The sequence below is a fragment of the Pseudophryne corroboree genome, chromosome 10, assembly GCF_028390025.1.
Source record: "Pseudophryne corroboree isolate aPseCor3 chromosome 10, aPseCor3.hap2, whole genome shotgun sequence".
NCBI lineage: Eukaryota > Metazoa > Chordata > Amphibia > Anura > Myobatrachidae > Pseudophryne > Pseudophryne corroboree.
Genome location: NC_086453.1, coordinates 184,279,606 through 184,567,963, shown reverse-complemented (window position 1 = coordinate 184,567,963; position 288,358 = coordinate 184,279,606).

Here is a 288,358-nt window from a genome sequence, read left to right as displayed (position 1 = left end):
CCTTCTTTAAATACTGTATTTTGTTTGAATTCATATCATTGTTTGGATGTCATTAGTCCTAGAACACAATGAAATGCATTGGTGTATTAAATATTGTATTATCACCCAAGATTGCATGGCAGAATGCAGTCACATTGTATACCCAAAATAGAAGAGATAAGCAAATACAGTACATTGTGCTCATTTATCAATGAGTACATCGCTGTCTGTGTGTGGGCACCCTCCTCTCCTGTAGCTGTGACTGTCTCTGCTATCAAACTGAGTACTAGAGACTGTGGCACAGTGCCAGAGTATACAGCGCGTGCGTAGGACTTTGAAAAAATAGCGCAGCGGCCATTTTTCACAGTCCTGCGCATGCGCTGTAGACTCTGGCACTCAGAGTGCTAGCAGCAGTGGTGACAGCTACGAGAGAGGAGGGGGCCCAAACATGGAGTCTGCACACGGGTCCCCTCCTCTCTACAGACGCCCATGGTACTACTGTGTAGCATAACGTGAATAATGCCCTGCCTGACAGTACTCAATTCCAGACATCTACAGTATACTGTACTGTACTGTAGGCTGTATCTGAAACGTCAGATTTAGAGAAACACTTTGTTATGTTTGTTAGGCATTGCTGTGACATGTTGCGAACATACGAATCCTACTACTGTACTAACAATTTTTTTATTATCTTCTTCCCACCATGCACTGAACTACTAAGAAAAAGGAGGAAGAACTGCGTCGAAGAAGGTAAGCTTGTGATACTTACTGTGTACAGGTTAATTAACAGTCTTTGGAAACTCTGTCCCTGATATTGGCCCTCATTCTGGGTTGTTCGCTTGCTAGCTGATTTTAGCAGCATTGCACTCGCTAGGCCGCCGCCCTCTGGGAGTGTATCTTAGCATAGCAGAATTGCGTACGAAAGATTAGCAGAATTGCGAATAGAAAATTCTTAGCAGTTTCTGAGTAGCTCGAGACTTACTCCTACACTGCGATCAGCTCAGGCCGTTTCGTTCCTGGTTTGACGTCACAAACACGCCCTGCGTTCGGCCAGCCACTCCACCGTTTCTCCATACATTCCCGCGTTTTTCCCTGACACGCCTGCGTTTTTTAGCCAACGCCAGGAAAACTCTGAGTTGCCACCCAGAAACGCCCCTTTCCAGTCAATCATTTACCGAACACCAGTGCAACTGAAAAGCGCCGCAGACGCTACAGCAAAACAGCTACGTTTTTAGTAAAATAACTAAGCGCATGCGCTCTGCGTACCTTGCTCATGCGCAGTAAGCGACTAATCCCAGTATAGCGAAAATCGGCAACGAGCGAACTACTCGGAATGACCCCCATTGTCTCTCCCCCTGAAACTGTATCTCTCTCCCACCCCACCCCTCTCTCTCTCTTTCTCTCTCTGAAATTTTTGCAGGGCTACGATCTGGCCGGAATTAGCCCCTTAGTCATGAAGTAGTGACAAACATGAAGAAGTGGAGAAGTTACCTATGGCAACCAATAAGATTCTCTGTATTATTTTATACTATAGTATACAATTTATAAATGTTTCCACAATGCTGATTGCTTCACTTCTCCACTGTTTTCACTGCCTAACATGCTGCTACAGTATGTTCTGCATGAAATCCCAGCCCCTGGCATTGTAATGTGGCCATGTCTGCGACTCACGTCTACTGTACAGTATGTACTGTAATTTGACACTCGCCAGACATTTACAATCAGGGGTTAAAGTGGGCCGGAATGGGGCGGAACTGCGTTCCGTCAGTTGTATTGGGAGGTGGAACTAGTTCCGCCACCTCCAGCCCACTTTACCCGGCCATGGGAACTTTATACAGGCTGCGCTGCTCGATTAGCATGTTCCCGCTGTCACAGTCACTGCGCCGTGCCACGCCTCCAACTTTAATAAATGGGGTGGGCGGGCAGCAGCACTAGACAGTGTCTCGCTCCCTAGCCCCCGCCTCTACAGGTACCCGCTGCTCCTGCTGGCCGCGGCGGCTGGAATGAAATCATGCAGTGCTATCACTGCATTCCTGTCTCTCCTGCTGCCTAAAGTGGAGGAGCTGTTGAAGCCCTGACAGGATGACCCACGCACATGAATGAGGTAGAAAGGAGATGTGCGGGGGGGATGATGTCGCTATGCTAAGGATCAACTGTGCTGCGGAAGGGGGGGCTTTTTTGGGACTATATGTGCTGGGGGGCTGTGTGTGGGGGTTATATGTGCTGGATGGGGCTGTGTGTAGGACTATATGTGCTGGGAGGGCTGTGTATGGGACTATAAGTGCTGGGGGGAGCTGTGGATGGGACTATATGTGCTGGGGGGGCTGTGTGTGGGACTATGTTCTGAGGGGGTAGCTCTGTGGAATTATATGTGCTGGGGGTGGGCTGTTTGCAGAATTATATGTGTTGCGGGGGACAGCTGTGTGTGGGACTAGGGTGGTCATTCCGAGTTGTTCGTTCGTTATTTTTTTTCTCGCAACGGTGCTATTAGTCGCTAATGCGCATGCGCAATGTCCGCAGTGCGACTGCGCCAAGTAAATTTGCTATGCAGTTAGGAATTTTACTCACGGCATTACAAGGTTTTTTCTTCGTTCTGGAGATCGGAGTGTGATTGACAGGAAGTGGGTGTTTCTGGGCGGAAACTGGACGTTTTATGGGAGTGTGTGAAAAAACGCTACCGTTTCTGGGAAAAACGCGGGAGTGGCTGGAGAAACGGAGGAGTGTCTGGGCGAACGCTGGGTGTGTTTGTGACGTCAAACCAGGAACGACAAGCACTGAACTGATCGCACTGGCAGAGTAAGTCTCGAGCTACTCAGAAACTGCACAAAGAAGTCTTTTCGCAATTTTGAGAACCTTTCGTTCGCAATTTTGATAAGCTAAGATTCACTCCAAGTAGGCGGCGGTTTAGCGTGTGCAAAGCTGCTAAAAGCAGCTTGCGAGCGAACAACTCTGAATGACCACCTATATGTGCTGGGGGAGCTGTGTGTAGGGTTATATGTGCTGAAAGGGGGGGAGCTGTGTGGGGGATTATACGTGCTGAGGGGGATGGCGTGTGGTATTATACGTGCTGGGGGGAAGCTGTGTGTGGGATTACACGTGCTGGGTGGATGTTGTGTGGTATTATACGTGCTGGGGGGGAGCTGTGTGGTGTTATCGTGCTGGGGGGGAGCTGTGTGTGCGATTATACGTGCTGGGGGGATGTTGTGTGGTGTTATAGTGCTGGGGGGGAGCTGTGTGTGGGATTATACGTGCTGGGGGGATGTTGTGTGGTATTATACGTGCTGGGGGGAGCTGTGTGTGCGATTATACGTGCTGGGGGGATGGTGTGTGGTATTATACGTGCTGGGGGGGAGCTGTGTGTGGGATTATACGTGCTGGGGGGATGTTGTGTGGTATTATACGTGCTGGGGGGAGCTGTGTGTGGGATTATACGTGCTGGGGGGATGTTGTGTGGTATTATACATGCTGGGGGGAGCTGTGTGTGCGATTATATGTGCTGGGGGGATGGTGTGTGGTATTATACGTGCTGGGGGGGCTGTGTGTGGGATTATACGTGCTGGGGGGATGGTGTGTGGGATTATACGTGCTGAGGGGAGAGCTGTGTGTGGGATAAACTGTCAGGGAGGGAGAGCTGTGTCAGGGATAAAATCAGAGGTTAAAGTGAGCCGGAACGGGGCGGAACGCAGTTCAGTCAGTTCCAATTGGATTCCGCCTCCTCCGGCTCACCTAACCCAGAATGTGAGCCGCATGGGGATGCCGGGCGCCCTCTGAGGTTGTGTTACCAGCGGGCACCCGCACCTTTCCCTCAGCGGCAGCCGGTGCTCACTCTGAGCTCCGGTTTCCACTGTGTGTGGCTGTGTGCAGCTGTGCAGTGGCCAGGGCCGGCCCGATGCATACGCATGGTACGCGGCCGCGTAGAGCGCCAGAGTTTAGAGGGCGCTACTGCAGACACTGAGTCACCGCCACTCACTGTCTACAGCCCCGCTGCCGCCTGCCAGACACGGGGATGCCACACACACCCGCATCGAAGGCAGCTCAATTTTTTTTTACTGAGCTAGCGGTACGCTGCGGCGGGTCATAACAAAGCAGGAGGCGGCCCCTCCCCTTCCCTCCTCTCTGATACTGTTTGACTTGCCAGACCTCCGACGCAGGGCCGACTCGAGGGACATTCAATCGCCTGCCAGTGCTGGGACCATGCTATGCTCTCCAGAGCCTTCCACTGTGTCCAGAAATGAACGTCTCTCTTACTGCAGGTCAGAGAAGTTCTCTCTTTCCTCTCCCCTTTCCGTCTCTCACTCCCTCTCTCCTCTCATGTTAACAGCCATTGTTTTTTTTCTGCGTCTCTCCCCGAATACTTTCCCGTCATGTCCCAGTGAGCCCTTTCAACCCAATTTATCCCCTTTACTCCCTCGTACAGACACCTCAGACACCCTCTCCCTGTAACACTCTGCTTGTCACCTTCTCCCCATCACCCTATGCCTCTCCCTGTCCCCATCTCCCAGTCTCCCTCGGCTTGTCGCCCCCTCCCCATCACCTTCTGGCTCTCCCGGTCACCCACTGCTTATCACCCTCTCTTTTTCACACTCTACCTTTCCCTTTCACCCACTCTCCATCACCCTCAGACTCTCCCTATTACCAACTTCTCCCTGTCACCTTCTCCCGGTTACCCTCTCCCTGTCACCCACTGCTTCTCTGTCACACCCTGCATACTACTGTGCTGTGTAATGTGAATAAAGGACGCTACTGTGTGGTGTAATATGACTAACGGACGCTACTGTGCGATGTAATGTGAATTGGTACTATTCTGTGGCCGCGCCTCTTTCCCATGAAACCACACCCCTATATATTCCACTCAGGGGTGCCAAAATATATATTCGCTTACCAAAAATTTTTTGGTTTGGGCTGGCGGTGGCGGTGCTATGGGGGAGATGTCATGACGTCTCTCCCATAGATCCGAGGAGCGGGCAGCCAGGCGGAGGTCAGCGGTCCGGAAGCAGGAGCGGGGCTGGTGAGTATTGTGTGTGGCTTTTATTTTTATGTGTGTGTGAAGTGGCGCTACTTGGGGGCATCTTCTACCGGTGGCATCTGTACTGGGGGCATAACTACATGGGGCATCTGTACTGGGGGAAGCTTCTGCTGGGGGCTTAACTACAGGGGGCAGCTTTTACTGGGGGCATCTGTACTGGGGGCATAACTACAGGGGGGCATCTGCTACTGGGGGCATAACTACAGGGGGCAGCTCTGAACTGGGGACATCTGTACTGGGGGCAGTTCTAAATAAGTTAAATTGGGGATACTATTGGATGACCACGCCCCTTTCTTTTGGGACCACACCCCTTTTTTTGCATGGCGCGCCTACGCCGCGCACAATCTCTTTACAGCTCGGGGGGGGGGGGGGGTGAGTTCCACCACCTCTCCAGGACCACTTTAAGCACTGTTTACAGTACTTCACGAACGAGCTTGCACCCCCTCATACAAAGCTCTGTAGTACTGTAATTGAACCATAATTTGCTACTGTACTGTTACTACTGTACTGTGCATGTACTTGAGTCTTATTATTGTGTATTGTAGAGTGCACTGCATAGTGTGAAGATGGTGAAAACCAAAGCATTCTATCAGAGCTGGCCCTAACCAATATGATGCCCTAGGCAAGATTTTGGCTGGTGCCCGCTAGCACCGCTGCTAGTTCTTCAGGAGATGCCTGGCATGAGTCAGCTGGCAGCTCTACTAACGTCGGCCGCCTTTTGTTTATAAAAATGCATCTTATTTACATTAATATGTGGCTAGGATGGACAAGCAGCTTCTGCTGATTAAAATTATATGCAGCATGCCTATATTCTGTCTGCGACTGCAGCTGTATCTGCGTACAAAATGCTACATTGCATTGATTTCCAGGAATACACTGCAACATAGCATTCCGTATGCAGATACAGCCGCAGTCACACACAGAATACAGGCATGCTGCATATCATTTTAATCATCAGAAGCTGCTGGTGCCCCTATGCATACCAAATGCCCTAGGCATTTGCCTAGTTTGCCTATGCCTAAGGCCGGCTCTGCATTCTATTCTGGAGCACAACCCCGGGGCTGGTGAGAGACCTTCTGGGCAAGGTGACTCACCTTCAAGCGCAAATTGATGGACTGACAGGAAAACTGGATGGACTTTGTGGTGATAACAGCAAGGGGGTGGGGGGATTTTCTAGGCTCGTTACTGATACATTATACAGTGCGCTGTAGACTCTCTCTACTAAGGGGAAAAATAACACAAAACAGAACTGTAAACTAGAAAAAGTTTAATAAAAAAAAAAAACCATGAAAGAAATAAACAAAAATGAAATGTTCTGCAAAATAATTTCAAAGATTCGGTTCACCACCGCCCACAGGATCAGAATCAATTGCCGGACTTGCTCTGTGAAAATAAAAAACAATGTACAGTATTAGAACAGTAACACAGGTTGAGTAATGTACAGTATACTGTACAGCACTTCAAAGTTTATGAACAGTATGCATGTAAAATAACATTATTATTATTACTTTACCCCTCGAAAGATTGTCCGGCCCATAGCCCCTCTGTTCTGGTCCTGGTTGGGTGGTGGTGGTGGTGGAGGTGGAGGTGGGAGCCGGAGGGCGCAGTGGGCCCTGGTCCGCCTGGAGGCCTGTCAATGTGGAAAAATAATAAAACACATTGGACCCTGTACAGTAGTTACTGTATCAAACACATTGGTTACAGCATTAACATTGTCCCCAGCAGTGATCAAACAGAAGCATTCACCCCCACAGGAATAAAGCACATTGGCCCCCCCACAGTAAGCAAACACATTGTTCCCCGTACTAAGCAAAATCAGCAGGGGTAGTAAAGCATAATACAGTATACAGTACTTACCATACCCCTAACCTTTAACCCACATTTTCTGCAACCTAACCCTAAAAACTCCTCCACAGCTTAGCCCTAACCCTCCACGCCATAGAGTAACCTTTACCTACACCAGCAATGCCTACATTTAACTATCCCTGGCGGTGACTTAGGCAAAGCCCTCTTCCCTGCAGCCTATTGACTTAGCTTACATATTGAGGGTCCAGGAATGCCGGATGGAGGGGTGGTGGTGCTGGTGGTGGTGGTGGTGGTGGTGGTGGTGGTGGTGGTGGTCATCAGATGACCTAGTAGGTCCAGGTAAGCCTGGAGGACTCTCACTGTGGGAAAAAAATAAACATCATTGGCCCCTGTGCAGTAGTTACTGTATCAAAGACATTGCCCACAGCAATCAAACACAAGTATTCACCCCCACAGGAATAAAGCACATTGCCCCCGCTACAGTATGCCTCATTTCCCCTGTCAAATACTGCATGTACTGTACTTTTTACTGTATATCCATATCCAGTATACTGTATCCAATTTGTCTTTTTGTTCATTCTCCATAACATGTCCATTGGTGCTCACCCAATACTGTGTTTAAATCAACCTACTGTAAATATTGTTAATACAGTATATGCGATTGTGTTATGTTATCTGTTACCCTTTAGATAATGTACCCTACTGTATATTTACTTTATGTTACACCTACTGTACTGTAGTTTCCTATTGTTTTCATACACCGCAGTGGACCCTCAGAGGGTGAGTCATATAAGGTAACATTGTCTACTCTATGTTTGTTTACTCCCTATTGTCCAAAAGTGAGCTGACCAGACAGGGTGGCTCTCTGGCTGATGTAATTACCTTGATTAGAATATGTATTGTATTCCAATGCTTTAAGATCCTAAGACACAGAGGTCACACACACCCCAGCAATATGAAGCTTTGTGAGGTTCAGTATACAGTAAGTAGAGCTACCCAGAGAGGTGAAGAGAGATTCTTGGATACCAGGCTAAGAAGTAATGTTCTGACAGGGATCGGCTTGGGGACCCATTATATTGGATTTATCTGGGTCTCTGTGTTGCTAGAAGAGACTCTCTGCTCCAAGATTTAGAAGTAATGATGAGTAAGGAGATTGTGGTGGGAAATGTCATGTGGAATTGGATTACGGAAGTGGGCTGAGCTGTGTTATAGCCTATTCTGTCAATAAACCACTGTTGGTTTTTAATCTACCACCGTGCCTGAGTGATTTGGAACACGGTACACTGTACTCAAATTTTTTTTCCCGGCACTAAGCAAAAACAGCAGGCCCAGCAGTAACTTTTGGGGTAGTAAAGCATAACACAGTATACAGTACTTACCATACCCCCTACCTTTGCTACAGCATAATCCTAAAATCCCCTCCACAGTTTAGCACTAATCCTCCCCGCCATAGACTAACCTTAACCTCCACCAGCAATGCCTAAACTTAACCATCCCTGGCGATGACTTAGCCAAAGCCCTCTTCTCTGCAGCCTATTGACTTAGCTTACTCATTGAGGGTTCGGCTACATCTACGTCCACTGGCCGGGTGGTGGTGGTGGTGGAGGCAGCCAGAGGGCGCAGTCGGCTCAGGTGCGACTGGAGGCCTGTCAATGTGGAAAAATAATAAAACACATTGGCCCCTGTACAGTATTTACTGTATCAAACACATTGGTCACAACATTAACATTGTCCCCAGCAGTGATCAAACAGAAGCATTCAACCCCACTGGAATAAAGCACATTGGCCCCCCCACAGTAAGCAAACACACTGTTCCCCGTACTAAGCAAAATCAGCAGGCCCGGCAGTAACTTTTGAGGTAGTAAAGCATAACACAGTATACAGTATTTAGGGGGTAATTCTGAATTGATGGCAGCAGGAATTTTGTTAGCAATTGGGCAAAACCATGTGCACTGCAGGGGAGGCAGATATAACATGTGCAGAGAGAGTTAGATTTGGGTGGTGTGTGTTCAATCTGCAATCTAAATTGCATCGTAAAAATAAAGCAGCCAGTATTTACCCTGCACAGAAACAAAATAACCCACCCAAATCTAACTCTCTCTGCACATGTTGTATCTGCCAACCCTGCAGTGCACATGGTTTTGCCCAATTGCTAACAAAATTCCTGCTGCGATCAACTCAGAATTACCCCCTTAGTACCATACCCCCTACCTTTAACCCACCTTTTCTGCAGCCTAACCCCAAAAACTCCTCCACAGCTTAGCCCTAACCCTTCTTGCCATAGACAATCCTTAACCTCCACCAGCGATGCCTAAACTTAACCATCCCTGAAGGTGACTTAGACAAAGCCCTCTTCCCTGCAGCCTATTGACTTAGCTTACTCATTGAGGGTCCAGCAATGTACGCTGGTCTGGTGGTGATGGTGGTGGTGAAGGTGGGAGCCGGAAGGCGCGGTTGGCCCTGGTCCACCTGGAGTCCTGTCAATGTGGAAAATAAATTAAACACATTGGCTCCTGTACAGTAGTTACTGTATCAAACACATTGGGGGTCATTCTGAGTTGTTCGCTCGCTAGCAGGTTTTATCAGCCATGCAAACGTTAAGCCGCCGCCCATTGGGAGTGTATCTTAGCTTAGCAGAAGTACGAACGAATGCATCGCAGTGCGGCAGCAAAAAAAAAATGGTGCAGTTTCAGAGTACAGTAGCTCCAGAACTACTCAGCGCTTGCGATCACTTCAGACCATTCAGTTCCGGATTTGACGTCACAAACACGCCCTGCGTTCTCCCAGCCACGCCTGCATTTTTCCGAACACTCCCTGAAAATGGTGATTTGACACCCAGAAATGCCCCTTTCCTGTCAATCACTCTGCGGCCGCCATTGCGACTGAAAAGCTTCGCTAGAACCTGTGTTAAACTACATTGCCCGTTGTGAAAGTACTTCGCGTGAGCATTGCGCCGCATATGCATGCCCAGAAGTGCGGTTTTTTAACTTAATCGCTGCACAGCGAACATTTTTAGCTATCGATCAACTCGGAATGACCCCCATTGCCCACAGCATTAACACTGTCCCCAGCAGTGATCAAACATAAACATTCACCCCCACAGGAATAAAGCACAAACAGCAGGCCCGGCAGTAACTTTTGGGGTAGTAAAGCATAACACAGTATACAGTACTTACCATAATCCCTACCATTAACCCACCTTTTCTGCAGCCTAACCCCAAAAACTCCTCCACAGCTTAGCCCTAACCCTCCCTGCCATAGATTATCCTTAACCTCCACCAGCGATGCCTAAACTTAACCAGCCCTGGAGGTGACGTAGCCAAAGCCCTCTTCCCTGCAGCCTATTGACTTAGCTTACATATTGAGGGTCCAGGAATGCTGGAATGTGTAGTGGTGGTGGAGGTGGAGGAGGTGGGAGCCGGAGGGCGCAGTGTTCCCAGGTACACCTGGAGGCCTGTCACTGTGGAAAATTAATAAAAACCATTGGTCCCTGTACAGTAGTTACTGTATCAAAAACATTGCCCACAGCATTAACATTGTCCCCAGCAGTGATCAAACAAAAGCATTCACCCCCACAGGAATAAAGCACATTAGCCCCCCCACAGTAAGCAAACACATTGTTCCCTTTACTTAGCAAAAACAGCAGGCCCGGCAGTAACTTTTGGGGTAGTAAAGCATAACACAGTATACAGTACTTACCATACCCCCTACCTTTAAGCCAACTTTTCTGCAGCCTAACCCCAAAAACTCCTCCACAGCTTAGCCCTAACCCTCCCTGCCATAGATTATCCTTAACCTCCACCTGCGATGCCTAAACTTAACCATCCCTTGCGGTGACTTAGCCAAAGCCCTCTTCCCTGCAGCCTATTGACTTAGCTTTCTTATTGAAGGTCCAGGAATGCTGGAATGTGTAGTGGTGGTGGAGGTGGAGGAGGTGGGAGCCGGAGGGCGCAGTGTTCCCAGGTACGCCTGGAGGCCTGTCACTGTGGAAAATTAATAAAAACCATTGGTCCCTGTACAGTAGTTACTGTATCAAACACATTGCCCACAGCATTAACATTGTCCCCAGCAGTAATCAAACAAAAGCATTCACCCCCACAGGAATAAAGCACATTGGCCCCCCCACAGTAATCAAACACATTGTTCCCTTTACTTAGCAAAAACAGCAGGCCCGGCAGTAACTTTTGGGGTAGTAAAGCATAGCACAGTATACAGTACTTACCATACCCCCTACCTTTAAGCCAACTTTTCTGCAGCCTAACCCCAAAAACTCCTCCACAGCTTAGCCCTAACCCTCCCTGCCACAGACTAGCCTTAACCTCCACCAGTGATGCCTAAACTTAACCATCCCTGACGGTGACTTAGCCAAAGCCCTCTTCCCTGCAGCCTATTGACTTAGCTTACTTATTGAGGGTCCGGGAATGCTGGAAGGTAGAGTGGTGGTGGTGGTGGTGGTGGTGGAGGTGGAGGAGGTGGGAGCCGGAGGGCTTGGTGGGCCCTGGTCCGCCTGGAGGTCTGTCACTGTGGAAAAATAATAAAAACCATTGGTCCCTGTACAGTAGTTACTGTATCAAACACATTGATCACAGCATTAACACTGTCCCCAGCAGTGATCAAACAGAAACATTCACCCCCACAGGAATAAAGCACATTGGCCCCCCACAGTAATCAAGCACATTATTCCCTGTACTTAGTAAAAACAGCAGGCCCGGCAGTAACTTTTGGGGTACTAAAGCATAACACAGTATACAGTACTTACCATACCCCCTAACTTTAACCCACCTTTTCTGCAGCCTAACCCCAAAAACTCCTCCACAGCTTAGCCCTAACCCTCCCTGCCATAGATTATCCTTAACCTCCACCTGCGATGCCTAAACTTAACCATCCCTTGCGGTGACTTAGCCAAAGCCCTCTTCCCTGCAGCCTATTGACTTAGCTTACTTATTGAGGGTCCGGGAATGCTGGAAGGTGGAGTGGTGGTGGTGGTGGAGGAGGTGGGAGCTGGAGGGCTTGGTGGGCCCTGGTCCGCCTGGAGGTCTGTCTCTGTGGAAAAATAATAAAAACCATTGGTTCCTGTACAGTAGTTACTGTATCAAACACATTGCCTACAGCATTAACATTGTCCCTAGCAGTGATCAAACAGAAGCATTCAACCCCACAGGAATAAAGCACATTGGCCCCCCACAGTAAGCAAACACATTGTTCCCCGTACTAAGCAAAATCAGCAGGCCCAGCGGTATCTTTTGGGGTAGTAAAGCATAACACAGTATACAGTACTTACCATACCCCCCTACCTTTAACATTTTACTTTAAATGAAAAAAAAGGACACAATAAAGAGAGTACAGCTGGGCTTGTGCCTGGTATGGCTGTGACAATGCTAAATTCCTTTGTCGTATAAACAACTCTTATGAAGCTAAGAACACTGTACGCTGTTTACTTAAGAAATACCGTAATGATACGCTATCTGCGTAACGATCGCTCAGCCGTAGGCGAGACGCTCAAGCGTCACGTTCGCTCACGGCCCAGTGATCACAGGACACGTTATTGGTTATGTCTAGGGGAAAGATTCGCTGTAACGTAGCATACGCTAGAGACCACGAGGAGGTCACCAGCGGTGCAGACGCTCACAACACTATACCTTTATGTTAAACCTTATACCGATGAAACACACAGAATACCTTAATGTGAATACAGGGTGTAAATGCAACCTTGTGTAACCTGACTATCTACAAAGCTGTTTGAGCGTCACCGACGCTCAAGTGAACACTTAACACTATAGTAAATACACAGATACTGGTTTAGGTTTCCAAGGCCTATTAACTGTATTATGTCTAATATACTTGTAAAAGGGGATAACAGTACATATGATACACTACAATATAACAGAGACTTCCTAACCACAGAACTAAACAATAAATACAAAAAGACAATACTACACTGACCTAAATGCAATACGATACAATACTATAATACTATAAGGTATTTAAGAGAAAAAGAGGAGAGAGAGAGATAGAGAGAGAGAGAGAGATAGAGAGAGAGAGAGAGAGAGATTGGCTCGCAGAAAGACAATGATTATGGAGAGAACTTACGCACAAAGGGTATGATCGCCAGCGCCTCGATATCCAGCTCCCGATTATCAGCAGATAACCGTTGATGAGAGAGTGAGAGCTGGATGTGGTCGGCCTGCCTATTTATGCTCCACACACAATGCAATCTCCTGGTCCTACAATCCCATTGTCCATTGGCCGAAGGAATTCGGCCCTGCATCATAACAAAAGGTCATAGGGTGATTCATACAGGTGGGCTGTGACGATTTCCAACAGCTCAGGTGGGTGGGAAACTGGGTTTCCCGCCGCATACCTGAGTATGTGCAAATCATAGAAATGGACATAAACTTCTTATGTCCATAACTATTCGCACGAGCGATTAATACGCTCCAAACCAACACCGGAATATTGCTAATTAAATACTCTTCCGATGGGTACCAAACACTGCAGTATGATTCCTGTTAAACCCTTCGTACGATGCAAAGAGGGATTCCTCAGCTCTGGGACATTATACTTTAACCAAACTTACAGAAACTATCAAAGGGATCATGATCTATAAACTACATTAATTGTGAACATTTGTAACTAATGAGTCGCACGCTACGATCACATAAACTCTACCGTAAATGCGCATACTGCGCGTGCGAGTGCACGCTATTGCGGGTATGCGCTTCCACGGGAGAGCGTACGCATGCGCAGCACGGACCAGTGTGCGGTGCAAATATGGCAACGTGCATTGAGACATTTTTCTGACTTTGACAGTCCACCCTTTGGCAGTCAATAATAACTGCCACAAAACATTTAAGGAGAAAAATGTAAGTCAGGGGTTAATTGATTTCCATGGTTGGGTAGGGGAGGAGAGAGGAGAAGGTGTGAAGAGGGTATGACCTAGTGAGAAAGCAGGAGCATGTGTGTATGAGTCCATGTTTGGAGGGTCATGTATCATCGTGCCGTACGTGTGGTAGATCAAGCTTCGAGGTATTGCGAAGTATACATTTGAATTCCTTCTTATCCTGTGGTACAGGTCTGTGGATGGGCTGTCAAACTTTACCGAGCTCATTTCGGCTGTGGTTGTAACAAAATGGGGATGCACATTTTAGTTGATGATACATGAATTGGGGGGGGTATGTGGTTGCTGCTATCTGTGCCTGTATTCCCTATCGTCTATGTGTGTCATTACCTGAGGGTTGTAGAGATGAAGATAGAGAACACTTATGAAAAATGCAATGGTATTCTATGTCAGGGAAATGTACATTCGTCGATTGAGGTCTTGATTGGTGTCGGTTGATTGGAGTCTTCTTCTTTGTGCTTTTGCTCATAAATCGTGAGTAAAGCAAACAACGTCCATGGATTTACAAAAAATGTTGGGCTAGCGTGGTTTTAAAGTTCCTAGGGAAACTGGGGTACCCATGGCATTGTCCATCAAAATCTTGTATATCAGGTCGACTGCTCTTCTTCTTTCCATCTTTCCGTTGTCGGCCCCTTGGCTCATCAAATCCTTCGTCTACGTGGGTCTTTGTACCTCGGAGGAAAACATAGAAATGGGTGAAAGGCGGACCGTATACTCATTACGTCATGGTTTCTAGCATTGGGTCATAAATCAAATCCAGGTTAATTACAGTTTCCTCACTCCTTAAGCTCATCACTTTCGTACTTTGCTTGCACCTCATCAAAGCCTGCCCGCATCTAAATATCAATCCAAACGATATAACGACACCCAAAATACATAGGAGAAACTTTCCAACATCCATTATGACTCCTTGAGCCCAGTCTCCTAAACCGGAGAACCAATTTCGCGGGTTCAACCATGACACCCAACCAGTCAGCTCATTACCTACAGCAGCAAGGGTGAGATTGTGTTTTCGACGAAATTCCCACTTTAATTGCAGAATATCGTCCATCTTTTGGTCTATGACCTCTACCGGATCCTCGGTGCTATTTGTGATATACGTGCAACACTTTATGCCGTACTGTGTTGCCAATGTAACACAATATCCGCCTGTTACTGCTGTAAGATAATTAAGAACCATCCTATGCTGAACTAGTTCTGTTTTGTAAGCTTGAAGTTCTCTTCCAGTGTATCTAAACGTGTCATCATACATTTCAGTGATATTATCTAATAAATTGGCGAGTGCGGAAATGTATCTATAATTCATCACTCCTCGAGCGGTGCGAGTGAAATCTAACGCTACCAGAACCTGAATCCCGGTGGATTCATGGATAAGATCAGAGGCCGGATGCTCTAACCTTTCTGACAGTTGTCTTTTAACAAGGTGCTCGTAGTGAGTGTGAGTATAAGGAGTTTGGGCACCACGGTGTATGTCCTTCATTTTGTCATGTGTAACAGTCATTACTTCAGGCAATACTTTTCCAATATAACACAATCCTTCAGAATTTGGGGCAAGCCACTTGTACGCCTTTCTCCCGCATATGAAATATGCATCATCGGGGAGAACATATGGGACGGAGAAGGACATGACCATGTTACAAACCTTCCAGGTGAAATCTCCTGACCCTAATTCTTCCATCTGCCTAATGCACGTATCGGTTTGTACGATATGTGCACAGTATCCTGGTGATACCTCTCCAACTCTAGTAATCCTATTTCCTAAGGTATATCGATACCGGAAAGATTTTCCTCTACTGGCTATGTGGCGTACGAGCTCTGTATCTGTAGGCATTCTATCTGCTCTGTGTGAAAAGGTCATGGTAAGGTTGCTCCATGACACTTCCCAATTTCCCGGTTTTCTGGGATTGGAGATGTTAAAACATATGAGGGACCTATCCACATGGTATTGGTGGAGCTTCAAACTAGGAGGGCTGGAGATGTTAAACCTCCGGTCCACCGGTCTCCCACCACTTAGCTCAAGTACCTCCCCTAACGTTAAAGGAAATGGTACTAGCCCTGATTTACTGTGACCCTGAGGTACTTGAGAGCATACCCAACAATCTGTTTGGTTTAACACGTTACCCACTAAGGAGTGATAGTCACTCAATGGATGCCGGTCTATATGGATATTAAAACTAGATTGACATTTCTTTATGCATCCATCTTCAACCAGATTATCACAGAGCCTACAGATACAATTTTCCTCAGCTAACAATCCATCACAATTTCTTCTATCGGATCGTTTTCTGATACTCGCCTTTGCTTGTTGGCTTGGTTGATCTTGGAAAACTACACCTCCATCATCATAATCGGAACCCATTCCAGAACCTCTTTCGACCTCTATGGTACTCTCGCCGGAACAGACTGCTCTGGTCAACATCATGGTTAACATCAAAATCCGGACCACAGTCTCTTGGGGCAAGTCCATCTTTGAGGAGGAAATAGAGAAGAATGAGAAGGGGGAAAAAGAAATTTTAAGGGAGAGGGGATGGGAAGTGGAGAAAACAATAAAAGGGAGAGGGGAGTCGACAGCTGCTTTCGGTCTTCAAGGCTCAGGTGCCGCCTCAGTCCTCCTGGAACAGACACTCTAGTGATACAACCTCTACCGTCTGTTCCTTATCACGGGACTTCTCTGGATCAGCAACCTTCTTGCAGTGGGATGAATGGACCCAAGTCTCTCTCTCAGCAACCTTCAATGCTGTGGTGCTAGTCAATAAGACCTGGTATGGTCCTTCCCATCTATCAGTAAGACAACCTGAGCGTAGAAAATTTCGTATCATTACATAATCCCCAGGTTCAATGTCATGACAATTACTATCTGGTAAATCAGGAATCACCAACTTCAGATTATCATTTTGATTCTTCAACTGCTTACTCATATTAATTAAGTACTTTACAGTTACTTCATTGTTACATTTCAAATCATCCTGAGGGTTAATCATGACATGCGGTTGTCGACCAAACAGAATTTCAAAAGGAGACAGATTAAGAGGGGACCTGGGAGTGGTTCTGATACTATACAAAACAATGGGTAAAGCTTCTGGCCACGTCAATCCTGTCTCTGCCATTACTTTACTCAATTTATTTTTAATAGTGCTGTTCACTCTTTCGACCTTCGCGCTCGCCTGTGGACGGTACGGAGTGTGCAGCTTACTATCAATTCCCATCAACTTACACATTCCTTGAAAGACATCACCTGTAAAATGGGTACCCCTATCACTTTCAATGATTCTAGGGATACCATATCTACATACAAATTCCTGCACAATTTTCTTAGCTGTAAACATAGCGGTATTTGTAGCTGTTGGAAAAGCTTCGACCCAATTCGAGAAAACATCTATACAAACAAGTACATATTTCAAATTTCGACATGGGGGTAATTGAATGAAGTCAATTTGTATTACTTGGAAAGGGCCGCCGGCAGGTGGGATATGGGATGGTTCTGTTGGTATTGCTTTTCCAATATTCTTTCTCAGACAGGTAAGGCATGACATTGCTCTTTTACTAGCATGAGAGGAGAATCCTGGGGCGCACCAGTATGCTCTTACCAATTTGCACATCCCCTCCTTGCCTAGATGAGTCAGCCCGTGAGCTGCTTCAGCCAGACACGGAAGGTATGCCCTGGGGGCCACTGGTTTACCATGTCCATCCGTCCAGAGCCCTGAGGACTCCTGGCCATATCCCTTTGCCTTCCAGACTGCTCTCTCCTGAGTGGAACACAAATTCTGCATTTCACACAACTTTCGTGTGTTGATGGTATTAAATACCATCAGTTGTGTGGTGTCTGTCCGTATGGGGGTAGCAGCTGCAAGCTTTGCAGCTTCGTCTGCTCGGCTGTTACCAAGGGATACTGGGTCTTGGCTATATGTATGTGCTTTACATTTGATAACAGCCACTCTGTCGGGTTCCTGTATCGCTGTTAGAAGCCTTTTTATGTGAGCTGCATGCGCTATCGGTGTACCAGCTGCCGTCATGAAATTTCTGAGACGCCATAGCGCTCCGAAATCATGGACTACCCCGAACGCGTATCTAGAATCGGTGTAGATATTGGCAGACTTACCCTTAGCCAATTCACATGCTCTGGTTAGGGCGACCAGTTCAGCAACCTGGGCTGAGTGAGGTGGGCCTAGCGGTTCCGCTTCTATGGTGTCTTGGTCATCTACGACTGCGTATCCAGTACACAAGTCTCCCGAGTCTGACTGTCTGTGACAACTACCGTCCGTGTAGAACATGAGTTCTGCATCTTCTAGTGGATTGTCACTGATGTCAGGCCTTGCGGTAAAATTTTGGGTCAAATATTCCATACAATCATGTGTATCTTCCTTTGCATTAAATCCTCCTTCCCCATCACTCTCACCTCCCACCCTTTGTGCCTGTCCAGGCACACCTGGGAGAAATGTTGCAGGGTTTAATGCGCTGCATCTCCTTATGGTGATGTTTACTGGGGCCATTAATGCCAATTCCCATCTCGTAAACCTTGCTGATGAGACATGTCTGGTTTGGGCAGAATTCAATAAGGCCGATACCGCATGTGGTGTATGGATTGTGAGGTTGTGGCCTAGCACGACATCTTCGCTTTTCGTCACTAGCAATGCTATCGCCGCAACGCTACGCAAGCATGTGGGGAGGGATCGCGCTACCGTGTCTAGCTGAGCGCTGTAGTATGCAATTGGCCTGCTGGCATCACCGTGTTTTTGTGTTAGTACACCTGCTGCGCACCCAGCACTTTCTGTTCCGTATAGTTCAAAGGGTTTCCCATAGTCTGGCATACCTAGTGCTGGTGCCTGCGTTAGGCACTGTTTGAGTCTCTCAAATGCTGTTTCAGATTCGTCTGTATGCGAAATCCGATCAGGTTTGTTTGAAGAGACCATTTCCTGCAAAGGTAGCGCCAATATGGAAAACCCTGGGATCCAATTACGGCAATACCCACACATTCCTAAAAACGTCCTGATCTGTTGCTGGGTTTGTGGCAGTGTCATGTCTCTAATGGCTTGGATTCTATCAGCGGTCAGGTGTCTCAGTCCTTGTGTTAGACAGTGTCCCAAGTATTTTACCTTAGCTTGGCATAATTGCAACTTGTCTTTGGAGACCTTGTGACCTGTGTCTGAAAGATGAAACAGGAGCTGTTTCGTATCCTTCAGGGATGCCTCCAATGAATCAGAACACAGTAGTAGATCATCCACGTACTGTATCAACACTGATCCACTTTCCGGTTGGAAAGACTGTAAACAATCATGCAAAGCCTGAGAAAATATACTTGGACTATCTATGAAACCCTGGGGCAACCGAGTCCACGCGTATTGGACTCCTCTGTATGTGAATGCAAACAAATATTGGCTGTCAGGGTGCAGAGGTACCGAAAAGAAAGCGGAGCAGAGGTCAATAACAGTGAAAAATTTGGCAGTGGGAGGAATTTGCATTAGGATGACAGCTGGATTAGGCACTACGGGGAACTGACTCTCGACTATTTTGTTAATCCCCCTTAGATCCTGCACTAGCCTGTAACCCCTCCCCCCACTCTTTTTAACAGGGAAGATGGGACTATTTGCTGTGCTGGACGTTCTTACTAGAATGCCCTGTTGTAGCAAGCGCTCTATTACCGGGAAAACTCCTAACTCCACCTCTGGCTTCAGAGGATACTGTGGGATTTTTGGAGCTATCCTACCTTCTTTTACTTGTACTACTACTGGAGCTACGTTTGCCATTAATCCAGTGTCCTGTCCATCTTTTGTCCAAAGTGACTCTGGTATCTGAGATGTCATCTCTTCTACTTGGGATGGATTCCTATTTGTCATAATGGAATGTGACATTAATTTTGATGGGGAGTCTAACATGTCTCGTACTTCCTGAGCGTGATTCTCAGGGATGTCCAAGAATACACCTTCAGGAGTACAATAAATGACGCAACCCATTTTACATAGTAAGTCTCTTCCCAGGAGATTGGTCGGTGCCGATGCAGCCAGCAAAAAGGAATGCTTGGTATGCAAAGGCCCTATTGTAATCTCGGCTGGTTTGCTAGCAGGGTAGTGCTGGACTACTCCTGTTACTCCTATGGCTGGAACTGTCCTACCAGTGGTTCTCATGCCCACTGTCGAATTGATCACTGACTTGGCCGCCCCTGTGTCTACAAGAAAGTTTAAAGTTTTACCGGCTACATTGATTGCAATCTCTGGTTCGCTTCCAAGACTGGCAATCAATTTAACTGGTTGCAGATTACAGGTATGGCCACACCCCTATTGGGTATGCTGACCTCCCTGAATCCCGCTGGCAGCAACTACTTGTGAGGGAGTTAGCTGGGAACTACCAGAGGCATGCCAATCTCTGTTTGGGGGATATCTTTTTGTTTCCCCTGTATGTGGCTCGAAACTCCGCCTCTGTGGACCCTGCTCCCAATGTCGTGTGTGGTGTTGTTGTCTAGGGGGTTGAAAAGATCTTTGTACATTTCTTACTCTACAGTCTCGTGCAAAATGTCCTGGTTTGTTACAAGAAAAACATGTTATTACACTTGCCTTACCCACAGGATTCGGTGGTACATACGCAGGCTGCCTTGTGGTCAGCGCCTGTATACTTACGGACATCAACTTATCACTTTGCGACTCCCTGTGCCTAGTGATATTTCTGTCGTGATCAATAGCAGCCTCTCTCAAGGTGGACACTGACAGACCTCGCCAACATGGCTGCGTGGTCTGTACCCTAGCTTTTAATGTTTCTTTCAAACCATCCATCAGTACAGATACTGCTACTTCTCGATGGTTTGGGTTGGTCTTTATGTCTTCTATACCAGTGTACTTTGCCATTTCTAATAGTGCCCGGTGAAAATATTCTATTGCCGTTTCGGACTCCTTTTGCTTAATGGAAAATATTTTATTCCATTTAACAACGGCTGGGAAATACTCCTTTAGCTGCAAATTTATCCTTTTTACATTATCCTTATTGTACACGTCTGTAAGCGGTACATCTTTATCCAATGCACAATCAGCTAAAAACTGAGTTGCATCAACATTGGAAGGTAAACAAGCTCTTAGCAGTATCTGCCAATCCTTGTTGTTGGGTTCTACCGTGTTACCTAAATCCCTGATGTATTTTTGGCTAGCAACTAAATCCTTCCTGGGGTCAGGAAATTCGGACACTATTGTTCTTAATTCCATTCTGGAAAATGGAGTGTACATGGCAATGTTCCTTATGGGAGTGGCGCCAGACACATCTGTTTTTCCATTGGGAACTGCTATTACCCTTACAGGAGCAATTCTAACAGCCTCTTCCTGTGTAGATTCTACAGCTTGTTGTGGTACAATTGTTTCAGTGTAGTGCATGGTGCCGTACTTACCCGTTGACACGACCTCACCTATCCCTCCGCTAGGGGCTTTCACTAATCTCGTGGGTGTCGCTGTGCCTACTGTGGTCTCTGCTATGGTGGCTGCAAGAGAGAGAGCTGAAATTGTTGTTGAATCGTCTTCTTGATCACACTCCTGAGGAAGGTTCAAAACAGGGTACATCTTGCACGGGTTAATACTTGCATGAGTTATTTGGTTAACATCATTAACATTTACAGTGTTACTAAGAGTTTGTGTTTTACAACCCAGTGCGTTTCTCTCCGCAATCAACTTCTCTCCTGCAATGTATGGTGGAGGAGGAGCTGTGGCAATCAACTTCCTGACTGCCCCAGATCCCGCCGCCAGAGCCAAACCTCTCTGTATCTCACCTTCCTGGTGCCATAACTGTAAATAATCATGATGCTGAATTCGTCTCTTTGCTGATTTTACGAGACATATCCTCCTCCTTAAATTTTGTAACACCTCTGGACTGAAGCTACCTATTCTTGGGAACTTGTCCCTGTCTTGTACAGTCATTCTCTCCCATTCATCACATAAAGATTCGGTGTGAATTCCATATTTTTCACACATTACATATCGTGCCGACCCAACTGGTCGGTTCACAGAATCAACCTGAACCAGGGTTGATCGCCCCCTACCTGAGCAACTGGCCCCCATAGTCTGTAGGTGTTGCTTAGTCCTCCTTGGATTTTCTGTATCAAGGTTTTCAGCAAGCCTTTACAGACAACCAAATTACTCCACAGTAGGCCGGCGGTGGCGGTTTACCGAGTACCCCACTCACTCGCCCACCTCGACCAATACGACCTGTAAACACCGTTATGATGCCAGCGTACTCGATACAGGGCCCCTATGGAACCTTCAGTTTACTGGAACATATGAGGGTTACCCGCAGGACACTTACTCTTTCCAGTAAAGTTGGGGTTGTTAGATAGTTCCTGAGTGACCAGCGAACTTCCCTTCCAAAAATAAAAAATTACACAAATCACGTCAGAGTGTACAAATAGCGTTTGTGACCACTTTACTCTAATGGTATTTAGGTCAGATTACTAACTACTGCACACAATTACGTGTGGTCCAATCGTTCAGTACACGAGCACTACTTGTCATGTACTGAAAGACCAATGGAATCGATGTTTCCGGCCGCGATTCCTTCAACCAGAGCTTGTATGGCCTATATGGGTTCTGCACCAACACCCCAGGCGTTGTGCCACTGGACTTTTATAGCGGACCTTTTACCTTACGACCTCCTGGTCTTGTTCCTTATGACCTCCTGGTCTTGTTACCTTATGGTCCGCTATACTCTAATGCTCAAATATTATTTAACCAGAGATGCCTCCCTGGCCACCGTATATGTCACTTACACGTATGTTCCTTAACGAGTACCCGACTTTCCTTTTGGTTCCACCTTTAAAATTGTATAAACTTTTGTATACAAAACACACTCACTCAACACATGTACACTTTTGTTTCTATATCTATTTCTGCGCAGAAATTGTCTTCAGGCCAAAAGTGTTACCAATTAGGAGCAGGATCTGTTAAACTAAATTTCAGATTTTCCAAAAAATAGATTTGCGTTATTTACCGCGTCACGTTATCTACCGCTGTGCGTTACTTATCGCTTTTGCGCTAATTATCGCTTTGCGCTAATTATCGCTTTTCGTGACTTGGGCTACGTGGGCGTAACCAGACGCTACGTTGCGTAATGAACGCTGCGTGCGTCTGCCTTTTGGATTGCGTACGCTAGTCTTTGTTAGCGACACGTGTACGCAATGCAAAGGATCCACCGTAACACAATATATTTATTTATCAATGTAGATGATCCCTGATCATCTACCGCAATCCACACTGACTGCCTTGTATCTCAGACAAACCGTGTGTTTGTTCTATACTTTAACTATTACCTCTACTTTTAAATAACAGCAAATCTCTTTTTAGCACTTTCTATCAACTATAAAAAAATTGGCAAACAGGAATAGTGATATACGAAATTTGAAAAAGAAATGCAGATAAATGTATGCGTACGCAAGACAAAAGAAAAATAAACAGTTTTAAAAGACACAAGCGTTTTGTTCTTACTTCCGGTTACCGGGTTCCTTCAGCACTCTTTACCTAAGCGAAGCAGACGCTTATCCCGTCAGCAACTGCGAGATAACCTCCCACCCTTTTGCTGGGGGATAATGTCTGCTGATCTACCTAGTGCAGATGTGAAAAGGACCGGACGAGCCCGCAATTGACAATGCTAAATTCCTTTGTCGTATAAACAACTCTTATGAAGCTAAGAACACTGTACGCTGTTTACTTAAGAAATACCGTAATGATACGCTATCTGCGTAACGATCGCTCAGCCGTAGGCGAGACGCTCAAGCGTCACGTTCGCTCACGGCCCAGTGATCACAGGACACGTTATTGGTTATGTCTAGGGGAAAGATTCGCTGTAACGTAGCATACGCTAGAGACCACGAGGAGGTCACCAGCGGTGCAGACGCTCACAACACTATACCTTTATGTTAAACCTTATACCGATGAAACACACAGAATACCTTAATGTGAATACAGGGTGTAAATGCAACCTTGTGTAACCTGACTATCTACAAAGCTGTTTGAGCGTCACCGACGCTCAAGTGAACACTTAACACTATAGTAAATACACAGATACTGGTTTAGGTTTCCAAGGCCTATTAACTGTATTATGTCTAATATACTTGTAAAAGGGGATAACAGTACATATGATACACTACAATATAACAGAGACTTCCTAACCACAGAACTAAACAATAAATACAAAAAGACAATACTACACTGACCTAAATGCAATACGATACAATACTATAATACTATAAGGTATTTAAGAGAAAAAGAGGAGAGAGAGAGATAGAGAGAGAGAGAGAGATAGAGAGAGAGAGAGAGAGAGATTGGCTCGCAGAAAGACAATGATTATGGAGAGAACTTACGCACAAAGGGTATGATCGCCAGCGCCTCGATATCCAGCTCCCGATTATCAGCAGATAACCGTTGATGAGAGAGTGAGAGCTGGATGTGGTCGGCCTGCCTATTTATGCTCCACACACAATGCAATCTCCTGGTCCTACAATCCCATTGTCCATTGGCCGAAGGAATTCGGCCCTGCATCATAACAAAAGGTCATAGGGTGATTCATACAGGTGGGCTGTGACGATTTCCAACAGCTCAGGTGGGTGGGAAACTGGGTTTCCCGCCGCATACCTGAGTATGTGCAAATCATAGAAATGGACATAAACTTCTTATGTCCATAACTATTCGCACGAGCGATTAATACGCTCCAAACCAACACCGGAATATTGCTAATTAAATACTCTTCCGATGGGTACCAAACACTGCAGTATGATTCCTGTTAAACCCTTCGTACGATGCAAAGAGGGATTCCTCAGCTCTGGGACATTATACTTTAACCAAACTTACAGAAACTATCAAAGGGATCATGATCTATAAACTACATTAATTGTGAACATTTGTAACTAATGAGTCGCACGCTACGATCACATAAACTCTACCGTAAATGCGCATACTGCGCGTGCGAGTGCACGCTATTGCGGGTATGCGCTTCCACGGGAGAGCGTACGCATGCGCAGCACGGACCAGTGTGCGGTGCAAATATGGCAACGTGCATTGAGACATTTTTCTGACTTTGACAGCTGTAAAGCCATGTCGCCGGGCTCGGTCCTGTAGTATCCTCCGACGTTCTGTGTACAAAAAATAATTACAGTGTCCTTAGACACAGTCCTGCACATACAGTACTGAATACTGTAACAGTAATTTCATATTATCAAACTAAATATATTTTCACACCCCCTCTATGCACACAATTTGAAGCCTTACACATAACAGCCACAGTAGTGTTCCTTACAAACAATGCCTACAGTAGTGCAGTACCAGATAGACATGATATGCCCCCCAGCAGTGCCAGCTACACATGGTATGCCCCCACAGTGCTAGAGACAGTATACCCCCACGGTGTTTATGCTAAGAAATGACACGTACTGCATCAGTACACACTGTAAAGACAAAATCCATATACAGTACTGTAGCTTGAATTGGGCCTTACAAACAATGCCTACAGTAGTGCAGTGCCAGATAGACATGATATGCCCCCCAGCAGTGCCAGCTACACATGGTATGCCCCCACAGTGCCAGAGACAGTATACCCCCACGGTGTTTATGCTAAGAAATGACACGTACTGCATCAGTACACACTGTAAAGACAAAATCCATATACAGTACTGTAGTGTGAATTGGGCCTATTAGTTATGCTTTGAGGCAGACCATGTGTGCAGGTGGTGGCTAGTGATCATCATGCTGCCATGATGATGGGCCTATTTTTGATGTGTAGGCCTGGAGTTGTAGCTCCATCTGCCCCATTGTTAATCTGGCCCTGTGTACTGTACTAAAAAATAGTAAAGCACAGTACTGGACTGTACTTACTCATTATCAGAGACAGCCGCAGCAACTCCAGCTTCCTCAGCTGTCTGGAGACCAAGTCACTCCACCTCCGCTGGAGTGACCATATATAGCGTGACCTCTCGTACTTAAAGAGAATTTCACGGCGGGCTCGGTTATAAGCCCGCCGCTTCTCCCGATTATTGGCCAAGGGCCGGTCCCGCCACCTCAATAGGATGAGGAGCTCCCTGCGCAGGTATGGACTTCCGTCGGTCGCCATTTTTCCTACTGAAGTCCCTAGCATGATGCATGATGCTAGATGCACCTGACAGATAGTAGGATAAATAGGTAAATAAATAAGCTGTGTGCTCCAACCGGGGATCAAACCCAGGGAGCACGCAATGCACGTGCCTTACTCTAACCACTAGGCCACCGATATCTCAGGTATCAGCAAGCACCTTTTTAAAATATAATATACTGAATAGGGAAACATGGACCCAGTGGCCCTCCGGGTGTATACTGTATGTGATGTGTTATATCTGACTGCTTTAAAAAAAAACAAAATAAAAGCTAGTCCGATATAGTATTGCTGCTTACGCTAATGTGATCCTGCAATTTGTACACACTGTAACGACAATATCCATAGCTAGCGTGATCGGGCGGCAGTGGGCATGGAGACCATCTGGTAGTCATACTGTGCATTCATGAGATACTGTAGGTACCCATTTGCACTTTGCATTCAATATTTCTGCCCATTTGAAACAACAGAGACACAAAGCTAGTCCGAATTAAGATTGCTGCTTATGCTAATATTATCCATAATTTTGTACACAACATAACGACTAGATGAATAGCGTGAACAGGGCTGCAGTGTGGCCTTGTATTTAGTAGAAGCGGACTTTTTTTATATAACGGGAAGTAGAAACTTAAAACACCAAATAACTTTATTGTATTAAAAAAGAATAAATAAATAAATTAAAATAATAAATCGGTGCCGAACTCCGTATCAAACCCAGGTCTTCAATCATTGCAGGCGGCCGCTGTTCTAGTTAGGCCACAGCCAACCATTGTCGAGGTAGGCCCTCCGGGTGTATATGTCATGTGTTGTATCTTGGTGCTTTAAAAAAAAAAAGGTAGCTGCTTACGCTAATGTGATCCTGCAATTTGTACACACTGTAATGACAATATCCATAGCTAGCGTGATCGGGCGGCAGTGTGCCTGGAGACCACCTGGTAGTCATACTGTACATTCATGAGATACTGTAGGTACCCACTGGGTTGAAACAAAAGAAACACAAAGCTACAGTAGTCCGAAATACAGTAGGATTGCTGCTTATGCTAATGTTATCCATCATTTTCTACACAACGTAATGACTAGATTAATTGAGTGAACAGGGCAGCAGCGTGGCCTTGTATTTAGTAGAAGCAGACTTTTTTTTATATAACGGGAAGTAGAAACTTAAAACACCAAATAACTTTATTGTATTAAAAAAAAATAATAATAATAATAATAAAATAATAAATGGGTGCTGAACTCTGTATCAAACCCGGGTCTTCAAGCATTGCAGGCAGCCACTGTTCTAGTTAGGCCACAGCCAACCATGGTAGAGGTGGGCCCTCTGGGTGTATATGTCATGTGTTGTATCTTGGTGCTTTAAAAAAAAAAAGGTAACTGCTTACGCTAATGTGATCCTGCAATTTGTACACACTGTAACGACAATATCTATAGCTAGCGTGATTGGGCGGCAGTGTGCCTGGAGACCACCTGGCAGTCATACTGTGCATTCATTAGATACTGTAGGTACCCAGTTGCACTTTGCATTCAATATTTCTTCCCATTTGAAACAACAGAGACACAAAGCTAGTCCGAAATAGGATTGCTGCTTATGCTAATGTTAACCATCATTTTGTACACAACGTAACGACTAGATGAATAGCGTGAACAGGGCTGCAGTGTGGCCTTGTATTTAGTAGAAGCGGACTTTTTTTATATAACGGGAAGTAGAAACTTAAAACACCAAATAACTTTATTGTATTAAAAAAGATTAAAAAAAATAAATTAAAATAATAAATGGGTGCCGAACTCTGTATCGAACCTGGGTCTTCAAGCATTGCAGGCGGCCGCTGTTCTAGTTAGGCCACAGCCAACCATGGTAGAGGTGGGCCCTCTGGGTGTATATGTCATGTGTTGTATCTTGGTGCTTTAAAAAAAAAAAAGGTAGCTGCTTACGCTAATGTGATCCTGCAATTTGTACACACTGTAACGACAATATCTATAGCTAGCGTGATTGGGCGGCAGTGTGCCTGGAGACCACCTGGTAGTCATACTGTGCATTCATGAGATACTGTAGGTACCCATTTGTACTTTGCATTCAATATTTCTGCCCATTTGAAACAAATAGACCAGAAAGGATGTCTGAAATAGTAATGCTGTTTATGCTAATGTGATCCTGCAATTTGTACACACTGTAACGACAATATCCATAGCTAGCGTGATCGAGCAGCAGTGTGCCTGGAGACCATCTGGTAGTCATACTGTGCATTCATGAGATACTGTAGGTACCCAGTTGCATTTTGCATTCAATATTTCTGCCCATTTGAAACAACAAAGACACAAAGCTAGTCCGAAATAGGATTGCTGCTTATGCTAATGTTAACCATCATTTTGTACACAATGTAACGACTAGATGAATAGCGTGAACAGGGCTGCAGCGTGGCCTTGTATTTAGTAGAAGCAGACTTTTTTTTATATAACGAGAAGTAGAAACTTAAAACACCAAAAAACTTTATTGTATTAAAAAAGAATAAAAAAATTAAAATAAAATAATAAATGGGTGCTGAACTCTGTATCGAACCCGGGTCTTCAAGCATTGCAGGCAGCTGCTGTTCTAATTAGGCCACAGCCAACCACGGCAGAGGTGGGCCCTCTGGGTGTATATGTCATGTGTTGTATCTTGGTGCTTTAAAAAAAAAAAGGTAGCTGCTTACGCTAACGTCATCCTGCTAATTGTACACACAGTAACGACAATATCTATAGCTAGCGTGATTGGGCGGCAGTGTGCCTGTAGACCATCTGGTAGTCATACTTTGCATTCATGAGATACTGTAGGTACCCAGTTGCACTGGGTTGAAACAAAAGAAACACAAAGCTACAGTAGTCCGAAATACAGTAGGATTGCTGCTTATGCTAATGTTATCCATCATTTTCTACACCACGTAACAACTAGATGAATTGAGTGAACAGGGCAGCAGCGTGGCCTTGTATTTAGTAGAAGCGGACTTTTTTTATATAACGAGAAGTAGCAATACCCCAAAATACTATTTTGTATTAAAAAAGAATATCTAAATACAAAAAAAAAATGGTGAACGAATTGGCCACAACATTAACACTGTCCCTAAGAGTGATCAAGCACAAATGGGTATCGAAGCCACGAGTGCAAGCATTGCAGGCGGATGCTGTTCTTGTTAGGCCACAGCCGACCACGTTACAGGCAGGCCCTCCGGGTGTATATGTGATGTGTTATACCTGAGTGCTTAAAAAAAAAAAAGTCCGAAATAAGCTTACCGGCAATTTGTACACAGTGTAACGACAATATCCATAGCTAGCGTGATCGAGCGGCAGTGTATCTGGAGACCATCTGGTAGTGACTGAAACACAAAGCTAGTCCGAAATAATTCCCATATAAAGGGAAGTGATTAATGGTTCGTCATTGTCACAATAAATGTCAGCCAATCAGCAGGCGGCGCTATTGGCTATTTGAGGCATGCGCTGTAGAGTTTAGGAAAAGCGACATCTGGTGGACAGAAAGTAGAATGAACGTTACAATTATAACGTGACGTCAAATTTATAACGCAACTTATAACGGGAGTTATAGCGCAAGGAGCTGGCGCGAGTTGCATGGCGCCCCCTATGCGGTACGCAGCAACGATATATCAGGACACATCTGTATCTATCTATCTATCTATCTATCTATCTATCTATCTATCTATCTATCGCAAGAAGGAAAATAAGGATGCGTACAATAGTGAAGTAAGTCTTCTAAAAATGTTTATAGTGTATTAGGTAAATTATACACTCACAATATGTCACATAAAACAAGCATCTCACAATAGCGGCAACAGTCGGACTCTCAGCTCCATGTGGAGGCTCTATTCCATTCAGCATCCCGGAGATCCCCGGCACCGTCCCGGAAGTGAGTCTCAAACCAAGCCTCGATCTCAACGATATGCAGGCGTCACTTCAGCTCAGTCATCAAGTTCCCAGACTGGTTTCGTCTTCTGACTTCCTCAGTGGGCATATCCACACAGTGTTCATGGTGGTGTTTAAATTGAGCTGTGCTTTGAGCCATTAATCACTGCCTTACTCACAGCTCCTGCATGTCACAGACATCCCAGTGGCCATGGTGGTGAGAAAACATGTAAAATCCTGCGTGAGTCCCTGACTGCAGGAACTCCTCAGGAGGGAAGCGCTGGCTGGCCGTGGATATGTACTTGTGAAATCGGAGACACAGCGCTGCGGAATCATACTGTGCTCTGATTTCACTAGTGATGGTACATGCGCAATAAGTGGGAGAGTGTGGGGGCCCATGATGTGTGTGGTACTCGAGTCGACCATCCCTCTCACTTTTTGTTGGATCCGGCTCTGAATACACATGGTCCAAAACTGTTTTGGAAAAAGGCTTTGATCGGACTCTCAGGGTCATTCTTCTCACAGGGCAATGTTCATCATGTTAGTAAAGTTAGGAGTCATGTTGGACCTAACAACCCACTAGATTCAATGATTTGGTTGACATAATTGTTCTCCCATCTGGACTTTGTACATCAAAGGTCCCGGTTTGGAAACAACTTTGTTAGCTTGTCTTCTTTGTAGCTATGAACAAGCACCTCTTGGTCAACAGCTAAATCTCAAATTGGCTGTTGATAGATCTGATGGAAATGCATATCATGTACATCTTCCCTCACATCTCGTTTCTTTTTTTTAAACATTTTATTGTCATATTCACAAATAGATTGCAAAACAAACAATTAATAGTGATTGGGGAAACACAAGTGAATCAGAAAGTATACGATAAAACCCAGAACAGAGTAATATGTATACATAGATTGTAATACAGAGTTCTTAGCATCCAGGAAATGAGAAAAGAAATCAGCTTTCTCCGTTTCATTAAGTACAGTGTTATAGAAATCCAATAACCTCTGTAAAATCATAACAGAATACCATTTTTTCACTTTATGATAGGAAAGTAGAAAAAGAAGAAGGAAAGAAAAGGCAGAAAGAAGAAAGGAAAAAAGAAGACAGCAAGGGAAGGAAAACGGGGTAGAAAGACGGGAAGGGGAGGGAGAAAATAATGGCATCATAGTGGCAGTACTTCAACAGATACTAGCTCGTACATGTGGGAATCCAGAAAATATACAGCAGAACAGGGCGGTTCTGGAAAATACAAACAAGAAAAGAGCAAAAAACGGGTTCCAGCATATAGTGGGAGTAAACTTAAGACAATTTATGTTTAAGTCACCATGTAGTGTTGTAAAAAATTTGCATAATGTGTAAATTTACATCATGAGGCAAAAATTCCAAATACATTTTTTTATAGAATTTCTCGACTCCTGTCTCAATATGAAGCAATGCCATTTTACAGTCAAATCAGAGAATATTAATTGTGTTATTGTAGGTACAGATTTTGATATCCAAAAAAACAGAATACGTTTTTTGGCTAACGTTACTAGTACCGTCAAAAAGGGGAGAATAGATTTATGTAGTAAGGTAGGCCCCCTACCAGAAAAGTTGGCCAGTAAAAAGGGTTCCAAAGTGAATGGTAATCTAATGCTGGTGATCTTTCGGAGGAATTCATGTATTTTATACCAAAATCTTTTTATTTTTGTGCAATCCCAAACATTAAGTAAAAAATTAGCGACCGAGGCAGAACTTATTGGGCAAGTACATTGTACATCAAGATGCATATGGTGCCTTTGTGCCTGAGATGTATACCCCTTATTGAGAAATTTAAAATGTAGTTCTTGCAGTTGAGCCAAACCCAACCATTTATAAACTCATGGGAATTGTTTCATAATATGTTCAGAGTTAACAAAATCAGGAAAGTCATGGGACCACGCCCTCCAGACTTTCTGCCATAACATATGTGAAGACGAGGTCATCAAATCATTATAGAGATAACTTATCTTAAATTTGCTTTGAGAAATTAAAGGGAAGAGGAAGGATAGGGCAGACGGATTGAAAGAGTCCATAAAGGAGCCGTAGGATCCAGAAACCTTCTTATTGTTTATATAATGCCTCACTTGTAAAAATAGAAAGAATTGGGAATTGGGGATATCATATAAATCCTTAAGTTGTTGGAAGGAGTATAGGTTATCCCTAGGTCAAAAACATTTTGAATCACTGCTATAGCCTTAGATTTCCTGGAGAGGAGATGTGGAGTCATCAAAGAAGGTGGGAAATCCGGGTTACCCCAGAGAGGTAAATATTTACTCAAATAGGAATTTGTACCTAGGCGTTTGTGAATAACGGACCATACTCTATAAGTATCCCAAAAGAAAATGTTACATTTGACCCCCTCAGGCAGTTTGTTCCTAGGTAAATGCAACAATGCAGTTAGGGAATAAGGGGCAAACAGTGTATCCTCTAGAGGCACATTAGTAAAATGTGTGCGAGTTGAGCACCAATCAGATATATACCGGAACGCGGCCGCACAAGAAAAGGTATATCTATCTGGAAGGCCAAGCCCTCCTTTCTCTGTGGGTAAGAGCAGTCTAGCTCAAGTAAGTCTCTTTTTTTGTTCCATGTAAATTTTTGGAAGATACCATTACATTTATCCTGGTCTGACGTGGACAAAAATAAAGGCAACATTTGCAATACAAAGGACAATTTGGGAAATAACACACTCTTAATGACAGCTACCCGTCCCATTAATGATAAGGGCAACAGCATCCAGTTCTTTACAATTTGGGTAATCCATGTGAGTATGGGTGGGAAATTAACTGAATATATATTCTGAATGGTAGGAGTAATAAAAATACCTAAGTATTTCAGTTGTGATGTCACTACAGGAAATGAAGAAAGGGCGGGACAGCGGGGTAGAAGGTCAGATCTAGTCAGAGGAAGTACTTCCAATTTAACTGTGTTCCCTTTATAACCAGCAAAAGAGCTGAAAGTAGAAATTCAGATAAAATAGCTGGGATAGATACGGTAGGCTGTGACACAAACAGAAACATGTCATCGGCGAACAGTGACAATTTAAGTTCTTCTCTGCCTATCTTAATACCCGTAAATAAAGGGTTAGCTCGTAAAGCAATTGCTACGGGTTCTAAGGCAAGCGCAAACAGGAGGGGAGAAAGGGGGTAACCCTGCCTAGTTCCCCTGTGGACACATAGTGTTTTGAAATAAAATTATTAGCTAGTACTTTTGAAGTAGAGGCCGAATTCAGCATCTGAATCAGTGAGATTATTTGGGGTGGAAAACCAAAATTACAGAGAGTCTCATACAGGTGATCCCAAACCATAAGGTCAAACGCTTTCTCAGCGTCAAGCAATAGGAGGAGGTGAAGATCATTTATGTGGATATCATCCAAATGTTGGAGGACAACTAGAACCTTACGGATATTAGTGACCGCATTACGGCCCCAAACAAATCCTGTTTGGTCCTGATGTACCAGGGATGGGAGCACCCGCTTGAATCTCTCTGCTAAAATCTTGGTAAAAAGCTTGTAATCCACATTTAACAATGATATGGGGCGATATGATGCTGGAAGAGTAGGGTCTCTGCCCGGTTTAATCTCAGAGCTCGATAGGCCTACTTTAAGGATGTTTGAGATTCAAGAATTAGTGATTGCCTATGTTTTTTGTAGTGCGAGGCATAGGAGAGAATTTGACCGTAGAGAACCACCTTGGCAGATTGCCAATATAGTGCAGGGTCTGAAACATGTGAAATGTTTGCAAATATATAATCATTCCAGGTGGTCTGGAGCATATCTTTAAAAGTGGTGGAGGACGCCAGGGAGGAAGGAAAGCGCCACAGTTTATATCTACCTGAAGCGGCCAAAAGGAGACAAGATAAACCAAATGAGAGCATGGTCCATTAGACCCAGGGTTTCTATACCAGAATTATCTATTCTATCCGCCAGTTCTGAGGCCAGCAATAAATAGTCAATTCTGGAATACATATCTTGGGGGGCCGAATAATAAGTAAAATCCCTATCAATAGGGTGTTGCACTCGCCAAATGTAAACTAAGTGCAATTTTCAGAGCAAAAAAGGGATACCAATCTTATGCACGGGATAAGGTCAGGAAGCAGTAGACTGCCTATCCATATAAGGATCCATAACCATATTGAGATCACCACCGAGAATCAATTGGGAATCCAAATGGGAGTATAATAGATTAACAATATTAATAATGAACTTCTTGTCATATGATGTGGAATCATATAAATTGCAGAAAACATATAGTATACCATGTATCTCAGCCTTAATTAATAGATAGCGTCCTTTCAGATCTGACCTCTGCAAAGATATATTCAAAGGGACACTTTTTTTCACTAATATTGTGACATCTCTGGATTTCGAGTTGTAGAAGGCATAAACCGCCACTTTAAATCCCAACATCGATAATTTCTGATGTTCCAGATCAGTTAAGTGTGTCTCCTGTAAAAAGAGACATCTATTTTGTGAAGATTCAAGTAAGAAAGAAGCTTGCACTGTTTAGCCGGGGAATGGATACCCTGTACATTCCAGATGCATATTTTAAGGTCACTCATTATAAAAGAGTTCCCAGAATAAATTTGCAGAGATCAGAAGCCAAATATCAGCAATAAAGTACATTCTCCAGTAATATCCCTCAAACATCACAAAGACACTTAGCCACATAAAAGATATTCTCATGTGCACAGAGAGGAGAAAAGTGGAGGTAATAGACAAAGAAGATACAAGAAAACAGGAAGAAAACAAGAAAAAGAGAGTGAAAAAAGTGAAAGAAAAAGAGAAGGAGCTGCAGAAGGTAAAATCTACGCCAACTCGTGGTAAATAAAAACAACACAGTAAACAGAGCCATTTCGCCTTCCGAAAACCACATAACAAAACAAATGGAATCACTCAGATCCCAAGCCGGGTAATCCCAGCCTCCAAACCATAAAACATACCAGATGAACCGAGATATGATATAGGATACATAAAATACACTCTATATAATATACAACATAACATGAATAACCGCAGTAAATAACAAGCGTCAGTACTGCAACAATCGCAAACCAAGCCATGTAAATACAAACTAACTTCAGAACAGTAGACTAAAGAAGCAAAGCTACTCAGTCTGCAGGAATATAATCAAAGCTAATGTGACATATGGAGCTTCAACATCACGTAGACTTAGAAGAGGTAGTTGTCGATTCCCCATCTAAGTAAGCCATAGCGTCAGCTGGTTCCATGAAATCTTTAAAGTCCTTCAAATTGGAACCTGTAAATATGCGTAGCCTTGCAGGAAAAAGAAGGGCAAACTTGCGTTGAGATTGAATCAGTCTGGAGCAAACTGGCGACATATCTTTACATGCTTTGGAAACCTCTGCTGAGTAGTCCTGAAATAGAAGTAGGCGATTGTCTTGCCATTCCAAGGATTTTAGCTTACGAGCAGCAGTCCAGATCAGTGATTTACGAGCAAAATTCAGACACCTGAAGATGACGACACTGGGACGTCTAGCATCTCTGACAGGGCCAAGTCGATGAGCCCGTTCAATGGCAAAATCTTTCAAGGCATCTTGGAGATCCAACATTTGTGAGAGGTCTTTAGAAAGGAATTTATATAGGTCAGGCCTCTTAACGGATTCAGGGAGACCCACAATTCTCAAGTTATTTTGCATTAAACTTTTTTCCAGATCATCTACTTTATTAATTAGATGGAGAGTATGCTTCCTTACATCTTCAAGTTGTTGCTGCAAATCATAAATCGCTTGGTCATGTTCCTATATCTTATTTTGATTTTCCACAACTCGCAGGTCGGTGGACTCCAAGTGCGATTTTATATCTTTGATAGCTTCTGCAAATTTTGCAGGTTGTTTATCCAAGAGGGGGGTTATAGTAGCGGTGATAGCTCTAACCACATCATCATAACTCAAAGAGGTGCAATAATGAGAAGATTGAGATGAAGTGGGACCTCCTTGTTCCGAGTCCGAAGCATCCGATGCAGTAGCAGTGTCCCCCTTTTTCCCCAGTTTGCACGTACGGGTCTTGCTGGAGTGGCGGGTGTTATAAAAAAATTTATGACAATTTAAAAAATGTAAGTAAGAAAGATGCTATCAGCCTTCCAGGATGCTTGCGTCAGTAGAAATTATGCAGTCAGGAATATCAGTGCAAGTATACAGGAAGGAGTAAATGCTGGGGAAATGTAATACCATTAAAGTGGTAATATCCAGTTGTAATAAGGGTTCAGAAAAAAATAGTCAAAAATAGTGGAGCCTGGGATTCCAGTCAGGACATTATATATTGATATACATGGCTCGCAAGCTCAGAGCCAAACAGCCTGAATGATCCAGCACAGGACTAGAGGGAGGACAAATGCAGCTAGTAGGGTGAGCTGTGTAGTGGACAGCACAGGTAGAGAACACAGACAATCAAAATGGTGCTCAGCAGCGCAGCACTATACCTCTGGTAGCCACTGAAAAGACTGATGCCTCCGCTTTATACAACTCCCAATGTTTAGGAGGCTGCTGGCACCCGTTCTTCACACCCCAGGAAAGACCCGCTATTCCCAGCGTGGACGGGTGAGGAGCCGGCGGTACGCAGGTGCAGTTCCCCAAATCCAGGCTGCGGTCTGGCGGCAAGAGCAGGCCTCAGCACACGCACACACCGTGGCAGGCAGTGGGTGCTCCTATCGCTTCCCGGAGCAGGTCAGCGGGGGTCAGGAGGGCTCCGTGATATAGATGAGACAGGACAGCCCGGTGGGGAATGCAGCAAAGCTCTCCCTGATTCTCCTTAGCACGGAGGTTTCGGATGCAGCTGCCATTCTCCTCCACGTCCAGTCCACGCCTCCCTCACAACCAGTTTCAAGACCCACTAAAATCTCAAGTTCCTCTATAAAAGCAACATGTAGATGATTGCCCAGTAGTAAAGTGTACCATGTTGCTGTAAATACTGTAAAGTTGATAAAATTATTAATCGTATGCCGAAGAACCACCAATGAATTAATCAGTGCCCTGCTAACTCTCTTGAAGCTTGGTGTCGAGCCAAATTTTAATGTTTAATTCTATTTTCTTTCATGAATCTCTGGAAATCTGCTGACATGAAATGAGGACCATTGTTACTACAAACCTCTTCTGGCATTCTGTTCTAAGAACATACTGTATGTAATTCATGGATTTATTTTTAAACGTAGTCTAATAACATTTCTGTAAAGTCAATGTTGACATCCCTTTTACTATCAAATATCAACTAATTCTTTCTGGTGCAATTTCCAGAGGATCTTTCATGTTTGGGTGGAACTACAGTATTACTCTAGACAACTGATCCCGCCTGCCCGAGAATCCATGGTAGACCGGATTACTGCCTATGGGCCAGCCCCTATGTGTTAGGTCAAACTTTAGAAAAAAATGGATCAGTAGTATATGTTTCTCTGGGGATCATCATGTTGACCCCTGTAAATTGATCAGTCAATATATTAATTATAGACCTCCAGGTGGTCTTCATCCTTATTCATTTCAGACTAGGAACATGCAATATGTTCTGTGTTACCATGTAACCTGGAGCCTCTGAATTTGATTTCATATTGACAGGAACTCAAAAACAGGGTCCAACATTTTAGGCAAGTAGCCATCATTGTCGGCACCCCCTTCCTGGGGTTGAGAATGGAGCTGAATGGTCGGAGGTCAGTTACTAAGGTGAAATTTTGTGTTTACAAGAATTCATGGAATATCTTGTGACTCCCCACATCATACTCAGAGTAATTGTTGATGTCAAGAATTGAGATTCATATGCAATTGATCTCTGTACCATTCCTTGAAGTATGTAAGAGGGTTGCACATATGCCCAGAGGTGAAGCATAACATCCTAACCTAATAGGCAACTGAGAGTCAAAATAATTTCAGACTGTCAGATATTTAAATTTTCTTGGTTGTCTTTAAAAATGCCTGTTTACAGTTTTTATTTATTATTTTCAGCATGTATTATTTGCAGTGCATTCAGCAGGTGTAAGACTGTAGAGATGGTTTAGTGTTTATCATGCTCATTTCCAAACTAAGCTAACCTGGACTTGACCGAATTATATCACTGATGCTAAATATAAATTTAGGGTGTGGATTCTGTCAGGTGCTTATACACAGCATCTTTTTTGTCTTTTGATATGTACAGACCCGCCTTGTCACTCACTATTATGAACCCCCTGGGTGCTAGTTAACCATTAAGCCACAGAATTGTAGCAGTGAATACATAAAGAGTCTTACTGTGGGAAATTACAATGGCAGGAGGGTTGCAGGTTTGATTCACAGGCAGGTTACTGGAACCTGCATGAATACTGGGGATTTGGGCACATGAGCAATGCAGAGTATGTCCTATATATATATATATATATACTACACTGTAAGATCCGGCACTCCTCGTCCCTGCTGGGTACCTGCTCCGGTGCCCTCCTTAGGCAATGATGGCTCAGTATATATACAATGGAAGGCGGCACTCGGAGTCTGTCATCAGTTGAAAAAAGTGTGCTTTTAATCGACATTTTGGGAGACGTACTCCCTTCCTCAAGACACAGCAAACAAAAGTGCAAGTGCAAAACAACATTTAAATAACTTACCAGCCCCTGGCTCGCCCGTTCCCGCCGCAGACAGTGGCATCCCGCTCCACGGCGCCCGCACTTCCGGGTTCAGATGACTCCGCCCCTCGGTCGTGACGTTCTTCCGTGGTCGGGTGATGCCGCTGCTGCAGAGGGAGGCACAGGAAGTGACAACGCGTTGCCATGGGGATGTACTTAAACCATACCCTCCAACTGTACCTTTTTAATAGGTACAGTACCTTTTTTTCATGGTCTGTACAGATTTTTGGCTCTCCATACTTCCATTGAAAGTATAGGAAAAGGGGCGTGGCCACGCCCCCTTTACCCGCGACCACGCCCCTTTTTCGGATTTGTACCGATTTTTCAGTGTAAAATGTTGGAGGGTATGCTTAAACAATCACAACACCTACAAAACATGTAAACATGACATTAAAAATCTGACCACACATTGTGGAAACGAATGATTTAAACATTAAAAAAACAAACAAAGTGCACCTAAGACACACACTGCATACCGCAAGGGTGTGATGACAACAGTGACGAACGTGTCTAAAATCATTATTTAAAAGATGCCATTACTTATGAAAAATTAGAAATACATCATATGCGTTAAGGCAAATCCCCTATTCTCAAGGCTATATCACTTGGGTCAATAGACGCTTACTTTACTAATAATCCTAAATATGCAATTTAGCAGCACACATAGCATAAATGACACATGCCACCTCTAACTACACCAGATCTATGTGCCACTATTTTTGTCAGATTTTTACATGGACAATGCAGCTTGAGCAATCCTGCACTAGAGCTACATGTCACCTATCTCCACAGGGGCCACTGATTATCGATGGCATATAGGCCCGACCTACTGACTTTAAAGGAAGCAATTGAGGCTCAGGTGTTCGTTTAAACCCCGCGGGTGGATCGTATCCAGTTTATGGATCCACCTTGCCTCTAGTTGTAGCAATTTATTGGCACGGTTACCTCCCCGCAATGAATCTGGGACCTGGTCCACAATTTTATAACGTACCGATGCCAAGCTGTGACGCATCTGTGCAAAATGACGCGCCACTGGTTGGTCACTTTTGCCCGTCATCAAAGCTGCCCTGATGGCCGATCGATGTTGGGCCATCCTTTCTTTAAACATGCATTGTGTTTTGCCCACGTAGTATAAACTACATGGGCAAATCAACACATAAATGACAAACACTGAACTACATGTGAGTGCTCGTGGAATCCTGATCTTTCTACCTGTGTGGGGGTGCGAGATGGAATCCCCTGTCAGCACGTAGCTACAGGTTGTGCAGCCCAAACACTTATAACAACCCGCCTTTCGTGTCAAAAAATGAGTATTGGGTTGTGTCACTTTAAACCCAGTCACATCGTTTTTTACTATGAAATCTTTTATGTTGGCGCTGCGGGTATAGCACGGCATGATGCTACTATTTTTTAACACTTGTAGGCTAGGGTCAGAGGTTATAATGGGCCACATTTGTTTAACTTTTTTACAGGTTAACTTACTAGCAGTGTTGAATTGATTGACCCACGCCACCTTGGTGGATTGATCAGTGCGTGTCTTCACCTGCAGTAACTCCTGTCTATTCTTTGATCTGGCCCTAGCACATGCTTGTTTCACTAATCCAGGGGGATACCCCCTGTGTAGAAACTTTTCAGTCATGGCTTCAAGTTGTGTTTCCAGGTCCTCAGGGGCGCTGGTAATTCTACACACACGAAGGTACTGGGAGTAGGGTAAGCCTTGAATTAGCGCAGGCGGGTGGAAGCTGTCATGTCTAAGCAGCGTGTTGCGGTCAGTGGGCTTAGTGTACACTGTGGTCTCAATCTTTCCCTCTCGTAGCATGATTTTAATGTCCAGAAAACAAATTTCGGACAAATGAGTATTAAGAGTGAATTTAACCGGACTCTCAGACCGATTATGTGTGTCGACCAATTTAGACAAGACCTCCTCTTTGCCAATCCAGAACAGCAGGAGGTCATCTATATATCGTGTGTATAGCTTAATCTGCCCGGCTATCTCTTGGTCTTAAAAAAACACCTGTCGCTCGACTTCCCACATATAAGCATTGGCTAGCGATGGAGCCACCGCTGACCCCATGGCACAGCCGCTGGTCTGTATGTAGAACTTGCCATTAAAAAGAAAATAATTGTGTGTTAACGTGTATTCCAAAAGGTCAATGAACAACTCAATATCGGGACCCTCATATAAAGGGTTATTCGTAATGAGATGTCTCACGGCTGCTAGCCCTGCTTGGTGCGGTATACAAGTGTAAAGACTCGTTACATCAAGCGTGGCTAGCACTGTGCCTGCCTGGACTGGTCCTAGTTGTGCAAATTGTCTCAGCAACGTGCTCAAATCTTTTAAATGGGAAAAAGTGGCTTGGATACATGGTTGTAGGAAAAAGTCTAGGTAGACTGCAATAGATTCACACAGCGACCCCCTGGCCGAGATGATAGGCCGGCCGGGGGGATGCTGTGGATTCTTGTGAATCTTGGGAATAGAATAAAAGACAGGGACTACCGGGTGTGAACACACCAATCTGTTATATATTTCATTTGTAATTAAGCCCTCTGTCCTAGCTTGTACTAACATGTCATCCAACTCCACCTTATATAAAGCAGTTGGATCCCAATCTAGTGAGCTATAAGTCAGACAATCCGCTAACAACCGGTCACACTCTGCAATATAATCACTTGTGTCTAAAATAACAATTGCTCCCCCTTTGTCCGCGCCCCTTATAATAATGTCCTGTCTGGCACTTAAGTCCTTCAGGGCGCTGTATTCCTCACGGGACATATTTCTATGGACCTGGGGTGGCGGGTGGTCTTGCAGATGTTCCAACATCCGTGTGAATGTCTTGATTGAAGCGTTGTGCGAGACGGGATCAAACTTAGAACCAGACGTTAAATTTTTAATGTGAGGAATAGATGTCCCTTTCTGTGTTTGATCTATATTTTTCCCGAAGTGTTCCTTGAGTTTCAAAGTTCTATTAAATTTAAATGCCTCAACCTTCCCTTAAAAAGTATCCGGGGTTTTGGTGGGGACATAAGACAACCCTCTGCTGAGGACGGCCAATTCAGCCTCCGTCAGTGCCGTCTGTGATAGATTGAATATCATGTCCGTGGCGCTCTGGGAGGTCTTCATTTATGCTATGTGTGCTATTAAGTTGCATATTAAGGATTATTAGTAAAGTAAGCACCTATTGACCCAAGTGATATAGCCTTGAGAATAGGGGATTTGCCTTAACGCATATGATGTATTTCTAATTTTTCATAAGTAATGGCATCTTTTAAATAATGATTTTAGACACGTTCGTCACTGTTGTCATCACACCCTTGCAGTATGCAGTGTGTGTCTTAGGTGCACTTTGTTTGTTTTTTTAATGTTTAAATCATTCGTTTCCACAATGTGTGGTCAGATTTTTAATGTCATGTTTACATGTTTTGTAGGTGTTGTGATTGTTTAAGTACATCCCCATGGCAACGCGTTGTCACTTCCTGTGCCTCCCTCTGCAGCAGCGGCATCACCCGACCACGGATGGACGTCACGACCGAGGGGCGGAGTCATCTGAACCCGGAAGTGCGGGCGCCGTGGAGCGGGACGCCGCTGTCTGCGGCGGGAACGGGCGAGCCAGGGGCTGGTAAGTTATTTAAATGTTGTTTTGCACTTGCACTTTTGTTTGCTGTGTCTTGAGGAAGGGAGTACGTCTCCCGAAACGTCGATTAAAAGCACACTTTTTTCAACTGATGACCGTCTCCGAGTGCCGCCTTCCATTGTATATATATATATATATATATATGTATATATAAATGTGCAGATGAGTGCGGCACTCCAGGCGACTTCAATAAACAAACTTACAGACAGCTAGGATTTAGCAACGTTTCAATGCTGTATGCATTTTGTTCAGGCGTACAGCATTGAAACGTTGCTAAATCCTAGCTGTCTGTAAGTTTGTTTATTGAAGTGGCCTGGAGTGCCGCACTCATCTGCACATTTATTGAATCTTTATATGCGGGCACCCGGCGTGGTATTACCAGCTGATGGGAGAGCCGGCACTCACATATATATATATATATATATATATATATATAGAATAGTAGGAGTATGGCGCCACAGGTGTATATGAGTAGAGTAAAATACAGGGGTTACAAATAACCAAAATGTAGACACTCCTTTAAAAATGTAAGGTGTCAGCTGACCCCCAAAGAAATGGCAGGGATAAGCTGCCTGGCAATTTAGAAATATAGAGGAGGGGTGGGGGTACTAGCGACCAACAATGTCTACTAAATATAAATATGAATATGAAGAATTAAAAAGGAAACGTATATATGGAAAAGATAATATATTTATTTATACAATAAAAAGTATCTAGAAAAATGGTATATAAAAAAAGGGGAGTATATAAAAAAAAGGGCAGGCTAAACAATTATGGTATAGGATATTGCTAAAAATCACATATAAGTAAAGCTGGAAACATACACAATATTATAAAAGAGTTTTAAGATAAGCATTATACTCTTATCTTAAGAATTTTTACGCTTTTATAATATTGTGTATGTTTCCATCTTTACTTATATGTGATTTTTAGCAATATCCTATACCATAATTATCTAGCCTGCCCTTTTTTTTATATACCCCCCCTTTTTTAAATACGATGTTTCTAGATACTTTTTATTGTATAAATAAATATATTATCTTTTCCATATATACGTTTCCTTTTTAATTTTTCATATTCATATTTATATTTAGTAGACATTGTTGGTCGCTAGTACCCCCACCCCTCCTCTCTCTCTATCTATATATACATATTTATATTTAGTAGACATTGTTGGTCGCTAGTACACCCACCCCTCCTCTCTCTCTCTATTATATTATACACAATAGTACCCTTATATTGCACCAAACTCAAAGCAGCACAAAGGGGGAGATCTCTGTTGAAAGATCTCTAAAGAATACAAGATACAAACAAAATTCCCAAGTGCGCTATATAGGAACGTCTTTACTGTAATTCTTCCAATGTTGTTTCCATAGGTGTAAGTTGGATATTGGAGAAAGTTTGTGACCGGGAACCTGTAACGGACACCCCTCACCAAATGGTCACCCAAACAAGAGGCCCAAGGCCAATTATTAAAAGATTATTTTAATAACATTCATTTGAACAAATGCAATTTTTACATAGTTCATCATGTAATGAATATACAGATAGTAAAAATAAATGTCAGTAAAAAAGACAACCACTGCGTTTGTTGAATAATTTAAACTGAAGATACTCCCTTGTGAGCTCACACCTTAAAAAGGTGAGGGAGTATCTTCACAAACCAAGTGGGAAACTTCTGACTGACAAATCCAACGCGTTTCGTCTTATCGGCTTCATCAGGGGTAACTTGTTTGGGGATGAAAAATATGTAAAAATTGTTTTAAAATTTATGAATAAATTAATTTCAAAGGACTGATGTCCAGAATTTATGAAGAATGGTATATAGATGGTATGAGAAATTGAAAAAGTAAGGTGAGTACCTACCAAATATAGATGACAGGTTTACTTGTCATAAGTGAGTTTAAATGTAGAAAATCACAACCTAAAATTGTGGATAGAGTATATATTTAATAGATGTGTTTAACCTACTTGATTTATATATATATAACTAGTGAAAAAAGCGCTCAACCACAAATAATAGTACAACATAAATATGTGGATAATATAAGATACAGGTTGAGTATCCCATATCCAAATATTCCGAAATACGGAATATTCCGAAATACGGACTTTTTTGAGTGACAGTGAGATAGTGAAACCTTTGTTTTTTGATGGCTCAATGTACACAAACTTTGTTTAATACACAAAGTTATTAATAATATTGTATTAAATGACCTTCAGGCTGTGTATATAAGGTGTATATGAAACATAAATTAATTGTGTGAATGTAGACACACTTTGTTTAATGCACAAAGTTATAAAAAATATTGGCTAAAATTACTTTCAGGCAGGGCTGTTTCTAGCCAATTTGGCTCCCAGTGCGAGATTTAAAAATGCACCCCCCCCCCCATTGGCATAACAAAAAAATGCGGCCCCCCCATAGATATAAAAAGTAAAAGGTATGCACGCACCATAGACACGTGCGCTCCCGGCAAAGGGGACGTGGCCTTGATAAAATGGGTGTGGCCTCTGTAAAATGGGCGTGGCCTCGTCTGAAACGACTACCTTACACCCCAGTTTTTGACCTTGCACTGACAGATCACGTCGAGCACAGGAAAAAAATAAAAAATATATATTATGCCATACACCGCAATGCCTTTGATACATTAAATCCCCATTTTCCACGTTATGGCAGGCAAGAGTCCCATTTTCCACGTTACGGCAGGCAAGAGTCCCCATTTTACACAGTACGGCAGGCACGTGTCCCCATTTTACACAGTACGGTAGGCACGTGTCCCCATTTTACACAGTACAGCAGGCAAGAGTCCCCATTTTACACAGTACGGCAGGCACGTGTCCCCATTTTACACAGTACAGCAGGCAAGTGTCCCCATTTTACACAATACGGCAGGCAAGTGTCCCCATTTTACACAGTACGGCAGTCACGTGTCCCCATTTTACACAGTACAGCAGGCAAGAGTCCCCATTTTACACAATATGGCAGGCACGTGTCCCCATTTTACACAGTACGGCAGGCAAGTGTCCCCATTTTACACAATACGGCAGGCAAGTATCCCCATTTTACACAGTACGGCAGGCACGTGTCCCCATTTTACACAGTACGGCAGGCACGTGTCCCCATTTTACACAGTACGGCAGGCACGTGTGCCCCATTTTACACAATACGGCAGGCGAGTGTCCCCATTTTACACAGTACGGCAGGCGAGTGTCCCCATTTTACACAATACGGCAGGCGAGTATCCCCATTTGACACAATACGGAAGGCGAGTGTCCCCATTTTACACAGTACGGCAGGCGAGTGTCCCCATTTTACACAATACGGCAGGCGAGTGTCCCCATTTTACACAGTACGGCAGGTGAGTGTCCCCATTTTACACAGTACAGCAGGCGAGTGTCCCCATTTTACACAGTACAGCAGGCAGGTGTCCCATTTTACACATGGTGGCGGGGGGGGGAGAGAGGGAGAGGCTGACTTACGGTTGAAGCGGTTCTTCCCGCTCTTCGTCGCCTCTCCCTCCTCTTCACGGCGCCCGCCAGCTTGGCTCTCCCTCCTCCCGAGTACCCAGCTCAGGGGGCGGAGTTTCGTGGAATGACGCGAATGCATTGTGACGTCATGACGCACCGCGTCATTCCACAAAACTCCGCCCCCCGAACTGGGTACTCAGGAGGAGAGAGGAGGGGGGATTTTAAAGTGTTCAAGAAGTGCCGCGGCGGGCACCCTGTGCGGTTGCACGGCTCGCCCGCCGCAAGAAACGGCACTGCTTTCAGGCTGTGTGTATAAGGTGTATATGTAACATAAATGCATTCTGTGCTTAGATTTAGGTCCCATCACCATGATATCTCATTATGGTATCTAATTATTCCAAAATACGGAAAAATCCGATATCCAAAATACCTCTGGTCCCAAGCATTTTGGATAAGGGATACTCAACCTGTAGTAGCACTCCAAAGTATAGTGGCAGCAGAAGTTTTCAATTGATCTCCTTGGGTAATGTTCATAGATAGTAAAATTCCTGCGCTTTCAGTGCTCATAAAGTGATCTGTGAGTCTATTTCATGAATCCTCATAAGTGATAGCATATGCGTACCAGACATATGTGAAGACAGGCTCGAAGCAGATTCTTTTCAAAGAAATCCTTACTCTATCCTCTTTCCTGATCTGATATTCTCATTTAATGATGATTTTCACATGGGCAGAGAGAGTATAGAATGTATAAATAAAGTACACTTTATCTTAAAGTGACTGGTGCTGATGAGTAATATCAAAGAAAAAAGTGCTTGGTGTAACTCATTTAAAGCCACTAGATGGACCATGTGACTCAAAGAGCATAACAAAAACAACACCCATGTGGCAGTATGAGTAAGAGAACCCTAAGAGAAAAAGGTACACTCACTGACAGTGATCAGATTATTTCATTGAAGTCCACAATTTAACTTCACAACTGCACCTTAAAACCAAAAATATCTCCCAACTGGGGGAAAAAAAGCTATGATAGTGTGAAATCATTTTTTTCCCATAATATTTTATTGGAGAACTGCACATGTATTTCAAACAATTGTGTAGACAGTACAACACAATACAAATAGAAGTCAAACATAGATGTAACAGGAACAGTGACATGAACAAAAATCACACAACTCTCGTAGCTAGTGAAGAACATACAGGAATCAAGATGTGAACCCAGAGGAGTAGTGATAGGAGGAAAGAAACACACTACATTGCATATTGAACATAACTAGAACGGATGACTGCCAGTCTCAAGTACGGCTAGGTTATACCATGAATTTAAAGGTATACAGCCGTTCGTAGAGAATTTTTGAGAGATGGGGACAAGGATTAAACATGAGAAAGCCAGATATTAAAAAAATTGTCAGCATGTTTCTCTTTATTAAGTGACATCTCTAGCCAGTCCATAGAAAATAAATACGATACCCGGGGTAAAAATAAAGGCAATTGTTGAGGGTCTGGTGATATCCATTGTGACAAGATCGTTTTCCGCACTGCTGCTAATTTGGCAAGGAACAATTTTTGTCCCAAGGGAGGTCTATCTTGAATAGGAGATGTGTATATGTCCCATAAAGCCCACTCCAGAGTAAGAGTACTCGTGATACCATAAGTGTCTTTAATATATCGGTTTACCACCATCCAAAAGTCGTGAACAATAGGGCAACTCCACATACAGTGGTACAAGTCAGCGTCCGATGCTGCACGCTTAAAGCACTTTGAGTGTGAGGTGTACCCATTAGTAGGCGTCATTTTTGTGTGTAATAAGCCCGATGCAATAATTTATATTGCATTTCATTTAAGGTGTGGAAACCAAAGTTTTATTAAGTTGTGTAAATGCTGAAAGGATCATTGCAAGTGACATATTCGGTAGATTAATGGACCACTTTGCCATGCCCGTTTGTAAACGTTCCAAGCAAAGCTGGCGTATAATAAGTTAGTGATGTGCACCGGAAATTTTCGGGTTTTGTGTTATGGTTTTGGATTCAGTTCCGCGGCCGTGTTTTGGATTCGGACGCATTTTGGCAAAACCTCCCTGAAAATTTTTTGTCGGATTCGGGTGTGTTTTGGATTCGGGTGTTTTTTTACAAAAAAACTCGGAATTCTTAGCCTTTCGCAGCCCCACTTGCGGGAAAATGTGAAGGAGGAGCTGTTGACGGGTCACGTTCCACTTGACTTGACAATTTTCTCACCAGCAGGTCTTTAAACCTCTGCAGACTTGTGTCTGCCGGAAAGCGAGATACAACGTAGGTTTTAAATCTAGGATCGAGTACGGTGGCCAAAATGTAGTGCTCTGATTTCAACAGATTGACCACCCGTGAATCCTGGTTAAGCGAATTAAGGGCTCCATCCACAAGTCCCACATGCCTAGCGGAATCGCTCTGTTTTAGCTCCTCCTTCAATGTCTCCAGCTTCTTCTGCAAAAGCCTGATGAGGGGAATGACCTGACTCAGGCTGGCAGTGTCAGAACTGACTTCACGTGTGGCATGTTCAAAGGGTTGCAGAACCTTGCACAACATTGAAATATTCTCCACTGCGCTTGAGTCAGGTGCATTCCCCCTCCTTTGCCTATATCGTAGGTAGCTGCATAGGCTTGAATGGCCTTTTGCTGCTCCTCCATCCTCTGAAGCATATAGAGGGTTGAATTCCACCTCGTTACCACCTCTTGCTTCAGATGATGGCAGGGCAGGTTCAGGAGTGTTTGCTGGTGCTCCAGTCTTCGGCACGTGGTGGCTAAATGCCGAAAGTGGCTCGCAATTCTTCGGGCCACCGACAGCATCTATTGCACGCCCCTGTCGTTTTTTAAATAATTATGCACCACCAAATTCAATGTATGTGCAAAACATGGGACGTGCTGGAATTTGCCCAGATGTAATGCACGCACAATATTGGTGGCATTGTCCGATGTCACAAATCCCCAGGAGAGTCCAATTGGGGTAAGCCATTCTGCGATGATGTTCCTCAGTTTCTGTAAGAGCTGTCAGCTGTGTGCCTCTTATGGAAAGCGGTGATACAAAGCGTAGCCTGCCTAGGAACGAGTTGGCGTTTGCGAGATACTGCTACTGGTGCCACTGCTGCTGTTCTTGCTGCGGGAGGCAATACATCTACCCAGTGGGCTGTCACAGTCATATAGTCCTGAGTCTGCCCTGGTCCACTTGTCCACATGTCCGTGGTTAAGTGGACATTGGGTACAATTGCATTTTTTAGGACACTGGTGACTCTTTTTCTGACGTCTGTGTACATTTTCGGTATCGCCTGCCTAGAGAAATGGAACCTAGATGGTATTTGGTACCGGGGACACAGTACCTCAATCAATTCTCTAGTTCCCTGTGAATTAACGGTGGATACCGGAAACACGTTTCTCACACCCAGGCTGCCAAGGCCTGAGTTATCCGCTTTGCAGCAGGATGACTGCTGTGATATTTATCTTCCTCGCACAGGACTGTTGGACAGTCAATTGCTTACTGGAAGTAGTATAAGTGGTCTTCTGACTTCCCCTCTGGGATGACGATCGACTCCCCAGCAGCAACAACAGCAGCACCAGCAGCAGTAGGCGTTACACTCAAGGATGCATCGGAGGAATCCCAGGCAGGAGAGGACTCATCAGACTTGACAGTGACATGGCCTGCAGGACTATTGGCTTTCCTGTCTAAGGAGGAAATTAACACTGAGGGAGTTGGTGGTGTGGTTTGCAGGAGCTTGGTTACAAGAGGAAGGGATTTAGTTGGCAGAGGACTGCTTCCGCTGTCACCCAAAGTTTTTGAACTTGTTAATGACTTCTGATGAATGCGCTCCAGGTGATGTATAAGGGAGGATGTTCCTAGGTGGTTAACGTTCTTACCCCTACTTATTACAGCTTGACAAAGGCAACACACGGCTTGACACCAGTTGTCCGCATTTCTGTTGAAATAATTCCACACCGAAGAGGTGATTTTTTTTGTATTTTGACCAGGCATGTCAATGGCCATATTCATCCCACGGACAACAGGTGTCTCCCCGGGTGCATGACTTAAACAAACCACCTCACCATCAGAATCCTCCTTGTCAATTTCCTCCCCAGCGCCAGCAACACCCATGTCCTCATCCTGGTGTACTTCAACAGTGACATCTTCAATTTGACTATCAGGAACTGGACTGCGGGTGCTCCTTCCAGCATTTGCAGGGGGCGTGCAAATGGTGGATGGCGCCACCTCTTCCCGTCCAGTGTTGGGAAGGTCAGGCATTGCAACCGACACAATTGGACTCTCCTTGGGGATTTGTGATTTAGAAGAACGCACAGTTCTTTGCTGTGCTTTTGCCATCTTAACTCTTTTAAGTTTTCTAGCAGGAGGATGAGTGCTTCCATCCTCATGTGAAGCTGAACCACTAGCCATGAACATAGGCCAGGCCCTCAGCCGTTTCTTGCCACTCCGTGTTGTAAATGGCACATTGGCAAGTTTACGCTTCTCCTCAGACGATTTTGATTTAGATTTTTGGGTCATTTTACTGAGCTTTATTTTTTTTTATTTTACATGCTCTCTACTATGACATTGGGCATTGGCCTTTGCAGACGACGTTGATGGCATTTCATCGTCTCGGCCATGACTAGTGGCAGCAGCTTCAGCACAAGGTGGAAGTGGATCTTGATCTTTCCCTATTTTACCCTCCACATTTTTGTTCTCCATTTTTTAATGTGTGGAATTATATGCCAGTAATATATCAATAGCAATGGCCTACTACTATATATACTGCGCACAACTGAAATGCACCACAGGTATGGATGGATAGTATACTTGACGACATAGACGTAGGTAGAGCAGTGGCCTACTGTACCGTACTGCTATATATTATATACTGGTGGTCAGCAAAATTATGCACTGTCCTCCTACTATATATATACTGTGCAAAACTGAAATGCACCACAGGTATGGATGGGATAGTATACTTGATGACACAGAGGTAGGTAGAGCAGTGGCCTACTGTACCGTACTGCTATATATTATATACTGGTGGTCAGCAAAATTATGCACTGTCCTCCTACTATATATATACTGTGCAAAACTAAAATGTACCACAGGTATGGATGGGATAGTATACTTGACGACACAGAGGTAGGTAGAGCAGTGGCCTACTTTACCGTACTGCTATATATTATATACTGGTGGTCAGCAAAATTATGCACTGTCCTCCTACTATATATATACTGTGCAAAACTTAAATGCACCACAGGAATAGATGGATAGTATACTTGACGACACAGAGGTAGGTAGAGCAGTGGCCTACTTTACCGTACTGCTATATATTATATACTGGTGGTCAGCAAAATTATGCACTGTCCTCCTACTATATATATACTGTGCAAAACTTAAATGCACCACAGGTATGGATGGGATAGTATACTTGACGACACAGAGGTAGAGCAGTGGACTACTGTACCGTACTGCTATATATATACTGGTGGTCAGCAAAATTCTGCACTGTCCTCCTACTATATACTACAATGCAGCACAGATATTGAGCGTTTTTCAGGCAGTGAACGTATACTGGTGGTCACTGGTCAGCAAAACTCTGCACTTTCCTCCTACTATATAATACTGCTGGTCCCCAGTCCCCACAATAAAGCAATTAGCACACTGAGCACAGATATTTGCAGCACACTGAGCACAGATATGGAGCATTTTTCAGGCAGAGAACGTAGATATTTGCAGCACACTGAGCACAGATATTTGCAGCACACTGAGCAGAGATATTTGCAGCACACTGAGCACAGATATTTGCAGCACACTGAACATAGAAACTGAGAGGACGCCAGCCACATCCTCTCACGATCATCTCCAATGCACGAGTGAAAAATGTCGGCGACGCGCGGCTCCTTATATAGAATACGAATCTCGCGAGAATCCGACCGCGGGATGATGATGTTCGGGCGCGCTCGGGTTAACCGAGCAAGGCGGGAGGATCCGAGTCTGCTCGGACCCGTGCAAAAAAGGGTGAAGTTCAGGGGGGTTCGGATTCCGAGGAACCGAACCCGCTCATCACTATAATAAGTATATATAATTGGGAGGTAGTGCATGTCTGACCATAATATCCAACCCATTCGAGGTGTCTGTATCAGATAACTTAGAAAGGACACTGGAAGTGCAACTGAGAAATTGATAATACATGAATAAAGAAATAGACAAGTTCGGGTACTTTTCGCATACTGTAATAGGTGATAAGGCATTACTTTAAGGCTGCCACCCTCCAACATATGTACAATCAAATGGAGATTCCCTCTAATCCAAGGCATAGATAACAAGGAACCCTGTATCAAGGCGGTATATGCAACAGCAGAATGATGAAGTGGTTGAAAAACAGTATTGTGAGATGAAAGCCCCAAGCCAGAGCGGTATAGCGACCAGGCAGTACACGTGGTTGTGAGCAGCAAATTGCTAGTTATACTAGGGGGATAGCTTCATAGTCTCATATGTAACAGGCTAGTTAGTGATATATTTGGACAGAAGGCCTGTTCCATGACAGTATTTGCATAATTGCTGGTGGTATGTATCCAATCCACTGCATAGGGATAATTCACAGCCAAGGCATAGGATCGTATGCAGAGCAAATTAATGCCTCCTAGGGAAGTGGATTGACATCATTTAAACAATGATATTCTAGGCTATTTCCCAGCCCAGATGAAGGTGCTAAAAGCCATATTCAAAATCTTTAAGTGGGAATCCTTCAACAAAATGGGAAGCATTTGTATGGTATATTACAATCGGGGGAAGGAAATCACCTTTATTAAATGGCATCTGCCTAAGTATGACAGTGGCAAAAATCGTCAAGAGTGAAAGTCAGATAAAGTGCGGGTTATCACACTAGGAATGTTAGCCATATACAGGTCAGTTGGCTTCACCATTATGTTTAGACCCAAATATGTGAGGGATTCATCTGCCCATAAAAACGGAAAGACCTTCATCTAGTCCTCCTTAGCTCCTATGTGCAACACTAGTGCTTTGGTTTTCAGTTTGTTTATCAAAAAACCCGAGACATTTTCAAAGTCAAGCAGTAATTGCAGGAACCCTGGAAATGCCTCTTGAGGATTTGTAAAGTACAATAAAAGATCGTCGGCATATGCAGAGACCTTCAGTACATGCAGACCAATTTCAATGCCATGCCAAAGGTTGTTTAAATGAAACAGTCTAATCAGGGGGTCTATTGCCAAGTTAAACAATAATGCTGATAATGGGCAGCCCTGTCTAGTGCCACGATATAAGGTAAAGCTAGAGGTGTTTAGACTATTGATGGTCAGGAAAGCTTTGGGGGGAAAATACAACTTGCGGAACAAAGCAATAAAGCCAACCCCAAAGTTTTGAAGGTGCATAACACGAAGTAAATGTGCCCAGGATACCCTGTCAAAAGCCTTATCTGCATCACAACTAACTAGAAGCGATTTACCATGAGGGTCAGAAAGGGATTGGGTTAGTGCAGCCACCACCTGCTGTATATTATGTACTGATGTACGGCCTTTTATAAAGCCAGTTTGAGAGGGATGGATCAATTTCGGTAACAGAGTTTGTAGACGTTGCGCTATAATAGTTGTCCATAATTTGAGATCTTGATTTAAAAGGGATATGGAGCGATAAGACGTGACCAAAGTGAGGTCTTTACAGGTTTCAGAAAGATTATAATCCTGGCTTGATTAAAGTCAGGTGGGGGATTTTTACCTGATAATATAGAATTAAACAAATTTAGAAGATGTGGAGAGAGGTGTAGGGACAATAATTTATTATATTCGGCTCCTAGCCCATCAGGGTCCGGGGCTTTACCTCTAGCTAGCCGGCCAATGGCTGATCTAAGTTTCTGTTCTGAAATGGGATCCACTAAAGAGCTGCTTTCAGCGTCATTCAACGTTGGAGACTTAGCCTTCCTAATAAAATCCATGCCAAGAGAGGGATTGCCAGGAGGGGCAGTATACAAATGTGTTTAATAGTCTAAAAATGAATTGGCAATATCAAAGCAGATGTCAGTTGTCCTGTGTCTAAGGTGAGTTTCGGTATATGTACCATAGGTCTTTGGCTATGGACAACAGAAGCCAGTGACTTGCCAGCCTTATTGCCCCATCTAAAGTAGTGATTCTTTTGGTTGTCTAAAGAATATTGTGCCTTTTCGGTGCATAGAGTATCATACATAGACTTAGTCAGAGTCGGATTAAGAGGGGGGCCCTGGGGATAAGTACCCCGGGCCCCCTTTTTTAAAGGGCCCACCGTCGCCGCCATCGCCATAGATCGGACCTCTGGTCCGATCTGCGGCATTATGCTGCGCTCCCAGGAGGCGGCGCGTGCGGCGGCACCACACGCAGCGCAGCTCAGCGGTTGCTGTCCCTGGCGGTGCGGCGGCACCACACGCAGGGCAGCTCAGCGGTTGCTGTCCCTGGCGGCTCCCGGCTCCACACAGCATTCATAGGCTGGCGCCGCGGCTGCACGCAGGAAGTCACTGTCAGCGTGTAAAGGGAAGGACAGCTGAGCGACGGCTCAGCTGTCCAATAGTCTGAAGAGCAGCAGCCTGCGGCTCAGTCATTGGCTGGGCGCGCAGGCTGCAGGGAAGAAGGAGGACGGTGCGTAGAGGCAGCAGCCAGCACCCATCCAGGCAGCTCTCCTATTTATACAGACTACAGTACATTATCTGTGCAGCCTGCCAGCAGCAAAGTACAGAAAAACGTACGGCTGGCTGTATTATGTACTGTCTGTATTATGTACTATTATGTACTGTCTGTATTATGTACTGTGTTTCAATATATATATCTATATATCTATATATCTATATATATATATATATACAGGAAGAAAACAGCGTCAGTCCGATAGTCTTGTTCAAATAATGCAATGTATTTTTTTTTGCTCCGTTGTTTTCTTCCTGTTGTACTAATTGCTGAAGGCACCAGTGGCATTTGCTCCTTTATTGGAGTGCCGTGCAATCTATTCCTATGTATATATATATATATATATATATATATATACAGTGCTCGAGGTGGGCCAGTATATGCCGGTATGGCATACCGGTACTTTCAGCACTGTCCCCCGCCACCACCGCCTTTCAAATTCTGCACTGTTTAAGCGCTGGAACCTGCAGCTAATCACCTGATTGGCTGCCAAACCGCAGCAGATTTCAAATGGTGGTGCCGCGGCCATAGGGACCGAAGGTCCACATCACTGCTGCCCCAGGATTGCCCCTCTGCACCGCCGCCGCTGTCACCCACATCCTGTTCCGCACTGCCGCCGACTACAGCCTCTGCACCGCTGCTGACCACAGGCCCTTCCACTGCTCATTAGATAACTCTTTTTGTCCCTCTATCACCGCTGTCACTCTCTCTGCCCCTATGTCCCTGCTGTCACTCGCTCTGTCCCTGCTGTCACTCTCCCTGTCCCTATGTACCTTCCTGTCACTCTCTGTCACTGTCCCTGCTGTCACTCTCCCTGTCTCTGAACATTGGCCCTTACTGTGTGGCATAATGTGAATACGGCTCATACTGTGTGGAATAATGTGAATACGGCTCATACTGTGTGGGATAATGTGAATTTCGGCTCATACTGTGTGGTGTAATGTGAATATGGTATATACTGTGTGGTGTAATGTGAATACGGCTCATACTGTGTGGTGTAATTTAATACGACTCATACTGTGTGGCATAATGTGAATTTCGGCTCATATTGTGTGGGATAATGTGAATACGGCTCATACTGTGTGGTGTAATGTAAATACAGCTCATACTGTGTGGCTTAATGTGAATTTTGACTCATACTGTGTGGCGTAATGTGAATTTTGGATCATTGTAGATCATTGTAGTGATTGAAGACGTTATGATTTTAATTTAAAATTTTAGGGCCCCCCTGTCTTAAGTACCCCAGGCCCCCCGAAGCCTTAATCCAGCTCTGGACTTAGTGTCAGTATAGAGCTTATGCTTCTCCAGAGTATAATCTTGTACCATGGCAAAGTAGGAGTCTGACACCGCCAAAATAAGCTTGTGTAATTTCATATTCATGGATTTACGCTTGGCCGCAACGTATGCAATGATATTACCTTGAAGCACCGTTTTGGAAGCAGCCCACAATAGATTCACATCCTCAACGTGTTGAATGTTATCTTCCACATAATTAAGGAAGGGTTGTTCCAGGGATAATTTAAAGTCAGGGGAGTCTGCTAGGTATGAGGGGAATCTCCAATTAAAAGAATGCAATTTGGGAGAGGGAAGTGTCAGAGTAAACCAAGTCAGGGCGTGGTCGGAGACAGCTATGTTCTCAATCTTAGAACGATGCACCCAAACCAACAAAGGAGTGGGAATAAGCCAAAAATCAATTCTCAAAGAAGTGTGATGGGGGTGTGAATAGAAAGTATAATCTCTACCCACAGGGTGTTGATACCTCCAAGGGTCTGAGAGCTGTAAAGAATCTATCAATAAAGCCAATGCAGCAGGTGGGGTAGTGCGAGTGGTAGCGTTGGATTTGTCTAGAGATTGGTTTAAAGTGATATTGAAATCCCCACCCAAAACCATTTGTCCTGCCGCCCAATCTTGTATTTGAACATAAACTTCAGTAAAAAATACATTATTCTGGCCAGTAGGCGCATACAATATCACTATCGTATATAATTCACCTTCTAATTGTAGCTTTACAAAAATAAATCGCCCTTTTCTGGTTCACATACAGTAGCTTGTCCAGAATCGTGTATTGAAGAGACTTATTAATAATAAGAATTACCCCTCATTGTTTAGCCATATATGAAGCCGACATACAGTCTGAGAACCAATTATCCCTAAGGGTATTAAGATCCCCATCCTTCCAATGTGATTCTTGTTGTAAAGCAATATCTGGCTTAAATCTCTTTAAGTGTTGCAGTACTTTCTTCCGTTTCAACGGTGTGTTAAGGACTTCAACATTCCAGGTTAAGAATTTGATGTGTTCCCGCTTGTTAGGTGCCGCGGTCCGCGGCGCCGCTCAGTCTGCTTCCGAGCGACGCTTACGGCCGCCGCACCTCTCTCCCTGCCCGCCCGGCGCCCAGCAACGCCAGGACGCCGTGCGTAATGTAGCCGCCGGGTCCCTGGCAACGCTAGGACGCCGGGCGTCCACAGCCACTGGGCGTCCACAGCCGCTGGGTCCATAGCAACGGGGACGCCATTGGCGGACCGCGTTCCCCGTTGCCAGATAAAGATTGATTAGTTGCTCGTGCAGCAGGGCAGCTGCACGGCAACTAGTAATTAGGGTCTGGGGGCTGGTCTTGCTGGCCCTACTGTCATTGGCCAGCAGGGCCTTTTTATGGGAGCCAGCACACTACAGCCTCGCCGGTGATAGCTTCCTTTATGCTGTTCCTGCCTTGCAACATCTGTTCCTGGTCAGCTGTATCTGGTCGATCCTGCTGCATGCGCTCCTGAGTCCTGGAGTTCTGAAGCCGGTCCTGGGAATCCTTCCTGTCCAAGTGAACCTGTTGCAGTCATCTGGGGGTTCTCGCTTGTTGGGGTGATCTCCCGGTTTCGTGAGTAGCGGCCTCTGCCGCGGGTTGTGGCCTAGGCCGCTTAAGTCCTTGTGTTAATTTTGTATTGGTGGTTTTTGCGGAGGTTTCCGCTTTTCCGGTACACGGCGGTGCCGTGTGTGGGTGTGGACAGTGGTGTCTTTTGTTGTTCTTTTCCTTTGGCGGCGTGCCGCACATATATTTAGGTTTAAGGCAGTTAGTAGCCCCTAGCTTTCTATTTGCTTTAGTTAGAGGTCCCGTTGTTATAATCCTGTCTCGGCTCACGCCTAGTCTCACTCTAAGACCTGGGGACATCGGAGTTGGGCAGACCTAATCCGCCCTTCAAACGCGGCTGCCGTGGGCCCAAGAAACCATAGTCACTCAGACGTGAACTGACCACACGGGTAAAACAATGGAGGTAGGGTGCTAGGGGCTATTCCCGTACCATCCCTTATTTCAGCGTCACGTCCTGGTGCTCTGGACTTACTATGCAACATCTCTCTAGTTCTGAGCATCAGGAACGTAACATTATCACCGGCCCAAAAAACAAAAAGAAAAAATATAAAGAGTTATTTGTTTTTGGTGGGCCTTGAAATTCGGCCTCATGAGTCCGGCAATATTAGGACCGAATCCCAGCCAGCTTTTGGCCAACCAGATTCAGGAACTAACTCAGATGGTTCAGGATCTTACTCTTCGGGTGTGATCGCAGGAAGATCTTTTGAGAGCCTCCCCGAGTATGATTCCAGAACCAAAGATGCACCTTCCTGACCGTTTTTCAGGTAACCGAAAGGATTTTTTTAATTTCAAGGAAGCTTGTAAGCTTTATTTTCGTTTAAGGCCCCGATCCTCTGGTACTGAGTCTCAACGGGTCGGGATTGTGATGTCATTACTACAAGGCGATCCGCAAACCTGGGCTTTTGGGCTAAAAGCCGATGATGTTACCTTGCTTTCTGTAGATACTTTTTTTAAGTCCCTAGGCCTTTTGTACGATGAACCTGATAGGGAAGCGTCGGCTGAGAGCCACCTGCGTGCACTTAAGCAAGGGAAAAATCCAGCAGAGGCGTATTGTACCGAGTTTCGCCGTTGGTCGAACGACTATGGCTGGAATGACCCGGCCCTGCGCAGTCAGTTTCGCCTCAGTTTGTCTGAAGTTATTAAAGACAGTCTCCTACAGTACCCCGCTCCAGAGACTTTAGACAAACTCATGGAGCTTGCTATTAAAATTGATCGTCGTCTCCGGGAGCGGAGGGCTGAAAGAGGAGCTAGTTTCAGGCCTAGTCCATGTGTGTATACTTTCCCTGAGGACGTCGAGGAGCCCATGCAAATGGCTGTCCCCAGAGGAAAGAACCAGAAGGCTAAATTCTGGTCTTTGCTTGTATTGTGGTGGCAAGGGACATATCGCGCGTAATTGCCCGAATAAGCAGGGAAACGCTCTGACCAAGTGAATTGTGAAGGGGTTCACTTGGGTCTGCAACTGATCTCCTCTAATGATTCCTTATTAGTTCCTGTAAAAATTTCCTTTGGTAGTCTCAGTTCGTTGGTGTCGGCCTTTGTCGACAGTGGAGCTGCGGGAAATTTCATGGATCTTGGTTGGGCTCAGGCTTTGGGCGTTCCACAGATACCTTTGGATAAACGTATCACCATGCACGGTTTGGATGGTGGTCCGCTTTCTAATGGAGTAATTACTCACCGCACACCTCCAGTACAACTGACAGTGGGGGCCCTACATTCAAAGAAAATCGAATTTTACCTTACCCATTGTCCGGCTGTCCCCGTAGTGTTGGGTCACCCCTGGCTTGCCTTTCATAATCACACCATAGATTGGCGGTCTGGGGAGATTTCACGATGGGGTCCCTTTTGTGTTAAGGAATGTATTTCCCGTCCAGTCCGGGTTGCGGCAGTCACCCCAGAACTTATTCCTTTGGAATATCAGGACTTTGCCGATGTTTTCTCCAAGGGTAATGCGGATATTATGCCCCCTCATCGGTCCTATGACTGCGCTATTGACTTAGTTCCTGGTGCCTCTTTGCCTAAAGGGAGACTATATGCCCTGTCTGGGCCGGAAACTACGGCAATGAATGATTATGTACAGGAGAGCCTGAAAAAAGGCTTCATTAGGCCCTCGAAATCTCCCTTGAGTGCAGGGTTCTTTTTTGTTGAGAAAAAAGATGGGTCGCTCAGACCATGTATTGATTATCGGGCTCTGAATAAGATTTCTGTTAAAAACACCTACCCCTTGCCACTGATTTCAGAACTATTTGATCAGCTCCGGACTGCCGTTATCTTTTCCAAGATCGATCTTAGAGGGGCTTACAATCTCATCCGAATAAAATCTGGGGATGAGTGGAAGACGGCTTTCAGCACACAGTCGGGACATTATGAATACCTGGTGATGCCGTTTGGGCTGTCTAATGCTCCTGCTGTATTTCAAGATCTCATTAACGACGTCCTTCGCGACTTTCTAGGAAAGTTCGTAGTCATTTTTTTAGACGACATTTTGATTTACTCTGAGTCTTTGGAACAACATATTACCCATGTGCGACTGGTCCTTCAGAAGTTACAGGAAAATCATTTGTACGCCAAACTGGAGAAATGTGATTTCCACATCACAGAAGTGTCCTTCCTGGGGTATATTATTTCTCCTAAGGGGTTTTTCATGGAACCAAAAAAACTCCAGGCCATCCTAAATTGGGCACAACCCACAAACTTAAAAGCAATTCAGTGCTTTTTAGGGTTTGCAAATTACTATAGGCGTTTTATTCATACCTTCTCAGATTTGGTTGCTCCTATTGTGGCATTGACTAAAAAAGGAGCGGACCCTTCCAATTGGTCGCCTGAAGCCAAGTCTGCTTCCTGGCCTTAAAGCAGGCCTTTGTCTCAGCTCCAGTACTCTGACACCCTAACCCGGATCTCCCCTTTATTGTCGAGGTAGATGCCTCAGAGGTTGGAGTGGGGGCTATCCTTTCTCAGGAAGACCCGGAGTCTCGGGTATTACACCCATGTGCCTTCATGTCCAGAAAATTCTCCTCCGCAGAATCCAACTATGATGTTGGTAATCGAGAATTGTTGCCAGTTAAATGGGCTTTCGAGGAGTGGAGGCACTGGTTGGAAGGAGCAAGGCATACCATTACGGTATTTACTGACCACAAGAACCTGCAGTATATTGAGTCAGCTAAACGGCTTAATGCTCGACAGGCACATTGGGCGCTGTTTTTTACTCGTTTCAGGTTTATAATCACCTTCAGGCCCGGTTCCAAGAATACAAAAGTCGATGCCCTGTCACGTTGTTTTCTTCCGGTTCACAATAACCACCCGGCTACTACCCCCATAGTCCCATCGTCTGTCATCCGGGCTGGCCTCACACAGGATTTATTTACACAGCTAGTCCAGCTTCAGCAGCAGGCTCCCAAAGTCACTCCTGCAGATCGTCTCTTCGTCCCTGAATTTCTGAGGGGCACTGTTCTAGCTGAGTTTCATGATAATAAGATTTCTGGTCATCCGGGTATCACTAAGACCTTGGAGTTAATCTCTCGCTCAGTGTGGTGGCCTAATCTTTCTAAAGATGTAAGGGAATTTGTTCGTTCCTGTCAGGTTTGTGCTCAGTACATGGTATCTCGATCGTTGCCGGTCGGGCAACTCATGCCTCTAGCCGTTCCTCTCAGGCCATGGTCACATATATCCATGGGTTTCGTGGTGGACCTTCCTCTTTCAGCTGGGTTTCGAGTCATTTGGGTGGTAGTAGACCGTTTTAGTAAGATGGCCCACTTCATTGCTCTCCCCCGATTACCCTCTGCTCAAGGGTTGGCAGTTTTGTTTCTCCGCCATGTGTTCAGGCTCCATGGTTTACCCAGGGATATTGTCTCTGATTGGGGACCGCAATTCATCGCCCGTTTCTGGAAACGTTTTTGTGCCTCATTAAATATGAAACTCTCTTTAACATCTGGGTACCATCCACAGTCTAACGGACAAACTGAACGTGTTAATCAGTCGTTAAAACAGTATTTACGGCTATATTCGGCCAAACTTCAGAATGATTGGTCTGAATTTCTTCCTTTGGCCGAATTTGCCTATAATAACTCTTGTCATTCTTCCACCAAGGAGTCCCCATTCTTTTCGGTCTTGGGCTCTCATCCTAGAGCCAATTATTTTTACCCTCATTCTCCAGTCTCCTCGTTGACCTTAACTTCCCGTCTCAGAATGATTTGGAAAAAGGTGCACCTTGCCCTTAAGAAGGCTGCCTTCCGAGAAAAAAAAATTTCTGATAGGTTCCTACACCTATGCACTTTTAAGGTGGGAGATAAGATGTGGTTGTCAACCCGCAACATCAAGCTCCAACAACCCTCGGCTAGATTGGGACCCAAATTTATTGGACCGTTCCTTATCGTTAAGAAGGTCAACCCAGTTGCTTTCCGGCTACGCTTGCCTAAATCACTCAAAATTGGCAATACTTTTCACTGTTCCCTTCTGAAGCAGTATATTTCTTCCAGGAGATTCCCTCGGAAGACTTCCCAGGGTAGACCTCCGGTGGATGTTCAGGGGCAACAAGAGTTCTTGGTGGAGAAAGTTTTAGATTCCAAAGTTTCTCGGGCCGGCTTTATTTTTTGGTTCACTGGAAAGGCTATGGCCCGGAAGAAAGGTCTTGGGTCCTGGATAACAATTTACATGCCCCTAAACTTAAGAGATTATTCTTTCAGGAATTTCCTCAGAAACCCGGCGTTAGGGCTTCTTTAACCCCTCCTCAAGGGGGTGGTACTGTTAGGTGCCGCTGTCCGCGGCGCCGCTCGGTCAGCTTCCAAGCGACGCTTACGGCCACCGCACCTCTCTCCCTGCCTGCCCGGTGCCTAGCAACGCCAGGACGCCATGCGTACTGTAGCCGCCGGGTCCCTGGCAACGCTAGGACGCCGGGCGTCCACAGCCGCTGGGTCCATAGCAACAGGGACGCCATTGGCGGACCGCGTTCCCCGTTGCCAGATAAAGATTGATTAGTTGCTCGTGCAGCAGGGCAGCTGCACGGCAACTAGTAATTAGGGTCTGGGGGCTGGTCTTGCTGGCCCTCCTGTCATTGGCCAGCAGGGCCTTTTTATGGGAGCCAGCACACTACAGCCTCACCGGTGATAGCTTCCTGTATGCTGTTCCTGCCTTGCAACGTCTGTTCCTGGTCAGCTGTATCTGGTCGATCCTGCTCCCTGCGCTCCTGAGTCCTGGAGTTCTGAAGCCGGCCTGGGAATCCTTCCTGTCCAAGTGAACCTGTTGCAGTCATCTGGGGGTTCTCGCTTGTTGGGGTTCTCTCCCGGTTTCGTGAGTAGCAGCTTCTGCCGCGGGTTGCGGCCTAGGCCGCTTAAGTCCTTGTGTTAATTTTGTATTGGTGGTTTTTGCAGAGGTTTCCGCTTTTCACTGTCCTCCCCGGTACACGGCGGTGCCGTGTGGGTTGTGGACAGTGGTGTCTTTTGTTGTTCTTTTCCTTTGGCGGCGTGCCGCACATATATTTAGTTTTAGGGGATGTTAGTAGCCCCTAGCTTTCTATTTGCTTTAGCTAGAGGTCCCCTTGTTATTATCCTGTCTCGGCTCAAGCCTTGTCTCACCCTAAGACCTGGGGGCATCGGAGTTGGGCAGACCTAATCCGCCCTTCAAACGCGGCTGCCGTGGGCCCAAGAAACCATAGTCACTCAGGCGTGAACTGACCACACGGGTAAAACAATGGAGGTAGGGTGCTAGGGGCTATTCCCGTACCATCCCTTATTTCAGCGTCACGTCCTGGTGCTCTGGACTTACTATGCAACATCTCTCTAGTTCTGAGCATCAGGAACGTAACACCGCTTAAGTAGTGAGGCTGTGTGTGTTTGTGTCATATCAACCAATTCCCAATTTTGGAAATAAAGAACAAAACGCAAACATGAAGCAGGCAGTATCCCTAGTCCCTGCCAGTAGGAGCACCACCCATAGGAGCAAAGTGTGCACTGTGGACATCATACAAAGTGTGAAACAAAAAATACATAATGCAGTTATAACTATTTTGGGAATTTTCCAAACCCAAACTAAAGGCCAAACTAAATGGCCCTCATTTATCATCAGTGGTAACAGTTTTGATTCGAAACAGGGAAAGGGAAAAGGGGGGGGGGGTGTAACAGCCAGCAGCAGAAAGGGGTAGAGGGGGCAAGAAGGGGGAGCAGGAGAAACATATCAATCCGACATTACAATAGAGAGGTGACAACAGCGTTGTCACAAAGCTTATGTAAAGAACCAATAACAAGTCAATCAAGAACAACATTGCAATACTCAAATGGATGTTATACTTGCAAACAAAAATCGAAATCAGTTTGCGTCATCCGAGGGAGTATGCAGATGGCACTGGAGAAAGGCAAGAAACAATTTAGTGGGAGAAACAGAGTCAAAGAAGAGATGTTTGCCATCATGTTGCACTCGCAGTTTGGCAGGATATAGCCGCGCAAAGCGAATGCCAACATCAAAGAGCGACTTGCAAACTGGAGAGAATTCTTTCCTTTTCATTGCCACTTGGAAGGAAAAATCTTGAAACAAAAGAAGCTTGTCACATTGGTAATTCAGATATTGGGATATTCTGTAAACATCCAGCATGCAGACTTTATCTGCGTAATTTAAGAATTTGAAGATGACAGGCCGAGGTCTGCGACGGTCAGCAGGCCTATCTGGGCCGATGCAATGTACCCTTTCTATTAGCATAGCACCAGAGGCAGGCAAGCAACGTAATTCCCCTGGAAGCCACACAGAGACCAAGTCCATCAAGTTCTGTTGTTGGAATGACTCTGGCAAGCCAATCAGGTGAAGGTTGCTATGGGGTTTCCGGCTCTCGGTATCTTCCTGTTTGTCATGCATGGCCGTGAGGGAGGCCTCCTGAGAAGCGATAGTAGCTTTAGCTGCCAACAAGTCCTCTTCCACATTGGAAATGCGCTGCACCGCCTCATCAAAATGAGCACTATGTTCCTTAAGTTGGGTAATGGCGTCTTTGAGGCCTGCCAATTTCTTGTCAAGCAAAGGCGATAGTAAATCTGATTTTTCTTGAGCCTTGGCAATGGATGCAGTACTGTATATAGAAGGATCAGAAATTCCACAAAAGATATAATCACCATCGGGGGGAGGATGGTGGGCTAGTTGCCGGTACCATAGAGGCTCTTGTGTCATGAGTTTTGGTAGCAGAACCTCCTCTGCCGCCTCTCTGAGATTTGGCCACGAATTTATCCATAGTAAAAGATAAAAAGAGGATGTAACGAACCAGAAAGTACGGAATAAAAGTCACAATGCCAAACCGTAATTCAGTGTAAGGCGGTGAGAGCAAAGTTGGTAATGTAGAACAATAAACTCAATGATGGTGCACAATGACCTGTCTAGTCTCCCTGAATGGTTCCTGCAGTATGTAAACAAATATTATTGCACGCAATGACAAGAACAGAGCAGTCTGAGATCACAGGGGCACTTTGCATACATAGGAATGCTGCCTTTTCAAGGATGGTGGCCGTCAGCGTCTCAGAAGCAGGTATATTGGCACCTCAGAGTAGCGGAATGGGGGAATTCAGGTGCCACAGCTGTGTGGACACCGTTTCACGCTACATGTAAGGTGAGTAAGATATATAGGTTGGTACAGGCAGGGAGATGAGGTGAATGGCAGGATGATGCCCACTTCATGTAGCGACTTATAAAGAGCACAGTCCCACCTATGTGAGGGTTATGGGGTATTTTGGAAGGAGAGGAGGTGCACCCATGCAGGGATAGAAAAAGAGAGACAGGCAGGGAGTACTCACAGTCAATGGGGGACTGGGACCCCTTCCTTGCAGGCTGAGTAATGAACATATAACAGGATCCTGCGTTGTCAAGAGCATAGTGTGATAGGGAGCCTTAACCAATTTTATAGAGTTAAGAGGCTTCCCCACAGAGACAGCACTTTGCAGGAAGTCCCATGGATGCTGGTGCGGCCGAGCTCCAAGATGGCGCTGCTGTGCAGTGCACACTACGTGTGCTGGCTCCGATGGCTGTTTGGAAGCAGTGGCGAGCCGGGAAGCAGCACTGCTTGGCCCCTCAGTATCTCCGGAATCTGCAGGTATGACAGCGAGAGTCCCAGTCCCGGTATTTCCGATGTTAGTAGATGTTAATAGAGCTCAGTAAAACGCAGCCACAAAGCTTGGTCCTCCCACCGGAAGCCCGTGAAAACATTTTTAACAATACTTTTAATCACAGATTCATACAAAACAAATAAAAATGGACTTGTTCAATTTAGAAAACAAATGCAAACTTATCTGATTTCATGTATCTGTTACAAGCTGCGAATGCAGCTTGCATTCTGTTTATGTTTTTATGTTTTTAGTCTGTTGTATTTCTGTTAGAATTAAAGGTTTTCTTATGTACTTGTTTGGGGAACTGTTGCGGTCCGCCTTTGGTGAGTCTGTGTAACTGCAGCCTGTCTCCTGAATGTGTGGCCTGTGTAGTCTCACCTGTCAGATAATTAGGCCATTACCTTTTGTATGGTTTCCAGCCACCCTGATTGGGGCTTGCTCCCTTTATTACCCAGCTTGCCCTTCACCTGATACCAGTTATAGCTTCAAGTTCCTGTTTGTACTGTACCTGGTCCCTGTTCCTTGGTGGAATCTAGAATCTGTGCAGTTAGTGGTGTCTGTTCCAGTTGCTGAGCCTGCTATTACTGCACACAGTGTAATCCTGCTCTGAAGCCAGTCTCAGTGTCTCTGGATCTCAGCTTCCCTTCAGGGAGTTCAGTTCCAGTTCCACATTCCGAGCTTCTTCAGAATCCACATCAGACAGTTTAAGCTTAGTTCTGGGATTTGCATTGGTTATTTTCAGAGCTTGAGTTACCTCTTGTATTTGATTATTTCTATCATCCTGTGCATTGTTGCATTTATTATCCATTGATATTTAGTTGCTTATATCATCCTGTGCATTGTTGCATTTACATACATCTGTGTTTGATTATTATACCACCCTGTGCATTGTTGCATTTCATATACATTCAGTGTTAATTATTATTTTACCCTGTGCATTGTAGCACTCACGTGCATTCTGTTATTATCACCATCTGTGCATTTAACAGTGTTACTAAGGTTGCATCCAGTGAATGTCTCACTGTACTGCATTTAATCTTGTCCAGCCTCCAATAGTCGCCTTGTCCTTACATAAGACCTGGGTCATCTGAGTACGGGGTGGACCTAATTCACCCTGGAAAGGTGGCTGCTAAAGGTGAAGCCTAGCATCACAGGAGGCTAAAAGACTGCTGGGCAAGGGTAATTGTGTGAGTGTCACCAAGTACCACCTGGTAACCCTCTTAACTGAGTAGTCCACATAACATTATAACCGGCCAAAAACAATATAAAAAAACGGAGTGGTCATTTGAGAGAATGCAGTTTTTATTTTTTGTGCCTTATTCAGTCTGACTACCTATGCCTTTAGTATGTTCCAAGCTGACATATTTCAGTGTCTGATTATGCAAGCCCTGCAAGAATCTCTGTCAGCCCTGAGCTCTGCTTTCAGTGTTTTGAAACTAGAATGGCTGGAAGATTTGCAGAAATCTTAAACAACTGCAAAACCTTCTGACCAAAATTTTTCTCATCCTGCCTGAGTTTATTGAGAGTTCATCTAGCTTTAAAGAGACTTTTTGTCATGCCTTCCATCATAGTTGTTAGACTAATTTTGTTTCTGTGTCACAGTAACCTGTATAATCATAACATCCCTCTCTTGGCATGGATTTTATTAGGAAGGCTAAGTCTCCAACGTTGAATGACGCTGAAAGCAGCTCTTTAGTGGATCCCATTTCAGAACAGAAACTTAGATCAGCCATTGGCCGGCTAGCTAGAGGTAAAGCCCCGGACCCTGATGGGCTAGGAGCCGAATATAATAAATTATTGTCCCTACACCTCTCTCCACATCTTCTAAATTTGTTTAATTCTATATTATCAGGTAAAAATCCCCCACCTGACTTTAATCAAGCCAGGATTATAATCTTTCTGAAACCGGGTAAAGACCCCACTTTGGTCACGTCTTATCGCCCCATATCCCTTTTAAATCAAGATCTCAAATTATGGACAACTATTATAGCGCAACGACTACAAACTCTGTTACCGTTTTATTCATACCTTCTCAGATTTGGTTGCTCCTATTGTGGCATTGACTAAAAAAGGAGCGGACCCTTCCAATTGGTCGCCTGAAGCCAAGTCTGCCTTCCTGGCCTTAAAGCAGGCCTTTGTCTCAGCTCCAGTACTCAGACACCCTAACCCGGATCTCCCCTTTATTGTCGAGGTAGATGCCTCAGAGGTTGGAGTGGGGGCTATCCTTTCTCAGGAAGACCCGGAGTCTCGGGTATTACACCCATGTGCCTTCATGTCCAGAAAATTCTCCTCCGCAGAATCCAACTATGATGTTGGTAATCGAGAATTGTTGCCAGTTAAATGGGCTTTCGAGGAGTGGAGGCACTGGTTGGAAGGAGCAAGGCATACCATTACGGTATTTACTGACCACAAGAACCTGCAGTATATTGAGTCAGCTAAACGGCTTAATGCTCGACAGGCACATTGGGCGCTGCTTTTTACTCGTTTCAGGTTTATAATCACCTTCAGGCCTGGTTCCAAGAATACAAAAGTCGATGCCCTGTCACGTTGTTTTCTTCCGGTTCACAATAACCACCCGGCTACTACCCCCATAGTCCCATCGTCTGTCATCCGGGCTGGCCTCACACAGGATTTATTTACACAGCTAGTCCAGCTTCAGCAGCAGGCTCCCAAAGTCACTCCTGCAGATCGTCTCTTCGTCCCTGAATTTCTGAGGGGCACTGTTCTAGCTGAGTTTCATGATAATAAGATTTCTGGTCATCCGGGTATCACTAAGACCTTGGAGTTAATCTCTCGCTCAGTGTGGTGGCCTAATCTTTCTAAAGATGTAAGGGAATTTGTTCGTTCCTGTCAGGTTTGTGCTCAGTACAAGGTATCTCGATCGTTGCCGGTCGGGCAACTCATGCCTCTAGCCGTTCCTCTCAGGCCATGGTCACATATATCCATGGATTTCGTGGTGGACCTTCCTCTTTCAGCTGGGTTTCGAGTCATTTGGGTGGTAGTAGACCGGTTTAGTAAGATGGCCCACTTCATTGCTCTCCCCCGATTACCCTCTGCTCAAGGGTTGGCAGTTTTGTTTCTCCGCCATGTGTTCAGGCTCCATGGTTTACCCAGGGATATTGTCTCTGATTGGGGACCGCAATTCATCGCCCGTTTCTGGAAACGTTTTTGTGCCTCATTAAATATGAAACTCTCTTTAACATCTGGGTACCATCCACAGTCTAACGGACAAACTGAACGTGTTAATCAGTCGTTAAAACAGTATTTACGGCTATATTCGGCCAAACTTCAGAATGATTGGTCTGAATTTCTTCCTTTGGCCGAATTTGCCTATAATAACTCTTGTCATTCTTCCACCAAGGAGTCCCCATTCTTTTCGGTCTTGGGCTCTCATCCTAGAGCCAATTATTTTTACCCTCATTCTCCAGTCTCCTCGTTGACCTTAACTTCCCGTCTCAGAATGATTTGGAAAAAGGTGCACCTTGCCCTTAAGAAGGCTGCCTTCCGAGAAAAAAAAATTTCTGATAGGTTCCTACACCTATGCACTTTTAAGGTGGGAGATAAGATGTGGTTGTCAACCCGCAACATCAAGCTCCAACAACCCTCGGCTAGATTGGGACCCAAATTTATTGGACCGTTCCTTATCGTTAAGAAGGTCAACCCAGTTGCTTTCCGGCTACGCTTGCCTAAATCACTCAAAATTGGCAATACTTTTCACTGTTCCCTTCTGAAGCAGTATATTTCTTCCAGGAGATTCCCTCGGAAGACTTCCCAGGGTAGACCTCCGGTGGATGTTCAGGGGCAACAAGAGTTCTTGGTGGAGAAAGTTTTAGATTCCAAAGTTTCTCGGGCCGGCTTTATTTTTTGGTTCACTGGAAAGGCTATGGCCCGGAAGAAAGGTCTTGGGTCCTGGATAACAATTTACATGCCCCTAAACTTAAGAGATTATTCTTTCAGGAATTTCCTCAGAAACCCGGCGTTAGGGCTTCTTTAACCCCTCCTCAAGGGGGTGGTACTGTTAGGTGCCGCTGTCCGTGGCGCCGCTCGGTCTGCTTCCAAGCGACGCTTACGGCCGCCGCACCTCTCTCCCTGCCTGCCCGGTGCCTAGCAACGCCAGAACGCCATGCGTACTGTAGCCGCCGGGTCCCTGGCAACGCTAGGACGCCGGGCGTCCACAGCCGCTGGGTCCATAGCAACAGGGACGCCATTGGCGGACCGCGTTCCCCGTTGCCAGATAAAGATTGATTAGTTGCTCGTGCAGCAGGGCAGCTGCACGGCAACTAGTAATTAGGGTCTGGGGGCTGGTCTTGCTGGCCCTCCTGTCATTGGCCAGCAGGGCCTTTTTATGGGAGCCAGCACACTACAGCCTCACCGGTGATAGCTTCCTGTATGCTGTTCCTGCCTTGCAACGTCTGTTCCTGGTCAGCTGTATCTGGTCGATCCTGCTCCCTGCGCTCCTGAGTCCTGGAGTTCTGAAGCCGGTCCTGGGAATCCTTCCTGTCCAAGTGAACCTGTTGCAGTCATCTGGGGGTTCTCGCTTGTTGGGGTTCTCTACCGGTTTCGTGAGTAGCAGCTGCTGCCGCGGGTTGCGGCCTAGGCCGCTTAAGTCCTTGTGTTAATTTTGTATTGGTGGTTTTTGCAGAGGTTTCCGCTTTTCACTGTCCTCCCCGGTACACGGCGGTGCCGTGTGGGTTGTGGACAGTGGTGTCTTTTGTTGTTCTTTTCCTTTGGCGGCGTGCCGCACATATATTTAGTTTTAGGGGATGTTAGTAGCCCCTAGCTTTCTATTTGCTTTAGTTAGAGGTCCCCTTGTTATTATCCTGTCTCGGCTCAAGCCTTGTCTCACTCTAAGACCTGGGGGCATCGGAGTTGGGCAGACCTAATCCGCCCTTCAAACGCGGCTGCCGTGGGCCCAAGAAACCATAGTCACTCAGGCGTGAACTGACCACACGGGTAAAACAATGGAGGTAGGGTGCTAGGGGCTATTCCCGTACCATCCCTTATTTCAGCGTCACGTCCTGGTGCTCTGGACTTACTATGCAACATCTCTCTAGTTCTGAGCATCAGGAACGTAACACCGCTTAAGTAGTGAGGCTGTGTGTGTTTGTGTCATATCAACCAATTCCCAATTTTGGAAATAAAGAACAAAACGCAAACATGAAGCAGGCAGTATCCCTAGTCCCTGCCAGTAGGAGCACCACCCATAGGAGCAAAGTGTGCACTGTGGACATCATACAAAGTGTGAAACAAAAAATACATAATGCAGTTATAACTATTTTGGGAATTTTCCAAACCCAAACTAAAGGCCAAACTAAATGGCCCTCATTTATCATCAGTGGTAACAGTTTTGATTCGAAACAGGGAAAGGGAAAAGGGGGGGGGGTGTAACAGCCAGCAGCAGAAAGGGGTAGAGGGGGCAAGAAGGGGGAGCAGGAGAAACATATCAATCCGACATTACAATAGAGAGGTGACAACAGCGTTGTCACAAAGCTTATGTAAAGAACCAATAACAAGTCAATCAAGAACAACATTGCAATACTCAAATGGATGTTATACTTGCAAACAAAAATCGAAATCAGTTTGCGTCATCCGAGGGAGTATGCAGATGGCACTGGAGAAAGGCAAGAAACAATTTAGTGGGAGAAACAGAGTCAAAGAAGAGATGTTTGCCATCATGTTGCACTCGCAGTTTGGCAGGATATAGCCGCGCAAAGCGAATGCCAACATCAAAGAGCGACTTGCAAACTGGAGAGAATTCTTTCCTTTTCATTGCCACTTGGAAGGAAAAATCTTGAAACAAAAGAAGCTTGTCACATTGGTAATTCAGATATTGGGATATTCTGTAAACATCCAGCATGCAGACTTTATCTGCGTAATTTAAGAATTTGAAGATGACAGGCCGAGGTCTGCGACGGTCAGCAGGCCTATCTGGGCCGATGCAATGTACCCTTTCTATTAGCATAGCACCAGAGGCAGGCAAGCAACGTAATTCCCCTGGAAGCCACACAGAGACCAAGTCCATCAAGTTCTGTTGTTGGAATGACTCTGGCAAGCCAATCAGGTGAAGGTTGCTATGGGGTTTCCGGCTCTCGGTATCTTCCTGTTTGTCATGCATGGCCGTGAGGGAGGCCTCCTGAGAAGCGATAGTAGCTTTAGCTGCCAACAAGTCCTCTTCCACATTGGAAATGCGCTGCACCGCCTCATCAAAATGAGCACTATGTTCCTTAAGTTGGGTAATGGCGTCTTTGAGGCCTGCCAATTTCTTGTCAAGCAAAGGCGATAGTAAATCTGATTTTTCTTGAGCCTTGGCAATGGATGCAGTACTGTATATAGAAGGATCAGAAATTCCACAAAAGATATCATCACCATCGGGGGGAGGATGGTGGGCTAGTTGCCGGTACCATAGAGGCTCTTGTGTCATGAGTTTTGGTAGCAGAACCTCCTCTGCCGCCTCTCTGAGATTTGGCCACGAATTTATCCATAGTAAAAGATAAAAAGAGGATGTAACGAACCAGAAAGTACGGAATAAAAGTCACAATGCCAAACCGTAATTCAGTGTAAGGCGGTGAGAGCAAAGTTTGTAATGTAGAACAATAAACTCAATGATGGTGCACAATGACCTGTCTAGTCTCCCTGAATGGTTCCTGCAGTATGTAAACAAATATTATTGCACGCAATGACAAGAACAGAGCAGTCTGAGATCACAGGGGCACTTTGCATACATAGGAATGCTGCCTTTTCAAGGATGGTGGCCGTCAGCGTCTCAGAAGCAGGTATATTGGCACCTCAGAGTAGCGGAATGGGGGAATTCAGGTGCCACAGCTGTGTGGACACCGTTTCACGCTACATGTAAGGTGAGTAAGATATATAGGTTGGTACAGGCAGGGAGATGAGGTGAATGGCAGGATGATGCCCACTTCATGTAGCGACTTATAAAGAGCACAGTCCCACCTATGTGAGGGTTATGGGGTATTTTGGAAGGAGAGGAGGTGCACCCATGCAGGGATAGAAAAAGAGAGACAGGCAGGGAGTACTCACAGTCAATGGGGGACTGGGACCCCTTCCTTGCAGGCTGAGTAATGAACATATAACAGGATCCTGCGTTGTCCAGAGCATAGTGTAATAGGGAGCCTTAACCAATTTTATAGAGTTAAGAGGCTTCCCCACAGAGACAGCACTTTGCAGGAAGTCCCATGGATGCTGGTGCGGCCGAGCTCCAAGATGGCGCTGCTGTGCAGTGCACACTATGTGTGCTGGCTCCGATGGCTGTTTGGAAGCAGTGGCGAGCCGGGAAGCAGCACTGCTTGGCCCCTCAGTATCTCCGGAATCTGCAGGTATGACAGCGAGAGTCCCAGTCCCGGTATTTCCGATGTTAGTAGATGTTAATAGAGCTCAGTAAAACGCAGCCACAAAGCTTGGTCCTCCCACCGGAAGCCCGTGAAAACATTTTTAACAATACTTTTAATCACAGATTCATACAAAACAAATAAAAATGGACTTGTTCAATTTAGAAAACAAATGCAAACTTATCTGATTTCATGTATCTGTTACAAGCTGCGAATGCAGCTTGCATTCTGTTTATGTTTTTATGTTTTTAGTCTGTTGTATTTCTGTTAGAATTAAAGGTTTTCTTATGTACTTGTTTGGGGAACTGTTGCGGTCCGCCTTTGGTGAGTCTGTGTAACTGCAGCCTGTCTCCTGAATGTGTGGCCTGTGTAGTCTCACCTGTCAGATAATTAGGCCATTACCTTTTGTATGGTTTCCAGCCACCCTGATTGGGGCTTGCTCCCTTTATTACCCAGCTTGCCCTTCACCTGATACCAGTTATAGCTTCAAGTTCCTGTTTGTACTGTACCTGGTCCCTGTTCCTTGGTGGAATCTAGAATCTGTGCAGTTAGTGGTGTCTGTTCCAGTTGCTGAGCCTGCTATTACTGCACACAGTGTAATCCTGCTCTGAAGCCAGTCTCAGTGTCTCTGGATCTCAGCTTCCCTTCAGGGAGTTCAGTTCCAGTTCCACATTCCGAGCTTCTTCAGAATCCACATCAGACAGTTTAAGCTTAGTTCTGGGATTTGCATTGGTTATTTTCAGAGCTTGAGTTACCTCTTGTATTTGATTATTTCTATCATCCTGTGCATTGTTGCATTTATTATCCATTGATATTTAGTTGCTTATATCATCCTGTGCATTGTTGCATTTACATACATCTGTGTTTGATTATTATACCACCCTGTGCATTGTTGCATTTCATATACATTCAGTGTTAATTATTATTTTACCCTGTGCATTGTAGCACTCACGTGCATTCTGTTATTATCACCATCTGTGCATTTAACAGTGTTACTAAGGTTGCATCCAGTGAATGTCTCACTGTACTGCATTTAATCTTGTCCAGCCTCCAATAGTCGCCTTGTCCTTACATAAGACCTGGGTCATCTGAGTACGGGGTGGACCTAATTCACCCTGGAAAGGTGGCTGCTAAATGTGAAGCCTAGCATCACAGGAGGCTAAAAGACTGCTGGGCAAGGGTAATTGTGTGAGTGTCACCAAGTACCACCTGGTAACCCTCTTAACTGAGTAGTCCACATAACATTATAACCGGCCAAAAACAATATAAAAAAACGGAGTGGTCATTTGAGAGAATGCAGTTTTTATTTTTTGTGCCTTATTCAGTCTGACTACCTATGCCTTTAGTATGTTCCAAGCTGACATATTTCAGTGTCTGATTATGCAAGCCCTGCAAGAATCTCTGTCAGCCCTGAGCTCTGCTTTCAGTGTTTTGAAACTAGAATGGCTGGAAGATTTGCAGAAATCTTAAACAACTGCAAAACCTTCTGACCAAAATTTTTCTCATCCTGCCTGAGTTTATTGAGAGTTCATCTAGCTTTAAAGAGACTTTTTGTCATGCCTTCCATCATAGTTGTTAGACTAATTTTGTTTCTGTGTCACAGTAACCTGTATAATCAACTCTCTCCAGTGGTCAGCACAAAAATATCTCAAAGTTTTCTATTCTCTTTTGTCCCTCCTAAAATGTTGTAGTTAAGTTAACAATGCATGCTGGGTCAAGGGAGCTGTGAACAGCCATTTTCTATTCACACATGGGCATAGACAGAATAGTTACACTCATCGTCCAGCTGGCTATCGTATTAGATGGTGAGTTAATGACTTAATTGTGTCATAGGCTTGTTTAGTCAGGCATGCTAGCTATATTGGTTGCACTGCAATTTATGTTTGTACATGTACAGTAATACCCAGGGGCAGATTGGGAACAAAAAGCGGCCCTTGAAAAATTTGTAAGAGTGGCCCCACTTGGGCAGCACCAGAGGTGTAAGGTCTAGCCATGGGCCATGGCAGCAGCACTATCCCCCTAAGACTATCCAGATAGTGGGGATGTCCAGAATCAAGGGGAAGTTAAAAGGAAATACAATTAAATGTTATGAGCACATTACATGATACACCTTTAGAATTTAGGAAACTATATAATTCTTTAGAAAGATATATTTTCTTGCTTATTACACCAACCGTATCCCAATCACTATTCACTCAATCTTATATGTCAGCCAAGCAGGCAGATAGAGCATACACTAGATCATCTGCAATCACAGGCTAAGTGGCAAAGTCATTTTCATATATGCAAATTGTTTGGCATCTTATTCATTATGTCTATATATAGGACCACATGTCCTCAAACAAAACAGGCCCCACGGGTGTGCTGGCCCACCGGGAATCTTTCCTATAGACCCTATGGCCAATCTGCTTCTGGTAATACCGTTTATGTTTGTATACCCATGTCACATGTATTGTATATGCCTGTCTGCTCTTTTCACATGCATATTATAATTGCATATTGTTTTATTTACAGTTTTATCACTTTCATCACAATTGTATTACATCATCTCATTGTTTATCACATACATTTATGATTCCTTTTACTAAATAATAAACACAGTTCTTCAGACATCACTTCTGAAAGGATTATTGAAAAGTAAAAGGCGATTATACTGTAGGCTTTGAATTCGCTTCAAGTACTGTAGCTTAGTGAGAGGCTGACCACTTTTGCTCAAAATATAGTAATGAGAGAATCCTATTATTTGGTGGGGGAGAAAATGTATAGACGTTTTCCATGGCCCAAGCTATCAGAAAAGGAGCATCAGCGTTGGAGGAACTTCAACTTATACCTGTATTGGGGTGGCTCCGGAAACTTTATTCAAGACTGTGGTTTGCGTTAGCCTACAAGGGGTCTCTGACTCCCATCATGTGTAATGTCATGTCAAATCAAGTGTCTAATTCTACTGAGGAAGATGGAACTTGTCATAGAACCTGCTCTGAAAAGAACTCTGATTCAGATTTGGGGTCCTGTTACTAGAAGGTCATATTCTAGGTTTGGGAATCAGAAAAGAATGTTTTCCTCTCTTAATACATAAAAAATAGAATAGAATAGTATTTGAACTAGAATCCGTTTCATCTGCCCAGGACTCTGCATCAGTTATCAGTATTCATGATAGTGAAGAAATTGAGAGCATACATTTTGAACCCCTTAAAAAATTGGAAGTAACTGAAGCAGTTGAATTTCAGTTTGTGGAAGAGAATGTTTAATTGGTTGAAGACCTTCCTGCTGCCACTTCCCCATTGACTCACTGTGTGGAGGTTCAGATTGTAATAAAAAAGGAGATGACTGTTGAAATGCCAGAGCCAGAACCAATAGTGACCTATCAGGAGGTGTATCCAGTGAAGTGCAATGCTGAAAATCTTGTACATGGCAACCAATTTGAACATGATGATGGCCAAGAGTCTGTAGAAAGTGACATGGATGTTGAAGAAGTGCACTTTGCAGCTTCAAATATTTTCATTTTGATACTTGAAGGTGATGGAGCAGATGATGAAGCTGTAGATCTAGAATAACTTGAACATGATCATCCTCATGACAAAGCACTGAAAGAACCTTCTATTGTTACGTTCACTGTACTCGGTACTCAAGAGACAGGGTGGACAAGCTTCGAGTACAGGAACATGATGCTTTAGTTAGAACTGAGTTTAGCAGTGACCCCAATGGAAACCCTGACTCCGTTGTCTCCCTCACGTGGTCGGTCTATGCCTGCGAGAATATGTTTTCTTGAGCCCACGGCAGCCGCTTTTGAAGGGCGGATTAGGTCTGCCCAACTCCGATGCCCCCAGTCTTATTAGGAGACAAGGCGTAAACAGAGACTGAGAGAGAACAAAGGGAACCTCTAACTAAAATGGAAACACAAAGATAGGGGAAACTACTGAACACTACAACGAATGTATGTGCGGCGTGGCCGCCAAGACAAACTAACAAAAGAGACTCTGTCCAGATGCCAAACACGACACAGTCATATTTTGGCTAGGACAGCAATGGCGGAAACCTCCGCAGAAAACACCAAAGCAAACACAAATAAAGAACACTAGATAGATAGACCAAAACGAAAAACTACTAATACAGCGCCTCAATAACAATATAGTGGATGAATAATTAATTTGGAACTAAAAACTCCTGAGATACTGCGCTTGCCGACACACTATGTGGAGTGGTGGAACAAGCAAGAAAAAAGCAACAACGGCTGCGCTGTATGTCAGGAGTTAATGAGTTAAAAACGAGAGTCTACTTATGGAAATATGAATTTTATGTTTAATAGTAGTGCTTCACATTTGGTAAATGAGAAATAATAAAAATAATAAAAATAATAATATTAAAACAGTAAAAGCACACCTATATCTGTCTCAGATGAATCGTAGTTGATTTAGCAAAAACCGTCTGTATTCCACAGTGTTACGTTCCTGGTGCTCAGAACTAGAGAGATGTTGCGTAGTGAGTCCAGAGCACCAGGACGTGATGCTGAAATAAGGTGTGGTACGGAAATAGCCCCTAGCACCCTTCCTCCATTGTCTCACCCGTGTGGTCAGTTCACGCCTGAGTGACTATGGTTTCTTGGGCCCACGGCAGCCGCGTTTGAAGAGCGGATTAGGTCTGCCCAACTCCGATGCCCCCAGGTCTTAGAGTGAGACAAGGCGTGAACCGAGACAGGATAATAACAAGGGGACCTCTACCTAAAGCAAACAGAAGACTAGGGACTACTAACAACCCTAAAACTAAATATATGCGCGGCACACAGCCAAAGGAAAAGAACAACAAAAGATACCACCGTCCACACCCCTACACGGCACCGTCGTGTACCGGGGAGGACAGTGAAAAGCGGAAACCTCCGCAAAACCACCAGTACAAAATAAACGCAAGGACTAAGCGGCCTAGGACGCAACACACGGCAGAAGCCGCTACTCACGAAACTGGGAGAGAACCTCAATAAGCGAGAACCCCCAGATGACTGCAACAGGTTCACTTGGACTGGAAGGATTTACAGGACCGGCTTCAGAACTCCAGGACTCAGGAGCACAGGGAGCAGGATCGACCAGATACAGCTGACCAGAAACAAATGTAGCAAGGCAGGAACAGCATACAGGAAGCTATCACCGGCGAGGCTGCAGTGTGCTGGCTCCCATAAAAAGGCCCTGCTGGCCAATGACAGGAGGGCCAGCAAGACCAGCCCCCAGACCCTAATTACTAGTTGCCGTGCAGCTGCCCTGCTGCACGAACAACTAATCAATTTTATCTGGCAACGGGGAACGTGGTCCGCCAATGGCGTCCCCGTTGCCATGGACGCTAGCGTTGCCAGGGGCCCGGCGGCTACAGTACGCACGGTGTCCTGGCGTTGCTAGGCGCCGGGCGGGCAGGGAGGGAGGTGCGGCGGCAGTGAGCGTCGATCGGAAGCAGACCGAGCGGCGCCGCAGACCGCGGCACCTAACAGTAACCCCCCCCCTTGAGGAGGGGTTAAAGAACCCCAAAAGCCAGGTTTCTGAGGAAATTCCTGAAAGAATAATCTCTTAAGTTTAGGGGCATGTAAATTGTTATCCAGGATCCAAGACCTTTCTTCCGGGCCATAGCCTTTCCAGTGAACCAAAAAATAAAGCCGGCCCCGAGAAACTTTGGAATCTAAAACCTTCTCCACCAGGAACTCTTGTTGCCCCTGAACATCCACCGGAGGTCTACCCTGGGAAGTCTTCCGAGGGAATCTCCTGGAAGAAATATATTGCTTCAGAAGGGAACAGTGAAAAGTATTGCCAATTTTGAGTGATTTAGGCAAGCGTAGCCGAAAAGCAACTGGATTGACCTTCTTAATGATAAGGAACGGTCCAATAAATTTGGGTCCCAATCTAGCCGAGGGTTGTCGGAGCTTGATGTTGCGGGTTGACAACCACACCTTATCTCCCACCTCAAAAGTGCATGGGCGTCGGAACCTATCAGAAATTTTTTTTTCTCGGAAGGCAGCCTTCTTAAGGGCAAGGTGCACCTTTTTCCAAAATATTCTGAGACGGGAAGTTAAGGTCAACGAAGAGACTGTAAAATGAGGGTAAAAAGAATTGGCTCTAGGATGAAAGCCCAAGACCGAAAAGAATGGGGACTCCTTGGTGGAAGAATGACAAGAGTTATTATAGGCAAACTCGGCCAAAGGAAGAAATTCAGACCAATCATTCTGAAGTTTGGCCGAATATAGCCGTAAATACTGTTTTAACGACTGATTAACACGTTCAGTTTGTCCGTTAGACTGTGGATGGTACCCAGATGTTAAAGAGAGTTTCATATTTAATGAGGCACAAATACGTTTCCAGAAACGGGCAATGAATTGTGGTCCCCGATCAGAGACAATATCCATGGGTAAACCATGGAGCCTGAACACATGGCGGAGAAACAAAACTGCCAACCCTTGAGCAGAGGGTAATCGGGGAAGAGCAATGAAGTGGGCCATCTTACTAAAAAGGTCTACTACCACCCAAATGACTCGGAAACCAGCTGAAAGAGGAAGGTCCACACGAAATTCATGGATACATGTGACCATGGCCTGAGAGGAACGGCTAGAGGCATGAGTTGCCCGACCGGCAACGAATGAGATACCTTGTACTGAGCACAAACCTGACAGGAACGGACAAATTCCCTTACATCTTTGGAAATATTAGGCCACCACACTGAGCGAGAGATTAACTCCAAGGTCTTAGTGATACCCGGATGACCAGAAACCTTATTATCATGAAACTGAGCTAGAACAGTGCCTCTCAGAAATTCAGGGACGAAGAGACGATCTGCAGGAGTGACATTGGGAGCCTGCTGCTGAAGCTGGACTAGCTGTGTAAATAAATCCTGTGTGAGGCCAGCCCGGATGACAGACGATGGGACTATGGGGGTAGTAGCCGGGTGGTTATTGTGAACCGGAAGAAAACAACGTGACAGGGCATCGGCTTTCGTATTCTTGGAACCGGGCCTGAAGGTGATGATAAACCTGAAACGAGTAAAAAACAGCGCCCAACGTGCCTGTCGAGCATTAAGCCATCTAGCTGACTCAATATACTGCAGGTTCTTGTGGTCAGTAAACACAGTAATGGTATGCCTTGCTCCTTCCAGCCAGTGCCTCCACTCCTCGAAAGCCCATTTAACTGCCAACAATTCTCGATTACCAACATCATAGTTGGATTCTGCAGAGGAGAATTTTCTGGACATGAAGGCACATGGGTGTAATTCCCGAGACTCCGGGTCTTCCTGAGAAAAGATAGCCCCCACTCCAACCTCTGAGGCATCTACCTCGACAATAAAGGGGAGATCCGAGTTAGGGTGTCTGAGTACTGGAGCTGAGACAAAGGCCTGCTTTAAGGCAAGGAAGGCAGACTTGGCTTCAGGTGACCAATTGGAAGGGTCCGCTCCTTTTTTAGTCAATGCCACAATAGGAGCAACCAAATCTGAGAAGGTATGAATAAAACGCCTATAGTAATTTGCAAACCCTAAAAAGCGCTGAATTGCTTTTAAGTTTGTGGGTTGTGCCCAATTTAGGATGGCCTGGAGTTTTTTTGGTTCCATGAAAAACCCCTTAGGAGAAATAATATACCCCAGGAAGGACACTTCTGTGAGGTGGAAATCACATTTCTCCAGTTTGGCGTACAAATGATTTTCCCGTAACTTCTGAAGGACCAGTCGCACATGGGTAATATGTTGTTTCAAAGACTCAGAGTAAATCAAAATGTCGTCTAAATAAATGAGTACGAACTTTCCTAGAAAGTCGCGAAGGACGTCGTTAATGAGATCTTGAAATACAGCAGGAGCATTAGACAGCCCAAACGGCATCACCAGGTATTCATAATGTCCCGACTGTGTGCTGAAAGCCGTCTTCCACTCATCCCCAGATTTTATTTGGATGAGATTGTAAGCCCCTCTAAGATCGATTTTGGAAAAAATAACGGCAGTACGGAGCTGATCAAATAGTACCGAAATCAGTGCAAGGGGTAGGTGTTTTTAACAGAAATCTTATTCAGAGCCCGATAATCAATACATGGTCTGAGCGACCCATCTTTTTTCTCAACAAAAAAGAACCCTGCACTCAATGGAGATTTCGAGGGCCTAATGAAGCCCTTCTTCAGGCTCTCCTGTACATACTCATCCATTGCCGTAGTTTCCGGCCCAGACAGGGCATATAGTCTCCCTTTAGGCAAAGAGACACCGGGAACTAAGTCAATGGCGCAGTCATAGGACCGATGAGGGGGCAAAATATCCGCATTACCCTTGGAGAAAACATCGGCAAAGTCCTGATATTCCAAAGGAATAAGTTCTGGGGTGACAGCCGCAACCCGGACTGGACGGGAAATACATTCCTTAACACAAAAGGGACCCCATCGGGAAATCTCCCCAGACCGCCAATCTATGGTGGGATTATGAAAGGCAATGCAGGCGTGACCCAAAACTACAGGGACTGCCGGACAATGGGTAAGGTAAAACTCGATTTTCTCCGAATGTAGGGCCCCCACTGTCAGTTGTACTGGAGGTGTGCGGTGAGTGATTACCCCATTAGAAAGCGAGGCTGCAGTGTGCTGGCTCCCATAAAAAGGACCTGCTGGCCAATGTCAGGAGGGCCAGCAAGACCAGCCCCCAGACCCTAATTACCAGTTGCCGTGCAGCTGCCCTGCTGGACGAACAACTAATCAATTTTATCTGGCAACGGGGAACGCGGTCCGCCAATGGCGTCCCCGTTGCCATGGACCCAGCAGCTGTGAACGCCCGGCGTCCTAGCGTTGCCAGGGACCCGGCGGCTACAGTACGCATGGTGTCCTGGCGTTGCTAGGCGCCGGGCGGGCAGGGAGGGAGGTGCGGCGGCCGTGAGCGTCGCTCGGAAGCAGACCGAGCGGCGCCGCGGACCGCGGCACCTAACACACAGGACATTAATGATAGCTGAAGTGGGGACGATTCAATAATAATGGTGCAGTTCCAAAAGGTTAAAGTTCAGAGTTGCCAGGTAAGAGATGTGGCTCCGGGGTTCCATATACATGGTGAGACTACAGTATCACTAGTACAAATTCCTTGATCTAATCGGATATACATGGAGCCTCTTAGCCCAAAATGTGAACTGTACTGATGGACCTATTATATTGGTGGCTTATACACTAGTCTCCGCTACATTTATCTATCTTCCTGTGATCCATATATAGTCTTACCATCAATGGTCCATATTTCCAGAGTGATCTATATGCTAACTTTCAGAACACTGTGTATCTATTAGGTCACGTCATAGTAAACAATTCTCTAGTTTCTCCTCTATATGAATATAACCACATCGAGACAAGGGAGATGAGAGGCTGTATGTGCGGACCCAAAACACTCTGTAATCCTATGCTCCATTGTGTCCGCCCCACACTTAGTGGACCCAGTGGTGCATCGGGTTAGGGCACAGAGTTGTGATTTCGTACGGGCCTAGGTTTGATTCCAAACCAGTAATATTGGTGAATGCTTGTTATTAATATTGTTATTAATTTTGTTTAAATTAAGAACATTTATCAAGATTTGTATGGTGTCTGACAATAACTTATTGATTACCTATCTAGTATTTCTAACTTTGACTTAAAAGATAGTCATCTCTATCTTTAGTATCATCCCGAGTTGAAATAATGGCCGCATTGGAAACATCTGATAGTAGCCTCGGGCTGTGATTGAAAGTAACTTGGACTGTCTATATCTTAATAATTGCTAGTGAATTGTAATAAGCATTTTTTAAATGAATACTGATAAAGTTTATATGACTGTTTACTCTTATTTGTGTACTATCTCTTGTGATAGGTTGTTCTCTATTGCTATAAATGATGTCTGCCATATCTACTAATTTACTGTTAAAAAACTTTGTTCATATATGAGAACCGACGTATGTTGAATACACCTGTGTTTAATCATTTAGTGATCACCGACATCTGTCTATCATTAGCCGTTTTGGCTTTAAATACTGGTCAGTCTGGAGGCAGGATTATACCTTTGATAAAGTCACGTGAGAGTGACGAAACGCGTCAGGATCCCGCCTTCATGCACACCTGGTCTAGGTGAATACTTGGTGCAATCCGAATTGGTCTAGCTACAACATCATCTGACCATCTTACCGCTACAGGCGACTGTCGTCCACCCCACCGCTGCGGTCAGTGACAGCCATCCAGCGGCTTCTACATCTCCTCTCCGCGGCAGAGTGCAGTTGGCAATGCAGGACTTTTAGCCGAGGACACTCGGCTAATCAACCAGCCCACTTGAGAGGTAACAAACTCTACCATCATTTACCTGGCAACTCTGAACTTTAACCTTTTGGAACTGCACCATTATTATAGAATCGTTCCCACTTCAGCTATCATTAATGTCCTGTGGAATACGGATGGTTTTTGCTAAATAAGCTACGATTCATCTGCGACAGATATAGGTGTGCTTTTACTGTTTTAATATTATTATTTTTATTATTTCATATTTTCCAAATGTGAAGCACTACTATTAAACATTAAATTCAGCTCTCGTTTTTAACTCATTAACTCCTGACATACAGCGCAGCCGTTGTTGCTTTTTTTTTTTTACAAATAAAGAACATAAGACTTCAGCCAAACACTGCGGCAAAGCCGCTACTCACGACACCACGAAGGGTGTATGCAGAAGGAACAGGACCCCAAGGCTGAAGGTTCAGGATCACTGGACAGGAAGCCTGGAACAGATTCCCCGTACAAGGCTCCAGAAACCATGACACAGGACATAGGAACGGACTGGCTGCAATCAGGAATACTCCGGACACAGGATACAAACTCCACAGGAAGCTGACAGGTTCTCACAGGAACAAACAAGTATCATGACAAACTTCTATCACCAGCACTGAACTGCAAGGCTAGCTGGGTAATAAGGGAAACATGCCCCGATCAGGATGGATGGAGGCCAGACACAACGTAATGGCCAAAATACAGGCAGGTGAGGTACACAGACAAGAGCCAGACTGCAGTACAGAGACTCACCACATAATGACCAAATATCTGACAGGTGAGGGTTAACACATAGAAACAGACTGAAATTACACAGACACCACCGGTGGCCAACAAGAGTCTTCTAAACCAGTACAAGTGAAATCCTAGCATGCACCTGAACTATAACATAAAATTCATAAACAGAAAGCAAACAGGGATGAACCACTGCTTGTGGTTCATAACATATATGGTTTCTTGCACTTTGGTTGACAAAAATATCTATGCAGAGTAGCATATTAATATAGATTAATGCTCTGGAAATACCTCTACTGTTGGCAATGAACAAGAGACAAAGAATATGGAAATATTGCCTTGGAGGGGTGCCTGAGCTGCCAAGCCCTGGATGGGTCACTAATTTCCAAGGAGAGCAATTAAGAAGCACAGCCTCACCAGAGGTTCTGAAGGTCACAACCTCAGTAAAGGTCCTGAAGGCAATAACCCCAGGAAGAGACTCGAAGGCCATAACCCCAGGAGTGGTCTCGAAGGCCATAACCCCAGGAGGGGTCTCGAAGGCCATAACCCCAGGAGGGGTCTCGAAGGCCATAGCCACAGGAGGGGTATCAAAGGCCATAACCACAGGAGGTGTTTTGGATGCCTCAACCTTAGAAGAGGTTGTATGTGGTATGGCCTCTGCTGTGAATTATACTTCTGCTGTTCCACAGGAGGATTTAAATTCATCTAATTGTGAAGATCCGTTGTCGAATTTGGTCTCGAATTCCTCGGATGATGTATCCACATAGATAATTTTTGATGGGGACTTAACCCAAATTGTTGCTCTAGGGAATCATTTTGTCAACAGTATGGCATCAAGACCTTTCATAGGGATTACTTCAGCTAACATTGTTTTATATCTCATCTACTCCTTTAAGGTGAAGCCTTTTAAATGGGCTTGTAGACTCATTAAGGCAGAGGATCCCATATTTTTGAATACTTCAGCATTTTCTGATGCAGTTTTCACTGAATTTGGTCCCAGAGAACACTCTCTGGATTCCTCTAAGTTACCTGTTTCACATGCTGAGAATCTTTTGCTGTCTGCAGAATCAGCCCAAAATCCTCAGGCCATTGCCTTGACAGTAAGATGTGCTTTCTTTCCTTCTGCCTGAAGTATTTTTTCTGATATGTCAGCCCCCAAGGATAAAAAAACAATCTTGGGATTGAACGCAGACTCTGACTTTAGTGACAATGGTGAGAGCAATACAATACCATTCATCGCAGGTCCCATGTTTTCAAAGCAGGTCTTCTCCAAGCAGGAGATTCTGACCCTTCCTAGCATTTCCATACGCCCACAGAGAAAAATAAAAAGTAATCCTTGCCCTTGTCTTAGTCTGAAAATGTTTGTGTTTGTCTTGTGGTGTCCAGAGGCCACCTCTAAGGGGGAGAGCACTGATACAAGCAACAAATGCAGCTTGCATTCTGTTTATGTTTTTATGTTTTGAGTCTGTTGTATTTCTGTTAGCATTCCAGGTTTTCTTATGTATTTGTTTGAGGTACTGTTGTGTTCCGCCTTTGGTGAGTCTGTGTAACTGCAGCCTGTCTCCTGTATGTGCGGCCTGTGCAGTCTCACCTGTCAGATAATTAGGCCATTACCTTTTGTCTGGTTTCAAGCCATCCTGATTGGGGCTTGCTCCCTTTATTACCCAGCTTGCCCTTCACCTGAGGCTGGTTATAGCTTCAAGTTCCTGTTTGTCCCTGTTCCTTGGTGGAATCTAGAATCTGTACAGTTAGTGGTGTCTGTTCCAGTTGCCAAGCCTGCTATCACTGCACACAGTGTAATCTTGCTCTGAAGCCAGTCTCAGTCTCAGTGTCTCTGGATCTCAGCTTCCTTTCAGGGGGTTCTGTTCCAGTTCCAAATTCCGGGCTTTTCAGAATCCACATCAGACAGTTTAAGCTAAGTCCTGGGATTTGCATTGGTTATTTTCAGAGTTTGAGTTACTTCTTGTATTTGATTATTTATATCATCCTGTGCATTGTAGCATTTATTATCCATTGATATTTAGTTGCTTTTATCATCATTTGCATTGTTGCATTTACATACCATCTGTGTTTGATTATTATACCACCCTGTGCATTGTTGCATTTCATATACATTCAGTGTTTTGTATTATTTTACCCTGTGCATTGTAGCACTCACGTGCATTCTGTTATTATCACTGTTTGTGAATTTAACAGTGCTACTAAAGTTGTGTCCAATGAATGTCTTACTGTACTGCATTTACTCTTGCCCAGCCTCCAATAGTCACCTTGTCCTTACATAAGACCTGGGGACATGTGAGTACGGGGTGGACCTAATTCACCCTGGAAAGGCAGCTGCTAAAAGTGAAGCCTAGCATCGCAGGAGGCTAAAAGACTGCTGGGCAAGGGTAATTGCATGAGCATCACCAAGTACCACCTGGTAACCCTCTTAATTGAGCAGTCCACATAACAGCATCAAATGGAGAGATAGCAGTAAATTTTACAAAGCGTTTTGCCCCTTCACGCTGTTTCTGGGACTTACTCAGGGGTAGATGTATGCAGCCATATGCCAGAGGTGCCTTATAAAAGATGGCTTATTCAGAAATAATTAGAAAATGATTTATTCCCAATTGCCAGCATTCTAAAAAGCGTATCGCTCATGCACGGGATTGCTGTGATTCCGCGATACTTCTGGCTATGTAAACTAAGTACGTAGACCTCTACTACTCATGTGCAGTGGTCCTAGACACAGACTGCGCATGCGTGAGGTTGCCGCGATCTCGCAGCATGTCCGGGAGTGTGTGCTAGATGTAAACATAAACCCGCGCCTGTGCGGAAATTACAAGCTACCGTGGCCTGTGTTGCCTTTTAGCTAAGGCAACATAGTATTGGGACTAAAGCCGATAGAGCACAAACTGTGGCGGCCATCTTTGTGTATTCTCACCGGAATGTTATTTATATTCCAATAGCAAACTTGTGATATTTTTTCTCCGGGATGTTTCTAGTTTTCACTCTTGCTGTTTCCACAGTTAGTTTAGACAAAGGCCGATTTTGCAGATAATTCAGCCCTGATAATATTGAAATTTCTCACCAACCGCCACTTCTCAGGGATAATGTCCAGATTCCTCTCGTGGAGCTCAGGGGCCCAATTAACCACCGTTTGAAGTGTCAGCGGGAATATACTGATGGGCGTGCTAGCAGCCTTGATGAAATATTAGCAATCTTATCTGTATGTTGATAAACATGGTTACATATCCATGGCAGGACAATCGGAAAAAGGTGGAATTACCGGAATGAGCAATCACGGCACTTGGTCCACCACGCTGAAGTTTGAACACGGGATATCCACTGCGGGAATAATGAGCATAGCTGTACCGGAGCAGGCAGTCACGGCACTTGGTCCACCAAGCTGGTAATAAACTTAAAGCATTCACTGCAGGAATGGTGAGCGTGGCTGTACTTCAGCCTTGGTAGCCGGGACTGATGTCAAAGTGGATAGTTCACCGGAGATGGCAATCGCGGCACTCGGTCCACACGGCTAACCGTCACAGCAAGGCAGTTGCCGCAATCGGGGGTTGACACGGCTAAGGTTGGCTGGAGCATATGGTGCACACACGGAGCTGCCTCTACGCGTTTCTCTGCTATAATTATTAGCGGTTTCCTCAGGAGATTCATGCAGGTGCCTGTAACAGGTGTATTTTTAAAGCGGGTTCAGCCTATGAAAAGGGTTCCCGTTTATTGCACAGCACCTGTGCAAAGTTGTTTAACCAGCCTATTCAAATCAGCAAGGTCATGGTAATTTATATAAAAGAATAAATTAAAAAACTGAGCAAAGAATCTAATATCACATAGATAATAAATAGACATTCCGCTTAGACAAAATAATTTGGTACATTATACATATATATAAATTAAACATGGAAATGATTGGCATCACAGAGAGAAATCCAGTATTTTTTGGCTGCTATTGTTAAATACTATTAGTGTTCAGCTTGAGCCACATCATAGGTAGAAACCCTTGTGGCTCACATGGTAAATTATATTGTCTAAGTTGAATGTCTATTTCTCATACATCCTAGAGGATGCTGGGGTCCACTTCAGTATCATGGGGTATAGATGGTTCCGCAGGAGCCATGGGCACTTTAAGACTTTTCTAGAGTGTGAACTCCCTCTATGCCCTCCTCCAGACCTCAGTTTAGAAAATGTGCCCAGGCAGACTGGTCGCACTCCAGTGGAGCTCTACTGAGTTTCACTGAAAGACTTTATGTTAGGTTTTTTATTTTCAGGGAGACTGCTGGCAACAGTCTCCTTGCTTCGTGGGACTTAGGGGAAAAAAGTAGGAACCAACTTCCTAAAGAGTTTCATGGCTCTGCTTCTTGCTGACAGGACACCATTAGCTCCTGAAGGGTACTGAACACTAGCTGCGGCTATGCGCTCACTCCCACAGCACGCAATCACCCCCCTAACAGAGTCAGAAGTCAGAAGACGCGTGAGTATTATTACTGGAGATCTGCAAGAGGCACCTCCAGTCATCGTGATGGCCAGGGTAGGACTGACCCACAGGAGTACCAGGGAAACCACCGGTAGGCCACACTGCTTGAGGGCCCACTCCTTCCTCTAGGGATCAGGTTCCAGACTGTGCACTTGTATTATACACGGTAGATATGTTGCATTACACTGCACTAAACTATTGGGTATTTCAAGCCTCCTATGGAGGCTGGCCACACACCCTTTTTAGGCTGGCCACACCCATAAGTATGGGCCCCTATCACTGCATTCCCCCGGTGGGCCCTTCACACCCCAGTCCAACACTGGTGATGGCTCAAGGTACTGCACAGCCAGCGGGAACGCTGCGCGGACATGCTATCCATACACAGCGCACAGCAGGGTGCAGGGTGCGGGTGGTGCCCTGGGCAGCATGAAAACCTACTCTGACTGGCAAAAAGGTAGCATATTGGGCCATGGCACAATCCTACACCCCCGCCAGTATAAATATTACCTCATGTTTGCTGAGGAAAAACGCGCCATTGCAGGGGGCGGGGCTTCTTCCTCAGGCAGCCAGCACACTGTTCAGCGCCCTTTTCTTCCAGCAAAAAGCAAGGGAAGAAACGCTGATATTGTGCATATTGTGTTATTATAACCTATTATTGACAATATATATATAGAGGGATTTTTTATTTAAGCGCTGATTTGTGTACTGGCAATTCCTTTCTGTGTCCCTCTGACAGATTTTACTGTGGGTCTGTCCCCTATAAGCCACGGAGTGTCTGTGGTGTGATTGTGCACGTGTGTGACATGTCTGAGGCAGGGAGCTCTTCCTCTGTGGGAGCCATGTTAGGGACACAGAGTTGTAATGTGACACCAAGAGCCTGACTGGGTGAAAGATTTACGTGATAGTGTGAATCATATCAGTAAGAGATTGGATAAGTCTGAGTCTCATGCAGAAAACTGAAAATAATCTGTTGAAGATGTGATTTTTAATAGTTCTGCCTTTCACCCACAGGGGACCCCTCTGGGTCACATAAACATTTGCACAAGTACTATGAACTGATACCGATACGGACGCTGATTCCTGTGTCGACAATAGTGATTCCAGGGGAATAGGTCCTAAGTTAGCGAAAAACATTAAAAACATGTTTTTAGCTATAAAAGAAGTATTAGAAGTTACGGGGCCCCCTCCTTTACCACAGGAGCAGGCTTACTTTAGTAAAGAAGTAATGTAACTTTCCCTCCACCTCATGAGCTGAACAGTCTCTTGGAGGGAGTCTGGTTTAACCCGAAAATACATTTTCAGATTCCCAAAAGAAGTCAGGCAGCTTAGCTTTTTCCATGCAGAGGACAGGAAAAGGTGGGAGTCACCCCCCCATTTAAGACAGTGCCCTGTCATGGTTAAAGAAAAAAGGTGTTTCTCCCTGTGCCTGGGACAGCTTCACTTAAGGAGCCGGCAGACCGCAAGTTGGATCAAGAGTTGCTACCATGGCAATCTCAGCACGGAGGGCGTTGTGGATTCGCCAATGGAATGCTGACGCAGATTCCAAAAGGAATATGGAGGCTCTCCCGTATTAAGGTGATACCTTATTTGGAGATGGGCTGGATGCTTTAGTTTCTGCGGCTACCGCAGGTAAGTCGACATTCTTGCCTATTGCTCCTGCGCTGGCGAAAAAGACACATCACTCTCAGATGCAGTTATTTCGGCCCAAAAATTACAAAAAAGGGTAAAGGTTCCCCTTTCTTTTTGGGTAAAAGGAAGGGGAAAAGGAAATAGTCCACAGTGTCTCCAGGATCACAGGAGCAGAAATCAACCTCTGCTTCTGCCAAATCTTCAGCATGACGCTGGGGCCCCCTTGCGGAAGTCCGCTCAGGTGGGGGCACATCTGAAAGTATTCAGTCAGTTCTGGGTTTAATCTGGCCTAGACCCGTGGGTTATACAAATAGAGTCCCACGGGTACAAACTGGAGTTTCAAGACATTTCCCCAGGCCGTATTTTGAAATCGACCTCACCAACTTCTTTCCGAGACAGGGAAGTGGTGGCAGCAGAAATACAAAAAATGTGTTAGGATCAAGTACTTGTCCTGGTTCCCTTGTTACAACAAGGAGAAGGGTTTTATTGCAACCCTATTCGTGGTTCCAAAGCCGGACGGCTCAGTCATACAGATTCTAAACCTGTATACTCTGAATCTCTACCTGCAAAGGTTCTAATTCAAGATGGAATCTCTGATGGCAGTGGTTTCCAGTCTGGAGGAGGGGGACTTCATGGTGTCAGTAGATATAAAAGATGCCTAGTTACACGTTCCCATTTATCCTCCACATCAAGCTTATCTGAGATTCGCAATACAGAATTGTCATTACCAATTTCAGGCGTTGCCGTTTGGACCTTCCACGGCACCGAGGGTTTTCACCAAGGTGATGGCGGGAGATGATGGTCCTCCTTCGACAGCAAGGAGTCAATATAATACAATTCCTGACCTGGAAGATCTCCTGATAAAAGTGAGATCCAGGGAAAAGTTGGTGCAGAACATGGCACTCTCCCTGACAGTACTTCAACATCACGGTTGGATCATAAGTTTTCCAAAGTTACAATTGGAACCAACGACAAGATTGTCCTTTCTGGGGATGATACGGGACACAGAAGTACAGAGGCCGAATCCTAACCAAAAGGGTATTCCCAAAGAAGTCATTCCCACTCTTATTCAGGCAAGGAAAGGAGTAACGTCTAAACATTACACCGTATATGTGGAGAAAATATGTGTTTTGGTGTGAATCCAAGAAGGCTCCAACGGAATAGTTTCAGTTAGGAAGTTTTCTCCAGGCGGGTGTGGATGTGGGCCTATGGTTGAGTTCAATCAAGGTCCAGATTTCGACCTTGTCCGTTTTCTTTCAGGAAAAATTGTCTCCCTTCCAGAAGTTCAGACATTCGTGAAAGGGGTTCTGCACATCCAACCTCCATTTGTGCCTCTTGTGGCACCATGGGATCTTAACGTGGTGTTGCAGTTCCTTAAATCGGATTGGTTTGAACCGCTCCAGGAGATAGAGTTGAAGTTTCTCCCTTGAAAAGTGGTCATTCTGTTGGCCTTGGCATCCGCAAGGAGGGTATCTGAGTTAGGGGCCTTGTCTCACAAGAACCCTTACTTCATTTTCCATGAAGATAGGGCGGAGTTAAGAACTCATTCAAAATTTCTTCCAAGGCTGGTTCCTTCTTTCCATATAGACCAAGGGTGGGGCACCTTTTTTCTACTAAGGGCCCTTTGGTTATTTATAAAATCCTTCGGGGGCCATACAAAAATTATCAACTTAAAAATTAGCCTGCCCCCAGTCAGTTGTTATGCCCTTGTAGATATACCCCAGTCACTTGTAATACCCCATTAGCTATGCCCCAGTCAGTTTTTATGCCCCCTAGTAATGCCGCTTACACAAACATTAAAAGAAAAAAAAAACCACAATACTCGCCAGCCCCGCTCCTGTTCCGGACAGCTGCCCTCCGCTTGGCTGCTTGCTCCTCGGAACTATGGGAGGCACTCTGCCTGAGCTGGATGCCGGAGATCAGGAGTGAGCTCCTGCCTCTGGCTGCTGCTGAGAAGGAGTCAGGCGCCCGCTGGTAACAAAATCTCAGAGGGCGCCCGGCATCTCCCTAGGTTAGGTGAGCCTGACTGGGCCTGATCAAGTGGCTTTGTGGGCCTTATACGTCCCACTGGCCTGAGGTTCCTCACCCCTGATATAGACCAACCTATTGTGGTGTCAGTGGTTACTGGAACTTTCGCTGCTTCAAAGTCTCTGAATGTGGTCAGGGCTTTGAGAATTTATGTCGCGAGAAATGCTCGGATACGGAAAACAGAGGCTCTGTTTGTCCTGTATGCTTCCAACAAGATTGGGTGTCCTGCTTCTAAGCGGATTATTGCCTGCTGGATCAGTGGTACGATTCAGCACGTTCATTCCGGTACCGAATTCGGTGAATGCCCATTCAACTAGAAAGGTGGGCTCATCCTGGGTGGCTGCCCGGGGTGGGGGTGGGGGGTGGTATCTCGGCATTGCAACTTTGCCGAGCAGTTACTTGGTCAGGGTCAAATGCATTTGCTAAGTTTTACAAGTTTGACACCTTGGCCGATGAGGACCTACAGTTTGGTCAATTGGTGCTGCAGGGTCATCCGCACTCTCCCGCCCGTACTGGAGCTTTGGTATAACCCAATGGTACTGAAGTGAACCCCAGCATCCTCTAGGACGTATGAGAAAACAGGATTTTAATACCTACCGGTAAATCCTTTTCTCCTAGTCTGTAGAGGACTTTACCTGCAGTTGTTATTTTGTTGAAAATGTTTTAAGCACGTTTGCTGTAATGTTCATGCTGTTGGCATGTGTTTTGTTGAATACTATGTTGTGCGGCATGGTTGAAGTGTAAGTTGGTGTAAATCTCACTGTTAACTTTAAAGTAAATCCTTTCCTCGAAATGTCCATCTCCCTGGGCACAGTTCCTATACTGAGGTCTGGAGGAGGGGCATAGAGGGAGGAGCCAGTTCACACTCTAGAAAAGTCTTAAAGTGCCCATGGCTCCTGCAGAACCGTCTATACCCCATGGTACTGAAGTGGACCCCAGCATCCTCTATGGACTAGGAGAAAAGGATTTACCGGTAGGTATTAGAATCCTGTTTTATTATCTATGTGATATTTGATTCTTTGCTCAGTTTTTTTAATTTATTCTTTTATATAAATTACCATGACCTTGCTGATTTGAATAGGCTGATTAAACAACTTTGCACGGGTGCTGTTCAATAAACGGGCATTCTTTTCGTTGGCGGAACCCGCTTTAAAAATACACCTGTTACAGGCACCTGCACGAATCTCCTGAGGAAACCGCTAATAATTATAGCGGAGAAATGCGTAGAGGCAGCTCCGTGTGTGCACCATATGCTCCATCCAACCTTAGCCGTGTCAACTCCCTATTGCGGCAATTGCCTTGCTGTGACGGTTAGCCTGTGGACCGAGTGCCGCGATTGCCATCTCCGGTGAACTATCCACCTTGACATCAGTCCCGGCTACCAAGGCTGAAGTACAGCCATGCTCACCATTCCCACAGTGTATGCTTTAAGTTTATCACCAGCTCGGTGGACCAAGTTCCATGACTGCCTGCTCCGGTACAGCTATGCTCATTATTCCCGCAGTGGATATCCCGTGTTCAAACTTCAGCGTGGTGGACCAAGTGCCGTGATTGCTCATTGAGGTAATTCCACCTTTTTCCGATTGTCCTGCCATGGATATGTAACCACGTTTATCAACATACAGATAAGATTGGTAATATTTCATCAAGGCTGCTAGCACGCCTATCAATATATTCACGTTGACTCTTCAAACGGTGGTTAATTGGGCCCCTGAGCTACACGAGAGGAATCTGGACATTATCCCTGAGAAGTGGCGGTTGGTGAGAAATTTTCAATATTATCAGGACTGAATTATCTGCAAAATCGACCTTTGTCTAAATGAACTGACATTTATTACCTGAATCTTTTGGTTCCAGCACTGTGCACACATGTGAGCTATATTATCAGCCAAATACTATCTATTATTAGAGGTTAACATATTTTTATGTATTTTATTATTGTTTACTAAAATAAAATAACTTTTTTTTTTTAATATCAAGCACTCCTTATCATTGGTTTGAGTACTATCAATGTTTAATCATGCTACTATGTAAATTGATATCCAGGTTGTCTTGTAGGAGCTGCTTTATTTAATATCATTTTTTTAGCATTGAATTTAAAGACTTTAAGACTAAATAAGATTTTTCTGTTTAGACCTTGTTAATTATCTATCCTAATCTTGCGCCCGATACGTTTTTCACATGTGCTCAAGTAACATCGACTGAATCTGAAAATCACTATTTAGCTTGTTTCCACAGTTGTTGGTGGATAACCCCTGTCTTAGGACCTAGTAGAGTAAATTTCCAGCAGTTGATTGAAGTCTTCCTCCTTTTTACAGAACTGCGAATATGGGATATTAGTTTTCCAGTTGTTCTAGTGTTCACTTTTGAAATGAAGATAGTTGTTTTTATCAACGTCCTTAATATAATTCTTAGTTACTATTTTTCCATCTTCAATCAGTAGTCTCAAATCTAGATATTCAATTTCTATTTTGTCCATTTTATAAGTAAATGTGAGGTTGTAATCATTCACATTTATGTATTCCATGAACTTTAAAAAGGCTGATTTCATCCCCCTTCCAAACAGTTAAAATGTTGTTAATGTACCTGCAGGACATGACAGTGTTTTCAATAAATGCATGATCATTATATATAGATTGCAACTCCCAACTGCCCATGTCCATCTCCAAGTGTGTGGGACTGCCATGGCGAAACCACACACGCACACACACACACACACACACACACACACACACACACACACACACACACACACACACACACACACACACACTATATAATCCTAATAGTAGAAAATAAATGAGCACCTAAATTGGTGCATGTAAAGTGCAGGTGCATGGTGATGTGAAAATGAAATAAGACATTTTTTCTGCGTATCTTTTTGTGAGTTTCTTCGGGCACATGGCCAACCATAGAATTCAGCATACAGTATAGAGGATAAAAAGAAACAAAAACATAATGGAATATTCAGAGTTGTTAGCAAACAAAAAAGTTAGCAATTGCGCAAAAAACATGTTGTACTGCAAGGGGGGCAGATGTAACATGTGCAGAGAGAGTTAGATTTGGGTGGGTTATATTGTTTCTGTGCAGGGTAAATACTGGCTGCTTTATTTTTACACTGCAATTTAGATTTCAGTTTAAATACACCCTACCCAAATCGAACTCTCTCTGCACATGTTACATCTGCCCCACTTGCAGTGCAACATGGTTTTGCCCATTAGTGTACTTTTTTGGTTTGCTAACAACTCTGAATAAACCCCACACTTTACACTAGTATATAAAATTGCACTGTATTAAGTACCATTAAAATCCTGTACAATTTATTAACCACCCATTACCGATATTAATTTCCAAAACAGGTTTCACTATACCAGAGCTTGTTAGGTTTTTGCCAAAAGGTTAAATTTTTGATCTATATATTTTTTAACCATATATATATATATATATATATATATATATATATATATATATATATATATATATGTACACAGGTTGAGTATCCCATATCCAAAATACTTGGGACCAGAAACCAGAAGTATTTTGGATATCAGATTTTTCCGTATTTTGGAATAATTGCATACCATAATGAGATATCATGGTGATGGGACCTAAATCTAAGCACAGAATGCATTTATGTTACATATACACCTTATACACACAGCCTGAAGGTAATTTTAGCCAGTATTTTTAATAACTTTGTGCATTAAACAAAGTGTGTCTACATTCACACAATACATTTATGTTTCATATACACCTTATAATATACACACAGCCTGAAGGTAATTTAGTACAATATTTTTAATAACTTTGTGTTTTAAACAAAGTTTGTGTACATTGAGCCATCAGAAAACAAATATTTCACTATCTCACTCTCACTCAAAAAAATCTGTATTTTGGAATATTCCGTATTTTGGAATATTTGGATATGGGATACTCAACCTGTGTATATATATATATATATATATATATATATATATATATATATATAAATTGCAGGTATCCAGGAATCTTGGCAAGGCAAAACATGAAATAAAAGTTAAAACAGGAGTTTCTTGGCTGGCTAGATCCAGAAAAAATGAACAGGTAACATTAACATAGGAATATAGAATTTGACGGCAAATAAGAACCACTTAGACCATTTAGTCTGCCCCTTTTTACCATATTTTTTTTACCTCAAACCTTATTTGATCCATATTTCTTTGTAAAGTTACCCTTATGTCTATCACATGCATGTTTAAATTGCTCTACTGTCTTAGCCTTTACCACCTCTGATGGGAGGCTATTCTACTTGTCCACTACCCTTTCTGTGAAGATTCTGTGAACATTGAACATCAATGATCCAGCCCTGAGTGCTGGGATCAGACAGACTATATATAGGTATAGTCCATGCTGGTAACTGATACCCCTTTCAGACATATGACCCGGGAATTTCCCTGCTTCAGACCCGGGATTTTCTCTTCAGCAGAAACCCGGGTTTTTCTACAGACCCCCTTTCACACTATACCACAGACCCTGGAAATTCCCAAGTTGGCCCCTTTCAGACATAAGCTGGTTTTTCCAGTTGGACAGTTTGCAGGCACACAATAATGAGGTCATGCAAAGCAGAGGGAAGCCTATAAATGGACTGGGTGTGGTGCCCATAATGTATTGCTGGATTCATGGCTGACAAGCATTTCTGTAACATGGAGAGTTACAGCAACGTATGCTCTCATGAAGATGCTCACAATGTTCTTAATTGCAAAGGAGAAGGGAGATATTTTTGGAGGAGAGGGAGACCAACTGCCGACATTATTTACGTCGGAAGAGAGCATTGATCACGACCAGCGTCTTGTCCATATTACGGATAACCGGAGGGTCATCTCGCACACTGTGGGCTCGAGATTGCAGACATGGTGAGGCCTTTTTGGCTACGGTGGAGGCACTTTCAGAGAACCAGTGGAAGGCACATTTTAGGATGTTGCATCGCACCTTTAATTACTTCCTGGGACTCCTTACCCCGGCAATTACCAGCAACACCACCCGCTGGAGACAGCCCATTTCCCCAAGCAGGAGATTAGTGATTGTTTTGTGGTGGTATGCCACCCCTGGCAAGTACCGCACCATCTCCTGCTTGTTTGGTGTCGGGATCTTCACTGTGTGTGTTTTGGTACATGAGATGACCAAGACAATCCTGGACACCTTGTATCACTGGTTTATTGACCTACCCCAGGGGCAGCGATTGGATGAGACTGTGTCTGGGTTTTTACGTTGCGGTTACCCACAGTGTGCCAGAGCAATTGATGGCACCCACATCCCCATATTAGCTCCCCCAGACAGCCCAGCTTTCTACCACAACAGGAAAAGGTGTTATTCAATTATTCTACAAGCGGTCGTTGACCATAGATATTGGTAAGTCACTTTCATATTTTTTATTTGGATGCATACTTGCATGCAGTGTAAAGGGACTATATGTTTATATTTGTAATAATATAATATCTGTATTTACCAGCTTTACTGATGTCTTTATTGGCTGGTCTGGTCATGCACATGATGCTCGTGTGCTAGCCAATTATAATCTGTTCAAGATTGCGGAGGAGAGACAAAAAAGGTTGGCTGTTTCTTCGTGAAGGAAAACATACACTGAAATAGTGTTGTAAGTGGTTTTAGTGGGTCGTGCAGATGAACCCAAACTGTGAATTTCTATAGGCCGGTTTATTGACCTCCAGAATGCAAGCAGGAGGGCAAGTGCAGAAAAGGTCTTGGACACCCAGTAGTGGGAATAGCTGTGGCGGCACTGCTGGCATTCTGGCGGTCAGGATCCCAGTGTCGGTATTCTTACTACATCCCCTCACAAGTTCTCCATGTGTACTGTAATGTGTTACAAATATATTATGCAAGAATATGAGCCAGATACTTGTATTGATATCAGTGGCGAGTACACGTTCCAAAGTATATAGCCATTATGCATATAATATTTATTAAAACAATTTTTTTTGTAGACGTCAAAGTTTGTGGATGGTGTTTAGGTACCTGTTCATATAACTGGGGATGCCGCGTACCCATTACGGAGGTGGCCTATGAAAGGATTCAGCCAACAGGTTCAGCTTTCACCAGAGAAGATCCACTACACCCATACCCTCGGCTCTGCCTGAATGGTGGTGAACGCATTTGGACAGCTGAAGGGATGTTGGCTCTGTCTATTAAAGCGCAATGATGTGGACATTTATTTATTTCATGACTGATGTTGTTGCTGCTTGCTGCGTCCTACACAACATCTGTGTGATGCAGAGGGACCAATACCTGCCAGAGTGGGATGTCCAGTAGGAGCCTGTTGGGAGTGATCCTGTTCCCCTAACCACCCCCTCTTTTGGCCAAAGTAATAATTTAAATTCCATGTTAGGAATACAGTAATTATATATATATATATATATATATATATATACTAATAAATAGCAGGCCATTTTTTTTCTTTTCCAAAATTGTTAATTCTAGAGAGTTGTAAAACGTGTATAAAAATCTTTTACATCTTTAATGAGATCCTCTGAATTCTGATGACATATATGTTATACAGTAGTACACAACCTTTTTAGGAATGACATGCACATTACACCCACTTTAGTCATAACATAAAAGTGCTGCGATATTGCAGTGCTACAGTAAATAGTAGTTTTGCTGAAGGGCATGGTGTATCACAGGAGTCTTAAACCTTTACCCTGCAGCTGTTATAGAACTATAGTTCCCAGTATGCCCTTCCACATTTTAGATCTCAGCCCATGCTAAACGGTGGCATAAACTGCTGGGAAGTGTAGTTCCATAACAGCTGCAGGGCAAAGGTTATAGATCCCTGTTGTACAGAAAAAAAAGTGCTGCGGTATTGCAGTGCAAAATCCAAACAAGATTATCATAAAACCAAGGTGTATGATGTACTCATATTTATGAGCATATGCGCAATCCCTGAATTTTTTAAAACAAACATACGCATTTTAAACATACGCATTTCACAAACAAAATGTTAACCAAAAATAAAGTTATGGGCACAATACCCGCCCAATAAACATAGAATAAACATTTATGTGCACAGAATAAATGAGATAATTTGGTACTGTGTTTTATTGCTGGAAGTAGATTGCTCTGGAGTTGTACTAGGGATTGAATCTCCAAATACTGGACCTCTCGGTCTATTCTTCAGTGTATTCGAGGTCGAAATAAAGGAAGTTGGAGACTGGGCTTGATTCTCATACTGGTATCACCAAAAGTGGTGGGAACTGGGCTTTCTACGTATACTGGGATGTAGCCCCAAAAGAGGTGGGAGACTGTGCTTGCTGCATACACGTAGATGTAGGCCCAAAAGATGGGGGACACTGGGCTTGCTGTGCATACCGTGTGTTTGGACCAAATGAGGTGTGAGGATGCGATTGTAGGTCAGAATGAGTGTTTGTAAATTGTGGTGTTGACGTCATTTTGGAAAGAAGCTGACCTAGAAATTCACGGTTTTCGCTACTGATCTTATCTTGCATAGTTACTATTTGCATTAGCAAATTCCTCTGCAGTTCACGTTCATTGTCCATAAATTTTTGCAATCTTGCATCCTCTTGACTCTGCCAATCTGAATCCAGCTCACGTAGTTGCTCGCACAGGATATTGGTCATGGCTTTTGTAGCTACCTCTATTTTGGTCTTCTTTTTCTTACGAGCTGGAACTGTGTAAACTGAAAAACAGAAATTATTTTGACCATCTCAAACGTAACAATGGGATATGGCACATCAGTGTAAACTGGAAAAATAGATTTATAAAAAATATTAATACATCTGTGCTTACGGTTACCATACGCTAGCACAATATGAACGCAGCAACAGGTACAGTTTAATAATAACACCCTATTACGTCACAATATCATAGTCATTACTGTTAGTATACTACATAAAACTATTGTCATATACTATATGTTAAATATGTCTCTGACAATGATAATACAGGAAATGTACTATTTGAGCGTAGGGTAGGCTTGTCTCCCTGGGTCTGTGGTAGGGAATCGTCCCCCTTCCTCTGCGACGATGCTGTCACATTTGTGGCCTTGTTTGGATCGATTGTGATGGTGACATCCGAATCACCATCTGCATCATCATCAAATAGGCTCTGCGATGATGCCGGGCTCTGCTGGCTGCACTCTGGAGACGATGTAGCCGCAGCTGATGGTATAGTAGACAGCGTGCCAGCATCACTAGATGAAGATAGGGCAACGGGATTGTTAGGTGCTGTATGGCCAAACACAGTACTGCACAGTTCATATAAGGGCCACTCCATCCTTCCCACACCACTGCGATTTTGATTGTGGTCATGGACCTTGGTATATTGTTTCTTAAGGGGCTTTAGTTTTTAAGAACTTGCTGCTGTGTCTTCACAATACCGCTGCTGGACAGGATCTTTGCAATGTTGCCATAGATCATGGCATCCTTAACAGTGCCTTTTATTTGTGATTTTATTTCCTCCTCACCCCTCACATGTAGTAGCTCCTTGACCTCCTCCTCCTTCCAGTGAGCCATTACGAACAAACTGGCAGTCTCTTCACTGGCACCCTCTGGCACACTTCTCTGCATACTTCTGCGGACTTCTCTACACAGCTCTGTGTTCCTCTGGCACTGGCACACATACATGCACAGCTCTGTGTACCTTCTGCACTCTAGCACTGCCACACTTCACATCAAAGCTCTCTGTTTCCTCATGCGTCTGTGGCGTCTGTTCCTCTCTGGCTGCCGCTGATGAGGTTATCAGCAGGCATCAGGTGGCCCTTCCTGACCAAAGAAAAGATTTATCAAGCGGCCAGAGAGCAAATTCCCAGGTCACGCCTTTCAGACTTAACTTGGGAAGCCAACCCAGGAAGAAAGACCCGGTAAAATCCCAGGTCAATTGCTGGGTTGGTGATCCAGGAACACGTTCTCCGGTTGGTGCCTATCAGACATACCAAAATCCCTGGTTGATGCGCATTCATGAGGAGCATGTCTGAAAGGGGTATGAATCATCTTTTACTAAACACCTGAGCACAGAGCAGAGTCCAAAGAGCAGCACCTCTGGTAAGGACCAGTACTGCAGCTCACATAAAAGAAGCCCTGGCTACCCCTGGTGGCATGGAAACATACCACTGTAAAAACAGACGGAATTCTATCACTTACATGTCCACAGTGCAATATCTGAACTTTGGAAAACTCACACTTGTTTATACTGACTTAAGTATTTGACTTACAATTAGTAGAGGATTTTCTTTAAATTGTCAATTTGCTCAGCATAATTTCTGCATGTGATAATTTATTTTAGATAACAGAGCATATCTGAAACTCCTAGGAAATTTTGCTACAGCTCCCAACATATTCTGCTGCCTTATACTTCTATAGGCCAACCTGAAACTCCTAGGTAATGCAAACTGAAACATTTCTGCATAGTATCTCATTCTGATGTACTTTCTATAGTTTTGAAATTTATAGACCCAGTTGTTAGCTATGTTGTATGCATTGCTTGTTTGTTTAAGGTAATTTATTTTTTTTGCATTCTAGGGGGTGGGGAGTTGTTGTAGAGTCCAATTATTGGGATCACATGCAGTATTTCTCTATTTAAGTTCCATCCTGTAGACATATATTATCAAAGTGTGCATATTTATCAAAGTGTAATAAAATTGACAGATAACTGCAGTATTCTACCAGCGGACAACCAAAGTGAAACAGAAGGAGACCAATCAAAAAAATCCCAGAAAACTGAAGAACTCATTTTAAAATACAAATGTGAGTTCACTTACTCTTCATATCCTTCACCTCCTGATTGTATAATATGATTAAATAACACTGAACTTCCTGACTTGGACATTTCAAAAACCATCCATTTTACCAAGACATGCTTTTATTTGTATTTTTTTTCATGCACAGCTATACAGAGGAATGCAATTTTACCTTCAAGCACTTAAAAGTCCTATCTGAATTACCATTGTTTTTTAACCCTCACTCACAGCCTCTCATTTCTTACAGTCTAAATTCATTTCTGCACTCATATTATCTACGCTTTTGTTTCACTTCAAATTAAATGAATGTACACCCATTGAACTTACACTGCTTTTATCACCTGTGTTTCTGCCAATATTCTATTCTGATTCCCTTACAGCCTCCACTCCTAGTTCCAGCTTCCATCCACCAGTTTACCTACTCCACACTATGTCCAGGTTTTCTTCTATTCCCCCATCACTCAGTGTCTATATAATCATGTATCTTGTCCCCTGTTCCCACCTTTATCCTTCCCACCAGTCTCCTACACGTCCTCCTCTCTCCCCTCCTCTGTCTCACCTCTATCCCTCTGTTTTCTTGCCCCTCCTCTCCTGTTACCCCACTTTCATTCACTTCTGCCCCACCATGGTCCTACTACCCCACCACTCAGCACTGCTCCCTCTCTTCTCTCCATGTCATCTCAGCACAACCCCAACCACATCACACTGAACTCCTTCCCAGCCCACTTCCTGCAGTTTCCCTTCCTAGCTCAGGCACCAGCACCATCACTACTCTCTTATCATCCCTGCCCTCCAAATTATTCTCACCTCAATGCAATAGCAACCCTGATGATCTCATTCACATCTCTCAAACAAACTCATACCCCCTATCCTGTGCCCTCTGGAATGCCAGATATGTTTGTAACTAACGTGTCCCCACTCATGACCTATTCCTCTCCAACTCCCTTCATCTAGTAGTCATTACTGAAACCTGGATTACTCCCCCACTGACACTACTTCTCCTGCTGCTCTCTCTGCTGGGGCCTCACTCCCCCCATCCTCCCCAGTGTTGGGGTCCTTTTACCTTCTAGTTACTCCTATAAACTCATATCCCCAGAACCATCCTTTACATTCTCAGCATTTGAGGTCAATGCTTTACGCCTCTTCCAACGTGTCCATCTTTGAGTAGCTGTCATTTACTGCCTCCCTTGCATTGCCTCCAAATTCTTTCACAACTTTACTTCCTGGCTCACTCACTTCCTCTCTTCTGACATTCCCTCCATTATCCTAGGCAATTTCAACATCCCTATCAATATTCCCACAGATTCCCTGCCTCTAAACTCCTTAGCCTCATATCGTCACTTGGTCTTTTCCAGTGGACGCTCTCAAACTCCCATGTGGTCTTCACCCACCATTGTGGTAGTTCTAGACCATCTCCCCATTTCCCCTCTCTGATCACCACCTGCTCTCCTTTAACTTATCTCTCTCTACTTCCCCATCTCTACCTCCTAAGGCTACTATCACTAAGTGTAACATTGAAGCTATTGACATCATATCCTTATCATCCCTGTTCGAATCACTTCCTATTTTCTCTCTCTCATGCCCTAAAGAAGCCACTTCCCTATATAATGCATCCCTTACTTCTGCTTTTGGCTTTGTCGCTCCACCAACCACTATTCACCCTCACAAATTAACACCTCAACCGTGGCACATCAAATGCACCAGATATCTGTAAAAATGATCACATACGGATGGGCGACACTGTAGGAGATCACTTTCAGAGGCAGATTTCCTCCATTTCAAACTTTTGTTCTCATTCTTCAGTGTTGCCCTTTCCCTCCAGTCATACGTCAAGAATCTCATCTCCTCCCAGTATTCCAACTCTCAGCACCTCTTTGCCACTTTCAACTCCCTCCTCTGCCCACCCCCACCTTGTCCCCCTCTTCACTCTCTGCTCTTTACTTTGTACTTACTTCACATCTAAAATTGATTCCATACAGTACGTCAGGACATCAGATCCCACCAGACTATCAGCAACCAGCCACCTCCTATCCCTTACCAGCTCACCCCATCCCTCTCACTAACTCTGACATCTTTCTCCCATATATCTGGTGAGGAAGTAATGGCCCTTGTCTGTTCCTCTCCCCACCACCTCCCCACTTGACCCTATCCTGTTGCGTCTTCTCTGCTACCTCTCTCCTTCTGCCTGTTCCCATCTTGCCAACCTTCTCAATCTCTCATCAGGCACTCTCCCCACTGCCGTCAAGCTTGCACTCATCTCCCCTATTCTTTAAAAACCTACCATTGATCCAAACACCCTCTATAACTTTTGACCCATCTCTCTTCTCCTTGAGCGTATTGTCTTCAACTGATTTACTGCCTTTCTTTGCTCCCACTCACTGCTTGACCCATTCCAGTCTAGCTTCTGTCCTCTCCACTCCACTGAAACTGCCCTCATAAAAGTCTGCAATGACCTCCATGCTGCCAAATCTAAGGGCCACTACTCTCTTCTTATTCTTCAAGATCTCTCGGCTGCTTTTTCCATTGTAGACATCCCTCTCTTTCTGCAAATCCTTCACTCCATTGATCTGTGTGATATTGCCCTCTTTTGGCTGTCCTTCCTCCTCTCTGACCCTTCCTTCTCTGTCTCCTCTCATGACTGCACCCCCACCCCCACAAACTGTAGGTGTCCCCCAAAGTTCTGTTCTTGCTCCTATCCTTTTCTCTCTCTATACATCCTCATTAGGTGAACTCTTTAGTTCTTTTCGACTTCCAATATCATCTCTATGCTGATTATAGTCAAATCTATCTTTCTTTCCCGGACCTCTCCCCCACTCTTCTTATTTGTATCTTTAACTGTCTCTCTTCTAGGATGTCCCAGTGCTTTTTTAAAATGAACATGTCTAAGACTGAGCTGATCATCTTCCCACCCTCCCACACAACCTCACCTCCCACAATTTCATTATCTATTGATGGCATTACTATCTTCTTTGCATGATGAGCTGTTTGGGGCCTAGTTTTTAAAAGTGCCATCCTGTCTGCCACTGCAGTGCCACTCCTAGATGGGCCAGGTGTTTGTGCCGCTTAGCAAATTTATCCAGCTAACTTATTACACCTCTTTTTCTTCTTTGCATGATGAACTGTTTGGGGCCTAGTTTTTAAATCTGCCATCCTGTCTGCCACTGCAGTGCCACTCATAGATGGGCCAGATGTTTGTGCCGCACATTGTGTTGCTTAGCAAATTCATCCAGCTACCTTGGTGCAACCTTTTGTCCTAAAAACAATATTGTGAGGTGTTCAGAATAGTCTGGAAATTAGTGGAAATTAATGTTATTGAGGTTTATAATACCATAGGATCAAAATTACCCCCAAATTCTGTTATTTTAGCTGTTTTTGTGGTTTTTTCAAAAATCATCCAGATCCAGAACCAAAACCCGAAAGGGTGGTTTTGACAAAACCAATCCAGATCCAAATCACGAGCGAGGATCCAGATCCAAAACCAAAACACATAACACGAAAAGTGCCCGCCGCACATCTCTAGTCTCGTATGCCATCCATACATTAGGATGACTTACATTAGGTGCAGGCCTTCCTACTCCCCCCCACCCCTGCCAGCTCCCGTGCGTGCAATAGATTGTATGGTGCTTTCACATCATATGATCTATTGTACCTCCGCAAATGCCAGCGGCCGTTATCGACTGATCGTATGTACAGCACTTATGATCAGTTGATACGATGTACAACCCGCGGGGCAGTGCATCGCATTGTATTCGCACCCAAAACATGCAAGATTTGCATACGATGGATCGAATGATGTGTCGATAGCCTGTATTCATACATGATATCGACCTAATGTTTGGCCAGCATCTGCTAGTCCCACTCCAAACTGCCAGTGCTCAGATAGTTTCCTTAGCTCAGCCACATATATTGTTATGGATTCGCACTTGTGCTGACAGTGTCTATTAAACTGAAATCTCTCGGCAGTCAGAATTGGAATATGGATTTAAGTGACTCTTTGAAATGTCCACAATCTAGTGCCTATGACACTCAGTTAAACTGTCACTTTCTTATCTTCCTTGATGTTCTTGGCCTGGCAATAAAACAAAGTCCACAGTTTCTACATTTGTGGACCAGTCCCCAGTATTATAGTCAAAACTGGATATAAATCCAATAAATGTCATATTATCTTGTACGTAGAAGGTCCAATTGCTGTACAGTACATATAAAAATTGTTCTATGTATTCATGGGAGTCTTGTACTGTTGCAGTTTAATGAGTGATATAGAGAAAATCCACTTTCATATAGTCTGAGAAATGTCCATGTTATTGCAATATAACAATTTACATTCCTCATATAAGTGTTCTGTATTTATGGTAATGTGGCTTCAGACTTTGGCCTTAACTGACTTAATATTAGACCTGGCTCTATGTATCTTGTTGTATAGCCAAGTTATGCTATTGGGAAAAACTCTTAGCTCTTTATTAGATTTTATTGCTCCATTCACCTTAAATCTTAAACCTGTACTTGCATTGGTGGTTAGTTCAGTAAAGTACAATTACCAGCATGTACTAGTGCATGCTGAAAATGAAACCATTTCTTACACATAGGGCCTAATACAAAGTTGATTGCAAAAATAAAATCTTCCGCTAATGGGCAATACCATGTGCACTGCAGGGGGAAACAGAGATAACATGTCAAGGGAGATTTAGATTTGGGTGGGTTATATTTAGAGATGAGCAGGTTCGGTTCCCTGAGAATCGAACCCCCCGAACTTCACCACCCGAGCCCGGATCCGAGCACTGCTTGGGTTTTCCCACCTGACTTGGAAACCAGAACAAGGCAAAACGTCATCATCCCGCTGTCAGATTCTCACGGGGTTTGGATTTCATATAAGGAGCCGCACGTCACCGCCATTTTCACTCCGGCATTGGAGAGTGTAGCGAGAGGATGTGTCTCCGTCCTCAGTGTCTATGTGGGAGGAAAATTGTGGTAGTGATTCCAGTTCTGTCTTGTTCTGCTCAGTCCAGTGTAGTGTCTTATGCAGCATCAGTGCATGTCACAGTGGTGGTGTCCTCTGCTGCCATATGTCCAGTGCTGCTGTATAAGTCCAGTCCAGTGGTGCTGTATTGTGCTGCATCAGTCAAGTGGTGGCGTCCCTGTGCTGATGTATAAGTCCAGTGGTACTGCCGTATAAGTCCAGCGATACTACCGTATATGTCCAGTGATACTGCTGTATATGTCCAGCGGTACTGCTGTATAAATCCAGTGATACTGCTGTATATGTCCAGTGGTACTGCCATATAATTCCAGAGATACTGCCATAGATGTCCAATGGTACTGCCATATAAATCCAGTGGCACTGGCATATAAATCCAGTCCAGTGGTACTGCCTTATAAATCCAGTGATACTGCCGTATATGTCCAGTGGTACTGCCATATAGATCCAGTGGCACTGGCATATAAATCCAGTCCAGTGGTACTGCCTTATAAATCCAGTGATACTGCCGTATATGTCCATTGGTACTGCCATATAATTCCAGTGATACTGCCGTATATGTCCAGTGGCAATGGCGTATAAATCCAGTGATACTGCCGTATATGTCCAGCGGTACTTCCGTATAAATCCAGTGATACTGCCGTAAAATTCCAGTGGTACTGGCATTTAAATCCAGTGATACTGCTGTATAAAACCAGTCCAGTGATACTGCCATATAATACCAGTGGTACTGCCGTATAATTCCAGTGAGACTGCCGTATAACTCCAATCCAGTGGTACTGCCATATAAGTCCAGTGGTACTGCCGTATAAATCCAGTGGTACTGCCGTATAATTCCAGTGATTCTGCCATATAATTCCAGTGGTACTGGCGTATAAGTCCAGTGATACTCCCGTATAAATCCAGTCTAGTGGTACTGCCGTATAAGTCCAGTGGTATAGCCATATAATTCCAGTGATACTGCCGTATAAATCCAGTCCAGTGGTACTGCCGTATAAGTCCAGTGGTACTGGCGTATAATTCCAGTGGTTCTGCCATATAATTCCAGTGGTACTGGCGTATAACTCCAGTGACACTGCCGTATAAATTCAGTCCAGTGGTACTGCCGTATAAGTCCAGTGGTACTGCCGTATAATACCAGTGATACTGCCTTATAATTCCAGTGATACTGCCGTATAAATCCAGTGATACTGGTGTATAAATCCAGTGATACTGTCATATAAATCCAATACAGTGGTACTGGTGTATAAGTCCAGTGGTACTGCCATATAATTCCAGTAATACTGCCGTATAATTCCAGTGGTACTGCTGTATAAGTCCAGTGGTACTGTCCTGTGTTGTATATTATTTACTCCATTTAAAGGGGTTATTATTATTTAATCCAAATAATTTTTACAGGGTTTGCCCTGTGTGGTGCAGGGAAACGCTGTCCTGTGCCGCATATTGTGTAACTCCAGACAAATAATGGAGAACAAAATTTTTGGGGATAAAATAGGGAAAGATCAAGAACCACTTCCTCCTAGTGTTGAAGCTGCTGCCACTAGTCATGACATAGATGATGAAATGCCATCAACGTCGTCTGCCAAGGCCGATGCCCAATGTGATAGTAGAGGGCATGTAAAATCCAAAAAGCAAAAGTTCACTAAAAAGACCCAAAAAAATTAATTTAAATGGTCTGAGGAGAAACGTAAACTTACCAATATGCCATTTACGACACGGAGTGGCAAGGAACTGCTAAGGCCCTGGCCTATGTTCATGAGTAGTGGTTCAGCTGCACATGACGATGGAAGCCCTCATCCTCCTACTAGAAAAATGATAAGCGTTTAGCTGGAAAAAGCACAGCAAAGAACTGTGCGTTCTAAGATGTTATCACAAATCCCCAAGGAAAGTCCAAGTGTGTCAGCGGTTGCGATGCCTGACCTTCCCAGCGCTGGATGGGAAGAGGTGGCTCCTTCCACCATTTGCATTCCCTCTGCAAGTGCTGGAAGTAGCACCCACAGTCCAGTTTCTGATATTCAAATTGAAGATGTCACTGTTGAAGTATACCAGGATGAGGATATCGGTGTTGCTGGCACTGAGGAGGAAGTTGACGATGAGGATTCTGATGGTGATTTGGTTTGTTTAAATCAAGCACCAGGGGAGACAGTTTTTGTCTGTGGGATGAATAAGCTCATTGTGATGCCTGGGCAAAATACCAAAAAAGCCACCTCTTCGGTGTGGAATTATTTCTCCACAAATCTGGGCAACAGGTGTCAAGCAGTGTGTTGCCTCAATGTCAACTTCCTCCTCAGGCAGGAACATCAGTAGTCCTGCAGGCCATGTCACTGGCAAGACTGAGAAGTCCTTTCCTAACCAGGATTCCTCCAGAGGATCCTTGAGTGGTACGCCTACTGCTACTGTTGCTGCTGTTGTTGTTGCTGGGAGTCGATCGTCATCCCAGAGGGGAAGTCGGAAGACCACTTGTACTACTTAAACTAAGCAATTGACTGTCCAACAGTTCTTTGATGAAATGTGACAACAGTCATCCTGTTGCAAAGCGGATAACTGAGGCCTTGAGCTATGTTGGTGTTAGATGTGCATCCGGTATCCACGATTAGTTGAGTGGGACTTAGAGAATTGATGGAGGTAGTATGTCCCCGGTACCAAATCCTATCAAGATTCCACTACACTAGGCAGGCGATACCGAGAATGTACAGAGATGTCAGAAAAAGTGTCCTCAGTGTCATAAAAAAGGCAGTTGTACCAACTGTCCACTTAACCATGGACATGTGGACAAGAGGAACAGGGCAAACTAAGGACTATATGACTGTGACAGCCCACTGGGTAGATGTATTGCCTCCCGCAGCAACAACAGCAGCAGCACCAGTAGCAGCATCTTGCATATGCCAACTCATTCCTAGGCAGGCTACGCCATGTATCACCGCTTTCCGTAAGAGGCACACTGCTGACAACCTCTTACGGAAACTGAGGGAAATCATCGGACAATGGCTTACCCCACTTAGACTCTCCTGGAGATTTGTGATATCGGACAATGCAACCAATATTGTGCGTGCATTACATCTGGGCAAATTCCAGCATGTCCCATGTTTTGCACATACAATTAATTTGGTGGTGCAGAACTTTTCGAAAAATGACAGGGGTGTACAGGAGATTTTGTCAGTGGGCCGAAAAATTTCGGGACACTTTCAATATTCAGCCACTGCCTGCCGAAGAATGGAGTGCCAGCAAACACTCCCGAACCTTCCCTGTCATCACTTGAAGCAAGAGGTGGTAACAAGGTGGAATTCATCACACTCTATATGCTTCAGAGGGTGGAGGAGCAGCAAAATGCCATTCAAGCCTATACATCCACCTATGGTATAGGCAAAGAAGGGGGAATGCACCTGACTCAAACGCAGTGGAAAATGATTTCCGTCTTGTGCAAGGTTCTCCAACCCTTCGAACTTGCCACACGTGAGGTCAGTTCAAACACTGCCAGTTTGAGTCAGGTTGTCACACGTCGCAGGCAGCGGCTCCCGCGCTTGCCCCTGCGTGTGTCTTGGATTACCCGGCGCCTCTCTTCCCCGGCGGTCTCCGGGTTCCGGCGTCGGGTCGGTGTGTCTCCTCGGCGGCTTCCCAGAGCGAGGGCGCCGCCATCATGAGTGTGGTCATGGAGGCGAAGCAGGACTGACGTCACCTGCCCGCTCCGCCAATCGGGCAAGGGTGTGAGATTCAAAGTCAGACGCCGGGCAGAGACCCGGCGCCTGAGTATCATCATTCTGCTGTCAGAAACTGTGATCTCCAGAGCTCCCCTGTTCCTGCTAAATCCTGTGTTCTCAAGCATCTCCTTGTTTCCAAGCATCACCGTGCCTCCAAGCGTCCGAGTGCCTCTACGCACCTCCGTGCCTCCCAGCATTACTGTGCCTCCAAGCACCCAAGTGCCTCCACGCACCTCCGTGCCTCCCAGCATTACTGTGCCTCCACGCACCTCCGTTCCTCCCAGCATTACTGTGCCTCCAAGCACCCAAGCACCTCCACGCACCTCCGTGCCTCCAAGCGCCTCCACGCACCTCCGTATCTCCAAGCGCCCAAGCACCTCCATGCACCTCCGTGCCTCCAAGCGCCTCCACGCACCTCCGTGCCTCCAAGCACCCAAGCACCTCCACGCACCTCCGTGCCTCCAAGCGTCCGAGCACCTCCACGCACCTCCGTGCCTCCAAGTACCTCAGTGCCTCCAAGCGCCTCCGCGCCTTCAAGCACTTCTGTATCCAAGCACCTCAGTGCCTCCAAGCGCTTCCGCGCCTTCAAGCACTTCTGTACCTCTAAACACCTCAGTGCCTCCAATCAACTCAGTGTCTCCAAACACCTCAGTGTCTCCTAGCACCCAGAGCACTTTAGCGCAGTTTGTGCCTCCAGCATCGGATATTCTTCACTGATTTATCAACGCCTTTCAAGCTTTGTCTTTCAGGAGACCTTCAGCGTCCACACGTGCCTCCTGTTTGCCGATCTAATCCCGCATGAGAAAAACTTACATTCGACCATCCCTGCTGCGGCCCAGTTGCGGTTCCTCTTCCTGGACACTGGAAGAAACCCCGAGTCCACAACACTCTCAACTCAGGTCAGTGATAGAGGTCATTCCCCTCATCAGGCTTTTGCAGAAGCAGCTGAGGAAATTGAAGGAAGAGCTAAGATGGGGCGATTCCGCTAAGTATTTGGAAGTTGTGGATGGAGCCCTTCATTCACTTTGCCAGGATTCAAGGGTGGTCAATCTGTTGAAATCAGAGCACTAAATTTTGGCCACTGTGCTCGATCCTAGGTTTAACGCCGTCGCCTATGTTGTATCTCTCTTTCTGGCAGACACAAGTCTGCAGAGGTTCAAAGACCTACTGGTGAGAAAATTGTCAACTCAAGCGGTAGGTGCCCCATCGACAGCTCCTCCATCATTTTTTCCTGCAACTGGGGCTGCAGGTCAGTCAGAAGCGAGTGCTGACATCTGGTCCGAACTAAAGTACCTGCCAACGATTACTAACATGTCTACTGTCACTGTGTATGATTCTGTCACCTTTGAAAGAATGGTGGAGGATTATATGAGTGACAGCATCCAAGTAGGCATGTCCGACAGTCAGTATGTATACTGGCAGGAAAAAGAGGCAACTTTGAGGCCCTTGTACAAACTGGCTTTATTTTACCTAAGTTGCCCCCCCTCCAGTGTGTACTCCGAAAGAGTGTTTAATGCAGCCGGTAACCTTGTCAGCGATCGGCGTAGGAGGTTACTTCCACTAAATGTGGAGAAGATAATGTTCATCAAAATGAATGATAAATCCCTCCAGGAAGAACTTGACCAGCAATTGCCTCCAGAAAGTACACAGGGACCTGTGATGGTGGATTCCAGTGGGGATGAATTAATACTCTGTGAGGAGGAGGATGTACACACTGAAAGGGGTGAGGAATTGGAGGATGAGGTCGACATCTTACCTCTCTAGGGCCAGTTTGTGCAAGGAGAGATTGATTGCTTCTGTTTTGGTGGAGGCCCAAACAAACCACTCATTTTAGCCACAGTTGTGTGGCAGACCATGTCGCTGAAATGATGGGTTTGTTAAAGTGTGCATGTCCTGTTTATAGAACATAAGGGTGGGTGGGAGGGCCCAAGGACAATTCCACCTTGCACCTCTTTTTCTTCTTTGCATAATGTGCTGTTTGGGGAACTAGTTTTTTAAAGTTCAATCCTGTTTGACATAGAGATGAGCGGGTTCGGTTTCTCTGAATCCGAACCCGCCAGAACTTCATGTTTTTTTTCACGGGTCCGAGCGACTCGGATCTTCCCGCCTTGCTCGGTTAACCCGAGCGTGCCCGAACGTCATCATGACGCTGTCGGATTCTCGCGAGGCTCGGATTCTATCGCGAGACTCGGATTCTATATAAGGAGCCGCGCGTCGCCGCCATTTTCACACGTGCATTGAGATTGATAGGGAGAGGACGTGGCTGGCGTCCTCTCCATTTAGATTATAAGAGACTGAGAGAGATTTACTGGAGCTGACTAGGAGGAACTGTTACTGTAGAAGTGTAGAGACTGAGTGGAGAGAGTTTACTAGTGAGGACAGTGCAGTTTACTTTATAATCCGTTCTCTGCCTGAAAAAAGCGATACACAGCACACAGTGACTCAGTCACATACCATATCTGTGTGCACTGCTCAGGCTCAGGCCAGTGTGCTGCATCATCTATTATCTATATATAATATTATATATATCTGTCTGACTGCTCAGCTCACACAGCTTATAATTGTGGGGGAGACTGGGGAGCACTACTGCAGTGCCAGTTATAGGTTATAGCAGGAGCCAGGAGTACATAATATATTATATAGTGAGTGACCACCAGACACACAGTGCAGTTTATTTAATATATCCGTTCTCTGCCTGAAAAAAGCGATACACACAGTGACTCAGTCAGTCACATACCATATCTGTGTGCACTGCTCAGGCTCAGGCCAGTGTGCTGCATCATCTATATATATTATATATCTGTCTGACTGCTCAGCTCACACAGCTTATAATTGTGGGGGAGACTGGGGAGCACTACTGCAGTGCCAGTTATAGGTTATAGCAGGAGCCAGGAGTACATAATATATTATATAGTGAGTGACCACCAGACACACAGTGCAGTTTATTTAATATATCCGTTCTCTGCCTGAAAAAAGCGATACACACAGTGACTCAGTCAGTCACATACCATATCTGTGTGCACTGCTCAGGCTCAGGCCAGTGTGCTGCATCATCTATATATATTATATATCTGTCTGACTGCTCAGCTCACACAGCTTATAATTGTGGGGGAGACTGGGGAGCACTACTGCAGTGCCAGTTATAGGTTATAGCAGGAGCCAGGAGTACATATTATATTAAAATTAAACAGTGCACACTTTTGCTGCAGGAGTGCCACTGCCAGTGTGACTGACCAGTGACCTGACCACACTGACCACCAGTATAGTTAGTAGTATACTTATATTGTGATTGCCTGAAAAAGTTAAACACTCATCGTGTGACTTCACTTGTGTGTTTTTTTTTTTTTATTCTATAAAAATAAAACTCATTCTGCTGACAGACAGTGTCCAGCAGGTCCGTCATTATATAATATATAATATATACCTGTCCGGCTGCAGTAGTGATATATATATATTTTTTATATCATTTATCATCCAGTCGCAGCAGACACAGTACGGTAGTTCACGGCTGTGGCTACCTCTGTGTCTCTGCACTCGGCAGGCAGTCCGTCCATAATTGTAATACCACCTAACCGTGGATTTTTTTCATTCTTCTTTATACATACATAGTTACATAGACATCTTCTCTTTATCAACCAGTCTATATTAGCTGCAGACACAGTACAGTACGGTAGTTCACGGCTGTGGCTACCTCTGTGTCTGCACTCGGCAGGCAGTCCGTCCATAATTGTATACCACCTAACCGTGGTTTTTTTTCATTCTTCTTTATACATACATAGTTACATAGACATCTTCTCTTTATCAACCAGTCTATATTAGCTGCAGACACAGTACAGTACGGTAGTTCACGGCTGTGGCTACCTCTGTGTCTGCACTCGGCAGGCAGTCCGTCCATAATTGTATACCACCTAACCGTGGATTTTTTTCAGTCTTCTTTATACATACATAGTTACATAGACATCTTCTCTTTATCAACCAGTCTATATTAGCTGCAGACACAGTACAGTACGGTAGTTCACGGCTGTGGCTACCTCTGTGTCTGCAGTCGGCAGGCAGTCCATAATTGTATACTAGTATCCATCTCCATTGTTTACCTGAGGTGCCTTTTAGTTGTGCCTATTAAAATATGGAGAACAAAAATGTTGAGGTTCCAAAATTAGGGAAAGATCAAGATCCACTTCCACCTCGTGCTGAAGCTGCTGCCACTAGTCATGGCCGAGACGATGAAATGCCAGCAACGTCGTCTGCCAAGGCCGATGCCCAATGTCATAGTACAGAGCATGTCAAATCCAAAACACCAAATATCAGAAAAAAAAGGACTCCAAAACCTAAAATAAAATTGTCGGAGGAGAAGCGTAAACTTGCCAATATGCCATTTACCACACGGAGTGGCAAGGAACGGCTGAGGCCCTGGCCTATGTTCATGGCTAGTGGTTCAGCTTCACATGAGGATGGAAGCACTCAGCCTCTCGCTAGAAAAATGAAAAGACTCAAGCTGGCAAAAGCAGCACAGCAAAGAACTGTGCATTCTTCGAAATCCCAAATCCACAAGGAGAGTCCAATTGTGTCGGTTGCAATGCCTGACCTTCCCAACACTGGACGTGAAGAGCATGCGCCTTCCACCATTTGCACGCCCCCTGCAAGTGCTGGAAGGAGCACCCGCAGTCCAGTTCCTGATAGTCAGATTGAAGATGTCAGTGTTGAAGTACACAAGGATGAGGAGGATATGGGTGTTGCTGGCGCTGGGGAGGAAATTGACCAGGAGGATTCTGATGGTGAGGTGGTTTGTTTAAGTCAGGCACCCGGGGAGACACCTGTTGTCCGTGGGAGGAATATGGCCGTTGACATGCCAGGTGAAAATACCAAAAAAATCAGCTCTTCGGTGTGGAGGTATTTCACCAGAAATGCGGACAACAGGTGTCAAGCCGTGTGTTCCCTTTGTCAAGCTGTAATAAGTAGGGGTAAGGACGTTAACCACCTCGGAACATCCTCCCTTATACGTTACCTGCAGCGCATTCATAATAAGTCAGTGACAAGTTCAAAAACTTTGGGTGACAGCGGAAGCAGTCCACTGACCAGTAAATCCCTTCCTCTTGTAACCAAGCTCACGCAAACCACCCCACCAACTCCCTCAGTGTCAATTTCCTCCTTCCCCAGGAATGCCAATAGTCCTGCAGGCCATGTCACTGGCAATTCTGACGAGTCCTCTCCTGCCTGGGATTCCTCCGATGCATCCTTGCGTGTAACGCCTACTGCTGCTGGCGCTGCTGTTGTTGCCGCTGTGAGTCGATGGTCATCCCAGAGGGGAAGTCGTAAGCCCACTTGTACTACTTCCAGTAAGCAATTGACTGTTCAACAGTCCTTTGCGAGGAAGATGAAATATCACAGCAGTCATCCTACTGCAAAGCGGATAACTGAGGCCTTGATAACTATGTTGGTGTTAGACGTGCGTCCGGTATCCGCCGTTAGTTCTCAGGGAACTAGACAATTTATTGAGGCAGTGTGCCCCCGTTACCAAATACCATCTAGGTTCCACTTCTCTAGGCAGGCGATACCGAGAATGTACACGGACGTCAGAAAAAGACTCACCAGTGTCCTAAAAAATGCAGTTGTACCCAATGTCCACTTAACCACGGACATGTGGACAAGTGGAGCAGGGCAGGGTCAGGACTATATGACTGTGACAGCCCACTGGGTAGATGTATGGACTCCCGCCGCAAGAACAGCAGCGGCGGCACCAGTAGCAGCATCTCGCAAACGCCAACTCTTTCCTAGGCAGGCTACGCTTTGTATCACCGCTTTCCAGAATACGCACACAGCTGAAAACCTCTTACGGCAACTGAGGAAGATCATCGCGGAATGGCTTACCCCAATTGGACTCTCCTGTGGATTTGTGGCATCGGACAACGCCAGCAATATTGTGTGTGCATTAAATATGGGCAAATTCCAGCACGTCCCATGTTTTGCACATACCTTGAATTTGGTGGTGCAGAATTTTTTAAAAAACGACAGGGGCGTGCAAGAGATGCTGTCGGTGGCCAGAAGAATTGCGGGACACTTTCGGCGTACAGGCACCACGTACAGAAGACTGGAGCACCACCAAAAACTACTGAACCTGCCCTGCCATCATCTGAAGCAAGAAGTGGTAACGAGGTGGAATTCAACCCTCTATATGCTTCAGAGGTTGGAGGAGCAGCAAAAGGCCATTCAAGCCTATACAATTGAGCACGATATAGGAGGTGGAATGCACCTGTCTCAAGTGCAGTGGAGAATGATTTCAACGTTGTGCAAGGTTCTGATGCCCTTTGAACTTGCCACACGTGAAGTCAGTTCAGACACTGCCAGCCTGAGTCAGGTCATTCCCCTCATCAGGCTTTTGCAGAAGAAGCTGGAGGCATTGAAGAAGGAGCTAAAAGGGAGCGATTCCGCTAGGCATGTGGGACTTGTGGATGCAGCCCTTAATTCGCTTAACAAGGATTCACGGGTGGTCAATCTGTTGAAATCAGAGCACTACATTTTGGCCACCGTGCTCGATCCTAGATTTAAAGCCTACCTTGGATCTCTCTTTCCGGCAGACACAAGTCTGCTGGGGTTGAAAGACCTGCTGGTGAGAAAATTGTCAAGTCAAGCGGAACGCGACCTGTCAACATCTCCTCCTTCACATTCTCCCGCAACTGGGGGTGCGAGGAAAAGGCTCAGAATTCCGAGCCCACCCGCTGGCGGTGATGCAGGGCAGTCTGGAGCGACTGCTGATGCTGACATCTGGTCCGGACTGAAGGACCTGACAACGATTACGGACATGTCGTCTACTGTCACTGCATATGATTCTCTCAACATTGATAGAATGGTGGAGGATTATATGAGTGACCGCATCCAAGTAGGCACGTCACACAGTCCGTACTTATACTGGCAGGAAAAAGAGGCAATTTGGAGGCCCTTGCACAAACTGGCTTTATTCTACCTAAGTTGCCCTCCCACAAGTGTGTACTCCGAAAGAGTGTTTAGTGCCGCCGCTCACCTTGTCAGCAATCGGCGTACGAGGTTACATCCAGAAAATGTGGAGAAGATGATGTTCATTAAAATGAATTATAATCAATTCCTCCGCGGAGACATTGACCAGCAGCAATTGCCTCCACAAAGTACACAGGGAGCTGAGATGGTGGATTCCAGTGGGGACGAATTGATAATCTGTGAGGAGGGGGATGTACACGGTGATATATCGGAGGGTGAAGATGAGGTGGACATCTTGCCTCTGTAGAGCCAGTTTGTGCAAGGAGAGATTAATTGCTTCTTTTTTGGGGGGGGTCCAAACCAACCCGTCATATCAGTCACAGTCGTGTGGCAGACCCTGTCACTGAAATGATGGGTTGGTTAAAGTGTGCATGTCCTGTTTTGTTTATACAACATAAGGGTGGGTGGGAGGGCCCAAGGACAATTCCATCTTGCACCTCTTTTTTCTTTTCTTTTTCTTTGCATCATGTGCTGATTGGGGAGGGTTTTTTGGAAGGGACATCCTGCGTGACACTGCAGTGCCACTCCTAGATGGGCCCGGTGTTTGTGTCGGCCACTAGGGTCGCTAATCTTACTCACACAGTCAGCTACCTCATTGCGCCTCTTTTTTTCTTTGCGTCATGTGCTGTTTGGGGAGGGTTTTTTGGAAGGGACATCCTGCGTGACACTGCAGTGCCACTCCTAGATGGGCCCGGTGTTTGTGTCGGCCACTAGGGTCGCTAATCTTACTCACACAGCTACCTCATTGCGCCTCTTTTTTTCTTTGCGTCATGTGCTGTTTGGGGAGGGTTTTTTGGAAGGGACATCCTGCGTGACACTGCAGTGCCACTCCTAGATGGGCCCGGTGTTTGTGTCGGCCACTAGGGTCGCTAATCTTACTCACACAGCTACCTCATTGCGCCTCTTTTTTTCTTTGCGTCATGTGCTGTTTGGGGAGGGTTTTTTGGAAGGGCCATCCTGCGTGACACTGCAGTGCCACTCCTAGATTTGCCCGGTGTTTGTGTCGGCCACTAGGGTCGCTAATCTTACTCACACAGCTACCTCATTGCGCCTCTTTTTTTCTTTGCGTCATGTGCTGTTTGGGGAGGGTTTTTTGGAAGGGACATCCTGCGTGACATTGCAGTGCCACTCCTAGATGGGCCCGGTGTTTGTGTCGGCCACTAGGGTCGCTTATCTTACTCACACAGCGACCTCGGTGCAAATTTTAGGACTAAAAATAATATTGTGAGGTGTGAGGTATTCAGAATAGACTGAAAATGAGTGTAAATTATGGTTTTTGAGGTTAATAATACTTTGGGATCAAAATGACCCCCAAATTCTATGATTTAAGCTGTTTTTTAGTGTTTTTTGAAAAAAACACCCGAATCCAAAACACACCCGAATCCGACAAAAAAAATTCGGTGAGGTTTTGCCAAAACGCGTTCGAACCCAAAACACGGCCGCGGAACCGAACCCAAAACCAAAACACAAAACCCAAAAAATTTCAGGCGCTCATCTCTAGTTTGACACTGCCGTACAACTTCAGGTGTACTGTCGTATAAGTCCTGTCCAGTTGTGCTGTCTTGTGCTGCATCAGTCCAGTGGTGGTGTCTTGTGCTGCCATAAGTCCAGTGTGGTGTCCTGTGCTGTATATTATTTACTCCAAATAAAAGGGTTATATACATTACTTATATTATTATCCAAATATTTTTTACAGGGTTTGCCCTGTGTGGTGTAGTAGGGGTACGCTCGCCTGTGCTGCATATTATTATAATAGCTCCAAATAAAAGGGTTTGTCATGATCCAGGTACATTCTCATCTGTATTTACCTTCCAAATGCCTCCTGAGACTGTCCCAGCATTCCAAGCCTGGATTCCATCTGCGCTGTCTGCGTACAGCACACTGCATCCCATTGCCTCAAGTCTCTTTATTGTGATTCTGGAAGCATCATGGTTAAAACTCACATGCAAGTCATACTTGCCTACTTTTGAAAAAGCATTTCAGGGAGATTGTGAAAGTAACAACTAAAAGCGCGGACGCGTACTGCTACATCGGGGAGGCGTGTTATGAAAATTACTTAGATCCAAATGTAAATGAGCCCCAAATTTAGTAAGATTTATTTGCTGAAGAAAAGACACTGACATTTTTCAGGATTTGTTTGTGTATTGTGATTTACAAGAGGTTCCAATGTAGGGAAATGGCACTGATGTTCCCATATGAATGTATTTATCTCTTTTTTTCTTTTTCCCCCCAAGAATGTAATAGCTAAAATGAGGATAAGGTGCAATCAGGGAGATTGCTGGACTATTCAGGGAGTGAGGGAGATTGCTTCTATTTCAGGGAGTCTCCTGCAGAATGAGGGAGGGTAGGCAATTATGATGCAAGTTACAAACAGTCTTTCCCTCTAAATTCAAACATGGAAGCAGCCATGTTTGTTTACATCACATGTTACTTTTCAGCCTATCATCTGCACTCTGATCTCTGCCTAAGTATCCAGCAGCTGCACTCTGGACTCTGCTTAATTGCCCAGCCAATACCTGCTTCCCAGCTGAGATAAATATCCTGCATTAAGGCTGCTTAGGTGTCAGTGCTTCAGTTGTCATACCCTGTGATAGAAGTCTCTCCTGCTTGTGGTGTTTCTGTTATTGATCCAGGTATTCCAGCTCCTGTGCTCAGCTCCACTAGAGACCCGCACCAGCTACCACCTTGCGGTGCAGCCTGACTCTGCAGTGTCCCAGCATTACATCCTGTGACCGGCAGTTACCCGACACCGGCTTCCAGCGGTGCTCTGCCCTGCCAGTAACCATCGGTGTTCCGCCATCGATCTCCAGTCACCATCGGTGCTCCGCCATCGATCTCCAGTCACCATCGGTGTTCCGCCATCTATCGTCGGTGTTCCATCATCGATCTCCAGCATTGCCTTCTGCGACCGGCAGTTACCTGACACCGGCTTCCAGTTTCCAGCTTCCAGCGGTGCTCTGTCTTGCCAGCCATTGATCCCTATTTTAACATCGGTGTTCTGCCATCGATCTCCATTTAATCATCGGTGTTCCACCATCGATCTCCATTTCATCATCGTTGTTTTGCCATCGATCTCAAGCATCACCAGTGTTTAATCTCATGCTACATTGGTGCCTTAAACAACATCGTCACTTCAACAAGTGATTTCTGTGCACCCGCACCATCTGGTCTGGTTCCATCCAGCATCTCCGGCAGTACATCAGTGCTCATACCATCACAGCATTTCATCTATACCTCCAGCTTCCAGTGAGTCATCTGCTGGTCAGTTTCTATATTTATCCCTTAGTGCATAGGTGTTGGTTATGGACTTACCATCTCCAGGTCTTCCAAGACTGTCATATATTTAAAACCACACCTAACAGCATTCTACATTTCTGCTGCATTCTGGGAACTGTGTTTTATTCATATGCTACTGCTACTTATTGCTGAGCACTGTTATTTCATGTCTACTGCCAATTTATATTTGAACTTTGCTTAATAAAAACCCATTGACTTTTATCCAGTTGTCGTGGTCACGCCCTCGGGCATTGGTACTGCAAGTTCCCTATATGTCAAGGAATCCAATATGGCCTTCCAGGTTCATACACACGCGAGCCCCTACAACTGAGGTTTCCCCTGGTCAGCATCAGCCCTCAGTTGTGACAGGGTTATTATTATCCAAATTAATTTTACAGGCTTTGCTGTGTGTGTGCTTTAGGGGTATGCTCTCCTGTGCCACCAATATTGTGTCTGTATTACATCTGGGCAAATTATAGCATGTCCCATGTTGTTTGTGCGGCACACTTGTGTTGCTTAGCTTAGTCATACAGCTAACTCATTGCACCTCTTTTTCTTCTTTGCATGATGTGCTTATTTGGGGCCTAGTTTTTTTAAGTAACAACCTGTCTGCCACTGCAGTACCACTCCTAGATGGGCCAGGTGTTTGTGCTGCACACTTGTGTCACTTAGCAAATTCATCCAGCTACCTCATTGCACCTCTTATTCTTCTTTGCATGATGTGCTGTTTGGGGCCTAGTTTTTAAATCTGCCATCCTGTCTGCCACTGCAGTGCCACTCCTAGATGGGCCAGGTGTTTGTGCCGCACACTTGTATCGCTTAGCTTAGTCATACAGCTACCTCATTGCACCTCTTTTTCTTCTTTGCATGATGAGCTGTTTGGGGCCTAGTTTTTAAATTTGCCATCCACACAGGAAAGTGCTCCTCGAAATAGGTGTGATAATCACCAAATACAGAGAGGCAGAATACATAAGCATATATAATATCAAGCGCTCCTTCAATAAAGTATAATCCAATCCACAAATGTCTTTAAGGTCCAAGTAAAGTGTAGAGACAAATCACACCTAAATTGTCATTAAAAATAAAATAAAAAAATAAATTAAAAGTCACTCCTGTAGATAAATATCTTTAAAAAATAAATAAATAAAATAAAAATAAATAGTTACTCCTGTAGATAAATATCCTCATCCAATGAATCTGGTCAACACTAATGGTTTCCTCAATCAGCAATAATCAACTCTTACAGTATGTCCCCTCAATGGTCAACAGCACCTCCAAATTAAAATAATAAAAGGGGACAATCCATAGTGTGAACGCACACAAATTTATATGAAACATCCATTAGTATAATAAACAAAGCAAATACAATCACAGGTTATGGCAGCAGACCACAGAGAACCTTTTCAGGAGGGCATAGTAATCAGAATATAGGGTTTTTATTAGCTACCCCACTAAGCAGTTCACCTTCCTTTCAGAGTTTACATGGTCTCTTTTGAGTCTCAACAGTGGCAGCAGCTCACTTAACAGTACACTGCCAGATACGTTGCATTGCGATTGCTCAGAATTTCCTTTCCTATATTCTTTTCTAGGTTTTGCATGAGGGTGATATTAAATTTATTACTAAATGATCGAACACAATAACTCAGCCCTGATCCAGTGGTTTCAAGGTGAAATGATACAAATATTGATTAATAATATTGTCTCTGATCCAATTAAGGTGTAGGTAGGTTAGAGTTGCCATCAAAAATTGTGGGCCCAGTAAAAATAAAAACATGCACTCCACCCCACCCTCCGAGATGGCCCAAGGGGCACATTGGTGGAGCCCTGGCTCCCAAAGAAAGTGCATGCTAAATTAGGTTGCTTACTATAGCCCTTGTTTCTTGTTCTCATTTTCCGTCACATCAGAAAGTAATATAAAGAGCTGGGGACCACCAACCATTGCTGTGAGGCAGAGGCTCTAGAATCATCTGGTACCAGGTGATAGATGGATGCTACGAGGAGCTGTTGGCAAAAAGATCTCACATCAAATGCTACCAAGGCAGTAATGTAAAATTAATATAAAAAGACAAAATAGCTTACAGTCCTCCTTCCTGATGATTAGAGAACCTTGGCGAAGGCTGGCCCTAAGAATCATAATAAGCCTACTCCTAAATCTCACTCTGTGTCTGGCATTGAGCATGGTTGTACTTTTGTGTATCCATGTCACTAATTATTTGTAGCAACCACCTATGGTTCTACCTAGAACATCCAGAAGAGGATGGGAAAGCATAAAGAGGTGCGGCACAAGAGCTAAGTGAATGGCGTAAACAGATACGAGAAGGGGGGGGGGGGGGGCAGATGGGATGGGAGGTGTCCAGAAGCCAGGCTCGGACTGGCCCACAGGGGTACAGGGGAAACCACCAGTAGGCCCCACTGCCTGCCCCCCTCCCCACTCCTCTAGGGATCAGGTTCTAGACTGTGCACTTGAATTATATATTATACATATGTTACCTTATATTGCACAGGATTATGATGTATTCTCTATAGTACATTGCTGTCATTAATCTGGCACATTATCATGCATGCACTAGCATTAATTACTATATAAATTATCAAGGAGTCCAGACTAGGTACTCTATAATGGTTAGCCAAACCTCTGTGGTGGCTGGCCACACCCCCTTTGGAGGCCGGTCACACCTCTAATCATGGGCCCCTACCACTGCATACCCTCGGTGGGCCCTTCATGCTCCAGTCCGACACTGCCAGAAGCACACATGGAGAGGGAAATTAGGCAAATATGGGAGGTGTGCAGAGGCATGCATGGGAGATGAAGCAGAAACCCACATGGTGAGAGGTGTAAAAAGAAGTACTCAAGGGACAAATAAACACATAGGGAGTGGAAGCAAAGATCTACATGATAAGGGGGCAGAGTTACAAATGGGTAGGTAGCAGAGGCACACAAGATAAGGGGTTCAATCCTGACCAATTTTAGGCCAAAATCCCGAGATCCCACCGATCCCAGGATTGGCCACCCTAAACATGACTGGTTTATATAGTACAGTGCATCCAAACACAAGAACAAAAAGAAAGCATGACAATAAGGAGCACAGGATCACTGGTAACATACTGCACTCATACTGTCTAACATAATAGTGCTTCTCTCCGGCAGGACTCAAAGCCACTTTACAGAAAATCACACAGAAAAAAACCTAGGGGGTAATTTAGAGTTGAACACAGCAGAAAATGTGTTAGCATCTGGGCAAAACCACGTGCACTGTAGGGAGGAGGAGGGGGGGGGCAGATGTAACATGTGCAGAGAGAGTTAGATTTGAGTGGGGTGTGTTCAAACTGAAATCTAAATTGCAGTATAAAAATAAAGCACAGTATTTACTAGAGATGAGCGGGTTCGGTTTCTCTGAATCCGAACCCGCACGAACTTCATGTTTTTTTTCACGGGTCCGAGCGACTCGGATCTTCCCGCCTTGCTCGGTTAACCCGAGCGCGCCCGAACGTCATCATGACGCTGTCGGATTCTCGCGAGACTCGGATTCTATATAAGGAGCCGCGCGTCGCCGCCATTTTCACACGTGCATTGAGATTGATAGGGAGAGGACGTGGCTGGCGTCCTCTCCGTTATAGTAGAAAAGAGTAAAGACTGAGTGACTTAGTTATAATTGTGGGGAGGATTGGGGACGGGGAGCAGCTGTTAGGGAGTACAGTGATTTAGATTAGGAGAGAGAGAGAGAGAGAGAGAGAGAGAGATTGACCTGATTTACTGGAGCTTAGGAGTACTGTAGAAGAGAGTGCAGAGTTTACTAGTGACTGACCACAGTGACCACCAGACAGTGCAGTTTTATTTAATATATCCGTTCTCTGCCTGAAAAAAACGATACACGCAGTGACTCAGTCACATACCATATCTGTGTGCACTGCTCAGCCCAGTGTGCTGCATCATCTATGTATATATTATATATCTGACTGTGCTCAGCTCACACAGCTTATAATTGTGGGGGAGACTGGGGAGCACTGCAGTGCCAGTTATAGGTTATAGCAGGAGCCAGGAGTACATATTATATTAAAATTAAACAGTGCACACTTTTGCTGCAGGAGTGCCACTGCCAGTGTGACTGACCAGTGACCTGACCACACTGACCACCAGTATAGTAAGCAGTATACTATATTGTGATTGCCTGAAAAAGTTAAACACTCGTCGTGTGACTTCACTTGTGTGGTGTTTTTTTTTTTATTCTATAAAAAACTCATTCTGCTGACAGACAGTGTCCAGCAGGTCCGTCATTATATAATATATATACCTGTCCGGCTGCAGTAGTGATATATATATATTTTTTATATCATTATTTATCATCCAGTCGCAGCAGACACAGTACGGTAGTTCACGGCTGTAGCTACCTCTGTGTCGGCACTCGGCAGTCCGTCCATAATTGTATACCACCTAACCGTGGTTTTTTTTTCTTTCTTCTTTATACATACATACTACGACATCTCTTTATCAACCAGTCTATATTAGCAGCAGACACAGTACAGTACGGTAGTTCACGGCTGTGGCTACCTCTGTGTCGGTACTCGGCAGTCCGTCCATAATTGTATACCACCTAACCGTGGTTTTTTTTTCTTTCTTCTTTATACATACATACTACGACATCTCTTTATCAACCAGTCTATATTAGCAGCAGACACAGTACAGTACGGTAGTTCACGGCTGTGGCTACCTCTGTGTCGGCACTCGGCAGTCCGTCCATAATTGTATACCACCGAACCGTGTTTTTTTTTCTTTCTTCTTTATACATACATACTACGACATCTCTTTATCAACCAGTCTATATTAGCAGCAGACACAGTACAGTACGGTAGTTCACGGCTGTGGCTACCTCTGTGTCGGCACTCGGCAGTCCGTCCATAATTGTATACCACCTAACCGTGGTTTTTATTTTCTTTCTTCTTTATACATACATACTACGACATCTCTTTATCAACCAGTCTATATTAGCAGCAGACACAGTACAGTACGGTAGTTCATGGCTGTGGCTACCTCTGTGTCGGCACTCGGCAGTCCGTCCATAATTGTATACCACCTAACTGTGTTTTTTTTTTCTTTCTTCTTTATACATACATACTACGACATCTCTTTATCAACCAGTCTATATTAGCAGCAGACACAGTACAGTACGGTAGTTCACGGCTGTGGCTACCTCTGTGTCGGCACTCGGCAGTCCGTCCATAATTGTATACCACCTAACCGTGGTTTTTTTTTCTTTCTTCTTTATACATACATACTACGACATCTCTTTATCAACCAGTCTATATTAGCAGCAGACACAGTACAGTACGGTAGTTCACGGCTGTGGCTACCTCTGTGTCGGCACTCGGCAGTCCGTCCATAATTGTATACCACCTAACCGTGGTTTTTTTTCTTTCTTCTTTATACATACATACTACGACATCTCTTTATCAACCAGTCTATATTAGCAGCAGACACAGTACAGTACGGTAGTTCACGGCTGTGGCTACCTCTGTGTCGGCACTCGGCAGTCCGTCCATAATTGTATACCACCTAACCGTGGTTTTTTTTTCTTTCTTCTTTATACATACATACTACGACATCTCTTTATCAACCAGTCTATATTAGCAGCAGACACAGTACAGTACGGTAGTTCACGGCTGTGGCTACCTCTGTGTCGGCACTCGGCAGTCCGTCCATAATTGTATACCACCTAACTGTGGTTTTTTTTTCTTTCTTCTTTATACATACATACTACGACATCTCTTTATCAACCAGTCTATATTAGCAGCAGACACAGTACAGTACGGTAGTTCACGGCTGTGGCTACCTCTGTGTCGGCACTCGGCAGTCCGTCCATAATTGTATACTATTATCCATCCATCTCCATTGTTTACCTGAGGTGCCTTTTAGTTGTGCCTATTAAAATATGGAGAACAAAAATGTTGAGGTTCCAAAATTAGGGAAAGATCAAGATCCACTTCCACCTCGTGCTGAAGCTGCTGCCACTAGTCATGGCCGAGACGATGAAATGCCAGCAACGTCGTCTGCCAAGGCCGATGCCCAATGTCATAGTACAGAGCATGTCAAATCCAAAACACCAAATATCAGTAAAAAAAGGACTCCAAAACCTAAAATAAAATTGTCGGAGGAGAAGCGTAAACTTGCCAATATGCCATTTACCACACGGAGTGGCAAGGAACGGCTGAGGCCCTGGCCTATGTTCATGGCTAGTGGTTCAGCTTCACATGAGGATGGAAGCATTCAGCCTCTCGCTAGAAAACTGAAAAGACTCAAGCTGGCAAAAGCACCGCAAAGAACTGTGCGTTCTTTGAAATCCCAAATCCACAAGGAGAGTCCAATTGTGTCGGTTGCGATGCCTGACCTTCCCAACACTGGACGTGAAGAGCATGCGCCTTCCACCATTTGCACGCCCCCTGCAAGTGCTGGAAGGAGCACCCGCAGTCCAGTTCCTGATAGTCAGATTGAAGATGTCAGTGTTGAAGTACACCAGGATGAGGAGGATATGGGTGTTGCTGGCGCTGGGGAGGAAATTGACCAGGAGGATTCTGATGGTGAGGTGGTTTGTTTAAGTCAGGCACCCGGGGAGACACCTGTTGTCCGTGGGAGGAATATGGCCGTTGACATGCCTGGTGAAAATACCAAAAAAATCAGCTCTTCGGTGTGGAACTATTTCAACAGAAATGCGGACAACAGGTGTCAAGCCGTGTGTTCCCTTTGTCAAGCTGTAATAAGTAGGGGTAAGGACGTTAACCACCTCGGAACATCCTCCCTTATACGTCACCTGCAGCGCATTCATAATAAGTCAGTGACAATTTCAAAAACTTTGGGTGACAGCGGAAGCAGTCCACTGAGCAGTAAATCCCTTCCTCTTGTAACCAAGCTCACGCAAACCACCCCACCAACTCCCTCAGTGTCAATTTCCTCCTTTCCCAGGAATGCCAATAGTCCTGCAGGCCATGTCACTGGCAATTCTGACGAGTCCTCTCCTGCCTGGGATTCCTCCGATGCATCCTTGCGTGTAACGCCTACTGCTGCTGGCGCTGCTGTTGTTGCTGCTGGGAGTCGATGGTCATCCCAGAGGGGAAGTCGTAAGCCCACTTGTACTACTTCCAGTAAGCAATTGACTGTTCAACAGTCCTTTGCGAGGAAGATGAAATATCACAGCAGTCATCCTGCTGCAAAGCGGATAACTGAGGCCTTGACAACTATGTTGGTGTTAGACGTGCGTCCGGTATCCGCCGTTAGTTCACAGGGAACTAGACAATTTATTGAGGCAGTGTGCCCCCGTTACCAAATACCATCTAGGTTCCACTTCTCTAGGCAGGCGATACCGAAAATGTACACGGACCTCAGAAAAAGACTCACCAGTGTCCTAAAAAATGCAGCTGGACCCAATGTCCACTTAACCACGGACATGTGGACAAGTGGAGCAGGGCAGGGTCAGGACTATATGACTGTGACAGCCCACTGGGTAGATGTATGGACTCCCGCCGCAAGAACAGCAGCGGCGGCACCAGTAGCAGCATCTCGCAAACGCCAACTCTTTCCTAGGCAGGCTACGCTTTGTATCACCGCTTTCCAGAATACGCACACAGCTGAAAACCTCTTACGGCAACTGAGGAAGATCATCGCGGAATGGCTTACCCCAATTGGACTCTCCTGTGGATTTGTGGCATCGGACAACGCCAGCAATATTGTGTGTGCATTAAATATGGGCAAATTCCAGCACGTCCCATGTTTTGCACATACCTTGAATTTGGTGGTGCAGAATTATTTAAAAAACGACAGGGGCGTGCAAGAGATGCTGTCGGTGGCCAGAAGAATTGCGGGACACTTTCGGCGTACAGGCACCACGTACAGAAGACTGGAGCACCACCAAAAACTACTGAACCTGCCCTGCCATCATCTGAAGCAAGAAGTGGTAACGAGGTGGAATTCAACCCTCTATATGCTTCAGAGGTTGGAGGAGCAGCAAAAGGCCATTCAAGCCTATACAATTGAGCACGATATAGGAGGTGGAATGCACCTGTCTCAAGCGCAGTGGAGAATGATTTCAACGTTGTGCAAGGTTCTGATGCCCTTTGAACTTGCCACACGTGAAGTCAGTTCAGACACTGCCAGCCTGAGTCAGGTCATTCCCCTCATCAGGCTTTTGCAGAAGAAGCTGGAGACATTGAAGGAGGAGCTAACACGGAGCGATTCCGCTAGGCATGTGGGACTTGTGGATGGAGCCCTTAATTCGCTTAACAAGGATTCACGGGTGGTCAATCTGTTGAAATCAGAGCACTACATTTTGGCCACCGTGCTCGATCCTAGATTTAAAGCCTACCTTGGATCTCTCTTTCCGGCAGACACAAGTCTGCTGGGGTTGAAAGACCTGCTGGTGAGAAAATTGTCAAGTCAAGCGGAACGCGACCTGTCAACATCTCCTCCTTCACATTCTCCCGCAACTGGGGGTGCGAGGAAAAGGCTCAGAATTCCGAGCCCACCCGCTGGCGGTGATGCAGGGCAGTCTGGAGCGACTGCTGATGCTGACATCTGGTCCGGACTGAAGGACCTGACAACGATTACGGATACGGACATGTCGTCTACTGGCACTGCATATGATTCTCTCCCCATTGAAAGAATGGTGGAGGATTATATGAGTGACCGCATCCAAGTAGGCACGTCACACAGTCCGTACTTATACTGGCAGGAAAAAGAGGCAATTTGGAGGCCCTTGCACAAACTGGCTTTATTCTACCTAAGTTGCCCTCCCACAAGTGTGTACTCCGAAAGAGTGTTTAGTGCCGCCGCTCACCTTGTCAGCAATCGGCGTACGAGGTTACATCCAGAAAATGTGGAGAAGATGATGTTCATTAAAATGAATTATAATCAATTCCTCCGCGGAGACATTGACCAGCAGCAATTGCCTCCACAAAGTACACAGGGAGCTGAGATGGTGGATTCCAGTGGGGACGAATTGATAATCTGTGAGGAGGGGGATGTACACGGTGAAATATCGGAGGATGATGATGAGGTGGACATCTTGCCTCTGTAGAGCCAGTTTGTGCAAGGAGAGATTAATTGCTTCTTTTTTGGTGGGGGTCCAAACCATCCCGTCATTTCAGTCACAGTCGTGTGGCAGACCCTGTCACTGAAATGATGGGTTGGTTAAAGTGTGCATGTCCTGTTTATACAACATAAGGGTGGGTGGGAGGGCCCAAGGACAATTCCATCTTGCACCTCTTTTTTCTTTTATTTTTCTTTGCGTCATGTGCTGTTTGGGGAGGGTTTTTTGGAAGGGACATCCTGCGTGACACTGCAGTGCCACTCCTAAATGGGCCCGGTGTTTGTGTCGGCCACTAGGGTCGCTAATCTTACTCACACAGCTACCTCATTGCGCCTCTTTTTTTCTTTGCGTCATGTGCTGATTGGGGAGGGTTTTTTGGAAGGGACATCCTGCGTGACACTGCAGTGCCACTCCTAAATGGGCCCGGTGTTTGTGTCGGCCACTAGGGTCGCTAATCTTACTCACACAGCTACCTCATTGCGCCTCTTTTTTTCTTTGCGTCATGTGCTGATTGGGGAGGGTTTTTTGGAAGGGACATCCTGCGTGACACTGCAGTGCCACTCCTAAATGGGCCCGGTGTTTGTGTCGGCCACTAGGGTCGCTTATCTTACTCACACAGTCAGCTACCTCATTGCGCCTCTTTTTTTCTTTGCGTCATGTGCTGTTTGGGGAGGGTTTTTTGGAAGGGACATCCTGCGTGACACTGCAGTGCCACTCCTAGACGGGCCAGGTGTTTGTGTCGGCCACTAGGGTCGCTTAGCTTAGTCATCCAGCGACCTCGGTGCAAATTTTAGGACTAAAAATAATATTGTGAGGTATTCAGAATAGACTGAAAATTAGTGGAAATTATGGTTTTTGAGGTTAATAATAATATGGGATCAAAATGACCCCCAAATTCTATGATTTAAGCTGTTTTTTAGGGTTTTTTGAAAAAAACACCCGAATCCAAAACACACCCGAATCCGGCAAAAAAAATTCGGTGAGGTTTTGCCAAAACGCGGTCGAACCCAAAACACGGCCGCGGAACCGAACCCAAAACCAAAACACAAAACCCGAAAAATTTCAGGCGCTCATCTCTAGTATTTACCCTGCACAGAAACAAAATAACCCACCCAAATCTAACTCTCTCTGCACATGTCACATCTGCCACACCTGCAGTACACATGATTGGTCATTCCGAGTTGATCGCAGCCAGCGACTTTTAGCTGCTGCTGCGATCAACTAGTCCACGCCTATGGGGAGTGTATTTTAGCTTAGCGATCACTTGTGCAGCCCTACTAAGCTAAAAAAAATTCAAGCAAAACTAGACTAGCCCTGGACATACTTACCCTGTGCGACGATCCCTGCGATGCTGGAGCCGGCTCTGACATCAGACATCCACCCTCCGTTCTTCTGGACACGCCTGCGTTTTAATCATCACTTCCCGAAAACAGTCTTCAACGCTCCGGATCTGCCCAGGTACGCCTTCTTCCTGTCAATCTTCTTAGCGGTCCGCTCTGTCGACCCCTGTCGCCGGGCAACGTCGCGCACGCACACTGCAGCCGCCGTGCATGTGCATTCCGCACCTGTTTGCACCGCAGCAATAAACCACTGCATGCGAATGGGTCGGAATGACCCCCATGGTTTTGCCCAACTGCTAACAAATTTGCTGCTGCTATCAACTCTGAATGACCCCCCTAGAGAGCACAATAAGCATAATGCAGGGTTGGTGCAATCCTTTTAGGTAATAAATTCTATGGGTTATATTTTCCACCCACAAAAGATACCAGGCGAGGCAGCTGTTTTAAGTGCACTATCTGGAATTACCGTGGGTGGAATAGGTCACACCTAGACAGTGGCAGGACTAGAGAGTGGTGGGCCAAGGTGCAACAATATGCATTGCACAGCCCACAACTGGCACCCCGCACCCCATCACTGACACAAACCCACATTATGCCACACAGTAGTAATGCCCCTTACACATTATGCCACAAAGTAGTAGCACCCTTTACATATTATGTCGCACAATAGTAGTGCCCCTTCCTAAAACCATAAACCTACTAACCACAATGTCTTAAGCATTTAAAGAGTACAACTACATTAGTTACGGATTTATAGACTTAAACTGAATGATTGACAATGATAATATACCACTCTGCCTAACTTTTCTGGTAACTACTACTGACCTTTACCATTTCTAGGATATTGGATAGGAGGTCACCTGTGCCTGTGGCCATTATCTCAAGTGTCAACAGCATAGTTTTTCAGGGTAAATTGCAGGATAACCTGGGTGGGGGCTATCTATCTATCTATCTATCTATCTATCTATCTATCTATCTATCTATCTATCTATCTATCGTGGCAGGAGAGGTACTCTGCCACCTGGAAGCTACTCACCAGGTCTTAAAGGCTTCTTAGCCCAAGAAGCTGCTTCATCGGCCAGCACCTGGCTGCTGGATTCAAAGCAGAGTCATTCCCATTAGTCAGGGCTCCTGATGGCAGTTAGTGCCCAGGTGATAGGTCTGCTAGGGAAAGTGGGATCCAGAAGACTGGGGCACTAGAGTCAGGATGCTGGGACCTGAAGGGTTCCTTATTAAGTTAAAGGGAGTGAGGCAGGGCCTAACCTCCTTGGTTGTTTATACTAGATACAGTGATCTTTGTTTTATGTGTATCTTTGTTTTTGAGCAAACTGAATAAAAGGTATTTGTTGTTGTTGCACAAGCCTGGAGTCGGTCGCTGATGGAATTTTTGTAGCAGAGCACATTCTAGCAAGACTCCTGTTACAAATGGCGCCCGAACAGGGACCATTCTGCTAGTTGTGTCACACATAGCAGAGGACCCAACAGCCGCAAGGTAGGGGCACACATACCAGTGAACTCCAGACCAAGCTGGACTCGTGGGCATCAGTACCAGACCAAGGGTGTTGTGAGTAGTGGTTAAAACCAACCCTATGGGGTAAAAATAATGATATGTTTTGTTTAAACTGAATGTGTTTGATTTTGGTGCAAAGGTTTGCATTGGCAGCAAAGAGGTTAAACAGGGTCCATGGACTGTTCTGTCTTTCCTGCTTTGCACCATTCATTGAAAGTAGCTGTGTTGATTTGCTCTAAGACAGGCATTCCCAACCACGGTACTCAAGGCACACCAACAGTGCAGGTTTTAGTGATATCCAGGCTGCAGCACAGATGGTGACCCTATTAAAGCCCCATAGTTGGAGAGTGAAGTGGAGAGCTTATTGGGGAGTAATCCAGATCTTGGGGAAGATTTTAGCATGGACCCTTTTTTTTGGTGTCACATGATAAGTGACCTTGAAAGGAATGTCCAATTAAAGGAGATAGAAGAGCTTAAGGAAAAATGTGATTTTCTTCAAGAGCAGGTGAACACCTTAACGCAAAAGCTGGAGGAGAAGGAATCTCTTTTGTCTGATTCTCTGACAAATTGGGAAGGAGTAAAGAAGAGATTGCCAAGCTCTCAAGCCAGGTGTCAGAGTTGCAGAAAACCTTGACAAAGGCTAAACCCAGATCTGAAAACTTTGTAGTACATAGCCAAGGACAATTAGAGGAAATCTCCTGTGACCAGACACGATATGTGAGTCTGGTACTGGCCAATAAGGCTCGGTCACAAGACTTAGCGGAGCTTCAGGAGGAGGTTTCTAAGCTAAAACCGTTGGCTATGCCTAGTTTCAGTTCAGAGACAGGTGTAACTACACCAATTGCTGAAGATGTTATGCCGAATGTTGGGTCAGAGACATTATCAGCCGAAATGGAGATGCCATCTGTGGCCGGAGAGACTAGCCAGCCACACGTGTAATGGCGTCTGCGGCACTGAAGGGGTTAACCCTCGTGCCCAGCGCCATGTTGCGGACTGTTTAAAAGTTTGTTGAATCATGTGTTTTACTTTTAACATGTCATATGTAGTGCTCTGTGCACTATTGCAGGAATGCATGTTTAACTGTATCTATTTTATATTCAAGACAGGCTTGGTGTATATTTAAAGGAAAAATGCAGTTACTATAGATGTCTGAATACGCATCTCTTATCCTCTGGAAATAGGAAGTGGCATGCTAATGGCCCTGTTCTATCAGAGGGTTCACTACGGCTGGCCGGCGGTCGGGCTCCCGGCGACCAGCATCCCGGCGCCGGGAGCCCGACCGCCGGCTTACCGACAGCTTGGCGAGCGCAAATGAGCCCCTTGCGGGCTCGCTGCGCTCGCCACGCTACGGGCACGGTGGCGCGCTACGCGCGCCACACTATTTTATTCTCCCTCTATGGGGGTCGTGGACCCCCACGAGGGAAAATAATTGTCGGTATGCCGGCTGTCGGGCTCCCGGCGCCGGTATACTGAGCGCCGGGAGCCCGACCGCCGGCAAACAGAAGACCACCCCTATCAGAGAGGTGTGAAGGACAATACCTTTTGATGTGTAAGTTCCTTAGGAGAGATGCTAATCATTGGGTTTATGGGCTTGGAATTGACATACGAACGACCGATGTAGGAAGGAAGACTGTTTGTTTGTATTGTAGCCATTCCTGTTGTAATCTTAAACACTGGGATTGCCTGGAGATGTGAATGACCAGAAACATCTGTATTTTGAAGATATGTGATAAATTTATCAATAGTGAATGTTAATCTGATACCAAACGTTGTCTGGGTGACAGGAAGGAGGATATTGTTTTATTGCACTTATATCCTTGTAAAATGTAATTTATTGGTATTTTGTAAATTAACCTGATTGGTTGGAGAAGACAGGGAGGGCTTACCCCCCTGTGGTACTGTGTGGAAAACTGACATAAAAAGGAGACCTGCGTGCCTCCAGAGTTGTAGTTATACCATCTTATTCTGCTGGAACATCTTGCTGTATGCTGTTGCCCCTAGCAATAGGGAAGAGTTCTCTTTAGAACTATATTTGAGCAAATAAACATCATTGCCTCAAGAAGATTGCTTCATCTTGTGACCAACAGGGTTAGGCCAAACCTAGCCCCGTCCTCCGGCTGTCCAGGGAAGCACCTAACGTCTCCAAGCTCCGCCTTCCGCCAGCTACCGGTAGAGGCCTAGCAAGTGGCTAGTGGGGATTCGTCAACACCACACAGGTGTGGTAAGGCAGTGCGTCGGCACATACAGAGCAGAACCGTGGTTCCAAACGCCACGGCAGGTTAGGAGTTTGGTGGTGGCAGCGAGAACCCGCCCACAGCGCAGTGGGTGGAGTCAGTAACAGGCGGTTACTGACGGTAAGCGGGAATCCCCTATGTGGTCAGGCCTCGTGCGGCTTGACCTTCCAATCTGTGCGCAGTCAACGGGACGCGAAAGCGGCGAGTGCTTTCGTACGGTACCGTCCTGTCACACCATCTTTGGGGGAAATTATGCCAACAGTGGTGCAGGCTGCGGAAGAATGGTACCATACTGTAGTGGAACCTGGCTATACTGGATTCCCTGTTCCAGCCAGAAGGAACAGTAAAGTTGAGCCAGAGCTGCCAGTTCCTAAAGCCCGGAAGGCTCCCTGCTATGCCACTAGTAAGGCCATCTGCCTGGAAAGTGGAAATGAGGGCCGTTCCTCAGAGGTAGAGCATTTACAGGCACTAATGTCCATTCAGTTGGTATTGCCATTCCAGAGCGTGGAGGACCTGCAAGAGCCCATCGTAGAACTGGAAGTATTATCTGAGAGAGAGGATGCATCTGTTGAGGTCTTGGAAACCCAGGATCCTTCTCCTGTTGACACGATGTACGTTCAGAAGTCAATCTCTGATCGGACATCACAGGTTCAGAAGCTCCCAGTTCTGGATATCCAGTACACATGTGAGACTTTCTCTGACGAATCACAAACAAAGACTGTACCTTTGGAGGTGTCTCACCTACGTGAGCTAGTCATGGCTAAACTAGTTACAATACAAGAGTCTACTTCCAAAGTCATCCGGGAACCTGCTTCTGAAGGAGTTCCACTCGTGTATGTGGAGGATTAGGTGCAAGATTTCGATCTTGAGGTTGTTGCACCCTGGCATGATACACCACAAGAGACTCAAGATCCAATTGCTGAACTGGGACAGTTCATAAAGGACACACTAAGTAAGGAGCAAGAGCCTGTCTCAGAGGAATCGGTGCAGAGTCCCATTTCTGAGGTTGCTCTACCCAAGGAGAGTTCTCTATATGAGATACGAGAGCTGGAAACTTTGAGGGGAGAGTTCCAAAAGCTGGCCCTAAGTAACAGCCAGCTAAAAGAAACAGTGAAGGAGATTCCTAATCTACAGAGTCGAATAAGAGACCTGGACAATAGACACAAAATAGGTTATGTGCCAGTCACACAACAGCAGGAGACAGTGACTAGGGTCAAAGATGGGAGATCGGAGGACAAAGCAGTCACATTAATGAAGAAAATGTTCCCAAAGCTGGAAAGACTGAAGGAAGCACTAAAAGTTCAACAAATGAAAGGACTTTCTGAGACTCAGGACCAATGCCTCACTCTGAGGGAAAGGGTGGGGGCAAAGTTGGACCATGACCTCAAAACAATTAAAGTCAGGGCAGAGAAAAGGTGTTACAGGTGCCAAGAGTATGGCCATAAAAGGTGGAATTGTCCATATAGGCCAAGACCAGTGAGGGCCACGGTGACTACTAAGCCCAGAGTGGGCAGCTAGTAAATCCGAGCCAGATAAGGGAAACATCCCTAAAGGTGGAAAGGTGAAGAGGAGGGGTACTTTAGTGGGGAACGGGAAGTTGTCCATTAAAACGACCACTTTGGCCACTATGCCAAAGTGGAGGGAAAGGGAAGGTGGCACAGTGGATTTGGTGCCACCAACCTTTAATGGAAATAGATTCCAAGGCCAGTTAAAAGAGTCTGGACGTGTACTTGGGAGAGGAACTTGGGACCCAGGTGTATGGGCCCAAGTTATGTCCCAAAGATTTGTCAGCCCAAAATAATTGGCGAAGGTGAAAACTTGCCAATGTCACATGTCACTTATCTGAACCACGAAAAGCTGAGGGAAAGGGTATGTGGCAGGAGAGGTACTTTGCCACCTGGAAGCTACTCACAGGGTCCTGGGGGTAGGAGGGAAGTGTGGATGGACTGGGTTCCCATCCATTGGGCCCAGACCAGGTCTTATAGGCTTCTTAGCCCAAGAAGCTGCTTCATCAGACAACACCTGGCTGCTGGGTTTAAAGCAGAGTCTCTCCCATTAGTCAGGGCTCCTGACGACAGTTAGTGCCCAGGTGATTGGTCTGCTAGGACAGTGGGATCCGGAGGACTGGGGCACTAGAGTCAGGACACCGGGACCTGAAGGGTTCCTTATTAAGTTAAAGGGAGTGAGGCAGGGCCTAACCTCCCTGGTTGTTTATACTAGATACAGTGATCTTTGTTTTAAGCGTATCTTTGTTTTTGAGCAACCTGAATAAAAGGTATTTGTTGTTGTTGCACAAGCCTGGAGTCGGTCGCTGGTGGAATTTTTGTAGCAGAGCACATTCTAGCAAGACTCCTGTTACACTATCTAAACCCCTTGATAAAGTCTGCATAGACGAAACACATTGGGCATTCCCTATTGACCCCCTACATTACAGATAAGCTACCTCTAGATTCCTTTATATGTTGTTCCTATTTTTTTATATAACTTTTTATAATTTTTTTTATAATTTTCTATAATTTTTACATTGTATATTTTTATGTACATATATATGTATATATCTTTTTAAATATCTACATGTAAAATCTTTGCCTTTTTTAGTTGGGCTATCTGATCCACTTTTTAACCTATTTTCTACGACTTTAATATTGTCTTGCTATAAACTTGACACAGTCGCTGATACCTTTATTCACCTGTTTTATGTTCCACTTGCACAGTAACTTACCTTTGCTGTACATTTAGAGGTTAGCTGATGTCCATACATTTAGAGAGTGTCTATCCAATAAACTGATTTTGATAACCCATACTGTTGCTAGAAAACACCTCACAAGTGGCGCTGTACCCCCTCCATATAGATATATATCAATGTATATGATAACTGTCCCTGGGAGTGTATATTAATGGATATGGGGGGTCATTCCGAGTTGATCACTTGCTAGCAACTTTTTGCTGTGCTGCGATCAGGTTAAATCTCAGCAAAACTGCGCATGCGTATGCACCACAATGCGCAGGCGCATCGTATGTGTACAAAGAGGATCAGTGCTGGGCGATGGATTTAATGAAGAATCCATTTGCACAGCCGATCGCAAGGTGATTGACAGAAAGAGGGCGTTTGTGGGTGTCAACTGACCGTTTTCTGGGAGTGTTTGGAAAAACGCAGGCCTGTTCAAGCACTTGCAGGGTGGGTGTCTGACGTCAATTCCGGGACAAAAAAGAATGAAGTGATCGAAGCGGCTGAGTAAGTCCAGAGCTACTCAGAAACTGCAAAAAACTTTTTCGTGCCGTCGGCTGCAAAAGCATTTGCACACTTGCAAAGCGAAAATACACTCCCGCATAGGCGGCGACTATCTGATCGCAGCGCTGCAAAAAGTTGCTAGCGAGCGATCAACTCGGAATGACCCCCATAGTCCAATGGTGCTCCTCACTTAATCCATGGTAGTTATACTTTATCTCCTTTCATAATGAGCAGGTTTCTGGGTAATCAGGATGGTTATTTACTTATTAGTGATGTGCACCGGAAATTTTTCGGGTTTTGTGTTTTGGTTTTGGATACGGTTCTGCGGCCGTGTTTTGGATTCGGACGCGTTTTGGCAAAACCTCCCTGAAATTTTTTTGTCGGATTCGGGTGTGTTTTGGATTCGGGTGTTTTTTTTTTACAAAAAACCCTCAAAAACAGCTTAAATCATAGAATTTGGGGGTCATTTTGATCCCATAGTATTATTAACCTCAATAACCATAATTTCCACTCATTTCCAGTCTATTCTGAACACCTCACACCTCACAATATTATTTTTAGTCCTAAAATTTGCACCAAGGTCGCTGGATGACTAAGCTAAGCGACACAAGTGGCCGACACAAACACCTGGCCCATCTAGGAGTGGCACTGCAGTGTCAGACAGGATGGCACTTCAAAAAAATAGTCCCCAAACAGCACATGATGCAAAGAAAAAAAGAGGTGCAATGAGGTAGCTGTGTGACTAAGCTAAGTGACCCAAGTGGCCGACACAAAGACCTGGCCTATCTAGGAGTGGCACTGCAGTGTCAGACAGGATGGCACTTCAAAAAAATAGTCCCCAAACAGCACATGATGCAAAGAAAAAAAGAGGCGCAATGAGGTCGCTGGATGACTAAGCTAAGCGACCCAAGTGGCCGATACAAACACCTGGCCCATCTAGGAGTGGCACTGCAGTGTCAGACAGGATGGCAGATTTAAAAAATAGTCCCCAAACAGCACATGATGCAAAGAAAAAAAGAGGTGCACCTAGGTCGCTGGATGGCTAAGCTAAGCGACCCAAGTGGCCGACACAAACACCTGGCCCATCTAGGAGTGGCACTGCAGTGTCAGACAGAATGGCAGATTAAAAAAATAGTCCCCAAACAGCACATGATGCAAAGAAAAAAAGAGGTGCAATGAGGTAGCTGTGTGACTAAGCTAAGCGACATAAGTGGCCGACACAAACACCTTGCCCATCTAGGAGTGGCACTGCAGTGTCAGACAGTATGGCACTTCAAAAAAATAGTCCCCAAACAGCACATGATGCAAAGAAAAAAAGAGGCGCAATGAGGTAGCTGTGTGACTAAGCTAAGCGACCCAAGTGGCCGACACAAACACCTGACCCATCTAGGAGTGGCACTGCAGTGTCAGACAGGATGGCACTTCCAAAAATAGTCCCCAAACAGCACATGATGCAAAGAAAAATGAAAGAAAAAAGAGGTGCAGGCATCGCAACCGACACAATTGGACTCTCCTTGGGGATTTGTGATTTAGAAGAACGCACAGTTCTTTGCTGTGCTTTTGCCATCTTAACTCTTTTAAGTTTTCTAGCAGGAGGATGAGCGCTTCCATCCTCATGTGAAGCTGAACATAGGCCAGGCCCTCAGCCATTCCTTGCCACTCCGTGTCGTAAATGGCACATTGGCAAGTTTACGCTTCTCCTCAGACGATTTTGATTTAGATTTTTGGGTCATTTTACTGAGCTTTATTTTTTGGGATTTTACATGCTCTCTACTATGACATTGGGCATCGGCCTTGGCAGACGACGTTGATGGCATTTCATCGTCTCGGCCATGACTAGTGGCAGCAGCTTCAGCACGAGGTGGAAGTGGATCTTGATCTTTCCCTATTTTACCCTCCACATTTTTGTTCTACATTTTTTAATGTGTGGAATTATATGCCAGTAATATATCAATAGCAATGGCCTACTACTATATATACTGCGCACAACTGAAATGCACCACAGGTATGGATGGATAGTATACTTGAGGACACAGAGGTAGGTAGAGCAGTGGACTTCTGTACCGTACTGCTATATAGTATATACTGGTGGTCAGCAAACTGTGCAAAACTGAAATGCACCACAGGTATGGATGGATAGTATACTTGACGACACAGAGGTAGGCAGAGCAGTGGACTACTGTACCGTACTGCTATATATTATATACTGGTGGACAGCAAACTGTGCAAAACTGAAATGCACCACAGGTATGGATGGATACTAGTATACTTGATGACACAGAGGTAGGTAGAGCAGTGGCCTTCTGTACCGTACTGCTATATAGTATATACTGGTGGTCAGCAAACTGTGCAAAACTGAAATGCACCACAGGTATGGATGGATAGTATACTTGACGACACAGAGGTGGGTAGAGCAGTGGACTACTGTACCGTACTGCTATATATTATATACTGGTGGACAGCAAACTGTGCAAAACTGAAATGCACCACAGGTATGGATGGATACAAGTATACTTGATGACACAGAGGTAGGTAGAGCAGTGGCCTACTGTACTGTACTGCTATATAGTATATACTGGTGGTCAGCAAACTGTGCAAAACTGAAATGCACCACAGGTATGGATGGATAGTATACTTGACGACACAGAGGTAGGTAGAGCAGTGGCCTTCTGTACCGTACTGCTATATAGTATATATACTGGTGGTCAGCAAACTGTGCTAAACTGAAATGCACCACAGGTATGGATGGATAGTATACTTGACGACACAGAGGTAGGTAGAGCAGTGGACTACTGTACCGTACTGCTATATATATATAGTTATACTGGTGGTCAGCAAAATTCTGCACTGTCTTCCTACTATATACTACAATGCAGCACAGATATGGAGCATTTTTCAGGCAGAGAACGTATAATACTGGTGGTCACTGGTCGCTGGTCAGCAAAACTCTGCACTGTCCTCCTACTATATAATACTGCTGGTCCCCAGTCCCCACAATAAAGCAATTAGCACACTGAGCACAGATATTTGCAGCACACTGAGCACAGTCAGATATGGAGCGTTTTTCAGGCAGAGAACGCAGATATTTGCACTTGCAGCACACTGAGCACAGATATTTGCAGCTAACTGAGCACAGATATTTGCAGCACAATTTGCAGCCCACTGAACATAGAAACTGAGAGGACGCCAGCCGCGTCCTCTCACGATCATCTCCAATGCATGAGTGAAAAATGGCGGCGACGTGCAGCTCCTTATATAGAATACGAATCTCGCGAGAATCCGACCGCGGGATGATGACGTTCAGGCGCGCTCGGGTTAACCGAGCAAGGCGGGAGGATCCGAGTCTGCCTCGGACCCGTGTAAAATGGGTGAAGTTCGGGGGGGGGGGGGTTTGGATCCCGAGGATCCGAACCCGCTCATCACTATTACTTATGTATTTATTTATTACCAGTTATTTATATAGTGCACACATACTGTATTCTTCAACACTTTTATAGAGAATAATTTTGAGTTGGGAGCCAATTAACTTACCAGTATATTTTTGGATTGTGAGAGGAAACAGAGTACCTGGAGGAAACCCCACAAGCACTGGGAAAATATACAAACTCCACACAGTTAGGGACATAGTGGGAATCAAACCCACGACTTTAGTGCTGTGACGCAGTAATGCTAACCATTACACCATCCGTGCTGCCAAGATCATCTTCTTCTGAAATAGAGCCCTAGCTCCAAAATCACCCAATAGTTATCAGCCCTTCAGTCTTTGTAAAACCAATAAAATGTATTTATAAAAAGGTTTAAAACTCTCATCTGGCATCAGATTTCTGCTGAGGATCACTTCTAAATCCAAAATACCCAAAACATTTCATCAATATTTTGACTTCATCAAGGGTGTTTTTACTATCCTGATATCTCCACGTTTTTCAGCAACTGCAGATACAGTATTCTGCATTAAATATTTTAACTGAAAGGTCCAATAACATGGCATCTTTCAAATATCCTCCATAAAATGGCACAATGGTTTTTGCAGCAATTTTATTGTCTGGTGATGTGTCCTGGAATCGCTCTAAGTAATCACTTTTAAACAGACAGGTAAAGATTAAGAACAAAACTTCTGAAGCTTGTAGGACTCTTGTGTTATTTTTGTTTCCTACTTAACCTGGCCTGACCTCAGTAGTGTGGACAATCTGTGGTTGCTGCGCAGGAAAATGGATGTCAGTGCCACTGCTCCTCCTTCCCTTCAGGATCCCATAGACATATCAAAATACAAAATGATGGTAGGATTTTGTGCTTTCTCCTGAAGGATATATTTTACCCAAATTTAATATATCCACACTTTCAAACCATTTGGGCTACAAGTAGGATATTACATTTATTGGGAAAGAAAGGGAAGCGTGTTTGTTTACAGGGCAAGATAAGGTGTCACAAAGCACCGCCTGATTGTAAACATTAAACACTTATACATAAAAAATTACATAAAATAACATACAATAATGTGCATAGAACAATAAAGTGCATTAAGATAAATACTCCTTTTTCATAGTGATGAGCGGGTTCGGTTCCTCGGAATCCGAACCCCCCCGAACTTCAGCCTTTTTACACGGGTCCGAGGCAGGTTCGAACCTTCCCGCCTTGCTCGGCTAACCCGAGCGCGCCCGAACGTCATCATCCCGCTGTCGGATTCTCGCGAGGCTCGAATTCTATCGCGAGACTCGGATTCTATATAAGGAGCCGCGCGTCGCCGCCATTTTCACACGTGCATTGAGATTGATAGGGAGAGGACGTGGCTGGCGTCCTCTCCGTTTATAGAGAAGAGAGTAGAGAGTTAGAGACACTATTTAGTATTTACTAATTTTGGGGAGCATATTAGGACTGGAGTACTACTACTTGCTGATAGTTTGACCAGTGACCATTGACCACCAGTTTAATTAATCCATTCTCTGCCTGAAAAAAAACGATACACAGTGTGACACAGTCACATACCATATCTGTGCTCAGCCTCAGTGTGCTGCATCATCATATGTAATACTGTATATCTGACTGTGCTGAGTGCTCACTGCTCACACAGCTTAATTGTGGGGGAGACTGGGGAGCAGTTAGAGCAGGAGTACATAAATAATATATTTTAAGTACAGTGCACACTTTTGCTGCCAGAGTGCCACACTGCCAGTGTGACTGACCAGTGACCACACTGACCACCAGTATATTGTGATTGTCTGCTTAGGACGGAGTACTACTTGCTGATAGTGTGACCAGTGACCAGTGACCACCACCAGTTTAATTAATCCGTTCTCTGCCTGAAAAAAAAAACGATACACAGTGTGACACAGTCACATACCATATCTGTGCTCAGCCCAGTGTGCTGCATCATATGTAATACTGTATATCATTATCTGACTGTGCTGAGTGCTCACTGCTCACACAGCTTAATTGTGGGGGAGACTGGGGAGCAGTTATAGCAGGAGTACATATTTTAAGTACAGTGCACACTTTTGCTGCCAGAGTGCCACTGCCAGTGTGACTGACCAGTGACCACTGACCACCAGTATATTGTGATTGTCTGCTGACCACCAGTATATTGTGATTGTCTGCCTGAAAAAGTTAAACACTCGTCGTGTGGTGTTTTATAAACGCATTCTGCAGACAGTGTCCAGCAGGTCCGTCATTACATAATATATACCTGTCCGGCTGCAGTACTAGTGTGATATATATAATGTGCAGTCACCTCCTTCCTGGCTTTGACCAGGGTAGGGATGACCTCTTCCGGAATGCCTTTTTCCTTTAGGATCCGGCGTTCAACCGCCATGCCGTCAAACGCAGCCGCGGTAAGTCTTGGAATAGACACGGTCCCTGCTGAAGCAGATCCCTTCTTAGAGGTAGAGGCCACGGATCTTCCGTGAGCATCTCCTGAAGTTCCGGGTACCAAGTCCTTCTTGGCCAGTCCGGAGCCACTAGTATCGTTCTTACTCCCCTTTGCCGTATAATTCTCAGTACCTTGGGTATGAGAGGCAGAGGAGGAAACACATACACTGACTGGTACACCCATGGTGTTACCAGAGCGTCCACAGCTATTGCCTGAGGATCTCTTGACCTGGCGCAATACCTGTCCAGTTTTTTGTTTGTTTACGTGGGCGACTGCCGTGATGTTGTCCGACTGGATCAACACCGGCTGACCCTGAAGCAGAGGTTTTGCCAGGCTTAGAGCATTGTAGATTGCTCTTAGTTCCAGTATATTTATGTGAAGAGACGTTTCCAGGCTTGACCACACGCCCTGGAAGTTTCTTCCTTGTGTGACCGCTCCCCAGCCTCTCAGGCTGGCATCCGTGGTCACTAGGACCCAGTTCTGTATGCCGAATCTGCGGCCCTCCAACAGATGAGCACTCTGCAACCACCATAGCAGAGAGACCCTTGTCCTTGTCGACAATTTTATGCGCTGATGCATCTGCAGATGCGATCCGGACCATTTGTCTAGCAGATCCCACTGAAAAATTCGTGCATGGAATCTGCCGAATGGAATCGCTTCGTAAGAAGCCACCATTTTTCCCAGGACTCTTGTGCATTGATGCACAGACACTGTCCCTGGTTTTAGGAGGTTCCTGACTAGTTCGGATAACTCCCTGGCTTTCTCCTCTGGAAGAAATACCTTTTTCTGAACAGTGTCCAGAATCATCCCTAGTTACAGCAGACGTGTCGTCAGGATCAGTTGGGATTTTGGAAAATTCAGAATCCACCCGTGCTGTTGGAGCACTACTTGAGTTAGTGCTACTCCGACCTCCAGCTGTTCTCTGGATCTTGCCCTTATCAGGAGATTGTCCAAGTAAGGGATAATTAATACGCCTTCTCTTCGAAGAAGGATCATCATTTCGGCCATCACCTTGGTAAAGACCCTGGGTGCCGTGGACAATCCAAACGGCAGCGTTTGAAACTGATAATGACAGTTTTGTACCACGAACCTGAGGTACCCTTGGTGTGAAGGGCAAATTGGGACATGAAGGTAAGCATCCTTGATGTCCAAGGACACCATAAAATACCCTTCTTCCAGATTCGCTATCACTGCTCTGAGTGACTCCATCTTGAACTTGAATTTTTGTATGTACAGGTTCAGAGATTTCAGATTTAAAATAGGTCTTACCGAGCCGTCCGGCTTCGGTACCACAAATAGCGTGGAGTAATACCCCTTTCCCTGTTGTAGAAGGGGTACCTTGACTATCACCTGCTGAGAATACAGCTTGTGAATGGCTTCCAAAACCGTAGCCCTGTCGGAGGGAGACGTTGGCAAAGCAGACTTTAGGAACCGGCGAGGGGGAGACTTCTCGAATTCCAACCTGTAACCCTGAGATATTACCTGCAGGATCCAGGGGTCCACCTGCGAGTGAGCCCACTGTGCGCTGAAATTCTTGAGGCGACCCCCCACCGCCCCTGAGTCCGCTTGTAAGGTCCCAGCGTCATGCTGAGGCCTTTGCAGAAGCCGGGGAGGACTTCTGCTCCTGGGAAGGGGCTGCTTGGTGCAGTCTCTTACCCTTTCCTTTGCCTCGGGGCAAATATGAATGTCCTTTTGCTCGCTTGTTCTTATAGGAACGAAAGGGCTGCGGCTGAAAAGACTGCGTCTTTTTCTGTTGGGAGGGGACTTGAGGTAAAAAGGTGGACTTCCCGGCTGTTGCCGTGGCTACCAAATCCGATAGACCGACCCCAAATAATTCCTCCCCTTTATACGGCAATACTTCCATATGCCGTTTGGAATCCGCATCGCCTGACCACTGTCGTGTCCATAGACTTCTTCTGGCAGATATGGACATCGCACTTACTCTTGATGCCAGAGTGCAGATATCTCTCTGTGTATCTCGCATATAAAGGAATGCATCCTTTAATTGTTCTATAGTCAATAAAATACTGTCCCTATCCAGGGTATCAATATTTTCAGTCAGGGAATCCGACCAAGCCACCCCAGCACTGCACATCCAGGCTGAGGCGATTGCTGGTCGCAGTATAACACCAGTATGTGTGTATATACTTTTTAGAGTATTTTCCAGCCTCCTATCAGCTGGATCCTTGAGGGCGGCCGTATCAGGAGACGGTAACGCCACTTGTTTGGATAAACGTGTGAGCGCCTTGTCCACCCTAGGGGGTGTTTCCCAGCGCGCCCTAACCTCTGGCGGGAAAGGGTATAATGCCAATAACTTCTTTGAAATTAGCAGTTTTTTATCAGGGGTAACCCACGCTTCATCACACACGTCATTCAATTCCTCTGATTCAGGAAAAACTACAGGTAGTTTTTTCAGACCCCACATAATACCCCTTTTTGTGGTACTTGCAGTATCAGAGATATGCAAAGCCTCCTTCATTGCCGTGATCATATAACGTGTGGCCCTACTGGAAAATACGTTCGTTTCTTCACCGTCGACACTAGATTCGGTGTCCGTGTCTGTGTCGACCGACTGAGGCAAAGGGCGTTTTACAGCCCCTGACGGTGTTTGAGACGCCTGTACAGGTACTAATTGGTTTGTCGGCCGTCTCATGTCGTCAACCGACTTTTGCAGCGTGCTGACATTATCACGTAATTCCATAAACAAAGCCATCCATTCCGGTGTCGACTCCCTAGGGGGTGACATCACCATTACCGGCAATTGCTCCGCCTCCACACCAACATCGTCCTCATACATGTCGACACACACGTACCGACACACAGCAGACACACAGGGAATGCTCTGATAGAAGACAGGACCCCACTAGCCCTATGGGGAGACAGAGGGAGAGTTTGCCAGCACACACCAAAGCGCTATAATTATATAGGAACAACCTTATATAAGTGTTGTTTCCTTATAGCTGCTTAAATATATATAATATCGCCAAAAAATGCCCCCCCTCTCTGTTTTTTACCCTGTTTCTGTAGTGCAGTGCAGGGGAGAGCCTGGGAGCCTTCCTAGCAGCGGAGCTGTGTAGGAAAAATAAGAATTTACTTACCGATAATTCTATTTCTCGAAGTCCGTAGTGGATGCTGGGGTTCCTGAAAGGACCATGGGGAATAGCGGCTCCGCAGGAGACAGGGCACAAAAGTTAAGCTTTAGGATCAGGTGGTGTGCACTGGCTCCTCCCCCTATGACCCTCCTCCAAGCCTCAGTTAGGATACTGTGCCCGGACGAGCGTACATAATAAGGAAGGATTTTGAATCCCGGGTAAGACTCATACCAGCCACACCAATCACACTGTACAACCTGTGATCTGAACCCAGTTAACAGTATGAGAACAGAGGAGCCTCTGAAAGATGGCTCACTACAACAATAACCCGATTTAGTTAACAATAACTATGTACAAGTATTGCAGATAATCCGCACTTGGGATGGGCGCCCAGCATCCACTACGGACTCCGAGAAATAGAATTATCGGTAAGTAAATTCTTATTTTCTCTATCGTCCTAGTGGATGCTGGGGTTCCTGAAAGGACCATGGGGATTATACCAAAGCTCCCAAACGGGCGGGAGAGTGCGGATGACTCTGCAGCACCGAATGAGAGAACTCCAGGTCCTCCTTAGCCAGGGTATCAAATTTGTAGGATTTTACAAACGTGTTCTCCCCCGACCACGTAGCCGCTCGGCAAAGTTGTAAAGCCGAGACCCCTCGGGCAGCCGCCCAAGATGAGCCCACCTTCCTTGTGGAATGGGCATTTACATATTTTTGGCTGTGGCAAGCCTGCCACAGAATGTGCAAGCTGAATTGTACTACAAATCCAACGAGCAATAGTCTGCTTAGAAGCAGGGGCACCCAGCTTGTTGTGTGCATACAGGATAAAACAGCAAGTCAGATTTCCTGACTCCAGCCGACCTGGAAAACTATATTTTCAGGGCCCTGACAACATCCAGCAACCTGGAGTCCTCCAAGTCCCTAGTAGCCGCAGGTACCACAATAAGCTGGTTCAGGTAAAACGCTGACACCACCCTAGGGATAAACTGGGGACGAGTCCGCAGCTTTGCTCTGTCCGAATGGACAATCAGATATGGCTTTGTGAGACAAAGCCGCCAACTTTGACACTCGCCTGGCCGAGGCCAGGACCAACCGCATGTTCACTTTCCATGTGAGATATATCAAATCCACAGATTTGAGTGGTTTAAACCAATGTGATTTTTGGAATCCCCAAAACTACGTTGAGATCCCCCAGTGCCACTGGAGACATCAAAGGGGTTGTATATGCAGTACTCCCTTGACAAACTTCTGGACTTCAGGAACTGAAGCCAATTCTTTCTGGAAGAAAATCGACAGGCCGAAATTTGAACCTTAATGGACCCCAATTTGAGGCCCATAGACACTCCTGTTTGCAGGAAATATAGGAATTAACCTAGTTGAAATTCTTCCGTGGAGCCTTCCTGGCCTCACACCATGGAACATATTTTCACCTAAACTGTGATAATGTTGTGCGGTCACCTCCTTCCTGGCTCTGACCAGGGTAGGGATGACCTCTTCCGGAATGCCTTTTTACCTTAGGATCCGGCGTTCACCCGCCCCTGCGTCAACGCAGCTGCGGTAAGTCTTGGAACAGACATGATTCTTGCTGAATCAAGACCCTTCTTATCTCTTGAAGTTCCGGTTACCAAGTCCTTCTTGGCCAAACCGGAGCCACGAGTATAATTCTTACTCCTCTCCTTCCTATAATTCTCAATACCCTGGGTATGAGAGGCAGAGGAGGGAACACATACCCGACTGGTACACCCACGGTGTTACCAGAGCGACCCAGCTATTGCCTGAGGGTCTCTTGACCTGGCGCTTCAGGTGGGACGCCATCTTATGACCACCTTTGGTCTTTCCCACGGTTTACAATCATGTGGAAACTTCCAGATGAAGTTCCCACTTTTCCGAGTGGAATTCATTCCTGCTGAGGAAATTCAGTTTTCCACTCCCGGAATGAACACTGCTGACAGTGTTATCACATGATTTTTTGCTCAGCGAAAAGTTCTTGCTGTCATTGCCCTCCTGCTTCTTGTGCCGCCCCGTCTGTTTACGTGGGCGACTGCCATGATGATGTCCGACCAGATCAGCACCGACTGACTTTGAAGCAGAGGTCTTCCTAGGCTCAGAGCATTGGAAATTGCTCTTAGCTCCAGTATATTCATATGGAGAAAAGTCTCCAGACTTGACCACATTCCTTGGAAATTTCTTCCCTGTGTGACTGCTTCCCAGCCTCTCAGGCTGGCATCCGTGGTCACCAGAACACAGTCCTGAATGCTGAATGTGCTGTCCTCTAGAAGATGAGCACTCTGCAGCCCCCACAGAAGAGACACCCTTGTCCTTGGAGACAGGATTATCTGCTGATGCATCTGAAGATGCGATCCGGACCATTCGTCCAGCAAATCCCCCTGAAATTTTTTTGCGTGAGATCTGCCGAATGGAATTGCTTCGTAAGAAGCCACCATTTTTCCCAGGACTCCTGTGCATTGATGCACTGATACTTGGCCTGGTTTTAGGAGGTTTCTGACTAGTTCGGATAGCTCCCTGGCTTTCTCCTCCAGGAGAAACACCTTTTTCTGGACTATGCCCAGAATCATTCCTAGGAACAGCAGACGTATCGTCGGAAAAACGCTGCGATTTTTGGAATATTTAGAATCCACTCGTGCTGTCATAGAACTACTTTAGATAGTGCTATTCCGACCTCCAACTGTTCTCTGGACCTTTCCCTTTTCAGGATATCGTCCAAGTAAGGGATAATTAAGATGCCCTTTTCTTTGAAGAGAATCATCTTTTCGGCCATTACCTTGGTAAAGGCCCGGGGTGCCGTGGATAATTCAACGGCAGCGTCAGAAACTGATATTGACAGTTCTGTACCACGAACCATAGGTACCCTTGTTGAGAAGGGCAAATTTGGACATGGAGGTAATCCTTGATGTCCAAGGACACCATATAGTCCCCTTTTTTCCGGTTCGCTATCACTGTCTGAGTGACTCCATCTTGATTTGAACCTTTGTATGTAAGTGTTCAAAAATTTCAGATTTAGAATATGTCTCACCAAGCCGTCTGGCTTCAGTACCACAATATAGTGTGGAAGACTAATACCCTTTTCCTTGATTGTAGGAGGGGTACTTTGATTATCACCTGCTGGAAATACAGCTTGTGAATTTTTTCCCAATACTGCCTCCCTGTCGGAGGGAGCCTTTGGTAAAGCAGACTTCAGGAACCTGCGAGGAAAATATGTCTCGAATCTCCAAACTGTACCCCTGGGATAATACTTTGTACGATCTAGGGGTCAACTTGCGAGTGATCCCACTGCACGCTGAGACTCTTGAGACGACCCCCCACCTCACCTGAGTTAGCTTGCACGGCCCCAGCGTCCTGCTGAGGACTTGGCAGACTCGTTGGAGGGCTTCTGTTCCTGGAAAGGGGCTGCCTTCTGCAGTCTACTTCCCTTTCCTCTATGTCTGGGCAGATATGACTGGCCTTTTGCCCGCATGCCCTTATGGGAACGGAAGGATTGAGGCTGAAAAGACAGTGTCTTTTTCTGCTGAGATGTGACCTGGGGTAAAAAGGTTGGATTTCCCAGCAGTTGCCGTGGCCCCCAGGTCCGATGGACCGACCCCAAGTACCTACTTTCCTTTATACGACCATACTTTCATGTGCCGTATGGGATCTGCATCACCTGACCACTGTCGTGTCCATAACATCTTCTGGCAGATATGGACAACGCACTTATCTTGATGCCAGAGTGCAAATATCCCTCTGTGCATCTCGCATATATATATATATATATATATATATAGACTGCATCCTATTAAATGCTCTATATCACTAAAATATTTTCAGTCAGGGAATCCGACCAAGCCAACCCAGCACTGCATTTCCAGGCTGAGGCGATCGCTGGTCGCAGTATAACCACCGTATGTGTGTATATACTTTTTAGGATATTACTCCAGCTTCATATCAGCTGGCTCCTTGAGGGCGGCCGTATGATAAGCGTGTGAGCGCCTTATCCACCCTAAGGGGTGTTTCCCAACGCGCCCTAACTTCTGGCGGGAAAAGGTATAACGCCAATATTTGCTATCGGGGTAAACCCACGCCTCATCACACACTTCATTTTATTTTATCTGATTCAGGAAAAACTACGGTAGTTTTTTCACTGCCACATAATACCCATCTTTGTGGTACTTGTAGTATCAGAAATATGTAACACCTCCTTCATTGCCCTTAACGTGTGGCCCTAATGAGGAATACGTTTGTTTATTCACCGTCGACACTGGATTCAGTGTCCGTGTCTGTGTCTGTGTCGACCGACTAAGGTAAACGGGCGTTTTAAACCCCTGACGGTGTTTTTGAGACGTCTGGACCGGTACTAATTGTTTGTCGGCCGTCTCATGTCGTCAACCGACCTTGCAGCGTGTTGACATTATCACGTAATTCCCTAAATAAGCCATCCATTCCGGTGTCGACTCCCTAGAGAGTGACATCACCATTACAGGCAATTGCTCCGCCTCCTCACCAACATCGTCCTCATACATGTCGACACACACGTACCGACACACAGCACACACACAGGGAATGCTCTGATAGAGGACAGGACCCACTAGCCCTTTGGAGAGACAGAGGGAGAGTTTGCCAGCACACACCAAAAACGCTATAATTATATAGGGACAACCTTATATAAGTGTTTTCCCTTATAGCATCTTTATATATATGTCTAACGCCAAATTAGTGCCCCCCCCCTCTCTGTTTTAACCCTGTTTCTGTAGTGCAGTGCAGGGGAGAGCCTGGGAGCCTTCCCTCCAGCCTTTCTGTGAGGGAAAATGGCGCTGTGTGCTGAGGAGATAGGCCCCGCCCCCTTTTCGGCGGGCTCGTCTCCCGCTCTTCAACGGATTCTGGCAGGGGTTAAATATCTCCATATAGCCCCCGGAGGCTATATGTGAGGTATTTTTTGCCAAATAACAGGTTTCCATTGCTGCCCAGGGCGCCCCCCCCCCAGCGCCCTGCACCCTCAGTGACTGCCTTGTGAAGTGTGCTGAGAGCAATGGCGCACAGCTGCAGTGCTGTGCGCTACCTTAAGAAGACTGAAGAGTCTTCTGCCGCCGATTTCTGGACCTCTTCTCTTTTCGGCATCTGCAAGGGGGCCGGCGGCGCGGCTCCGGTGACCCATCCAGGCTGTACCTGTGATCGTCCCTCTGGAGCTAATGTCCAGTAGCCTAAGAAGCCAATCCATCCTGCACGCAGGTGAGTTCACTTCTTCTCCCCTAAGTCCCTCGATGCAGTGATCCTGTTGCCAGCAGGACTCACTGTAAAATAAAAAACCTAAAACTAAACTTTTCTAAGCAGCTCTTTAGGAGAGCCACCTAGATTGCACCCTTCTCGGCCGGGCACAAAAACCTAACTGAGGCTTGGAGGAGGGTCATAGGGGGAGGAGCCAGTGCACACCACCTGATCCTAAAGCTTAACTTTTGTGCCCTGTCTCCTGCGGAGCCGCTATTCCCCATGGTCCTTTCAGGAACCCCAGCATCCACTAGGACGATAGAGAAATGGCGCTGTGTGCTGAGGAGATAGGCCCCGCCCCCTATTTCGGCGGGCTCTTCTCCCGGTTTTTCTGATACCTGGCAGGGGTGAAATACATCCATATAGCCTCAGGGACTATATGTGATGTATTCTTTTTAGCCAGAAAGGTAATCTCGTTGCTGCCCAGGGCGCCCCCCCCAGCGCCCTGCACCCTCAGTGACCGCTGGTGTGAAGTGTGCCTGAGCGCAATGGCGCACAGCTGCAGTGCTGTGCGCTACCTCATGAAGACTGAAAAGCCTTCAGCCGCCGGTTTCTGGACCTCTTCTTACTTCGGCATCTGCAAGGGGGTCGGCGGCGCGGCTCCGGTGACCCATCCAGGCTGTACCTGTGATCGTCCCTCTGGAGCTAGTGTCCAGTAGCCTAAGAAGCAAATCCATCCTGCACGCAGGTGAGTTCACTTCTTCTCCCCTAGGTCCCTCGTTGCAGTGAGCCTGTTGCCAGCAGGACTCACTGAAAATAAGAAACCTATCAAAACTTTTACTCTAAGCAGCTCTTTATGAGAGCCACCTAGATTGCACCCTGCTCGGACGGGCACAAAAACCTAACTGAGGCTTGGAGGAGGGTCATAGGGGGAGGAGCCAGTACACACCACCTAGTGGTCAAACTTTTAAATTTTGTGCCCTGTCTCCTGCGGAGCCGCTATTCCCCATGGTCCTGACGGAGTCCCAGCATCCACTAGGACGTCAGAGAAAGATAATTATACTCACCTGATCCAGGTTCCAGATTAAATCCACGTACTTGGCAAAACAACAAACCGAGCACCCGGACCAGACGGACTGAAAGGGGTCCCATGTTTACACATGGGACCCCTTTCCACGAATGCAGACATCCGAATCTCGCGGGAATCCGACAGCGGGATGATGACGTTCGGGCGCGCTCGGGTTAGCCGAGCAAGGCGGGAAGGTTCGAACCTGCCTCGGACCCATGTAAAATGGGTGAAGTTCGTGGGGTCCGGATTCCGACGAACCGAACCCACTCATCACTAGTATGTACGTGTGTGTCAGGTGCCGTGCGCGTACGTACGTACGTACGTACGTACGTACGTACGTACGTACGTACGTGTGTGTCAGGTGTCGTGCGTGTACGTGTGTGTGTGTGTGTGTCAGGTGGCGCGTACCTACATGTGTGTATGTCAGGTGCTGTGCATGTGTGTACGTACACGCGTGTATGTGTCAGGTGCCGCGCGTGTACGTGTGTGTGTGTGTGTGTGTGCCAGGAGCCACGCGTGTACATGCGTGAGGGTGTCAGGAGCCGCGCGTATACGTACATACGTGTAGGTTTCAGGTGCCGCGCGTATACATACGTGTGTGTGTCAGGAGCCGAGCGTGTACGTACATGTGTGTGTGTCAGGAGCAACGCGCGTGTGTGTCAGGAGCCACACGTGTGCATACGTGTGTGTGTCAGGTGCCACACATGTACGTACGTACGTACGTACGTACGTGTGTGTGTGTCAGGTGCCGCGCGTGTACGTGTGTGTGTCAAGTGCCGCGTGTGTACGTACGTATGTGTGTGCCTGGAGCCGCGCGTGTACATACATGTGTGTGTGTGTGTCTCAGGTGCTGTACGTGTATGTGTGTGTCTCAGGTGCTGCACGTGTATATGTGTGTATTTCAGGTGCTGCATTTGTATGCGTCAGCTGCCACGTGGGTGTCAGGTGTTGAGCGTGTATGTGTTTGTGTCAGCTGTCGCATCTGTATGTGTGTGACTGTCAGGTGCTGCGCGTGTATGTGTGTGTCAGGTGCTGTTCATGTATGTGGGAGTGGCAGGTGCTGCATGTGTATATATGTGTGAGTGGCAGGTGCTGCGTGTGTATACGAGTGTGTGTGAGGTGCTGCGAGTGTATGTGTGTGTTAGGTGCTCTGAGTGTATATGATTGTGTGTCAGGTGCTGTGCGTGTGTGCGTTAAATGCCACATGTATATATGTGTGTCAGGTGCTGCGTGTGTGTGTGTGTGTGTGTGTGTGTGTCAGGTGCTGCATGTTTGTATGTGTGTGTGTGTGTGTCAGGTGCTGCATGTCTGTATGTGTGTGTGTCAGGCGCTGCATGTCTGTGTGTGTGTGTGTGTGTGTGTGTGTCAGGTGCTGCATGTCTGTATATGTGTGTGGGTGTGTCAGGTGATGCATGTCTGTGTGTGTGGGTGTGTCAGGTGATGCATGTGTGTGTGTGTGGGTGTGTCAGGTGCTGCATGTCTGTGTGTGTGTGTGGGTGTGTGTGTCTGTCAGGTGCTGCATGTGTGTGTGTGTCAGGCGCTGTATGTCTGCGTGTGTGTGTCAGGCGCTGCATATCTGTGTCAGGTGCTGTGTGTGTGTGTGTGTGTGCGTGTCTGTCAGGTGCTGCGTGTCTGCGTGTGTGTCAGGTGCTGCGTGTCTGCGTGTGTGTCAGGCGCTGCGTGTCTGTCATGCGCTGCGTGTCTGCGTGTGTGTCAGGCGCTGCGTGTCTGCGTGTGTGTCAGGCGCTGCGTGTCTGCGTGTGTGTCAGGTGCTGCGTGTCTGCGTGTGTGTCAGGCGCTGCGTGTCTGTCAGGCGCTGCGTGTCTGCGTGTGTGTCAGGCGCTGCGTGTGTGTCAGGCGCTGCGTGTGTGTCAGGCGCTGCGTGTCTGCGTGTGTGTCAGGCGCTGCGTGTCTGCGTGTGTGTCAGGCGCTGCGTGTCTGCGTGTGTGTCAGGCGCTGCGTGTCTGCGTGTGTGTCAGGCGCTGCGTGTGTGTCAGGCGCTGCGTGTCTGCGTGTGTGTCAGGCGCTGCGTGTCTGCGTGTGTGTCAGGCTCTGCGTGTGTGTCAGGCGCTGCGTGTGTGTCAGGCGCTGCGTGTGTGTCAGGCGCTGCGTGTCTGCGTGTGTGTCAGGCGCTGCGTGTCTGCGTGTGTGTCAGGTGCTGCGTGTCTGCGTGTTTGTGTGTCAGGTGCTGCGTGTGTGTGTCAGGTGCTGCGTGTGTGTGTGTCAGATGCTGCGTGTCTGCGTGTGTGTCAGGTGCTGCGTGTGAGTATGTCAGGTGCTGCGTGTGTCAGGAGCATGTGAGTGTCAGGTGCGTGTGTGTGTCAGGCGCTGCGTGTGTCAGGCGCTGCGTGTGTCAGGCGCTGCCTGTGCGTGTGCGTGTGTGTCAGGCGCTGCCTGTGCGTCAGGCGCTGCGTGTCTGTGTGTGTCAGGCGCAACGTGTCTGTGTGTGTCAGGCGCTGCGTGTCTGTCTGTCAGGCGCCGCGTGTCTGTCTGTCAGGCGCCGCGTGTCTGTCTGTCAGGCGCCGCGTGTCTGTCTGTCAGGCGCCGCGTGTCTGTCTGTCAGGCGCCGCGTGTCTGTCTGTCAGGCGCCGCGTGTCTGTCTGTCAGGCGCCGCGTGTCTGTCTGTCAGGCGCCGCGTGTCTGTCTGTCAGGCGCCGCGTGTGCGTCAGGCGCCGCGTGTGAGTCAGGCGCCGCGTGTGAGTCAGGCGCCACGTGTGCGTCAGGCGCCGCATGTCTATGTGCGTCAGGCGCCGCGTGTGAGTGTGTGCGTGTGTATCAGGTCCGTGTGAGTGTCAGGTGCTGCGTCTGTGTGTGCGTGTGTCAGGTGCTGCGTGTGTGTCAGGTGCTGCGTGTGAGTGTGTGTGCGCGTGTGTCAGGTCCGTGTGAGTGTCAGGTGCTGTGTGTGTGTGTGTCAGGTGCTGTGTGTTTGCGTGTGTGTCAGGTGCTGTGTGTGTGTGTGTGTGTCAGGTGCTGTGTGTGTGCGTGTGTGTCAGGCGCTGCATATGCGTATGCGTGTCAGGCGTTGCATGTCTGTGTGTGTCAGGCGCTGCGTGTCTGGGGGGGGTGGCCGGACACACAGCAGAGAGGGGGGTGGGGGTGGCTGGACACACAGCAGAGAGGGGAGGGTGACCGGACACACGGCAGGGAGGGGAGGGGGCAGGGGGTGGCCGAACACAGCGGGAAGAGGGGGGAGTTGCCGAACACACAGCAGGGGAGGGGAGGGGATGGTGGCCAGACAAACAGCAGGGGAGGGGAGGGGGAGGGGAGGGTAGGCCGGACACACAGCAGGTGAGGGGGGGGGTGGCTGGACACACAGCAGGGAGGGGGGGTAGGCAGGACACACAGCAGGGGAGGGGAGGGTGGCCGGACAAACAGCAGGGAGGGGGGGGGGGGGGTAGGCCGGATACACAGCAGGGGAGGGGGGGTGGCTGGACACACAGCAGGTGAGGGGGGGGGCTGGACACACAGCAGGTGAGGGGGGGGGCTGGACACACAGCAGGTGAGGGGGGGGGGGGGGCTGGGCATACAGCAGGTGAGGGGGGGGGGCTGGGCACACAGCAGGTGAGGGGGGGGGGCTGGGCACACAGCAGGTGAGGGGGGGGGGGCTGGACACACAGCAGTTGAGGGGGGGGCTGGACACACAGCAAGTGAGGGGGGGGCTAGACACACAGCAGGTGAGGGGGGGGGCTGGACACACAGCAGGTGAGGGGGGGGGCTGGACACACAGCAGGTGAGGGGGGGGGGCTGGACACGCAGCAGGGGAGGGGGGGGGGGGGCTGGACACGCAGCAGGGGAGGGGGGTAGGCCGGACACAGCAGGGGAGGGGAGGGTGGCCGGACACACAGCAGGGGAGGGTGGCCGGACAAACAGCAGGGGGGGGGGGGTAGGCCGGACACACAGCAGGGGAGGAGGGGGGGCTGGACACACAGCAGGTGAGGGGGGGGGCTGGACACACAGCAGGTGAGGGGGGGGGTAGGCCGGACACACAGCAGGGAGGGGGGGGGGGTAGGCCGCCGGACACACAGCAGGGGAGGGGAGGGTGGCCGGACAAACAGCAGGGAGGGGGGGGTAGGCCGGACACACAGCAGGTGAGGGGGGGGGCGTGGCTGGACACACAGCAGGTGAGGGGGGGGTCTGGACACACAGCAGGGAGGGGGGGGGTAGGCCGGACAAACAGCAGGGAGGGAAGGGGGGTAGGCCGGACACAGCAGGGAGGGGGGGGGCTGGACACACAGCAGGGGGGGGGGTAGGCCGGACGCACAGCAGGTGAGGGGGGGGGGTGGCTGGACACACAGCAGGGAGGGGGGGGGGGTAGGCCGGACACACAGCAGGTGAGGGGGGGGGGCTGGACACACAGCAGGTGAGGGGGGGGGGGCGGACACACAGCAGGTGAGGGGGGCGGGTGGCTGGACACACAGCAGGGAGGGAAGGGGGTAGGGGGGTGGCCTTATTATAATAACCGTGTGGGGGAGGAGTCTGCGGCGGTGGGTGAATGAGATGTGGGGGCAGGCTGCTAAGGGTGCAGGGGAAGGGAGCTGGATGGATCTGAATGTGAGCCGCACGTAAGGGACCATACTGATCCTCCCCACCTCAGCCCGCTGGTGCTGCTGCTGCCTGACTTCTTCCGTGCAGCACAGCTGTCTTCTCCGGCTGCCGCTCCCGCACCCGCTTCAGGTGTGGGGGTACCATACCGCTCAGTAGGCAAGCGCTGTCAGTCAGGAGTCAGCGCTGCACCGGATGTCTCTTCTGGATGTCCTCTGACTTTCTCCTGCGGCGCAACTCCAGCTATTCCTCCCGCTGCGGCTCCCACTTCGGGTAAGGGGACCATATTGCTCAGTAGTGAGCACTTTCGGTAAGCCTGCGGCTGCTATGCCGCTACCCCTCTCCTCCACAGTCCTAATGGGTCGCTGCAGTCTGTAAGGGACCGCAGGTGCACACACCCAGGAACCGCTGGCTCTCCTCCCGCCGCCAGCAGCTACTTTTATAGCCTCAGCCTGCACGAGACCCCTTCCCTCACTCACTCTCGCTCTCCTGGCGGCCACTGCGCAGCCGCAACAAATTGAAAAGCCCTATCTCTATAATGGGGCATATTTCTCTTAATTAAAAAAACCCTATAACTTTCTGAAAAACCACAACCCCAAAAGGCACTACACTGGGGCATACTCTATCTAGTAAAACAAACCCCAAGTCTTAATTCGTCATCTATCCAGAGTTATGCCTTCCCAAAAAATATCTAATTCACTCTATAGGAAAACGGTGTCAAAAAGCCACAAAGGAAGTCACAGAAAAAAACTGACAGTTGGAACTTTAGGTTACTCCCAATTCCTCATTTTTTATTATTTTGCCCTGAAATTTTGCATGCAGCACCGGGTGACGATTCTACACGCCCATGCCAAATTTCAGCTCAGTACGTCCAATCAGTTTTGAGGTGTAGCCCCTCAAACACCATGCCCCCATCTCAGAAGTTCCCTATGGGAGAATTCCGTTTGTTCGATTCAGCCTTAATATAAGGGCACGACCGTGCCCTTATAATATCTATCTATCTATCTATCTATCTATCTATCTATCTATCTATCTATCTATCTATCTATCTATCTATCGTATGTGTGTGTATATATACATCTATACATACACGCTAACACCTGGACATACACTGATGTATAGAGATGAGCGCCTGAAATTTTTCGGGTTTTGTGTTTTGGTTTTGGGTTCGGTTCCGCGGCCGTGTTTTGGGTTCGAACGCGTTTTGGCAAAACCTCACCGAATTATTTTTGTCGGATTCGGGTGTGTTTTGGATTCGGGTGTTTTTTTCCAAAAACACTAAAAAACAGCTTAAATCATAGAATTTGGGGGTCATTTTGATCCCAAAGTATTATTAACCTCAAAAACCATAATTTACACTCATTTTCAGTCTATTCTGAATACCTCACACCTCACAATATTATTTTTAGTCCTAAAATTTGCACCGAGGTCGCTGTGTGAGTAAGATAAGCGACCCTAGTGGCCGACACAAACACCGGGCCCATCTAGGAGTGGCACTGCAGTGTCACGCAGGATGTCCCTTCCAAAAAACCCTCCCCAAACAGCACATGACGCAAAGAAAAAAAGAGGCGCAATGAGGTAGCTGTGTGAGTAAGATTAGCGACCCTAGTGGCCGACACAAACACCGGGCCCATCTAGGAGTGGCACTGCAGTGTCACGCAGGATGGCCCTTCCAAAAAACCCTCCCCAAACAGCACATGACGCAAAGAAAAAAAGAGGCGCAATGAGGTAGCTGTGTGAGTAAGATTAGCGACCCTAGTGGCCGACACAAACACCGGGCCCATCTAGGAGTGGCACTGCAGTGTCACGCAGGATGGCCCTTCCAAAAAACCCTCCCCAATCAGCACATGATGCAAAGAAAAAGAAAAGAAAAAAGAGGTGCAAGATGGAATTATCCTTGGGCCCTCCCACCCACCCTTATGTTGTATAAACAAAACAGGACATGCACACTTTAACCAACCCATCATTTCAGTGACAGGGTCTGCCACACGACTGTGACTGATATGACGGGTTGGTTTGGACCCCCCCCAAAAAAGAAGCAATTAATCTCTCCTTGCACAAACTGGCTCTACAGAGGCAAGATGTCCACCTCATCTTCACCCTCCGATATATCACCGTGTACATCCCCCTCCTCACAGATTATCAATTCGTCCCCACTGGAATCCACCATCTCAGCTCCCTGTGTACTTTGTGGAGGCAATTGCTGCTGGTCAATGTCTCCGCGGAGGAATTGATTATAATTCATTTTAATGAACATCATCTTCTCCACATTTTCTGGATGTAACCTCGTACGCCGATTGCTGACAAGGTGAGCGGCGGCACTAAACACTCTTTCGGAGTACACACTTGTGGGAGGGCAACTTAGGTAGAATAAAGCCAGTTTGTGCAAGGGCCTCCAAATTGCCTCTTTTTCCTGCCAGTATAAGTACGGACTGTGTGACGTGCCTACTTGGATGCGGTCACTCATATAATCCTCCACCATTCTATCAATGTTGAGAGAATCATATGCAGTGACAGTAGACGACATGTCCGTAATCGTTGGCAGGTCCTTCAGTCCGGACCAGATGTCAGCATCAGCAGTCGCTCCAGACTGCCCTGCATCACCGCCAGCGGGTGGGCTCGGAATTCTGAGCCTTTTCCTCGCACCCCCAGTTGCGGGAGAATGTGAAGGAGGAGATGTTGACAGGTCGCGTTCCGCTTGACTTGACAATTTTGTCACCAGCAGGTCTTTCAACCCCAGCAGACCTGTGTCTGCCGGAAAGAGAGATCCAAGGTAGGCTTTAAATCTAGGATCGAGCACGGTGGCCAAAATGTAGTGCTCTGATTTCAACAGATTGACCACCCGTGAATCCTTGTTAAGCGAATTAAGGGCTGCATCCACAAGTCCCACATGCCTAGCGGAATCGCTCCGTGTTAGCTCCTTCTTCAATGCCTCCAGCTTCTTCTGCAAAAGCCTGATGAGGGGAATGACCTGACTCAGGCTGGCAGTGTCTGAACTGACTTCACGTGTGGCAAGTTCAAAGGGCATCAGAACCTTGCACAACGTTGAAATCATTCTCCACTGCACTTGAGACAGGTGCATTCCATCTCCTATATCGTGCTCAATTGTATAGGCTTGAATGGCCTTTTGCTGCTCCTCCAACCTCTGAAGCATATAGAGGGTTGAATTCCACCTCGTTACCACTTCTTGCTTCAGATGATGGCAGGGCAGGTTCAGTAGTTTTTGGTGGTGCTCCAGTCTTCTGTACGTGGTGCCTGTACGCCGAAAGTGTCCCGCAATTTTTCTGGCCACCGACAGCATCTCTTGCACGCCCCTGTCGTTTTTTAAAAAATTCTGCACCACCAAATTCAAGGTATGTGCAAAACATGGGACGTGCTGGAATTTGCCCATATTTAATGCACACACAATATTGCTGGCGTTGTCCGATGCCACAAATCCACAGGAGAGTCCAATTGGGGTAAGCCATTCCGCGATGATCTTCCTCAGTTGCCGTAAGAGGTTTTCAGCTGTGTGCGTATTCTGGAAAGCGGTGATACAAAGCGTAGCCTGCCTAGGAAAGAGTTGGCGTTTGCGAGATGCTGCTACTGGTGCCGCCGCTGCTGTTCTTGCGGCGGGAGTCCATACATCTACCCAGTGGGCTGTCACAGTCATATAGTCCTGACCCTGCCCTGCTCCACTTGTCCACATGTCCGTGGTTAAGTGGACATTGGGTACAACTGCATTTTTTAGGAGACTGGTGAGTCTTTTTCTGACGTCCGTGTACATTCTCGGTATCGCCTGCCTAGAGAAGTGGAACCTAGATGGTATTTGGTAACGGGGGCACACTGCCTCAATAAATTGTCTAGTTCCCTGTGAACTAACGGCGGATACCGGACGCACGTCTAACACCAACATAGTTGTCAAGGACTCAGTTATCCGCTTTGCAGTAGGATGACTGCTGTGATATTTCATCTTCCTCGCAAAGGACTGTTGAACAGTCAATTGCTTACTGGAAGTAGTACAAGTGGGCTTACGACTTCCCCTCTGGGATGACCATCGACTCCCAGCGGCAACAACAGCAGCGCCAGCAGCAGTAGGCGTTACACGCAAGGATGCATCGGAGGAATCCCAGGCAGGAGAGGACTCGTCAGACTTGCCAGTGACATGGCCTGCAGGACTATTGGCATTCCTGGGGAAGGAGGAAATTGACACTGAGGGAGTTGGTGGGGTGGTTTGCGTGAGCTTGGTTACAAGAGGAAGGGATTTACTGGTCAGTGGACTGCTTCCGCTGTCACCCAAAGTTTTTGAACTTGTCACTGACTTATTATGAATGCGCTGCAGGTGACGTATAAGGGAGGATGTTCCGAGGTGGTTAACGTCCTTACCCCTACTTATTACAGCTTGACAAAGGGAACACACGGCTTGACACCTGTTGTCCGCATTTCTGGTGAAATACCTCCACACCGAAGAGCTGATTTTTTTGGTATTTTCACCTGGCATGTCAACGGCCATATTCCTCCCACGGACAACAGGTGTCTCCCCGGGTGCCTGACTTAAACAAACCACCTCACCATCAGAATCCTCCTGGTCAATTTCCTCCCCAGCGCCAGCAACACCCATATCCTCCTCATCCTGGTGTACTTCAACACTGACATCTTCAATCTGACTATCAGGAACTGGACTGCGGGTGCTCCTTCCAGCACTTGCAGGGGGCATGCAAATAGTGGAAGGCGCATGCTCTTCACGTCCAGTGTTGGGAAGGTCAGGCATCGCAAACGACACAATTGGACTCTCCTTGTGGATTTGGGATTTCAAAGAACGCACAGTTCTTTGCGGTGCTTTTGCCAGCTTGAGTCTTTTCAGTTTTCTAGCGAGAGGCTGAGTGCTTCCATCCTCATGTGAAGCTGAACCACTAGCCATGAACATAGGCCAGGGCCTCAGCCGTTCCTTGCCACTCCGTGTGGTAAATGGCATATTGGCAAGTTTACGCTTCTCCTCCGACAATTTTATTTTAGGTTTTGGAGTCCTTTTTTTTCTGATATTTGGTGTTTTGGATTTGACATGCTCTGTACTATGACATTGGGCATCGGCCTTGGCAGACGACGTTGCTGGCATTTCATCGTCTCGGCCATGACTAGTGGCAGCAGCTTCAGCACGAGGTGGAAGTGGATCTTGATCTTTCCCTAATTTTGGAACCTCAACTTTTTTGTTCTCCATATTTTATAGGCAGAACTAAAAGGCACCTCAGGTAAACAATGGAGATGGATGGATTGGATACTAGTATACAATTATGGACGGACTGCCACGGTTAGGTGGTATAAAAAAACCACGGTTAGGTGGTATATATTATAATAATAATACAATTATGGATGGACGGACTGCCTGCCGACTGCCGACACAGAGGTAGCCACAGCCGTGAACTACCGCACTGTACACTGGTTGATAAAGAGATAGTAGTATACTCGTAACAACTAGTATGACACTATGACGACGGTATAAAGAATGAAAAAAAAACCACGGTTAGGTGGTATATATTATAATAATAATACAATTATGGATGGACGGACTGCCTGCCGACTGCCGACACAGAGGTAGCCACAGCCGTGAACTACCGCACTGTACACTGGTTGATAAAGAGATAGTAGTATACTCGTAACAACTAGTATGACACTATGACGACGGTATAAAGAATGAAAAAAAAACCACGGTTAGGTGGTATATATTATAATAATAATACAATTATGGATGGACGGACTGCCTGCCGACTGCCGACACAGAGGTAGCCACAGCCGTGAACTACCGCACTGTACACTGGTTGATAAAGAGATAGTAGTATACTCGTAACAACTAGTATGACACTATGACGACGGTATAAAGAATGCAAAAAAAACCACAGTTAGGTGGTATATATTATAATAATAATACAATTATGGATGGACGGACTGCCTGCCGACTGCCGACACAGAGGTAGCCACAGCCGTGAACTACCGCACTGTACACTGGTTGATAAAGAGATAGTAGTATACTCGTAACAACTAGTATGACACTATGACGACGGTATAAAGAATGAAAAAAAAACCACGGTTAGGTGGTATATATTATAATAATAATACAATTATGGATGGACGGACTGCCTGCCGACTGCCGACACAGAGGTAGCCACAGCCGTGAACTACCGCACTGTACACTGGTTGATAAAGAGATAGTAGTATATTCGTAACAATTAGGATGACACTATGACGGTATAAAGAATGAAAAAAAAACCACGGTTAGGTGGTAGGTATATAATAATAAATAATACAATTCTGGTCGGACGGACTGCCTGCCGTGTGCCGACACAGAGGTAGCCACAGCCGTGAACTACCGCACTGTACACTGGTTGATAAAGAGATAGTAGTATACTCGTAACAATTAGGATGACACTATGACGGTATAAAGAATGAAAAAAAAACCACGGTTAGGTGGTAGGTATATAATAATAAATAATACAATTCTGGTCGGACGGACTGCCTGCCGTGTGCCGACACAGAGGTAGCCACAGCCGTGAACTACCGCACTGTACACTGGTTGATAAAGAGATAGTAGTATACTCGTAACAATTAGGATGACACTATGACGGTATAAAGAATGAAAAAAAAACCACGGTTAGGTGGTAGGTATATAATAATAAATAATACAATTCTGGTCGGACGGACTGCCTGCCGTGTGCCGACACAGAGGTAGCCACAGCCGTGAACTACCGCACTGTACACTGGTTGATAAAGAGATAGTAGTATACTCGTAACAATTAGGATGACACTATGACGGTATAAAGAATGAAAAAAAAACCACGGTTAGGTGGTAGGTATATAATAATAAATAATACAATTCTGGTCGGACGGACTGCCTGCCGTGTGCCGACACAGAGGTAGCCACAGCCGTGAACTACCGCACTGTACTGTGTCTGCTGCTAATATAGACTGGTTGATATTTAAAGAGATATTAGTAGTATACAACAATACTATACTGGTGGTCAGGCACTGGTCACCACTCCTGCAGCAAAAGTGTGCACTGTTAATTAATATAATTGTACTCCTGGCTCCTGCTAACAACCTGCAGTGCTCCCCAGTCTCCCCCACAATTAATTATAAGCTTTTAATTTATACATTGATGACTGTGCAGCACACTGGGCTGAGCTGAGTGCACACAGACTGAGTCACACTGTGTGACTGACTGTGCTGTGTATCGTTTTTTTTTTCAGGCAGAGAACGGATATAGCAGAGAGAAGTGAACGGATATATTATATTAAATAAAAGTTAACTAGCAACTGCACTGGTCACTGACTGTGGTAAACTAACTCTGTCTGCGACTCTGCACAATCTCTCTCTATCTAATCTATCTATCTCTATTCTAATGGAGAGGACGCCAGACACGTCCTCTCCCTATCAATCTCAATGCACGAGTGAAAATGGCGGCGACGCGCGGCTCCTTATATAGAATCCGAGTCTCGCGATAGAATCCGAGCCTCGCGAGAATCCGACAGCGTCATGATGACGTTCGGGCGCGCTCGGGTTAACCGAGCAAGGCGGGAAGATCCGAGTCGCTCGGACCCGTGGAAAAAAAAGTGAAGTTCGTGCGGGTTCGGATTCAAAGAAACCGAACCCGCTCATCTCTAATATATATATATTTTAATTTTATCTCATTATCATCCAGTCTATATTAGCAGCAGACACAGTACGGTAGTCCACGGCTGTAGCTACCTCTGTGTCGGCAGTCGCTCGTCCATCCATAATTGTATACCACCTACCCGTGGTTTTTTTTTCTATCTTCTTGATACTAGTAGCTTACTTTAGGAGTCTGCAGTGCTGACAGACAGTGTCCAGCAGGTCCGTCATTACATAATATATACCTGTCCGGCTGCAGTACTAGTGTGATATATATATATATATTTTAATTTTATCTCATTATCATCCAGTCTATATTAGCAGCAGACACAGTATGGTAGTCCACGGCTGTAGCTACCTCTGTGTCGGCAGTCGCTCGTCCATCCATAAGTATACTAGTATCCATCCATCTCCATTGTTTACCTGAGGTGCCTTTTAGTTGTGCCTATTAAAATATGGAGAACAAAAATGTTGAGGTTCCAAAAATAGGGAAAGATCAAGATCGACTTCCACCTCGTGCTGAAGCTGCTGCCACTAGTCATGGCCGAGACGATGAAATTCCATCAACGTCGTCTGCCAAGGCCGATGCCCAATGTCATAGTACAGAGCATGTAAAATCCAAAACACCAAATATCAGTAAAAAAGGACTCAAAAATCTAAAATAAAATTGTCGTCGGAGAAGCGTAAACTTGCCAATATGCCATTTACCACACGGAGTGGCAAGGAACGGCTGAGGCCCTGGCCTATGTTCATGGCTAGTGGTTCAACTTCACATGAGGATGGAAGCACTCAGCCTCTCGCTAGAAAAATGAAAAGACTCAAGCTGGCAAAAGCACCGCAAAGAACTGTGCGTTCTTCGAAATCCCAAATCCACAAGGAGAGTCCAATTGTGTCGGTTGCGATGCCTGACCTTCCCAACACTGGACGTGAAGAGCATGCGCCTTCCACCATTTGCACGCCCCCTGCAAGTGCTGGAAGGAGCACCCGCAGTCCAGTTCCTGATAGTCAGATTGAAGATGTCAGTGTTGAAGTACACCAGGATGAGGAGGATATGGGTGTTGTGGGCGCTGGGGAGGAAATTGACAAGGAGGATTCTGATGGTGAGGTGGCTTGTTTAAGTCAGGCACCCGGGGAGACACCTGTTGTCCGTGGGAGGAATATGGCCATTGACATGCCTGGTGAAAATACCAAAAAAATCAGCTCTTCGGTGTGGAAGTATTTCAACAGAAATGCGGACAACATTTGTCAAGCCGTGTGTTGCCTTTGTCAAGCTGTAATAAGTAGGGGTAAGGACGTTAACCACCTCGGAACATCCTCCCTTATACGTCACCTGCAGCGCATTCATAATAAGTCAGTGACAAGTTCAAAAACTTTGGGCGACAGCGGAAGCAATCCACTGACCAGTAAATCCCTTCCTCTTGTAACCAAGCTCACGCAAACCACCCCACCAACTCCCTCAGTGTCAATTTCCTCCTTCCCCAGGAATGCCAATAATCCTGCAGGCCATGTCACTGGCAATTCTGACGAGTCCTCTCCTGCCTGGGATTCCTCCGATGCATCCTTGCGTGTAACGCCTACTGCTGCTGGCGCTGCTGTTGTTGCTGCTGGGAGTTGATGGTCATCCCAGAGGGGAAGTCGTAAGACCACTTTTACTACTTCCACCAAGCAATTGACTGTCCAACAGTCCTTTGCGAGGAAGATGAAATATCACAGCAGTCATCCTGCTGCAAAGCGGATAACTGAGGCCTTGGCATCCTGGGTGGTGAGAAACGTGGTTCCGGTATCCATCATTACTGCAGAGCCAACTAGAGACTTGTTGGAGGTACTGTGTCCCCGGTACCAAATACCATCTAGGTTCCATTTCTCTAGGCAGGCGATACCGAAAATGTACACAGACCTCAGAAAAAGAGTCACCAGTGTCCTAAAAAATGCAGCTGTACCCAATGTCCACTTAACCACGGACATGTGGACAAGTGGAGCAGGGCAGGGTCAGGACTATATGACTGTGACAGCCCACTGGGTAGATGTATGGACTCCCGCCGCAAGAACAGCAGCGGCAGCACCAGTAGCAGCATCTCGCAAACGCCAACTCTTTCCTAGGCAGGCTACGCTTTGTATCACCGGTTTCCAGAATACGCACACAGCTGAAAACCTCTTACGGCAACTGAGGAAGATCATCGCGGAATGGCTTACCCCAATTGGACTCTCCTGTGGATTTGTGGCATCGGACAACGCCAGCAATATTGTGTGTGCATTAAATCTGGGCAAATTCCAGCACGTCCCATGTTTTGCACATACCTTGAATTTGGTGGTGCAGAATTATTTAAAAAACGAGAGGGGCGTGCAAGAGATGCTGTCGGTGGCCAGAAGAATTGCGGGACACTTTCGGCGTACAGGCACCACGTACAGAAGACTGGAGCACCACCAAAAACGCCTGAATCTGCCCTGCCATCATCTGAAGCAAGTAGTGGTAACGAGGTGGAATTCAACCCTATATATGCTTCAGAAGTTGGAGGAGCAGCAAAAGGCCATTCAAGCCTATACAATTGAGCACGATATAGGAGGTGGAATGCACCTGTCTCAAGCGCAGTGGAGAATGATTTCAACGTTGTGCAAGGTTCTGCTGCCCTTTGAACTTGCCACACGTGAAGTCAGTTCAGACACTGCCAGCCTGAGTCAGGTCATTCCCCTCATCAGGCTTTTGCAGAAGAAGCTGGAGACATTGAAGGAGGAGCTAACACAGAGCGATTCCGCTAGGCATGTGGGACTTGTGGATGGAGCCCTTAATTCGCTTAACAAGGATTCACGGGTGGTCAATCTGTTGAAATCAGAGCACTACATTTTGGCCACCGTGCTCGATCCTAGATTTAAAACCTACCTTGGATCTCTCTTTCCGGCAGACACAAGTCTGCTGGGGTTCAAAGACCTGCTGGTGACAAAATTGTCAAGTCAAGCGGAACGCAACCTGTCAACATCTCCTCCTTCACATTCTCCCGCAACTGGGGGTGCGAGGAAAAGGCTCTGAATTCCGAGCCCACCCGCTGGCGGTGATGCAGGGCAGTCTGGAGCGACTGCTGATGCTGACATCTGGTCCGGACTGAAGGACCTGACAACGATTACGGACATGTCGTCTACTGGCACTGCATATGATTCTCTCCCCATTGAAAGAATGGTGGAGGATTATATGAGTGACCGCATCCAAGTAGGCACGTCAGACAGTCCGTACTTATACTGGCAGGAAAAAGAGGCAATTCGGAGGCCCTTGCACAAACTGGCTTTTTTCTACCTAAGTTGCCCTCCCACAAGTGTGTACTCCGAAAGAGTGTTTAGTGCCGCCGCTCACCTTGTCAGCAATCGGCGTACGAGGTTACTTCCAGAAAATGTGGAGAAGATGATGTTCATTAAAATGAATTATAATCAATTCCTCCGTGGAGACATTGACCAGCAGCAATTGCCTCCACAAAGTACACAGGGAGCTGAGATGGTGGATTCCAGTGGGGACGAATTGATAATCTGTGAGGAGGGGGATGTACACGGTGATTATCGGAGGATGATGATGAGGTGGACATCTTGCCTCTGTAGAGCCAGTTTGTGCAAGGAGAGATTAATTGCTTCTTTTTTGGTGGGGGTCCAAACCAACCCGTCATTTCAGTCACAGTCGTGTGGCAGACCCTGTCACTGAAATGATGGGTTGGTTAAAGTGTGCATGTCCTGTTTATACAACATAAGGGTGGGTGGGAGGGCCCAAGGACAATTCCATCTTGCACCTCTTTTTTCTTTAATTTTTCTTTGCGTCATGTGCTGTTTGGGGAGTATTTTTTTGAAGGGCCATCCTGCGTGACACTGCAGTGCCACTCCTAGATGGGCCAGGTGTTTGTGTCGGCCACTTGGGTCGTTGAGCTTAGTGTTAGGGTCTCCTGCCCTGTGCTGCCACGTCGTCATGGCAACCGGGAGACAAGTGCTAGTGGTGTAACCTGAGCGCAGCTGATACTCCGGTTCGGGTCTTTTGCTGTGCAGTGGTTATAGGCTCTGTGCACGGCAGGGGATCCGGTGCTGGTTTTTGTGCTCACAGTCTGTGAGGTCTGAGTGGGGCGTGGACAGCACCTGCTTTATAAGGCCTCTTTTCAGGGTAAGCAGATGCTGCTGAATCTTTGTTGGTTAGTCAGTTCATGAAAGTTAGCCAGTACTGTGTAGCTTTGTATTTGTTTGTTGCTTACTGCAAATAGGCCTGGGGATTTGGTATTACACTCTGCCAATCCAGACCTAGCAGTAAGACTGGAGTCAGTCGTTTAGCTTGCTGGGGTTCTGTTACTACTCTGTGAACTTAGCAAGTTTGCGGCTGTATTCTAAGACTTGCCTGTCTAATCCTGTCTCACTGTGCTAGGTGTCAGGGGTCAGTTTAGTGGCAGTAAGCTAAAACCTGTGCACTGCAAGTGAGAATTAGGATTGTGGAGATTCTCCTTGTGTCTATCATTCCATCTCTGACCAAGGAGTTTACTGCCACACCCGTTGGTAACCCTTTAGGGTTTTGCTGTTGCCCTTAGCAACAGCATTTCGGGTTCTCTACGTATTAAAACACAACATCTTGCTTTTCCATCTGAGCAGTTCTAATACAAGGGAGATACCCAGTTCCTTAGCCTCTGGGCTTCTCTGTTCACTTTGTGTGTATTTTGTTACCCTATCACCTTCTGTGTACATTATGTCATATCCCCCAGTTTGTCTGTGAGTCCATCTGTTTTGCATAACAGTTCAAACACCAGTACATTCCTGCAGACACTGGAGTGCATAACAGTTCTGACACCAGTACTTTCCTGCAGGCACTGGTGTGCATAACATATTCAGCAGCCTAATACTCCTGTTGAAATTTTGTGGGAATATGGAGCATACCCCTCAAAATACGTTGCAACAGGTGGTCGATCAGGTGCAGGTCCTGACTCGACAATTTAATGATTTGTCCATTAAAATGCACACCTCCCAGGCTGCTGGCGGAGCTCCCGCAGCAGCAGCACCTGCAGGGGTTAAGGAGCCGAAAGTAAATCTCCCGGATCGTTTTTCTGGAGATCGCTCGCAGTTCTTTTGTTTCAAGAGAGCTGCAAGCTATACTTCCGGCTTAGGCCTCAGTCTTCTGGGTCGGAGATTCAGCGGGTGGGCATAGTGATTTCCTTGCTACAAGGAGACCCACAGGTCTGGGCATATGGGTTGCAGCCTGACTGTCCGTCGCTTAAAAGTGTTGATGCTTTTTTTACGGCACTGGGCATGTTGTATGATGACCCTGACAAGACGGCCTCAGCCGAGGCTCAGATTTCGATCCTTAAGCAAGGGCGAAGGCCAGTTGAGGTTTACTGTACGGAGTTTCGGAGGTTGGCCCATGATACCCAGTGGAATGACCCAGCCCTGAGACACCAGTACCGAAGAGGTCTTTCTAACCAGATAAAGGACCAACTGGTACAATATCCCTTGCCTGATAGCTTGGATCAGCTCATGCAGTTATCCATCCGGGTGGATAGACGGCTGAGAGAGCGTAGGCTTGAAAGGGAGACTGAGATTTCCTTCCTTCCCAAGGGAACCTCAGACTCTGAGGAATTTTCTGAGGAGCCTATGCAGATTGGGGCTACCCGCCTCTCCTCGCGTGAGAAGACGCGGAGGAGACAGCAGGGGTTGTGTTTGTACTGTGGGAATAAAGGTCATGTGGTAGTATCATGCCCAGAAAAGCCGGAAAACTTCTGGGCCTGAGGGTGATGGGAAATATCCTGTCAGGCCAGAAGTCAGAATTTCCCAAGAAGACTTTTATCATTCCGGTGACCTTGAAGATCCTCGGTCAAACTGTCAAGACTGAGGCCTTTGTGGACAGTGGGGCCGACGGGGTTTTTATGGACCGCCAATTCGCCCTGAAACACTCTGTTCCCTTAGTACCCTTGGCATCGGAAATTGAGATTTGTGGGTTAAACGGGGAACCATTATCCCAAGGTAAAATTACCTCTTGCACTAGCCAGATTTCTTTGTTTATTGGAGCCACACACTCTGAAAAATTGTCCTTTTATGTGACTGTCTGTACTTTTGCCCCATTGGTGTTGGGGTTACCCTGGTTAAGGGCCCACAATCCTCAATTTGACTGGGTCTCTGGGGAGATTCTTAATTGGGGTACTGATTGTTTCAGGAGTTGCTTGAGCCTTCCAGTCAGGCTCTCGCAGCTAAGTTTGCCAGGATTGCCAGGGTGTTATGTAGATTTTGCGGACGTGTTCTCCAAAAAAGTTGCAGAGGTACTACCTCCCCATCGCCCCTATGACTGTGCCATTGATTTGTTGCCAAATGCTAAGCTTCCCAAGAGCAGGTTGTACTCCCTGTCACGTCCTGAGACTCAGGCTATGGCAGAGTACATTCAGGAGAACTTGGCTAAGGGATTTATCAGACCTTCACAGTCTCCAGTTGGGTCGGGGTTCTTCTTCGTGGGTAAAAAGGACGGTTCGTTGCGACCCTGCATCGACTTCAGGGAATTGAACAGTATCACGATTAAAAACTCATACCCACTGCCTCTCATTTCGGTCTTGTTTGACCAGCTTCGTACTGCCACCATTTTTTCTAAGATTGACCTACGCGGTGCGTACAATCTAATCCGAATAAGAGAGGGGGATGAATGGAAGACTGCCTTTAATACCCACTCAGGGCATTATGAATATTTGGTGATGCCTTTTGGGCTCTGTAATGCCCCGGCAGTCTTCCAGGATTTCATGAATGATGTGCTCAGGGAATATTTGGATAGATTCTTAGTTGTATACTTAGATGACATCCTAATCTTCTCCCATTCCCTGGAGGAACATCGGAAGCATGTACGCTTAGTCCTCCAGAAACTCAGAGACCACCGGCTTGGGGCGAAGCTGGAGAAGTGCGAATTTGAAGTTCAGCAAATCGCATTTCTAGGATATATTATCTCCCCAGAAGGTTTCCAAATGGAGGGTTCCAAGGTACAGGCAGTCCTGGATTGGGTGCAGCCCACTAGTTTGAAGGCGCTTCAGCGTTTCCTGGGCTTTGCGAATTTTTATAGACGATTTATCGCTGGATTTTCGTCTATAGTGGCGCCCTTGGTGGCACTCACTAAGAAAGGGGCGGATGTTGCTCACTGGTCTTGTGAGGCTAAAGCGGCTTTTGCCCGTCTCAAAAGGGCATTTGTTTCGGCCAAGGTGCTGCGACACCCAGATCCAGAGCGTCCTTTTGTGGTGGAGGTGGATGCCTCTGAGATGGGTATTGGGGCAGTGCTTTCTCAGATGGGAGTGTCTGATAATCGCCTTCATCCCTGTGCTTACTTTTCCCGTAAATTTTCGCCTGCCGAGATGAATTATGACGTGGGTAACCGGGAATTGTTGGCTATTAAGGATGCACTCGAGGAGTGGAGACACTGGCTTGAGGGGGCTAAGTTTGTGGTCTCAATTCTCACTGACCATAAGAATCTGGCATATTTAGAGTCAGCGAAGCGTCTCAATGCCAGGCAGGCACGATGGGCTTTGTTTTTTGCTCGCTTTAATTTTTTGATAACATATCGCCCTGGGTCAAAAAACATCAAGGCTGATGCGCTCTCGCTGAGTTTTGCTCCAATCCAGGAGACCACCGAGGAGCCGTTGCCCATTGTTTCCCCATCATGTATTAAAGTGGGCATTACCCAGGACCTCTTATCATTAGTCCTTAGAGCACAGGAGCAGGCTCCTCCAGACCTTCCGGTAGGTCTTTTGTTTGTGCCTCCTAGGTTAAGACAGCGAGTGTTCCTAGAATTCCATGCCAAGAAGTCGGCAGGTCACCCGGGTATTGCCAGAACTCGGGAGTTGCTATCTAGGGCGGTGTGGTGGCCCTCGGTGGCTAAGGAAGTGGATCAGTGGGTTCGGGCATGTGACATCTGTGCCCGAAATAAGACTCCTAGAGGGGTTCCTGTTGGCCCATTACATCCACTCTCTATCCCATCTAAGCCATGGACCCACATTTCAATGGATTTTGTGGTGGACTTGCCCAAATCCTCGGGGATGACAGCCATCTGGGTTGTCGTTGACAGGTTTTCGAAGATGGCGCACTTCGTTCCACTGGTTGGGCTGCCATCAGCCAGACGCCTGTCTGAATTATTTATGCTGCATGTTGTGCGTCTCCACGGGTTGCCACTTGATGTGGTCTCTGACCGCGGATCCCAGTTTGTGGCCAAATTCTGGAGGGCATTTTGTTCCGATCTCCAGATTTCTGTCAGCTTGTCGTCAGGCTACCATCCGCAGTCTAATGGGCAGACTGAAAGGGTGAACCAGTCCTTGGAGCAGTTCCTCAGGTGTTATGTCTCCAAGTGTCAGACTGACTGGGTTGCTCATCTGTCCATGGCGGAGTTTGCCTATAACAACGCGGCTCACTCTGCTACAGGGATCTCTCCCTTCCTTTGTGTGTATGGGCATCATCCTAAGGCCAATTCTTTTGACCCCCTGGACTCCACGCCTGGTGGTTCCTCTGTGGTTTCGGTCCTTAGAGGTATTTGGCGGAAAGTGAAGAAAGCCCTTGTGTCTGTGTCATTAGTGACCAAAAGGGTTTTTGATAAGCGGAAAAGACCCTGCAGCTTCAAATTAGGAGACTTCGTCTGGTTGTCTACCAAGAATTTGAAGTTGAGACAGCCATCTCATAAGTTAGGGCCCCGGTTCATCGGCCCTTATAAGATCACCAGGGTTATCAATCCGGTGGCATTTCAGTTAGATCTGCCCCGTTCTTTGGGTATCAATAAAACATTTCATTGTTCCCTTTTAAAACGGGCGATTAGTAATCCTTCTTCCAGTGGAAGACCTTCCCCTCTTCTGATACGTGGCCAGAGGGAGTTTGTTGTTGAAAGGATTCTTGACTCCAAGGTGGTTCGGGGTCGGCTGTCATTTTTGGTGCACTGGAAGGGGTATGGCCCGGAGGAGCGGTCGTGGGTGCGCAGTTGTGATCTTCATGCCCCCAGACTGATACGCTCTTTCTTCTCGCAGTTCCCCGATAAACCCGGTGGTAGGGGTTCTTTGACCCCTCGTCAGAGGGGGGGTACTGTTAGGGTCTCCTGCCCTGTGCTGCCACGTCGTCATGGCAACCGGGAGACAAGTGCTAGTGGTGTAACCTGAGCGCAGCTGATACTCCGGTTCGGGTCTTTTGCTGTGCAGTGGTTATAGGCTCTGTGCACGGCAGGGGATCCGGTGCTGGTTTTTGTGCTCACAGTCTGTGAGGTCTGAGTGGGGCGTGGACAGCACCTGCTTTATAAGGCCTCTTTTCAGGGTAAGCAGATGCTGCTGAATCTTTGTTGGTTAGTCAGTTCATGAAAGTTAGCCAGTACTGTGTAGCTTTGTATTTGTTTGTTGCTTACTGCAAATAGGCCTGGGGATTTGGTATTACACTCTGCCAATCCAGACCTAGCAGTAAGACTGGAGTCAGTTGTTTAGCTTGCTGGGGTTCTGTTACTACTCTGTGAACTTAGCAAGTTTGCGGCTGTATTCTAAGACTTGCCTGTCTAATCCTGTCTCACTGTGCTAGGTGTCAGGGGTCAGTTTAGTGGCAGTAAGCTAAAACCTGTGCACTGCAAGTGAGAATTAGGATTGTGGAGATTCTCCTTGTGTCTATCATTCCATCTCTGACCAAGGAGTTTACTGCCACACCCGTTGGTAACCCTTTAGGGTTTTGCTGTTGCCCTTAGCAACAGCATTTCGGGTTCTCTACGTATTAAAACACAACATCTTGCTTTTCCATCTGAGCAGTTCTAATACAAGGGAGATACCCAGTTCCTTAGCCTCTGGGCTTCTCTGTTCACTTTGTGTGTATTTTGTTACCCTATCACCTTCTGTGTACATTATGTCATATCCCCCAGTTTGTCTGTGAGTCCATCTGTTTTGCATAACAGTTCAAACACCAGTACATTCCTGCAGACACTGGAGTGCATAACAGTTCTGACACCAGTACTTTCCTGCAGGCACTGGTGTGCATAACACTTAGTCACACAGCTACCTCATTGCGCCTCTTTTTTTCTTTGCGTCATGTGCTGTTTGGGGAGTGTTTTTTGGAAGGGCCATCCTGCGTTACACTGCAGTGCCACTCCTAGATGGGCCAGGTGTTTGTGTCGGCCACTTGGGTCGCTTAGCTTAGTCATCCAGCGACCTCGGTGCAAATTTTAGGACTAAAAATAATATTGTGAGGTGTGAGGTGTTCAGAATAGACTGAAAATGAGTGGAAATTATGGTTTTTGAGGTTAATAATACTTTGGGATCAAAATGACCCCCAAATTCTATGATTTAAGCTGTTTTTTAGGGTTTTTTGAAAAAAACACCCGAATCCAAAACACACCCGAATCCGACAAAAAAAATTCGGTGAGGTTTTGCCAAAACGCGGTCGAACCCAAAACACGGCCGCGGAACCGAACCCAAAACCAAAACACAAAACCCGAAAAATTTCAAGTGCACATCTCTACTTTTTCATACCCTATAGGGCTGGTGGTGTGTGTCTAGCACTGGTGTAATAGGGTCCATGTAGATAGGTCATTCAGCAACATACCACTCAGCTGTGCCCAAATAGTTGAAGGGGATCTTTAGGAGTTCAGTTGTTCAGCATAGTAGCACAACACGTTTCGGATCTTACAGGTCCTTTTACAAGTGCATTTTTTGCTGTATTGCACAAATAGCTATTTTTACTCTAAATCCGGATGTATTGCCCCCTGTGTTTCCGTTTATTTTCCCGCCGTTTGAGTTCCATTGTCGTGACCGGAAGTGGGCAGCATGCGTTCCACTGCTAACCAGATGTATTCCGTGGTTTGTATTCCATTGCCGCAGACGGAAGTATCAGTAAGCATTCCACCACTAACTGGAAGTTTTCCGCGGCTTGCATTCCATTGCCGCAACCGGAAGCAAACAGAAAGCACTCCACTGTTGTCCATGCATTCCACAAGGACCGGAAGTTGTTATCAAATCTGGAAAGTGATGGTGCGGTTCACAGCGCTGTGTCTTTTGCCAGGATATAATACATTCCAAAGTCCGTAAGTAAGGGTAGCAATTCAATATTTCTCTTTAAACACATATAATAACTCCAATTTTCCCACTAAAAAAACTACCATGATACTTTGTATTCCTGTGCAGTCCATCCCTAAATAAGAAATTGGAGTTTTTTTGTGTAAAGCTTTTTCTTGAGGTAAGTCCAAGAACATGTAAATAAAGATTTACTATCAGGTGGTGCTTTGTGACACTTTGTCTTGTCTTGTAAACAAACACACTTCCCTTTCTTTCCCAATAAATGTAATATCCTACTTGTACCCCAAATGGTTGGAAGTGTGGATATTTATTTGGGTACAATATATTCTTCAGGAGAAAGTGCAAAATCCTACCACCATTTTGAATTTTGGTTTATCTGGTTATACAAGTTTTGAGTGTTTTACTTGTTGGATGACAGGATTTGATGCATATTTTCCGGTCAACTGCGCAGATTAAATCCACTTTTCCTTTTTCCCATAGACATATGGTGACGGGGATGGTCATGAGATCATGACGTGACAAAGAACCTTATTCAGAGATAGATGCAGTACGCTGCATACGCAGCAAGATCTGCTTCGATCTTCTTACATGCTGGGGTACAGCATAGGGTAAGGCCACCCAGCATGTGTGGTGCTGCCTCACAATGCGTCCACAAATACATTGCGGATGCAGCGAACTAAGGTTGGCCCCCTGGCAGCTCAGACTGGCTACGCTGTAAGGTGGTCTGCCGCCTTTTTTTATGCAATCTATTTTTATTAAACAAATAAAGAAAACAGTGAATATCAAAATACAAGGTGATGATTTTTCAAGTGTTTGTGAATAGAAACTGATGATGTTTAAAGTCAACAATAACACTGTTTGATACATATCACCTAAAGAGAGAAAAATGGATACTACAGTATATAATAAGACAATTCTTGTGACATATAAAAATTCTGAATCACCAAGCAATTGAATATGGTAAGAATGCTATAAAGAGAGAAGAGAGGTGATTGTGGAAAGAGAGAAGCAAGAGAGGAATGGGAATAATAAGAGAAGTAAAAAGTGAAAAAAGAAAGGGTCGTCATCGTGGTTTTAAGACGTAGAGGTTAAGCTGAAGCCATATAGGCTTTATAGGCAGTGGATTCTTTGACTCTAAGCCATTCATACCAAGTGGTCAAAAAGCCAGAGGTAGAAGATTGGATTGTGGGATAATGGTAAGTTCTTCCATAGTCATATAAAAGTCCACCCTTTTAAACCAATGGGATATTAGGGGTTGCTGGGTAGATCTCCAATAACATGGGATGCTAGCCCTATTCACATTCACCAGATGTTGTAGTAAAGATTTCTTATATTGAGCAATAGGGATATCCATGAAATTGAGAAGACAAAATTCCAGCGACTCGGGAACTGGGAGCCCAGTTAGTTGGCAAGTTATCTTTTGATCCTGATGCCAGAATCCAGACAAAACCCGACATTGCCACCATATGTGGAGAGGGGTACCTATTGACTGTCCACATCTACAGCATAGTGCAGACACAGAAGGGAACATCTGATGAACTCGGTCAGGGCAGCAATACCATCTGGACATTATTTTATACTGTGTTTCTGAAACCTGAATGGAAGGTGAACTAGCAAAAGTATAATGGTATATATGCATCCATTGGTCATCAGTGAGTTCCCTAGCAAGATCTCTTTGCCATCCTGACACAAATGTGGGGGTTGGGAGACATACTGTAGGTAAGTTATAAATTTTTGGTATAACTGAGATATCAAGTGTCTGAGTGTAGAGTCTGATAAGCAAAGAGTCTTAAAAGAAGTAGGGTGCCAACCTCCAGAATGGGCAGGCAAAGAATTAACATAATGTCGGAGCTGTAAATATACACAAAAACTGTTAGTTGGCAGACCATAAGTTTATGACAGTTCCAAAAAGGAGTGGAGGCCAGTGGGGGTAACCAAATGAGACAGCCTGGAAATGTCCACCTCAGTCCACGTAAGTAATGCGGAATGAGAAAGGGCATTTGGTGGCAAATCTGGGTGATGTAATAAGGGCATGGGTAAAGAGGGACCAGGGCTGAATGACGGCAGGTGTTTAGATTTCTTCCAGCAACGTAATGTTGGATTTAATGATGGGTGACTAGTTTGGGGGATTTTACATTGCTACAGGATAATATGAGCAGGAGTGCCAGTGGATGATCCCGCAATCAGTGGCCTTTGCTTCGTGGGAGGAAATTGTGACATCTCTATAACCCTGGCTAAACGGGCGGCATTGTAATAGCTAATGAAGTTAGGGAGTTGTAAACCTCCGTCTACTCAATTTTGGATCAAGACTGACTGCGCCAATCTATGACCTTTCTTTTCCCAGACAAATTGGCCTACAGTAGCTTGAAGCTCCCTGAAAAAAGTATTAGGTATTAAAATGGGCAATGTCTGCAAAAGATACAAGATTTTTGGTAAAACATTAATTTTTATAGTATTTATTCTGCACCACCAGGATAAATTCAGAGCCGACTATTTGTTAAGATCTGTTTTAATTTTATGCAACAAAGGTAGAAAGTTAAGTCTGAGTTATCACAGGAAAGTATAACACCCAAATACTTTAAGTGCGAAGGTGCCATAGAAATGGGAATGAGTCACAGAGACCCTCAATCACTTGATTTGGTGTGGATATATTGAGAGCGATCGATTTAGTGTAGTTTATCTTAAAGTTGGACAAAGTGTTAAATATAGTAAATTCAGCCATTAAGGCTGGGAGAGAGACAACTGGGCTTGAGATAGTAGCTAGTAAATCATAAGCGTATAACGCCAGTTTATAGTCGTGTTTGCCCACTCTAATGCCATGAATATCCGGATTTATTCTGATCGCTCTAGCAAGTGCTTCCATGCACAACACAAAAATGATTGGGGAAAGGGGCACCCCTGTCTCCTTCCATTTCTAATCATAAAGGGGTTGGAAAGAGCCCCATTCACTCGTATCTTAGCCGTCGGTGATCTGTATAGGGTTAGAATACGTTGGAGACAGATAGGACCCAGGCCCAGATGGCTAAGGAGACCCTCCATAAATGACCAGTCAACCGTCTCATAGGTCTTCTCCGCATCAGTGGACAAGAGGACTACAGGAGCCGCACCACTATGAGCATGATGGATGAGGTCTATAATTTTGGACGTATTGTCTTTTGCCTCAAGACCCAGCACAAAACCCACCTGGTCCTTATGTATCACCTCAGAGAGAAAGGGGTTCAATCAGTTTGCAATCATCTTGGCATAAAGTTTCAAATCACAATTTAATAAGGAGATTGGTCTGTAGTTCGAGCAGTGCGCAGGGTCCTTACCTTCTTTAGGTATTACAGAAATACAAACAAAGTTTGTTTGGAAAAGCCATTATCTTGCGATATCAAGTTACAGGCCCGTAAAAATAGAAGTAAAAGAGATGCTTTAAATGCCTTATAATAGCACAGTGGGAAGCCATCTGGGCTTGGGCTCTTACCAACTGGGGTCGCGGATAGTGCCACTTCCATCTCCTCTATTAAGAACGGTTGCTCTAGAGAAACTAAATCTGTGTCTAAAACTGTCGGAAAATGTATCTCAATCTCACGTAAAATAAATTTAAGTAGGACGTTCAGCTCAAAAGCTTCCGAGGATGACTGATTTGGCCTTAAACTATACAAGGTGGTATAATAATTTTGAAAAGATTCCACTATTTGTGGAAGTGTGTGAATTAACGTTCCACTATTAGTACGAATTGAGTTCACATAAGACTGTAGTCTCTAAACAGGCAGAGCACAAGCTAACATAGCTTCTGGTTTGTTACCTCACAAGTAAAATTTGTGTCAACTTTTACCCAAGACCCGTTTGGTGGTGTCACTGAAAAACTTATTTAGAGCCTGTCTGGCCTCTGCCAGATCTTGTAATACCTGTGGATCTAATGTAATCTGGTGCTGGGTTTCTAGAGTAGCAATGCGATTAAGAAGAAGCTGTCTCTTAACTGTTTTCTCCCTCTTCAATTGTGAACCTAATTGTATGCATTTGCCTCTGATCACACATTTGTGTGCTTCCCAAATAGTCAACGCCCCAACATCAGAAGTCTTATTGAGTTCTATGTAATCCATAATAGTGGTATTTAGTTCTGATGTGAGGTTAGGGTCACTAAGTAAAGTGGAATTAAACCTCCATGTCCAAGGCACAGGGGCATATTAACTGAAGCATAGACTGGTGCATAGTCTGACCAAGAAATGTGTTTAATCTCACTTGTAGGAAATAATTGTAAAAATCTATGGTTTACAAGGAAGTAATCAAGTCTAGAGTACATATTGTGAGGGTGAGAAAAAATTGGATTTTAATACCTACCGGTAAATCCTTTTCTCCTAGTATGTAGAGGATGCTGGGGACTCCAAAAGGACCATGGGGTCTATACCAAAGCTCCAGAACGGGCGGGAGGGTGCGGACGACTCTGCAGCACCGATTGAGCAAACATGAGGTCATCATCAGCCAGGGTATCAAACTTGTAAAACTTAGCAAAGGTGTTTGAACCCGACCACGTAGCTGCTCGGCAAAGTTGAAGTGCCGAGACCCCTCGGGCAGCTGCCCAAGATGAGCCCACTTTCCTGGTAGAATGGGCCTTCACTGACTTCGGCAACGGTATCCCAGCCGAAGAATGAGCTTGCTGAATCGTATTACAAATCCAGCGTGCAATAGTTTGCTTAGAAGCAGGATTTCCTATCTTGTTGGAAGCATACAGGACAAACAAAGCCTCTGTTTTCCTGGTAAGAGCCGTTCTGGCGACGTAAATTTTCAAAGCTCTTACAACATCAAGAGACTTTGGAACCACCACAGCATCTGTAGCTACAGGGACCACAATAGGTTGGTTAATATGAAACGAAGAAACCACCTTCGGCAGAAATTGTTGACGAGTCCTCAATTCTGCTCTATCCGAATGGAAGATCAAATATGGACTCTTGTGGGACAAAGCTGCCAACTCTGACACTCGCCTGGCAGACGCCAGAGCCAAAAGCATGACCACTTTCCAAGTGAGAAACTTTAACTCAACCTTACGCAAAGGTTCAAACCAGTGAGACATAAGAAACTGCAACACCACTTCAAGATCCCACGGCGCCACAGGCGGCACAAATGGAGGATGGATATGCAGCACTCCCTTCACGAAGGTCTGAACCTCTGGAAGGACGGACAATTCTTTTTGAAAGAAAATAGATAAAGCCGAAATCTGCACTTTGATGGAACCCAATTTCAGGCCTGCATCCACGCCTGCCTGCAAAAAATGGAGAAACCGACCCAAGTGAAACTCCTCCGCAGGAGCTGCTTTGGTTTCACACCACGAAACATACTTTCTCCAAAAACGGTGATAATCCTTCGCCGTAACCTCCTTCCTAGCCTTAAGGAGAGTGGGGATGACCTCCCCGGGAATACCTTTTCGAGCTAAGATTTGGCGCTCAACTTCCACGCCATCAAACGCAGCTGCGATAAGTCCAGAAACACGCAGGGCCCCTGCAGTAACAGGTCCTCTCTTAGAGGAAGCGGCCAAGGATCTTCCACTAGCAATTCCTGAAGATCCGGATACCAGGCCCTGTGCGGCCAATCTGGAACGACGAGAATCGCCTGAACCCTTGTTCGTCATATGATCCACAGCACCTTTGGAATGAGAGGAAGTGGAGGGAACACATACACCGACTGAAACACCCACGGAGTCACCAGGGCGTCCACTGCACTAGCTTGGGGGTCCCGTGACCTGGAACAATACCTCGGAAGCTTCTTGTTGAGTCGAGACGCCATCATATCTATCAGAGGAATTCCCCAACGCCTTGTTACTTCTGCAAACACCTCTTGATGAAGAGCCCACTCTCCCGGATAGAGATCGTGTCTGCTGAGGAAGTCTGCTTCCCAGTTGTCCATGCCCGGGAGGAAGACTGCTGACAGAGCGCTCACGTGCTGTTCCGCCCAGCGAAGGATTCTTGTAGCCTCCGCCATAGCCGCCCTGCTCCTTGTTCTGCCTTGGCGGTTTACGTACGCCACCGCTGTTATGTTGTCCAACTGGATCAGGACAGGATGACCCTGAAGAAGGCTCTTCGCTTGCAGCAGGCCATTGTAAATGGCTCTTAACTCGAGAACATTTATGTGGAGACAAGATTCCTGGTTTGACCATTTTCCCTGGAAATTTCTTCCTTGCGTGATCGCGCCCCAGCCTCGGAGACTTGCATCTGTCGTCAGCAGGACCCAGTCCTGGATTCCGAATCGGCGTCCCTCTAGAAGATGAGAGCTTTGTAGCCACCACAGGAGAGAAATCCTGGCCCTGGAAGATAGACTTATTTTCTGGTGCATGTGCAGGTGAGACCCGGACCATTTGTTCAGCAGATCCCACTGAAACACCCGGGCATGAAACCTCCCAAACGGAATGGCTTCGTAAGCCACAACCATCTTCCCTAGCACCCGAGTGCACTGATGAATCGACACACTTGTCGGCCTCAGAAGCTCCCTGACCATTGTCTGTATTTCCAGAGCTTTGTCTTCCGGAAGAAACACTCTCTGTAACTCCGTGTCTAGAATCATGCCCAGAAAGGGCAGCCGAGTGGCCGGGATCAACTGAGACTTAGGCAAATTTAGAACCCAACCGTGTTGTCGCAGAACCGACAGGGAAAGATCCACATTTCTTAACAACTGTTCCTTGGACCTCGCCTTTATCAGGAGATCGCCCAAGTACGGGATAATTGTAACCCCTTGCTTGAGAAAGAGAACCATCATTTCTGCCATGATCTTGGTGAAAACCCTCGGGGCCATGGAAAGCCCAAACGACAACGTCTGAAATTGGTAATGACAATCCTGCACCGCAAATCTCAGGAAGGCCTGATGCGGAGGAAATATCGGGACGTGTAAGTAGGCATCCTTTATGTCAACTGACGACAAAAAATCCCCCCCTTCTAGGCTGGAGATAACAGCTCGAAGAGATTCCATCTTGAACTTGAAAGTTTTCAAGTATGGATTGAGGGATTTTAGGTTCAGAATCGGTCTGACCGAACCGTCCGGTTTTGGTACGACAAAGAGGCTCGAATAGAAGCCCTTCCCCCGTTGGGACGGGGGAATGGGAACAATGACCCTCTGTTGACACAACTTTTGTATCGCAGCATTTACCACATCTCTTTCCGGGAGAGACACTGGCAAGGCCAAAATGAAAAAGCGGTGAGGGGGCATCTCCTGAAACTCCAGCTTGTACCCCTGAGACAGTATGTCTAAGACCCAAGGATCCAGGGCTGATTGAACCCAGACCTGACTGAAGATCCGGAGATGGCCCCCACCGGCCCGGACTCCCGCAGGGGAGCCCCAGCGTCATGCAGTGGATTTGGTTGCGGAGGGGGAGGACTTTTGGTCCTGGGTGCCTGATCCTGCAGCCGACTTCTTTCCCCTTCCTCTACCCTTGGAAGCGAGGAAGGACAAGCCTTTTCCTCCTTTGCATTTATTAGGTCGAAAGGACTGCATCTACTGATGGGGTGCCTTTTTCTGTTGTGTGGGAACATAAGGAAGAAAAGATGACTTACCCGCAGTCGCGGTAGACACCAGGTCAGCCAGACCGTCACCAAACAAGACACTACCTTTGAAGGGGAGAGCTTCCATATTTTTCTTGGAGTCGGCATCAGCATTCCATTGATGGATCCACAGCGCCCTCCTGGCCGAGACCGCCATGGCATTGGCTCTTGATCCTAAGAGGCCAACATCCCTCGCCGCTTCCTTTAGGTAATCTGCAGCGTCCTTGATATGACCAAGAGTCAAAAGAATATTAGCTTTATCAAGGGTATCCATATCAGAAGCTAAATTATCAGCCCATTTAGCAATAGCACTACTCACCCATACCGACGCCACAGCAGGTCTGAGCAATGCACCCGTATTAACGAAAATGGCCTTCAAAGACGTTTCCAGCTTGCGATCCGCCGGGTCCTTGAGAGCAGCCATGTCAGGAGACGTTAGCGCCACCTTCTTGGACAAACGGGATAGAGCCTTGTCGACATTCGGAGACGACTCCCATTTTTCCCTGTCATCAGAGGGGAAAGGATACGCCATAAAATTCTCTTGGGAATCTGACACCTTTTATCCGGCGACTCCCAAGCTTTTTCACAAAGAGCATTCATTTCATGAGAAGGGGGAAACTTCACCTCAGTTTTTTTCCCTTTAAATAGGCAAATCCTTGTTTCCTGAACCGCAGGTTCGTCAGAAATATGTAAAACATCTTTAATAGCCACAATCATGTACTGAATACTCTTAACTACCCTAGGGTGTAAAGTAGCCTTATTAAAATCGACATCGGAATCTGAGTCCGTGTCGGCATCTGTATCTACGATCTGGGTAAATTAATGTTTTTGTGACCCCGAGGGGGTCTGCACCTGAGCCAAAGCATCCTCCATGGATTTTCTCCATGTCTGTGTCTGAGAATCAGACTTATCCAACCTCTTAGACAACAATGCAACATTAGCATTAAGTGTACTCAAAATAGCAACCCAATCAGTAGTCGACTGCGTCGACAGAGCCATTTCCAGATCCTTTTCTGCACCCCCAGTATCTTCCTCCGGGGAGGAACACTCAGCCTCAGACATGCTGACACGAAGTACCGACACACACACACACACACACACACACACACACACACACACACACACACACACACACACCAATAAAGGGGACAGCCTACAGGGAAGCCCAGAGAGAGAAACACAGAGGAAGTATGCCAGCTCACACCCCAGTGCCCATATATTACACCACACTAATTTATGTCAGCAGCGCTGTGCCAATAATAATAAAAGCACCAAAAATTCTGTGCTCCCCCCCCCGCGCTTTGCTCCCTTTAACGTGTGAGGAGCCTGGAGGTCCGGGCCAGCGTTCTCTGCAGCGGCTGTGGAGAGAAGAAAATGGCACTGGTGAGCTGTACGGCTAAGCCCTGCCCCTTCCCGGCGTGCTTCAGTCCCGCCTAAATTTAAATTTTTTATACTGGCGGGGGTCTGCTATACGGTGCCTGAGCACCGAATATCACTTTTACCAGTCTACAATACTTCAGTAACTGCTGCCCAGGGCGCCCCCCCAGCACCCTGCACCCTGCGAGTGGCGTTGGCGCTGTACCTCGTTACTGAAGTCTTCTGCTGTCACTGAAGTCTTCGGTTCTTCTAATACTCACCTGGCTTCTTTCTTCTGGCTCTGTGAGAGGGGTGACGGCGCGGCTCTGGGAACAAGCAGCTAGGCGAACCAAGTGATCGAACCCTCTGGAGCTAATGGTGTCCAGTAGCCTAAGAAGCAGAGCCCTTGAACTAAGAAGAAGTAGGTCTGCTTCTCTACCCTCACTCCCACGATGCAGGGAGCCTGTAGCCAGCAGGTCTCCCTGAAAATAAAAAACTTAACAAAAGTCTTTCTAGAGAAACTCAGTAGAGCTCCCCTAGTGTGTGTCCAGTCACTCCTGGGCACAAAGTCTAACTGAGGTCTGGAGGAGGGGCATAGAGGGAGGAGCCAGTTCACACCCAGTCAAAGTCTTTTTAGTGTGCCCAAGCTCCTGCGGATCCCGTCTATACCCCATGGTCCTTTTGGAGTCCCCAGCATCCTCTAGGACGTAAGAGAAAAATGTATAATCTTTCACAGTCGCATGGTGGATTCTCCATAAATCCATAAACTGGAACTCATGGAGAAGCCGGCGCATTTTTCTGTGATCGCGCATAGTCCTCTTTGAAGAGGAAGGGAAACCATCAATGACAGGGTCAGGTGACCTGTTAAACTCACCTCTGAAAACTAGGCAACCCTCCTTAATAGGTTCTATTAGTTGCAGTATTTTAGAGGAAAACTGTCTCTGTCTTTGGTTTGGGGCATATATATTAACAAATGTTTAAGGCTGATTAAAAATTTGGCATTTACAGTAAGAACCTGGCACCTGCTTTCTACCAGCACAGTATGGGTAATGTTTAAAAGCGGGAGGCGATGTGAAACCAAAATAGCAACACCAAGTGATTTACTTTGTGGTTTGTCACTGCAATAGACTGTGGGAAAATAATAATTACTGAGCTTTGGGGAGGCTAGAAATCTAAAATGTGTTTCCTGAATGAAGCCAATGTCTACACGTTGATGCTGGAGTTCATGCAGCACGGTAGATCGTTTCTCAGGAACGTTCAGCACCTTTACATTAAAGGAGCACAATTTAATATTAGGTGTCATCATATAGTATTATAGAAATGCTGACATGCATTGCAGAGAAGGAAAAAATGGTTACAGGGTTACTCACCAATGGTTGGGAATTACCGTTAAACTGGTTGTGCCAAAACGCATCTAAACACGATGACGATTGGATAGAGGAAAGAAGGAAGAGAATAGAAAGAGATGAGAAAAAGAAAACAAATACAAGAACAACTAGGTGATCTTGAGCTTCCACTATTAGTGAAAGTGCAGTAACAAATATAATTGAAAGTACAAGTAAAATTACAAATGAAATGGCAACTGCCAATGGGCCACATGGACTGGCCCCATGGCCCAAAGTCCGATGCAGGAAGGAGGTCAACCCAACTGGGGTCTAGTTGCAACTGATCCACTCAGGAAGTGCTCAATTTCTGTTGTATGGTAAAGGGCAGGACTACATCAGCAAAGTAGCAAGTCTTGCATTATAGGATACCCTACCACATTTAGATTGGTAATAGAGAGAACATGATAAGAGAAAAAAAAACCCATATGGAAACAGAGAAAAATACATGAAAGGAGAATGACAAGATGTGTCTTTAGCAAATTGGTGGACACATAGATTATTATTATTATTATCCTTTACTTATATGGCGCCACAAGGGTTCCACAGTGCCCAATTACAGAGTACATAAACAAATAATCAAAAACAGGAAAACAGCAACTTTCAATTGATGACAATATAAGACAAGTACAGGGTAAATAAACATAGCTACATTGGCAGATGACACTGAAATAAGTATCATGTGGCAGAAGACTGCTGGATTTGGTGCATGGAACAAAGGGTTAGGATGAGATTTGGGGTTTGGTGAAGAAGTGGGTCTCGAGAGCCCGTTTGAGGTTTTGTAGAGAGGCAGAGAGTCTGAGGGGGAGAGGTAGAGAATTCCAGAGAAATGTAGCAGCACGTGAAAAATCTTGGAAGTAGGAGTGGGAGGAAGTAATCAGTAGGCAGGAGAGTCAGCGTGCATTAGCAGAGCGAAGAGGATGGGTGGGAGAGTAAAAGGAGATAAGATCAGAGATGTAGATGGGAGAGGAGTGGTTGAGGGTTTTGTAAGTGAGTGTGAGAAGCTTGAAATGGATTCTGAAAGGGAAGGGGAGCCAGTGAAGGTCTTGTAAGAGGAGAGGTGGACGTAGTGCGTTTGGTGAGGAAAATGAGCTGGGCAGCAGCATTGAGGATATATTGGAGTGCAGAGAAGTATTTGTCAGGAATGCCAGTCAGGAGGAGATTACAATAGTCCAGTCTGGAGATGACCAGTGAGTGGATAAGAGTTTTAGTAGCATCCTGGGACAGAAAGGGTCTGATCCTGGGAATATTTTTTAGATGGAAACGGCAGGAATGCAAGAGGTGCTGAATGTGTAGTTTGAAGGAGAGGGAGAAGTCAAAGATTACTCCAAGACAGCGCACTTGGGGGCTAGAGGAGATAGTAGTGCCATCAATAGATTATGAGATTGTAGGAGGTGAGGTTATGCGGGAGGGAGGGAAGATGATCATCTCGGTCTTAGACATGTTAAGTTTAAGAAAGCGCTGGGGACATCCAAACAGAGATAGAGAGACAGTTGGAGACACGAGTGAGGAGAGCAGAGGAGAGGTCTGTAGAGGAAAGATAGATTTGAGTGTCATCAGCATAGAGATAATATTGGAAACCAAAAGAACTAATGAGCTTACCTAGTGAGGACGTATAGAGAGAGAAAAGAAGAGGACCAAGGACAGAACCTTGGGGTACACCTACAGTTAGTGGAAGTGAGGGGGAGGTGGTGTCATGAGAGGAGACAGAGAATGAATGGTCAGAGAGGTAGGAAGACAGCCAAGTGAGAGTAGTATCTCGCAGACCAATGGAGTTAAGGATTTGCAGTAGGAGAGGTTGGTCCACAGTGTCAAAAGCAGCAGGGAGATCAAGAAGACTAAGTAGAGAGTAGTTGCCCTTAGATTTAGCAACATGGAAGTCATTGCAGACTTTTGTAAGGTCAGTTTCAGTGGAGTGGAGAGGACGGAAGTCAGACTGGAATGGGTCAAGCAGTGAGTGTGAGGAAAGCAAGTGTTATGATTCCAGCACTCTGGTCAGAGGAGATTTTATGTCAAGGACCAGAGCACTGTAACGGAATGCTGGGGAAGGGAACAGGACAGGAAAATAGCCCCTGGCGCCCTAACTCTGTTGTCTCACCCGTGTTGTCAGAAATCCCCTGCGAGACTATGGTTTCTTGAGCCCTTGGCAGCCGCGTTTGAAGGGCGGATTATGTCTGCCCAACTTCGATGCCCCCCGGTCTTAATGAGAGACAAAGGGAAACCCGAGACAGGTACCAGAGAGGACTTGTGGAAGCGGAACCCTCCGCAAATGCTCCAAACACAAAATATAAAAGGTAAAGCGGCTGAGCCGCAACACACGGCAGAGCCGCAACTCACGAACACCACTGGATATAAAACGGTGATCAGTCAGGACTCCAGGGAACCAAACGACCTCTTGGGATGAGATGACAACTCCCGAATACCGGACTTCTGAGGACTGGAATGACCGGATACAGCAGGACTGGAAACAGACTCTCAGCAAACAAAGGCAGCATGCAGGAAGCTATTACCGGCGTCTGTGAGAAGCCCTGGGAGTGTATTTAACAAGGAGTCCTCCAATCAGCTGCTAAAGGCTGATTAGAATAAATGCCGTGCAGCTGCCTTGCTGCACGGCCAGAGAGCAGGTGAATATCTTAATTTCCTAAAGCCTAGCAACGGGGAACGCGGTCCGCCAGTGGCGTCCCCGTTGCTAGGGTCCGTGCGGCTCAGCGCGCCCGGCGTCTAGCGTTGCTAGGGAGCCGGCGGCTGTACGTGCACGGCGTCTCTAGTTGCTAGGCGCCGGGCCGCGCAGACCATCAAGCGGACCCCGGCGCCTAACAGTACCCTCCCCTTGAGGAGGGGTCAAGGAACCCCTAAAGCCAGGTTTCTGAGGAAATTCCCGAAAAAATGCCCTCTTGAGCCTTGGGGCATGAAGATCCTTATCCAGGACCCAAGACCTTTCCTCCGGACCATAGCCTTTCCAGTGAACCAGAAAATACAGCCGATCCCGGGACAATTTGGAATCGAGAACCTTCTCTACCAAGAACTCCTCTTGTCCCTGTACATCCACTGGAGATCTACCCTGAGAGATCTTCCAAGGAAATCTACTGGAAGAAACGTATTGTTTCAACAGGGAACAATGAAACGTATTTCCAATCCTGAGAGATCTTGGTAAACGTAACCGAAAGGCAACTGGGTTGACTCTTTTAATAATAAGAAATGGCCCAATAAATTTGGGTCCCAGTCTAGCCGAGGATTGTCGAAGCCTGATGTTGCGAGTCGACAACCACACCCTATCTCCCACCTTAAAAGTGCAAGGACGTCGGAGCCTGTCAGAAAATTTCTTCTCTCGAAAGGCCGCTTTTCTGAGAGCAAGGTGCACCTTTTTCCAAATGGCTCTGAGATGGGAGGTTAAGGTAAGCGAGGAGACTGAGGAATGATGAAAAAAAGAATTAGCTCTGGGGTGAAAACCAAAAACTGAAAAGAATGGAGACTCTTTAGTGGAGGAATGACAAGAATTATTGTAAGCAAATTCAGCCAACGGAAGAAACTCGGACCAATCATTCTGGAGTTTGGCTGAATACAAGCGCAAATATTGTTTCAATGATTGGTTAACTCGTTCGGTTTGCCCGTTGGATTGTGGGTGGTAACCGGATGTTAACGACAATTTCATCTTCAATGAGGCACAAAAACATTTCCAGAATTGTGCGATGAATTGTGGACCCCGATCAAAAACAATATCAGTAGGCAACCCATGAAGCCTGAATACATGGCGGAGAAACAAAACTGCCAACCCTTGGGCAGAAGGCAATCGGTGAAGAGCAATAAAATTAGCCATTTTACTAAAACGGTCCACTACCACCCATATGACTCGGAATCCGGCTGAAAGGGGAAGGTCAACCACAAAATCCATGGAAATATGAGACCACGGCCTGAGAGGAACATTTAAGGGCATAAGTTGCCCGATGGGCAAGGAACGGGGAACCTTATGCTGTGCACAAACCTGACATGAATAAACAAATTCCTTGACGTCTTTAGAAAGACCAGGCCACCATACTGAGCGAGAGACTAACTCCAATGTCTTAGAGACTCCTGGATGCCCTGAAACTTTGTTATCATGGAATTCCGTTAAAACAGTAGCTCTCAAAAACTCAGGGACGTAAAGACGACCAGCAGGAGTAATTCTAGGAGCTTGGTGTTGAAGCTGTTTTAACTGGGTAAATAAATCTTGTGTGAGGCCCGCCCAGATGACCGAAGATGGAAGTATGGGGGTAACAGGATTGTTATTGTGAACCGGAAGAAAGCTACGTGACAGGGCATCAGCCTTAGTATTCTTGGAACCAGGCCTGAAAGTGATTATAAATTTGAAACGCATAAAAAATAATGCCCAACGTGCCTGCCGGGCATTAAGCCGCTTAGCCGTTTCAATGTATTGCGGGTTCTTATGGTCAGTCAATACCGAAATAGTATGTTTTGCTCCCTCCAGCCAATGCCTCCACTCCTCGAAAGCCCACTTTACCGCCAGTAACTCCCGATTACCAACGTCATAGTTGGATTCAGCGGAGGAGAATTTCCTGGACATAAAGGCACAAGGATGTAACTCCAGAGACTCCGGATCCTTTTGAGAAAGGATAGCCCCCACTCCAACCTCCGAGGCATCAACCTCCACCACAAAGGGCAATTCCGGATTAGGATGTCTGAGGACTGGAGCCGAGACAAAGGCTTGTTTCAAGGCCCGGAAGGACAACTCAGCTTCACGCGACCAGTTGGTAGGATCCGCTCCTTTCTTTGTCAGAGCTACAATGGGAGCAACCAGGTCAGAAAAAGAATGAATGAACCTCCTATAATAATTCGCAAACCCTAAAAAGCGCTGAATTGCTTTTAAATTGGTGGGTTGCGCCCAACTAAGGATGGCCTGGAGTTTCTTTGGTTCCATGGAAAATCCCTGAGGGGAAATTATGTACCCTAAAAAAGATACTTCCGTGACATGAAACTCACACTTCTCCAGCTTGGCATATAAATGATTCTCACGTAACTTTTGAAGAACCAGACGCACCTGGGTAACATTTTGTTCCATTGATTCAGAAAAAATCAGGATGTCGTCTAAGTAAACGACCACGAATTTCCCTAGGAAGTCACGGAGCACATCGTTAATGAGGTCTTGAAAAACTGCCGGAGCATTGGACAGGCCGAACGGCATCACCAGGTATTCGTAGTGACCCGACTGAGTACTGAAGGCCGTTTTCCACTCATCTCCAGATTTAATTCGGATGAGGTTGTACGCTCCTCTAAGGTCAATTTTAGAAAAAATCACAGCAGAACGTAACTGATCAAAGAGTACAGAAATCAACGGCAAAGGATAGGTGTTTTTAACTGAGATCTTATTCAGGGCTCTAAAATCAATGCAAGGTCTAAGCGAGCCATCCTTTTTCTCCACAAAGAAGAAGCCTGCACTTAAAGGAGATTTTGATGGTCTAATAAATCCTTTCTCAAGGCTCTCCTTTACATAATCATTCATAGCCGCAGTCTCTGGCCCGGATAATGCATATAATCTTCCCTTTGGCAATGCGGCACCAGGAATTAACTCAATAGCACAATCATAAGGCCGATGGGGAGGCAGAATGTCCGCATTGCCTTTGGAGAAAACATCAGCAAACTCCTGGTATTCCACCGGAATGAGTTCTGGAATGATAGCTGCTACTCTGACTGGAAACGTGATACATTCCTTATCACAAAAAGTACCCCAATGTGAAATCTCCCCCGACCGCCAATCAATGGTGGGATTATGAAAGGCCAGCCAAGGGTGACCCAGAACAACTGGAACTGCTGGGCAATGTGTAAGAAAGAACTCGATTTTCTCGGAATGTAGAGCTCCTACTGTAAGTAGTACAGGGGGTGTACGGAGAGAAATAATCCCATTAGACAGCGGACTCCCATCTAAGCCATGCATGGTGACACACCTACCCAAAGGTAACTGAGGAATGCCTAAGGCCTTAGCCCAAGTTAAATCCATAAAGTTTCCTGCAGCTCCACTGTCAACAAAAGCCGACACCGAAGAACTGAGGCTGCCAAAGGAAACTTTAACTGGGACTAAAAGGGAGTTATTCGAGGAGATAAGCTGCAGACCTAGGTGAACCCCCTCACAATTCACCTGGTCAAAGCGTTTCCCGACTTGTTCGGACAATTACGAGCAAAATGTCCCTTACCCCCACAGTACAAAGACCAGAATTTTGCCTTCTGGCTCTTTCTTCAGGAGACAGCCGGGAGAGACCCATCTGCATGGGCTCCTCTACGTCTTCAGGAATGGAATATACACACGGACTTGACCTTACAGGTGCTCCTTTTTCAGCCCTCCGCTCTCTGAGACGACGATCAATCTTAATAGAAAGCTCCATGAGTTTATCGAGAGTCTCAGGAGCGGGGTACTGAAGGAGACTGTCTTTTATAGACTCTGATAAGCCGAGGCGAAACTGACTGCGCAGGGCTGGGTCATTCCAGCCACAGTCGTTCGACCAACGGCGAAACTCCGTACAATAAACCTCCGCAGGATTTCTACCCTGTCTGAGAGCGCGCAACTGACTTTCAGCGGACGCCTCTCTATCAGGGTCATCATACAAGAGCCCTAAAGACTCAAAAAAAGCGTCAACTGACAACAATGCCGGATCCTCTGCTCTTAAACCAAATGCCCAGGTCTGAGGATCCCCCTGGAGCAAAGAAATAATAAACCCGACCAGCTGAGATTCAGTACCCGAGGAAGTCGGTCTTAAACGAAAATAAAGTTTACAGGATTCTTTAAAATTAAAAAACTCTTTTCTATCACCAGAAAAACGGTCAAGCAAATGCATCTTTGGTTCAGGGACTACCCTTGGGGAAGCTCGCAAAAGATCTTCCTGCGATTTCACCCGAAGAGAAAGATCCTGAACCATCTGAGTAAGTTCTTGAATCTGGCTGACTAAGAGCTGACCAGGATTTGGCCCTAAACCTGTTGGATTCATGAGGCCGATAAACTCGCACAAAACTGAATGAGAAAAAATTAAACCCCGTTTAATTTTAAGTTTTGGTATGGCCGGTAATAATGTTATGATTCCAGCACTCTGGTCAGAGGAGATTTTATGGCAAGGACCGGAGCACTGGAACGGAATGCTGGGGAAGGGAGCAGGACAGGAAAATAGCCCCTGGTGCCCTAACTCTGTTGTCTCACCCGTGTTGTCAGAAATCCCCTGCGAGACTATGGTTTCTTGAGCCCTTGGCAGCCGCGTTTGAAGGGCGGATTATGTCTGCCCAACTTCGATGCCCCCCGGTCTTAATGAGAGACAAAGGGAAACCCGAGACAGGGTGATAACAAGAGGCCCTCTAACTAAACAACCAGGCCAGGGGCTAAGCAAACTCAAAACTATAATATGTGCGGAGAAACCGCCAGGGAAAAGGACAACCAAAATATCCACTTGTCCAATTCTCCTACCCGGCACCGCCGAGTACCAGAGAGGACTTGTGGAAGCGGAACCCTCCGCAAATGCTCCAAACACAAAATATAAAAGGTAAAGCGGCTGAGCCGCAACACACGGCAGAGCCGCAACTCACGAACACCACTGGATATAAAACGGTGATCAGTCAGGACTCCAGGGAACCAAACGACCTCTTGGGATGAGATGACAACTCCCGAATACCGGACTTCTGAGGACTGGAATGACCGGATACAGCAGGACTGGAAACAGACTCTCAGCAAACAAAGGCAGCATGCAGGAAGCTATTACCGGCGTCTGTGAGAAGCCCTGGGAGTGTATTTAACAAGGAGTCCTCCAATCAGCTGCTAAAGGCTGATTAGAATAAATGCCGTGCAGCTGCCTTGCTGCACGGCCAGAGAGCAGGTGAATATCTTAATTTCCTAAAGCCTAGCAACGGGGAACGCGGTCCGCCAGTGGCGTCCCCGTTGCTAGGGTCCGTGCGGCTCAGCGCGCCCGGCGTCTAGCGTTGCTAGGGAGCCGGCGGCTGTACGTGCACGGCGTCTCTAGATGCTAGGCGCCGGGCCGCGCAGACCATCAAGCGGACCCCGGCGCCTAACAGCAAGGAAGTAAGGTGGTTGTAGACAATACGCTCAAGGAGTTTGGAGGCAAAAGGGAAAAGAGAGATGGGTCGGTAGTTGGAGAGAGTGTTTGGATCAAAGGTAGGTTTTTTAAGAGTAGGAGAGATGAGTGCATGCTTAAAGGCAGAGGAGACAGTGCCTGATGAGAGGGAGAGGTTGAAAACGTGGGAAAGATGGGAACAGGCAGAAGGAGAGAGGTAGCGGAGGAGGCGGGAGGGGATAGGGTCAAGTGGGGAGGTGGGGAGGGGACAGGGACAAATGAGGGCCATGACTTCCTCACCAGATGCATGGGAGAAAGATGTCAGAGTTGGTGAGAGGCATGGGGAGGGGTGGTAAGGGATGGGAGGAGGCTGGTTGCTGATGGTCTGGTGTTATGTGATGACCTGACGTATGGAGTCAATTTTGGATGTGAAGTAAGTTGCAAAGTCAAGAGCAGAGAGTGAGGAAGGGAGACGAGGTGGAGGTGGGCAGAGGAGTGAGATGAGAGTGGCAAAGAGGCGCCGGGGGTTGGAAGACTGGGAGGAGATCAGGTTCTTGAAATATGACTGTTTAGCAAGAGAAAGGGTAGCACTGAAGGATGAAAGCATAAGTTTGAAATTGAGGAAGTCTGCCTTAGAGCGTGATTTCCTCCAGTGTTGCTCAGCAGTACGTGAGAATTTTGTAGATATCTGGTGCATTTGGTGTGCCAGGGTTGAGGTGTTAATTTGCGAGGATGAATAGTGCTTGGTGGAGCAACAGAGTCAAGAGCAGAAGTAAGGGATGCATTGTATATGGAAGTGGCTTGTTCAGGGCATGAGAGAGAGAATAGGAGAGAGAAGTGAGTCAAACAGGGAGGAAAGGAATGTGGTGTCAATAGCCTCAATGTTATGCTTAGTGATGGTAGCCTTAAGAGGTAGAGATGGGAAAGCAGAGAAAGATAAGTTAAAGGAGAGTAGGTGGTGGTCAATGAGGGGAAATGGGGAGTTGGAAAAATCTGAAATATCACAATGCACATGGGAGGGTGAGGAGGTCCACTGGGAGAGACCAAGTGAAGAGATGAGGTTAAGGAGTTTAGAGGCAGGGGATTGTGTGGGGATATCGATAGGGATGTTGAAATCGCCTAGGATAATGGAGAGAATGTCAGAAGAGAGGAAGTGAGGAAGCCAGGTAGCAAAGTTGTGAAGGAATTTGGAGGCAATGCCAGGGGGGCGACAAATGACAGCTACTCTAAGATGGACTGGTTGGAAGAGGCATATAGCATGGACCTCAAATGTAGGGAATGTAAGGGATGGTTCTGGTGGTATGAGTTGGTAGAAGTAACTAGAAAGTAAAAGGACCCCAACACCACCCCCATGGTGACCCCCAGGTCGGGGGATGTGTGTGTGAATGTGAGGCCTCCAGCAGAGAGATCAGCAGTAGAAGTGGTGTCAGAGGGCGTAATCCAAGTTTTTGTAATGGCTAGTACTGTAGGTGCAGGGAGTTGGAAATGAAAAGGTCATGAGTGGGGACAAGTTTGTTACAAACAGATCTGGCATTCCAGAGGGCACAGGATAGGGAGTATGAGTTTGTGGGAAAGATGTGAATGAGATTATCAGGGTTTCTGTAGCGATGAGGTGACATTAACTTTGAGGGCAGAGATGATGAGAGAGTAGTGATGGTGCAGGTGCCTGAGCTAGGAGCGAGTTCAGTGTGATGTGGATGGAGGTGTGGGGAGGTGACAGGGAAGGTAGGGAGGGAGCAGGGCTGAGTTGTAGGGTAGCAGGACCATAGGACAGAGGTGAATGAAAGTGGGATAACAGGAAAACAGGGGAAAGGAAGCAGAGGGATGGAGGGGAGACAGAGGAGGGGAGAGAGGAGGAGGTGTAGGAGACTAGGGGGAAGGATAAAGGTGTAAACAGGGGGGGCAAGATACACGATAAGGTAGACACTGAGTGATGTGGGGAGTATAAGAAAACCTTGACATAGATTTATGTAGGTATATAGGTTGAGGGAAACTGGAACTAGGAGTGGAGACTGTAAGGGAATCAGAATAATTGCAGAAATCCAGTGTAAGCTCAATGGGTGTAGATTTAGTTTGAAGTGAATCAAAAGTGTAGATAAGGTGGGTGCAGAAATGTATTTGGACTGTAAGAAATGAGAGGATTGTGAAAGGGTTAAAAAGCAATTGTAATTCTAAATGTATTTTTAAGTGTTTGTAGGTAAAAATGCATTGGTGCAGCTGTGCATAAAAAACAAATTACAAAAATACAGATACAAGTATTTGTTGATAAAATGGATGGTTTTTGATATGTCCAAGTAAGTTAGTTCCGTGCGATTTAATCAGATGCAACAATCAGGAGGTGAGTGATATGAAGAGTAAGTGACTCACATTTGTTATTAGTTCTTCAGTTTTCTATGTTTTGTTAGATTGGTGTCAATCTGTTTTCCTTCTTTTTCACTTCGATTGAACGCTGATGGAAAGCTGCTATGTGTCAATTGTATCACACTTTGATAAAAATGACCACTTTGATAAATGCACAGCCAACTGACTTTGCACAGCCTACATGATAGACCTTAAGTAGAGAGATATCAATATAGAGGTCATAACATGGTGTGTCCAAGGTGCAACTGACCATTGCACAAAGAAAAACAATAACAGAAGGGGAAACAACAGGCTCCTTCTACTCGTATTAACTGAAGAAAAAAAAATTATATATCAATATCCAAAGTTGGTAGACTGGTTGCTGATGCACATGGTGTCACCAGCATTCTAATGCCCAATTACATTGGGAAGAGTAATTAACAAATTATTGAGTGGGCTTACTTCAGGTACCTGAGTCACTTTGGGCTAGAGGAAAGGTCTGCAAACCACTCTAACGCTTCTCCACTGGTGTCCAGGGCGAATGTTGAGTAGGGAGGCTAGGTGGTTCAAGACGATGAGCCAACTAAGTCCAATCAGTAAGTGAAGGTTTAGAGGTGTTTAATGCTGAGCAAAAGGTGTCCAAATTTTCTGGTGAATGAAGTGAGAGTTGGCGACCTTCATGTGAACTTGAATGCTCAATGGAAAGCTCCAGCAAAATTGTATATTTTGATCCATTAAGACATCTGTAAAGGGGTTAAGAAGCCGGCGCTGCTGGAGTATATTCTAGGAGAGGTCAGGGAATATGTGTATCATCGAGCCATTGAACTATAAACGATCTAGCTTTCTTACCTTATTGAGAATTTCCTCCTTTACATGCTGTTGGTGCAATCAACTAATCCCTGCCCATGAGGAGTGTATTTTAGCTTTTCCCCCTCAATCTAGGAGTAAGGCTGGAGCTACTTACCCTGTTCGACGGATCCAGCGACGTTCCTCCCGGCTTTGACATCAGACATCCGCCCTCCGTTTACCTGGACATGCCTGCATTCAGACCACTCCCCAAAAATGGCATCCAATGGTGAGTATCCGTCCCGGAACGCCTCTCCACTTTCTATCTTCATGCGATCGGCGCTGCGTCTTCTTTTTTTCTGTGCACGTCGTTGCCTGGCGACCGGCGTCGCCGGGCATCGACGCGCATACGCAATGCGTATGCTGCACATGCGCAGTTCCGAACCATTCGCACCGCAGCGAAGAACTGCTGTGTACGAACGGGTTAGAATGACCCCCTTATATCTCTAGGAGCATACACCTGGAGGCCTCTAGGATGGAGTGCTTGATAGGCTTGATCGAAAAGTATAACATTGTCTGAGTCAGTCACCATAACTTCATTAAAAACCAATGTGAGGTCATCAACGAGACCAGGCCCTTGAACATCCTCTGGGATTCCTCGAACACGGAGATTGTTTCTTCTTCTTCTCCTGTTATCGAGATCATCAAGCCGTTTCTGTATGGCTTGCAGTTTCTGTGCCTGCAGGATGATAGTGTTATGGAGTGCACTGTGCGAAGTGTCAGGCTCTCTGAAATGGTCCTCTATATCACAGACCTGGTGTGTCATATGTGATAAGTCGGCTTGAAGTACCGATGCCTTCAACTTAACCATTTCTCTCAATTTGTGCACAAGTTCTTGAAAGTCTCATATGGTTGGGAGGACTTTCTTTGTAGGGAGAGAATGTAAATGGGCTAACACATCAGCCATGGTGGCGTCAGAAGTATTAACCGAAGTCTGAGAGGTGGAGGAAGCCATGGATGCTACGTCTTCAGGAGGAGGGGAGGAGGCGGGAGTTAAATGAGAATCTTCTCCATCAGTGTCTGTTAGTAAATAGCGCTATAAATTAGTCTGAAAAGTGTTATCACCTGGTTTCTTAGTGGCAGGAGTCTGCCCCATCTTCTCGTTTTTCCCATTAGCAAGACATCTCCATAGAGCTATTACAAAAGGGGTATTAGCAGTTGCACCTCAAAGGTAGTTTAGGATAAGAACACTGGCCTTCCTGTTAGAACATCCTGGGTACTCACATTATGCACCTGACCCCATTGCATTCGGGTGTAGAGATCAAGGGTTTATGGTCTAGCAGACAGCCCACATATAGTTGATGGTGAGGGCTTTTTGGTAAGACAAGCCCCAAACTTATGAAGGAGAATATTGTATTGTGCAAGGGGTCTTTGGTGGGGGATTATATAATCGCCCATGCATGGATAAGCACAAAGTGGAGAGTGTAATGGCTAAGCACCTGAATCTATCCACCACGAACTGTGAGGAACTACGCAATGTAATATAATAATATTATTCAGAGGAGAAAATACAGATGATATATTTTGCCCACAAGAGGGAGCTCTACCACGAGTAGTTTGATAGTAATATATACAATACAATGTTAGGGAGTACTGTCAGAGAAGCAGCACTATAGCATCAATGAAATGTCCAGATCAGGATTTAATGGCACTGGAGTGGGGCTGAAAGGTTTAGTGACTGGGGAGATAAGGGCAAACAGGGAGGCTGCAGAGAAAGCACCCCTGTTTGCTTCAAGACTCACCACCACAATCAGGAGTGAGCAGCAGCCCTCAGGTGTAGGGCACTATGTACTGGCTGGCCGGCTCTCACAGCATCCCAGGGCCCAGCCGTGGTGTGTAGAAGACAGCCACAAGCAGCAGACAGCTCCACTGGCAGGGAGCAGGTTGCAGCTTCCAGGTCCGGAGCTTCCAGTTGCAGCTGAGGCCCTTGCACTCCGCCAGCATCTGCTGCCTAGGAGTCAGGAGCAGGGACCCTTTCACAGGGAGGAAGACAGTGGCAGGTACGCAGGGTTTACAGAGGCTCAGAGCAAGGAGATTCAGCAAGGCACGTCCATGCCAGTTGCCCTCTATGCCACACCCCCTGCTGCTTTATTTTTTACCGGAGCGCTGCGTGTGACGTCCCAGAGCCACCCAGAAAATACTCCTGGCACGCACGGTTCAGCCCGTCACCGCGTTGCCGCCCCTGTGAATGCCCATCTGGGATGCGGTCGCAATGTTTGAGACCATGCAGGTGCAATGTGGAAGCTGTACATGCGCAGTTTGCGATATAGGTAAACTGCGCTGCGGGATGCAGCAGTGTCCATCTCTGAATAAGGCCCAATGTCAGATCACCGGCACCCACGTACGGCCTCAGTGAGAGAGGAAGCTGGGGGCTGGTATATAAGCAGGAAAGGGGAGTAGCTGAGGGAGCGGCCTCTCCTCCCACTCTGGGCAGGCCCTCCATGCCAGCAATAGAGGAGGATCTTAGAATAGAAGGTAAGTCAGGCATCCCAGCATTATTAAGTCTGGGGGAGGAGCTGAGAGGAAAGAGGAGGAGAGGGGAGGGAAGAGCGGTCCCTCTACCCCCTGAGGCTGGGACCCAAAGACTAAATGACTGTGCCTACCAGCAGCGGCTGTGTTACTGTACAGACTCTGGAGTACTGATGGTGGGTGGCACAGCACTGGCATATAATGAGTTAGTGTGACTCATTGTAATGCTGCTAGCTCTGTGCCCCTTCACTGTGGCAGCCCTGGTGCAGTCCACCAGCTGCACCGCTGCTAGTTCTGCCTCTGCACCTAGAAGAGTTTACACAAAATGGGGTGGTTGCAGTGTGCTATCGCTTAGAGTAGGGTCCTATCATAATCATCAGCTTCATGTATTTTTCATTCCATCCATGAAGCCATGTTGGGTGCACTACAAAGATTACACTGTGGTAGATAAACTATACAAGGACCCAAGGCATATATGGGAAAACTGACACATCTAACCTCCCTGCACGTTGAAAAGTCCTCAGTAGTGCCGAGTGTCTTTACATGTAACGTTTTCCATTACAGTGCATCATATTTGCAAAAAAATGCAAATAGGACACACAAGCAGCTTATGCTGATTAAAATGATATTTGGTATGCATATATCCTATGTTCTACCATGTTGTATCTGCATAAAAATGGTAAAGCACCATTCTGTTGGCAGTTACAGCCATAGACACACACAGAATATAAGCATGTTGCCTATCATTTTAATCAGCAGAGTCTGCTTGTGTGTCCTATTCGCATAGCAATGCAAGTGCACTTACATCAGGCATCTCCCACTGTGTGGTGTATTGAGGTAAGATCTATGAGGACACATCTGTATTTATTTCCTCAAATACTCTGTTGCACTGTGAACATCCTAGTACTGTAATCTGATTTGCTGCAGGTAGTACTAGATGTGTTAATTTACCCCTATCCAAATACACCCTAAAAAAATTTCTTCAATGTTATGTCTAACCTGATTAGCTGTATTTTGCAATCTAATAAATATTTGATCCATGCATGGTAGCTAGATAACATATTTCAACCAAAAGGTTTTGAATCTACATTTATGATGATGCAAATAAATCTAGACTTACTCATGCACTTTAAAACACTGATGGACTCTTGGAAAGTAAAGTAAAGTGCAAGTCAAATACATAGGGGTATATTTACAAAGATTCGTGTTTTGGCCGTTTTGAAGGGTGTTTGAACTCGAATGGTATCGGGTGCATTTTTCTGCAACTTTTTGAATCCTGATACGGTCATTCACTAATCTGCCGACTTTTCACAATTCGTATTTTCCGATGTCAATGTGATTCATAATATCAGGCAGTGTTTTACGGGACTGATGAGTAAAACACTGCCTGACAAAACACAAGGAATCCCGGCCGGATCTGTGAGATCCGTGCAGGGCTTCATTGTGTACCTTAAAAAGTTTTTTAAAGTGTTTAAAAATCTGAAAAAAATTGCGTGGGGTCCCCCCTCCTAAGCATAACCAGCCTCGGGCTCTTTGAGCTGGTCCTGGTTGAAAAAATATGGGGAAAAAATTGACAGGGGTTCCCCCATATTTGATCAACCAGCACCGGGCTCTGCGCCTGGTCCTGGTGCAAAAAATACGGGGGACAAAAAGCGTAGGGGTCCCCCGTATTTTTTGAACCAGCACCGGGCTCCACTAGTCAGAGAGATAATGCCACAGCCGGGGGACAGTTTTATATAGGTCCCTGCGGCCCTGGCATTAAATCACTAACTAGTCACCCCTGGCCGGGGTACCCTGGAGGAGTGGGGACCCCTTAAATCAAGGGGACCCCCCTCCAGCCACCCAAGGGCCAGGGGTGAAGCCCGAGGCTGTCCCCCCCATCCATGGGCTGCGGATGGGGGGCTGATAGCCAAGTGTAAAATAAAAGAATATTGTTTTTTGCATAAGAACTACAAGTCCCTGCAAGCCTCCCCCGCAAGCTGGTACTTGGAGAACCACAAGTACCAGCATGCAGGGGTTAAACGGGCCCGCTGGTACCTATAGTTCTTCTGCAAAAAAAATACCCAAATAAAAACAGGACACACACACCTTGAAAGTACAACTTTATTACATATATTCTGACACACACATACTTACCTATGTTCAGATGCCGACTCGGCCCACGTCTCGACGTCGATTCCAGGGTACCTGAAAATAAAATTATACTCACCTAAATCCAATGTGTCGTGTCCTTTTTTAATAATCCACGTACTTGGCAAAACAATAAAACGGAAACCCGACCATGCACTGAAAGGGGTCCCATGTTTACACATGGGACCCCTTTCCCGACTGCCAGGACCCCCCCTGACTCCTGTCAAAGAGGGTCCCTTCAGCCAATCAGGGAGCGCCACGTCGTGGCTCTCTCCTGATTGGCTGTGTGCTCCTGTAGTGTCTGTGAGGCAGCATACGGCAGAGATACAATGTAGCGCCTATGCGCTCCATTGTAGCCAATGGTGGGAACTTTGCGGTCAGCGGTGAGGTTACTTTCGGTCAACCGCTGACTGCAAAGTTCCCACCATTGGATACAATGGAGCGCATAGGCGCTACATTGTATCTCTGTCGTGTGCTGCCTCACAGACACTACAGGAGCACACAGCCAATCAGGAGAGTGCCACGACGTGGCACTCCCTGATTGGCTGCAGGGACCCTCTTTGACAGGAGTCAGGGGGGTCCTGGCAGTCAGGGAAAGGGGTCCCTTGTGTAAACATGGGACCCCTTTCAGTGCGTGGTCGGGTTTCCGTTTTATTATTTTGCCAAGTACGTGGATTATACAAAGGTCTGATTCTACACTGGATTATGTGAGTATAATTTTTTTCACAGGTACCCCAAGGATTCTACATGGAGAAGAGGACCGGGCCTCGTGTGAACATAGGTAAGTATGTATGTTTGGAGGTGTGCATGTATGTAATAAAATTATACTTTCATGGTGTGTGTGTCCTGTTTTTTTTGGGGTATTCTTTTAGTAGTAGTACTACAGGTACCAGCGGGCCCGGTTTTTCACCGCATGCTGGTACCTGTGGTTCTCCAAGTACCAGCTTGCGGGGGAGGCTTGCTGGGACTTGTAGTACTGCTACTAAAAACAATATTCACAATTTTACAAAAGGCTATCAGCCCCCCATCCGCCGCCCTTGGATGGCGGGACAGCCTCGGGCTTCACCCCTGGCCCTTGGGTGGCTGGAGGGGGGGACCCCTTGATTTAAGGGGTTCCCACTCCTCCAGGGTACCCCGGCCAGGGGTGACTAGTTGGGTATGTAATGCCAGGGCCGCAGGGACCACTATAAAAGTGTCCCCCGGCTGTGGCATTATGTACCTGGCTAGTGGAGCCCGGTGCTGGTTTCAAAAATACGGGGGACCCCTACGCTTTTTGTCCCCCGTATTTTTGGAACCAGGACCAGGCGCAGAGCCCGGTGCTGGTTGATTAAATATGGGGGAACCCCTGTCATTTTTTCCCCCATATTTTTTCAACCAGGACCGGCTCAAAGAGCCCGAGGCTGGTTATGCTTAGGAGGGGGGACCCCACGCAATTTTTTTTTCAGTTTTTACACTAAACAGACCCTTTCACATAGATAACCATGCACAGATCTCACTGATCCGTGCATAGTTATCCAAACTCGACTGGAAAAAGCAGGTCTATTTTTTTGCTGCTTTTTATAACGAATCGAAAAAAAATAGACCCGCACTTGAGTACTCAGAGACCAACACCCAAATACGAATGAATAGTGAATGCCCGTATTGTATGAAATAACAGCCGCGTTTGACCGATGGTCTATTCATTCGTATTTCAGAACTTTGCCAATCAAACCATTACGGATAGACCAGACACTGCCGAGATTGGTGCTTAGTGAATTCCCGGATTGGGATTTAGAAAAAAAAACACAAATTGGCCAAACTCTGATTTTTAGTAAATACTGGCCATAGACTCAGCACAGACAAAAGAAATAAATGCCAGAGGCGATGTGTGGAAATATTTATTCCAATATCACAGAAATCAACTTCATAATTTTAAACTAAATCTGTTTTAAATGTCATTTCACATTGTTTGCGTAAGCTCACCCATCCTTTTAAAAATACATTTTTACTACCTTTGCCCAAACAAGTTTTCCAACGCATGGTTGGTAGGGAACACACATTCCAGTTGTGATCTTAGCCCGGAGAGATTGCATTTGGCTGGAAAACATCAACATTCTTGTGGCATACAGTATTCCTGCCAGCTTAGGCCTTAGCCACTGGCATCTGAGCCTTGTATTTTAGGACAGTATGATGCCTTCTTGGGCAACTACAGGCCTAAGAAGGTCATCCAAGTTTAATTATATTACGAGGTACTCAATTGAATATATTACTATACAAACAATACTGGCTAGTGCTTGTTACATATTTAACAAAGAACTCAGGGCACTTTATATAGTCTAAATGTACCATGTATTGTGCATAGAATGAACTGTGTGGTTATGTTTTTATATACTGTATATACAGTAATTATTTTTCTTTTAATGTTATGTATATAATATTGCTGAGTAATTCATATTTTAAAAATAAAATTATGTCTTTTCTCAGTAAAGAATCACTGTGTGTTGTAGTTTACTGTGTCTATAGATGCAGTCTACACATGCATCAACCACATGGGTTATTATACCGTATGTTGATTATATGTTATCCCATTGGGATGTAGCTATCATCCCGGTGGTCGGGATCCCGGTGGTCAGCATACTGACACCGGGATCCTGACCATCAGAATGCCGGCAGGGGGCCATGGGCTATTCTTACTCATGGGTGTCTACAACACTCAAAGGGGGTCATTCCGAGTTGTTCGCTTGCTAGCTGCTTTTAGCAGCATTGCACACGCTAGGCCGCCGCCCTCTGGGAGTGTATCTTAGCTTAGCAGAATAGCGAACGAAAGATTAGCAGAACTGCTACTAAATTATTTGCTGCAGTTTCTGAGTAGCTCCAGACCTACTCCTAGATTGCGATCAGCTCGGTCCGTTTAGTTCCTGGTTTGACGTCACAAACACTCCCTGCGTTCGGCCAGCCACTCCCCCGTTTCTCCAGACACTCCCGCGTTTTTCCCTGACACGCCTGCGTTTTTTAGCACACTCCCGGAAAACGCTCAGTTACCACCCAGAAATGCCCCTTTCCTGTCAATCACTCACCGATCAGCAGAGCGACTGAAAAGCGCCGCAGAATCCACAGCAAATCTACTAAGTTTTTAGTTAAATAACTAAGCACATGCGCCCTGCATGACTTGCGCATGCGCATTTTGCAACAAATCGCAGCATATCGAAAATTGGCAATGAGTGAACAACTCGGAATGACCCCCATAGAGTGGGAATAGAACCTGTGGCGAGCGCAGCAAGCCACTGAGCCTGCAGTGTGGTGAAAGCAGCAAGCCCACAAGGGACTTCATTGTGCTCGACCCCTGCCGGCATTCTGGCGGTCGGGATACCGGCGTTGGTTTGCTGACCACCGGGATCCCGGCCGCTGGACACACAACCCCAACCCATCACATCAGGTCATTACATATATACAGGGCCGGCAACAGCAATCTTGGGGCCCAGTATGATATCTCTGGGGCCCCCTCAGATTATATATATATATATATATATATATATATAAAAGTTAATTTCCCTGAGCTATATAAGAAACTGTTTTTTATATACAAAAAGAGATTTATGGTATAAAACTTACACTTGTTAAATCTCTTTCTGCAAGGTATACTAGATTCCACAGGGAATAACATCAGGGTGTAGAGTAGGATCTTGATCCGAGGCACCAACAGGCTAAAAGCTTTGACTGTTCCCAAGATGCTCAGCGCCGCCTCCTCTATAACCCCGCCTCCGTGCACAGGAGCTCAGTTTCGTTAACCAGTCCAATGCAGTAGCAGGCAAAAGAGACGACAGACGTTAGTAGCCACGTACACCCCATTCTCACGACAAGAGAAGATATCAGCGGCTAATGCCATATCAACCCAAAGAAGCTAAGTGCGTCAGGGTGGGCGCCTTGTGGAATCCAGTGTACCTCGCAGAAAGAGATTTAACAATGGTAAGTTCTTACCATAAATCTTCTTTTCTGCAGCAGGGTACACTGGTATTCCACAGGGAATAACATCGGGAATGTCCTAAAGCAGTTACTTATGGGAGGGGACGCACTGTAGAGGGCACAAGAACCCGGCATCCAAAGGAAGCATCCTGGGAGGCGGAAGTATCAAAGGCATAGAACCTTATGAACGTGTTCACTGAGGACCATGTAGCCGCATTGCACAATTGCTCAAGGGTTGCACCACAGCGTGCCGCCCAAGAAGGTCCAACAGACCGAGTAGAATGGGCTTTCATGGTAGCAGGAGCTGGAAGGCCAGCCTGTACATAAGCATATGCAATCACCATTCAAATCCATCTGGCCAAGGTCTGCTTGTTAGCAGGCCAGCCACATTTGTGAAAACCAAACAGTACAAAGAGAGAATCAGGCTTCCTAACAGAGGCTGTCCTCTTCACATAGATATGGAGAGCCCGTACCACATACAAAGACCGCTCTTTGGGGGATAAATCTGGAGAGACAAAGGCCGGAACCACAATCTCCTGGTTATGGTGGAAAGAAGACACCCCCTTAGGTAGATAACCAGGGCGCGTTCGAAGAACCGTCTGGTCAGGGTGAAAAATCAGATAGGGGGACCTACAAGACAAGGCACCCAACTCTGATACCTGTCTAGCAGAGGCAATAGCCAGCAGAAACAAGACCTTGAGGGAAAGCCACTTAAGGTCTGCAGATTCAAGAGGTCCAAACGGGGTTTCTTGCAAAGCCTCCTGTACCACCGACAAATCCCAGGAGCCACAGGTGGGACATAGGGAGGTTGAATCCGTAAAACACCCTGAGTGAAGGTATGAACATCAGGCAGAGCCGCAATTTTTCTCTGAAACCATACCAACAAGGCAGAAATATGAACCTTGAGGGAGGCCAGCTGAATGCCCAAGTCCAGGCCTTGCTGTAGGAAGGCCAAAAGTTTGGCCGTATTAAACTTGTAGACGTCATGATTGTTAGATGCGCACCAAGCAAAATAAGAATTCCAGACCCTATGGTAAATCCGAGCAGAAGCCGGCTTACGGGCCTTCAACATAGTTTGAATAACCACCTCAGAAAATCCTTTGGCCCTCAGTATGGAAGCTTCAAGAGCCACGCCATCAAAGCTAGTCGGGCCAAATCCTGGTAACACAGGGGCCCTGAACGTGGAGGTCTGGTCGTTGCGGAAGCAGAAGAGGACGCTCTACCGAGACCCTGCAGGTCTGAGAACCAATACCATTTGGGCCATGCTGGAGCTATTAGAAGAAGGATTCCTCCTTCTTGCTTGAACTTCATCACCACTCTGGGCAGGAGTGACACTGGAGGGAACATGTATGGCAGCCGAAAGTTCCATGGAATTGCCAGTGCGTCCACGAACGCCGCTTGAGGATCCCTTGTTCTTGCTCCGAAGACCGGAACCTTGTGAATGTGTCGAGATGCTATCAGGAATCTATCTGGTAGGCCCCACTACGTTATTGATTGTTAGGCTCATCACCTACCAATTAACACTGAGATACTGAAACAAGAGTGCGCCCAAACAAGAGTCATACTTTTCTCCTTGTATATATACAATTGTTTTTCTTTGACTCTTGGCGCACCGCCATACGGACAGATAGGAATTTCCACAAACAATGTCTATTTCTGGCTACTACTTGATTATTAATGTATTTTGAATCTAGGTCGGTGCAGGATCAAAAACCCTCTTTTTTCGTGTAGGCCCCACTTGTCCACTAGGAGTTGAAATACTTCTGGATGAAGGCTCCACTCTCCAACGTATACATCCTGACAACTGAGGAAGTCCACTTCCCAGTTGAGGATCCCCGGAATGAACACTGCCGATATGGCTGGCAGATGGCGTTCCGCCCATTGAAGAATCTTTGACACTTCCAACATTGCCATGCGGCTTCGAGTGCCACCTTGATGACTTATGTACGCCACCGTGGTGACGTTGTCTGACTGTACTTGAACAGGCCTGTTCAATACCAGATGCCGGGCCAGTTTCAGAGCATTGAACGCTGCCCGCAATTCCAGAGTGTTTATCGGGAGGAAGCTCCTCCCTGGTTCACCGACCCTGAAGAGAGTGTTGCTCCAACAGCGCACCCCAACCCCTCAGACTGGCATCCATTGTCAGAAGGACCTAGTTGGAGATCCAGAAGGGATGACCCCTGCTCAATCGATGGACCTGCAGCCACCAGGTCAGTGACAGATGGACCTCCGGAGACAAGGAGATCGTTTGACACCTGATCAGGTGAGGCAGGTTGTCCCACTTGGCAAGAATCAGTTTCTGCAGAGGGCGGGAATGAAATTGAGCATACTCCACCATGTCGAAAGCCGACACCATGAGGCCTAGTACTTGCATCGCCGAGTGTATCGACACACGCGGATGAGAGAGGAAGCATTGTATCTTGTTCTGAAGCTTCTGGACTGTCTCCTGTGACAAAAACAACCTCTGATTGTGTGTTTCTAACAACACTCCCAGATGCACCATGCTCTGGGCAGGGACCAGGGATGATTTCTTCTAGTTGATGAGCCACCCGTGGGCTTGCAGAAACTGGACCGTCAGATCCAAATGATGGAGGAGAACTTCTGGGGAATTGGCCAGGATCAGCAGATCGTCCAGATACGGCAGGATCCGGATGCCCCGATGGTGGAGTGAAGCCGTCATAACTGCCATGACCTTGGTGAAAATTCACGGAGCCGTGGTCAGACCAAACGGTAAGGCCTGGAATTGGTAATGGAGATTGCCAACAGCAAGCCGCAGGTATTGCCGATGTGACATGGCAATAGGGATATGCAGGTAAGCATCCTGTATATCCAGGGATACCATATAGTCCCCTGTTTCCAAAGCCAGGACAATAGAGCGAAGGGTCACCATACAAAAGTTGGAGACCCTCACAAACTTGTTCAAAGATTTGAGGTTGAGAATGGGCCGTGAGGAACCATTCGGTTTGGGGACTAGGAACAGCTTTGAATAGTACCCCCTGCCCCTCTGAGCCAGAGGCACTGGCACTACCACTCTGGTGTCCAGGAAGTATTGTACCACTAAATGGAGAGTTGTTGCCTTCACCTGATCCAAAGGGATGTCCATCAGGCAACAGCAAGGAGGGGGACGTGTCTTGAAGGATATAGCGTATCCGTGATTGACGACTTCCCACACCCAAGCGTCTGAAGTGGTCTTCAACCATACATTGGTGAACTGTAGAAGTTGGCCTCCCATCCTGGGATCCCCCAGGGGGAAGCCCGCTATGCCGCAGGCTTGTCAGATTTGAAAGCTGGCTGACGGGCAGCCCAGGCATGTTTAGGCTTGGACTTGGTGGTTTTGGAAGCGCAAGACTGTTTCGGGTACGCCTGACCCTTTGCTTTTCCCGGAGGGCGAAAGGAACGAAAGGAAGTACTCAGCCTTCGGGGCCAAAGGAGTAGTACTAGGTAGACATGCAGTCTTAGTAGACGCCAAGTCAGCGACAATCTTGTTGAGATCCTCACCAAAGAGGATGTTTCCTTTAAACGGGAGCACCTCCAGGGTTTTCTTAGAGTCCAAGTCTACCGACCAGGACCACAACCAGAGAATACGGCGAGCCAAAATGGATGTCATAGCAGCCTTGGCCGCCAGAACACCTGCTTCTGAAGCTGCTTCTTTAATGTAATGAGATGCCGTGACAATATAAGAGAGACATTGTCTGGCATGTTCAGAAAAATTGGACAGAAACTCAGCCTCTATTTCCTGAGCCCACGCCCAATAGCTTCTGCGGCCCAAGTAGCCGCAATAGTGGGCCTATGCGCAGCCCCTGCCAGGGCATAGATAGCTTTCAAGCAGCCCTCTACACGCTTATCCGTCGGATCCTTGAGAGAAGTGACGGTAGTGACATGCAGAGTAGATGACACCACCAGCCGAGCGATTTGCGAATCCACCGGCGGTGGCATTTCTCAATTTTTACTCAATTTTGCCACAAGGGGATAACGGGCTAGCATCTTCTTGTGTGGGGTGAATTTCTTTCCCGGGTTCTCTCAGGATTCCTGACGTATGTCAACCAAGTGGTCAGAATGAGGTAAAACCAGTTTAGTAACCTTCTGACGTTTGAACCTGTCCGGTTTCACAGATGTAGTAGCAGGATCAGGATCATCATCAATCTGAAGAGTGAGCCTGATAGCCTCTAATAGATCAGGAACATCCACCCGTGAAACAGATTACCCATCAGAAACGTCATGATCAGAGTCTGTGGGGTCAGTATACACTCCATCTTCATGGAAGAGGTATCCAGAAAATGGAACGTGGATTGAGAGGAAGTAACAGCCCGCTTAGAGAACTTCTTAGGTTTAGTCTTAGGCGGGCGAGGGTCAGGAATACGTTTATCCAAAGAGTTATTCAATTGCTGTAGCTGAGTGGACAGAGCATCTTTCCATGGCGGATTAACCGCAGGGACCATATAAGGCTGATAAGGCACAGGAGGTCCCAGAGGGGGCGCGAGTCTAGTTACCAGTCAGTAAATTAGAAATGGCAGCCCAAGGCGGGCCCTGATGTGCCCCCATTGTTACAAACTGACTGGGGGGTACAGAACCCCCAAAACCTGAGCCCTCTGCAGCCATGTTATCCTTACATTCATCTGGAACATCATAACCGCGCACGGCCGAATCAGCCCTGACCCATTGCCCCCTGTAGCTGACATGATATGAACGCGTAAACCACAAGCGACACAGTGCAATAACTGCAGATAAAATACTGCCTCCCCTGCAGTGCACATGGGGGGTCATTCCGAGTTGTTCGCTCGCAAGCTGCTTTTAGCAGCTTTGCACACGCTAAGCCGCCGCCTACTTGGAGTGAATCTTAGCTTATCAAAATTGCGAACGAAAGATTAGCAAAATTGCGAATAGACACTTCTTAGCAGTTTCTGAGTAGCTCCACACTTACTCGGCATCTGCGATCAGTTCAGTGCTTGTCGTTCCTGGTTTGACGTCACAAACACACCCAGCGTTCGCCCAGATACTCCTCCGTTTCTCCAGCCACTCCCGCGTTTTTCCCAGAAACGGTAGCGTTTTTTCGCACACACCCATAGAACGGCCTGTTTCCACCCAGAAACACCCACTTCCTGTCAATCACATTACGATCACCAGAACGAAGAAAAAACCTTGTAATGCGTGAGTAAAATACCTAACTGCATAGCAAATTTACTTGGCGCAGTCGCACTGCGGACATTGCGCATGCGCATTAGCGACTAATCGCTCCGTTGCGAGAAAAAAATAACGAGCGAACAACTCGGAATGACCCCCATGGTTTTGCCCAATTGCTAACAGAGTTCCTGCTGCGATCAACTTGGAATTACCCCCAGTGTTGTTTAATAAAAAAAAAGTGATATTATTTTCATGAAACTGTGAATTACGCTGCCCAGCTGCTGAAGTTGGCCAGCATGTAAAAGAATGGTCAGGAATCGGTATCTGGCACAACGCTTCTTACCGGCACGCTTGTGCACTTTGCTGCGGAGATCATGTGTGCTTCGGCCAGTGCTGAAAGTAGAAATATTTTCTTAGTGGTACTGAGTGATGAAAAATGGGTGTGATCATGTTTTGTAAGGGGGCGTGGCCACATGCCACTAGTGGGAGTAGATACATGACATTACACAGCCCTTTTTCTTTGCACTCTGCATGCAAGGCTAGAAATATATAGTGATACCCCTAGTATAACAGAAATACATAGTAGTGTCCACATTATAATATAAAATATATAATATTGCCCTCGTAATAATAGAAATATATAGTAGTGTCCACATTATATTAGAAATTAATAACTCCACACAGTGAAGCCAGAGACATGCCCAGCAGCCCAGCCTGTGAAGAACAAAAGCCGCTCAGTACCGATGCATCACATGAGCCGAGTGAAGGTAAACAGCTGCACTGTTGCATTCAGCAAGGGACGCCACGGGAAAGTGCACCCAGGCTCCTCTCTTCACGCCAGCCATGGACGCCAGAGGAGGAAGCGTGATGTGACATCACAATGTCACCGTCTTGCTCCCAGTACCCTGACAAAGTGGGAGGCTCCGTCATGCTGTCAAGCACCATGGTCTTGTTGCTCATTGACGCATTATAATTGTGTTAATGGCTGTCATGGGTGCAAAGTGTGTGCCGGGTGGTACTGCATACCTGCTGCCAAATTGTTAAGGGTATTTTGTACCCGAGCGTACCCGCATACTTGCACCACTGGTGCTTCCATGTTGTCCCTGCACAGCGATCCCAGCATGGTATGCTAATTCCAGTTCCGACTCTCCATAGCGCTCTGCTCACTCTCCACTTTCCCAGCTTTAGGGCCTACTTCCTCTACACTAGAGTTTCCTTCAAAACTCAGAGATGGGTGTCGCCATGACACTTGCGATCAGCTGACCGCTGATTCTCCAACCATAGACTCTGTTTGGTGGTCACCTGACTCTGCACACCAACCCCCTCCATGGCCTCACCATAAGTAGTCCTGGCCAGGAGGGATGCCAGCAGTCAGTATTCCAGCGCCGGCATATTGATCCATTTTAGGGTCTCGGAATCGGCATTCTGACCAGTGTTGGTATTCCGGCGTTGGTATTCTGACTGTCGATATCCCAAATACTGTTTTCCTGACTGGATCCCCTTAGCCCTGATACATTAAGAGGCATCACAAGTCATATAATATTGGAGAGCCCTAACTAGCCAAACATTATGTAGTGTTGTACTCAATTCTATGGTGCCAAGGTACAGTATGGTGTAAAATGGGTACTGGACATAAGACTCATGAGGCAGGTCTAGGGCACGTGCCTAGGGGCGGCACTTGATTGGGAGTGGCACTTGGATGCTTGTGTTGGTACTATCAGCGTGAAATGTACCAATAACTGCAAAATATTTCCACTGTACTGTACCATATGTCATCTTGATTGGAGTGTAGATGGGTAGCAGTGCCGTAACTAGACATTTTAGCGCTGTGTGCAAGAAACAGCATCGGCGCCCTCCCCCCCATCACAACCACTACCACCACCATATTTAAAATAGGGTAGTGCGCGCCATAGGCTTTGTGGGGAAGGGGTGTGGCCAAAATAATACCAATTCATATTACGCTGTACAGTAGTCTCCATTATTAAAATTACACTGCACAGTAGCGCTACTTACAAACAGGTAGACCCCTTTTACAAATTACTCCAGGTAGAGCCCCTATCACACATTATGGCAGGCAGAGCTCCTTTTTACAAATTACTGCAGGTAGAGTCCCCATTTTACACGTTACAGCAGGCAGAGTCCCCTTTTACATGTTACAGCAGGTAGAGTCCACTTTTGCACAGTACGGCAGGTAGAGTCCCCTTTTGCACAGTACGCAGGTAGAGTCCCCTTTTACACAGTACGGCAGGTAGAGTCCCCTTTTACACAGTACGGCAGGTAGAGTCCCCTTTTACACAGTATGGCAGGTAGAGTCACATGAGAGAGGGAGGGAGAGAGAGTTAGAGTTGGTAGGGAGAAAGAAAGAAAGGTGGCAGGTAGAGAGACAGAGTGAGTGGTGGGAAGGAGACAGAGGGAGGGGTGGGAGGGGGAGAGAGGGGGGGGGGGACACACACTGCGGTACCTATGCGATGATGGCTGGAGTGCAGGTAGTCTGTCTACCCAGCGATATCTGCTGTAAAGTACACACTCCTTTACTGTACCCATCTAACTCCCTTCACTACTCTCATTATGTGACTATATTGCTTACTCCTCCCTCAACACCAGCCTCTATATTTTTACTTCCTCTTTAGCTACCTCATTCCCCATCTAGTCCCATTTTACCTGACTACAACTTCCCCCCCTCATTACCATCACCCTCTTCTTTACCTCACTCTATCCCTTCTTCATTTTCTCCCCCTCTTTAACAGCATCTGTAGTTTTAGCATCTCCCCACGTACTTGCCTCTTTGTTTCTTTCCTCAACCTTCTTCCCTCCATAAGTGCTAGTGAAAAAGCACCTTGCCTCATGCAGACAGTATTGCCCACTCCAGCCCAAGAAAGGATACTGTAGAGTCCGTAATTGGTTCCAGAGCCGACTGATGATGGAGGGTGGACAGGGCCAGTTCTAAACCCCTGTAGAGCCCCTTAAAAAAAATCTATACTGTTTTTTGTGTGTAGTACATAAAAATACTAGAGATGAGCGCCTGAAATTTTTCGGGTTTTGTGTTTTGGTTTTGGGTTCGGTTCCGCGGCCGTGTTTTGGGTTCGAACGCGTTTTGGCAAAACCTCACCGAATTATTTTTGTCGGATTCGGGTGTGTTTTGGATTCGGGTGTTTTTTTCCAAAAACACTAAAAAACAGCTTAAATCATAGAATTTGGGGGTCATTTTGATCCCAAAGTATTATTAACCTCAAAAACCATAATTTACACTCATTTTCAGTCTATTCTGAATACCTCACACCTCACAATATTATTTTTAGTCCTAAAATTTGCACCGAGGTCGCTGTGTGAGTAAGATAAGCGACCCTAGTGGCCGACACAAACACCGGGCCCATCTAGGAGTGGCACTGCAGTGTCACGCAGGATGTCCCTTCCAAAAAACCCTCCCCAAACAGCACATGACGCAAAGAAAAAAAGAGGCGCAATGAGGTAGCTGTGTGAGTAAGATTAGCGACCCTAGTGGCCGACACAAACACCGGGCCCATCTAGGAGTGGCACTGCAGTGTCACGCAGGATGGCCCTTCCAAAAAACCCTCCCCAAACAGCACATGACGCAAAGAAAAAAAGAGGCGCAATGAGGTAGCTGACTGTGTGAGTAAGATTAGCGACCCTAGTGGCCGACACAAACACCGGGCCCATCTAGGAGTGGCACTGCAGTGTCACGCAGGATGGCCCTTCCAAAAAACCCTCCCCAAACAGCACATGACGCAAAGAAAAAAAGAGGCGCAATGAGGTAGCTGACTGTGTGAGTAAGATTAGCGACCCTAGTGGCCGACACAAACACCGGGCCCATCTAGGAGTGTCACTGCAGTGTCACGCAGGATGTCCCTTCCAAAAAACCCTCCCCAAACAGCACATGACGCAAAGAAAAAAAGAGGCGCAATGAGGTAGCTGTGTGAGTAAGATTAGCGACCCTAGTGGCCGACACAAACACCGGGCCCATCTAGGAGTGTCACTGCAGTGTCACGCAGGATGTCCCTTCCAAAAAACCCTCCCCAAACAGCACATGACGCAAAGAAAAAAAGAGGCGCAATGAGGTAGCTGACTGTGTGAGTAAGATTAGCGACCCTAGTGGCCGACACAAACACCGGGCCCATTTAGGAGTGGCACTGCAGTGTCACGCAGGATGTCCCTTCCAAAAAACCCTCCCCAATCAGCACATGATGCAAAGAAAAAGAAAAGAAAAAAGAGGTGCAAGATGGAATTATCCTTGGGCCCTCCCACCCACCCTTATGTTGTATAAACAAAACAGGACATGCACACTTTAACCAACCCATCATTTCAGTGACAGGGTCTGCCACACGACTGTGACTGATATGACGGGTTGGTTTGGACCCCCCCCAAAAAAGAAGCAATTAATCTCTCCTTGCACAAACTGGCTCTACAGAGGCAAGATGTCCACCTCATCTTCACCCTCCGATATATCACCGTGTACATCCCCCTCCTCACAGATTATCAATTCGTCCCCACTGGAATCCACCATCTCAGCTCCCTGTGTACTTTGTGGAGGCAATTGCTGCTGGTCAATGTCTCCGCGGAGGAATTGATTATAATTCATTTTAATGAACATCATCTTCTCCACATTTTCTGGATGTAACCTCGTACGCCGATTGCTGACAAGGTGAGCGGCGGCACTAAACACTCTTTCGGAGTACACACTTGTGGGAGGGCAACTTAGGTAGAATAAAGCCAGTTTGTGCAAGGGCCTCCAAATTGCCTCTTTTTCCTGCCAGTATAAGTACGGACTGTGTGACGTGCCTACTTGGATGCGGTCACTCATATAATCCTCCACCATTCTATCAATGTTGAGAGAATCATATGCAGTGACAGTAGACGACATGTCCGTAATCGTTGTCAGGTCCTTCAGTCCGGACCAGATGTCAGCATCAGCAGTCGCTCCAGACTGCCCTGCATCACCGCCAGCGGGTGGGCTCGGAATTCTGAGCCTTTTCCTCGCACCCCCAGTTGCGGGAGAATGTGAAGGAGGAGATGTTGACAGGTCGCGTTCCGCTTGACTTGACAATTTTGTCACCAGCAGGTCTTTCAACCCCAGCAGACCTGTGTCTGCCGGAAAGAGAGATCCAAGGTAGGCTTTAAATCTAGGATCGAGCACGGTGGCCAAAATGTAGTGCTCTGATTTCAACAGATTGACCACCCGTGAATCCTTGTTAAGCGAATTAAGGGCTGCATCCACAAGTCCCACATGCCTAGCGGAATCGCTCCCTTTTAGCTCCTTCTTCAATGCCTCCAGCTTCTTCTGCAAAAGCCTGATGAGGGGAATGACCTGACTCAGGCTGGCAGTGTCTGAACTGACTTCACGTGTGGCAAGTTCAAAGGGCATCAGAACCTTGCACAACGTTGAAATCATTCTCCACTGCACTTGAGACAGGTGCATTCCATCTCCTATATCGTGCTCAATTGTATAGGCTTGAATGGCCTTTTGCTGCTCCTCCAACCTCTGAAGCATATAGAGGGTTGAATTCCACCTCGTTACCACTTCTTGCTTCAGATGATGGCAGGGCAGGTTCAGTAGTTTTTGGTGGTGCTCCAGTCTTCTGTACGTGGTGCCTGTACGCCGAAAGTGTCCCGCAATTTTTCTGGCCACCGACAGCATCTCTTGCACGCCCCTGTCGTTTTTTAAAAAATTCTGCACCACCAAATTCAAGGTATGTGCAAAACATGGGACGTGCTGGAATTTGCCCATATTTAATGCACACACAATATTGCTGGCGTTGTCCGATGCCACAAATCCACAGGAGAGTCCAATTGGGGTAAGCCATTCCGCGATGATCTTCCTCAGTTGCCGTAAGAGGTTTTCAGCTGTGTGCGTATTCTGGAAAGCGGTGATACAAAGCGTAGCCTGCCTAGGAAAGAGTTGGCGTTTGCGAGATGCTGCTACTGGTGCCGCCGCTGCTGTTCTTGCGGCGGGAGTCCATACATCTACCCAGTGGGCTGTCACAGTCATATAGTCCTGACCCTGCCCTGCTCCACTTGTCCACATGTCCGTGGTTAAGTGGACATTGGGTACAACTGCATTTTTTAGGAGACTGGTGAGTCTTTTTCTGACGTCCGTGTACATTCTCGGTATCGCCTGCCTAGAGAAGTGGAACCTAGATGGTATTTGGTAACGGGGGCACACTGCCTCAATAAATTGTCTAGTTCCCTGTGAACTAACGGCGGATACCGGACGCACGTCTAACACCAACATAGTTGTCAAGGACTCAGTTATCCGCTTTGCAGTAGGATGACTGCTGTGATATTTCATCTTCCTCGCAAAGGACTGTTGAACAGTCAATTGCTTACTGGAAGTAGTACAAGTGGGCTTACGACTTCCCCTCTGGGATGACCATCGACTCCCAGCGGCAACAACAGCAGCGCCAGCAGCAGTAGGCGTTACACGCAAGGATGCATCGGAGGAATCCCAGGCAGGAGAGGACTCGTCAGACTTGCCAGTGACATGGCCTGCAGGACTATTGGCATTCCTGGGGAAGGAGGAAATTGACACTGAGGGAGTTGGTGGGGTGGTTTGCGTGAGCTTGGTTACAAGAGGAAGGGATTTACTGGTCAGTGGACTGCTTCCGCTGTCACCCAAAGTTTTTGAACTTGTCACTGACTTATTATGAATGCGCTGCAGGTGACGTATAAGGGAGGATGTTCCGAGGTGGTTAACGTCCTTACCCCTACTTATTACAGCTTGACAAAGGGAACACACGGCTTGACACCTGTTGTCCGCATTTCTGGTGAAATACCTCCACACCGAAGAGCTGATTTTTTTGGTATTTTCACCTGGCATGTCAACGGCCATATTCCTCCCACGGACAACAGGTGTCTCCCCGGGTGCCTGACTTAAACAAACCACCTCACCATCAGAATCCTCCTGGTCAATTTCCTCCCCAGCGCCAGCAACACCCATATCCTCCTCATCCTGGTGTACTTCAACACTGACATCTTCAATCTGACTATCAGGAACTGGACTGCGGGTGCTCCTTCCAGCACTTGCAGGGGGCGTGCAAATGGTGGAAGGCGCATGCTCTTCACGTCCAGTGTTGGGAAGGTCAGGCATCGCAACCGACACAATTGGACTCTCCTTGTGGATTTGGGATTTCAAAGAACGCACAGTTCTTTGCGGTGCTTTTGCCAGCTTGAGTCTTTTCAGTTTTCTAGCGAGAGGCTGAGTGCTTCCATCCTCATGTGAAGCTGAACCACTAGCCATGAACATAGGCCAGGGCCTCAGCCGTTCCTTGCCACTCCGTGTGGTAAATGGCATATTGGCAAGTTTACGCTTCTCCTCCGACAATTTTATTTTAGGTTTTGGAGTCCTTTTTTTACTGATATTTGGTGTTTTGGTTTTGACATGCTCTGTACTATGCCATTGGGCATCGGCCTTGGCAGACGACGTTGCTGGCATTTCATCGTCTCGGCCATGACTAGTGGCAGCAGCTTCAGCACGAGGTGGAAGTGGATCTTGATCTTTCCCTAATTTTGGAACCTCAACATTTTTGTTCTCCATATTTTAATAGGCACAACTAAAAGGCACCTCAGGTAAACAATGCAGATGGATGGATTGGATACTAGTATACAATTATGGACGGGCTGCCGAGTGCCGACACAGAGGTAGCCACAGCCGTGAACTACCGCACTGTACTGTGTCTGCTGCTAATATATAGACTGGTTGATAAAGAGATAGTATACTCGTAACTAGTATGTATGTATAAAGAAAGAAAAAAAAAACACGGTTAGGTCACTGGTATATACAATTATGGACGGGCTGCCGAGTGCCGACACAGAGGTAGCCACAGCCGTGAACTACCGCACTGTACTGTGTCTGCTGCTAATATATAGACTGGTTGATAAAGAGATAGTATACTCGTAACTAGTATGTATGTATAAAGAAAGAAAAAAAAACCACGGTTAGGTCACTGGTATATACAATTATGGACGGGCTGCCGAGTGCCGACACAGAGGTAGCCACAGCCGTGAACTACCGCACTGTACTGTGTCTGCTGCTAATATATAGACTGGTTGATAAAGAGATAGTATACTCGTAACTAGTATGTATGTATAAAGAAAGAAAAAATAAACACGGTTAGGTCACTGGTATATACAATTATGGACGGGCTGCGGAGTGCCGACACAGAGGTAGCCACAGCCGTGAACTACCGCACTGTACTGTGTCTGCTGCTAATATATAGACTGGTTGATAAAGAGATAGTATACTCGTAACTAGTATGTATGTATAAAGAAAGAAAAAAAAACCACGGTTAGGTGGTATATACAATTATGGACGGGCTGCCGAGTGCCGACACAGAGGTAGCCACAGCCGTGAACTACCGCACTGTACTGTGTCTGCTGCTAATATATAGACTGGTTGATAAAGAGATAGTATACTCGTAACTAGTATGTATGTATAAAGAAAGAAAGAAAAACCACGGTTAGGTCACTGGTATATACAATTATGGACGGGCTGCCGAGTGCCGACACAGAGGTAGCCACAGCCGTGAACTACCGCACTGTACACTGGTTGATAAAGAGATAGTAGTATACTCGTAACAACTAGTATGACGACGGTATAAAGAATGAAAAAAAAACCATGGTTAGGTGGTATATAATACAATTATGGTTGGACGGACTGCCTGCCGAGTGCCGACACAGAGGTAGCCACAGCCGTGAACTACCGCACTGTACACTGGTTGATAAAGAGATAGTAGTATACTCGTAACAACTAGTATGACGACGGTATAAAGAATGAAAAAAAAACCACGGTTAGGTGGTATATAATACAATTATGGTTGGACGGACTGCCTGCCGAGTGCCGACACAGAGGTAGCCACAGCCGTGAACTACCGCACTGTACACTGGTTGATAAAGAGATAGTAGTATACTCGTAACAACTAGTATGACGACGGTATAAAGAACGAAAAAAAAACCACGGTTAGGTGGTATATATTATAATACAATTATGGATGGACGGACTGCCTGCCGAGTTCCGACACAGAGGTAGCCACAGCCGTGAACTACCGCACTGTACACTGGTTGATAAAGAGATAGTAGTATACTCGTAACAACTAGTATGACGACGGTATAAAGAACGAAAAAAAAACCACGGTTAGGTGGTATATATTATAATACAATTATGGATGGACGGACTGCCTGCCGAGTTCCGACACAGAGGTAGCCACAGCCGTGAACTACCGCACTGTACACTGGTTGATAAAGAGATAGTAGTATACTCGTAACAACTAGTATGACTATGACGACGGTATAAAGAAAGAAAAAAAAAACCACGGTTAGGTGGTATATAATACAATTATGGATGGACGGACTGCCTGCCGAGTGCCGACACAGAGGTAGCCACAGCCGTGAACTACCGCACTGTACTGTGTCTGCTGCTAATATAGACTGGTTGATAAAGAGATAGTATACAATACTACTAATATACTGGTGGTCAGGCACTGGTCACCACTAGTCACACTGGCAGTGGCACTCCTGCAGCAAAAGTGTGCACTGTTTAATTTTAATATAATATTATTTATCATGTACTCCTGGCTCCTGCTATAACAACCTGCAGTGCTCCCCAGTCTCCCCCACAATTATAAGCTTTATATACAATACATTGATGTGCAGCACACTGGGCTGAGCAGTGCACACAGACTGAGTCACTGTGTGACTGTGTATCGTTTTTTTCAGGCAGAGAACGGATATATTAAATAAAACAAACAACTGCACTGTCTCTGGTGGTCACTGGTCACTGTGGTCGTCAGTCACTAAACTCTGTCTGCACTCTGCACTCTCTTCTAATCTACAGTATCACAGCAATCTCTCTCTCTCTCTCTCTTCTAAATCTAATCTAAATGGAGAGGACGCCAGCCACGTCCTCTCCCTATCAATCTCAATGCACGTGTGAAAATGGCGGCGACGCGCGGCTCCTTATATAGAATCCGAGTCTCGCGATAGAATCCGAGCCTCGCGAGAATCCGACAGCGTCATGATGACGTTCGGGCGCGCTCGGGTTAACCGAGCAAGGCGGGAAGATCCGAGTCGCTCGGACCCGTGAAAAAAAAAGTGAAGTTCGTGCGGGTTCGGATTCAAAGAAACCGAACCCGCTCATCTCTAAAAAATACACCTTACCTATATGTTGGTTTCTCTGCAATGGGGAACCTTTGAAGAAACTGATCCTTCATGGGCAGATGGTGCCGTCAGTCGCTATTCATGTAGGAAATCACCTGGTCCTGAATACGTCTGTTTGTGTAGGAATATAACAAATGTCATCCTCATATAACAGACGTTCAATGAGACTCGTACACTCTGTTTCAACACCTGCTCTGTGTCCCCAGTCTCCTGCCCCTTCAGCCTCTTGCCCAATCTTTTCAGTCTTTTCTTTCCTGCTACTACCCTGTCTCCTGCCATCATGCCAGCTTTCTGCCTCCTTTCCAGCCTCCTGTAACGGCATTCTCTTGTCCCCATGTAACTGCATCCACCTGTCCCCATGTAACTGCATCCACCTGTCCCCATGTAACTGCATCCACCTGTCCCCATGTAACTGCATCCACCTGTCCCCATGTAACTGCATCCACCTGTCCCCATGTAACTGCATCCACCAATCCCCATGTAACTGCATTCACCTGTCCCCATGTAACTGTATCCACCTGTCCCCATGTAACTGCATCCACCTGTCCCCATGTAACTGCATCCACCTGTCCCCATGTAACTGCATCCACCAATCCCCATGTAACTGCATCCACCTGTCCCCATGTAACTGTATCCACCTGTCCCAATGTAACTGCAGCCATCTTTTTCCATTGTAAATGCACCCCTCCTGTCCCCATGTAAATGCAGTCTCCTGTAACCATGTAAATGCACTCCCCCTGCCCCTATGTAAATGCACCCCCCTCCTGTCCCCATGTAAATGCACCCCCCTCATGTCCCCATGTAAATGCACCCCCCTCCTGTCCCCATGTAAATGCACCCCCCTGTCCCCATGTAAACGCACTCCCCCTGTCCCCATGTAAATGCCCCCCTGTCCCCATGTAAATGCACCCCCCTGTTGCGATGTAAATGCACTCCCCCTGTCCTCATGTAAATGCACCTCCCTGTTGCCATGTAAATGTACCCCCTCCTGTCCCCATGTAAATGCACCCCCCCTCCTGTCCCCATGTAAATGCACTCCCCCTGCCCCCATGTAAATGCACCCTCACCCCCTTCCCCCATGTAAATGCACCCCCACCTCCTGTCCCCATGTAAATGCACCTCCCGTCCCCATGTAAACACACTCTCCCTACCCCAATGTAAATGCACCCCCACCTCCTGTCTCCATGTAAATGGACCCCGTTGTCCCCTGTGAGACACCTCCAACTTACCTCTGTCTCGGACAGCCTGCATGCTCCTCTACTTAATCCTCTGTGCACTGTGACACTGGCTGTACTGGTGCTGCTGTGCTGGGGCGGGCTGAGGCGGCTTGTGGCTGGGATATGCTGGCGGGTCCTTCCCACTTCGATGCGCTGTACAGTTGAGCAGAGGCGGCCTGCGGCTGGGATGTGCTGATGGGTCCTCTCCGCTCCGATGCGCTGTACAGTGAAGCAGAGGTGGCCCGTTGCTGGGATGTGCTGGCGGGTCCTCCCCGCTCCGATGCGCTATACGGTGGAGCTGAGGGGGCCTGCGGCTGGGATGTGCTGGTGGGTCCTCACTGCTCTGATGCTCCGTACAGTGGAGCTGAGCCTGGTGTACTGAGGCTGTCTGGGACTTGAATGCATCGGCTGGCCCTCGGCGCTCCGGCACTTCAGTGCGTGACGTTATGGCGCTGGAAATGGAGCCTGCAGTTTCAGCAATGTCCGACTGAAGGTACTGAAACAGGGCAGTGGAAGTGCGCTCCCCAGGGCACTGCGCTGTGTGCGAGGCACCACTCGCACACACCTAGGTACGGCCCTGATGGGTAGGACATGCAGCTGTCCTACTTAGTAAATATGTATACATACAGTAATTAAAAATAAAAATGGAGGCTTTTTTATTATTCTATTAAATTGTTTATAAGCTCTCATTTGATTATAGCCAATCAATGAAAATAATAAAATTAGGCAAGGGGGGCGGCCATTACTTTTGTACATAGGGAGCCCTCACCCTTAAATCCGCTCCTGAGCCAAAGTCATCCCTGGCACTATCAAACTGCATCCTACTCACTGGCCCCTAGCTGGTTTTAGTGCACAGAACTAATAGGAGTTTTAAACTCTTCCTGTTCTCAGTGATAAATTCCTGCTGGATCTGGGTAATCCACAAAATCTGAAGTTCCAAATCTCAGCTGCAGAATGTGCAGGATTGTTTTCTTCTCCCTTGGTAGCAGCTGATTCCAGCAGAATGTAAACAAATCAGGTGAGAGACCACCATTCTCACCACAATAGTAAAATCTATTTCTTCTGACTTCAGGGGGACTGGTTATTTTTCTTCTGAAAATTAGCTCCACTGAAATTTCTGCCACCACTATATTTCACTGAAGTATATGTTTTTTTGTTTTTAAGTGAAGACAGGGCTATCTTTACAGAACATATATTTTTTTGTAATTTGTCTAAAAGTCATGGTATGTGCTAAGGCTTCAAGTCTAGTAGGTACAGTAGCAAATCACACATAGCAGATATAGCAAAGACCATGCGTAATGTACTTGTTCTGTACCTTACAACAGATGAGATCTGTCCACAGTCAATGCCTAATTTCTGGGTGTAACCCTTAGCCAGAGCTGGCCCTAACCAATATGATGCCCTAGGCAAGATTTTGGCTGGTGTCCCCTAGCACCACCGCTGGTTCCGCCTCTGACCTTGCACCTCTTTCCCAGCACCATCACCCCTCACCCATAGCAGTCCTTATTTTGGGGTTTGTACCCCCTATATTTTAAATAGGAACAGTTCGCACATTTGGCGCACAGCCCAAAAAGGAATGTGTTTTGCTGGCAAGGGGCATGGCCACACAATAGTAGCCCCAATTCCAATTACGCCACACAGTACTGCAACTTTATTCATATTTGATAATGCAATAGTGTCCATAATTCATATTAATCCCATAGTAGTATCATTTTATCTTATAAACGTTACTCCTCACAGTAGAGCCCCTTATTCACATTACATCACACTGAATTGCTCCTTATACACGTTACACCATACCCTATTGCTCTTTATTCACATTAGATAACACAGTAGTGCCCTTTCTATACGCAACGCCACATAGTAGAGCACCTTATACACATAATGCCACACATTAGTAATGCATTTATACACAATTCCACACAGTAATGCCCCTTACACATATGAGATACATTATTAATGTCCTTATAAACATAATGTGCCTTACACATTGGGGGTCATTCCGAGTTGTTCGCTCGTTATTTTTTTTCCGCAACGGAGCGATTAGTCGCTACTGCGCATGCGCAATGTCCGCAGTGCGACTGCGCCAAGTAAATTTGCTATGCAGTTAGGATTTTACTCACGGCATTACGAGGTTTTTTCTTCGTTCTGGTGTTCGTAATGTGATTGACAGGAAGTGGGTGTTTCTGGGCGGAAACAGGCCGTTTTATGGGTGTGTGCGAAAAAACGCTACCGTTTCTGGGAAAAAAGCGGGAGTGGCTGAAGAAACGGAGGTGTGTCTGGGCGAATGCTGGGTGTCTTTGTGATGTCAAACCAGGAACGACAAGCACTGAACTGATCGCAGATGCCAAGTAAGTCTGGAGCTACTCAGAAACTGCTAAGAGGTGTGTGGTCGCAATTTTGAGAATCTTTCGTTCACAATTTTAAGAAGCTAAGATTCACTCCCAGTAGGCGGCGGCTTAGCGTGTGTAAAGCTGCTAAAAGCAGCATGCGAGTGAACAACTCGGAATGAGGGCCATTATGACAATCTTTATTAATGCCCTTTTACACATACTGTCCCTTACACATATGCCACACATTATTAATGCCCTTATACATATAGTGACACACATACAGTAGTACCTTGTTACACATATGCCGCACATTATTAATGCCCTTATACACATAATGACACACAGTGCCCCTTACACATATGTTGCACATTATTAATGCATATTTACATGACACACATAATGCTCCTTACACATATTCCGAACACTACTGCACAACCAACCCACTCACATGCACACATCACTCACACTGCCACTAACGCTGTGACCTCTGCCTCTGCTTAGAAACAGATGTGTCCTCATAAATCTTGCCTCAATGCTAACGTCGGGCACCCTTTTTTATGATATTGCATCTTATTTGCATTGGTATGTGGCTAGGATGCACAAGCAGCTTCTGCTGATTAAAATGATATGCAGCATGCCTATATACTGTGTGAGACTGTGGCTGTATCTGCATATGAAATGCTACACACAGAATATAGGCATGCCACATATCATTTTAATCAGCAGAAGCTGCTGATGCCCCTAGGCACAGGGGTGTATCTAGGGGTCTGAGCGCCCCTGGCAAAGTAAGGAACTGCCCAACCCACCCAGGGACACAGAGGAGTGAGTTACATATAGGCTGAGGTCAGGGACACTGAAGGAGAATTACAGGGAGGGTGCGGGTAGGGACAATGAGGCAAAGGGCTTACAGGGAGGCTGAGGTCAGGGACACTGGGGGGCAATTACAGGGAGGGTGTAGGCAGGGACACTGAGGGAGAATTACAGGAGAGTGCGGACAGGGACACTGAGGGGGAATTACGGGGAGGGTATGGGCAGGGACACTGAGGTGGAATTACAGGAGGGTGTGGGCAGCGACACTAAGGGGGGAATCACAGGAAGGCTGAGGTTAGGGACACTAAGGGGGAATTACAGGGAGGGTTCAGGTATGGAAAATGAGAGGGAGGGGCTACAGGGAGGCTGAGGTCAAGGACACTGAGGGGCAATTACAGGGAGGTTGCGGGAAGGGACACTGAGAGGGTATTACAGGAGTGTGCGGGTAGGGACACTGAGGGGGGAGTCACAGGGAGGCTAAGATCAGGAACACTGAGGGAGAGTTACAGGGAGGGTGCAGGCAGGGACACTGAGGAGGAATTATGAGGAGGGTGCAGGCAGGGACACTGAGGGGGAATTACGGTTTGGGTGCGGGTAGGGCGCACTGACAGGGAATTACGGGGAGGGTATGGGCAGGGATACTAAGGGGTAATTATGGGAAGGGTGCGGGCAGGGACACTGAGAGGGAATTAAAGGAGTGTATGGGCAGGGTCACTGAGGGGGCAGTTACAGGGCTGGTGCGGGCAGGGACACTGAGGCGGAATTACGGTTAGGGTGCAGGTAGGGCGCACTGAGAGATAATTGTGGGCAGGGAAACTGAGGGGTAATTATGGGAAGGGTGCGGGAAGGGACACTAAGGGGGAATTACAGGAGTGTATGGGCAGGGTCACTGAGGGGGCAGTTACAGGGATGGCGCGGGCAGGGACACTGAGGGGGAATTACAAGGAGGGTGCAGGCAGGGACACCGAGGGGATATATGCACACATACAGTTAAAAAACCCTCTCTAGGTCTGATGGCACTACATGTCCCAGCAAATCCAGTTGACAAGGTATTCTAGGACTAGTAGTCTCAACACAGCTGGACAGGCAGTCACTGGTCTAGATACCTCTCCAGACAGAGCTCTTTGTAGGCTGTGATCCAGACTGCCAGGATAGACCATACAGTGCAGCTACGGTACCGCAGAAAATGTACAGGTATGCTCATGCTGCACTGCTGACTGGTGCTGACTGTAGTGACTGGTGACTAGTGACAGACCGCGTGGGACCAATGAGAAGGGGAGCGGATGAGGAAGAGAAGGTGCCTCACCCCTCCCCATACCTGGAAGTGTCCCGCTCCCCAGCTATATTCACCATCATTGTGACTGTAGTCACAAAGAGTGTCAGAGTGCAATACGCTTCCGAGAGTCTGACAGTGGATAAGCACTGCTAAGGGATGTACTCAATGAGAACTATGACATTCTACCCCCTGGCGCGGGTGGCACTGCCAGGCGGCGCCGCCCCTTGGCCGGCGCCCCTGGCAAGTGCCATCCTGGCCAAAAGGAAGATACACCCCTGCCTAGGCATATCAAATGCCCTAGGCAATGTCCTAGTTTGCCTATGCCTATGGCCGGCTCTGCCCTTAGCAACAAGTCAGACTTTGTAGAGCGCAAGACTTCCATCTGTGTTTAATTTCCTGCGTAAGAACCGTTTGTTTTTGCCTGTCAACACTGGTCCACATGTAATTGTCATCCTAAGCTGCAGGCTCTGTATTTATGGGTATTTTCAATTTGTTAGAGTTGCTGCTTGACTTTGCTTCTTGTATAGTTTGAGATTCATAGCAGACAAAGTTAGTGAACGCCTCACTGTATAATTTTGGCAAATTTTCTTTGTTGCTCCCCATAGACCTCATGCTTTGTGGTTGATCATATGCTTCTGTGGTTTAAATTTTTGTCGTTATTCCAGCCAGGGCCACCATCAGGGGGGTGCTGGGGGCACAGCTGTCCCAGGCCCAGCCTCTCTGACAGAGAGAGGAGGGCCGGGATGCTCATGCAGCCACCTGCTTGCCCGCCGCCGTTCCACGGTCGACCCCGCTGTTCTGCCGCTGTCCTCCGACCCTCCAGCAGCTCTGTATTGAAAACTTCCCTCACAAAATGGCCGCCGCCACAGAGGAGACAGTTATTCAAGATACTAGAGGAGACCTCTAATATCTTGAATAACTGTCTCCTCTGAGGCAGCGGCCATTTTGGGAGGGACGTTTTCAATACAGCTGCAGGACGACGGAGGATAGCAGCAGAACAGCGGGGATGGAGGCTGGCAGGAAGCTGCATCAGCAATTCTAAAGCTGACTCCTCTACAGTGGAGGGGGGGCTGCCTATTTTGTAAGTCCCGGGACCCGCAATTAATGATGGCAGCCCTGATTCCAGCTGACATTTACAGACTGCATATTAGGAAAGGCATTATGATGGGAAGTCCTTAGTAAGTGTATACAATTTGTTAGTTTTAGGTATGATTTCGGGGCATAGGGCCCCCTGGGTTGGTGTGGCCTGGCTGCTTTGGGGCATCACATTGTTATGGTTACTTCACTTTTGGCTTTCAGAAACTATAAATGCATCATTCTGGACCTTCTATGAGCGTCATGTTATAGCTATTACTGCTCATTAACGCCACCTCTATCGCTCCACACACATTGGAGCATTAGTTCCAATGGTTCTCACTCTAAAATCTAAATGCTTACTTTTAAAAGAGGCAATGTGCTTGCTTACCCTTCATGCAATTTTCACATGGTGGTGTCTCTGGATCTGGTGCAAACAATACATCTTCTACTGTATGTCAGTGACAACTGTTTCGCCCTAGATTCTTATGCACACAGTGGTTGTCCCAACTTTTATAACATTAAGGTCTTTATCTCCGATTCCTTTGACATTTACAGAAACACATGACTTGAATGATTTGAACCAACTTTCATTACAGCTGAAGTGTCTCATGGCTTCTGAGCCCATGTCCCGGCAATGTGCTGGCTACATTTAGTGCTGATTCATTCTTTCTGTCATGCTTGCATGACAAAGTACCACTTGGTTCACTTACTTTACATTCTGAGGTCATATGTCCCATCTTGTGGCACTTAAAACACTTGTACAGATGTGTCCTGCTTTTTTGCTAAATTTGGCACAACATGCAAAACACGGCTAAACTGTTTTTCATGAGTAGTGAGTTGAGGGATTACAGGTATAAAATTTTTGTTTGCCATAATAGAATATGTATATAGTAACATATTAAAGAAGCAAATTAAGAAAAATTACAAGTCATGGCTAAATCTCTGAGTCTCTGGCATGCAAAACCGTGCCATGCATGGCGGGATATAGCAAAGATGTATGTGGACACATCTGTATTTATGCTTTTTGGGGTATGTGCCATTTGACAATAGAATAGAATTCTCAGCATTAGTCTCAACAGGTACTGTATACACTCTTGAATTTGCAGTAGCTTGGCCTGTATAATCTCTTGACAGAACATGACTCCAAAGCTACTACTTGAAAATAATACTCTGGTGTAAGGTTCTGCAGCATCGCCATTGCAACCTCCTCCTCATATACTCAGATGCCTACTGAAGATAATTGCTGAGTTATATGCAGCATCCGATCTATATATTCATTCATATTCATGCAAGTTCTGTACAGAGTGCATCTAAGATTTAAACACCTGCTTAAAGCATTTAACTCATCTGTAATGCTACCCAAATTTCATGTGCTGTCACCTTTCTATGATTAATGGATCCCGGAATCCCGATCTCTGCCCCGCCCGACAGTCAGCATGCCGACTAACAGGGACTATTCCCACTCGTGGGTGTCCAGCGCAGCAAGCTCGCAAGGCGATCTAGGGACCGGGATCCCAGGGTTGGTATGGTGACCTCCGGGGTCCCTACTGCCAGTCTCCTGATACCAACCCTTCTGAACCCATTAACTTGGCTAATTCTATACTCGCATTTACACAGTACATTTTACCCATGATATGAATAAAGGTTATTTTAATACTCACTAAGATCATTTTACTCTGTGTTGTTACAGCTGCATTTTTGGGATTGTTATTCTGCACACACTACAGCACTGGGCCCATAACCAGAATGTTGATAGGTGTCAGCGGCAGAGCTGGATTTAGACCTCATGGGGCCCTAAGCAAGTTATCATTTTGGGGCCCCTCCCTCAATTGCTTGCAATTTCAGTCTGCATCTTTGCGCGGATACCATCAGGAGACATGCAAAGTATGACTCATATGCATTTCGTAGATTGAAAACGACCGCTTGCGTCCAATGTCACCACAGTGTACACCTCTGATTCAAGCCCTATCACTAGGATGCCTCCCCACACTGCATTCTATGCTACATTTGCTGACTATAACACTACGCTACACCCCCACACTACATCCTAGCTCTATATCACTGTACAACCTCCCAACACTACATCCCAGCACTAGATCACTAAACTACCTCCCCATATGCATCACTACACTACATCTGCTCACTATGGGGGTCATTCCGACCTGATCGCACGCTTGGTTATTTTGCTGCGCTATGATCAGGTCAGAACTGCGCATGCATATGCACTGCAATGCGCAGACGCGTTGTACGGCTACAAAGCGGATCGTTGCTGGGCGATGGATTGTAAGAAGAATTCATTAGCACAGCTGATTGCAAGGAGATTGACAGCCTGGGTGCTAGAGCAAGTTCCAGAGTTCCAAAGTAGGGACTAAGGTGTGGATTGCAGTCTCATTTGTGAACTCATTCCAAAGACAGCACCAAATAAAGTGTGCAACTTAACTGTATCTCCTATTCCACTGGAGTGGGTACATTTCTGAGACAGGTGGACATTACAACTTTGAAATGTAACCCTAATTAGGAGTTAAACATATATATCTGAACAGAAATAGGTAAAAGTGAGGTAACTTTATATGTATAATTTATATATTTACACTTTATATTGTTCTCTCTGTTGTAATACAAGGTAGACAATGTAAGAAGGAAAAATAATTCATGTATGTACCCCAGTCATATGTATTTTTATTAGAGATGAGTGGGTTCGTTTCTCAGAGAAACAAAACAGACCGAACTTCACCATTCGAGTCCGGTTCCGAGCCAGGCTTGGGTTTTCCCGCCTGCCTCGGAAACCCGAACAAACCCGAACAAGGCAAAATGTCATCATCCCGCTGTCGGATTTTCGCGGGATTTGGATTCCATATAAAGAGCCACGCGTCGCCATTTTCACTCCAGTCTCAGAGAGTGTAGTGAGAGGACGTGTCTCCGTCCTCAGTGTCTGTGTGAGGGCGGGAAAGTGGGGTGGCGAGTCTAGTTCTGTGTTGTGCTGCTCAGTCCAGTCCAGTGTAGTCAGTGTCTTATGCTGCACCAGTCCAGCCAGTCACAATGTTGGTGTCCTCTGCTGCTATATGTCCCCAGTGCTGCTGGCTGCTGTATAAGTCCCTTGCATTTTTGCTGTGTTGTCTTGCATCAGACCAGGGGAAGTGTCTTGTGTGGCATCAGTCCAGGGACGGATTGGGAGATAAAAGTGGCCCTGGAAAAAATTCTAGAAGTGGCCTTGTGGGCGGCATCAAATCAACTGTAGGCGGGACCAATACAAAAGTAGGCAGGATTACTGCGTCAAAATATAATGTAGGCGGAGTTACACCAACAAAAGGCAGATCATGTTAGTGTTCACTCTAGGATTTTTAGGGCAGGGTGCTGATCACAGGGAGGGCACATTTTTCATTCGGAAGGGCACTTTTTTAAGTTAGAAGGGCAAAATTACGTACAGGAGCGCGTCAAAAATGTAGGGGCGTTGTTTCATGTGGAAGGGGCGTGGCAACATAACAGTGGCAATTCACATTACACCACACAGTAGTGCACCTAATACACAATGCACCAGGTAGAACCTCCTATACACACTGCGACAAGTAGAGCACGTTATACATATTGCGCCAGATAGAGCATGTTATACACATTGCGCCAGGTAGAGAGCACTGAGACACACTGCACCAGGTAGAGAGCACTGAGGCACATTGCACCAGGTAGAGAGCACTGAGGCACACTGCACCATGTAGAGAGCACTAAGGCACACTGCACCATGTAGAGAGCACTGAGGCACACTGCACCACGTAGAGAGCACTGAGGCACATTGCACCAGGTAGAGAGTACTGCGACACATTGCACCAGGTAGAGAGCACAGAGACACATTGCACCAGGTAGAGAGCACTAACACACATTGCACCAGGTAGAGAGCACTGAGACACACTGCACCAGGTAGAGAGCACTGAGACACACTGCACCAGGTAGAGAGCACTGAGACACATTGCACCAGGGAGAAAGCACTGAGACACATTGCACCAGGGAGAGAGCACTGAGGCACATTGCACCAGGTAGAGAGCACTGAGACACACTGCACCAGGTAGAGAGCACTGAGACACACTGCACCAGGTAGAGAGCACTGAGGCACATTGCCCCAGGTAGAGAGCACAGAGACACATTGCACCAGGTAGAGAGCACAGAGACACATTGCACCAGGTAGAGAGCACTAAGACACATTGCACCAGGTAGGGAGCACTGAGACACACTGCACCAGGTAGAGAGCACTGAGACACACTGCACCAGGTAGAGAGCACTGAGACACATTGCACCAGGGAGAAAGCACTGAGACACATTGCACCAGGGAGAGAGCACTGAGGCACATTGCACCAGGTAGAGAGCACTGAGGCACATTGCACCAGGTAGAGAGCACCGAGACACACTGCACCAGGTAGAGAGCACTGAGACACACTGCACCAGGTAGAGAGCACTGAGACACATTGCACCAGGTAGAAAGCACTGAGACACATTGCACCAGGTAGAGAGCACTGAGGCACACTGCACCAAAAAAATAAAAAAGCGAGAAACCTGGTCCAATGCACTAAAGGGGATCCATGTTTACACATGGATCCCCTTTCCCTGAATGCCGGGACCCCACTGTGACTCCTGTCACTAGAGGACCTGGCAGCAAATCAGGGAGCGCTACGTCATAGCACTTTCCTGATTGGCTGAGCGCTCCTGGCCTGTCAATCAGACGGAGCGGTCCTCCATTATAGTCAATGGTGGGAAAATTGCGGTCTGCGGATAATCGGGAGGTTAATTGAGGTCACTCTTGTGGGTGACATCAATTAACTTTGCGGTTAGCCGTAGACATCTAAACCCCCAGACACAAAAGTACACCTCACACCCCCATACATAAAATTACACCTCACACCCCCAGACACAAAATTACACCTGACACCTATAAAATTACACCTCACACCCCAAGACACAAAATTACACCTCACACCCATAAAATGATACCTCACACCCATAAATTTACACCTCACACCCCCAGAAACAAAATTACACCTCACACCCCAGACATAAAATTACACCTCACCCCAGACATAAAATTACACCCGACACCTATAAAATTACACCCGACACCCATAAAACTACACCTCACACCCCCAGACATAAAATTACACCCGACACCCATAAAACTACACCTCACACCCCCAGACATAAAATTACACCCAACACTCATAAAACTACACCTCACACCCCAAGACACAAAATTTTACCTTACACCCCAGGACACTAAATTAGACCTCACACCCTAAGATACTAAATTACACCTCACACCCCAAGATACTAAATTACACCTCACACCCCAAGACACTAAATTACACCTCACACCCCAGGACACTAAATTACACCTCACACCCCAAGATACTAAATTACACCTCACACCCCAAGACACTAAATTACACCCGACACCTATAAAATTACACCCGACACCCCAAGACATAAAATTACACCTCACTCCCCAAGACACAAAATTACACCTCACTCCCCAAGACACAAAATTACATCTCACACCCATAAAATTACACCTCACACCCATAGACATAAAATTATACCTCACATCCCCAGACATAAAATTACACCCGACACCTATAAAATTACACCCGACACCCCAAGACACAAAATTACACCTCTCTCCCCAAGACACAAAATTACACCTTGCACCCATAAAATGACATCTCACACCCCCAAACATAAAATTACACCTCACTCCCCCCAAGCACAAAATTACACCTCACCCCCCTACACAAAATTACACCTCACCCCCCCTACACAAAATTACACCTTACCCCCCAAACACAAAATTACACCTCACCCATAAAATTACACCTCACACCTCCAGAGCACTGTACACGAGTCATACCACCTCACCTCTCCTACTGTATAATGTGTGCACCCACCGCGGCCGCACCTTCTCTTCCTGCAAGGTCCGCACTGATTACGTCTGTGGCGCTTGGCGCGCGGACCTCCTCTTCAGGTCAGCCGGTTGGGGGCGGGGCCGCTGACTAGAAAACGGCCGCTGCATTGCCCACAATGAAGCAAGTGACATAGAGGGGGGGCGGGACCGGTTCTGTGGCCGCAGCAAGGCATAAGCAGAGTATGTGGAGGGGGGCGTAGCCGGCTCTCCTGATAGCGGCCGCTGCAGCAGGGCATAAGCAGATGACATGGGGGGGGGGGTGTGGCCGGCTCCCCTGATAGCGGCCATTGGCCGAAGCAGCTAGGTGACTGGTGACTAGGTGACTGGTGACGTGCCGTGCGGGGGGTGGGGGGGGGGGCGTGGCCGCACACAGGCATAAGCTGTTGAGGGGAAGGGGGGGGCAGCATGAGATGGTGATTTGCGGGGCCGGCTCTCCTGACAGCGGCCGCAGACTGTATTACATTATGCAGGTATTGTGCCTGCCTGGTAACGCAGAGGGGGGCGGGGCCGCGTAGGACAGGCAGCCCCACGGCCCAATCGGCCCCCCGGGGAAACTCCTGGTGACTTCTATGGCCAATCCGGCCCTGCATCAGTCCAGTGACAAGTCACAGTGGTTGGTGGTGTCCTCTGCTGCCATATATCCAGTGTTACTGACGTATAATTCCTGTGATACTGTCGTATAATTCCTGTGATATTGCCATATAATTCCCGTAATACTGGCGTATAATTCCTGTGATATTGCCATATAATTCCCGTAATACTGGCGTATAATTCCAGTGATATTGCTGTAGCATTCCCATGATACTGGCATATAATTCCTGTGATATTGCCGTGTAATTCCAGTGATATTGCCATGTAATTCCCGTGATACTGGCGTATAATTGCTGTGATATTGCCGTATAATTCTCGGAATACTGGCGTATAATTCCTGTGATATTGCCGTATAATTCTTGGAATACTGGCGTATAATTCCTATGATATTGGCGTATAATTCCTGTGATATTGCCGTATAGTTCTTGGAATACTGGCGTATAATTCTTGGAATACTGGCGTATAATTCCTATGCTATTACTGTATAATTCCTGTGATATTGCTGTATAATTCTCAGAATACTGGCGTATAATTCCTATGATACTGCCATATAATTCCCGTGATACTGGCATATAATTCCTGTGACATTGCCGTATAATTCCTGTGATATTGCCATATAACTCTCGGAATACTGACGTATAATTCCTGTGATACTGGTGTATAATTCCTGTGATATTGCAATATAATTCCTGTGATATTGCGATATAATTCTCGGAATACTGGCGTATAATTCCTGTGACATTGCCATATAATTGTCAGAATACTGGCGTATAATTCCTATGATATTGCAGTATATATCCTGTGATATTGCCGTATAATTCTTGGAATACTGGCGTATAACTCCTGTGATACTGCCATATAATTCTTGGAATACTGGCGTATAATTCCTATGATATTGCTATATAATTCCTGTGATATTGCCGTATAATTCTCGGAATACTGTCATATAATTCCTGTGACATTGGCGTAAAATATTTGGAATACTGACGTATAATTCCTATGATATTGCCGTATAATTCCTGTGATATTGCCGTATAATTCCTGTGATACTGTCGTATAATTCCTGTGATATTGCCGTATAATTCTCGGAATACTGGCGTATAATTCCTATGATATTGCTGTATAATTCCAGTGATACAGGTTGAGTATCCCTTATCCAAAATTCAAAATCCCAAAATTTTTGGGTCTCCTACTGAGATAATGACATAAATATTATATATTATGTGTATATATAGATACATATATATTATATTATATATCTATATCATATATTTGTGTCATTATCTCAGTAGGGGAACCAAAAATGTGGGATTTTGGATAAGGGATACTCAACCTGTATTGTCGTATAATTCTCGGAATAATAGCGTATTATTCCTGTGATACTGCCATTTAATTCCTGTGATACTGGCGTACAATTCCTGTGACATTGCCGTATAATTCTTGTGATATTGCCATATAATTCTCGGAATACTGGCGTATAATTCCTATGATATTGCCGTATAATTCTCAGAATAATGGCATATCATTCCTGTGATATTGCTGTATAATTCTCGGAATACTGGCGTATAATTCCCGTGATACTGGCGTATAATTCCTATGATATTGCCGTATAATTTTTTAAATAATGGCGTATAATTCCTGTGATATTGCCGTATAATTCTCGGAATACAGGCATATAATTCCTATGATATTGCCGTATAATTCCTCTGATATTGCCATATAATTCTCGGAATACTGGCGTATAATTCCTGTGACATTGCCTTATAATTCTAAGGAATACTGGCGTATTATTCCAGTGATATTCCGTATATATCCTGTCATATTGTCATATAATACTCGGAATACTGGGGTATAATTCCTCTGATACTGCCATGTAATTCCTGTGATACTGGCGTATAATTCCTGTGACATTGCCGTATAATTCTTGTGATATTGGCGTATAATTTTCAGAATACTGGCGTATAATTCCTGTGAAAATTGCCGTAAAATTCTCGGAATACTTGCGTATAATTCCTATGATATTGCCGTATAATTCCTGTGAAATTGCTGTAAAATTCTCGGAATACTTGCGTATAATTCCTATGATATTGCTGTATAATTCCTGTGATATTGCCATATAATTCTCGGAATACTAGCGTATAATTACTGTGATACTGCCATATAATTCCTGTGATACTGTCGTATAAATCCTTTGATACTGGCGTATAATTCCTGTGATATTGCCATATAATTCTCGGAATACTGGCGTATAATTCACGTGATACTGTCGTATAATTCCTATGATATTGCCATATAATTCTTGGAATAATGGCGTATAATTCCTGTGATATTGCCATATAATTCTCGGAATACTGGCGTATAATTCCTATGATATTGCTGTAAAATTCCTGTGATATTGCCGTATAATTCTCAGAATACTGGTGTATAATTCCTGTGATACTGCCATATAATTCCTGTGATACTGGCGTATAATTCCTGTGACATTACCGTATAATTCCTGTGATATTGCCATATTATTCTTGGAATACTGGCATATAATTCCTGTGATACTGCCGTATAATTCCAATTAACCTGCAGTATAATTCCATATAAATCCATATAATTCCGTATAAATCCAGTCCAGTGGTGCTGCCATATAAATTCAATGGTGCTGTCCTTTGCTGTATATTATTTACTCCAAATAAAGGGGTTATTAATATTTAATCAAAATAATTTTGACAGGGTTTGCCCTGTGAGGTGTAGGGGTATGCTCTCTTGTGCCGCATATTGTTTGATATAACTCCAGAAAAATAATGGAGAACAAACATTTGGAGGATAAAATAGGGAAATATCAAGAACCACTTCCTCCTAGTGCTGTAGCTGCTGCCACTAGCCATGACATAGATGACAATATGCCATTTACGACACGGAGTAGCAAGGAACGGCTGAGGCCTTGGCCTATGTTCATGACTAGTGATTCAGCTTCACATGACGATGGAAGCCCTCATCCTCCCGCTAGAAAAATTAAAAGAGTTAAGCTGTAAAGAGCACAGAAAAGAACTGTGCATTCTGAGATGGTATCACAAATCCCCAAGGAGAGTCCAAGTGTGTCGGCAGTTGTGATGCCTGACCTTCCCAACACTGGATAGGAAGAGGTGGCTCCTTCCACCATTTGCACACCCCCTGCAAGTACTGGAAGGAGCACCCCCCAGTCCAGTTCCAGATATTGAAATTGAAGATGTCACTGTTCAAGTACACTAGGATGAGGATATGGGTGTTGCTGGCACTGAGGAGAAAGTTGACGATGAGGATTCTGATGGTGATGTGGTTTGTTTAAGTCAGGCACCGGGGGATACACCTGTTGTCTGTGGGATGAATAAGCCCATTGTGATGCCTGGGCAAACTACCAAAAAAGCCACCTCTTTGGTGTGGAATTATTTCTCCACAAATCCGGACAACAGGTGTCAAGGCGTGTGTTGCCTCTGTCAATCTGTAATAAGTAGGGGTAAGGATGTTAACCATGTAGGAACATCCTCCCTTATACGTCACCTGCTGCGCATTCATCAGAAGTCATTGTCAAGTTCTGAAACTTTGGGTAAGAGCGTAAGCAGTCCACTGACACTTAAATACCTTCTTCCTCTTGTACCCAAGCTCCTGCAAGCCACACCACAAACTCCCTCAACATCAACTTCCTCCTCAGTCAGGAATGTCAGTAGTACTGCAGGCCATGTCACTGTCAAGACTGAGGAGTCCTCTCCTAACTGGGATTCCTCTGGAGGATCCTTGAGTACTACTCCTGCTGTTGCTGCTGCTGGGAGTCGATCGTCATCCCAGAGGGGAAGTCGGAAGACCACTTGTGCTACTTTTAGTAAGCAATCGACCGTCCAACAGTCCTTTGTGAGGAAGATGAAATATGACAGCAGTCATCCTGTTGCAAAGCAGATAACTGAGGCCATGACACTTATGTTGGTGTTAGACGTGCGTCCGATATCCGCCATTAGTTCAGTGGGACTTAGAGAACTGATGGAGATAGTGTGTCCTCGTTATCAAATCCCATCTAGGTTCCACTACTCTAGGCAGGCGATACCGAGAATTTACAAAGATATCAGAAAAAGAATCACCAGTTTCCTACAAAATGCAGTTGTATCCAGTGTTCACTTAACCACGGACATGTGGACAAGTGGAACAGGGCAGACTAAGTACTATAAGACTGTAACAGCCCACTGGGTAGATGTATGGCCTCCCGCAGCAACAACAGCAGCGGCACCAGTAGCAGCATCTCGCAAATGACAACTTGTTCTTAGGCAGGCTACGCTATGTATCACAGCTTTCCGTAAGAGGCACACAGCTGACAACCTCTTATGGAAACTGAGGGACATCATCGCAGAATGGCTTACCCCAATTGGACTTTCCTGGGGATTTGTGATATCGGACAACGCCACCAATATTATGTATGCATTACATCTGGCCAAATTCCAGCACGTCCCATGTTTTGCACATACAATTAACTTGGTGCTGCCATTAACTGTAGCAAGAGGTGGTAACGAGGTGGAAGTCAACCCTCTATATGCTTCAGAGGATGGAGGAGCAGCAAAAGGCCATTAAAGCCTATACATCCACCTATGATATAGGCAAAGGAGGGGGAATGCACCTGACTCAAGTGCAGTGGAGAATGATTTCTGTCTTGTGCAAGGTTCTCCAACCCTTCGAACTTGCCACACGTGAAGTCAGTTCAGACACTGCCATCTTGAGTCAGGTCATTCCGCTCATCAGGCTTTTGCAGAAGCAGCTGGAGAAATTGAAGGAGTCGCTAAGACGGAGTGATTCCGCAAAGTATGTGGGACTTGTGGATGGAGCCCTTCATTCGCTTTGCCAGGATTCAAGGGTGGTCAATCTGTTGAAATCAGAGCACTACATTTTGGCCACCATGCTCGATCCTAGGTTTAAAGCCTACGTTGTATCTCTCTTTCCAGCAGACACAAGTCTGCAGAGGAGCAAAGACCTGCTGGTGAGTAAATTGTTAACGCAAGCGGAACGTGACCCATCAACAGCTCCTCCTTCAATTTCTCCTGCCACTGGGGCTGCAAGGAAAAGGATAAGATTTCCTAGCCCACCTGCTGGCGGTGATGCAGGGCAGTGAGGAGCGAAAGCTGACATCTGGTACGGACTGAAGGACCTGCCAATGATGAGGTCGACATCTTGCCTCTGTAGAGCCAGTTTGTGCAAGGAGAGATTGATTGCTTCTTTTTTGGTGGGGGCCCAAACAAACCACTCATTTCAGCCACAGTCCTGTGGCATACCCTGTTGCTGAAATAATTGGTTTGTTAAAGTGTGCATGTTCTGTTTATACAACATAAGGGTGGGTGGGAGGGCCCAAGGACAATTCCATCTTGCACCTCTTTTTCTTCTTATCATCATGTGCTGTTTGGGGACTATTTTTTTAAAGTGCCATCCTGTCTGACACTTCCGTTTATGTCCAGTGGTACTGCCATTTAATTCCAGTGATTCAGACATATAATTCCAATTATTTGAACTTATAATTCCAGTGATTTTGCCATTTAATTCCAGTGATTTGGATTTATAATTCCAGTGGGAATTGTTTGTGTCGCTTGGCTTAGTCGTACAGCTACCTCATTGCACCTCTTTGACATCTTTGCATGTGGTGCTATTTTGGGCCTAGTTTTTGAAAAGTGCCATCCTGTCTGACACTGCCGTATGAGTCCAGGGGTACTGCTGTATTAGTCCTGGGGTACTGCCGGATAAGTCCACCAATTGCAGAATTTTTTTTAAATGGCAGGGGCGTGCTGGAGATGCTGTCAGTGGACCGAACAATTGCAGCCCACTCTCGACATTCAGCCACTGCATGACACTACTAGATGGGCCAGGTGGTTGTGTCGCTTAGCTTAGTCATACAGCAACCTTGGTGCACCTTTTTTTCTTCTTTGCATCATGTGGTTTGGGGCCTTTTTTTATATCTGCCCTCCTGTCTGCCACTGCAGTGCCACTCCTTGATGGGCCAATTGTTTGTGCTGCTTGACAGTCATACAGCTACCTCATTGCACCTCTTCTACATCTTTGCATGAGGTGCTGTTTGGGCCTAGTTTTTGAAAAGTGCCACTGCAGTGCCACTCCTAGATGGGTCAGGTGTTTGTGCCGCACACTTGTGTCGCTTGGCTTAGTCGTACAGCAACCTCGGTGCACCTCTTTTTCTTCTTTTCATCATGTGCTGTTTGGGGAATAGTTTTTGAATAGTGCCATCTTGTCTGCAACTGCAGTGCCACTCCTAGATGGTGTTTGTGCCACACCTATGTCGTTTAGCTTAGTCATTCAGCCATCTCGGTGCAACTTTTAGGCCTAAAAACAATATTGTGAGGTGTTCAGAATAGACTGGAAATGAGTGGAAATGAATGTTATTGAGGTTACTAATAACGTAGGAGCAAAATTACCCCCAAATGCTGTTTTTATGTTTTTTTCAAAAATCATCCAGATCCAAAACCTAAAACCAAAACACGAAAGGGTGGTTTTGGCAAAACCAAGCCAAAATCAAAACATGAAAGTGGAATTAAAACCAAAACCAAAACACAAAACACGGAAAGTGCCAGCCGCACATCTCTAATTTTTATTGCTATGTATTCATATACATGATAACATATATTATATGTGTAAACCTATTAATGTACATATTGGTGGCAAGTGACTGACAGAAAATTTCAAGCAAATCCTTCTGCTCCTAGCTGTCAATCATCCAGTGGGGTAATTGCCAGTGGGTGGGTCATCAAATCAGGAGGTGTCATGTGACCTCTTGGAGAGGGAGATATATAAGAGTTGTCATTCACAGCTGTCAGCAGTCTCCTGATCCTTCCCTCCAGGGCTTATACCTCCCCCTGTGTGCCAAGCAGTGGAGCTGTAACATCTTGCTGTAAACTGGTTGCTGTGCACAGGGGGAGGGGGAGTGATGCCGGAGAGGGAGCTGGGAAAACAGCTGGAGCTGTGATGTCCCTATTATAAAGTGGACCTCATTGGCGGCTATGCCTGCTCACTGGCCGCCCCACTGGAGATCACAGCAGCCGGGGAGCTGTGACATCTGGTGATGGCAGCGGTGGAAGTGCGCGAAGCCAGCATCGCAAGTGGGCAGATTCACAGCCAGCAGCCAGCTTCCATAGTGTGCAGCCTGCAGTCCTGGTCAGATGCTGTGACATGTGAAGCAGTGTCCCGGCATCAGCATCAGTGGTGGTGTGGTAGAGGCGGAGCTCAGGGCTGTTGGTGAGAGAAATACTCCCTGCACACACACACACACCCAGCCTGGGGTTGAGCTGGAGAGGTGGCCAGCCGCAGCAAACTCAAGGTGTAGGAGCAACTGGAGGCAGAGCAGCAGATTTATTGGCAGCTAAGGGGCAGATCCAGGAGGCAGTTTTCCCAGTGACAGGAAATCAGGAGGCTGCAGCAGAAATAGAGCTTCCCAGTGCCAGTCATCAGAGCAGGGAGTTGGGGGAGTAATACTGGTGAATGGCACCCCTCACTTTCTTGTAACAGCTGCCCAGCTTATTATTCTCATAACAGTGTAGCTCACAGCAAGGAGGCTCAGTTGTGGGTGAGAAATGAGGAAGCCTTTAATATACAGTCATGGGCCTTCTGTCACATTATATGGGTTAGGAGTTCCAGGTTGTACCCAAGGTGGTATATAACTGTCTACATTTAGCAGCAGCTCCTGGGATCTTAACATAATAGAGGCACGCTATAGGAAACTCCTCCGATAGGGAGAGACATTGGGGGTCATTCTGAAATGATCGTAGCTGTGCTAAATTTAGCAAAGCTACGATCATTCACACTGACATGCGGGGGGACGCCCAGCACATGGCTATCCCGCCCCACATGCCAGTGCCGGCCCCCTTCCCCGCAGAAGTGCAAAGGCATCGCACAGCTGCGATGCCTTTGCACTTCAAGAGTAGCTCCCAACCAGCGCAGCTTTAGCATGCTGGCTGGGAGCTACTCATTGCTCCCCGGCCCGCAGTGGCTGCGTGTGATGTCACGCAGCCACTGCGGCCCGCCCCCCGTTCAGTCCGGCCACGCCTGCATTGGCCGGACCGTGCCAACGAAACGGCGGCCAAACGCCGCCGTTCCGCACCCCCTGCCCAGCGACCGCCTCTGCCTGTCAATCAGGCGGAGGCGATCGTAGCAGCCCGATGGCCTACGGCCATCTGGCATGTGCAAGCGCACTGCGGCGCCGGCGCAGTTCTGACCCGATTGCACTGCTGCGATAAACTGCAGCGTGCGATCGGGTCAGAATGACCCCCATTAAACACTACGTATATCCAGAAGAAAACGAGCTATAGTTACCGTGACTTCATTTCCTTTCTGCTGAGAGAATGTGTAAGGATAAAAAATTCTACATTAAATGGTATATTATTGTAACAATCCTGGCACATTTTCTAGTAACCCTAGATACGGGAAAGTTACATATTTCTTCAGCTAAAGACATATGACAATTGGTCATGAGCCACATCTATATTGGATTTTAAAAAAAAAGAAGGGCCCCAACGAGTGCACTAAAGTTACTAAAGTACCTAAAGAGACTAATTTAAACCCGGGTTTAATTGCAACATTATATTTTCAGAGGTTCATTGTGTTGTAATGTAAGCTTTATACCTATAGAAGTACATTCTACTATATACTGAATACATAACAAATATGAATAGTAAGCAGTTTATGATTTACTCAGAATACATCAAACCACTATAAATATCTGTGTGATGTTAATGTTATTCTCACATGAACGTGTTAGAGGTTACTGAGAAAAGGTCAGCTAAAGTGGCCAGTGGAAAATAAACACAACTATTGGTTTCTTTAACTGTGTACTCTTGTTGTACAAAATTCTTATTGCACCATTACATTCCAATGGTACCATTTACACATGGTTTTTCCCAAGTAGGCCCATAAATACTTCCCAATACTTGGGTGGAGGCACATTGGTTGTATTGTAGGTAGCCCATATACCCCTGGGATTAAAGGGGGGGGTGGGGTTACATTATGGAGGTAGTGCTGAGATGGCACTCAGGTGCAGAGTAATTATAGCACATATCTCCAAACGGTATATTTGAGAGCAAGGAGACAGAGATATTTTTTCAGGGTTTATTGATATTAGTAGGGTATTGGCTTCATCCTTGCTTCTGAGAGTGGTGGCAATGAGTGCTAATACCAGAGGCAAACTGGCCATAGAAGTGTAAGACAGACATGGGTGATGAGGTAGGTGAAACTATGGTCGCATTGAGTGTCAGATCTCATACCATGAGACATTCCCTCTGTGGTATTGGGTGAGGACTAGTGACAGGACTAGTGATTTAAATCCTTAGGGGTAAGGGAAATGTGATGAATGAGATTGTGGAACTAGCTGTAGCATGGTGCAGGAAAGTTGACAGGTACTGGTGCCTAGAGTGAAAGACGGAAGTAGCTGTGCTCTCACAGGGAGTAGAATATGTAAATGGAGAAGTAGAGGAGACAGGTACCTAAAGTGACAAATGGAGCCGTATTCTCAGACAGAGAGTGGAATGAGTAGCTACTTCCTGGGAGCCAAATGGGCTGACCCTGATCATGATGAAGTGATGGAGGGGACCAGGTTAGGTTGGTCCACCCTTAGAAAAGGAACATTCGGTAGGGGGGTAGATTATAGGTCTGCTCCTCCAAAGTGTAAATGGAAATTAAAAGTTTTACTAGACAGAGATAGAGAGTGTGGTGGTAAATGGGGAAGCCACAGGTGTGTCAGTGAATAGAGATATATAGAGTATAAGAGATAGTAGGCAGACACAGATGTGTCAGAGTAAAAAGAGGAGAATTTTCACAATGGTGATGGTAGTAGCTAGTGATGATCTGGCTCTAATGATTATATTTAAGACCATTTAAGACTCAGCCCTTACGGCTGAGGGGAATGATGGTCTTAAATATAATCATTAGAGCCAGATCATCAGGGGGAGAAATGTAACCCTAATTAGGGGTTAAACATATATACAGTATGTGAACAGAAATAGGTAAAAGTGAGGTAACTTTATATGTATAATTTATATATTTACACTTTATATTGTTCTCTCTGTTGTAATACAAGGTAGACAATGTAAAAAGGAAAAATAATTCATGTATGTACCCCAGTCATATGTATTTTTATTAGAGATGAGCGGGTTCGGTTCTCAGAGAACCGAACCGTACCAAACTTCACCATTCGAGTCCGGATCCATTACATTCCAATGGTACCATTTACACATGGGTTTTCCCAAGTAGGCCCATAAATACTTCCCAATACTTGGGTAAAGGCACATTGGTAGTATTGTAGGTAGCCCATATACACCTGGGACTTTGGTTATTGTACACAGACCTGTTCCATGCTGTCACACACACCATTCTGCAGACGTTGTCCCACAAGAGTCTCTCCTCTGGTCCCGCCGCTCCACCACAATGGACTCCGCTGCTTTTCCCCACACTGTCTGAACCCTGGTTCCTGCTGTCAGTTCATGCTGCACATGCACCGGCTCTCTCGGTTGGCCTCTTTGTCAACTCTGAGCCTGACATCTCCTGCAGCCTTTTACCAGTGTCTCCTGCAACCTTTTTGCCAGTGTCTATGGCAGCTTCCCCTTCTTAGCATCTCCTGTCTACATAACTCTGCATCTCTCCCTTACTACCACCCCCAACAACTCTGTTTGCCCATGAATATTGACCAGTGGGACACACTGCTCTGGCTATCCTCTGGGTCCGTGGTGGTAGTAGCAGCTCCAGCACGGGGGATGGCTATTGTTCTGGAAGCGGGGCAGGGGAGTTACTAGCAGCTGTGGCTTGGTCAGTACAGCAGGGGGTTGGGAGGTAATAACCTCCACGGCTGTCGAGGGTCATGTGCATGCAGGTGAGCACACGGAGGGTGAGTGAGCGGATGGAGGGTGAGCTGGCTGACGGAGGGTGAGCTTGTCCGCGGCTGCAGCAGCACGGAAGCAAGGCAGCTATTCTTTAATATAGCAGGGGGGTAGGGAGAAGGGTGGGGTGGTTGGTTATACTGTCAGCGGCTGCAGCAGCAGCAACTCCAGTGCTACTATCAGTGGCGTCTATTGTTAGGTAAAGCAGGGAGCAGAGGTGTTGTTACCGTCTACGGTTGGGGAGGGTCCTCTGCATTCCCAGGGCGGGCTGGCTGCCACTGCTAGCAGGCGGCAAAACCAATGTGGTGAGCAGTAGGACTGGAGATTTACTGCTAGGGAATGTGGCCTGGCCAGGGCCCCCTGGGACCTGTCGGGCCTTAGGCGGCTGCCGTTGTTGCCTAGCGGTTAATCTGCCAATGGTCAGTGGTGTGTAACGGAGATTAGTCCACACTATAAATAGCATAACCAGGGACTGGTGTGTTAACCTTGTAGAAATGCAGAAGATAACACATTGTTAAAGCAAACAATTAAAAAAAACTAGTTCTGTGCATCAGTGATGCACTGCAGCAAGTCACTTCAAAGAGAACACCCCTGTATTCTGTTAGACATATTAAAACACAAAAAGAAGTAACAAATGTGTTTCTGTGATTGCTCTCCCCTTTCTCAATAAGGGGACTTATTGAGCTGGTGCACACTAAGCTGGGGCCCACTAAATCATCCAAACACTTGGATGTTGTTTGGTAGTTTTTCTCTAATGTATGCATTTGTATTACTTTATGTCTAGCTTGTCAATAGCTTACAGAAATAGTACAAATAATAGCACATGCTTAGTCCTAGAGAAGAATGTAAGGTTAGAAATAAAATATTGACAAAAAAGAAAAAAAAAATGTACAATGAGTGGCATTCAAGATGTCAAGTGAATATTGCAGGAAAAGAAAAAGGAAAAATGAAGTCCAAGGATCCCACATCTTGTATAATGCCAAAGATGAGTCATAGAGGATACATAATCTAAATAATTGTTATGGAACTCCAGCACAATTATGTAATACCTGTAGAGCCCAGGATGGGTTCGCGTGACCGCCGGTTACCATAACGATGCTGCGATCCCGGCTTTTAGATGCCCGGTGGGGCTGGAGTGTGAGAACAACAAAGCCCCTTGTGGTCTTGCTGTGCTCACCATGCTGCGGACTCGGTGGTTTGCTGCGCTTGCCACAGGTTTTTTCTCACTCTATGGGTGTCGTGGACACCCATGAGTGGGAATAGTCCCTGTTAGTCGTCATGCCAACTGTTGGGATTGTGAGGGTGCTGGATCCCGGCATCGGTATTGTGACCGGCGGTCTCCTGACTCACATAACTACATCCCGTAGAGCCCTACTGAGTGGAACATCAGCGAAGGCAGAGAAGGCACTGTAAAGTGGAATATGAGCACAGTGCAGCTGGTATATATCTTTCAGGCAGAGCACTAGGCAAACACTTGGGAAGCAAACAAGAGGCTAACAAACACTGGAACAGGACAAAAATATAGGCAAAGCTGAGCTATACTTCTAGCAGGCAGAGAATCTGGCAGATGGGCACCGTATCCATAGGACAGATGCAAGGTGCAGAGAACTGGGACACTGACCAGCAGCTTACACCACAGCATAAACTAAAACCTGCAGGGAGGTGCTGGCCTAGCTGCCTTATAACAGGGAGATACACCAATTAGTACAGTCTGGGGAGAAGATGCTCATGATTAATAAGCATAAGCAGATGCAGTGCTGCACGTATACTACAAACAGTTCAGTGAATAGCAGCCCCAGCAATCTCTGTGGATGCCCGGCATCCTGTTCACTAGGCAACCACCATCTTTGTCCAGCATCCTGGTCACCGGGACCATCTGACCTTGTGGGTCAAAGGCATGATGTCTTGGTTGCTTAGCAACAACCGGGACCCAACCAGGAGAAAAGCTGCAGTGGCAGCTTCTGACATAAATGTGCCAGATCCTGAGAAGATTTTTTTGCAGTCAAGAAGCAGGAGTATTACTCCAGTCATCTGCTTGGTGGCATGTGTGGCACCCCGGAACATTGTGTGTACCCCTTTAAAAGGGTAAGAACAGTGTTTGCAGCCTGACGATTGTCATGCTGGTACAGGAGTGGTTAAAGGACGGACCAGAGTCAGGTAACATGTTCTGTGCTGTTGAAGTGGCAAGGGGTCAGAGGAGCAGAGCAAGCGGAGCCTTGTGGGAAGAAGACAGCTGGATGTGTTATAAGGAGTGGAGCGGATATAATCAGAAATTGAGTAAACCAGGTTGTCACAAAGGGCGGTGAAGAGCTAGAGTAGCGGGGTTCTTCCATGAGTTCGGAGAACAAGGCATGAGCCATTGGACCTAGTGACTGACACCCCCAGACCTGTGCAGAGGCACGGATGCCACAGCCATCTCGAGAAGCGGAAAACTGCTGAGACAGGTCCAGCCAGTGAGCAGAAAAGTCTGAGAGGTTCAGAGTGAGTAAACAAAGACTGCGTTGTGGTCTCAAAGCAGGCGAGTGCTATACTCAATTGTCCATTTGTCACACATACTGCTCACAACCGCGTGGAGAGAGGAGTGCTACCAGGCCCTTTATAGAACATCCCACACAGTAGCCCCTGCTTGAACACAGTTACAGTACCAGGACAGAGGCATAAATTGTAAGAGGAACTTGACAAAGAAATATTAAGTTGCTTAAGGAATAAAGACTGAATTAATAATTACTACCGAGAAAGCTGTATTGTTAGATATCCCAAGATACCGTAGCTAATTACATACTTTTTTGCCCTATTTAAGAACAGTGACATTTTTGCTAACTAAAACCCAGGATTAATATTGCTTCACAAGTGCCATTACCTCCATTGCAATACTATGACACTGTAGGATCTCCCTCCCTTGTGTAACAAGAACAGTTACACCACAGCCCCATTGCTACACTGTGGCACTGTTGGATCAAAGAGCTCCAACGTAACACTGCCGGTAAAAATGAAGACATTATTTTTATCAGGGAAAGTTAGAAAAGTAGTAATTGCTATTGAAACAGTATTCTTAAGTGTCTACATTGTCCTCATTATTGTCTTTTTTTTGGAATATGCATGTATCTGTGATTAGTTTAATGCAACCACTGAATTACTGAATGTTCCAGTGTATTGTGAGCGTTAGTCAAATGTAATTTTCTTTAATTTACCATTATTATTGTGATTGTCCAATTTTGCTCGATTACTAATCAACATCTCTAATCCAGAGATTTATTGGAATTGCTATTAGTACATTACTGTGGCATATCAATCTATCATACCTCTTTCAGCAAGGTACAATGAACAAAGTACAGGGGAAAACATCTTAGGAAAAGAGTCTGCCATATAACCAACAAACATCTGTGATACCTCTTCCAACCACTTAGACACACCTGCCAACCCTGGGGTGTTACACTTGGCATCACGTACAGGATCACAGAGTCCAAATTAAGAAGAACACATCAGCGTGATCATGTTGCAACCACACGAACAAGTAGCAGTCATCCCAAATCCACCACAACCAGGTGGACACAATGTCCTAAACCCTACACAGCCAGGTGTGGATAATGCTAGGCCAGAAGACCTTCAGAAGGCACAATTGAACCCCATAATGCTACCCTACTACTTTGGCGCTCCATGACTACCTACATATTCCAGAGACTTTAGAGATAAAGAACATAATACCTTGAAAAAGTTTAGAAAGGGAATGCGATCTATGGGCCTAATTCAGACCTGATCGCTCGCAAGGTTTTTTTTTGCACTGAGAACAGATAATCACCGCCCATAGGGGAGTGTATTTTCACTTTGCAAGTATGCAAACGCATATGTAACAAAGCTGTACAAACAGATCTTGTGCAGTTTCTGAGTAGCCCAGGAATTACTCAGCCGCTGCGATCACTTCAGCCTGTCTGGGACTGGAATTGTCTTCAGAAACCCTCCCTTCAAACGCTGGGACACACCTGGGTTTTTCCAACCACTCCCAGAAAACGGTCAGTTGCCACCTACAAACGGCTTCTTCCTGTCAATCTCCTTGCGATCGCCCATGCGCATGGATTCTTTGCACAAACCCATCGCTGAGTGGCGATCCGGTTTGTACCTGTGCAACACGCCTGCACATTGTGGTGCATACGCATGCGCAGTTCTGACCTGATAGCAGTGCTGCAAAAAACACTAGCAAGCGATCAGGTCTGAATTACCCCCTATGTTCCATTTGTATGGATTGTATGCATTGACAGATGCCTAACAGGTAGACATCCTATCAGGACAACTTAAAGGCTCAACTTTGTGAGAAGTCACATCATGGCCCCAAGAGGAAAAGAAAAAAGCAGATCAAGCTTTGCAGCACCTAGCAAAGATATTTGAACTTCACACCATCCCTGAATTAAAAACCAAGTTTTATCTGAGAAAGCAGTTACCAGGAGAAAATCTGAGAGACTATGCATTAGGATTACAAGAGGCTTTATGAGCTGTCAGAGCAGTAGATTAGCAAGAAGTGAGAAATGAAACTTTAGCAATGCAGTTCATAGAAGTAGAGATGAGCGGGTTCGGTTTCTTTGAATCCGAACCCGCACGAACTTCACTTTTTTTTTCACGGGTCCGAGCGACTCGGATCTTCCCGCCTTGCTCGGTTAACCCGAGCGCGCCCGAACGTCATCATGACGCTGTCGGATTCTCGCGAGGCTCGGATTCTATCGCGAGACTCGGATTCTATATAAGGAGCCGCGCGTCGCCGCCATTTTCACACGTGCATTGAGATTGATAGGGAGAGGACGTGGCTGGCGTCCTCTCCATTTAGATTAGATTTAGAAGAGAGAGAGAGAGAGAGATTGCTGTGATACTGTAGATTAGAAGAGAGTGCAGAGTGCAGACAGAGTTTAGTGACTGACGACCACAGTGACCAGTGACCACCAGAGACAGTGCAGTTGTTTGTTTTATTTAATATATCCGTTCTCTGCCTGAAAAAAACGATACACAGTCACACAGTGACTCAGTCTGTGTGCACTGCTCAGCCCAGTGTGCTGCACATCAATGTATTGTATATAAAGCTTATAATTGTGGGGGAGACTGGGGAGCACTGCAGGTTGTTATAGCAGGAGCCAGGAGTACATGATAAATAATATTATATTAAAATTAAACAGTGCACACTTTTGCTGCAGGAGTGCCACTGCCAGTGTGACTAGTGGTGACCAGTGCCTGACCACCAGTATATTAGTAGTATTGTATACTATCTCTTTATCAACCAGTCTATATTAGCAGCAGACACAGTACAGTGCGGTAGTTCACGGCTGTGGCTACCTCTGTGTCGGCACTCGGCAGGCAGTCCGTCCATCCATAATTGTATTATATACCACCTAACCGTGGTTTTTTTTTTCTTTCTTTATACCGTCGTCATAGTCATACTAGTTGTTACGAGTATACTACTATCTCTTTATCAACCAGTGTACAGTGCGGTAGTTCACGGCTGTGGCTACCTCTGTGTCGGAACTCGGCAGGCAGTCCGTCCATCCATAATTGTATTATAATATATACCACCTAACCGTGGTTTTTTTTTCGTTCTTTATACCGTCGTCATACTAGTTGTTACGAGTATACTACTATCTCTTTATCAACCAGTGTACAGTGCGGTAGTTCACGGCTGTGGCTACCTCTGTGTCGGAACTCGGCAGGCAGTCCGTCCATCCATAATTGTATTATAATATATACCACCTAACCGTGGTTTTTTTTTCGTTCTTTATACCGTCGTCATACTAGTTGTTACGAGTATACTACTATCTCTTTATCAACCAGTGTACAGTGCGGTAGTTCACGGCTGTGGCTACCTCTGTGTCGGCACTCGGCAGGCAGTCCGTCCAACCATAATTGTATTATATACCACCTAACCGTGGTTTTTTTTTCATTCTTTATACCGTCGTCATACTAGTTGTTACAAGTATACTACTATCTCTTTATCAACCAGTGTACAGTGCGGTAGTTCACGGCTGTGGCTACCTCTGTGTCGGCACTCGGCAGGCAGTCCGTCCAACCATAATTGTATTATATACCACCTAACCGTGGTTTTTTTTTCATTCTTTATACCGTCGTCATACTAGTTGTTACGAGTATACTACTATCTCTTTATCAACCAGTGTACAGTGCGGTAGTTCACGGCTGTGGCTACCTCTGTGTCGGCACTCGGCAGCCCGTCCATAATTGTATATACCAGTGACCTAACCGTGGTTTTTTTTTCTTTCTTTATACATACATACTAGTTACGAGTATACTATCTCTTTATCAACCAGTCTATATATTAGCAGCAGACACAGTACAGTGCGGTAGTTCACGGCTGTGGCTACCTCTGTGTCGGCACTCGGCAGCCCGTCCATAATTGTATATACCAGTGACCTAACCGTGGTTTTTTTTTCTTTCTTTATACATACATACTAGTTACGAGTATACTATCTCTTTGTCAACCAGTCTATATATTAGCAGCAGACACAGTACAGTGCGGTAGTTCACGGCTGTGGCTACCTCTGTGTCGGCACTCGGCAGCCCGTCCATAATTGTATATACCAGTGACCTAACCGTGGTTTTTTTTTCTTTCTTTATACATACATACTAGTTACGAGTATACTATCTCTTTATCAACCAGTCTATATATTAGCAGCAGACACAGTACAGTGCGGTAGTTCACGGCTGTGGCTACCTCTGTGTCGGCACTCGGCAGCCCGTCCATAATTGTATATACCAGTGACCTAACCGTGGTTTTTTTTTCTTTCTTTATACATACATACTAGTTACGAGTATACTATCTCTTTATCAACCAGTCTATATATTAGCAGCAGACACAGTACAGTGCGGTAGTTCACGGCTGTGGCTACCTCTGTGTCGGCACTCGGCAGCCCGTCCATAATTGTATACTAGTATCCAATCCATCCATCTGCATTGTTTACCTGAGGTGCCTTTTAGTTGTGCCTATTAAAATATGGAGAACAAAAATGTTGAGGTTCCAAAATTAGGGAAAGATCAAGATCCACTTCCACCTCGTGCTGAAGCTGCTGCCACTAGTCATGGCCGAGACGATGAAATGCCAGCAACGTCGTCTGCCAAGGCCGATGCCCAATGGCATAGTACAGAGCATGTCAAAACCAAAACACCAAATATCAGTAAAAAAAGGACTCCAAAACCTAAAATAAAATTGTCGGAGGAGAAGCGTAAACTTGCCAATATGCCATTTACCACACGGAGTGGCAAGGAACGGCTGAGGCCCTGGCCTATGTTCATGGCTAGTGGTTCAGCTTCACATGAGGATGGAAGCACTCAGCCTCTCGCTAGAAAACTGAAAAGACTCAAGCTGGCAAAAGCACCGCAAAGAACTGTGCGTTCTTTGAAATCCCAAATCCACAAGGAGAGTCCAATTGTGTCGGTTGCGATGCCTGACCTTCCCAACACTGGACGTGAAGAGCATGCGCCTTCCACCATTTGCACGCCCCCTGCAAGTGCTGGAAGGAGCACCCGCAGTCCAGTTCCTGATAGTCAGATTGAAGATGTCAGTGTTGAAGTACACCAGGATGAGGAGGATATGGGTGTTGCTGGCGCTGGGGAGGAAATTGACCAGGAGGATTCTGATGGTGAGGTGGTTTGTTTAAGTCAGGCACCCGGGGAGACACCTGTTGTCCGTGGGAGGAATATGGCCATTGACATGCCAGGTGAAAATACCAAAAAAATCAGCTCTTCGGTGTGGAGGTATTTCACCAGAAATGCGGACAACAGGTGTCAAGCCGTGTGTTCCCTTTGTCAAGCTGTAATAAGTAGGGGTAAGGACGTTAACCACCTCGGAACATCCTCCCTTATACGTCACCTGCAGCGCATTCATAATAAGTCAGTGACAAGTTCAAAAACTTTGGGTGACAGCGGAAGCAGTCCACTGACCAGTAAATCCCTTCCTCTTGTAACCAAGCTCACGCAAACCACCCCACCAACTCCCTCAGTGTCAATTTCCTCCTTCCCCAGGAATGCCAATAGTCCTGCAGGCCATGTCACTGGCAAGTCTGACGAGTCCTCTCCTGCCTGGGATTCCTCCGATGCATCCTTGCGTGTAACGCCTACTGCTGCTGGCGCTGCTGTTGTTGCCGCTGGGAGTCGATGGTCATCCCAGAGGGGAAGTCGTAAGCCCACTTGTACTACTTCCAGTAAGCAATTGACTGTTCAACAGTCCTTTGCGAGGAAGATGAAATATCACAGCAGTCATCCTACTGCAAAGCGGATAACTGAGGCCTTGACAACTATGTTGGTGTTAGACGTGCGTCCGGTATCCGCCGTTAGTTCACAGGGAACTAGACAATTTATTGAGGCAGTGTGCCCCCGTTACCAAATACCATCTAGGTTCCACTTCTCTAGGCAGGCGATACCGAGAATGTACACGGACGTCAGAAAAAGACTCACCAGTCTCCTAAAAAATGCAGTTGTACCCAATGTCCACTTAACCACGGACATGTGGACAAGTGGAGCAGGGCAGGGTCAGGACTATATGACTGTGACAGCCCACTGGGTAGATGTATGGACTCCCGCCGCAAGAACAGCAGCGGCGGCACCAGTAGCAGCATCTCGCAAACGCCAACTCTTTCCTAGGCAGGCTACGCTTTGTATCACCGCTTTCCAGAATACGCACACAGCTGAAAACCTCTTACGGCAACTGAGGAAGATCATCGCGGAATGGCTTACCCCAATTGGACTCTCCTGTGGATTTGTGGCATCGGACAACGCCAGCAATATTGTGTGTGCATTAAATATGGGCAAATTCCAGCACGTCCCATGTTTTGCACATACCTTGAATTTGGTGGTGCAGAATTTTTTAAAAAACGACAGGGGCGTGCAAGAGATGCTGTCGGTGGCCAGAAAAATTGCGGGACACTTTCGGCGTACAGGCACCACGTACAGAAGACTGGAGCACCACCAAAAACTACTGAACCTGCCCTGCCATCATCTGAAGCAAGAAGTGGTAACGAGGTGGAATTCAACCCTCTATATGCTTCAGAGGTTGGAGGAGCAGCAAAAGGCCATTCAAGCCTATACAATTGAGCACGATATAGGAGATGGAATGCACCTGTCTCAAGTGCAGTGGAGAATGATTTCAACGTTGTGCAAGGTTCTGATGCCCTTTGAACTTGCCACACGTGAAGTCAGTTCAGACACTGCCAGCCTGAGTCAGGTCATTCCCCTCATCAGGCTTTTGCAGAAGAAGCTGGAGGCATTGAAGAAGGAGCTAAAAGGGAGCGATTCCGCTAGGCATGTGGGACTTGTGGATGCAGCCCTTAATTCGCTTAACAAGGATTCACGGGTGGTCAATCTGTTGAAATCAGAGCACTACATTTTGGCCACCGTGCTCGATCCTAGATTTAAAGCCTACCTTGGATCTCTCTTTCCGGCAGACACAGGTCTGCTGGGGTTGAAAGACCTGCTGGTGACAAAATTGTCAAGTCAAGCGGAACGCGACCTGTCAACATCTCCTCCTTCACATTCTCCCGCAACTGGGGGTGCGAGGAAAAGGCTCAGAATTCCGAGCCCACCCGCTGGCGGTGATGCAGGGCAGTCTGGAGCGACTGCTGATGCTGACATCTGGTCCGGACTGAAGGACCTGACAACGATTACGGACATGTCGTCTACTGTCACTGCATATGATTCGCTCAACATTGATAGAATGGTGGAGGATTATATGAGTGACCGCATCCAAGTAGGCACGTCACACAGTCCGTACTTATACTGGCAGGAAAAAGAGGCAATTTGGAGGCCCTTGCACAAACTGGCTTTATTCTACCTAAGTTGCCCTCCCACAAGTGTGTACTCCGAAAGAGTGTTTAGTGCCGCCGCTCACCTTGTCAGCAATCGGCGTACGAGGTTACATCCAGAAAATGTGGAGAAGATGATGTTCATTAAAATGAATTATAATCAATTCCTCCGCGGAGACATTGACCAGCAGCAATTGCCTCCACAAAGTACACAGGGAGCTGAGATGGTGGATTCCAGTGGGGACGAATTGATAATCTGTGAGGAGGGGGATGTACACGGTGATATATCGGAGGGTGAAGATGAGGTGGACATCTTGCCTCTGTAGAGCCAGTTTGTGCAAGGAGAGATTAATTGCTTCTTTTTTGGGGGGGGTCCAAACCAACCCGTCATATCAGTCACAGTCGTGTGGCAGACCCTGTCACTGAAATGATGGGTTGGTTAAAGTGTGCATGTCCTGTTTTGTTTATACAACATAAGGGTGGGTGGGAGGGCCCAAGGATAATTCCATCTTGCACCTCTTTTTTCTTTTCTTTTTCTTTGCATCATGTGCTGATTGGGGAGGGTTTTTTGGAAGGGACATCCTGCGTGACACTGCAGTGCCACTCCTAAATGGGCCCGGTGTTTGTGTCGGCCACTAGGGTCGCTAATCTTACTCACACAGTCAGCTACCTCATTGCGCCTCTTTTTTTCTTTGCGTCATGTGCTGTTTGGGGAGGGTTTTTTGGAAGGGACATCCTGCGTGACACTGCAGTGCCACTCCTAGATGGGCCCGGTGTTTGTGTCGGCCACTAGGGTCGCTAATCTTACTCACACAGCTACCTCATTGCGCCTCTTTTTTTCTTTGCGTCATGTGCTGTTTGGGGAGGGTTTTTTGGAAGGGACATCCTGCGTGACACTGCAGTGCCACTCCTAGATGGGCCCGGTGTTTGTGTCGGCCACTAGGGTCGCTAATCTTACTCACACAGTCAGCTACCTCATTGCGCCTCTTTTTTTCTTTGCGTCATGTGCTGTTTGGGGAGGGTTTTTTGGAAGGGCCATCCTGCGTGACACTGCAGTGCCACTCCTAGATGGGCCCGGTGTTTGTGTCGGCCACTAGGGTCGCTAATCTTACTCACACAGTCAGCTACCTCATTGCGCCTCTTTTTTTCTTTGCGTCATGTGCTGTTTGGGGAGGGTTTTTTGGAAGGGCCATCCTGCGTGACACTGCAGTGCCACTCCTAGATGGGCCCGGTGTTTGTGTCGGCCACTAGGGTCGCTAATCTTACTCACACAGCTACCTCATTGCGCCTCTTTTTTTCTTTGCGTCATGTGCTGTTTGGGGAGGGTTTTTTGGAAGGGACATCCTGCGTGACACTGCAGTGCCACTCCTAGATGGGCCCGGTGTTTGTGTCGGCCACTAGGGTCGCTTATCTTACTCACACAGCGACCTCGGTGCATATTTTAGGACTAAAAATAATATTGTGAGGTGTGTGGTATACAGAATAGACTGAAAATGAGTGGAAATTGTGGTTTTTGAGGTTAATAATACTTTGGGATCAAAATGACCCCCGAATTCTATGATTTAAGCTGTTTTTTAGGGTTTTTTGAAAAAAACACCCGAATCCAAAACACACCCGAATCCGACAAAAAAAATTCGGTGAGGTTTTGCCAAAACGCGGTCGAACCCAAAACACGGCCGCGGAACCGAACCCAAAACCAAAACACAAAACCCGAAAAATTTCAGGCGCTCATCTCTACATAGAAGGAGGGAATACAGAAACAGTAGAGACACAGATTAAGTTGCTGCATAGGCAGCTATCACAAGAAAGTTCCTTAGTTTCAAAGAAGCCGCCATTCACGTAATAAGGAAATCTCAGGACCAGGAAATGTCTTTTCCAGAAATACCCGGTTTCAAAGGGAATCAGATTCATAAGGAGGCAGCGGTGCAAGTCTCACAGAGGACTACAGGTGACCCAACTTAGCGTATTAACCACGAGAATAGAGGAGTTGACGTCACTCATGGCCGAGGTTAGTAAAGAGATTTGTGATATGAAAAGTAGACTGACTCATGCTGAAGATCCACATCTGTGGCAACAGGAGTGAAGGAAAGACACCTGTGATTGGTGGGAGCCTCCGCCGAGAAGTGGGGGAGAGATTATCTGATAAATGCAATACCCAGGGCATATATATATATATATATATATATATATATATATATATCTACAGCAGATAGATAGTCAGACAGAGATATATATATACAGTAGTGATGAGCGGGTTCGGTTTCTCGGAAACCGAACCCCCCCGAACTTCACGCTTTTTACACGGGTCCGAGGCAGACTCGGATCTTCCCGCCTTGCTCGGCTAACCCGAGCGCGCCCGAACGTCATCATCCCGCTGTCGGATTCTCGCGAGGCTCGTATTCTATCGCGAGACTCGGATTCTATATAAGGAGCCGCGCGTCGCCGCCATTTTCACACGTGCATTGAGATTGATAGGGAGAGGACGTGGCTGGCGTCCTCTCCGTTTAGAATAGAAATAGATAGTGAGAGTGAGACACTTGATTTACTGGAGCTTAGGAGTACTCAGAGAGTGCAGAGTTTACTAGTGACTGACCAGTGACCACCAGAGCAGTTTTATTATTATTTAATATAATCCGTTCTCTGCCTGAAAAAAAACGATACACAGTGACACAGTATACCATATCTGTGCTCAGCCTCAGTGTGCTGCATCATCTATGTATATCTGACTGTGCTGAGTGCTCACTGCTCACACAGCTTAATTGTGGGGGAGACTGGGGAGCAGTAGCAGGAGTACATATATTTAACAGTGCACACTTTTGCTGCCAGAGTGCCACTGCCAGTGTGACTGACCAGTGACCAGTGACCACCAGTATATTGTGATTGTCTGCCTGAAAAAGTTAAACACTCGTCGTGTGGTGTTTTTATTCTATAAACGCATTCTGCTGACAGTGTCCAGCAGGTCCGTCATTATATAATATATACCTGTCCTGCAGTAGTGATATATATATATTTTTTATATCATTATCATCCATTCTATACTAGCAGCAGATGCAGTACGGTAGTCCACGGCTGTAGCTACCTCTGTGTCGGCAGTCGCTCGTCCATAATTGTATACCTACCTGTGGTGGTTTTTTTTTTTTTCTATCTTCTTCATACTAGTAGTTAACTTTAGGAGTCTGCAGTGCTGACAGTGTCCAGCAGGTCCGTCATTATATAATATATACCTGTCCGGCTGCAGTAGTGATATATATACATTTTTTATATCATTATCATCCAGTCTATATTAGCAGCAGACGCAGTACGGTAGTCCACGGCTGTAGCTACCTCTGTGTCGGCAGTCGCTCGTCCATCCATAATTGTATACCACCTACCTGTTGTGTTTTTTTTTTCTTTCTATCTTCTTGATACTAGTAGCTTACTTTAGGAGTCTGCAGTGCTGACAGTGTCCAGCAGGTCCGTCATTATATAATATATACCTGTCCGGCTGCAGTAGTGATATATATATATTTTTTATATCATTATCATCCAGTCTATATTAGCAGCAGACGCAGTACGGTAGTCCACGGCTGTAGCTACCTCTGTGTCGGCAGTCGCTCGTCCATCCATAATTGTATACCACCTACCTGTGGTGTTTTTTTTTTCTATCTTCTTGATACTAGTAGCTTACTTTAGGAGTCTGCAGTGCTGACAGTGTCCAGCAGGTCCGTCATTATATAATATATACCTGTCCGGCTGCAGTAGTGATATATATATATTTTTTATATAATTATCATCCAGTCTATATTAGCAGCAGACGCAGTACGGTAGTCCACGGCTGTAGCTACCTCTGTGTCGGCAGTCGCTCGTCCATCCATAATTGTATACCACCTACCTGTGGTGTTTTTTTCTTTCTATCTTCTTGATACTAGTAGCTTACTTTAGGAGTCTGCAGTGCTGACAGTGTCCAGCAGGTCCGTCATTATATAATATATACCTGTCCGGCTGCAGTAGTGATATATATATATTTTTTATATCATTATCATCCAGTCTATATTAGCAGCAGACGCAGTACGATAGTCCACGGCTGTAGCTACCTCTGTGTCGGCAGTCGCTTGTCCATCCATAATTGTATACCACCTACCTGTGGTGTTTTTTTTTTCTATCTTCTTGATACTAGTAGCTTACTTTAGGAGTCTGCAGTGCTGACAGTGTCCAGCAGGTCCGTCATTATATAATATATACCTGTCCGGCTGCAGTAGTGATATATATATATTTTTTATATCATTATCATCCAGTCTATATTAGCAGCAGACGCAGTACGGTAGTCCACGGCTGTAGCTACCTCTGTGTCGGCAGTCGCTCGTCCATCCATAATTGTATACCACCTACCTGTGATGTTTTTTTTTTTCTATCTTCTTGATACTAGTAGCTTACTTTAGGAGTCTGCAGTGCTGACAGTGTCCAGCAGGTCCGTCATTATATAATATATACCTGTCCGGCTGCAGTAGTGATATATATATATTTTTTATATCATTATCATCCAGTCTATATTAGCAGCAGACGCAGTACGGTAGTCCACGGCTGTAGCTACCTGTGTCGGCAGTCGCTCGTCCATCCATAATTGTATACCACCTACCTGTGGTGTTTTTTTTTTTTCTATCTTCTTGATACTAGTAGCTTACGTTAGGAGTCTGCAGTGCTGACAGTGTCCAGCAGGTCCGTCATTATATAATATATACCTGTCCGGCTGCAGTAGTGATATATATATATATTTTTATATCATTATCATCCAGTTTATATTAGCAGCAGACGCAGTACGGTAGTCCACGGCTGTAGCTACCTCTGTGTCGGCAGTCGCTCGTCCATCCATAATTGTATACCACCTACCTGTGGTGTTTTTTTTTTTTCTATCTTCTTGATACTAGCAGCTTACTTTAGGAGTCTGCAGTGCTGACAGTGTCCAGCAGGTCCGTCATTATATAATAAATACCTGTCCGGCTGCAGTAGTGATATATATATATATATATTTTATATCATTATCATCCAGTCTATAATAGCAGCAGATGCAGTACGGTAGTCCACGGCTGTAGCTACCTCTGTGTCGGCAGTCGCTCGTCCATCCATAATTGTATACCAAGTAACCTGTGGTGTGTTTTTTTTTTTAATCTTCTTGATACTAGTAGCTTACTTTAGGAGTCTGCAGTGCTGACAGTGTCCAGCAGGTCCGTCATTATATAATATATACCTGTCCGGCTGCAGTAGTGATATATATATATTTTTTATATCATTATCATCCAGTCTATATTAGCAGCAGACGCAGTACGGTAGTCCACGGCTGTAGCTACCTCTGTGTCGGCAGTCGCTCGTCCATCCATAATTGTATACCACCTACCTGTGGTGTTTTTTTTTCCCTATCTTCTTGATACTAGTAGCTTACTTTAGGAGTCTGCAGTGCTGACAGTGTCCAGCAGGTCCGTCATTATATAATATATACCTGTCCGGCTGCAGTAGTGATATATATATATTTTTTATATCATTATCATCCAGTCTATATTAGCAGCAGACGCAGTACGGTAGTCCACGGCTGTAGCTACCTCTGTGTCGGCAGTCGCTCGTCCATCCATAAGTATACTAGTATCCATCCATCTCCATTGTTTACCTGAGGTGCCTTTTAGTTGTGCCTATTAAAATATGGAGAACAAAAATGTTGAGGTTCCAAAAATAGGGAAAGATCAAGATCGACTTCCACCTCGTGCTGAAGCTGCTGCCACTAGTCATGGCCGAGACGATGAAATGCCATCAAAGTCGTCTGCCAAGGCCGATGCCCAATGTCATAGTACAGAGCATGTAAAATCCAAAACACCAAATATCAGTAAAAAAAGGACTCAAAAATCTAAAATAAAATTGTCGGAGGAGAAGCGTAAACTTGCCAATATGCCATTTACCACACGGAGTGGCAAGGAACGGCTGAGGCCCTGGCCTATGTTCATGGCTAGTGGTTCAGCTTCACATGAGGATGGAAGCACTCAGCCTCTCGCTAGAAAAATGAAAAGACTCAAGCTGGCAAAAGCACAGCAAAGAACTGTGCATTTTTCGAAATCACAAATCCACAAGGAGAGTCCAATTGTGTCGTTTGCGATGCCTGACCTTCCCAACACTGGACGTGAAAAGCATGCGCCTTCCACCATTTGCACGCCCCCTGCAAGTGCTGGAAGGAGCACCCGCTGTCCAGTTCCTGATAGTCAGATTGAAGATGTCAGTGTTGAAGTACACCAGGATGAGGAGGATATGGGTGTTGCTGGCGCTGGGGAGGAAATTGACCAGGAGGATTCTGATGGTGAGGTGGTTTGTTTAAGTCAGGCACCCGGGGAGACACCTGTTGTCTGTGGGAGGAATAGGGCCATTGACATGCCTGGTGAAAATACCAAAAAAATCAGCTCTTCGGTGTGGAAGTATTTCAACAGAAATGCGGACAACATTTGTCAAGCCGTGTGTTGCCTTTGTCAAGCTGTAATAAGTAGGGGTAAGGACGTTAACCACCTCGGAACATCCTCCCTTATACGTCACCTGCAGCGCATTCATCATACGTCAGTGACAAGTTCAAAAACTTTTGGCGACAGCGGAAGCAGTCCACTGACCAGTAAATCCCTTCCTCTTGTATCCAAGCTCACGCAAACCACCCCACCAACTCCCTCAGTGTCAATTTCCTCCTTCCCCAGGAATGCCAATAGTTCTGCAGGCCATGTCACTGGCAATTCTGACGAGTCCTCTCCTGCCTGGGATTCCTCCGATGCATCCTTGCGTGTAACGCCTACTGCTGCTGGCGCTGCTGTTGTTGCTGCTGGGAGTCGATGGTCATCCCAGAGGGGAAGTCGTACTCGTAAGACCACTGTTACTACTTCCACCAAGCAATTGACTGTCCAACAGTCCTTTGCGAGGAAGATGAAATATCACAGCAGTCATCCTGCTGCAAAGCGGATAACTGAGGCCTTGGCATCCTGGGCGGTGAGAAACGTGGTTCCGGTATCCATCATTACTGCAGAGCCAACTAGAGACTTGTTGGAGGTACTGTGTCCCCGGTACCAAATACCATCTAGGTTCCATTTCTCTAGGCAGGCGATACCGAAAATGTACACAGACCTCAGAAAAAGACTCACCAGTGTCCAAAAAAATGCAGTTGTACCCAATGTCCACTTAACCACGGACATGTGGACAAGTGGAGCAGGGCAGGCTCAGGACTATATGACTGTGACAGCCCACTGGGTAGATGTATGGACTCCCGCCGCAAGAACAGCAGCGGCGGCACCAGTAGCAGCATCTCGCAAACGCCAACTCTTTCCTAGGCAGGCTACGCTTTGTATCACCGCTTTCCAGAATACGCACACAGCTGAAAACCTCTTACGGCAACTGAGGAAGATCATCGCAGAATGGCTTACCCCAATTGGACTCTCCTGTGGATTTGTGGCATCGGACAACGCCAGCAATATTGTGTGTGCATTAAATATGGGCAAATTCCAGCACGTCCCATGTTTTGCACATACCTTGAATTTGGTGGTGCAGAATTATTTAAAAAACGAGAGGGGCGTGCAAGAGATGCTGTCGGTGGCCAGAAGAATTGCGGGACACTTTCGGCGTACAGGCACCACGTACAGAAGACTGGAGCACCACCAAAAACGCCTGAACCTGCCCTGCCATCATCTGAAGCAAGAAGTGGTAACGAGGTGGAATTCAACCCTCTATATGCTTTAGAGGTTGGAGGAGCAGCAAAAGGCCATTCAAGCCTATACAACTGAGCACGATATAGGAGGTGGAATGCACCTGTCTCAAGCGCAGTGGAGAATGATTTCAACGTTGTGCAAGGTTCTGCAACCTTTTGAACTTGCCACACGTGAAGTCAGTTCAGACACTTCCAGCCTGAGTCAGGTCATTCCCCTCATCAGGCTTTTGCAGAAGAAGCTGGAGACATTGAAGGAGGAGCTAACACAGAGCGATTCCGCTAGGCATGTGGGACTTGTGGATGGAGCCCTTAATTCGCTTATCAAGGATTCACGGGTGGTCAATCTGTTGAAATCAGAGCACTACATTTTGTCCACCGTGCTCGATCCTAGATTTAAAACCTACCTTGGATCTCTCTTTCCGGCAGACACAAGTCTGCTGGGGTTCAAAGAACTGCTGGTGACAAAATTGTCAAGTCAAGCGGAACGCGACCTGTCAACATCTCCTCCTTCACATTCTCCCGCAACTGGGGGTGCGAGGAAAAGGCTCAGAATTCCGAGCCCACCCGCTGGCGGTGATGCAGGGCAGTCTGGAGCGACTGCTGATGCTGACATCTGGTCCGGACTGAAGGACCTGACAACGATTACGGACATGTCGTCTACTGTCACTGCATATGATTCTCTCCCCATTGAAAGAATGGTGGAGGATTATATGAGTGACCGCATCCAAGTAGGCACGTCAGACAGTCCGTACTTATACTGGCAGGAAAAAGAGGCAATTTGGAGGCCCTTGCACAAACTGGCTTTATTCTACCTGAGTTGCCCTCCCACAAGTGTGTACTCCGAAAGAGTGTTTAGTGCCGCCGCTCACCTTGTCAGCAATCGGCGTACGAGGTTACATCCAGAAAATGTGGAGAAGATGATGTTCATTAAAATTAATTATAATCAATTCCTCCGTGGAGACATTGACCAGCAGCAATTGCCTCCACAGAGTACACAGGGAGCTGAGATGGTGGATTCCAGTGGGGACGAATTGATAATCTGTGAGGAGGGGGATGTACACGGTGATATATCGGAGGATGATGATGAGGTGGACATCTTGCCTTTGTAGAGCCAGTTTGTGCAAGGAGAGATTAATTGCTTCTTTTTTGGTGGGGGTCCAAACCAACCCGTCATTTCAGTCACAGTCGTGTGGCAGACCCTGTCACTGAAATGATGGGTTGGTTAAAGTGTGCATGTGCTGTTTATACAACATAAGGGTGGGTGGGAGGGCCCAAGGACAATTCCATCTTGCACCTCTTTTTTCTTTCATTTTTCTTTGCATCATGTGCTGTTTGGGGAGTAGTTTTTGGAAGGGCCATCCTGCGTGACACTGCAGTGCCACTCCTAGATGGGCCAGGTGTTTGTGTCGGCCACTTGGGTCGCTTATCTTAGTCACACAGCTACCTCATTGCACCTCTTTTTTTCTTTGCATCATGTGCTGTTTGGGGGGTGTTTTTTGGAAGGGCCATCCTGCGTGACACTGCAGTGCCACTCCTAGATGGGCCAGGTGTTTGTGTCGGCCACTTGGGTCGCTTATCTTAGTCACACAGCTACCTCATTGCGCCTCTTTTTTTCTTTGCGTCATGTGCTGTTTGGGGGGTGTTTTTTGGAAGGGCCATCCTGTGTGACACTGCAGTGCCACTCCTATATGGGCCAGGTGTTTGTGTCGGCCACTAGGGTCGCTTATCTTAGTCACACAGCTACCTCATTGCGCCTCTTTTTTTTCTTCTTTGCGTCATGTGCTGTTTGGGGAGTAGTTTTTTGAAGGGCCATCCTGCGTGACACTGCAGTGCCACTCCTAGATGGGCCAGGTGTTTGTGTCGGCCACTTGGGTCGCTGAGCTTAGTCATCCAGCGACCTCGGTGCAAATTTTAGGACTAAAAATAATATTGTGAGGTGTGAGGTGTTCAGAATAGACTGAAAATGAGTGGAAATTATGGTTATTGAGGTTAATAATACTTTGGGATCAAAATGACCCCCAAATTCTATGATTTAAGCTGTTTTTTAGGGTTTTTTGAAAAGAACACCCGAATCCAAAACACACCCGAATCCGACAAAAAAAATTCGGTGAGGTTTTGCCAAAACGCGTTCGAACCCAAAACACGGCCGCGGAACCGAACCCAGAACCAAAACACAAAACCCGAAAAATTTCCGGTGCTCATCACTAATATACAGTAGGTAGGTACAGTAGGTAGATAGAAAGATACTCTTGCCACACATGCCAGGGGCTGCTAAGACTACAACCTAGGTATGCCCAGCAATGTTGCCTATCAAGCCAGAGAGCAAGCCTTATCCATACCAGGGGGCACAGGTGGCCTGATATGCTAATAACACACACACAGGGAGCATGGCATTAGGGTACCTGCACAATAACCTTGCTGTGGGCGAGCAGTACACGGCGGGACCGGCAATGGGGGCTCACCTTTCTGCTCGGAGAACGCCATGACAGAGAGAGAAAGATGAAGAGGCAGAAGGAAAGTGCCATTGCGAAGCCTCGTCTCCTCCTCCTCCTTCTGCTTCTCAGTCTGGGCGGTGGCAGCTGCACGTCCAGGGGTCAGAAGATATCCAGTGTACCCGACTCTCTGTGGTGAGTGGCGCACAGCTCCCGGGAGTGAGAACTAATGGAGACATCGCCGGTCACAGCCTCGGGAACCCAGCATTAGGCATGCAGAGAAGCTGGGCAGCACACGAGGGAGGGGGGAATCACGCATCTGTGAGAAGGGGCTGTCAGCGAGCACAGCGCTGCTGCTACCAATTACAGTGCGCCGCTGCGGTTCCTGAGTCCCCTTCCCCCCTTCTCCTCCTCCACCCCTGCTTCCGTATTTGCGTCTGCGCTCCTCCGAGTCCTCGCTCCAGTAGCAGCACACAGCAGCATGCTGCTTGTAATGAGTCAGTCTGACTTATTACAATGCCACAGATTTTGGGCCCCTTGATAGTTCCAGGCCCTGGTGCAATGTACCGGCTGCACTGGCGCATGTTCGGCCACTGGGGCTGGATACAGGAGAGGGACTGGGTACAGCAGCAGGGGCTGGGAAATAGGGGTTGACACTAGCGATGTGCACCGGACATTTTTCGGGTTTTGTGTTTTGGTTTTGGATTCGGTTCCGCGGCCGTGTTTTGGATTCGGACGCGTTTTGGCAAAATCTCCCGGAAAATTTTTTGTCGGATTCGGGTGTGTTTTGGATTCGGGTGTTTTTTACAAAAACCCCTCAAAAACAGCTTAAATCATAGAATTTGGGGGTCATTTTGATGTCATAGTATTATTAACCTCAATAACCATAATTTCCACTCATTTTCAGTCTATTCTGAACACCTCACAATATTATTTTTAATCCTAAAATTTGCACCGAGTTCGCTGGATGACTAAGCTAAGCGACCCAAGTGGCCGACACAAACACCTGGCCCATCTAGGAGTGGCACTGCAGTGTCAGGCAGGATGGCACTTCAAAAAATAGTCCCCAAACAGCACAGGATGCAAAGAAAAAAAGAGGTGCACCAAGGTCGCTGGATGGCTAAGCTAAGCGACACAAGTGGCCGACACAAACACCTGGCCCATCTAGGAGTGGCACTGCAGTGTCAGGCAGGATGGCACTTCAAAAAAATAGTCCCCAAACAACACATGATGCAAAGAAAAATGAAAGAAAAAAGAGGTGCAAGATGGAATTGTCCTTGGGCCCTCCCACCCACCCTTATGTTGTATAAACAGGACATGCACACTTTAACAAACCCATCATTTCAGCTACAGGGTCTGCCACACAACTGTGACTGAAATGACTGGTTGGTTTGGGCCCCCACCAAAAAAGAAGCAATCAATCTCTCCTTGCACAAACTGGCTCTACAGAGGCAAGATGTCCACCTCCTCCTCATCGACCGATTCCTCACCCCTTTCACTGTGTACATCCCCCTCCTCACAGATTATTAATTCGTCCCCACTGGAATCCACCATCTCAGGTCCCTGTGTACTTTCTGGAGGCAATTGCTGGTGAATGTCTCCACGGAGGAATTGATTATAATTCATTTTGATGAACATCATCTTCTCCACATTTTCTGGAAGTAACCTCGTACGCCGATTGCTGACAAGGTGAGCGGCTGCACTAAACACTCTTTCGGAGTACACACTGGAGGGTGGGCAACTTAGGTAAAATAAAGCCAGTTTCTGCAAGGGCCTCCAAATTGCCTCTTTTTCCTGCCAGTATACGTACGGACTGTCTGACGTGCCTACTTGGATGCGGTCACTCATATAATCCTCCACCATTCTTTCAATGGTGAGAGAAACATATGCAGTGACAGTAGATGACATGTCAGTAATCGTTGGCAGGTCCTTCAGTCCGGACCAGATGTCAGCACTCGCTCCAGACTGCCCTGCATCACCGCCAGCGGGTGGGCTCGGAATTCTTAGCCTTTTCCTCGCACCCCCAGTTGGGGGAGAATGTGAAGGAGGAGCTGTTGACGGGTCACGTTCCGCTTGACTTGACAATTTTCTCACCAGCAGGTCTTTGAACCTCTGCAGACTTGTGTCTGCCGCAAAGAGAGATACAACGTAGGTTTTAAATCTAGGATCGAGCACGGTGGCCAAAATGTAGTGCTCTGATTTCAACAGATTGACCACCTGTGAATCCTAGTTAAGCGAATTAAGGGCTCCATCCACAAGTCCCACATGCCTAGCGGAATCGCTCTGTTTTAGCTCCTCCTTCAATGTCTCCAGCTTCTTCTGCAAAAGCCTGATGAGGGGAATGAGCTGACTCAGGCTGGCAGTGTCTGAACTGACTTCATGTGTGGCAAGTTCAAAGGGTTGCAGAACCTTGCACAACGTTGAAATCAATCTCCATTGCGCTTGAGTCAGGTGCATTCCCCCTCCTTTGCCTATATCGTAGGCAGATGTATAGGCTTGAATGGCCTTTTGCTGCTCCTCTGAAGCATATAGAGGGTTGAATTCCACCTCGTTACCACCTCTTGCTTCAGATGATGGCAGGGCAGGTTCAGGAGTGTTTGCTGGTGGTCCAGTCTTCGGCACGCGGTGGCTGAATGCCGAAAGTGGCCAGCAATTATTCAGGCCACCGACAGCATCTCTTGCACGCCCCTGTCGTTTTTTAAATAATTCTGCACCACCAAATTCAATGTATGTGCAAAACATGGGACGTGCTGGAATTTGCCCAGATGTAATGCATGCACAATATTGCTGGCGTTGTCCGATGTCACAAATCCCCAGGAGAGTCCATTTGGGGTAAGCCATTCTGCGATGATGTTCCTCAGTTTCCGTAAGAGGTTGTCAGCTGTGTGCCTTTTCTAGAAAGCGGTGATACAAAGCGTAGCCTGCCTAGGAACGAGTTGGCGTTTGCGAAATGCTGCTACTGGTGCCGCCGCTGCTGTTCTTGCTGCGGGAGGCAGTACATCTACCCAGTGGGCTGTCACAGTCATATAGTCCTGAGTCTGCCCTGCTCCACTTGTCCACATGTCCATGGTTAAGTGGACATTGGGTACAACTGCATTTTTTAGGACACTGGTGACTCTTTTTCTGAGGTCTGTGTACATTTTCGGTATCGCCTGCCTAGAGAAATGGAACCTAGATGGTATTTGGTACCGGGGACAAAGTATCTCAATCAAGTCTGTAGTTGCATGTGAATTAACGGTGGATACCGGAAACACGTTTCTCACCACCCAGGCTGCCAAGGCCTGAGTTATCCGTTTTGCAGCAGGATGACTGCTGTGATATTTCATCTTCCTCGCAAAGAACTGTTGGACAGTCAATTGCTTACTGGAAGTAGTACAAGTGGTCTTCCGACTTCCCCTCTGGGATGACGATCGACTCCCAGCAGCAACAACAGCAGCGCCAGCAGCAGTAGGCGTTACACTCAAGGATGCATCGGGGGAATCCCAGGCAGGAGAGGACTCGTCAGACTTGACAGTGACATGGCCTGCAGGACTATTGGCTTTCCTGGGTAAGGAGGAAATTGACACTGAGGGAGTTGGTGGTGTGGTTTGCAGGAGCTTGGTTACAAGAGGAAGGGATTTAGTGGTCAGTGGACTGCTTCCTCTGTCATCCAAAGTTTTTGAACTCGTCACTGACTTATGATGAATGCGCTGCAGGTGACGTATAAGGGAGGATGTTCCGAGATGGTTAACGTCCTTACCCCTACTTAATACAGCTTGACAAAGGCAACACACGGCTTGACACCTGTTGTCCGCATTTGTGTTAAAATAATTCCACAACGAAGAGGTGATTTTTTTTGTAATTTGACCAGGCATGTCAATGGCCATATTCGTCCCACGGACAACAGGTGTCTCCCCGGGTGCCTGACTTAAACAAACCACCTCACCATCAGAATCCTCCTTGTCAATTTCCTCCTCAGCGCCAGCAACACCCATATCCTCATCCTGGTGTACTTCAACAGTGACATCTTCAATTTGACTATCAGGAACTGGACTGAAGGTGCTCCTTCCAGCACTTGCAGGGGGCGTGCAAATGGTGGAAGGTGCCACCTCTTCCCGTCCAGTGTTGGGAAGGTCAGGCATCGCAGCCGACACAGGCCCTCATTCCGAGTTGTTCGCTCGCAAGCTGGTTTTAGCAGCTTTGCTCACGCTAAGCCGCCGCCTACTGGGAGTGAATCTTAGCTTATCAAAATTGCGACCGAAAGATTTGCAATATTGCGAAAAGACTTCTCTGTGCAGTTTCTGAGTAGCCCGAGACTTACTCTTCCAGTGCGATCAGTTCAGTGCTTGTCGTTCCTGGTTTGACGTCACAAACACACCCAGCGTTCACCCAGACACTCCTCTGTTTCTCCAGCCACTCCCGCGTTTTTCCCAGAAACTGTAGCGTTTTTTCACACACTCCCATAAAACGGCCTGTTTCCGCCAAGAAACACCCACTTCCTGTCAATCACATTACGATCACCAGAACGAAGAAAAAACCTCATAATGCCGTGAGTAAAATACCTAACTGCATAGCAAATGTACTTGGCGCAGTCGCACTGCGGACATTGCGCATGCGCATTAGCGACTATTCGCTCCGTTGCGAAAAAAAATAACGAGCGATCAACTCGGAATGACCACCACAATTGGACTCTCCTTGGGGATTTGTGATTTAGAAGAACGCACAGTTCTTTGCTGTGCTTTTGCCAGCTTAAGTCTTTTCATTTTTCTAGCGAGAGGATGAGTGCTTCCATCCTCATGTGAAGCTGAACCACTAGCCATGAACATAGGCCAGGGCCTCAGTCGTTCCTTGCCACTCCGTGTCGTAAATGGCATATTGGCAAGTTTACGCTTCTCCTCAGACGCTTTTAATTTTGATTTTTGGGTCATTTTACTGAACTTTTGTGTTTTGGATTTTACATGCTCTCTACTATGACATTGGGCATCGGCCTTGGCAGACGACGTTGATGGCGTTTCATCGTCTCGGCCATGACTAGTGGCAGCAGCTTCAGCACGAGGTGGAAGTGGATCTTGATCTTTCCCTATTTTACCCTCCACATTTTTGTTCTCCATTTTTTAATGTGTGGAATTATATGCCAGTATCAATAGCAATGGCCTACTACTATATATACTGCGCACAACTGAAATGCACCACAGGTATGGATGGATAGTATACTTGACGACACAGAGGTAGGTAGAGCAGTGGCCTACTGTACCGTACTGCTATATATTATATACTGGTGATCAGCAAACTGTGCAAAACTTAAATGCACCACAGGTATGGATGGATAGTATACTTGAGGACACAGAGGTAGGTAGAGCAGTGGCCTACTGTACCGTACTGCTATATATTATATACTGGTGGTCAGCAAACTGTGCAAAACTGAAATGCACCACAGGTATGGATGGATAGTATACTTGACGACACAGAGGTAGGTAGAGCAGTGGCCTACTGTACCGTACTGCTATATATTATATACTGGTGGACAGCAAACTGTGCAAAACTGAAATGCACCACAGGTATGGATGGATAGTATACTTGACGACACAGAGGTAGGTAGAGCAGTGGCCTTCTGTACTGTACTCCTATATATTATATACTGGTGGTCAGCAAAATTATGCACTGTACTCCTACTATATACTACAATGCAGCACAGATGTGGAGCGTTTTTCAGGCAGAGAACGTATAATACTGGTGGTCACTGTCAGCAAAACTCTGCACTGTACTCCTCCTATATAATACTGCTGGTCCCCAGTCCCCACAATAAAGCAGTGTGAGCACAGATATATGCAGCAGACTGAGCACAGATATGGAGCGGTTTTCAGGCAGACAACGTATACTGGTGGTCACTGGTCAGCAAAACTCTGCACTGTTCTCCTCCTATATATTACTGCTGGTCCCCAGTCCCCACAATAAAGCAGTGTGAGCACAGATATATGCAGCACACTGAGCACAGATATGGAGCGTTTTTCAGGCAGACAACGTATACTGGTGGTCACTGGTCAGCAAAACTCTGCACTGTACTCCTCCTCTATAATACTGCTGGTCCCCAGTCCCCACAATAAAGCAGTGTGAGCACAGATATATGCAGCACACTGAGCACAGATATGGAGCGTTTTTCAGGCAGACAACGTATAATACTGGTGGTCACTGTCAGCAAAACTCTGCACTGTACTCCTCCTATAATACTGCTGGTCCCCAGAATAAAGATATGCAGCCCCCTGAAACAAAGTGAGAGGACGCCAGCCACGTCCTCTCACTATCATTTCCAATGCACGAGTGAAAAATGGCGGTGACGCGCGGCTCCTTATATAGAATCTGAATCTCGCGAGAATCCGACAGCGGGATGATGACGTTCGGGCGCGCTCGGGTTAACCGAGCCATACGGGAGAATCCGAGTATGCCTCGGACCCGTGTAAAATGGGTAAAGTTCGGGGGGGGGGGGGTACGGATTCCGAGGAACCGAACCCGATCATCTCTAGTTGACACACAGGGATGGGTACAAGAGTGTTGGCTGGGTACAGGAGGGTGGCTGGGTACAGCAGCAGGGGCTGGGTACAGGGTCTGACACACAGGAGTGTGTACAAGAGAGGGGGCTGGGTACAGGAGAGGGGCTGGGTACAGTAGCAGGGGCTGGGTACATCAGCAGGGGTTGGTACAGCATCAGGGGCTGGGTACAGGGGCTGATACATAGGGCTGAGCACAAAAGAGGGGACTGAGTACAGGAGAGTGGCTGGGTACAGGAGAGGAGCTGGGTACAGCAGCAGGGGCTGGATACAGCAGCAGGGGCTGGATACTGTGATGTTAGTGTATTAGAATGCTTAATATTTGTTGATACTCCCTTACTAATCTGTGTAAGCCTGAATCTTCAGTGATGGTCCCTGGGACCAGGGGGATGCTGGGAAGTGGGTGGTCCAGTGTGCAGTGTGCCTGGAGTTGGATGGAATAAACAGCACAGCAGTGAACTCACATGTCTCTGTGTCCTGATGACTGGATTTACAAATATATGAACGAAACATGGTGTCAGAAGAAGTTTAACTTGGACTGCTAGTGCTCTCAGAGTGTGAAAGAATCTTGCAGAAGTCTGTGGCTGTGATAGTCTGTGTCTGCAAAGCCTGCCGTGTGCTGCTATCTTCAAACAGTGAGTAACCATGGATAAACTGGCTCCTTCAACCGGCATGCTGATGTCTGGTAACTTGTCTGAAAACTGGAAAAGATTTAAGCAAAGGTTTAATATATATCTTACTGCATGTGGAGCTGATTCAGAGGCTGACAAAACAAAGGCATCCATTTTCCTCCATGTGATAGGAGAGGATGTGCTGGACATTTATAATAGTTTTCAGTTTGCTGAGGGGCAGAATATGGTGCTATCTTCTATAATGCAAAAGTTTGAAGATTACTTTGTGCCAAGGAAAAATGTGACATATGAAAGATATAAGTTTTTCACATGTGATCAGAAGTCAGTAGATGGATTTGATCAGTATATTACAGAGCTGCAATCACTCAGTAAAACCTATGAGTTTGGTGATTTAAAGGATTCACTGATTAGAGATCGTATTGTCTGTGGAATACCTGATAATGGACTCAGAGAGAGATTGCTGAGAGAGCAAGACCTAACACTAGAAAAGGCAGTGACTATGTGTAGATCTGCAGAAATAACTAGATTTCAAGCCAAAAAGTTACACAAGGAAGCTGATGTGCATGTAGTGCAGAAAACAGAGCCATGCAAACCTCCATTCTCAAGAATGAAGCGATCTAAGCCACAGTCTAATAAGGAAATGTGTAGTAGATGTGGAAATGCTCACAATCCTAAAATGTGCCCTGCTTATTGTAAAACCTGCATGAAATGTGGTAGACTTAATCACTTTGCCAAATGCTGTAAAATTAAAAGTAAAACAACCAAAGTGCATGCTGTTAAACAAACAGATGAATTCTTTGTGGATTGCATTGACATTGAACTTTGCAGTGCAGATAAGAAAGAATGGATTGTCCCTTTAACTGTGAATGAGATTGTCATTCCCTTTAAGCTTGATACTGGTGCGCAGGTGAATTTAATATCATTTCAAGACTATAAGACTTTTAGAGTAAAACCTAAAATTCACCCAGCCAAAGTGAAAGTTACAGGGTACACTGGGGAGGAAATTCCTGTGAAAGGTACATGCTTAGTGACACTGAAATATAAGGGACAACAGTTTAAAACATCTCTGCTGATTGTGGATAAAAATGTGCAACCGATTCTAGGATTAAGTTCCTGTGAGAAACTAAGCTTGCTATAGAAAGTTTTTATGGTGACATCACAAGTAGAAGATGACTGCAAATCGATGTTTACAGAATACAGAGACTTGTTTGAAGGTCTAGGTTGTTTGCCTGGAGAGCATAAAATAAATATAGACACGCAAGTTTCTTCAGTGATACACCCCTGTAGAAAAGTGCCGTTTGCGCTGAGAGAAAAACTGAAACAAGAGTTAAATCGCATGGAAGCCTTGGGTGTGATACAGAAAGCTGATGAGCCTACTGAATGGGTAAGCTCCTTAGTAATTGTTGAAAAGAAAAATGGACAACTCAGAATATGTCTAGACCCCAGAGATTTAAACACAGCTATTAAACAAGAACATTTCAAACTACCAACCAGAGATGAAATCATGTCGCAATTTGCGAGAGCAAAATGGTTCAGTAAATTGGACGCATCTTCAGGATTCTGGCAAATGAAGCTAGATGAGGCCAGCTCAAAGCTTTGTACATTTAATACACCAGAAGGTCGATACAGATTTCTTCAACTACCATATGGAATATTGTCTGCTCCAGAAGTATATCACAAAAAGATACACATGATTTTTGAACATATTCCAGGTGTTGAAACAATGATGGATGACATTATTGTCTGGGGATCTACAAAGGAAGAACATGATTCTAGATTGAGACAAGTAATGGAACTTGTCAAGAAAGTGAATCTAAAGCTAAACAAGGACAAATGTGAATTTGGCGTGAATACACTTACCTTTATGGGCGACATGGTCTCGGATCAAGGTGTAAAACCAGACCCAAGGAAAATATCAGCCATAGTGAACATGGAACGTCCTAACAACAAAGACGACGTCAGAAGATTCTTAGGAATGATTACTTACTTAGGAAAGTTTATTTCTCAACTCTCTGAACGAACAGCCTCTCTTAGATGGTTGTTGGACAAAGATAATGAGTGGATGTGGTCACATGAACAAGAAGAAATTTGGCAAAACTTGAAACAGATCATTACAGAGCAACCAGTGCTAAAATTCTTTGATCCTGCGAAAAGAATAAGAATTTCAGCAGATGCTTTGCAATTTGACCTAGGCTCAGTGCTGTTACAAGAACATGAGGATACATGGCAACCAGTAATCTATGCATCAAGAGCACTGACAAGTGCTGAAACAAGGTATGCTCAGATAGAAAAAGAACTTCTAGCGATCACATATGCATGTGAGCGATTTCATCAGTTTGTGTATGGTCAAACATTTACAGTGGACCACAAGCCATTGGTAGCTATCATGACTAAATCATTACATGACTGTCCCATGAGAATTCAACGAATTCTTATCAGACTACAGCAATATGATGTACACTTGCTGTACTGTCCCGGCAAAATACATGTACATTGCTGATACACTTTCTCGTGCTGTGGACAAAAGTAAAGGTTCCAAAAGTCTGATGGATGAAGAGATAGAAGCCTATGTTAATTTGGTCGTAGCTTCTCTACCAGTGTCTCTTGCAAGACAAGAACAGATTAGGAAAGAAACTGAGACAGATGACACAATGAAAGTGTTGAAATATCATTCTGAAAGGTTGGCCAGTAGAAAAACATGCGTGCCCGCTGTCTATCTATGATTATTGGATGTACCGCAGTGACCTTACAGTTGTCGATGGTATTATTTACAAAGGCAATAGGTTTGTCATACCTGCACGACTAAGAAAAACTATGCTGTGCACGATACATGAAGGCCACTTAGGAGAAGAAAAATGTAATCGGAGAGCACGTGAAGTTATGTATTGGCCAAGAATGAACCAAGACAAAGCACAGACTACAGCTACATGTGAATTATGTCTTACGTATAGATCGAAACAAGTCGAACCACTGAGTCCTCACGCAGTGCCAGAGAGACCGTACCAGAAAGTTGGCACAGATTTGTTTGATTGTAATGGGAAAACGTACATTGTCGTGACTGATTATTACTCTAACTACCCTGAGGTGAAGACACTACATACAACTACTAGTAAAGCCGTAATCAATTGCATGAAGTCAATCTTTGCAAGGCATGGTGTTCCTATGGAAGTGTTCACTGACAATGGTCCTCAGTTTTCCAGTGCTGAATTTAGACAATTTGCTGATGAGTGGGAATTTGTCCATACTACGTCAAGTCCCCACTATCCACGCTCAAATGGGTTGGTGGAAAGTTCAGTAAAAACTGTAAAAACTGTAAAGAGTCTCATGAAAAAAGCTCAAGAAGGTAAAGAAGATTTCTACAAAAGTCTTTTAATCTACCGCAGTACACCTTTACAGAATGGACTTTCTCCTGCACAAATGCTGATGGGAAGGAGTATTAGAGCAAATCTCCCGATACATGATGAACTGCTTAATACACATAACTCAGCGTTGGTCAGACTGAGTAAGGAACGTCAACAGGCGAAACAGAAACTGTTCCATGACAGGAGAGCAAAAAGCTTATCTGATCTAAAATTGGGTGACCAAGTCTGTCTCAGAGATCACGAGAAAGGTATTTGGGTGCAGAAAGGTATAGTGCAAGCACAAGTAGCACCAAGATCTTATACTATACGTACAGAGCATGGAACGGAAGTAAGAAGAAATCGGGTGGATTTAAGATCTCAACCTAACCATAATGTAGACAACATGACTGAAGAATACCCTTCATCTGACATGTATGATGATCCTGATAATGGTGAACCAACCACGATTCTAGAAAGGTCCAACATGGTCGATGAAACACAGACTGTGTGTGAAAGACCCAAAAGGGAAATACGCAGACCTGAGAGACTCATTGAAACATGTTAGATGATGTTCTTAATATGACGTTGTTAATTGTTGCATTGAAGCGTACAGGGCTTATCTTTTAAGAAAAGAGGATGTGATGTTAGTGTATTAGAATGCTTAATATTTGTACACACTCCCTTACTAATCTGTGTAAGCCTGAATCTTCAGTGATGGTCCCTGGGACCAGGGGGATGCTGGGAAGTGGGTGGTCCAGTGTGCAGTGTGCCTGGAGTTGGATGGAATAAACAGCACAGCAGTGAACTCACATGTCTCTGTGTCCTGATGACTGGATTTACAAATATATGAACAAAACAGGTACAGGGACTGACACAGGGCTGAGTACAGGATAGGGGGCTGGCACACATACAGGGCTGGGTACAGGAGCAGTGGTTGGCATACACACAGGGCTGGGTGCAGGGGCGGACACACAGGGCTGAGTTCAGGAGAAGAGGCTGGCACACAAACACGGCTTGGTACAGGAGAGGGTCCGTGTACAGTAGCAGGGGCTTAAACACATGGCTGGGTACAGGAGAGGGACTGGGTACAACAGCATGGGCTGACACACATGGCTGTGTACAGGAAATGGACTGGGTATAGGGGCTGACACAGAGGGCTGAGTACAAGAGAGGGGGGTTGGTACAGGAGAGGGGCTGGGTACAGCAGCAGGGGCTGGCACACAGGACTGGGTCCAGGAGCAGGAGCTGGGTCCAGGAGCAGGGGCTGGGTGCAACACACACACAAACGGCTTGGTAGGGGAGAAGTGTTGCCCTAAGCCAGCTTCTATTGTACCTCTTTGCTGTATCCCATATTTAGTTCTTTGGCAGCTCTGCACCTGTGTCCAGCAGCAATCACTCAGCCTCAGGCAGGAAGTTAAAGTAATCACACATGATGCTTCCTGTGTAGCTTGAGGATAAGCAGAGGTTGTGCTGTCAGTGCTGCTGGTGGCCACTAGGTGGCTCTGCTGATTATCGGCAGCAAAAAATAAAATAAAAAATCACACAGAAAAAAAAGACACTCAGCCGGAGGCCGGCCCTGCAGTAGTGTCGGCCTTCCGGGAATCTCTCCAGGGGGTCTTATGGCCGGTCCGACCCTGGTTACAAATGTGCGTGACAAAGACACTGATCCTGTTATTTATCAGGATGACCATATCATAGCATTGCACTGAAGAGATGATAGATATATCGAAGGCAGAGATGTCCAGAGCTACTTATCAGGAGCAACAAGTGCTGCAATATATGATTTGAATACTGCAAGGACACCTAAAGAGTTTGAGATTCCAGCAAGGAGGTGGGAAAAGTGAGAATCACTGACCGGAAACCCATTGTACTTAAGCCAAACACAGAAATGATTGTCTTCTGAAACACCAAGAGTGGACCTTAGGGTACAACTTATGTTTTGGTAGAACCATGAGCAGAGCCCATCAGAGGTGAAGTAATCATGGCAAGAAATATTGGTGACTGTAAAGGATGGTCAAGTTCCAGTGAGAATCCTGAATCCACAATACCGTGACGTGAGATTGTATCCGTCACTCCTTGGTATGATGAAGATGTGCAATTTGGTGACGATACCACTGAAATAATACAGGAGAACTCAAAAGTATTTAGCAAAGGCCATGCCAATTTTGGAAAAGTATCCAAGGTTCAAAACTACATCCCCACCTTAGGTATTCCTCCTATTAAAGAACAGCACTGTACATTGTCTCCACGCATGTACCAACGGGTAACACAGATGCTTGAAGAAATGTTAAAGTCTGCAGTGATCCAAAAGAGTTTCAGTCCATGGGCATCCCCATTTGTTTTTGTGAAAAGAAGAATGGGTAGTTGAGATTCTGTGTGGATAATAGGTGATTGAATGAAGTTATGCTTAAGGATGCATATCCTCTCTCATGGATTGAGGAGTCTTTAACTGTCCTCACGTCAGCCCGATATTTTTTTTTTTTAAATCCAATAATTTTATTGGTTTTACATTTTGTATTTTAAACCATAAAACAAAACCACTGAACAAGAGAAAAAAAAATAGAATTCCAAGCATGGGAATACGCAGATTCCCAATTAAAACAATACAGTCAAATTAAGAGCGATGTGTAGGCTCATCTCTTCAAACATGCATTTGTAAATCAGGAGAAATGACACATATCAAGACAGGTTATTCAGATATAGTGATCAAGTACTTCACAGATATCCAACCAGCTAACTATAATTATACAACACCTATCTTCAAGTACGGGCAAATCGGTGGCCGGCCGCGGGTCCCAAGGGCGATATACGAGAGAAAGAATCACCATTGCTAATATAAACCCCTCTTACATAACACTACAACCTCCCCACGGAACATGGTCCACCCCACCAGCACACCCCCATATTAGTCACACATTGATGAGTATTCAGTCACTATGGTTCATTGAATTAGGAGAGCTGAGCCACCTGCGCCACAGGTCGTGGTACTTTTTCCTTGCTTTCCTGGCCATGTATACATATTTCTCGTGAGTGGCCACTTCATTAACAAGCGAAACCCACGACTGTACTGTGGGAGCATCTTTAGCCAGCCATAGTCTAGCGACACACACCTTAGCTAGAGCACACAGATTAATCAGATATAGTTTGCTAGGAGCGTCCAGGGCATCTTCCTCCAAAGCCGACAACACACACACCGTCGGGGTACACACAACCGATGGAATTCCAGTCGACACTATGACATTAATAATACCAGACCAGAATACTGCTATCCTAGGGCAAAGCCAAATAATGTGCCAGTAATCAGCATCCAAACTGCAACATTTAGGACATCTGGTAGAATGAGAACCGTCTATGCGGGCCAATCTCACCGGTGTCATATACACTCTATGTATAATAAACAATTGGATTTGCTGATATCTAGTGGTGGTGGTAGACAACCGTGGAGAGCATAAAGCTCCCTCCCATATCTTGTGTGAAATTGGTCTCAGGTCGGATTCCCATTTATTTCTAAGAGAGGATAACGGGTCAGAGTAGTGATATTGAATCATACTTGTATATATATTGGAAACCAAATGCCCATCCCCCAGACTTAGCAAGAGTGATTTAATTGGGGAGTCTAGAATCATCGGAGGGGTATTAGAAAACTGTACATTAATTGCATGTCTCAGTTGTAAATACCGATAGAAGTAAGAAGAGGGTACATTATAGTCCTGTTGGAGCTGCTGGAAGGACTTCAAGATATCGCCATTGTACAAGTGCCCCAGGCATGTTACCTCCCACCTCCCCCACACCACCCTAACGTGGAGCGAGGCTAATTCTGGGAAACCCAGGACATTATCTAATGGAGTGTCTGGGTCTATACCCTGGCCTCGCAAGGCAGCATGTACCTGTTTCCATACAAGAGTGGCCTGTCTTATTATAGGGACCTTAGATAGTTTAACATTCCCACAGAGTAGCATCTGTAACGGTGTGCCATCAGGATACTCCTGTAGAAACATTTGGGAGTATACAGTGAGACTACCGGAGTCCGTCACCCATTCCCAAATATGTGCTAATTGCGCTGCGTAATAGTAAAATTTAAAAATAGGGAGGGCTAAGCCCCCTGCCGATCTTGGTCTAGACAAGGTATCAAGCTTCAACCGCGCTTTCCTGCTAGCCCAAATCAAGGAAGACAGTAAGCTGTCAATTTGCCTGAATATTTTTAAGCCAATATATATAGGTGACTGCTGAAGGACATAGAGGAGCTTAGGTAGATACACCATTTTCACCAAGTTGACCCTACCAGTAATAGTCAGAGGCAAAGTCCCCCAACCTTAACTTTCGAACGGAGATAATCAACCAGTGGCATAATGTTAAGAGAGACATAAGTACAAGGGTCGTTTGATACCCATATACACAGATATTTGATAGAGTCTACCCACCTAAGCGGGATATGGATCAAAGGGGCTACTGGGATTGGACCCTTAATTGGAGTGATATTGGATTTGTCCCAATTTATTCTGAGCCCGGAGAAGTGTCCATAGGTATTTATCATATCCAGAATTATAGGCATAGAGGAGACATAATCATCAACGAATAGCAAGAGATCGTTAGCATATAATGCTATTCTATCTTCCCTTGCTCCCACCCTAATACCCAGAATATCTTGACTAGCTCTAATCAAACATGCCAATGGTTCAATAGCAATGGCAAACAAGGTGGGGGACAGAGGGCAGCCTTGTCTCGTTCCCCTGGACAGGGGGAAGGAACGTGATAGATATCTGTTCACTGAGACCCTGGCCATGGGCAGAGAATAAAGCAATTTAACATATTTAATAAAATTGGGACCCATGCCAAATCTACTCATAGTTTCCCATAGGAAGGCCCACTCCACCGAATCAAAGGCCTTTGCGGCATCCAAAGAGGCTACAACAGAAGAGCAGGCCTCCCCACGAGAAACCTGAAAATGAGTGAACAAGCGCCTTAAATTAACAACAGTGGACTTACCAGGCATAAAGCCTGTTTGGTCCGGGTGAATGATTTGGGTTATAACCTGATTGAGTCTGGAAGCCAGGACCTTGGCCAGGATTTTAACATCCGTGGGTAATAGAGAGATAGGACGATATGACTCGATTCTCTCAGGGTCCTTATCCGGCTTTGGAATCACTATGATCAATGCCCCCGCCATAGAAGGGGGAAGCATATTTTGCACAAATATAGTATTAAATAAATTAAGCAACTGAGGGGCGAAAAATTTAGCGTGTTTCTTATACCACTCCGATGGAATACCATCAAGGCCAGAGGCCTTACCATCCGGAGACGCGGTGATGGCTGCCTCTATCTCTTCCAACGATACAGGAGAATCTAGAAGATCTTTAGCCTCACTAGAAATACAAGGCAACTGGATTCGATCTAAATATTTACACAATTCTAGTGGGGAACATGTAAGTTTGGAGCTATATAGCGCCTGATAATATAATACGAATTCCGTGACAATTTGGGGGGTGCGATCCAACAGTGTCCCAGCCAAATTCACAACCTTTATCATCGTATGAGAGGAACGGTCCCCTCTTGCAAGATTAGCCAAATATGAGCCCGGTCTATCCCCTGTAGCGTATTGAACATGGGAGGAGAATAGAAGCCTATGCTGGGTTTTCCCCCATAGATTCTCTTTCCATTCTTTCTGAGCATGGAGCCAGTCTGATTTAGAGGTGTCCAAGCCATCCTGTATGTATACCATCTCAGAATCAATAACCCGAGCCTCCAGTTCAGCCTCACGTTTCCTAAAAGAGGATTTAAGACTACCCACTCTTTTGATCAGCGTCCCCCTCAGGAAGGGTTTAAAGGTATCCCACAGTAAGGACATATCGGTAGTATCTGCATGAGAATCAAAGAATTCTAACCAGCTAGCTTCCAATTCGGATCCCTCACCCATATGCGTGAGCCAGAAAGGGTTAAGTTTCCATACTGCCTGGCCCCTCTGACAGCTTAAGTCAAGATGTACCGATACAGGGGAGTGATCCGAAATACCCCTAGTCCCATACTTAACAATATGAACCATAGGCAGGAGCTCCCGAGTGAGGAGAGCCAAGTCTATCCTAGAGAAGGAAGAGTGGGAGTGGGAGAAACATGAATACTGCCTCAGATCAGGATATTTTAATCTCCAGGGATCGACCAAGCCCAGCTCAGAGACAGTATCTGCAAATGGAGAACGCCTTGGCTGCAGGTTGGAGGATGCCGTAGACAGCCTATCCAGCTCATGATTTAAAACATTATTAAAGTCACTCATACATATAGCAGCCACCCCCTGGGATGCAACCAAGAAAGTAGATGCCTTTTTAAACACGTCAGACGAGTATGGAGGGGGCACATACACAGCTAGCAACAGTAAAGGAACGGAGTTAATTTTACATTTTAGAAACACATACCTCCCCCATTGATCTGTTTGTACACTATCAAGCAAGAAGGGAACAGATTTTCTGATCAAGATCGACACTCCCTGGGACGCTGCGGTGTGCATGGAATGGAAAGCCCACCCCACCCCACCCATGGCTTTTTGAGGGACATAATTCTAGTACCCACCAAGTGGGTCTCCATTAAACAGATTACATCCGAAGCATATTGTTTGTCTAAGGACCAGAGAGCACTTGATCTTGTCATTGATCCCCCTCACGTTCCAGGACAGAAACCTAACCAAAGCCATAGCAAAGCAGTGTGATAATGAAACAGATGACCCGCGACTAGCCACCCCCAGCACCTATTCAGCAAACTATACCCGTGATTAGCTGTAACAGAAGCACATCAGAAACAAACACATTGCACATCAGAAAATAAAAACAAAAACAAAACAATAAATTCTTAACAAAACTCCCACCCCCACCCCGTATACCACTAAGAACTTGCAGCATACCTGATTCCCTAACAAACAACGCTCCCAAAAAGCAATTCCTAAAAACGAAGGCAAGAAATACCTTTACACATTCTACGAGGTCAAAAAGAAACCAAAAAGGGGGGCCAAGAATTCAGTGACCTTAAGGCAGGAGAAGCTTCCAGCTAAATTCAAGTACCCCCCCAAGGCCGTCAAAACAACCCCATCTAAATAACCATTCGGGACTATACAACGGGACAGATATATCCAGGCGGCCCCGAAGATAACTTATAGAACTGAACAAGGATATTAGCCTGAGGCATCAGGAGACAGATATATGGATAGAAGTGAGCACCGTAACATCATATTATAAGCATAACAACAGGTCTTAAGATTTTACCATCATTTTCCCTCCGCCAACAGTGACTGTACATCCCACCCAAGAAACATAGCAGGCAGAAGAGAAACAGTATACTTGCAAATAGAGAAACTGAAAGCATGATTTCAGTCAGCGGCCAACGCTCGCCGTGCCGGAAAGCGTCTGTCCAGCCACACTGATGCCTCACGTGGAGACGTGAAGAATTTAGTTTCTCCATCAGAAACAACCCGCAGTTTAGATGGAAAGAGCATGGCATAGGGGATGTTCAGTTCACGCAGCCTGCGTTTCACGGTGACAAACTGAGCTCTATCCTTCTGAACGTCTATAGCAAAATCCGGAAAGACTGAGATCGGAGAACAGTTCCACTTGAGGGAGCCCTAAGTATGGGCCAATTTCAGAATCACATCTCTATCCCGGTAGTGAAGCAGCTTGGCAATGAACGTATGGGGAGGTGTCCCTTGTGGTAATGAACGCATCGAAACCCTGTGAGCGCGCTCCACCGCAAAGTGTGAGTTGAACTCCTCCGCTCCAAACGTATCCAGCAGCCACTTCTCAAGAAATTTTTCAGGGGAGGCACCCTCCTCTTTCTCAGGGAGTCCAACGAAGCGGACATTATTCAGTCTCAATCTTCCTTCCATATCCGTCATCTTTTTATGTACCTCCGACATCTGTAACTCCAGAGCAGAAGTACGACTACCGAGTGGCGTAACCGTGTCCTCCAGAGTGGATGTGCGTGTCTCAACTTCACCGACTCTCTCTCGCACCTGCTGGAGGTCTTGGTGTATAATAGATAAGTCCGCCTGGACCTGACCGATCCTGTCGGCCAAGCGGGCCTCGCTGGCCTTGACCGCATCCAGCACCCTCTGCAAAGCGGCATCTGTAGCCTCCACAGAAGAGGAGCCAGCTGACGGAGAAGGCGGCGAAGAGGTCGACTGTACCTCCCCCCTTTGATGAGACCATGTCTGAGGATTTCTGGCAAATTTCTCTAACTTCGCCGCAGCCGTGGCAGATTGTTGTGGTTTGACCATTATGGCCAAGCTGATGGCAGAGAGCAGGGAATTATAGTATATCAAAACTGTCCAGCTGCTACGTGTGAATTATATAGTATATCAAACTGTCCAGCTGCTGCCTCGACAAATAGTATATCAAAACTATCCAGAGGCTGCCGGTGGGGAAGGCAGTATATCAAATCCGTCCAGCTGCAGCCTGTCTAGACTCTGGCCACAATAACATCTGCAAAGGGCCATCAGGATAAGGTGAAGGTTGACCTGCACTGTGGTACAGTCTATACAATGGCAGGGTAACAGGGCAGCTCCACATAGGAGCCACACGCAGCCTGTATATAATATGTGCGTCACCCTTGATGCAGGGAAGCACACACACGGCCCCCCCAGGGTGCGCTCCATCCCCCCAGCAGTATAAATGTCTCCCCAAGATGCAGGCAGGGAAACAGGAGCCGTGGCTTTAGAGCAGGGGAGCGGCGGCGGGACCCGCGGCAGCACCGTAGCAGGGATTTCCCCGGACTCAAGCAGGGTCAGGCTGAGCGCACACAGGGCCCCCGGCGTCCCGGCTCCACACAGCGGCAGCAGCGGGAACGGACACGGGCAGTGTGTAGGGCGGCAGCGCGGGGAGAGAAGAGAGCAGCGTCTCACATGGTGCAGCAGGCCCCAGCGCCCCGCTCACTCAAACAGTCCAGCTGCAGTTGGAGTGTAACACGGCTCCTGAACTAACACAGGAGTCCCTCCACAGCTGCACACAGGTATTGGGGCTATCTTCGGACCCAGGGGAGGGGACAGGATGTAATATACGGATAGTATAGCTGGAGAGCCACACAACCTGTGTGCTACTCCTTGTCCGCCATAGCCACGCCCCTGATATTTTTTAACCCTTGATCTGATGAGTGGTTATTGGCAGATTGACATGTCCCCACAAGACAGACAGAAGACTGCATATGTGCAATGGGACTATTTGAAATGAGGGAGCACTGTTTGGGCCATAGGCATTTTGAATTTGTTCTCCTCTATCTTGATGACATAATAATTTCTTAAAGTCTTACGAGGAATATCTGATGCATCTTCAAGAAATATTCCAGAAGTTTGAAAAATTCTGATTACAGTTAAACCCGGCCAATTGCTACTTGTTAAAACCAGAAGTCAAGTATTTGGAACATCTAGTGAGTGCAAAAGGTGTGACTCCTGATCCTGAGAAAATTGAATCTGTGAGAAATTGGCCTGTACCCAGGACCATTATAGAGGTACACAGATCTTTAGGATTTGTTGAGTACTATAGAAGATTTGTGCAAGATTTTGTGAAAGTAGCAGCACCCCTGCATGAGGCATTGTGGGGAATTCCCAGAAATGGGACAGCTACAAGTGTTTCGGTGACCTGGATCAACAGACAAAAGGCAACATTTGACAAATTGAAAAAAGCCCTTATCCAGGCACCCTTATTGGCTTATCCCAACTATACCAAGCCTTTCTGATTGTACACAGATGCCAGTAATCAGGGACTTGGTGCAGTTCTGGTGCAAGATTAAGGAGGGGTTAAAAAAGTGATTGCTTATGCGAGCTGCAGCTTGAAAAAACCAATGAGCACCTTTACACATATCATAAGTCAGCAACCTCTGGAACTGGTCACTATTGACTATGTTAAGCTGGAAAAGTGTTGAGAAGGATACCTGTATGCCATCACCATTGTGGAACACTATACAAAGTACACTGTAGCATTTCCTGTAAAAAGATCTTACAGCAATAAACACTGCCAAGATATTCTGTTAGACAATATGGTTATCCTGATAAAATATTAACATATCAAGGCAAAGCTTTCACGTCATAGCTTTTTTATGAATTGTGTAAATTATATGGTTGTAAAAAGTTACAGACAATGGCCTATCACCTGCAAGGAAATGGGTTATGTGAGAGAAACAATAAAATCCTGATAAATTTGTTGAGAAACTTGCCGACGCAGCAACATCCAGAATAGTCTACCTTTTTGGTGTAACTTGTGTTCATTTTTAATAATACTGTACATGGGTCGACAACATACTTCCTGATATTTGGAAGAAAAGGCAATCTGCCAGTTGATGTACGTTTAGGAATACCTTCTGAAATTGATTATGAACCGTTTCTAGAAACAGAATCTGTGGTAAAACATAAGGCTTCAGGTGTCCCAGAGTCAAGTAAGCCAGCAAATAGAACTTGCAAGGAACAGGCAAGAAGATAATTATAATGAAAGTCCAATTGCCGAGCCAATACCCCTGGGGGTGAAGGTATTAAAGAAAAAAAATCAACGGGTAGTAAACTTGATTATAAATGGGAGGACAAACCCTAACGTGTAGTCAGTATTCCTCAAGTAGATGTAGCAGTGTATCAAAATCAAAGAGAGGTTGGTCTACATTCAAACTGAATTCATAGAGATCAGATAAAGTTATGTCCAGAATGGAGTGATAGCAATATGGAAGAAGCAACATCTCAGAGTATGGAAGAGTCCTATGCACCCAACAAGTAGTCTCCCTTGACCACTGTCAGGCACCAGGGGCTTAGCTCTGAAGCCCGTGCCCAGAGCTTGCCTGTCCAGCTGCTGCCGGTGTTGCACAGCTGCGGTGAGGTGCGGCGGGTCTGGGGGCATTGCGGCTGCTGGAGAGTGGAAGATGGGAGACCAGGTGGGTGTAGAGGGGCACCCTTGTATGTCTGCAGCACTGGGGGCTGCCATGTTGGAGAACAAATTCATTGCACCAATGGTTCCTGTGGGAAGCTCAGCCAATCCCATTCAGCTTCCCCTTACAAAAGGGGTCAGCCCTGTCTTGGGAAAGGCCAAGAGTGGACCTCAGGGTACAACTTACGTTTTGGTAGAACCATGAGCAGAGCCCATCAGAGGTGAAGTAGTCATTGCAAGAAACATTGGTGACTGTAAAGGATGGTCAAGTTCCAGTTAGAATTCTGATTCCTCAATACCATGATGTGAGATTGTATCAGGATATAACTTGTGACAAGAAGGCCTCCATCACTCCTTGGTGGGAAGATGTGCAAATTGGTGAAGACGATACCCCTGAATTAATACAGGAGCACTCAAAAGTGTTTAGTGAAGGACAGCCGATTTTGGAAAAGCATCCAAGGTTCACTACATCCCCACCATAGACATTCCTCCTATTAAAGAACACCACTGTCCATTGTCTCCACCCATGTACCAATCGGTAAGACAGATGCTTAAAGAAATGTTAAAGTCTGCAGTGATCCAGGAAAGTTACAGTCCAGGGGCATCCCCATTTGTTTTTGTGAAAAAGAAGAATGGGTAGTTGAGATTCTATGTAGATTATAGGTGATTGAATTAAGTTATGCATAAGGAAGCATATCCTCTGCCATGGATTGAGGAGTCTTTAACTGCCCTCACGTCATCCCAATATTTCTTAACCCTTGATCTGATGAGTGGTTATTGGCAGATTGACATGACCCCACAAGACAGACAGAAGACTGCATTTATGAACTTAATAGGACTACTTGAATTCCTGTTTATGCCTTCGTGGTTATGTAATGCCCCGGGAACCTTTCAGATGATGATGGAGCACTGTTTGGGCCATAGGCATTTTGAATTTGTTTCCTCTATCTTGATGACATAATCATTTCTCAAAGTCTTATGAGAAATATCTGATGAATCTTCAAGAAATATTCCAGCAGTTTTAAAAATTCAGATTAAAATTAAACCTGGCCAATTGCTACTTGTTAAAACTAGTTAGTGTGAAAGGTGTGACTCCTGATCCTGAGAAAATTGAATCTGTGATAGTTTGGCCTGTACCCAGGACCATTAAATAGTTACACAGTTTTCTAGGATTTGTTGGGTACTATAGATTCGTGCAGGATTTTGTGAAAGTAGCAGCACCCCTGCATGAGACATTGTGGGAAATTCCCAGAAATGAGACAGCTATGAGTGTTTCATTAGAGGGTTTCATGACTGCCGAGAAAAAGGAGAGCAGGCTTGAGATGTCACAGTCAGGGACCGGACAACGCCAGGCTTATGCAGAGGCGCAGATGCCGCAGCCATCTTGAAATCTTAAAAACCACTGAAACAGGTCCAGTCAGTGAGCGAAACAACCTGAGAGGTTCAGAGTAAGTAAACAAAGACTGATTTTATTGTGGACTGCAAGAGGGTGAGTGCTAGACCCAGTTGTAAATTTGTAACACATATTGCACACAACCGCATGGAGAGAAGGTGTGCTACCAGGCCGTTGATAGAACATCACACAGAGTAGCCCCTACCTGAACACAGCTACCAGTACAGAGACATAACTTGCAATACTGTGGCACTGTATGATCTCCATCCCTTGTGCAACAAGAATAGTAATACCACAGCCCCATTGCAACACTGT